The sequence below is a fragment of the Anolis sagrei genome, chromosome 2 (assembly GCF_037176765.1).
Source record: "Anolis sagrei isolate rAnoSag1 chromosome 2, rAnoSag1.mat, whole genome shotgun sequence".
NCBI lineage: Eukaryota > Metazoa > Chordata > Lepidosauria > Squamata > Dactyloidae > Anolis > Anolis sagrei.
This window is the reverse complement of record NC_090022.1, coordinates 261,397,811-261,668,721: the sequence shown is the minus strand read 5'-3', so window position 1 is coordinate 261,668,721 and position 270,911 is coordinate 261,397,811. Positions and strand designations below refer to the sequence as shown.

The 270,911-nt window shown below is 38.9% G+C and overlaps 9 protein-coding genes across 17 annotated transcripts; 5 read left to right on the top strand and 4 right to left on the bottom strand.

Moving 5' to 3' along the window:
• Positions 1-14,163: 14,163 nt before the first annotated feature.
• On the bottom strand, positions 14,164-31,961 carry MARVELD2 (MARVEL domain containing 2). 4 transcript variants are annotated; one of them, XM_067464561.1, is made up of 8 exons: positions 31,855-31,873; positions 30,201-30,283; positions 27,377-28,531; positions 24,204-24,236; positions 21,351-21,490; positions 20,520-20,691; positions 18,916-18,966; positions 14,164-15,782 (listed from the first exon to the last, which is right to left on the bottom strand). In XM_067464561.1, the coding sequence occupies exons 2-8, from the start codon at positions 30,207-30,209 to the stop codon at positions 15,672-15,674; spliced, it is 1,671 nt and encodes a 556-aa protein (XP_067320662.1). In that variant the 5' UTR covers positions 30,210-30,283; positions 31,855-31,873; the 3' UTR covers positions 14,164-15,671. The 4 variants fall into 4 exon arrangements, with proteins under 4 accessions (XP_067320662.1, XP_067320661.1, XP_067320664.1 ...); XM_067464560.1 differs by lacking the exon at positions 31,855-31,873 and adding an exon at positions 31,534-31,598; XM_067464563.1 differs by lacking the exon at positions 30,201-30,283 and having other exon boundaries at positions 31,855-31,961.
• Positions 31,962-35,756: 3,795 nt separating this feature from the next.
• RAD17 (RAD17 checkpoint clamp loader component) lies at positions 35,757-52,620 on the bottom strand. The gene is given in 17 exon segments (XM_067464559.1): positions 35,757-36,494; positions 37,882-37,939; positions 40,049-40,169; positions 40,688-40,831; positions 41,940-42,086; positions 42,229-42,314; positions 43,711-43,902; positions 45,104-45,215; positions 45,779-45,848; positions 45,935-46,060; positions 46,367-46,419; positions 47,893-48,023; positions 48,710-48,866; positions 50,401-50,484; positions 51,691-51,945; positions 52,524-52,553; positions 52,555-52,620. Coding segments are annotated over 17 exon segments (2,061 nt in total). The 5' UTR covers positions 52,588-52,620; the 3' UTR covers positions 35,757-36,232.
• A 3,612-nt stretch (positions 52,621-56,232) lies between these two features.
• AK6 (adenylate kinase 6) lies at positions 56,233-60,984 on the top strand. Its single transcript, XM_060761707.2, has 5 exons — positions 56,233-56,361; positions 58,924-59,016; positions 59,712-59,770; positions 59,863-60,008; positions 60,138-60,984. The coding sequence occupies exons 1-5, from the start codon at positions 56,334-56,336 to the stop codon at positions 60,325-60,327; spliced, it is 516 nt and encodes a 171-aa protein (XP_060617690.2). The 5' UTR covers positions 56,233-56,333; the 3' UTR covers positions 60,328-60,984.
• A 1,837-nt stretch (positions 60,985-62,821) lies between these two features.
• CCDC125 (coiled-coil domain containing 125) lies at positions 62,822-80,352 on the top strand. 2 transcript variants are annotated; one of them, XM_060761708.2, is made up of 12 exons: positions 62,822-62,932; positions 66,998-67,378; positions 69,935-69,993; positions 70,417-70,503; positions 71,102-71,179; positions 71,568-71,653; positions 71,746-71,828; positions 72,338-72,453; positions 73,669-73,776; positions 75,298-75,472; positions 76,612-76,745; positions 76,883-80,352. In XM_060761708.2, the coding sequence occupies exons 2-12, from the start codon at positions 67,054-67,056 to the stop codon at positions 77,210-77,212; spliced, it is 1,581 nt and encodes a 526-aa protein (XP_060617691.2). In that variant the 5' UTR covers positions 62,822-62,932; positions 66,998-67,053; the 3' UTR covers positions 77,213-80,352. The 2 variants fall into 2 exon arrangements, with proteins under 2 accessions (XP_060617691.2, XP_067320659.1); XM_067464558.1 differs by having other exon boundaries at positions 71,746-71,870.
• Positions 80,353-84,799: 4,447 nt separating this feature from the next.
• Positions 84,800-115,586, top strand: ZFYVE16 (zinc finger FYVE-type containing 16). Of its 3 annotated transcripts, XM_060761711.2 has the most exons (19): positions 84,800-84,951; positions 90,991-91,099; positions 91,377-91,700; positions 91,797-93,628; positions 95,245-95,341; positions 96,044-96,145; positions 98,965-99,086; positions 99,982-100,363; positions 101,142-101,258; positions 103,671-103,826; positions 105,301-105,525; positions 106,529-106,611; positions 108,920-109,024; positions 109,675-109,825; positions 110,824-110,904; positions 111,482-111,644; positions 113,846-113,951; positions 114,587-114,748; positions 115,324-115,586. In XM_060761711.2, the coding sequence occupies exons 2-19, from the start codon at positions 91,030-91,032 to the stop codon at positions 115,486-115,488; spliced, it is 4,443 nt and encodes a 1,480-aa protein (XP_060617694.2). In that variant the 5' UTR covers positions 84,800-84,951; positions 90,991-91,029; the 3' UTR covers positions 115,489-115,586. The 3 variants fall into 3 exon arrangements, with proteins under 3 accessions (XP_060617694.2, XP_060617693.2, XP_060617692.2); XM_060761710.2 differs by having other exon boundaries at positions 84,800-84,945; positions 91,377-93,628; XM_060761709.2 differs by having other exon boundaries at positions 91,377-93,628.
• A 3,145-nt stretch (positions 115,587-118,731) lies between these two features.
• Positions 118,732-130,753, top strand: FAM151B (family with sequence similarity 151 member B). Its single transcript, XM_060761713.2, has 6 exons — positions 118,732-118,836; positions 121,750-121,875; positions 123,943-124,099; positions 126,175-126,386; positions 128,341-128,476; positions 129,450-130,753. Exons 1-6 carry the CDS (start codon positions 118,800-118,802, stop codon positions 129,595-129,597), a joined length of 816 nt encoding a protein of 271 aa, XP_060617696.2. The 5' UTR covers positions 118,732-118,799; the 3' UTR covers positions 129,598-130,753.
• Positions 130,754-137,692: 6,939 nt separating this feature from the next.
• On the bottom strand, positions 137,693-148,871 carry ANKRD34B (ankyrin repeat domain 34B). The gene is made up of 2 exons (XM_060761712.2): positions 148,565-148,871; positions 137,693-142,281 (listed from the first exon to the last, which is right to left on the bottom strand). The coding sequence occupies exon 2, from the start codon at positions 142,236-142,238 to the stop codon at positions 140,742-140,744; it is 1,497 nt and encodes a 498-aa protein (XP_060617695.2). The 5' UTR covers positions 142,239-142,281; positions 148,565-148,871; the 3' UTR covers positions 137,693-140,741.
• A 22,158-nt stretch (positions 148,872-171,029) lies between these two features.
• DHFR (dihydrofolate reductase) lies at positions 171,030-189,845 on the bottom strand. Its single transcript, XM_060761714.2, has 6 exons — positions 189,591-189,845; positions 188,136-188,185; positions 187,189-187,294; positions 185,987-186,113; positions 172,241-172,356; positions 171,030-171,437 (listed from the first exon to the last, which is right to left on the bottom strand). Exons 1-6 carry the CDS (start codon positions 189,764-189,766, stop codon positions 171,359-171,361), a joined length of 654 nt encoding a protein of 217 aa, XP_060617697.2. The 5' UTR covers positions 189,767-189,845; the 3' UTR covers positions 171,030-171,358.
• A 337-nt stretch (positions 189,846-190,182) lies between these two features.
• MSH3 (mutS homolog 3) lies at positions 190,183-247,066 on the top strand. Of its 3 annotated transcripts, XM_067464555.1 has the most exons (24): positions 190,184-190,460; positions 194,550-194,664; positions 197,448-197,656; positions 200,024-200,236; positions 200,868-200,984; positions 201,665-201,784; positions 202,112-202,252; positions 203,072-203,238; positions 212,459-212,571; positions 214,154-214,268; positions 215,166-215,250; positions 216,520-216,629; positions 222,998-223,130; positions 223,443-223,630; positions 225,640-225,808; positions 227,919-227,983; positions 233,915-234,031; positions 234,970-235,077; positions 235,679-235,793; positions 236,676-236,833; positions 241,000-241,186; positions 242,231-242,360; positions 242,589-242,763; positions 244,491-247,066. In XM_067464555.1, the coding sequence occupies exons 1-24, from the start codon at positions 190,320-190,322 to the stop codon at positions 244,576-244,578; spliced, it is 3,279 nt and encodes a 1,092-aa protein (XP_067320656.1). In that variant the 5' UTR covers positions 190,184-190,319; the 3' UTR covers positions 244,579-247,066. The 3 variants fall into 3 exon arrangements, 2 of the variants coding, with proteins under 2 accessions (XP_067320656.1, XP_067320657.1); XR_010909342.1 differs by lacking the exons at positions 242,589-242,763; positions 244,491-247,066 and adding an exon at positions 241,569-241,667 and having other exon boundaries at positions 190,183-190,460; positions 242,231-242,316; XM_067464556.1 differs by lacking the exons at positions 190,184-190,460; positions 194,550-194,664; positions 197,448-197,656 and adding an exon at positions 197,678-198,907.
• The last annotated feature ends 23,845 nt before the right edge of the window (positions 247,067-270,911 follow it).

Here is a 270,911-nt window from a genome sequence, read left to right as displayed (position 1 = left end):
TGCAGTTGACAGATCGTGATTTTGTCAATGTTTATTGTTTAGAAATTTGGGCTGAGATCTTCTGGCACGGCACCCAGTGTGCCGATGACCACTGGGACCACCTGTACTGGTTTATGCCAAAGCCTTTCCAGTTCGATTTTGAGGTCTTGATAGCGGCTGAGTTTTACCTGTTGTTTTTCCTCAATGCGTCTGTCACCTGGTATGGCGACATCAATAATCCAAACTTTTTTCTTTTCCAGAATCATGATGTCTGGTGTATTGTGTTCCAAAACATTGTCCGTCTGGATTCGAAAGTCCCACAGTATTTTTGAGTGTTCATTTTCTACTACCTTTGCAGGTTTATGATCCCACCAGTTCTTTACTATTGACAGGTGGTACTTGTGACATAAGTTCCAGTGAATCATTTGGGCCACAGTCTGAGTTGTGTCTTTGTTTCTAGTCCGTCTGTGCAATTTTCTTGCAACAGCTGAGGATATGATGCATCGTTTCATGAGCTTACTTGCATAGTCTGCATTTTGGATCATCAGCTGATTTTTTAAATCCTGGATTTAATTTCATTTGTTCTGATGGCTTGCTCTTGGGCTGCAATTTATTATTATTATTATTATTATTATTATTATTATTATTATTATTTGAAACACAACAAGATGAGTCCACAGCAGACACTCTGCTGGGTGTTAGATTGGATTGGATTATTATTATTATTATATCTGAGTCCACACTGCCATATCATATAATAATATATTAATATTTTATAATAATTTTATTAATAGTAGTAGTATTAGTATTATATCGGAGTCCACACTGCCATATAATTCAGTTCAATGTGTATTTTATACAGCTGTGTGGAAGGGGCCTCAGATCACCCAGTTCAAAGCAGACCTTGTGGGATTTGCTGCCTTGGTATTCTGGATTATATGGCTGTGTGGAAGGGCCCAGAGAAACTATGACCCCAATACTTTCTGCCCTCATGTTAGTCTTCAAGGTGCTATGTAAGAACTTCAAGGTGCTATGTAAGAATGTGATAATCTACATAGGTTTTTGTATCAACTTGAAACGTCGACCTGAGGCTTAATATTGATATATTGAAAAGATTACCTTGAGAGATTGGAAAAGTGTATGGTATGTCTTGTTTAGATAGAGCTGCTTCATCCGCCTTCAAGAATTCATTTGTCCTGGTTTTGCAATCGTTTAAGGAGCAGGTTCCTTTTGCTTTGAGATGTCTGCTCTCAGAGTAATTGCCTATAGGCGCTGTCCTTATTTCCTATCCTCAACAGCCTTTAAGGCAGGCACGGGCAAACTTGGGCCCTCCAGGTGTTTTGGACTCCAGCTCCCACAATTAGGAATTGTGGGAGTTGAATTCCTAAACACCTGGAAGGCCCAAGTTGGCCTGTTCTACACTGTGGGATTGATGCACTTTGACTCCTACTTTAACTGCCATGGCTCAAAGCCATGGAATTACAGCAGTTGTCGCTTTAGAAATCCTTGAGCCTCTTCCTCTGCCCAGGAGCACTGGTGCTTCTCAGCAAACAACAAATGCCAGGATTCCATAGGATTGAGCCATGGCAGGCCAAGTGGTGTCAAACTGCATTCATCCTATAATGTAGATGTTTCCTAGGCTGACTGAGGATGCATTACTTTGGGATCAAGAGTGGGGTCACTCTTTCTTCAAAACTTCTTAAGCCCCATTTATTGTGGATTGAAATTGCATTATATGGCTAGTACTGACTTACACAGTGCAGTTCAGTGCAGACCCACAGCTTCTCCCTCCAGGCGACCCTTTTCATTGGAATTGGGAGAAGCCTTTTCCAGCGATCTGAAGTCCAATAATCTTTTGATTTTAACAGCCCTAGCACCACTTAAAAGCTAAAGGTTTCCCCTTAACCAGTCTAGTTGTGTCCAACTCTTGGAGATGGTGCTCATCTCAACTTCTAAGCCAAAGAGCCAGCATTGTCCGTAGAGGCCTCCAAAGTCATGTGGCTGGCATGACAGCACAGAGCAAAGTTACCTTCCTGCCGGAGTGGTACCTTTTGGTCAGCAAGTTCAGCAGCTCAGAAAGTGGAGGATGACAAGGAAAAATGCTAGCAGTGACATTTTAAAAAAGTAACTTCATTTTTCTTGGGGTTGCTGTGAGTTTTCTGGGCTGTATGGCTATGTTCCAGAAGCATTCTCTCCTGATGTTTCACCACATCTATGGAAGACATCCTCAGAGGTTGTGAGGTCTGTTGGAAACTAGGCAAGTGGAGTTTATAAATCTGTGGAATGTCCAGGGTGGGAGAAAGAACTCTTGTCTGTCTGAGGCAAGTGTCAATGTTGCACTTGACCACCTTGATTGTCTGGAATTGCTCTTTATTTACTATCCTGACTTTAGAGGATTTTTAATTTTTAATTTTAACAGATTTTGTCAATTTTCAGGGTTTTCTCCTTTCTGTTGAAATTGTCTACATGCTCGTGGATTTCAATGGCTTATCTATGTAGTCTGACATGGTTGTTCGAGTGGTCCAGCATTTCTGTGTTCCCAAATAATATGCTGTGTCCATGTTGGTTCATCAGGTGCTCTGCTTTTTTCTTTTTCTTGTTTGGATGTATTTGAGGGGAGAGGGACATGCAGCATTTTACACTTCACTACAGAAAAACATTTGAAAGACTAATACATCTTAATTTTTCCCTCTCCCAGCATTATGCTCAGCTCTACACCACGTGAGTCTTTGAAGCACACAAAAAGAATGTTGTGGCTTTGTGCCAGAATAGATTTTTGTTGTTGTTTTTGGGCAACAAAGTGAGAACTTCCAGACTAACCACTTCTAGCTCTATCAGCAAAGGGCTTGGGGCAGCTGTTCTGCCTTCTCCACCTTAAAAGATTTTCTGCAGAAAAGGGAAAGAATTAAAAGGCAGAAAGAGCTCTGGGAAAATTGTCTGTATGCCAACATGCAATTGTAGGAATGGGTGATTACATAATAAAAGCCTCCTCCAGACCAAAAAGAGTATTTTCCTCTTTTACCACAATTAACATAAGCTGAGGCACCTTTGTATTTTAAGTACTTGCCTTTTAGTTTCAAATAGTCTCCGTCTTTCTGAACCTTCAAGTCATTTCTGACTTATGTTGACCCTAAAGTGAACTTATGGGAGGATTTTCCTTGGCAGATTTTTTTCAGAGAGGGTTTATTATTATTATTATTATTATTATTATTATTATTACTTTTTTGTATTTGTAAAATTTTATACTGTTTTACAGAGTTAAACAGCTGAACTGCTGAACTCACTGACTGAAAAGTCGGTGGTTCAAATCTGGGGAGCAGGGTGAACTCCCGCTGTTAGCCCCAGCTTCTGCCAATCGAAAACATGCAAATGTGAGTACACCAATAGGTACCGTTCCGGCGGGAAGGTAAAGGCGCTCCAGGCAATCATAATGCTAGCCACATGACCTTGGAGGTGTCTACGGACAATGCCGGCTCTTTGGCGTAGAAATAGAGATGAGCACCAACCCCCAGAATTGGACACAACTAGACTTAATGTCAAGGGGAAACCTTTACCTGTGTGATTCTATTATTAAATTGCATTGTAAATATTTTATTGATAATTATTTTTGTGAGCCACTTTGGAACACCTAAGAGAAAAACGGCACTATAAAGCAATAAATTATAATTTGCCTTTGCCTTCTGAGGCTGAAAGCATGTGACCTACCCAAGGTTATCCCATAGGTTTTCATGACCAAGTGAAGATTTGTTCCCAAGTCTCGTAGGCCCCTGCTACACTGATATATAAAATCCAGATTAGCAAAGCAGATAATCCACATTATCTGCTTTGAACTAGATTATATGAGTCTACGCTGCCAGAGAATCCAGTTCTAAGCACATAATGTGGATTATCTGCTTTAATAATCTGGATTATATGGCAGTGTAAAAGGGACCCCAATGTTCCAGCTCAGCACTCAAACCACTGCACCATGTTGACTCTCCTGTGTGTTTGTTTTTTATGTGATTTGAAGAGAAACCAAAATTCCCTCCTGTATTGGTTTAATAAACTAGCTATTTAGAGTTTACATTAGTTTGTATTTCTAATGGACTGTACTTATCCGTGCCAAAAAAGAGCTCCCTAACTACCCAAACCTTGGGCCTCTTCTCTGCTTCATTTCAAAAAACCCTGACACACAACTTCACCCTTTAACCTACATAAACACATAGGGCTGGTTGGAGCTAGTCAAAACATGCATATTAAGCTATGTTGACCACAGGGTTGTTCTGGAGATGGTCTGTGAGGTCACTATGTTTCCTGCTTACCTGAGACTATTGAATATCTATAACACAAATACAGATACAAATTTCATAAACACAGTCATGTACTGCGGTATAGCCTGCCCATATGGGTTTTTTTTTAAAGCACAGTCTTTGGTTTTACTTACCACTGACTAGATAGTGTCTGAAAGTGTAATTATTATTGCCACAAAAGGCTGTGGGTTATGTTCTTGCCATTAGAGATGTTGGCAATCTTGCAGATGATTATTTAAAAGGCACTGGCACAAAATCCAACATTTATCAGATTGTGTAAAGAAACCCATGGTTGTACTTACAAGAATGAAGAACGCAAAGGACCGGCTGAGGTGGAGTGACTTTATAAAGCAGAGATTGATTTCACAAAACACTACAAGTTACATTTTTGCACAGGGGACTCTATTCCTATGCACATCATGTCTATTTGCAGAAACTTTTCTACATTGCCAGAATTAATAGATCACTTCAGCTACAAAATAAATTTCTCACACAGTTGAATCGCCTCTAATGGTTGTGTTGCCATTTTGTAGTATCCAGTGCAAATGCTTCATAACTCTATGTGGTCCCTTTCATAACTAATAGGACGGTTTCTCAACCTTCCTCATGCGGCAACCCCTTAGTACCAGTGGTTCTCAACCTGGGGTCCCCAGATGTTTTTGGCCTACAACTCCCAGAAATCCCAGCTGTTAGGATTTCTGGGAGTTAACGGCCAAAAACATCTGGAGACCCCAGGTTGAGAAACACTACCTTAATACAGTTCCTCATGTTGTGGTGACCCCCAACTATAATTATTTTTGTTGCTACTTCACAACTGTCATTTTGCTACTGTTATGAATCTTAATGTAAATATCTGAATGCAGGATGTATTTCATTCTCTGGACCAAATTTGGCACAAATACCCAAATTTGAATACTGGTGGGGTTGGGATAGATTTTGTCATTTGGGAATTGTAGTTGCTGGGAGTTGTACAATCAAAGAACATTCTGAATTTCACCAATGACCAAACTTGGCACACAGAACTCCCATGACCAACAGAAAATACTGGATGGGTTTGGTGGGCATTGCCCTTGAGTTTTAGAGTTGTAGTTCACCTACCTCCAGTGAGCATTGTGGACTCCAGCAATGATGGATCTGGACCAAACTTGGCACTAATACTTAATATGCCCAAATGTGAACACTGGTGGAGTTTGGGGAAAATAGACCTTGAAATTTGGGAGTTGTAGTTGCTGGGATTTATAGTATACCTACAATCAAAGAGCATTCTGAAGCCCACCAACAATAGAATTGGACCAAACTTCCCACACAGACTACCCATGAGCAACAGAAACTATGGTATTTTCTGATGTTTAATTACCCCTCTGACACCCTCCTCGTGACCCCCCCTCCCCATGGGTCCTGACCCCCAGGTTGAGAAACACTGTGATAGGAGATCATCTTGGTATTAGGAAGTGAGTCATGGGAGAGAGAATGAGAGCGAGAGCGAGAGAGAGAGAGAGAGTATTGCAGGTGTACCTCAGTTCCCAAAGTAGGTGTGCTCCTAGGCATTACTTCTTTAACAGAGGAAGGACAACATAGAAATAATAGAGATAGGTATTAATAGTGCAAAAAAGAGAGCAGTTTAACACACATCAGTTAATTTTTTATCCAAAACTAACAACAGGCACATGTGAAATGAAACAAGGGATAATTTGATCAATCACCATCTTCTACTTTGTTTTTTATTTACATTTTTGTGGCCAGACTTCTCGGTCTGTACTTTTAAAACTTGCTGGAACTAGATAGTAAGACAGGTTTGCTTGCTCCTTTTCACTTTGTTTTGCTGTCCACACATGTTTGAAGAGGGATTTGGAGAAAGATACTGTTCATCTTTCCTGTAGTGGGTAGAATCCCATTGTTTTCCAAATGAAGCTTTATCATATTGTTTAATGCAGACAGCCTGTGTTTCTTCAGCCCTCTCTCACCATCATACCACTGCCAATTTTGCTAAAAGCTTCCAGGTAGTCAGAGGTAGAAAGGAAGTCATTAAAAGGGTTTTTAAAAGGTTAAAGATAGAAGTTGTCCCTGAGACATTCCCATGGATAGCCCTTGCCTGCTTTGACCTGAGTGGCTATGGATGGTAACATTTTGTAAAACATAAACACATCTGGCTGCCAGTATTTAGAAAACTCTAAAATCAGGACAGTAAATAAAGAGCAATACTAAAAAAAAAGGGGGAATTCCAGACAGGAAACAATCAGGGCAAGCTAACACCTCCCAACAAAGGATTCCCCCCAGGCAGGAAGCAGCAGGTTTTGAAGCTGCAAGGCCATTAAATGCTAATCAAGGGGGTCAGCTGCAACATTCACACCTGCCTCAAGCAGACAACAGTTCTTTCTCGCACCCTGGGCATTCCACAGATATATAAACTTCACTTGCCTAGTTTCCAACAAACCTCACAACCTCTGAGAATGCCTGCTATAGATGTGGGTGAAACATCAGGAGAAAATGCTTCTGGAACATAGCCATACAGCTCGGAAACTCACAGCAATCCATAAACACATTTTTTCAACACTACAAGAGCCAAGTACAGTGAACAGTGCATAGTTACTATTAACATTGAGTTGGATCCAGACTTGTGCCATATTTAGGAGTAGACCCACTGAAATCAGTAGGACAATCCATATTTCTTTCACTGTATCTATTCTTAAGTATAACTAAGTCTGGATACAACCTGCTATTTCTCAAAATACTAAAACTTTTCGTTTTAAAATAATCAGTACTGACGTATTGCAGCTTCAGGATTAGAAGAGTTCAAGCCTTCAAGAAAGACTACCTCGATTATAGCTTACTAGCAGTTAATAGCAATACTTTACTTTTCTGTACTGTCTTTTATTGTACCAGCAACACAGCTGTTGTCTTCATACAGAGGTGATATTGTTCCAGATTTCTGTGGACGGTTGATAGATTTCACATCACTTTTCCAGTGGTAGTCAAACTAAACCTACCATTCACCCTTCTGTTTACAAAGATACAAACTAGGAAATCACAAATATCCTGTGAAGCAACCCTAATCCATGTGTGAATCAAATCCTCCCAGGAAGAAAAATAACAGGTGTCATATTAAAATAATAGCATCCCTTTTGTAATATTAGCACAAACATAATCCCTCTTGTTTATGCCACCCATCCCTGGAAGAGCCAACAAAAACTGGCATACAATCATCTAATAGAGTATGGGAATTTGTAACAAGACAACATAGTTCTCCCATTAAGGACCAACCCGGAGTTCTCCCTTTGTTGGACTACTACCAATGCATTAACATTGCGTGGTTTTCTGTTTATATAAGTAAATTTCGAAAGCAATTAACACCCTGTTGACATCCTGAAGGCAAGTTATTAGTTATGTTAAATTTCCCCACAAACCTGAAAGAATTACACCATCATCTCATGATTACCGAGATATATATTACTTTATGAAAGTCAACATGATGTAGTGGTTGGAGTGATGGACTAGGATTCTAGGAGACCAGTTTTCGAATCCCTGTTCAGACCATTAAATATAGACCACTGGTTCCCAACCGTTTTTTGACCAGGGATCACTTGACCAGGGACCACTTTGACCAGGGACCACTCTCCAACATTAGTACTAAAAGGAGTATGAATCAGTTTTTTGTCAACTTTAGATTTGGTTTGGTTATTTGGGGTGCTGATTCAGAAAATTGCATTGGATAGACCACATCAGCTCTAGTTTCTGATACTGAACATATGCCATCTAGTAGTAACCATCTGCACGCCACAGAAAACCATATTTAATAATCTACAGCTGATGTGGTAATAGTAATCTTTCGTGGATAGTCAGCCTCTCCTGACACCCCCATTGTCTCAGTATTAGAAAAGGGTTTCATGACACCAGTCACTCTCATACCCATGTGGTTTTGAGGCAGCAGTGTACTAATGGTAAGACCACGAACCATATTTTAATTCTTGTGGACCACTAGTGGCCCACGGATTACAGCTTGCGAACCACTGATACACACAGAGAATCTCCCTACATCCATATTTTATCTTGCTGAGGATTAAATAGAGGAAACTTAAATCAGATCAGCTGAGATTCTCTTGAAGATGGGGGATGCATGAAAATTGCCCAGTGGTTACAGATTGTGCCCCCATCTACATTATTATGAATGAGCATGCTATAGAAATACACATATACATATGCATTTAACAAATCATTTGTGTTTGCTCTACCTCTAGATTTATTGTTAAACATGTAGAGCAGGGAGTAGAGCAGGCATGGGCAAATTTTGGTCCTCCGGGTGTTTTGGACTTCAACTCTCACAATTCCTAACAGCCTCAGCCCCTTTCCTTTCCCCCCTCAGCCGCTTAAGCTTAATGGCGGGTGGAGGGGGGGGGGGGGGGCTGAGGCTGTTATGAATTGTGGGAGTTGAAGTCCAAAACCCCTGGAGAGCCCAAGTTGGCCCATGCCTGGACTAGAGTTTCATCCCTTCATCTGACCTTTCTCCCTTTAACCCAGGTAATCTTTCTGTCTGTCTTGCACAATGTTCAGAAATCTGACCTATTTGTTCCTCAGGCTTCCGTTTCCGAAATAAATACTTCGGGGAGAAAATACACATATATCAAGAATGCTAATGAGCTGCTAAAACATGTTTTAGGATTGGGCGGTTGTTAGAACCAAAACCAAAATACCTTGCTGCCCCAGAATTCAAACCCCAAAAATATGAGACAGGCAATGAGAACTCAAGAAGGAATCGTAATGCTCAATTTAGAAGAGATGGTCAGAATACAAGTATTCAAAAACACCACTTCTTAAATTCTAGTTCACAGGATTAATCATATGTTTTAACTGCTTTTATCAAGTTCAGAGATGGTTAAGAGTCCAATTATGTATCATCACTCAGCCACCCTTTTTAATGATAAGGGATACTGTAATGGCAATAGTAATTCATCAGCATCTGGGGGACCAACTTAAAGAGCTGGGCATGTTTAGCCTGAAGAAGAGAAGTCTGAGAAGAAACATAATGAGGGCCATGTATAAATATGTGAGGGGAAGTCATAGGGAGGATGGAGCAGGCTTGTTTTCTGCTGCCCTGGAGACCAGGACACAATGGCTTCAAACTACAGGAAAGGAGATTCCACCTGAACATTAGGGATAACTTCCTAAGAGCTGTTCAGCAGTGGAACTCTCTGCCCCAGAGTGTGGTGGAAGCTCCTTTTGTGGAGGCTTTTAAACAGAGGCTGGATACCCATCTGTCGGGAATGCTTTGAATGCCATTTTCCTGCTTTTTGGCAGGTGGTTGGACTGGATGGCCCATGAGGTCTCTTCCAACTCAATCATTCTATGATGGCTAAGACACTACATTACATTTTTCTTTACACAAAGTAAAAACAACAGCCCCAAACCAAAGAATTACTTTAGAAACATGCAAGGACTTCATATGACCAGCAGCATTTGTGGGTTTTTTTCTCCTCCGACAATCAGACCTACATTTGTTCCATAACACACTTTTTCCCAAGTTTTTCCATTTTGAAAACGATATCCATATGTATTGTCGAAGGCTTTCATGGCTGGAATCACTAGGTTCTTGTAGGTTTTTTCGGGCTATAGGGCCATGTTCTAGAGGCATTTCTCCTCTAGAGGAGAAATGCCTCTAGAACATGGCCCTATAGCCCGAAAAAACCTACAAGAACCTAGATATCCATATGACTTGCAGGATTTTATTCAGGCAGCACTAATTTATTATTTATTTTATTTATCATGTCAGAAGCGAATTGAGGGTACTGTTATAATGTATTTGAAAACACAAACAAAGTTAAAAACTTGGCATTATGCTAAATGTCCTTTGACCAGAAGCTGACCACTTGGAATGCTTCTGGTGTCGCTGTGAGCGGCTCCTCCATTGTGATTGTGGCAGGGCTCAGGCTGCATTGTAGTTGGTGGTCTGTGGTTTGCTATTCTCCACACTCGTATGTTGTGGACTCCACTTTGTAGCCCGATTTCTTAAGATTGCCCCATTTCTTAAGACCTTGTAGTGCCAGAGTGCAGCCTATTCAGCACGTTCCAGGTTACCCAATTTTCTGTGTCCCCAAGGAGAGTCTGTCATCTAGTATCAGCCACTGATTGCAGTTCTGGGTTTTTGCCTGTCACTTTTGGACTCTCGCTTGCTGAGGTGTTCCTGCGAGTATCTATGTAGATCTTAGGAAGTTGTTTCTTGATTTAATGCACTGATGTGCTGGCTGATAGCAAAACAGAAGATGGACCGGAGATGTCACTGCCTTGGTCCTTTCATTATTGGCTGTTCCTTCCCAACAGATGTCAGGTGGTGCAATATTTATTTATTTATTTACAGTATTTATATACCGCTTTTCTCATCCCTAGGGGGACTCAATACCAGCTAAACAGTATAATTTCTCTAATGATGTTGGGCGTAGACATCCTATGATAATGCAACATGTCTTATTGAGAGCCACATCCACTGTTTTAATGTGGTAAGATGTATTCCACACTGGGCATGCATGCTCAGCAGCAGAGTAGCAAAGCACAAGGGTAAATGTCTTCACTGTGTCTGGTTGTGATCCCAGGACATGAAAGAAGCCTCCCCGTAGGATCGTAACTCATCTAGGCACCCCTTAGACAACATCTTTGAGACGTCTGATTCTCTCACACCATAAGTGACTTGCAGCATGCAACCAAATGTATTATTGAATATGCCATATTCCTCCCAATATGGAATTTGTGGCAACATACTATATCAGTTAAAAAGAAAATTACAGCAATATACCTATGTGGTATAAATGTTATTTTTAATTTTAATAGACATTTTTGCTAAAATTAATTAAAAATGTAAGCACATTCAAAACATGCTTAAAACATAAAGACCAAAGCTGAGCACACCCCATTAAAGCCCAATTAAAAGTCAAATGAAAGAAAGAGTTATTTGTCTGTGGCAAAAGAGCAGAAGGGGCGCCAGCATAACATCCTGTTATCCACCTTGTTCTTTAGAATCTAGCTATTATGTTCACATACTTTTTCACATTAACAAAAAAACAAAGAATGAAATTATTGTATTTAAGGTGAGAATGAATGTTGAAGCTCCTGATGTGGTTCCTGCAACCCAATCCCTCCCTCTTTACCTTCCACCACTTTTTTTGGGCAAAAAAGTGAACTGCTTGTCCTAGAAATATAAAAGCAGCAATTAAATAAGTTACAGACTTTCTTTGCACCTGTTTTCAAAGATGAATAGAACTTTTGGCTAGTTCCAGTTGTTTGTTCCTTTGGCATTTCTGGCATCCTGTCCAATTTCTATGGAAAGCCAGTGCACTTTAGTGGTTTGAGTGTTGAACTTTTTTTTTTTTTTTGGTATCAGGAGCAACTTGAGAAGCTGCAAGTCGTTTCTGGTGTGATAGAATTGGCCGTCTGCAAGGATGTTGCCCAGGGGATGCCCTGATGTCTCTCTCTTTCATTCATATATATAGGAGAGAGAGAAAGCTCTATAAAATTCTTTCTCTCTCTCTTTCACACACACACTAAGAGTCTTCCTGGATCTCAGTGGGAATCCATCTGCCTGCTGCTCAGAACTTCCACTATGGGGATCTTGGCAATCCATGGGACAAAGATCTAGGATGAAACTTTGATTGCAATCCCATCAACAATACACATTGTTGGGACTTTTTCTTTGTCTTCCCAGCATGGGAAGATGTCTGGAAAAACAGTTTTCATTGTCTTGATTCCTGGTTCCTGACTCAAAACGTGTGTGGTTAATGAAGCTTGCCAGATGTCTCTCAGTAACCAGAGGACTTAGAAAAACTCCAAATTTCCACCATTGTAAGTGATAGGATCACCAGTCCCAGTAAGAAATTACTATATCATAACAAGCAACAGCAGAAGTCTTGGGCAGAAAATTGTGGTGTCTAAAAAGAGGCATTTTAAAACCTTTTATAGATTAGACGCCTTACAAATCTATCTGCATCTTGCCTATCAAATGTTGTTTGATTATAACTCCCAACATTAGGGGAACTGGGACTTGCAGTTTCATAACAACAATCCCCTTCCCAATATAGCTATGTAGGTGTGGACAAGTTGGCTGAAAATGTATTTATTACCATGTATACCTCACCTTTCTCAAAATGACATCCAATGTGACTAGATGTGGAGTGAAATATAACTAAGAAAAAAGCAGATTGTGCTAATTACATTTAATAATTACCTTGATCTTTCACCTGGAGTGTTCAGAATAACACAAACATCCTGGCATTGGTTAGTCTACCAATGCCAGCATCCTGTAGATTGCAAATGATTTGACATAATTATCACAGTTCCTATTTTTTTGGTTTCACTTCCCCCTGACCTCATACCTTTTTGTTTGTTTTTCTATTTAGTCTGCCTGCCAATTCATGTCCACTTTAAAGTTTATAGTATAATTAATGTGTGGGATTTTAAGGTATGAGAGAACATTTTTTTGGCAGGAACAGTTTAACAGGACTATCCCTTTAGGCAATGTTACTAATGAAATCATATTGTTATTAATGATTGAGAGCATTAAAACAAATACTTTTGTGGCTTCTCCATACACATTATCAACCAGCTACTTTAACTTGTGACACATAAAGACACCAGAATACATATCGTGGCATCATAAATAATATCTTAATCTCCTATTGCCAATGTAAAAAGACATGCTTCATCCAGTTTACAGAAATATGTAGAAGTAGTTTCCCACCCTACATTTGATACAGCACATTTGTTTCCAAATATGTAATAAGCATCTCTTATATTCCCTTTAGGTATGTTTTGAGGCAGACAGAAATTCCATTTCAAACTCCAAAACAGCATTTTTTCCCCTCAAGTAACTATGATTAACTTGCATAGTTTACATGTTCTGGATGATTTTGTAGTGCCATTCTTAAAGATATAATCACCCCTGGGAGTAGCTACCATGTGGGCCTTCTTCTTTAGTAACTACTTGCCACATTTCCCATGTTTCTATTTAAGCATGTTTCTACTTACCCCTGTGCACAGTATTTTTTTTAATTCTTAGCTATTTCTATATGAAATGAATCCAAAATATAAATTAGTTACCTTTGAAATCAAGTTACCCATTTCATTCCCCTCGACAAATAAATTTAATATCCATCAGAACCTTAGTAATTTTTGAACACATGATCTTTTCTAAGTTGTCTGAGTAACTAGAAATATCTTAAGATGAGTTTCAAAACTTTAAATGTGTGTTCATTGTTTTTGATTTACAGTAGAGTTCACAGCATTCTCAGAAACACATTCCACTGGTCAATAGGGTTTCCCTCTCCAGTGTTTAGTATGTTGCTTTAATTGCAATACATAAGAATTAATTTTCAGATATTTAAAGAATGGATGACTATGATTACATTTTGTAAATAGATACATCAAAACATTCTCATTTGTATGGAGCCCTGGTGGTGCATACCCTTTGTTAAACCCTTGTGCCGGTAGGACTGAAGACCGACAGGTCGCAGGTTCGAATCTGGGGAGAGCGCGGATGAGCTCCCTCCATCAGCTCCAGTTCCTCAAGCGGGAACATGAGAGAAGCCTCCCACAAGGGTTGTAAAACATCAAAACATCCTGGAGTCTCCTGGGCAATGTCCTTGCAGACAGCCAATTCTCTCACACCAGAAGCGACTTGCAGTTTCTCAAGTCACTCCTGACATGACAAAAAAAAATCTCATCTGTTCTGACTGGGTCTGGAAACTGTCTGAAATGAAAGGATCCAACTTTGAAGGTATTCTGCATGCCAACGACTGGAGAATGACGATAGATACATTAGAGAAATGCTTTCATTGCTATTCAAAATGGTGAGTGATAATAATAGTAATAATAGTAGTAGTAATAATAATAATAGTAATAATAATAATAATAATAATAATAATAATAATAGTTCTGCTCTATCTTCCTGAGGGGATTCAGAGCAGATTCCAGCATATATACAGACACAGGCAAACATTAAATGCCTTTGAAACACAATGATGTGTTTCAAAGCTGCTGAGGGGGAAAAGGAAGGGGCCTGAGGTCAGGAATTGTGGGAGCGGAAGTCCAAAATACCTAGAGGGTCGAAATTTGACCATGCTTGTACTACCTTATACAAAACTCTTGGGCAACAAGAGTAGATGAAAGAAGGAAGCATTATGTATGTTTAGGGTTCCACGGGGAGAACAAGGGGTCCATGACTGAAAACCTTTTGAACCACTGCTCTAGACACTTGGAAACAGAACAGAAATGTTAATGTTGCACATAATGAATAACATGATTTTCTTGATATGTTTTTTACATCATCCATTTTTATAAAACAAGTAAAATGATATCAGCAAACTATCAGTTCTGAACATTGGTGTCTATAACCTCTGTACAAACAACTACAAATAAAGTCTGCAAAATATGATTTGGAAGATTTAAAAAACAGCTAAAGGATTTGCTAACATTAACACAAGTATATTACAGTTTGGTTCTTTACAAAATTGTTATGAAATATAAGAGTATTTCAGAATAAGACTGGTTTTTTGAAATATTTTAGACTAGAAAATATGTTATAGGGAGCATGCAGGATAAAAAAAAGTTGCTACTGGCTAGAATATCCTTTTTAAAAGTTGTTAAGGCATAACGGTATATCAATAAACAAATCTTTAACTTAAGGCACAAGATCTCCATAAGAAGCCCTTTCCCCAGATTTTATTTCAGGTGGAAAGACTTGATTTCTATTTACAGAATAATCACTGTTACCCAGCAACAGCAAACTACACAGCGAAGCATTCAGGAAATGTTGATTTCCGTCACAGATAGTGGCACAATGGGTTAAACCCTTGTGCTGGCAGGACTGCTGACCGAAAGATCAGTGGTTCAAATCCGGGGAGCAGGATGAGCTCCCATCTGTCAGCTCCAGCTTCTCATGCGGGGACATGAGAGAAGCCTCCCACAGGATGGTAAAACATCCAGGCATCCCCTGAGCAACATCCTTGCAGACAGCCAATTCTCTCACACCAGAAGTGACTTGCAGTTTCTCAAGTTGCTCCTGACATGAAAAAAGTCACAGATATACAGATGATACTTATCAGAAAGAAAAAGAGGACAGCAGTCAAAGTGCAGAGCAACATTTAGAGATTAACCTCAAAATGTTCCAACAGTATGGTTTTAGAGTATTTCCGGAAGTGCTCAAATATTCTGCAATAGCCCACTGAGTAATAACCTTATCCACAATATGTCTCAATGGTACAGGAGCTCCAAAAACAACCAACTACTGTCTCCGACAATTACACTGTGTCCAAAAATGTATTTTAAAAAACCGAGTATGGTTTAAGCATTCACTTTACAGCAGAATGTTGTACACAGTAATGGCAATAAATAAATATAAAAACATCACACGGAAAGCTTGAGATCCTAAGCATTCCAGTTCATAACTTTGTCATATTCCTGAATTCGTTGTTTTATGTGAGACAGTTTGTTCTTTAGGTATTCACATCTTTCTTTCTTCTCTAAAAATGTAGGATCCTGAAAAAATGAAAAACACAGGAATTACTAATAATAATACACTTTATTTATATTCTGTACTTCTCCCCTAGGTGACTCAGAGCGGATTACAGTATTTGTAGCAGACATAGGCAAATATTCAATGCCTTACATATAATGAGACATGCAAACACAGAGAAGGCAAAGGCTTCTCCTTTTTCATTTCCAGCTTCTGGAGGCGGTGCTCAGCTCTGGCTCTGGGAAAGGTGTTCTTCTCCATTTTAAAGCTGAGGAGCCTGCATTGTTACCTCCTGGCTGTGTGGCCAGCAAGACTGCTTGGAGCGTCCTTTGCCTTTTCCCACTAAAGCGGAACCTATTTATCTACTCACATTTGCATGTTTTTGAACTGCTAGGTTGACAGGAGCTAGGACTAACAGCAGGAGCTCACCCCATCCTGTAGAATTTGAACTGCCGACCTTTAGGTCAGCAATTCAGCAGCACAAGGATTGAACCAATTGTGTCACCGCGGGCCCAATTATGATTATTTTTTGTACAGACCTTGGAGTAGATTAGTTAAATCAAGAAGAACATGATAATTTAAAACAAATATATAGGACATTTTTGTCCATCGGGTTATTATCCAATTTGAAAATCTGGGACAGGGTAAAGAAAACATCAAATTAATATGACATTCAAGTTTCTAAAACCCTCAATAAAGAATGAGTGGAAAAGTAAATTTGAGCATAGCCCTTGCTCTGTAAGAATATGTTTTCTTCTGGCATTTTAAAAAGGTAAAACTGTAATACAAAGTAACACACGCATTTTAGTAGCACTGTTGAAAGCGGTATAGCTTAAAACCATAATAAAAAAACACAGTCTTTAAAAGTAACAATAAAGAGAGACTTTCTATCTCTTTGTTGTCCTCAGATTCAGTCTTTAGGGTTGTGCATTCAAGGTAAACCATGACCCAGCTCATGCTTTCGGTGGAGGACCCGATCCATTTTTTGGGAACCTTCTTTTTGGTTTGGGGCCCCAATGGTTTCTATTGGACCATTATGGGGGGACCTCTTACCCAGGCTCCCATTCCTGGCACACGTTTTAAGGAGGCTTCTTACCTGCTGTTTCTATTCTAGAGGAGGCACTAGGCTGCAGGCACTGGCAGACATGCATGCTTTCTGAGCCTGTATGCCACGTCACACATATATTACTCTTGGAAAGGGAGTGCGTGTGTGGCGTGCAGGACTAGAAAGCGCACACACCCACCAGTACCTGCAGCCAAGCGTCTCTTGCTCTAGAGCAGTGGTTCTTAACCTTCTTAATGTCACGGCCCCTTAATACAGTTCCTCATGTTTTGGTGACCCCCAAGCAAAAAATTATTGTTATTGCTACTTCATATCTGCAACTTTGCTACTGTTATTATGTAAATATCTGATATGCGGATGTATTTTCATCACTGGACCAAATTTGAATACTGGTGAGGTTGGGGGGATTAATTTTGTCATTTGGGAGTTATAGTTGCTGGGATTTATAGTTCACCTACAATCAAAGAGCATGCTTTACTCCACCAACGATGGAATTGAAGCAAACTTGGCAGACAGAACTCCCATGAGCAACAGAAAACACTAGAAGGGTTTGGTGGGCATTGACCTTGAGCTTTGGAGTTGTAGTTCACCTACATCCAGAGAGCATTGTGGATTCAAACAATGTTGGATCTGGACCAAACTTGGCATGAATACTCAATATGCCCAAATATGAACACTGGTGGAGTTTGGTGAAAATAGTCCTTGACATTTGGGAGTTGTAGTCGCTGGGATTTATAGTTCACCTACAATCAAGGGAATTATGAACCGCACCAATGATAGAATTGGGTGAAACTTCCCACACAGAACCCCCATGACCAACAGAAAATGTTGTGTTTTCTGATGGTCTTTGGCGACCCCTCTAAAAACCCCTTGTGACCCCTCCAGGGGTCCCGACCCCCAGGTTGAGAACCACTGCTCTAGAGTAAGAGGCACTCAGCTGCCAGTATGTGTGCTTTCTGGGCCTGCATGCCACACACACTCTCTCCTTGGAATGAGTGTGCATGTGTGTGTGGCGTACAAGCCCAGAAATCACATATGCCTGCCATTGCCTGCAACTGAGCAGCTCTTACTTTAGAGTAAGAGGCGTTCAGCTGCAGGTGTGCACACTTTCTGGGCCTACATGGCACACACACTCTCTCTTTCCAATTAGAGTACGTGTGTGAAGTGGCATGCAGGCCCAGAAAGCACACATGCCTGCCAGTGGCTACAACTGAGCATGCTTTCTGGGCCTGCATGCCACAGATGCCCTCTCCCTGGAAAGAGAGTGTGTGTGGCACACAGGCCCAGAAAGCGCACATGGCTGCCAGTACCTGCAGCTGAGTGGCTCTTACACCCCACATGCACTCTCTTTCCAAGGCAAGGAGGCAAGTTCTGGGAGGCGCTCAGCTACAGACAAAAGCAGGCTTGGAGCCGGAATTAGCTCCAGCTTGCTTTTGTGTTGAGCTGATTTTAATGTGGGGAGGGGGCTTCTTGAAGAAACAAAAAAATGGGAGAAGCGAATTCCGCACACAACTATCGGTCATATCTTAGAAACATCCATTATGATCTGTAGTTCAGGATGTGATCAAAAACAGTTCACATTCAGGCCATTTTCACTATGTCATGTTCTAATATATCTTTATACTTGTATTCATATATTATGGCTGAATCCTATGGGTTAAACTGGAGTAGACCCATGGATCAATTGATGAATTGTTACATGGGTAAATACAACTGATGTAATGGCTCTAATCTATTTTGGGCTATCAACAAGATTCAGGCCTAGGAATGGAAACTAGAATTATATAGAAATCCATCACTTCCTTGTGCAACCCTTGTTGCTACAATTAGTTTTATAAGTGAGTCTTTCTGTGCTTCGAATCCTTTCTCAAACTCTCTTTCGCTGGAGGCTTTTATTTGTTCTCAAGCTTTACCTAATTTCAAGAAGATGATATTGACATTGAAATGTATTCTCTTTTGTCAACTATTCTTTACTTTTCTTGTAAAATAATCTAGACCACAAGCAACCTGGGGAAAGCTGCATCTTTGTTACTCCTCTTTAACCATCATTTATATTAGCAACACCAAATTTACAAATAGATAACACAACTTACATTCTTTTTCTTTTTATATTGCTGCAGAACATTTTCAATCCTGTCGTGTTCCTATGAAGGATAAACAGAAAGAATATAGACCAGTTTCCAAATCTCATGTCCATGATATATTCTACAATGTTTTCTTCTTATTGCTCTTTGGACCAGCTGAAGTTTCCAAACACTTTTAAAAGGTAGTCTCATGCAGAGCGTGTTACATTAATCCAAATGGGATGTAACTATAGACACCACGTGCTTAGAAAATGGAGCCTTACAGAGGTTATTATACTTCTGGTAGGATTCGTGAGGCTCTGTTTCCTAAGTGAATGGAAATAGAGCTAGAGGTCCATCTTCAGGAGTTGGGTGTTACCAGGCTCCAAACCTTGTAAAGTGGGTAAAAGATGGGGAAAGGATAGGGAAAGGACATTGTTGTAGTGTGGCAAGTATTAGAGGATTTTTCCGAATGTTCAGAGAATGAGGGGGATGATGGGTTTCAAAATGAGGAGTCTGTGAGTGCTGAGAGGAAATTGCAGGCAGATGAGGATGATGTTTTGGATTCTTCAGCTCATTCTCTGGTAACAGGAAAATGAAAGTGCCAGCTCCCTTGAGTAAAGGCCTTGGGAAGACAAGGAGTTTTCAAGGGAGACTAGATTAGACTTGAGAAAGCCGGGTGTGAAAAGCCAGCAAACTAGATCTTCTCAGAGGTTTTGAGATAAGACCCTGAAGTCTAGATGTGTTAGGCATGATGTCATGGGTGTCTTGGAGAGTTTAAATTAAGTGGGTTGCTTTCAGGCCTTCAGAAGAGACAACGTTGCTAAAGGAGATCGGTTCCCTGTTTATGATTCCAAGTTCATGTATTGTCAAGATTCCTGTTTCACATTCCTGTTTATGCCTGTGCATCTTTGGAGAATTTACGTTTGAGATGTTCCTGTTTTCATGTTCATGGATATACCTCTGGATTAATTCTATGATTATGGATTCCTTGGTTTTGTGTATTACCTTGGCATTTTTGGATTACTGCTACTGAACTCTGGCTTCTTTTGAGAATTGCACTTTATATCTTTCCTGACTCTTTTGTAGTTTGCCTTTTCCCTTTTTATATATTTTCTTCTATAAACATTCTTTTATTGGAGTATTGGATTCTGGTGTGGTGTTGGGTGAAAGGGTGTTCCAGTGCTAGAGTGCAACAGATGTGGGGTGACTGGCCATTTTAGAAGATGGTAGGGAAAGGGGTAAGATGGTTCACTCCACTTTCCACCACTTTCCCCCCACTCCATCTCATGAAGTCCTAAGGCATGTACTCTCGTGACCAGGTCTGGCATCCCAAGGAATGAGCACAGCTGTTGAACACGTTTTAAATGTGCAAAAACACTCCTGGCCACTGCAGAAACTTCCAGGATTTGGCATTGAACCTGACTACTTGCTAATGAAATGCCAACAACTTTTCAGCCTCTCCCCTGAAAAGCAATGCTCTGTAGCAATAAACATAACATGTTTCCAACTTGCAAAAAGGAAAAGATAACCATCCAGAAATTGTTCAACACAGTGGCCAGACTGCTCTTGTTGCTACAGACGAATCAGTTTATAAATATAATTACTGAATTCATGTCGAATTTGGTACTTACCAGGGTGTTTCCAGGTTGCCGAGGAAGCTTTCTCATCAGCCCATCTAGCTCATCAAATTTCTTTAAGACTGCCTGAACCTCAGCAGAGAGCTCTTTATATTCAGCAAACTGATCATTAAACACAGCTTTATAGCGATCCCTTTCTTCATTTGTCCGAATTGCTGGGTATTTACTGCAAGAGAGAGGCCTATAATTACTAAGTATCAGGTGGCTGGATGAGCTGTAAATATGTGTGCAATATAGCAATAAAACTTTTAAAATACAATACTGCATGGAATACTGCTTTTCAAATTGAAAAAAAGAAGGCAGAGCATAATTTGGTTCATTTAGATAAATTATATGAAATTTCAAACAGTTTTACTACAGTAAATAGAGTCATTAGTTGAGTGGAGAATTAATGCATTTGGGGGCCTATCTCAGAATGAGGGGCAATGGTCTTCACTAATATTTCAGCTTCACAATTATTATTAACCACATGTTAACCACAGCTAAAAAACGAAAGAGCTAAGCATTTTCTTGATTAAAAAAAATAGGAAGTGAGCTTTACACCATAGAGATATGCATTTCAACTTATATAGCATATTTTATAGAATACAGATCTCATTTCTAGTAATTTTAATGAAATACACTGAATTTACATGTAAAAATCACTAGGTCAAAATTAAAAGGTAACATTAATGTATATGAACAAAATTCACAAGTCAGTTAGCAGAACTATTGTAGCTCCTGATGTGTCTAGGCATCGGATGTAAGTATCTCTTTAAGCATGAAGCTGAAAATACATAGTTCCAAAAACATGCTTCATAACACTCTCTACAAAAATATACTTACGCTAAGTAATCTGGCATCACTATAGGTTTTGGAATATGTCCTGCTGGTATATGGCCATTGAGTAGTTCAGGTTTCATTTCCCCAGGTTTGAATTTCTTTGATTCGAACGTTACTTTGGGACTGTAGTTTTCTTCATCATACTGTGGGACAGAAGGACAGAAGAGTTCACCCTGGAAAATGTTAACCTAGACTACTTAATATGCAGCTGAATTAGAAATGGAGACTTTCAGATCTCCAAAATATTAAAATTAATTGCTGAAGAGGTCAAGGCAGAGCAGGGACACCACTGGTCCACAGATGGATCTCCCTAGCAATTCATCATCATCATCATCTTTATTTGTACCCCACCACCATCTCTCCGAAGGGACTCGGGGTGGCTTACAAGCACTCCAAAGTGCCGCACATAAAATAAACCATACATAGAACTGAAAACAATAAAACATGAAATTACAATCGGCCACACATATAAAATCACATAATTAAATTGAAAGGCATAAAACGCATTCATAAATATGGGTGAAAACTGGTTGTTTACGACCAGTGCTGAAGTGAAGTCAACACTAAATCCTCAGACTATCTTTTAAAACCTATTCAAGTTCAAAGGCTTGTTTAAAAAGCCATGTTTTTAAACTGGATCGGAAAGCTTGGAGAGAGGGGGCAAACCTCATTTCTCTGGGGAGGGCATTCCAGAGCCGGGGGGCCATCACAGAGAAGACCCTCCCTCTTGTCCCCACCAACTGTACTTGGGATGGTGGTGGGACCGAGCGGAGGGCCTCCCCGGTGGATCTCAAAGCCTGTGTCGGCTCATAGAAGGGGATGTGGTCTCAAAGATAGGTTGGACCAGAAGCATATAAAAATAATCAGCAATGGCAGCATTCACACTGGCAGAAAGTCACAAACATGGTGTTACGCATATGGAGCATTGATGGCTTTGAAGGAAATGAATCCACAACACCACTGATACTCTGAACACCTTTTGAAGGAACCCAACCTCCAGGCTCCTCATCTATACTAGCCTAGAAGGAGCACAGCAAAAAAAGGAAAACAGCAGTCATGGCTTGTTAACCTGGCTGGTACAAACCTCCCAGACATGGGATTCAGATATGGCCACTCCTCTGCTCTTCCCAAGTCCTGTTTGGATTGTCTCATGTCTGTCTAAATTCCAACAAAACACATATCAAGCCCACTAACTCTGAAGGACACTAAGACAACAATTTCAGTTTATTCCTTTGTGGAGAAATCCAATAAACATAAGACAGCACACCCTTAACGGTTACACTGGCAGCACTATAGCTTAAACATTAACTGCTGCAAAATAACAAAGTCCAGTGCATTTAGTTAAAACAGGAGGTGACATGCTCCTTCAGAGAAAAAACCACAGCTTTTTTAGAGTGTAGTAAAAAAATACGGTAGAGAATGAACCTCGACAAAATTCCAGTTCAAGAAGGTCTTAGGAACAGCATTCCAATAGCAAATACAGGGTGTTTGTGTGTGTGTGCGTGTGCGTGCGTTAATGTTTTGAAATTTATACTTTTCTAAACTACACATGTTTGAACAGGTCAGAGTATTTTATTGTTTTCAACAAAAAACATATCCTCGGGTTGTTATCTGGATCTTGTTTTAAACTTGTTGCAAGCTGCCCTGAGTTCCACGTTGGGAAAAAGGCAGGATATGTAAAATGAAATAAAAGGACAAAAATGGCAATATTTCATCCCCAAATGGACTGTGTGCAGCCTTGGGAGAGACCTTCAACTATTTAAAATGGAGGAAACCACACAAAAACTGAGAAAAGATACAACAGGAGAGTGGATGTAGCCATCAGACTGACCCCCAGGGGCTGAGATTCCACCCCTGGACACGGAACCAACATGAAATCTAGAAAAAACGCCACAAATTCTTTAGCAGGTTTCTAAAAACAATATCCTTCGCCCTGACATGTTTTTGTGTCAACAGAAAACAGAAGCAAGGCTGCCATTAGTTACCAATGTCCTCTAATAATCAACCCACCCACCATTAGCGTATAGGGATGAACCTAACAAGAGTCAGTCACCAACAAAGTGTCATTTGGTCCTCTAGCACAGGCATAGGCAAACTTTGGCTCTCCAGGTGTTTTGGACTTCAATTCGCACAATTCCTAACAGCCAGTAGGCTGCTAGGAATTGTGGGAGTTGAAGTCCAAAACACCTGGGGGGCCAAAGTCTGCCCATGCCCGCTGTCCCTACAGACATAATTACTGAATGGGAAGTAACCATTTTCATAATGCAATGGATTGCAACCAGATTCAGGCTAAACATCATGTTCTGATTCAGCTTTTTCTAGAGGTAACAGGAAGAAGGTGCCTCATAAAAAATCTGGATGAAAGAGAGGAGCTGGTGGCAGCAATAATTTAAGCTAAGTTTGTGAAAGCCTGCTGAACAGATTTAAAGAGAAATGAATCAGCATCTACTCAGATACTTCTACAAATATTTAACTTCCCATTTCCTCCCACACCTTTCTGAAACGTAGGATGCTCAGACCATGAGGACACATGATGGCCATCTATAAATATGTGAGGGGAAGCCATAGTGAGGAGGGATCAGTCTTGTTTTCTGCTGCCCTGGAGACTAGGGTGCGGAACAATGGCTTCAAACTCCAGGAACTCTCTGCTCTGAAGTTTGGTGGAGGCTCCTTCGTTTGAGACTTTTAAACAAAAGCTGGATGGCCATCTGTCGGGGGTGCTTTGAATGCAATTTTCCTGCTTCTTGGCAGAGGGTTGGACTAGATGTCCCATGAGGCCTCTTCCAGCTCTGTGATTCTATGTCCATACAACAGTGCATTTGAATACAGCAAGTCCAGTATTTTATTTGTTCTTACCATTTTTTTCGGTGTCAAGGATGGTGTCTTCATCTAAATAAAAGAAAAAAACAGCATCAATAACTATATACGTCTAGATTGCAAAATCTAAAATGAAGTATGGTACTTTATACATTAACAATGAATTATTAGCACTAATATATGACAGAGTATAGATCATGGCTGTGTGTGTACAATGTGTTGTTGAAGGCTTTCATGGCTGGAATCACTGGGTTGTTGTGAGTTTTCCGGGCTGTATGGCCATGTTCCAGAAGCATTATCCCCCCACGTTTCACCTCAATCTATGGCAAGCATGTATGTGTTTGTAAGGAAACAAACTTGTTTCCTTACAAAAAATGGAATTTGGCTGTGAAAGTGCAGAATTAAGTATCCTTCAAAATCTGTAATTTTTTGTTATTATTCTTAAGGAACATTTTGAGCCCTGGTGGTGCAATGAATTAAACCCTTGTGCCGGCAGGACTGAAGACCAACAGGTTGGAGGTTTGAATCCGGGGAGAGCGCAGATGAGCTCCTTCTGACAGCTTGAGCTCCCCATGCGGGGACATGAGAGAAACCTCCCACAAGGATGGTAAACACATCAAAACATCCAGGCTTCCCCTGGGCAATGTCCTTGCAGACAGAAAATTCTCTCACACCAGAAGTGACTTGCAGTTTCTGAAGTCATTCCTGACACACACAAAATGATTGTTACACACAATGTGATCCAGCAAGTTTACTGTCACTACTACATGTAACTACATTGTTTTAGAGGTTGTTCATGTTACTCCTGATCCGTTTAGTAAGCATGGCTCCTGCCACCTCAACCTGATCCAAGATGGCATGCTACTGGAGCAATACAAGTCAGGCGCACTCCATTAGCAAGTTACTTATGTAGAGAAATAAGGCTGCAAAAAAGGTTGCCTAAGGTGAAAGTTTGAAAAGGGACAGGGATAAGAAGCAGTTTGGCACCAAAATGGTTAGCACAGTCAGTGGAGTGGAATGTAAAATCTTTTGGATTTAATATTTCTATGGACAATTTCCCATAACTTTTTGTGGGGCTTCATAAAATACACTGATAGACACCATAAATGAAGAAGTTTGGGTAAATGTATCTTGTCCAAAGAAAGAAAATCCCTTCAACAAGAGAGAATGGATCGGGTACTGGATCAGGTTTGCTGAAATCTAAGCAAGCAGTGTGACTGATTGTACAGTCCAACAGCAAAAGTGAAATGTTTTAAGGAACGCCTTGGACAAGCTGCAGGCAGATGAGCTGAGAATCACAGGAAAGAGGTTTTTGGATGTCCTCTAATTAGTGTGTAAGTTGTTTCCAAAATACAGGTTAAACCAATGAAGTAAGGGAAAGTCATGTTGTGAAAATATAAAGCCACACAAAATTCTGGAGTTATCTATCAAACATACATGCAAATATGGATTATATCTTTAGGACACTGGGTCCCATCCCACCCCTACCCCCCGAACATAAATACCAATTCACAATTTTCTGGGAAGTCCACAATACTGAATACAATAATATAACTGTGATATACAGAAGCAACCTTTTATATTGGAGTTTTTTTTTTCATGTCAGGAGCAACTTGTAAGTTGCTGCTGGTGTTGGTCATCTGCAAGGACATTGCCCAGGGAACACCCAGATGTTTTACCAGCCTTCTCCAGCCATAAGAGGCTTCTCTCATGTCCCCACATGAGAAGCTGGAACTGGCAGACCAGAGCTCACCCCGCTCCCCGGATTTAAACCGCAGACCTTTCAGTCAGCAGTACTGCCAGAACAAAGGTTTAACTCAGTGTTTCTCAACCTGGGGGTCAAGACCCCTGGAGAGGTTATGAGGGGTGTCAGAGGAATAACCAAAGACCATAAGAAAACACAATATTTTCTGTTGGTCATGGGGGGTTCTGTGTGGGAAGTTTGACCCAATTCTATTGTTGGTGGTGTTCAAAAAATCCTCTTTGATTGTAGATGAACTATAAATCCCAGCAGCTACAACTCCCAAATGTCAAGGTCTTTTCCCCCAAACACCACCAGTGTTCACATTGGGCATATTGATTATTTGTGCCAAGTTTGGTCCAGATCCATCATTATTTGAGTCCACAGTGCTCTCTGGATGTAGGTGAACTACAACTCCAGTTAGGCATATCAGGTATTTGTGCCAAAGTTGGTCCAGTGAATGAGAATACATCCTGCATATCAGATATTTACATTGTGATTCATATCAGTAGCAAAATTACAGTTATGAAGTAGCAACTAAAATAATGTAACTGTATTAAGGGGTCACGGCATTAGGGAGGTTGAGAAATGCTGGTTTAACCCATTGCTCCATTGGGGGAGGGGGGGAAGGGTCCTATAATGGAGTTACAGGCACCAGGTGAGTTTCTCCTACTTGCTTAACATAGGATTTTTATTTCAGGCATATCTGAACAAGCTGTTTTGTGCTTATCTGGTTGCTTTGTTCATTGAGATGTTCGGCAAAACTTACTATAATGTCATCCAACAACAACAAAAAATAATCATGGAAGCATCACATTGAAAATTACTCCTAAACAGGCATGGTCAAACTTCGGCCCTCCAGGTGTTTTGGACTTCACCTCTCACAAGGCCCTGTGCCGGCAGGACTGAAGACCAACAGGTCACAAGTTCGAATCAGAGGAGAGGCGGATGAGCTCCCTCTATCAGCTCCAGTTCCTCATGCGGGGACATGAGAGAAGCCTCCCACAAGGATGATAAAAACATCAAATCATCCGGACGTTCCCTGTGCAATGTCCTTGCAGACGGCCAATTCTCTCACACCAGAAGCAACTTGCAGTTTCTCAAGTTGCTCCTGACACGACAAAAAAAAATTCTCACAATTCACTTAAGTGGCTGAGGGGGGAAAGGAAGGGGCCTGAGGCTGTTTGAATTGTGGGAGTTGAAGAGCAAAACACTTGGAGGGCTGAAGTTTGCCCATGCCTTCCCTGCAAACATTAAATATTTACAATACAGAATACCCAGTATTTTCAAATGTTATACATCTCCATATTCAGCCTCTTAGAAAACTATTACTGAAAGGAGGTCAAACTTAAAGATGGTGAAAGGCCACTACAATTATTCACCCCTCATTAAATATAATCACCACAGACTTAGGTATTGACCCAGAAAATGATAGCATGAAAGAAACAACTGTTTTATTGTCACAACTTACTTGCTGTTCCATATATTCTCGGTGTTTCCGTGCACTTTCATGCCTCCACAACTTCAGACAAACTATTGCACCGATAAGATATATAATCATGGTTACGAACAAGAAGATCATTGCGGCAGTTTGTCCCCCTTCGATACGGCAAAACGATGCATTCATCGGCGTGTTAAATAGCTGGTAATAGCAAAGTCCCCCTTTGTTAGCATCATTGACATACACTATTGCAGCTGACATATACAAAACAAACATAGCAACGTTGATACCAAACTCTGTTAAAGGCCACCAGTTGGAATCGAGAAGGATAGTCCTATAATACATGGACGTCCCAAGGACTAGAAGTATAATCGTTATGATCCAAACGAGAGCAGCCACCACAAGAACAAAGGGAGTTTTGGGCCCACTGTAGTAATAGCCTCCATAGGTGCTGCTTGCTCCATAACCATACGGTTGTGAGTAGCCATACATGTTGTACCACTCATTGTCCTTGTGAATGTAAGCCGTTACACAGGCAAATACACCTGCGCCCAAGAGCAATTCAGCAACACCCAAGATCCGGAGCAGCCCTGCCCACGATTTCATGTAAGAGTATCTCAGATTGAAAGCTTCAACTTTGTCACTGTAGTTCTGAACGATTTGCGTATGCCTTTCTAGAGTGCTGTAGGGCTCCGAAGGAAGCATGGCTTCAGCTTCTTTGCGAGAGTTGTATGTCCCCCCTGACCCGCCATATGGATCCTGGTAAGAGCTCTGAGCTGAAGTATGGGCTGTTTTCACTGGAGTTAGTGTTGGAGACGATGGCGGAGAGCATTCGACACCACCAGAAATTGCAGCGACTGGCTTACTCCACTCAGGATCGCTTCTCTTCCCTTTGAAGAAGTTTTTCCATGAGTCAGGAACGAATTTCCTCACTGGCTTGAGATCAGAGTTTCCAGCCGATTCTTCACTTTCACTTGGGTAAAATTCAGGCCCAAAGGGTGGCTGAAGGGGAAGAGGCGGTGGAGGAGGAAAGGGCTCGGCATTCTGCTCAGCCTCTGGAAAATCCCTCTCTGAATCCTCTTGCGAAGGGGAATCCACATACACTTCGTCGTAATGGACAGATCGAACATGTTGCCCCGGCCTGCGCTCCGATGTGACATTCCTTGAAGACATTTGCAGCTTCTCCTGTTTAGCAAAACAAAATACAAGTTGCTGTGAGTTTTCTGGGCTGTATGGCCATGTTCCAGAAGCATTGTCTCCTGACATTTTGCCCACATCTGTGGCAGGCATCCTCAGAGGTTGTGAGGTCTGTTGAAAACTAGGCAAGTGAGGTTTATATATCTGTGGAATAATGTCCAGGGTGGGAGAAAGAACTCTTGTCTGTTTGAGGCAAGTGTGACTATTCAAACTGGCCACCTTGATTAGTATTTAATGACCTTGCAGCTTCAAAGTCTGGCTGAGTGCTGCCTGCACAACACCTCCCGAACATGGCCACACATCCCAGAAAACTCACGAGAACCCAATGAGTCTGGCCATGAAAGCCTTTGACAACAAAATACAAGTTAATCATTATTTTTGTGGGATGTGTTCTAGTAGCAAGTGGAATGGGGACAATATAAACAAATGTACTCAGCCAAATGGAAAAACAGGGCTGGATTCTTGCCAGAAGAATCTAAAACACAACTTAGTTTGAAAATATTAAAGAATATTAACCAATCAATATGTTTATCATGTAAACTAATGGCCATGACAAAGAACTATAAAATGTACAGAATGTTCAGGATAAAAAGTACAAAGGGCGGTAATCAAAGTTATTCTCGAACTTATATAAAGAATAAAAACATTTCAAATTGCAGATATATTTCTAACATAAAAATCAAATTAATATTCTGGGGTACCATTTACACTGCTATATAACAACAACAACAACAACAACAACAACAACAACGTGTTGTCGAAGGTTTTCATGCCCGGAATCAATGGGTTTCTGTGAGTTTTCCAGGCTGTATGGCCATGTTCTAGGAGCATTCTCTCCTGACATTTCACCCACATCTATGACAGGCCTCCTCAGAGGTTGTGGGGTCTGTTGGAAACTAGGCAAGTGAGGTTTATATCTGTGGAATGTTCAGGGTCGGAGAAAGAACTCTTGTCTATTTGAGGCATGGTGAATGTTGCAACTGACCACCTTGAATGGCCTTGCAGCTTCAAAGCCTGGCTGCTTACTGCCTGGAGGCATCCCTTGTTGGGAGGTGTTAGCTGGCCCTGATTGTTTCATGTCTGGAATTCCCCTGTTTTTTTTAGTATCCCTCTTTATTTACTCTCCTGATTTTGGTGTTTTAAAAATACTTGTAGCCAGATTTTGTTCATTTGCATTGTTTCCTCCTTTCTGTTGAAATTGTCCACATGCTTATGGATTTCAATAGCTTCTCTGTGTAGTCTGACATGGTGCTTGTTAGAGTGATCCAACAGTAAGCAGCCAGGCTTTGAAGCTGCAAGACCATTCACTGCTAATCAAGATGGCCAATTGCAACATTCACACTTGCCTCCAATAGACAAGAGTTCTTTCTCCCACCCTGGACATTCCACAGATATATAAACCTCTCTTGCCTAGTTTCCAACAGACCCCTCAACCTCTGAGGATGTTTGCCATAGATGTGGGCGAAACGTTAGGAGAGAATGCTTCTGGAACATGGCCACACAGCCTAGAAAACTCACAGCAACCCAATAATAATAATACTAAAACTAATAATAATAATAATAATAATAATAATAATAATACTTTATTTTTAACTTGCCATATATGACTGTAGTGAGAGGACTCACTGTAGTCATAAATGAGTCAATGTAGACTCACATAATGCATTATATGGAAGTGGAGGTGGGAACTGAGTCTCCATGGCACTTTATGGCAATTTTATCCATCTCTTCCGTTCTGATCTTGTTTTGCACCAAAGTAAAAAAAAAAGGCCACTTTGTTTGTTATGTAAGCATTGGAATCATTCAGATAAAAATTAGGCAATTCTACCAAAAACACCTGACCATTCTACAAAATTAGAGAATACGTTATTCTCATGTTCCCATTCCTGCTTTGGGAACAACAACAAGAGAACAAATGAATCTATAAATTGTTTGGATCTCTTTCAGTTTGAGATTGGATTCAGGAGGCTTAACTCAGAGGTGCGTGAAGAAATAGCAGATATACATTACTAAACTAAGGTTGCATCTACACATAAGAATAATACCATTAGACCAGGCATGGGCAAACTTGGGCCCTCCAAGTGTTTTGGACTTCAACTCCCAGCATCCCTAACAGCCTCAGGCCCCTTCCTTTTCCCCCTCAGCCGCTTAAGCCTGAGGCCTGAGGCTGTTAGGGATGCTGGGAGTTGAAGTCCAAAACACTTGGAGGGCCCAAGTTTGCCCATGTCTGCATTAGACACTACTTTAGCTACTATGGCTCAATGCTATGGGGTCCTGAGAACTATAGTTTTGTGTTGTTTGTAGCCTTTTCTGCCTCACCGAAGTACAACTCCCTGGGTTCCAGAGCACTGAGCCATGGCAGGCAAAGTGGTGTCAAACTGGCTGTAGATCAGCCAGTTGAAGTCCAATAAACACCTGGAGGGCCAAAGTTTACCCATGTCTGGTCTAGATGCATCCTAAGCCACTCCACGGATCTTGTATAGGTTTCCTTATTAGACAAGAGGTGTATATCTGTGCCTATTCCTTCCTCTGAGACCTAGTTTGGGATTCCTTGGAGGTCTCCCACCCAAGTGCCAACCAGGGCTGACCCTGCTTAGCCTCCGAAACTAGCTGGGGGGCCTTCCACACAGCCCTATATTTTGGAATAGCAAGGCAGAAAATCCCACATTATGTGTTTTGAACTGGAATATATGGCAATGTGGACTCAGGGCCCTTCCACACAGCCCTATATCCCAGAATATAGAGGCAGCCAATCCCACATTATCTGCTTTGAACTGGAATATATGACAGTGTGGACTCAAATAACCCAATTCAAAGCAAATATTGTGGGATTTCCTGCCTTGATACTCTGGGATATAGGGCTGTGTGGAAGGGCCCTGGGATTGAGTGCCTTTTGGGCCCTCTAAAAGGGGGGGGGAGGGGTCTGCTCTGTCTCCAATGAGGGCCACTCCACCCCGCTATTTCCCCTCCTTTGCCGCCGCCATACTCACAAAGGGGAGCCACACCTTGCGCCCTCCCAATTCGGCCTCGGAGCGAAACAAAGCGGCGAGGGCAGCCCACCTGTGCCTCTTCCCCTTCTGTGAGGCTTCCCCGGCAAAAGACCCTCCTGGGAGAGCCCGAGAAAGTGGGTCAGAGCTCTCAGAGGAAGTGGGGAAAGGCTGTGCCTGGCTGGCTCCCGCTTCCTTCTCCGCTTCCCTCCCGGGGAGAGGTTTCTCTCCTCCCCGCAGGAACACGCGTCTCCGCCCACCTGGGTCAGCTGCTCGCCCGGCCTCCTCACCTGCAGCCCAGGTAACCCAGCGGCGGAGGCTCACCTGTTCGGCGGAGAAATGGCTGGCTGGCTGGCAGCCGCCCCTCTCGAGCCTGGAGGGAGGAGGGCTGGTTTCTCCCTGGAATGTCCTGCCAGCCCCGCAAGGTTGTAGCCCTTGGGAAGGCGGCCTTTATACACTCCAAGCGCTGAAGCCCCTCCCTTAGGAAAGCAAGCTCTTAAGGCAGGCAAGGGCAAACTTTCTAACTTGGGGGCCAAGTATAGCACTCCCTGCTAGGAGGACTGGCTGCCCGGTGATGGATGGATGGATGGAAGGAAGGAAGGAAGGAAGGAAGGAAGGAAGGAAGGAAGGGAGGGAAGGAGGACAGAAAGATGGAAGGAAAGAAGGGAAGGAGAGAGGAAGGAAGGAAGGAAAGATTGAAGGAAGGGAAGACGAAAGGAAGGAAATGATGGAAGGAGAAAGATAAAGGGAAGGGAGGGAGTTAAAGAGGAAGGAGAGAAGGAAGGAAAGAAAAGGGAGGGAAGGAAGAAAGGGACGAAAGGGAAGGAAGGTGGAAGGGAGGGATAGATGGGAGAGAGGGAGGGAGGACGAAAGGGAAGGAAGGGGAAAGAGGAAGAGAAGGAAGGATGGAAGGAGGGAGGGAGGGAGAAAGAGGGAGGGAGTTAAGGAGGAAGGAAAGAGAAGGAAGGAAAGACAAAAGGGAGGGAAGGACGAAAGGGTGGAAGGGAAAGATGGAGAGACTGAGGGAGGAAAGATAGAAGGAAGAACAAAAGGGTGGAAGGGAATGGAAGGAGGGAGAAAGAGGGAGCGGAAGGAGGAAATAGAAGGAAGGAAAGACAAGAAAGAAGGAAGGAGAGAGAGGGGGAAGGAAGAAGGGAAGGTGAAAAAGGGAGGGAGGGAAAGGGGGCAAGGAAGGAAGGAGGAAAGGATGGAAAGGAAGGAGAAAGGGGGAGGGAAGGAGGGAAGAGAGAGGGGGGGAAGGAAGGATAGGATGGTGAGAGAAAGGAGGGCCTGAGAAAAGAGCCCAAGGGGCCACATCCAGCCCTCCCCCCCCCCCCGGCCTGGCTTTGCCCATACCTTTCTTAAGGCCATTCATCAAAGGAATTTCTGTTTTAATGATTGCTCTTCATCTTCTAAGTGTTTAAGTTACTTTAAACAACTTGAAAGTTTGTTTCCATTTCAAATTTTCGATGTTGTAGAGTCAGACTGTAAATTGAAACTGCTGGGAGTGGTCTTCTGGAGTTTTGGAGAACGGTGCCACTTATATGCAGATGACACCCAACTGTACTACTCCTTTCCACCTAAAGCCAAGGAAGTTGTCCTGACCCTAATTAGTAATGGACTGGATGAGGGCAAACAAATGAAAACTAAATCCAGGTAAGACAGAGGTACTCCTAGTCAGTCAGAAGGCAGATCAGGGAATAGGGATCCGGCCTGTGCTGGATGGGGTCACACTCCCCCTGAAGACAAAGTCTCGCAGTTTGGGGGTCCTCCTGGACTCAGTGCTGAACCTGGAGGCCCAGGTGTCAGCAGTGGCCAAGAAGGCCATTGCACAATTAAAACTTGTGTGCCATCTGCGCCCGTTCCTTAAGAAGCCAGATTTGACCACAGTGGTACATGCCTTAGTTATATCCCTTCTGCATGACTGGAATGCACTCTACGTAGGGCTGCCTTTGAAGAGTGCTCAGAAACTTCAGCTGGTCCAAGGAGCTGCAGCCAGGTTGTGCTCACTGGGGCCAACTACAGGGAATGGATAACCCCCGTTGCAGCAGCTCCACTGGCTGCCAGTCTGTTACTGGGCATAATTCAAAGTGCTGGTTATGACCTTTAAAGCTTTAGACACTTCAGGTCCAGGCTATCTGTTTAACATTTATATGAAGCCACTGGGGGAGATCATCCGGAGTTTTGGGGTTAGATGTCATCTGTACGGGGATGATGTTCAGTTCTATCACTCCTTTCCATCTGTTACTAGGATGGCTAGGATGGTTTTAAATTGTGTTATTTTAAATAGTGTATTTTAATGTTTAGATAAATGTTTTTTAATGTTTATGTATTGTACCCAGGCATTGAATGTTTGCCATGTATATGTTGTGCTCTGCTCTGAGTCCCCTTCGGGGTGAGAAGGACAGAATATAAGCGTTTTAAATAAATAAATAAATAAATAAGAAGGGTGTGCAGGTCCTGAACCAGTGCTTGGCTGCTGTGTCGGTCTGGATGAGGGCGAACAAATTGAAACTGAATCCAGACAAGACAGAGGCCCTCCTGGTCAGTCGCAAGGCAAAACAGGGCATAGGGTTACAGCCTGTGTTGGACAGGGCTACACTCCTCCTGAAGATGCAGGTTCGCAGCTTGGGAGTGATCCTGGATTCATTGCTGAGCCTGGAACCCCAGGTCTCGGCAGTGGCCGGGAGAGCTTTTGCACAATTAAAACTTGTGTGCCAGTTGCGCACGTATCTTGGGAAGTCTGACTTGGCCACGGTGGTCTATGCTCTTGTTACATCCCGAATAGACTACTGAAACACACTCTATGTGGGGCTAACTTTGAAGACTGCCCAGAAGCTTCAACTAGTCCAACGGTCAGCAGTTGGTTACTCACCGGAACGGCATACAGGGAGCACACAACCCCTCTGTTACACCAGCTCCACTGGCTGCTGATCAGCTTCCGAGCACAATTCAAAGTGCTGGTTTTAACCTTTAAAGCCCTAAACGGTTCTGGCCCAGACTACCTGTCTAAACGTATCTCCTGCTACGAACCATCACAAAATTTAAGATCATCTGGAGAGGCCCTGCTCTTGATCCCACCGCCATCGCAAACGTGACTGGTGGGGACGAGGGACAGGGCCTTCTCAGAAGTGGCCCCCCGCCTGTGGAACGTTCACCCCAGGTACATCAGACTACCTCCTGCCTGTCCTTTAGAAGGAAACTTAAGACTTGGCTACTAATGACGTTTAATATTGTTTAAATATTTGTATAAGTTGTATTGTAATGCTTTTAGTTGTGAGCTGCCATAAGTCAAGCGGGAAATAAACTAACAAAATAAATTGCATATTTTAAAATAGGTCTACAATAGGTATGGGCAAATTTCTGCCCTCCAGGTGTTTTGGATTTCAACTCCCACCATTTCTAATAGCATAGAAATTTAATTTTTTTTAAAGCCTGCCTTCATTGAATGTCCAATGGGAGGAGCCTTTAAGAGCCTTACTAAACTACAAACCCCAGAATTCTGTAGGAGGCAGAAACCGTATTTTAAGTGGATTTTTTTCTCTAATGTGATGAAGTGGTAATAAAAGTTTATTTTCTGTCTTTTTCATCAAGTAAAGATAAATGTGTCTTTCAACAGTGTGTGGAAGAGACAATGGTTTCCTGACACAATTCACATGTAACACTAGTTAACATCCCAGCCTCATGAAGCTCTCTTGGCTCACTTATTACACCACCTTTTGGTTTCCAGCTAGTATCATGATACATTTCAGTGTCTCCCTCCATTATTCATATGCTTATCTATTCACTGCAACTTTAAGCAACCTCTTTCCTTCTGCCTTTGTCTGCCAGCAACCATTTGTCAGCTCATCACCATACTCATAGGTTTTGCATTTCTATTGCTATTCACACATATAGCCTGCTCATTAACATCTATACAAGTCTGCTCCCAGGCATTACACTGCATGCATCTGAGGAAGCCGCCTTAAGTCTATGGAAGTTGCTTTCTTCACAGTCTCAATGATGCTATAAGATCCCTTTGTATAATGGACCACCAACAAATACAAACCCAGAAACAGCAAAAAATGCAAAGAGCCCCTTTTTTGTTACTTTGCTGTTAACACCCTCAGTCAGTTGATCTGAAGTATAGGCCTGCACCTTTAATTCTTCTAAATAAATAAGCAAAATATTCCCCTTTGGCAAATGTATATAAAATATAATATACATTCCTCTGTTTTATAAACATATAACATTTGTAAAATACTATTTATTCATTAGCAAAGGCATTAGGAGGTTTATTTACATCTTAAATAATATACAATACAGACCTTAAACTCTCTGTACAGTGTTTGCTACTGAAAATAAGAGTGAGACTTATCAAATGCGAACAAAACTGTTAGCAATGTGCTTCAAATATCTGCAAGATTAAAATAAACTTTGAAATAATGAATTTCTCACAATACTGATTTCCATAACACATTGCAGACAGAGAACAAAATCTTACACTTTGCAACTTTCAGAGTACAGTCAAACACAAATGCAGAGACCCAGTACTCTGAAATTTTTCATATTAGTTGTTACCCAGTGTGAACACATAACAAGCGAGGTGTGAAGAAACAATTGACCTTGCTGCTACATTCTGTCTCTGATAAGAATGTCTATAAAATGCCTGAGCAATATTGTTAAATGCTATCACAGTTTTGTGGCTGCCATTTTGCCACTTTCAGTCACTGTCATATTCTTCTATGTTGAGGTCATCTTCCTCCAAGGCGGCTTGTGCTGCAATAGGCTGAGGCTGACTGCCTGGGAGTTCAGGTCCACTGGATGGAAGGGTCGATTCCCCCACCTCATTCCCTTCATGGATTTTGGTTTTATCCATTTGAATAAGCAGGTTTCTGGGCTGGGTCTCAGCAAATTCACATTCATCATCATTGTCCAGCACTTGGATTGCTGAATCCTTATCAGTAAGAGTTTCAAGCTGCAACCTGTGAAACAGCAACCAGAACCAGTATAATTCCTGTATTCCATGTGATTATTTATGGTGGCCAAAAGACACATAATTCAAGTATGACTACTCTCCCCTTCACAACAGATAAAAACTAGAATTCTGTTAAATTAACTCATGCTACTCAAAGCACTCTTGGTACTGTTCTATTATCCAGGCGGAGGCCACCAGGGGATGCTAGAGAGAGAAGAATAGTCCATTTCACAGGGAGGGAGTTGAAGGAGAAAAACGATTTCCCCCATTTTTGCTGGTTATTTTCCCTCCTCCCTTCCCATATCATAAACTAGGTTTGTTTCCATGACAAGGACATAGGTGGAGGGAATAACAGGAAAACAGAAGTACATGGTTTCACTCCTTCAACCTATCTTCCATCCCAATAAAATGGACTAATTTTCTCTCTAGTGCCCCCTGGTGGCCTCCACCCAGATAATGGAAGAGTACCTTTAACTCTGAAAGGAAGATCAGACAATAGGACTAAGTCTATGCTAATTTTATTTTAAATAGTATCTCCGGTTGGAATTCTGTGTCCATATACATGACACAGAATTCAGCGCTCTAGTCCTAAATCTTCCCTTCAGAAGAAATAAAAGGAGAATAAAATAATAAACAACCTTTCCTTCTCTTACATTTACTTATGGTGTTACTCATAAATGATGTTTCCGCAACTGAGGGTGGGTAGATTATTTCTTTTTACATGACATGACTACCTTATTTGTAAAATAGGATTTCAAATAAACAAAATCCAGGTTTTCATAAAAAGAAAACCTTACAGAAACAACCAAGAAGAATCTTCAAGAAGAAAAGGAAAGAGGATAACTAACTAGAATCAAAGATCCAGGCATTGGTTTTTATATGATTTTAAAGCTCTTTATATGGTTATTATAATTTTGTTTAAAATATTTTAAAGTGTATATTCTTAAGGCATTGAATAGCTGCCTGGTTATAAGCCGCCTTGAATCACCTTCAGGTTTGAGAAAGGCGGGACAGAAATATCATAAATAAATAAATCCATCATAAGAAGACACAATTATTAGGTTTAAAGAACAATAAGAACCCTCTTTTATATAAACAAAACAAAAACTTTCCAAAATGTTAGTAGTTTGAATATTAGGGCAATGGAGATAAAAAAATGGAATGTAATACAATATAATGTTTTCAAAGGTTTCCAACTTACTCTCCTCACCACCCTTCTTTTTCTTGATGATTTATTACACATTTGTAAAATCTATTAAACCAATGTATTAAATTACTAACAATAACATGAATAAATATTCCCCTCCCATCTCCCTACTATACATTATGGAAATATATTAATAATAGAATACTAATACTAATGACAGTAATAAAGAAATACCAAAGACATTTACCTTCCAAAGTGTTTCTGTAATGGAAGTCTTCCAACATCCTGGATGAAAGTAATCTGAGCTGAGAAAGAATACATAAAAATCACTACCTAAAATGATGTTTCTTTATATCATGTGTCTGTGTGAACATGCTGCACCTTTTATGTATTACAGTTAAGGCAATGTTTCCCAATATTTCCCTTCCCACTTTAGCCCAACCCTTGTGCATATTTATTAGTATATACAATTCAAAAACTATGGTTTCATAAACCACAAAAATGGTTTAGAATTTGAAATTCATTTTGAAACTACAGCTCACCTATAAAATAGCCCATCCTTACAAAAGTCACAAGTATATATTGACTTTCAAAAAGTTAACTTTTCTTCCATTCAACACAAAGGGAAACAGCTCACATTAGTGGGAAAATTAGTTTTCATTCCTTTATGGGAATTATTGTGTATGAAACTGTAAAACAGGATTTACATTACAAATCTATATATGGGTTTGAGGTTTACTCATGTATATGGACACAGAATTCCAACCGGAGACACTATTTAAAATAAAATTAGCATAGACTTAGTCACTATGATTGGGATCCAAGCCTCACATTTCTCCTATTTGACAGACAACTGGAAAGTGTTCATGCATTCACATGGGGAAAGGGGGATGCATTCCTGTAATATGTTTTAATGCATCTTGATAGGAGGAGGACTCTACTGGAAGGCAAAAACACAAAAAAAAATCCCTTCCTTCTAGCAGAAAGAGCTGTATGTATGAATAAGCTATATGCTTTGGGTCCAACCTATTTTTGAGACCACATCTCTTTCTGTGAACTGGCGTGGGCCCTTCTCTCAGGTCCACCATCATCTCAAGACGAGAGAGAGAGAGAGAGCCTTCTCTGTAGTGGCTCCCTGGCTCTGGAATATCCTCCTAAAAGAGATTAGGTTAGCACCCATCCTTGACTCCTTCTGATCCAGTCTAAAAACATGGATTTTTAAGCACACTTTTGGCCTCAAGTAGGCTGAAATGGGCCCATATGATTTGACACTTTGGCACTTTAGTTGTTATTTGAAAGCAGCAAGTTTTAACTACAGATGGTCTGTGTTTTAAACTGTGTTTTTATTTTATTTTATGTGTGAATAGTGGTTGTTTTTATAACTTTTATGTGATATTGTTTTTATAATCATGTACCATTTATTTTATATATTGCACTTGTAGGGCCTTGTAAGCTGCCCTGAGTCCCTTCTGGGAGATGGTGGTGAGATATAAATAAAGATTATTATTATTATTATTATTATTATCATCATCATCATCATTTACTGAACATCAGATCTTAGTCAATATTCTGACTGCAAAATGTCAGAAATGCAATGAACTATAGGATAAACAGATGCTCTAACTACTTTCTAGTAAAAAATGTAATGCATCAAATTCTAAACTTGATATTCTTCTCTGTTTAAGAGATAATATTTTTCATAGACAGATCCATCACATTTGTATCCTGTATCTTCCCCAGACTCTAAAAAGTGAAGCAAACCTTGTAGAGAAGACTTTTTTCAAGGCTGAGTAGGGATATTAAAGCCAGCCTCTAACTAGTATGTACCACTGGTTAGATTATAAAGCTCAAAAATTGTGTTCTTTCTGCTCTTTTTATGTTAGAGCCAAAGTGGCTGCTGATCTCTAGTGGGTAATATTGTGCCAGACATTGATTGCTGAGGTCATTAAAGTAATGCAGCCCCAACAACAGTCTGAATGTCTGACCATGTGTTAAATCTCTCTCTTTCTTTTATAGAAAGCACGGCTGCAATTGCATATCCTCCAACATCCCCAAACTGGCAGAGACACTGTTATCTTCTGTTATTCCCATGTGTTTCAGCTGCTCTTCTCTCTCTTCCTCCCTTTCCATCCTTAGTCCCCAGAATATTTCACCTGCTGCAAGCAGTGATCTTAGGATGACTCCTAAAAACAAATGTCTACATATAACTCTCTGAACAAAATATACCAAGAACATATGGTAAGGTTGCAATGGCAAAATATGACATCATCAGCTTAATCAACTCTTTCATTCTCAGTGTTCACTCTAGGATTAGGAGTAGTAATTTCAGCATATGTAATTTACCTGCCAGATATTTTGATTTGCAAATGACCTCCAATGCATATTCTGTATAGAAGCTGTATAGAGAAACGTACCTTGGTTTCTCATTGGATTTGTTAGCAAGGCAAGGTAAGGCAATAGCTCAGTCTGAAGGCACAGTGGCGATGAACAGAAACTTGCAAAGAGGGATTTTGCCGCCAAGCAGTTCTCTTGATACTATAAAAAGAGGCAAAACAAATAACTCTTAATAGCTGAAAGGATTATTAAGAATTTCCATTTTGTCATTCTACGGTTATGTAAGTACTCTATAAAGATGTAAATTTGATTTTAGAAAACCTTTAATGCCTTCCAAAAACTAATTTCAATACTGGGTTGTTGTGAGTTTTCTGGGCTGTATGGCCACGTTCCAGGAGCATTCTCTCTTGATGTTTCACCCACATATATGGCAGGCATCCTCAGAGGTTGACATTTCCCAGCCTGCAATACTGTAACCTAGATGCTGCTCATCAAGGTATAGATAAGGCAATTTTGCAGCATTGTAAATCTACACCACACACTAATAAAAGCAGTATTTCCTGCTTTTCCTGCACTGCAGGAGGTTGGACTAGATGGCCCATGTGTTCTCTTCCAACTTTATGATTCTAAGAAATCTAATATCAATGGTATTCTATTTTAGATTATCATTTCCAACAAATGGATAACAAAGGATGTTTTCTTTAAGATAAAATAATTACCTTTTTGTTAATTAAGAACCATTGTGGTTTATGAAGTGGCCGAAAGCCCATTCCTTTGTTTTGGGCAAAGGCTCTGGCTCTGTTTGAATGCATCACTCCTCTTGTGGCCACCGAGGCACTATAGGCCTGGAGTGTAGGCCGTGCCTAGACAAAGGGATAACAAAAAAGTTGAAGATCTAATTATGGAATCAATAAACAAGGTAAGAGTGAAACAATGCAAGTTAGCCAGAGTATCCATCTATAAGTATTTGTTAAACTACTAAATTCTACATACATATGTTGTCGAAGGCTTTCATGGTCGGAATCACTGGGTTGCTGTGAGTTTTCCAGGCTGTATGGCCATGTTCCAGAGCATTCTCTCCTCACGTTTTGCCTCCATCTATGGCAAGAATCCTCAGAGGTTGTGAGGTGACGTTTCACCTGCCATAGATGTGGGCGAAACGTCAGCAGAGAATGCTTCTGGAACATGGCCATACAGCCTGGAAAACTCACAGCAACCCAGTTTAAAGTTAGTTCCCCACCACAGTTTTAAAAACACACACTTCAAGGAAAGGGTTAATTTGCATATTAAAAGAGTTCTTCTGTAAAATAATAATAAATAATAATAGCATTTTATTTATACCCCACCACCATCTCCCATAGGAACTTGGGGCGGCTTACAAAATAGCACACGTAAAATGAAGTACATCAACATTTAAAACCAATAACACATTTACATAAGACCACACATATAAAATTAACAAATTAAGAAAAGGAAACACAACCATAATGTTGTCAGAAAACAGTAAAGATAGATGGTAACCTAGGCTATAGATCATTTTACACTCCAATTCAATGGCAAAAAACCTAGGCATTTTGAGGAAACAATAAAGTCAAGGAATAGATGGGAAAGAAGGACATGACAAGAATTCCACACAAATGCTGCCAAAATGACTGCTAAATACAGGTGGTGTCAAAAGTCTCAAAACAAACTGGAAACAACAGTGCAATATGTTCTCATGTGGCTCTCCCAATAACATAGAAGAATCAAATATTTTTTTTTCTGATTTGTTGGGCAAGAAACAACCACATAATCTCTATACAAAATTGAATAATATGCTAAACAAGACATGGAGCAAAGCACAATGTGTTTAGCAATTTCTGCCACAATTTGGAGTAATCAGGCAATGCTCTAAGCTTTTGCAAACTTAAATATGAAATTTAAAGTATATATTCCATAAACGGAGGCATAACTTTTTTTTATAAAACTTACATCCCAGTTGCTGCACATGAAATCAGCAGTACTCAGATATTCACTGGCTCTCACAAGATCATCTACATCAGAGAAAAAATCTACATAGTTTTGGTGAAGGTACAAATTAAATAAGTCCCCAGGCATGTGCGATTTTTCTATCACGACCTATATAGAGGAAAACACAGGGTAAATACACATCATGGAAACATTCTGCAACATTCCTATAAATGCTTACAGGAATTCATCACTTGCACAAGTCACTAACAGTTAATCTTCATTATATAACAGTAAATACTAATGACTTTACCTCAGGTTCAACGAGCAGGTGATTTCGTTCATATTCTGACAAATGAGCTGGTAACTGTGGAAAGCCTGGCTCTGTTGTTGGTTCTCCTATGAAAGGAATTGATACTCTGCATTTGTATTCAAACATTAAACTTGATTAATATGTTCTTTGTGTATGAGGACAACTAATGGACCAGAAATAAAAGTCTTGTTTACAACTACTGTATAATCTTATCTGAGCTGTACTGATTCATATTCTCACATAGCTTTTGCAAACAATCCTTTTAGTTGAAGTATACTGTGTTCACACAAGTCTGTGATGGCTGATGTCAAAGGGCTGTGCCCTGGAGTTAGTAAGGGGACTGAGTTTGTTTGCAGGCATTTCTCTTGTCTTCTAGCTAATGGGGCCCTCTTAATTTCAGAAATATGCGAGACATTTCTCACTAGGAAATGCAATTAACATATTGTAGGTTCTTATTGAAGATGTATCAAATAGACAAAAAGAACTACTGAGAACTAGCTGTAGTACAGCCTTACTCCATTTGTAAAATTGTAAAAAAGGGACAGCAAAGACCCACATAGTCCAAATGACTGCCACCACAGTGAAAATTAATTGCTATTTGCTTCTTCACACATATTTTTATATGCTTAATGAGCATCAGTGTGATGCATGCAAGCTCAACTTCTAGTGGTACTAGCTGTCCCCCTGCCATACACACTGTGAAGAACCCTACAACCTTACAACAATAAACCTGTTACCATATATACTTGAGTATAAATGGAGTTTTTCAACCCTTTTTTACAGCTGAAAAAGTGCCCCTCGGCTTATACTCGAGTCAACGTTATTTATTATTTTACTCTGTTGTTGTTATTATTACATTTATTATCTTTCTATTATTTAATTTCTTATTTTACTCTATTATTACTGTTACTATTACATTTACATTATTTTACTCCATTGTTATTTTTATTATTTTTATTATTGTACTCTATTATTATTATTATTACATTTATTATTTTACTCTTATTATTATTATTACATTTATTATTTTACTCTATTATTACTGTTATTACATTTTCATTATTTTACTCTATTATTATTGGAAGGATATGTGAGCACATTTACACTGAAGGAGGTTAGAATAATGGTTTAATCAGAGCTGGGCAGTCTTATCTTAAATTATAGTTTTATGTAATTTTATAGTTTATATTAAAAATGTTTAACCTACTGATGCCTCAATTAATGCAATTTTATTGGTATCTATTTTTATTTAGAAATTTACCAGTAGCTGATGCATTTCCTGCCCACGGCTTATACTCAAGTCAATTCGTTTTCCCAGTTTTTTGTGGGAAAATTAGGTGCCTTGGCTTATATTCGGGTGGGCTTATACTCGAGTATATACAGTAAATCAAATGTAAACAAACATAGAAATGGCAATAGGTAATAATGAGATTTCCCACCATTAACAAGTGAACACAGAACAATAACTTGAGATTTTCTTACTTTTGCAATAAAGAATTTTTCCCAAAGCATGGAAAAGAAAGATAGAAGCATCCTTGCTGCCAATAGCCTGTACCTCCTGGATTTCTAAAGGGTTACCAGATTTCTTTTTCTTTTTTACTTTAGAGAGTGTATCACATTTTAAGGTAGAATTCCCCTTTCTCTGTGACCAGATGATGTTTTCAGATGAGTACTCTAGAAATGAAAAAGCAACAAGAGAATGAACAACGTGAGAACAAAGAAAAACAATGAGCTTCAGAATTTCTTATTCTGTCTGATCTTGGAAGCTAAGTAGGTTCAAGCCCTGGTTAGCACTTGGGATCCCTTGGCATCTCCCATCTAAGTACTGAAGGCTGTATTTAAGGAAAGGAAATGATAAAATCATCTCTGAGTATTCCTTGCCTAAGAAAACCATGAAATTTATCGGTTTGATATCCGATTTGAAGGTTTTATGAAATTGAGAAATTACATAATGGTCTTCAGGCCGTAAAATCAAATGAAACATAAGCTTTCACACAGCATATTTTCATAAAGAGCACTTCTTAAGAAGTTTTCCATATATTACATTCATATTCACAAAACTTGCCGAAAGCATTATTATGTGTCCGTTTTGTATTACTTGTACTGCTGTTCACTGTGTATTGTTAATCCGAATTTCTTAGAAGAAAAATCCCACCAGAGAGCCAGAAAAAATGCATGAGAGGTCAAATGCCAAGATCCAGCACACCAGTTTAGTCAAGCAGGATTTCATATTTGTACAAAACACATCATCATACTTTGAGTTCATCTAATCTTTGAGTAGCTTCCCAAAGTGTTAATTTTTTACATAATGATTGGCTATACTAGGGACTACAATTAAGCAACTTCCAAAAGTACAACCACCTCCACAACTGCGTTGGTACTGGCATAGTGGCTTAATATGATTCTTGCCTACATCTCTTGCACATATAGTACAATCTGGAACATTTATAATGTTTTATGTGAAAGAGAAAGTAACTGTTAACACTAATCATTTTTATTATCATTTGCTACCAGCAAATTCCTGGATCATAGTATTTGACATTTGCATGGAATCTTTTAAAACATCAATTGAACTGAATATAAAAAATGTTATTATTATTATTATTATTATTATTATTATTAAAATAATAATAAAAAGCTAAATAATTCATCAGAGAAAATGTTGGAATCGTACCACTGAAACATAACAAATATTATTAATTCTAAAAGTTAAAGTGAAATAATGAAATTTACTTTCCAGATTCTCAAGGAAGTCCAGTGAAGATTTTTAAGTTCTCTCTCACAAACACCATTATGGCATAATTTTAAAATGTTCAGCTACAGAATATCTTAATAGGAGGAAAACACTTATTTGCTGAAAAATGTCTCTCCTTACCTTTTAAAGAAGAAAACTGAAGACTGTTTATTGCACTTCTAATATCACCTGAGCATCCTTTACAAATCAGTTCTAATGCAGTTTTGTCAGGGACGTCATTTTTTTCTTTGCTCTACAAAGGAAACAAGCATGTCCAGAAAGTTTTCATTTTTACAGCTTCCAAGACTTTGCAATCAAAGTTACAGTATGATAAGCACTTACAAAAATCCATTGAAAATAATAAATTTAATAGTAATAATAGAGTCAAATAATGTAAATGTAATAATAAAAATAGAGTCAAATAATAAATGTAATAATAACAATAATAAATAGAATAAAATAATAAATGTAATAATAGAGTAAAATAGTAAATGTCATAAATAATAATAGAGTAAAACAATGCAAATGTAATAATAATAAATAGAGTAAAATAATAAATGTAATAAAAAATAATAACAGAGTAAAATAATAACTGACTCAAGTATAAGCTAAGGGGGGCTTTTTCAGCCTAAAAAAAGGGCTGAAAACTCAGTTTATACTCGAGTATATATAGTAGTACTTTCCAATGCTGCTGCCATTAAATGTCACTAGTAGTTCTATGGAAAAAGGGGCATTCCTAACAGGTTGGGGGAGCAGTTATGCCACATCCAATCCTGGAAGTTGCCCACCGCAATGATCTGGAGATATTTGTCTTACCTTACTGTTCTCTATTGCAGTTATTCGAGTAAGAACTTTCATCATTATTGTTGGAGCCACTGGGTTAAAACTGAAAAAAAAGGTGAAAAAGATGATCAAAATAAGATTTACAGAAAATCTTCAGCCATTACTAATGTAGTTTAGTGATCTCTTTACCTAATATTAGATATGCACAGCTCTTCTTGAATCTCTTTTGGGAAGAGAGATCTTTGGTTGCTGGCTCCACTAAAGCTATCTGATATTATGAAGACAAGAGGATATTTGCCTGTCCGTACAAACCTCCTAGAATAAAAAGGTAAAGTGAGAAAAAATAATCACAAATGTGAATTTAAAAACATGAGTACTGTACTAATCACCATTCAGTAAGAATTTATATTAGTAACTAGCAACTTGGAAACCCAGACCCAAATTTCTTTTTCACTTTGGGGTTTTAAATGCTTTCTCCCCCACACATAACCAATCAGGAGTTAAAGGAGGATATGGATAGAGAGGAGACCACTCTGATGAGAAAAACTGAAGCCTTAGATCACATGCCTATTCTAATTAGTTCAAAGGGCCCTTTAGCAAAACTACTTGCTAAGCACTTACCGCAAAATTTCATGCAAACTGCCAGGATCACGACACAACTGATTTGGCATATCCTGTTTGAGAAAAAGTACCATCTTGTTACTCTAGCATTCCAGCTGCATAAGTACTGTGGTTGACCTTCAATCTATTTGGATCATCAAAATTACAATGGACTACTTTGTTTTCCATTTATAACAACATAAATAGGATTGAATCCAAAGAACTCCTTTAGATGAAGACAACTTGTGCTTCCAGCAGTGCCTTCGTGCCGTATAATAAATTACTTTGCAGACAAGTTTCAAAATTCCACAGAAGTTGTTTGTTGTGCTGTAGTGGAGAGATTATTGAAGGATGTTTAAATAATGACATCAGTAATGTATCTGAAGGTCTCCTGCATTACATGGCAGCATCTATGACACCTGTTTGGGGACACATAGGTAGTTCTGTGATTTCATGGAGTCTGATCAGAACTAGTGAAGACAAAAGATGCCATAGATGCCGCCATGTAATGCAGGAAAGCTTCAGACACATTAATAATGTCATTATTTAAGAGCTCTTCAATAGGAACCACACAAAATTACCTTATATCAAAGCCAAAATTACCAATGGGTGGGTCTAAGTTGGGGTAGGTAGGTGGTAAGAATTCAGGGTTGCACTGGCCTCCCCAAGAGAGCCTGTAAAAAGATTTCTTTTTTCTTTCTTTTTTTTTTACCCCAAATGCCCTCGATTCATTCTTTCATCACTTACTGTAAGGTTTACTCCACAGGCCATGTGCCAAAAATGCCTCCCAAATCTCCTAAAAGGCCTCTAAATTGGGCCAGTAGCATGTGAAAACAGTGTAAAAACCAAATAATTAAGAAAATAATTTATATCCCAGCAATGTCTAGTCAGGTGTAATCAAATACTGCTCTCAAGATTAAAACCATTATAAAAAATTTAAAAACCAACAAAACAAAATGGAATTCATATTATTTCTAGTAATTGCTTTTTGTGGCAAAGTTCAATCTTCTAATTTCTGATGGGGGTTGTGGGTGATGAGATTTGCGCTACAGAGGACTATCAGTATGTACATGATTTAAAAAGGTAAAGGTTTTTCCCCTAACATTAAGTCTAGTTGTGTCCAACTCTGGCGGATGGTGCCCATCCACATTTCTAAGCCGAAGAACTGATGTTATCCATAGATACCTCCAAGGTCATGTGGCCAGCATAACTGCATGGAGTGCCTGTACCTTTTCGCAGAAGCGGTACCTATTGATCTACTGACATTTTCATCTTTTTCAACTGCTAGGTTGGCAGAAGCTGGGGCGAACAGAGGGAGCTCACCCAGCTCCCCAAATTCGAACTGCCAACCTTTCAGCCAGTAAGTCCAGCATCTCAGTGGTTTAACCTGCTGCACCACCAGGGGGCCCATGTACATGATTACAGAAGCCTTTTTAAGGCAACCTTACTTTAAAATGTACTGGAACTGTTATTTCAGAATGAGAGAAACAAACAGGGAACTTTGGATAATAAACACCTAATTGCAATACATAACTGTATCTACTTACTTCCACAAGAATAAGCTTTCTTTCAGTTCTTATAGATTCTCCAACCATATGAAGCCGGGGATATTTGTTTGCTCTGAACAGAAATTCTTGAAAGAGGGATGTCTGGCTCTGATAAGATGGAAAGTCAGCATCTAAGCAGAAGAGCACATTTTATAATGTATCCCACATTGGATTTGTAAAATCACATAAACAGCTAGTTCAGCATTATACACAAACGAAGCCACAGGATACAGGTAAAAGGATTAGTTCTGCGTTTTTACAATTTGGACTTCACTAACTTCTGCTTTCCTCTTTCAGTTGTTTCAAGCACGTTAATTTAAAAACTTTTTCATTTATTACATGACTAGCCATCCCCTGCCATGGGTTGCTGTGGTCCAGTCTGTGTACATGTGTTTTCTGTGTATATATGTGTGTGTATATATTTGTGTATATGTGTATATATGTGGTTTTGTGCATGTGTTGCAATGTATTTTTTATTTTTTGGCTTTTTAAGTCTCTTCCGCTGTGTTTTTCAGTGTTTTGATGAGTGATGGTCACTCGTTGGCCCGATATGTATATTGTGTCCAAATATGGTGTCAATTTGTCCAGTGGTTTTTTTAGTTATGTTAATCCTAAAAACGAACATTACATTTTTATTTATATAGATAGATGTTAAGCATGTTATTTTTAAAGATCCGTTCAAGTAGAAATCAGTGCTATAGTTTCAATGGAATATGCTACTAAGTGATGGACTTTAGACCATGTAATTACAACTGATACAGAAAAATATTCTAACTCTTTGACTAAAATTATTAACGCTTTTCAACTATATATTTACCATGGTTCAGAGCATAAGGAAAGTTGTCCTTTGTAAAGTCTAGCGATATAGGAGTTGTCCATTCTTGCACTTGAACACCAAGGTCCTTGGCTAGTATTTCCACAGATGCAGACTTTCCACATCCTGGGGGACCAGTTAATAATAAAATAGAGCCTCCCTATAACAAGTCATACCAATATTACAATAATGGAAAAACTGAACAAGATAGGTGTCATATTTTTAAGAAGCGTAATTTTGATATCAAGAATTAGTTTTTTTATTATCATTTTTACACCTTCTGTTAATTGTCAAATCACACACCACCAATGAATCAATATTTCATTACAGTTATGTACCTGGAAGATAAGTAACCTATTGGATAAACACACCAACTGAAGTAAACTTCAAAATTAAGGACCAAGAAAAAAATCTAACAAACAAGATGACTGATAATTTTTACTACGGGTTTTACTTTGCATTGGAATAGGAAAAATGAGCAGTGAGCTGAATCATCAAAGAAATAGCCTGGAGTGTGGTCCTACAACTATTTACACTAATATTGTCAACAGTTCTATAGCAGTAGATAAAAATAAAATGAATCAGGGCATGTTGAATATTTTTTGTCATGTACAGTCATGAAACAATCCTCATCAGATATAAGAAACAAAATGCTGAAAACAAATGCCCAAAAGCATAAAGGGGCAAACTGCATCAAGCAGTATACTATTATCAGTATCAGCCAGGTGTCAGTACACTAAAGTCTGGGTTATGAAACAGGTGTGGTTCCCCTCCTTTATCTCTTAAACTGAATATTCAAGGTCCTGGACATTTGTTTGTTAATTATGAATTGTTGGGTTTCAGGGCCCTTCCACACAGCCACATAACCCAGAATATCAAGGCAGATAATCCACAATATCTGCTTTGAACTGGGTTATCTGAGTCCACACTGCCATATAATCCAGTTCAAAGTGGATAATGTGGGATTTTATACAGCTGTGTGGAAGGGGCCTCAAATCACCTTTACCGATTTCTGGTTGACTTAATGGCTAATACACGATAGTAGTTCAACAAGACAGGTCCAGGTAACACTAATGTGCCACCTGAGAATGCTGAAGTATTGGAATTTCAGGATATCTATAGGGAGAATGAGGTACCTTTTTAGGCCATCTATTTTAAGCATTCCTAGATAAACACATATTTCTCTTAGGGAGAAATATAGACACACCAATGCCTTGATGCTTATGCTTCATTCCATTCTATTGTATTTAAAGCATCATACATTTCATTGCATCATATGGCTGTCCAAATGTTTCCTTTTCAAAAGACTTACATAGGGAGCTTTATTTCTCTATTCAGTTCTTTTAACAGGATTGGAAGTAATTAACACATTAATCTATCTAGTACCACTTTTTAATCTTGATAATCATCATATTCCATGCATTTTCCATAGTTCCTGTAGATGGAATAAGCCATACCAGAGAAGTTTGCTACTTGTGCTTATCTTTGTCCAATTAAAACAAAGCTCTTACCTATAATTCCACCTGGCTTCATTAAAAGCTATAATTGTTCTATCTTCCTCAGTTAATGCAGCTCACTTAATTTTTTACAAATTACTTTTTGTCAATTAAGTTCTGCTTCACATTTAACAACTACAATTTAAGTAGCACAAAGCCTTAAAAATCCAGATCATCAGCTAAATAAATAAATTCTACCTGTTTAGGCTGCTTTTGAAATATGTGGCTTTTTAACCATGCTTCAACTTCTTCAATTTTCTTTTTGTGTACCGCAAGCTCATCCTAATAATAAAAAAGGAATTAACAAATGCCATCAACAAGAAACATATTTAGGTAGAGAGAAAAGGTAACATTAAATCCTATAGAATGCATGTTCTAACATATTTTTTTGTCTGTCACTTAATAATCGATATAGGTTAAAAAAAGGTAAAGGTTTTCCCCTGACATTAAGTCCAGTAGTGTCTGACTCTGGACGTTGGTGCTCGTCTCCATTTCTAAGCTGAAGAGCTGGCTTTGTCCATAGATACCTCCAAGGTCACCAATCATTCAATCAAACCCTCGGCTTTTATATATTTTATAGCGGATTAAAAACAAGTTTTCTTACCCAGGCCCCTCTCTACTGCCAAGTTGTGCAAGTTTGCCTTAATGTGTATTTTGACCTTGTGACCGTTGTGATATCAGAGTTTCAAGAAAACCTCACTTTTTATGTAGGAAAACATGTGAACATATCTAATCTCTGGAGATTGCCTTGGTGGTGCAATGTGTTAAACCCATGTGCTGGCAAGACTGAAGACCAGCAGGTCAGGGGTTCAAGTACCCTTCCTGCCAAAGAGGTACTTATTGATCTACTCATATTTGCATGTTTTCAAACTGCTAGATTGGCAGAAGCTGGGGTCAACAGCAGGAGCTCATGCCGCTCCCTGAATTCGAACTGGAGACCTTTTGGTCAACAAGTTCAGTAGTTCAGTGGTTTAACCCATTGCACCACAAATGAATATAAATGTGTTTTCCTTTTTTTCTGCACATGATCTAACTTAGGGTGTATCTATCCTGTAGAACAAATGCAGTCTGACAACAATTTAACTGTCCCGTCTCAGTTCAATGGAATCAAGAAAGATGTAGTTTTATAAGGTCTTCAGCCTTCTCTGAAGAAGAATATTGATGTCTCACCAAACTAATGACAATGAAGTTATATACTGTACTGATTCATCAACAACTACAAAGAGAAAACAAATGCAAATTAATCCAAATATTTTGCAGTCAATTTTTGGTAAAGATATTTGTAAAGGAGCTCCAGTGATTTCAAGTGAACAGACTTCCAAATGTACTTCTGACCAAGAAAGATATTTGACACCCTGCTATTGACGGAGGATGTCTGTCTAAAGCTCTTTATAAATTTGATGGTTCCACTACTTTCCCTTTGGATCCGCTGTCTAACAACACTAGGTTTTGCTGTTTTTATGAAGAGAATTCCAGAAACTAGCCTACCTGATTTTGGGGTTTGTATTTATCCACCCATGTTTCAATCTGACCATGATGTTGTTTGGGAGGTTTACATCTCTCATCTGTAGAAAGTTGTTTCCTTTTTTTCTTCTCACTCTTGCAACTGTCTGATAGAGAAAAATGCTCCTTTCTCTTTTGGCAGTGCCTGGTATCTGCAGATGTCTTTTTATGAAGAATGGTAGACAATGTATTTGTGTTTTTACAGAAGTCACTAAAAGAGGGCTCCACCCAATCAGCTACCTAACAAAATAGAAGCATACAACATTATAACATAGGAAATGTGATTCACTCTTAAGCCAATTAATATTTTACTACTGTTTGCCTTCATACTAAACAAAACCATATCTTAATACTCCCCTTAATGATCATGGAAATGTCTTCTTTGCATTCACATTGGTTCCAAAGTATAAAGTCAGCACCATTTTTTGAATTCAAGAGTTTTAAAATGTCCAGAAACAAATAATTCACGCTTAAACTTTCATGCTTAAAAGATTTATAACTAGTCCTCCATATCCATAGATTCAACCACCCTATGGCATGAAAACGCCCCCCCCCCCGTTAAACCCCACCACAAAAGCAAACCCTTTTTCCATCTTATATAAGGAATACCATTTCAATATACTATTTATAGTTGGGCTTGACTATCACCTAATTCTGGTATCCACGGGGTGCCTGGAACCAAATCCCAGTGGATATCAAGAGCTCACTGTTTTTAAGGTTTATAATCAAAAATAAATTATTGCGCTTTGCCTCAAGTCAAATAAATCAAAAGGAACAACTATTCCTTACATAGGCATAAGTCTTTATATGCTACTCACTTTAGGGGGAGCTATCTTTCTTTTGGAAGAGGTTTTTGACATTATCAACATTTGTAGTTTCCATCCGAAGCACAGGACCAGCAGCCCACTAAATTATATGTCCTTTTAAAAAGGAGAAATAAAGACAATTTTAGGATTTCAATCTTAAATCATGTAGAGCTCTAGACAAAACAAAACAGCTATAAAAATAATCACCAAAGGGTTCTGTCCCAGTTGTTATATTATTCCTCTCCACAATTCAGCAGCTTTTAGTATATCTCTTATAGACATATAAAGTGAATGCTTTAAGGCTAGAACAGAGAGAGTAACATCCTTGAAACAGTTGTGATGTTGATAACTGTGAAACAGACAATCCCTTTGGAAGGTGCATTTAGAACCCTAGCATTGTCTATTCGAACAACAGCTATTGGCTATTTAATAACTAGTAATACATATGTTACAGTGCTGTTTTAGTCTATTCCAGCTTGATGTAGCCTGCACATATATGACTCTCCTGAGAAAGACTCATACTGGGGTAAAAACAGTTTTTCATATATTTGGATGCCAGTGCAACTTGCCATAGGCAAACAGAAAATGCATGGAAGTTCCAACTGCTCTGCAAATACATCCCTTAAGTGTGTGATGAATCAAAGAACAGACTCAGTTATTCATATTTTTCTTTATTCATTTATTGGCTACACCTTCTTTCCCCCCAATGATCTCAAGTCCATGTACATGGCCCTTTATCCAAATGGCAATTTTAAATAGTGGGTTGAACTGGTCCAAGCTCATCCAGGGAGTGTCATGACTCATTAAGGGCCTGTCAAGTTCTGCTTTTAAAGATTTACACTCTATTACACCACACTAGCTTTTAGAAGTATGCCTAAAGTGCTATTATTGGACTAGCAAAACATGCACTAATTAGGGGAAAGTAAGAAATAAATAGATGTAATATAGAGCAAAAATATCAAAATATTATAGTGTAATATATAATATTGAGCAAAAATAACAATATAGAGCAAACCAAACCATGCGACCGGCAATGGACTGATCCTGGATCATGATTTTTAACTGGCGATTTTAATATTTTTCTAAGTTTTTGTGTATTTATAATTGTTTAATTGTCAGTTAGTGTTAATTGTTAGTATGATGTTCGGCATCGAATGGTTGCCTTCTGTCAGCTGCTCTGAGTCCCCCCCCCCCCCCCAGGGGTGAGAAGGACAGAGTATAAATGCTTGAAATAAATACATAAATAAATAAACTTGAGCTCTTCCTAGATGCCAAGATGCTTAAACAAATTAGAATTCAAAGTCATTGTCATGTTAGTCTGAAATATCAGTATGAGAAAGGGATCTTGTAGCATTGAAAGAAAAATGCCTTAGACTGTAGTACTTGAAGTGAAAGAGATAACTCACTTGAAGAGACAGTAATCTACAAGGCAGTAGGAAAAAAGGAAGACCCCATTATGGTGGATGGACTCAACTAGAACGCCACAGCCCTGAATGTGCAAGACCTGAGATAATGAGAGGGTGACTTGGAGATCTCACTCATGAGATAGGCATAAGTTGAAGCTGACTTGATATCAGCTAACAATTGTTTCAACTCTCCCATAGAAGGTATTGCAATGCTTGCAGATTTAAAAGCAAATCTTTATTTTCCCATTTCTGAAGATATAACCTATAAAATTAATTAAATGCTACAAGCCACTAGCCTCCAGTGCAAAAACACATTTTCGTCCCATCCACTTAGTGCTCACAACATAGCACAAGACACAATGTAAGCCAGTGTGATACTCTTCCTCTGTTATCTCAGCGAGGCTGCAACCCTAGAAAAGTACCCATCCCATCTCCCCTCTGAGGACTCAGGACAGCTTATAACAAGGAGGCAACCATTTAATGCAAAGAATGTATAATACAAAAAACTGATAAATTAATATAAAACAATTAAACTATCCAATACAATCAAAAGACAATCTGGCAAAACGGCACTACCGAGAAGACTCCTACACCTTGTATGACTGTGGAGCAGAACAAACAACTCAGCATCTGTATGCTTGCCCACAATGGCCTGCCTCGTGAACATAGGAAGAACTGTTTAAAGCTACACTCAGTGCGGTTGCCGTTGCTGGTTTGTGGTCTAGAATCATTTAGCTGCTTGTTCCAGAAGTGTTCTCTCCTGATGTTTTGCCCACATCTATGACAGGCATCCTCAGAACCTCTAAGAAATGTACAGCCCGGAAAACTCACAGCAAAACTATTATTATTATTTCTCTCGCAATTGGCAGCAACATCACATCACAGGTGAGATGAGGTCTGACCAGAGCAGAATATTCTGTGCTGCAACATAGGCTTAAATTGGGACCCTTCCTGTTGCAAAAATGTCCCACAATGGAGAAAGGCTGCTGAAAAAATCATGGCAACTACATTGGAAGTTATTTCACCCGAAGCAGCCCATTCTACTGTCAAACAGGTCTTACCATCAGGAAGTTTTTATAACTTTTTTTTTTGTCGTGTCAGGAGTGACTTGAGAAACTGCAAGTTTTTATAATTGATCCTTTATAACAGTGGTCCTCAATCTGTGGGTCCCCAGATGTTTTGGCCTTCAACTCCCAGAAATCCCAACAGCTGGTAAATTGGCTGGGATTTCTGGGAGTTGTAGACCCAACCACCTGGGCGCCCACAGATTGAGAACCACAGCTTTATAAGGCCTCTCCATTTTAAGACGCCCAGCATTTTGTTACCATTGATGACAGGCATTTATTTATTTATCGTGTCAGGAGCAAACCAAACAGTTGTATTGCATTTTTTAACAAACAAACAAAACACAAAGTTTGCAAGCTTGGTAGTTGATTAAATGTCCTTTGACCAGTAGCTGGCCACTTGGAGTGCCTCTGGTGTTGCTGCAAGAAGGTCCTCCATTGTGCATGTGGCAGGGCTCAGGTTGCATTGCAGCAGGTGGTCAGTGGTTTGCTCTTCTCCACACCCGCATGTCGTGGATTCCACTTTGTAGCCCCATTTCTGAAGGTTGGCTCTGCATCTCGTGGTGCCAGAGCACAGTCTGTTCAGCGCCTTCCAAGTCGCCCAGTCCTCTGTGTGCCCAGGGGGGAGTCTCTCATTTGGTACCAGCCATTGATTGAGGTTCTGGGTTTGAGCCTGCCACTTTTGGACTCTCGTTTGCTGAGGTGTTCCAGCGAGTGTCTCTGTAGATCTTAGAAAACTATTTTTTGATTTAAGTCATTGACGTGCTGGCTGATACCCAAAAAGGGGATGAGCTGGAGATGTCACTGCCTTGGTCCTTTCATTATTGGCTGCTACTTCCCGGTGGATGTCAGGTGGTGCAATACTGGCTAAATAATAATAAACAAAGAGGACTTACTTCTGAAGAAACATGCTCGGAATCGCACGGCCACTTCACTCACTGGAAGCCACCCCGCCTCTTCCTACAACAGACGCCTTCCTATCCTCTGCTCTTTCCCTCCCTTGTGAGGTTCCATTCCCACTCCAGCCGGGGCCCTCCTACACAAACCGGCGCTTAGCTGTCCACGGTGCGCCTGATACACCGAACGCACTTTCATCTCAGGCTCTCAGAAACCAACAAAGAACATTATACATATAGTTATTAAAAAAATATAAACATCCGTCGTAGTAAACATATAACGTCTTCTCGCCAATCTGTATATGGAAGGTGAGGAAGGAGTAACAGAGGCAGCCCTGACGTCATCGGTGTGCGCCCACTGGAGCAGCGATGGTGAAGGACCCCGAGGAAAGTTGCCACGTGCTTTCTGGAGCAGCGCTTTCCGAACTGCTGGAAGGAAGAGGCCGATGAGCCGCCATGCGGAGGCCCAACATTCTGATGACGGGTAAGTCAGTTCGCCTTCTTGTCGCCACAAGTCAATAATTCACATTAGTTTCTTATTGAATCTTTCTTTGTAGGTACTCCTGGTGTTGGGAAAACTACACTATGCAAAGAGAATGGAGGGAAAGCACTCCAATGGAGTTGTTTCTGCACTACAGGGGAGACTAGATTCACTAGCTAACTAAGGATGCATCTACATTAAGTCTGGGTAAACTTGGGCCCTCCCTCCAGGTGTTTTGGACTTCAACTCCCACCATTCCTAACAGCCTCAGGCACCTTTCTTTTCCCCCTCAGCCACTAGCGGCTGAGGGGGAAAAGAAAGGGGCCTGAGGCTGTTAGGAATGGTGGGAGTTGAAGTCCAAAACACCTGGAGGGAGGGCCCAGGTTTGCCCATACCTGATCTACTTTGTAGAATGAATGCTGGGTTGTTGTAGGTTTTTTGGGCTGTATGGCCATGTTCTAGAAACACTCTCTCCTGACTTTTCGCCTGCATTTATGGCAGGCATCCTCAGAGATTGTGAGGTCTGTTGGAACTAGAAAAATTGGATTTCTATATCTGGAATGTCCAGGGTGGGAGAAAGAACTCTTATCTGGTGGAGCTAGGTGTGAATATTTCAATTGGTTTTTAATATTGGTAGCCATAACAGTAAAATCATAAAAAGTAAACAACAAACACAGGGAAATTCCAGAGAGGAAACAATCAGGGACAGCTAATCACCTCTCAACAGATTGTCACAGGCACTAACAAGCCACACCAAAAAAACAAAAACAAAAAAAAAAACTGCCAGGCCATCAAATGCTAATGAAGGTGGACAATCGAAACAGTCACACCTAGCTCCAACAGAGAATAGTTCTTTTTCTCACCCTGGAATTCCACGGATATACAGACCCCATGGGCCAGCCAGTTCAACCCCCTGCCAAGAAACAGGAATATTGCATTCAAGCATCTGAGGATGCTTGCCATAGATCCAGGCAAAATGTAAAGAGAGAATGCTTCTAGAACATGGCCATATAGCCCGAAAAACCTACAACAACCCAGTGATTCCAGCCATGAAAGCCTTCGACAATACAGAATTAATGCTGCTTGATACCACTTTATTTATTTATTTTATGTTTTTACTACATTTGTATACCGCATTTGTATACTGTTTCAGAGGTGACTCTAGGCCATGCCTCAGCCCTGTGGGATTTCTAGTTGGGTGAGGCACCAACACTATTTAGGAGATGGCTGAAAACTTTTTAAACTACTTGGCATTTAGCCATAACACTTAAAATGGTGTCAAATTGCATTGATTCTCCCATATAAATGTACCCTAAGGGTGGATCTACATTGTAGGATTAATAGGACACCACTTTAATTGCCGTGGCTCAATGCCAAGGAATCATGGAAGCTCAAGTTCACAAGGTCTTTAGCTTTCTCTGCCAAAGAGGACTGGTGCTTCGCTAAATCACAACTCCCACAGCTCCATAGTATTGAGCCATGCTAGTTAAAATGGTGTCAAACTGCATTAGTTTTACTGTGTAGATGCACCTTAATTTTTCAGACTTTTAATAATTGCTGAAAGAAAAACTACCCTATAGGGTAGTTTTAATAGTTTTATGACTATACTTTTAATCTGGACACTCTAATCATAGGATTGGATGGTTAAACGGCATAATATATTGTTTTTATATATTCTTGGTCTTTTAAAATTATTCATTCATTTATATTCATATTATTGTGTTATTTTTGTTTTTATTAATTGATACGTGTTTATTTTTGTATATTATTTATTGTATTTGCTCATTGTGTTGTAAGCTGTCCCAATGTTTTGGTGCTTAATTTGTAAAATCATAATGTAATTTGGTGTTTAATTGGCTTTTCCTTCATCCCTCCTTATTATCCAACATTTTCGCTTATCCAACGTTCTGCCGGCCTGTTTATGTTGAGTAAGCGAGACTCTACTGTATGTGTGTTTAAGGATTTTTTAGAAGTCCAAAGAGAAAATCTTCTGTAGAACTTCAGAGCAGGTGGCATTACGTTGGGTGAATCAAGACCGAGTTCAGTGTAAATGATTTGTGTTTGATTCACCTGATTCAGCACATGGATTAGTAGCCTACTTTCTTTCAGTGCTTCAGAATTAAGATCTGGTCAAAACATGCATGTGTTAAAAAGATTGCATTGTGGAATTTCTAATATGGATGTTGTTTCATGTCTGCTTTAGGAGCATTAACAAAGCAAATGAACAATTCCTTTTACCTGTTTACTAGGAATTGTTAACATATAGAGGTCTCTTCAAAATTAGATATATTTGCTTTCAGTTGATACAAATTAGATATATTTGTTCTACAGCTGCATCTTCTGCAGCGAGGGTGGCTTTTTCCTCCTAAAGCTTTTCACACAGACCATGAGGACTAAACTGATGTCAGCTTCTTGAGACCAAGTGGTACATATTTCAAATGGGAAGCTGTCAGCTGCTTTTCTTTTTCACTCTTTACATTGATCTTTCAGAGCAACTTTTGTCGCAAGATTGGTTGTAAGCTGTAAATAATTCACATTAGTTTCTTATTAAATCTTTCTTTGTAGGTACTCCTGGTGTTGGGAAAACTACACTATGCAAAGAGATAGCCTCAAGAACAGGTTTAACTTACATCAATGTGGGAGATTTGGCCAAAGAAGGTAAATTTAATATACAATACCTTATACTCTGAATATAGTGCTGAATGTATATTTGAGATGTGGACATATTCATTGCATTGGTCAGGAAAAGTATATTAAGAGGTACAGCATACCTCCTTGCACAGTATCAGAGAAAGTAGATCTGCAAGCATTAGCTCCAAATAATCCACAAGAAGATTGTGCTTTAGTGTGCTACTTATTGTAAACCCATCACTTTAAATGCAGGCCTTTCCTTCCCTTATCTTGGGTCATTCAACGGTCTGCCCCTCTTCACTATGCTTTAGCAGAGAACTGCCTCTATTAGAAATACATGGGTCACTCTCATGAGTCTCAGAAAGATCTAAATGTTGTATATCTTAAGGTAGAAAGTAAATGTGGGAAGCTTTCTTAGTATTGCAGTTTAAGGCTCCTTCCATACAGCTGAATAAAACCCACATTTTCTGCTTTGAACTGGAATATATGTTAGTGTGGACTCAGACAACCCAGTTCAAAGCAGATATTGTGGGATTTTCTGATTTGAGAATTCTGGGTTATATGACTGTGTGGAAGTTCCTAAGGCTCATTTCTGGTAGAAAAATATTATTGAGTGATATTAAAGTTTTTGCTTGAGCTGTTGGATCAAGCAAATGTCTTAGATTTGTTTTCAATAGTTTGGTAAAGAATAATGAGCCTCAGTTTTTTTCCTAATTTTGCAGGGGAATTGTATGAAGGTTTTGATGAAGAATATGAATGTCCAATTTTGGATGAAGACAGAGTGAGTTTAAGCCAAAATTTAGTGGATTTATGTGCTTTGTTTTGTTGTGAAGAACCCATCGCCAAATTTTCTTTGTCTGATTACCCTCTTAGGTAATTGATGAAATGGAAGATGAGATGAGTGAAGGTGGGGTTATCGTGGATTATCACAGTTGCGACTTCTTTCCTGAACGTTGGTTTAACATTGTATTTGTGCTTCGCACAGAAAACTCATTCTTATATGACAGATTGGAGGGCAGGTAAAATAGAGAACTTTTCTCTGGTGGGAGTTTCTATTTTTATTTTTGCACAGACATAAAACTTGTTTTAATGTTTTCTCTTAGATGTGCCCCAGCCTGATTTAATTGCTTTTTTTCATCTTTTTGTAGGGGTTACAAAGGAAAAAAGCTGCAAGACAATATTCAGTGTGAAATTTTTCAGACTATTTATGAGGAGGCCATGTCCTCATATAAGGAAGAAATTGTACATCAGTTGACAAGTAATACACCAGAGGACATGGAACGGAATTTAGATCAGATTATACAATGGATTGAACAGTGGATAAGAGATAACAACTAACTTCTGAATATAATCAGAGCAGTCGTAAAAAATAATCAATGAATTTACTGGTTGTAACATAGTAGACTGTAAAAGACGAAAGATTTATACAGTCTGAAGAGAAACCACAACAGTGTTGTGTCTCACTCACCCCAGCTGGAATCAAGTGAATGCAGAAGCTATAGATGAAGAATGTTAAAATCTCACATTTTTGGACCTGGGCATCATATACTGCCTTCAGAGATTTAGGTGTATTGTTCACCTTCTGAAATGAGTTGTCTGGTTGTTATGACTGCTAACGCTTAATAATCCTTGTAAAAATGTTCTTGGACTGTTACATTTTTTTTCTAAATTCGGGGATTGCTGACAATTGTGAAAATATAATACAGAAGATTAAGTTATTTACATGTTAATAATTTGCATGTTCCCCTTCTTTTGTAAATAAGAATTGACTCTAAAATAGCTCTTATTTTAAGTAGCATCCACTAAAATTTAAATATTGGTGGTAGTTTGCAAGATTTCAGGGAAAAGAAGACTGTATTTAACTCTATGACTAAATTCATGATTAAATCCAATTTAATGTTATGATTTGAAATGGATCTGTCATTGTTGCATATATGTCTTTCTTTCTCCATGATACCTATATAATAAATATTATATTACAATTGTTTTTCATTATCTCTCAATGAAGTTATTTTAGTCCTATCTGAATATAAATTTGTCCCTGAAAAAGATAAAACAGTTGATCTGCCTAGTGAGATCTGGACCTTTCAGATGTATATTGCTGTATAATTACCTATTATCTATACCACTTATAATATTACAATGATGTGCATGTAGAATACATACATGTTTCTGTTTCACGTAGAAGAAACTGATTGGTAGAAGTAGCTTTGAATGATAAAATACTGGATTCCATTTTGTTTCTCATACATCACAATGTAATGCAGAATATACTGAACTTGATTCATATGAACAATAGGTAGAACATTAACCACATAAAATAAACTTGATTATAAGTTCTATCAGAGGATGGCATAGCATGTTGAAAGATGAGCAAGTTAACAATGTCTGACATATACACTGCCATATAAAATCCAGATTATCGAATCCGGGGAGAGCGCGGATGAGCTCCCTCTGTCAGCTCCGGCTCCCTATGCGGGGACATGAGAGAAGCTTCCCACAAAAGATGGTAAAATATCAAAAAACATCTTGGCGTCCCCTGGGCAACGTCCTTGGAGACAGCCAATTTTATTTATTTATTTATGACATTTATATCAATAGGAGCATAGTGTCTAGATCTAAGGAAGTAATGCTACCCCTCTATTCTGCTTTGGTTAGACCACATCTGGAATATTGTGTCCAATTCTGGGCACCACAATTCAAGAGAGATATTGACAAGCTGGAGGGCGACTAAAATGATCAAGGGTCTGGAGAACAAGCCCTATGAGGAGCGCTTTGGGGAGCTGGGCATGTTTAGCCTGAAGAAGAGAAGGCTGAGAGGAGATATGATAGTCATGTATAAATATGTGAGAGGAAGCCACAGCGAGGAGGGAGCAAGCTTGTTTTCTGCTTCCTTGGAGACTAGGACACGGAACAATGGCTTCAAACTACAAGAGAGGAGATTCCATCTGAACATTAGGAAGAACTTCCTGACTGTGAGAGCCGTTCAGCAGTGGAACTCTCTGCCCCGGAGTGTGGTGGAGGCTCCTTTGGAAGCTTTTAAGCAGAGGCTGGATGGCCATTTGTCAGGAGTGATTTGAATGCAATATTCCTGCTTCTTGGCAGGGGGTTGGACTGGATGGCCCATGAGGTCTCTTCCAACTCTTTGATTCTATGATTCTATATGCCTCCCATCTCGCCCCGATGGGGACTCAGAGGCTTACAAGTCATATGTACATAAAACATACTATATTATTAGCATAGTACTAATACATCATTCATATTATTAGTATCATATAATATATTGTTCCTGGGGAAGGGGCTCTGATGTTGTAAGAGACAAGACAACAATTCTCTCACATCAGAAGCAACTTGCAGTTTCTCAAGTAGCTCCTGACACGGAAAAACAAAAAACGGACTCAGTCCTGGATTAACAATTAAGCAAAATAAGCACAGTGCTTGCAGGCACGGGCAAACTTGGGCCCTCCCTCCAGGTGTTTTGGACTTCAACTCCCACAATTCGGAATTGTGGGAGTTGAAGTCCAAAACACCTGGAGGGAGGGCCCAAGTTTGCTAGAATGAATGCAGTTTGGCACCACTTGAGCTGCCCTGGCTCAATGCTATAGGATCCTGGGATGTGTAGTTTAGTAAAGCACCTGTACTCTTTGGCAGAGGTGGCAAAAAACCCTGTAAAACTACAGCATAAATTGTATTAAGTAAACAGTGGAACTGTTTGGCACTTCTTTTCAGGTTTGTGAGCAAACTTCCTCATTCTGCTCTCAAACAAGGGGAGAGGCCTAGCTGTGTGCTTGAGGCCTGGGGGTGTGTTTCTCTCTCCTCGGGGCGGGAAGGAGGGAGGGACCAGGCAGGAGGCCTGGCTAGGCAAAAGGGAACTGAGCTGCAGAAGGAGGAAGCGGCCTAGGCAGAAAAGGGCCTCATGAGCCGGGCCTGAGCGAGTTCCTAGGTAAGCCAGGTGGGGAAGGAGGCCTAGCACTGAAGAAGCAATGTAGTCTGGCACCACTTTTGCTGCCATGGCTCAATGCTAGAGGAATCCCGCAAGTTGTAGTTTCAGGAGGCCTTGAGCCTTCTCTGCCAAAGAGAACCGGTGCTCAGTAAACTACAACTCCCAGGGCTCCCATAGTACTGGGTTATTGTAGAATTATTTAATGCAGTCCTTGACAGTGCTGTGAAACCATGAGACGTGACGTAGACATCTCTACCAGAGAGCAGGTACCTTGCTACACTACAAATCCCAGTGTTGAGCCATGGCAATTAAAGTGATGTCAACCCGCATACATTCTACAGTAGGCATGGGCAAACTTGGGCCCTTCAGGTGTTTTGGACTTCAGCTCCCACAATTCCTAACAGCCTACCTGTCTGATGTTGCTTTGAATGGTGCATTTATACTGTAGAGCAGGCATGGATGAATTTGGGCCCTCCAGGTGTTTTGGACTGCAACTCCGGCTGTTAGGAGTTGTGGGAGTTAGCAGTATAGCAACATAGCAACATCAGACATGATAAGGGGTAGGGAATACACACACACATACCTTGGGGACTTTATGGGTTTGTTCTGCAAGGAAAATGGGCAAACCAACTCTAGGATTCTATGATTCTATGATTCTATGACCTTGTCCATCCAAGTCAGATGGGCATTGCAACACTTCAGCTGTTGATTCCCCCCCAGCATTTCAGATACATGGAAGTGCAGCTCTGGAGTCTGAGCGCATGAAATCCGCTTCTTGACGTTGGTGCTGTTGACAAAGGGTTTGTGTTAAATGCTTTATGGAATCCTAATATAAGCATTAATGGTTGTTTACACAAATGACTTGGTGATATTAGCTTTCCAGTTTATCAAATGTTAAGACAACTTTCTGCCCGTTGTATGCTGACTTATGGTAATGTAACTTGGTTTTCTTGGCAAGATTCGTTCCACTGCAGCTGAGAGAGTGACACCGTGGGATCCAAACTTTGATTTCTAGAGTCATAGAATGCATCTATATCAGGCACAGGCAAACTTTGGCCCTCCAGGTGTTTAGGACTTCAACTCCACCAGCTGTTAGGTATTGCAGGAGTTAAGTCCAAAGCACCTGGGTGGCCAAAGTTTGCCCATGCCTGATCTATATACTGTAAATTAAATGTGGTTTGGCACCATTTTAACTGTCATGGCTCTGTGCAATGAAATCATGGGAGTTGTAGTTGCATAAGGCATCATATTCTTTGACAGAGGTAGCAACAGACCTTGTTAAACTATAACGGCATCATTCAATAGCAATGAGCTGTGTTAAAGTGGGATCAAACTGCATGACTTCTATATTGTGTTAGCACCCATAGTCCAGTGCTTAAACCACTCCACCACACTGGATTGCAGGTTAATAAATAGGAGGGTTTTTAAAATTTTGTCATTATTTATATGATTATTTTGTATGAGAGCAATATTCTAATGAGGAGTGAGTGAAGTGCTGTTATTTATTTATTTATTTACAGTATTTATATTCCACCCTTCTCACCCCGCAGGGGACTCAGGGCGGATTACAATGTACACATATATGGCAAACATTCAGTGCCATAGACACACAACACATATAGACAGACAGCCAGAGGCTATTTAACATTCCAATTTTCTGGCCACCAGGGGAGCTGTTGATTCACCATCCATCTGCGACACTGATGAAGTACTTTCTGCATTCCCTGCATGCTTTTTTGCTGGAGATTTTTTATGGCCTCATAAATTTGTTAAATTAGCCTCCCCACACATAGGTGGTACCTAAATTTCCTACTTGAGAGATGCAACCGTCTTTCAGGTTGCAAAGGTTGACAACAAGCTACACAAATTGGCTGGAAGCTCACTCCGACCCGGGCTGGCTTCGAACTCATGACCTTTCGGTCAGTAGTGATCTTAATGCAGCTGATACCCAGCTAGCTGCACCATAGTTCTGATGTTACATGTGTAATGCTTGCTAAATTATAATCTCATTCTTTAGTAGTTGAACCTATACATTTTGTGGGTACAGTAGAGTCTCACTTATCCAACCTTCGCTTATCCAACATTCTGTATTTTCCAGCACAGTCTGCCTCCCGCCTGGATCAACAGCTGTTTCAATACATTGCGATATTTTGGTGCTAAATTCGGAAATGGAGTAATTACTACATACCATTACCATGTATTGAACTGTTTTTTTTCTGTCGATTTGTTGTAAAACATGATGCTTTGGTACTTAATTTGTAAAATTATAACATTTAATAAACTTTTCCCTAATCCCTCCATATTATCCAACATTTTTGTTTGTCCAACGTTCTGCCGGCCCATTTATGTTGGATAAGCGAGACTCTATTATACATGTGCCTTCAAGTGGCTTATGACATGGCAACACTTCTATAGTTTCCTTAGGCAAGGAATATACAAGAGACGGTTTCACCACATCCTTCCTCTAAAATATAACCTATATCCTGTGGCACTCATTGACGGTCTGCCATCCAAGTACAAAACACAGCTAATCCTGCTTCGTTTCCAAGATCAGACAGGATCTGGTGTCTTCATGGGAACTGACTTTTAATGTAATTTGTAGACTAAAGGGAAGATTACCACAAAGTGGCTCTATATAGAGTTATCCATTCCATTGGCCCATGTATTGATATTTATATAAAACCAGAAAAATAATTTTTTCACTTAAAATATTCACCTGTGATTGTCTGGCAGTCAATAATGGCTGGATTGATGATGAAAATTTACAGAACGGACGAGAGAGGGTTCAAATAGAAGGAATCCTTTTTTTGGAGCAAAGATGCACCCTTTCCTTTTCTCTAAGATTAAGAATTCAAAGGTTTATTTTTGAAATGAAAAAATAGGGTCATATTTCAAATAGATCTCTGAGAAATTGTTAGATGTATGTAAATTTCAGTAATACTACAGAATTAAGAGACATGTGTCATCGCAAAATAAATTCTGATAGAATGCAGTTACCTATTATCAGGTAAGTGTGAATATAATTGCCCTTTTACTTCAATGGAAGAATTAAACATAGGTCTTGCTCTTTCAAACTGAAATAAATGAAATTTAAAATAAAAGTTTCATATTGGTTTAATTGATGCTGTAATTTTCTAAAGCAGAGAAATAAATCAGAAAGCTAGGCTCAATTATTTTCTCAGGGCATCATGGGTGTTGTCATTTTTCCAAGGTCTTTAGCCTTCTCTGTCAAAGAGCGCTAGTGCTTCCCCAAACTACAACTCCCAGGATTATATAGTGTAGAATTATACCCTCAGAATAGATCCACTGAATCCAAGGGAACATGGAATGTCAACAATCCTGGATGTTTAGTTAATGCAAATTGACTATCATTGGGGATAACAATTGGATTTAAGCCAAAGGATGTATTTGCATTGTGGTTTTATCTCCAATGGGAAGAAATACAGATTTAATTTCTCTTTTCTCAAAACTCAACAACAATAATAATTTAGTACAGCATATTAGTCCTGATTGCATAAACAACTGACTGCAAATCTTGCAATTTCATCTAATATTACTGAGAAAAATCTTGATCTTAAATTTTCTGTGAGGACCTGATTCATGACTGAATTCTAAGAACTCTAAGAACGCAAAGTTGTAATGGAGTGAAACATGGATGAATTATACTCTGTATAAGATTCTATGTAGCTCTTGCTATTACATCTGCACCTGTATGTTAAACAATGTGTTCTTTTTACTGCATTTGAAAGTAAACAAAGTGGCTGGGTGTGTTGGTGTTTCTGCCAGCACAGCACAAGATTATGGTACACATTTATGTTCTTGTAAGCTTATTTTGAAATTGAAATAGCTTTTGTTTTCACTTTAGTAGTACCAAAAATCTATATTTACTTTAGTAGAAAACGTTGCATATATCTAATACTGAACTAATTTGGAAGAATCATAGTATAAAAATATGAAAGCACATTTGTTGCAGTCTAAAAATTATGGAAATTAATGTTAAAGAACCAGAAGACATTTAGAATGTTTGTTATTTATTACTTATTATTTTTATCAATTTATTTTTAGCACAACCTTAATTATTTAGGGAAGAAGGTATATCCAGGTTGGGACAGGAATAGGATATGTTGCCAATGAGTGAAGCAGTCTTATCACAGAACAACGTTGGAGAGACCTTGGAGGATGAAGATGACATGACATGTGGAGACTTAGGAAATGGACTTGTTAAAAGACATAGTGGTCTATACAAACCTGAAGGCTTCAGTGCACATGCAGTTAGGCCTAGAAGATGTTCAGCAGGGAAAAGTGTCAGCCCGTTAATGCTGATTAAGAAAGAAGACTCTGATGTTCAAGTTCTTCGTTGTTCAAGGTGTAACAGTTTGAGTGACATGCCTGTCAAGAAATGTGGAATGAATGAATTTCGAACCTACAGTCGACAAAACAGTTCTGGTAAGTTGTTAAATTAACCTCAGATTTGGGACCCTTCCACACAGCCATATAACCCAGAATATCAAACCAGAAAATCCCACAATATCTGCTTTTAACTGGGACCCCCTTCAACACAGCTAAATAAAATCTTGCATTATCTGCTTTGAACTGGAATATATGGCAATGTGGACTCAGATAACCCAATTCAAAGCATATATTGTGGGATTTTCTGTCTTAATATTCTGGGTTACATGGCTGTGTGGAAGGCCTCTGAGTTATCTGAGTCCACACTGTCATATAATCCAATTCAAGCAGAAAATGTGGGATTTTATTCAGCTGTGTGGAAAGGATCCCACACACTTCAGGATTCTTCCTAAAATTGCATATGTTTCTGTTAAGGTCATACATCCCCAGCATCAAAGTTAGTAGATAATATCTTACAGAGGAATTGATACTGATCAAGTCCAGAGATCATTTTTATTGAACTAAGTATTGTTTTAAAACGCTGACTCCCAAGTTGTCAGATCTACTAGAGACTCCCAAGTTGTCAGATCTACTAGACTCCAGATGTTGGAATATAATTTTCATCAGGCTATGGTGGATAGGAGCTGCAATCCAAAACAGTATCTGGAAGACCAAATGTAGTCCACCACTGTATTAAATTATACTGTTCAGATGTTGAAGTTCTTAGCAAAAACATAAGCAATACAAAATATATTTTAGGGGTGTTGTGGTCTGGGTTTAAAAATGCTTGTGGTCTGGGTTTAAAAGAAATTACTTTGTTTTCTTAAACAAAGGCTATGACAGTTGGTTCCACCTCCCCCCACCCCAATATTAATTCTTACACCAGATTATGCATATGTTTGCCCCTCCCTAACATAATTGCAATTATTTCTAGATGTATTAAAACATTTCAGCCAAAAATACAAATTCCTTATCACAAAAAACCTCAGTGTAAATATTTTAATACTTTGTCAAAAATATATCTAATGTTGTGATCAGTTATAAGACAGGAGACTGTATTTAAGGCTTCATATATTGCCAATAAAGTAGCACATTAATTAGTAATACTAAACTTTTCTTTGTTCTTGGCTACTTGGTTATTACAGTCTTCTACCAAAGTGGCCTAGCTAGGAAACTGAATTATCTGGGAATAATGCAAATTTCCAGATGCCGTTAAAGTACAGCCTTCAGCAGATTTAGTCTCTATAATTAATTATTAGGAGTACTGGACATTGCGATCTTGCAACATCTGGAGGACCACATGCTTTCTGAGAGCATCCTAGACACAGTGAGGATTAATGCAGTACCACTGACCTCTTGAACCTTTAGTGTACAGAAATGTACAATAACATAGTGTACAATAACTGGATTATTGGTCACGGAATAGGCAAGACTTTTGGTTGTTTTCGTACAAAATAAACATCTTTTATATTTATGTTTTGGGGAAGTCTAATTTTCCCAGACTCAAATGTCATTTGATATTCCTAGGAAAACACAGCGTCCTCTTCCCTGCAGAATAATGGGAGGGCAGAAGTTCTGTATGGACTTGGTTATGCACGTTTCATAGGACATTATTTTGAAATGTACTGTTTTTAATATTTCCTTTTTTGTGAAGCTGAATACTTTATGTTATGCTGTATTTTTTTTTCTTTATATACTGATGAATCCTGATTTTTCTTCAGTTATTCCAAAAAATATTGAAATCTCGATTTTCCACCTCCCCAGTGAATTTTAAACTGTGAATTTTAAATTTACATTTTATTAGTGTTTGTGTTTTAATCATTCTTTTATGTATTTTAATATATGTCCATTTATGGTCCTTTATGTATTTTAACAAAGTTGTGCTCCTCCTTGCGCCATGAGGAGAGGCAAATAACTTCTTCTTCTTGCACATACCTTATTTTTTGTGTTTTTTAAAGGTAGGCAAAGAGATTTCTTACAAAATCGTTAATAGTAATCATATTAGTCACAAACAAAATAATAGAAGTAAGTTGCCTAAGTAAGTAAACTTTAAAGTTTCACTGTTATATTTTACGTTTAACTTCGTAACTTTTCTTCAAAAAGAGGTATTGAAAAGCACACATTATAATCCACAAACAAAGACATTAGTCTCTGAGCTTATTGTTGGCCTATATTTTACTCTGTTGAAAGCCTTGAGAAGTATTCCATTCTGTTAAAAGTCCAAAGTTTTTCAACCCTTATATTGAACTGAACGGGCTTATTGAGGGGCTGCAACATAAGCAAAGGTATTCAACAACAAATTAAAGTTGAAAAGTTCAAAGAGAACAAGTATGTGTTGAATTATGTCTTGTTTTCTTCTAACTTTTGAATCTCAATATATTATAGATATTTGTGTTTGTTTTGTAACCCTTGAAGGCCATTCAGTTCAATGTCTAAACTGAACTACATTGAGCTTTTTATAGAACAATATAATATTTATCAAAGCTTTAGACAACCAATAAGCACATGGAGACTAATATTTGCTTAATTTAAAATAAATTATTCAACCAAATCATATGAAAACATGATGGCAGATATTTTAAGATCTTTTTTTCCAACTGTGAATGCATACAGAGTCTAATTCCGAAGCATCAAATGAAGAATTAAAGCAGCAGCTTCAAGAAGTTGTGGAGGTATGTGCCATTCTTTTCAAGTTTTCATTTAGATTTCTCCCTCTCTCTTTTCAGTGAGTCTAAGCCTGTTTAAAAAAGGGGGAGGGTCAAGTATATAGTAGGTCAGTTTTTTTTAGTACTATATTATATTGTAGGCTAGGTGCACTTGGAGGCACTGTTTGAGTTCTTTCCTGTGCTCATTGTCCTACTTGGGATGATGAACAACATGCAGAGAGAATGCCTCTTTGTTGTGGGATATTATTCAGTACCCTGTATATTTTATTTAAATCACAAACTAAAATTCTCACGGGACCCTCTGCCTTGCTGACATGGAGAGCCCCAACCACTATAGAGACACCTATTTAAAAGCAGTAGCAGATGTAAAGAGTTTGTTTTATCTTAAACAAAGTTTCAATTCATTCAATTTGAATTCTTTCTTTCTAGGAGGTAGAAATTTTAAGAGTTGAGTTGGAAGCATCTCAAAGACAACTTGAAGGCAAAGAGCAAGCCTTAAAACTTCTGCAGAGCATGGTAATGTCAAAAAAGATCAGCTTGTTTTTAAATACAGCTGAATTTATATAATGACACACTTTTCAAATTGTCCACATGTTAATGTAAGTTCAACAGATGTTTTCAATTTCTGCAGGATCAAAAGCACTGTTCATTTTATATTACTGCATTCTAACTTTTCAAGCAAAGTAATATAATCTTGCAAGTTGACATATCAGATCAAAAACATATTCAGATTAAGTCCAAAGTTGTACTGTAATCATGTTGGTCCAATAGATAACAGAGATTACCGGACTATTTATATACTGCTTTTTCTTCAGTTTTTGGAGGGTTTCCCCCAAAATGGGGTGGAATGTGTAGTATAAGCCTATTTTAAGTAATGAAAGGTATGTGTGTGAAGCTTGGTCCAGATACATCAAGCCATGTAGGAGCCTTCTTGATACAGACAAACCAACAAACACACATATATACTGGGATTTTGACTTTTAAGGTAATTATACTATCAAAGCATAAAGCAAAAATCTTTTGCTTTTTTCCAATTGATAATGCAGTAGTTTCATTTTTTAATATTATTTGTAGAGAGAAAATATTTTAGCTTTGTGTTCTACATACTTTTCAGGCCGTGTTGGATAAAGCCACTAGTCATACTAAAGCAATTTTTAAAAAAACAGAAGAGCAAAAGAAAGCTTTAGAAAAGGTAAGCATATACCCTTATTTTTTTCTCCAAATGTATGCTGTCCAAATTTTCTTTTTAGATGTGTTTTCTTTTATTATTGTTTTTGAAAATCACCATATTAATCTTTTAAAAGAAATTGAATGATACAAAATGGATAATGTGTTTTAAAATAAGGTGAGGCATTAATATGGGAATCTTGAGCTTCAGTTATAAATGACATAGGACACACTCAACTGACCAGTTGACTAGCAGTTTGCATGTTCAATCAAGTGACTGGCTTCAGGAAAAACCGTTTAAGTGCTTCTATTTGAAGTACGGATTGAGTAACTTTTAGAAAATGTTTTAGATTTTGGATTGTTTTATTTTGCAATATTTTATATAACTTATAATTAACATTTTTTATGTTTAGGAAATAAATGTTCTACAGTGGGAAATGAAAATTAACCAGGAGAAATTTAAAAATATAGAGGAGGATTGGGCAGAAAAATATGACAGGTACCTCTTTATAAATACATTTTATTACTGGATGAAATGTGAAGCATATTTGTAAGGTGTGATCAAAGCATATTATTTTCTATTGCCAACAGCATATATTGTGAAAATGCGGCACTTAAAGAAACACTTAAATTGAAAACGGAAGAAATTAAATCACTGAAGTCTGAAAAAGAAAGTGAGCAAACTGCTTTCTCATTTTTTCCTTCTCAAGTAAAAGGTAGGGTTTGATCTTAGATGCAGAAGTAGAATGTTTATTAATTATTGGGAATCATCTTAGTTAACTTTCTAAGGTGCAAAATTTTGTGTTGGCTCAGATTCTTATATTGGAAAACACATTCTGGTATGTATTCATATTTAGAAGAAAAGGTTGTTGTGGTATTTTGGATGCAAAGCATCCCTTTTAATATGATGTTGAGGTGCTGATAGGATTTGTAATACTAGAAGTTGTTTAGGTTGAAATCCAATTTTCACAAATATTTAATTGACTGATTATCTGAAATCTGAATAAAACTTGGCCCAGGTTTTAGAAAAACCTAGTAATGCAAAATAATGATTTATTTTCTTTCAAAATTTCTAGATGTGTTAGATGAAAAAAATAGCAAATGAGAAAACTACAGTGTAGGGCTATACGCAGAAGATGGTTTGAACTTTACAGATTATTTCCTCTAATATTGAATCTTACAGTTTTGGATCAACAACATTTGGAGATTCTTGCAATGCTTGATGTTAAGCAACAGAAGATGGTTCAGGAGAATCTGTCCCTTAGCAAGAGTGGTCTTACAGAGATTACAGGACTTGAAGTATGTATTTATTTCTTCAGTTGGTATTTTTGTGGTTAATTGAAGAACAGTCATAATAACAGCTAGAATTACACGTCATTGTCTCTTTGGGATTCACTGTTCATTGTGAGTTGAACTTCCAAGGTGGCCAGGAATGTATCTGGTTCAAGCAATTGCACCCTTTTCCTGGAGATTTCAGATCTTGCTAAGGTGGCAGATGCACTAGTTACACCTCTTTGGCTAACAGTAATGTGCTCTATGTAAGCCCACCTTTAAAGGTGTTAAGAAGCTTCATGTGACTGAGAAAGATGCAGCCAGACTGTTGACTATGGCTGAATATGTAGACCATGCAACCACCTTGTTGAAACATCTCCATTAGCTAGTAGTCTCTTTTGGGCCACAATGTAAAATACTACTTATAACCTACAAAGCCTTACATAACATCTTTTTTTCATGTCAGGAGTGACTTGAGAAACTGCAAGTTGCTTCTGGTTTGAGAAAATTGGCCATCTGCAAGGACGTTGCCTAGGGGACGCCTGGATGTTTTGATGTTTTACCATCCTTGTGAGAGGTTTCTCTCATGTTCCCGCATGGGGAGCCAAGGCTGACAAAGGGAGCTCATCCATGCTGTCCCTGGATTAGAACTTCCGACCTGTTGGTCTTCAGTCCTGCCGGCACAAGGGTTTAACCCACTGCACCAATGGAGGCTCATCTTACATAACATGTCTTTTTATTTATTTATTTATTTATTTATATTGTATAGTCCGTTCCTGTATACCCAAATTCAGCCATCCATGTTTTAATTTTTTTTTAAATCCTCAAAGCAAACCTTGACTTTGTGATTTTATATAAGAGACATCATTTTACTATCTTGAGCATCCCAGCATTTTGATATCCATGGGATGGGAAGGGGTATTCTGGAACCAAACCTCAGGAGATACCATGGGTCCACTGTTTGTATTTTAATTTTGTTCATTGCCAGAGTTTCAGTTCTGGGAAGAAGTCAGCATATGATACATGATACAATATTCTTTATGGTGATTTTAACAGTTATTTAGATCTAAAAACAAACTTATGAATTGTATGTAGCATAAGTCTATGCATTAAAGGGTTATTCTAGATAGATTGAACTTACATAAATTGTGTTAAGATATATGTTTCCACTTAGATAAGGTTCAGTGTAATTCTTTTGGTCAAAAAGCTTGATTTTAAAATGGAATGCCTTTGAATTTGAAGATGGCAGTACTTGGAGCCTGTACTTGTAATGGTCCTGAGGGAGAGCCATGTTCCTGTGCTAAGATGTCAGCTGCAACCCGAAAAAAACTTCTTCAACTTAACAAAGAGGTATTTAAGTTTGGCTTGAAAGCAGTTTTCTTTTGTCATGTTACATAGACGTGGAAATCAGATGCCTTGTGAGAAATTGTTTTAAATTTCACAAGATTTAAAATACAATGGCTAGGCATCTGATATGATGAATAATTTTTCGTTCTTATACTGAGATATTTCAAACATGTCATAAGAGTATGCACATAAGTAGCGTGTATGTAAAAGGTTTTGGAAAATGCTATTGTATGAACACAAGCAGGTTGGGTTCAGAGGCTCTGGCTTTGACGGAGGACATTCCTCAGATTAAATTAAATGCAATTTATTTCCATTCATTTTCTGCACACACTGCACAGTTTTCGCGCTGTATTTCCAAAATAACTGCCATGGCTTCTCCTATAGACCCCTAGAATCTGCACTGGAGAGAAAGATATTTAAATGTTGCAACAAGAATGTTCTCCTGCCTCACTAAACAAACCCTAGGATTCCATGATGCAGCCATAACAATTAAAATAGGAATGATAACTCTCATTGTGTGGGGTTAAAAATGCAGATTAACTTCAGCATTCTATAATTCGACTTCCACCTCTCCTGCTTTCATTCCCCTCCCCATGACCCCAGATCTCTTTTGTGGTGCATTTTTGGACCTAATGTCAAGGAAGCAAAATAACTAATGTCAAGGACTCCCACAATCATAACAGCCAATAAACTGGGAGTTAAAGTCCAAAACACCTGGAGGGATGAAGTTTGCCCATGCCTGTTTTACATCCTGACACAATATAAACAGTAAAAGAAACCCTTATCTCCATCTTCAGCTATAGGAGGGAGGCACGGGTTATATAGGCTACAATATAGTAAACTCCCAGAATCAATGATTGAATTGTGAGTCAGCACTTGAATTGATCTCAATTATCCAGTTGGTCTCTTCTGGTCAGAACTAATCACGGGACTCAGGCTTTGGGTATCAATCTATTAACATTTTCCTTACTTATTTCTTGGATTCAGTTAAGATTTTTATCCAGAGTGATAGGACGTGCCTATCAGAAGATAACATAGCTTGTGGTCCAAGACTTTTTTATGCTACAGAAGTTTTTAAAAATAAGTGTTCCATCTTGTAGTGAATATATTGGAACAAGGGTGCAGGGGACATTTTCCATACATCAGATTCATTGGTGCTCCTGCTAAAACTAGAGGTGGCCACGTCATTTCTGGTGTGTGTATGTGCATGCACACACATACACGAAAATAATGAGAGTGAGATAATTTGTTTTAGATAAGAGGTACACTTTTATGTTTTGTGCCAAAAGCGTGGAGTAATGAGGCACTTGGAGTTCACAAAAATGACAGCAATGAGCTGCATACACCCTGTGATGTTGTAATCCCTACCTATAAATGCCATCCTTTCTTGCTGTCAGAATTTTCTGGTGATTTAGTTTTATCAATCTTTTTGAGATGAGAATTCATTCATCATGCCAATTTACTGTAATTAGATAAGTATGTGGATTTCACCTTTTAAAAAATAGTCTACCATCTCTCAATTAGTTTGAACTTCTGAAGAAGACCAAAGAAGAGGCTTATATAATGGCAGATGCTTTCCGAATTGCGTTTGAGCAGCAGCTGATGCGGAGGAAGGATCAGGCTCTGAGGCTTGCACAGATGAGTAAGAGCTGCAGAAAAGAAACAAAATCACTGAACTGGAAACACATCAAGGAGGATGGTAATATTCTCTGTTCTATGTTAGTCTGAATAATATTCAAAATAAACTAGAATGTGAAATACAGTTATTACTTTTAAGAAGATGTAGTTGTTGATACAGCCATTCAATTACTTGAAGGCTTAATGAAGATACAAGTTGAGTCTCCTTATTTGAAATGCTTGGGATTGAAGTATATCAGATTTCAGATTTTTGAAGGACTTCGGAATGCCTGTATTTGCATATACCCAGTGAAGGGAGGAAAGGGGGCTAATCACACATCTAGTACATTTTTCCTTATGAGCTGTCAGCACACTTTCTGCCCTTTTAACAAAGTAGTCAGGAGGGGAGGGCAAGATCCCAGAGAGCCATTTTTCATTATCTCTTGGCTTAATAGAGACAACATCCTATATTATTGATAAGCTTTGTTTTTCTAACCTTCTGATTTCTCAAATAATGTCTCATAGATGCAACTTTTAGTTTCATTTTTTCTTCACTGTTCAAACTCTCCGCTTTGTTATCAATTTGTTTGTACTTATTATATATTGTCATATGTTATATATATGGTTATATATATTCTTAAAATAAAACATAAATGTTCCAAAAATGCTTATGAAGTCCCATAAAAGGTAAAGGTAATAATAATAACAACAACAACAACTTTATTTTATACCCCGCCTCCATCTCCCCCAGGAGACTCGGGCGGCTTAAAATGAACATCCAAACCAATAACCAATAGCAAAGTTCAATGTGTTGTTGTGGGTGGGCGGACTAGTGCCACAGCATTAGAGGATAGAGCTAGTGAGTAAGGTGCAAGGTAAAGGTTTTCCTTTGACATTAAGTCTATTCGTGTCCGACTCTGGGAAGTGATGCTCATCTCCAATTCTAAGCTGAAGAGCCGACATTGTCCGTAGACACCTCATATGGCCAGCATGACTGCATGGAGGGCCATTACCTTCCCGCCGAAGCATTATTGATCTACTCACATTTGCATGTTTTCGAACTGCTAGGTTGGCTGAAGCTGGGCCTAACAGTGGGCGCTCACCCCACTCCCTGGATTTCAGTCAGCAAGTTCTGCAGCTCAGCGGTTTAACCCACTGCGCCACTGGGAGCCCCTATGAAGTCCCATACAGGGTTTAAATATCTGTACTTTCCCCCTCCAGGTGCTTTCAGATCTCAAGGAATTAAGAAGAGCTTGGGAGAAAGGTTGAAGGGCATGCTTATATCAGGCACCGACAGTAAGAAACTGGAAGAACTGGACAATCCCCATGAGATCATCAGAATGTTAATAGACTTGGTGGGTATCTCTTATGTGGCTTTAGAGAGAATGTACTAACTGTATTTCATGCCTGAACCGAATTATATACATTGCTGTGCTTTTTATACTGTGGAATAGTTCCTCTTCTGATTATATGTCTGTGCTTGATTATACAGTTGAATGACAAAGAAGAAATTTTGGCCCATCAAAGGAAGGTTAGCTATATGCTGGCTCGTACATTGGAAAAGAAAGAAAATGGTTCACAGAATAAAGCAAAGAAACTTTCAGAAGAGCTTCCTCTTCGGAGCAGTCAATGTGGAAACGATTCAAAGCCCCAAGAGGTGGCTATTCCTTTGTGTTCCTGTTGCCAAACATATACTGTTGAAGATGGCTCTTGTTCTGATTCTAACACGTGTCCCAGCAGAACTCTAGATTGTATATCTACGAATTCACATTCCACAACATCTGAAGAAAACGATACTTTAGAAGAATGCAATACAAACTGAAGTTATGCAGTCAATGCAAATTGAAGTTATGGGCTCAATATCCTAGCCCATGTTGTAAGACTCCTACTCAGATCTACGTCTCTCTCAATGTACATATGGAGCTCTTCTAGTGGCTTTCTATGCCAGGGAGAAGACAAGGCCAGCACAACACTAGAAATGAAAAGCTGCCCATTATATAGAAGTCAGTATGAAGGATTATAGAACCTCCAGATTGAACTGTAACTCTGTCATTTTAATACAGGATATCTTTTTAAATTAAATTATTTTAGCATATTTCATAATTCAGATTAAATTTGCAAAATAATAATTGAATAATCTAATGTACACTCATTTCATATGATTCCCTTTGGGGAGCAATCTTTATGTACACAAAACAGATCTTGCTCTACTGCTCATAGGGAAAAATCCCGTCAGACTCACTCTCACTCACACCTACAAAAGTGTAAAAAGTGGTTTTCTGCTGTGCCTTGTATCTGATAATCAGTTAAAACAAGGAAGACATTTCCTTTCTCCTCCATTTCTTGAGTTGCTTCTCTTTAGGCTGAGGCTGAAAGGCCTCTGCAAGCAAAGATGCTACATTTCTTAAACCATTCATGACACCATAGGATTGAACCAAGGCAATTAAAGTGTATTTCTTCTACGGCATAGATGCATCCCAAGGTTTTCTTTTCCATTGTTGGAAGCTTTGGTGTTCTTCCATTTTGTTTTTAAAGAAGTCGTTATAAGCAATGCAGCATCTGTAATGCACACTTTTTTGGTCAAATTTCAAAGAGTGCACTTTTTGCCATAGCACATTAAATTTGGCAACAAATCCCTTTTTTGGTTTCAGGGTTTTGAAAATTGAGGTGTGTATTAGATTCGATGGCGCATTAGACTTGAGTAAACGTAATATGTAGAGGACATATGAATGACTCAGTTTCAGATTTCTTCGTTCACTTATTTCTTATGCTGTAAGAAGTGTATGAGAGGTATTTTTGAAAGCACTCACATGAAAGACATTTATGTTGGCATGCTAGATTAAGAATTGTACATGTGTTTAAGTATTACTCAAGATGATTCCCCTTGATAATGTTGATAACATGTAAAGGTAAAGGCTTCCCCTTGACATTAAGTCTAGTTGTGTCCAACTTCGGGGGGTGGTGCTCATCTCCATTTCTAAGCCAAAGAGCTGGCATTGTCTGTAGATACCTCCAAGGTCATGTGGCTGGCATGACTGCATGGAGAGCCATTACATTTGCATGTTTTCATATTGCTAGGTTGGCAGAAGCTGGGGCTAACACCAGGAACTCACCGTGCTCTTCAAATTCAAACTGGTGATCTTCCGGTCAGCAAGTTCAGCAGCTCAGCAATTTAACCCGCTGTGCCACTGGGGGCTCCAATAATATGTACAATTGACTAAATTGGTGATATCAGACTAACACTTGCTGTGGAGATAGAGGTGCTGAACTGAGACAACTCCCTCCAATATTGATCAGAGTTCTCAAAAATGGGAAAAGGGCTTGGAAAGAGTTATTTCAAAACTATAGCTCTAAGACGACTCTAGCCAGCAAGGGCACTCAGCATGCTAATTTATGTTGCAGCCCACCTTTTTCTGATAATGAGGCTCAAAGTGACTAATAGCATACTAAAAGTTGTTACCTGTATAAAAATAAGATTTTAAAAACAAATTCTTATAAGTGAAAATAAACATTAAAATATTGAAATTAGCTCTATTTAAAAAATCCTTTAAAGTTTAATATTTGCATTGCATTAAAAGCCAAGTCTTCATCAGAATGCAAAAGCCTGTCAGAGTTTTAGTTTAAAAATCCAAGTTTTTTTCTCCAAGTAGCAAACATTTGTTAAATATAAAAGCATAAGTCTTGCATATTGGAATAAATGGAATGATGGAAATAAGTGAAAAGACAAAACTATACAAATTGTGAAAAGCCAAGAACTATACTATGTTATATCTACCATTCAGTTTTTTCAGTGATTATGGATAAAATCTTTTATATCCCAAGAAAAAGGTATCTGTTTAGAAATTCCACTTAATTGTTACTATTCAATTAAAAATGAAAGCCAGAATTTTGTTAAATGCTCTTTCATTGATTTCTTGAGTGCAAATGCACATTTATAATTGATTTTAATGCTGTTTACATTTTCTAAAAACGTTTTGTTTTGAATTTCACTCTGCAGTTATCATTCATATTGAAAATTACCAAAGGGCCTTTTATGCTACCCGTTTTGCATTACTTACGGATTTTATATAAGACGAGCTGTTTCAGAATAAATGGCATCAGGTTTTTAAAACATTTTTTCCTTGCTGTTTTAAATGGATCTTTGAGAGGCATTCATTTAAATAGAATGCCATTTTCAGATATGATGGATTTTATAATTAAGAGAGTGGTTAGCCTAGGTAATAGTTTCTATCAGCAGTACTTTGAAGTTCCTTTGGGATGAGTCTTGGCTCATTTCCCTTTATGTTAGCAGAAATTCAAATTGTATCTAGAGCTGTAGATTGTGAGGTCTTTCACTGTTGTTCAGCAGCTCCCAGCTTTCCATACAATAGATTGTATTGGCTAGGTCTGCTTGGGAGTGTGATCCAAAGGTATCTGGAAGGCTGCACAATTCTCACACCTGGACAATAGGAAGCCAGTCAGTCTTCTATGAGAATAAAACACCAAAATACATGCAATCCACTCTTATACTGTCTAATACTCTCTTGTTTTGTTCATTAGTTTTCATATATAGTATGCCCTGATTTCTCTGTATAGTTGCTACTTGTACAAAGCATATATTGTGTTAATTGTGTGTCATAACAACAATAAGCATGTTTTGTTGTATGAGCAGGGTTTTTCTTTTTGTAACAGATGGTTATTTAGCATTATCCTCCTACTAAAGAGATTTGGGAAAAAATGGACCCACACAATTCACAGCTCTTGCATTATTTCAACAAAATGAAATCCTGAGTGTAAGTTATTCTGAATTTAAGTTATCTGTCAACAAGAGACTATGGCAAAATATGATGTATAGGACACTTGTATAAATCAATATTTACTTAAATACCATTGATTCAGTGGGTTTATTTTGTCCAAGAGCAGTAATTAAATGTAAACCTTTGTGTCATTCTCTGTGTTGATTAAAACTATAAGGAGACAAAAGACTGTACTATACTAGGCATAACAAATGTCTTTTAAAAAAAAAGGTCATTTGAAAACTCTTTCTAGGCTGTTACTAAATATAATAACCCTGCTGATGTGTAAGAAATATAGAGTTGCTCTGCTTAGATGTTATGAGTCATGACCACTTTTCCTGAGCCAGTTTTTTTTGTTATTTTTGGAATTTATTTTTAAATTGAAATGTGCATGACCCTCTATTTTAGTAAGAAATCATTTTCCTTAGTAGTCATGTATATAAGGATCTAGCACTGAAAATTTCCAGGGTTGAGTACCTTCTCAAATTAAGCCTCAGACCCCATCTACACAGGTAATTTCAGGCAGTTCAAAGCCAGCTTCAAACTGTGGTGGCCAAACTCCTACAAAAAACAAAACAAAAACAGTGCTCTGTGATTTGCGCAGTCACCACCCCAGCCTCAAATTCCAGTTTTCCTATGTAATCCTATGCACAGTGAAATCACTTTCTTCACTACCAGTATGAAACTACATTAAATGACCAGTGCAGATGCGACGTCAGTTTCTGCCAGGATTGTGAAGTCAATTTTTATAGTTAACATTTTGTCAATAGTGCCATTGATGTATACATCCCACAAAATTGCCAGCATGAAACAGATGGCTGTCCCAGTGTGATAATTTGGACCAAAGATAATAAAAACAGTCTCATTGTATTGTCAAAGGCTTTCATGGCTGGAATCACTGGGTTGTTGAGTGTTTTCTGGGCTGTATGGCCATGTTCCAGAAGCGTTATCTCCTGACATTTCGCATTCATCTATGGTAGACATGCTCGGAGGTCTGTGGGAAACTAGGAAAATGGGGTTTATATATCTGTGGAATGGAAGAAACCATAAAAATGGACAAAATCTGGCTACCGCTATTTTAAAAACTCAAAAATCAACAGTAAATAAAGAACAACACTCAAAAACAGGGGAAATCCAGACAAGAAAAATCAGGGCCAACTAATCACTTCCCAACAAAGGATTCCCCCAGGCAGTAAGAAGCCAGACCTTGAAAACTGCTAGGCCATTAAATGCTAATCAAGGTGGCCAATTGCTACATTAACACCTACCTCAAAGAGACAAGTGTTATTTCTCCCTCCTTGGGCATTCCACAGATATATAAGCCCTAATTTCCAACAGACTTCACAACCTCTGAGGATGCCTGCCATAGATGCAGGTGAAACGCCACAAAATGCTTCTGGAACATGGCCATACAGCCCAGAAAACACAGAACAAACCAGTCTCATTCAGTGCAATTCCACCTTAATTATTAAAGTAAATTCTAATGCCTGAAGATGTGCACTGTGTGCTCCATAAAACAATTACTTCAGAACAGTGGTTTACTGACCAGGCAGGCAGCCTGTCACCCTCGCTCTTATTACGTTACTTACGTTAGTATTTCATTCGTATGCCACCTTTCTCCCAGAGTAAGATCCAAGGTGGCCTCCAAAACTATTTAAAATATTTGCAATAAAACAAAGCAACAGAAAGTGGGGAGCCTAAAGAGTAATTGAACAATTTAAAGTTAGAAAGTAACTTTGCAAACCAGGATTCTTCTTTGTTATTGACGTGCTGGAGAAAGTCACCTGTTTCATTCCTCTTAGGCTGTTAAAGCTTATTGTTTTACCAGTTCAGATTCCAGTCCTTGTGTGTTAACTCTGGACAAAATCCAGCTAAAATGTCTACGTACAAACACATCTTTTCCTAGATCAGCAACTTGCAAGATTGAGAATAAGGCTTTTTAAAAATTCCTGTTAGAAGCAACTTGAGAAACTGCAAGTCACTTCTGGTGTGTGAGAATTGGCCATCAGCAGAGACGTTGCCCAGGGGACACCTGGGTGTGTTACCATCCTGTGGGAGGCTTCTCTCATGTCCCCACCTGGGAAGCTAGAGCTGGCAGACGGGAGCTCACCCTGTCTTGTGGATTCAAACTGCTGACCAGGTCAGCAGCTCAGCTGGTAAAAGGGTTTAAGCAATTGCGCCACCATGGCTCGAGAATAAGGCTGCATCAATACAGGAGAATTAAGTCAGTTTGACCCAATTTAATTTACCATGGATTAATGCTACAAAATTATGGGTGTTGTAATTTTAAGAAGTCTTTAGCCTTTTCTGCCAAAAATTGCTGGTGCTTCATTAAAATTCAACTCCCTGGATTCCATGGCATTGAGACATTGCAGTTAAAGTGGTGTCTAACTGCACTCATTCTATAGTGTAGACATGCATATCCTAAGGCAGTGATACCTGTACTTTCTGATGGTTCATATGTATACAAACTTTGCTTCATGCACCAATTAAAATTGTGCATAAAATTACCTGCAGGCTATGTGTAGATCTACCCTTGATCAGGGTAGATTAATTGAATCAAAGGGAACATGATGCACCTGAACTGGGAAATTAATGCAGTTTGGTACCACTTTAACTGTCATAGTTTTGCAAAGTGTTCAGCCTTCCCTGCCAAAGAGTTCTGGTGCTTTACCAAAATCCAACTTCCATGATTCCATAGCATTGAGCCATGGCAGTGAAAGTGGTATAAAACTGCATTATTCTACTAAGTAGATGCACTCAAAAGGGGATAAAATGACTTCCCTGATGGGGAGAGGCTATTTATTTATTTTGTGTCAAAAGCATTGCATAAATGAATAAGTATAAAACTGATACAATAAAGGGAGCATAAGCAACTAAATAATTTTAGACCAAAAACGGGCAACAGCAACCACATTGTAGCTTTAAATTGATCTTCCTCTGTGTGTGAGGCAGGACATTGTGGACAAGCATACAGATACGAAGTTGTTTGTTCTGCTCCATAGTCACACAAGGTGGAGGATACTTCCAGGTGGTAACATTTAGCCAGGTTGACTTTTGATCTCCTAACTCCACCTCTGAGTCTGTTCAGGGACTTCCAAGTTGCCCTCCATTGGGGTCCATCCAGTTGAAATTGCCTGTTTTTGCTGCCGACGGGGATATTCTTGCTGTTGCTGGAAGAACATTAAGAGGAACATCATGAATCTTTTCCTTGATTTAAGTCTACTGGGAGGAGGCTGATAGCCATGCAGTGGGTGGCTTTCACAGTGTACTTCTCTCACAATTGGTAGCACTCCCCATTGCACATCGGGGTGTGTGTGTAATGCCAGCTAGCTTATAGTCTACCAGCAGATGTAGGTTGAGACATCCTGTGATTATTCTACATGTTTGTATTATTCTACATGGTTTTGTATCCCTTATTTATTTATATCTCACTTTATATGGCACCGAGTCCCTTGGGGAGATGGTAGCGGGGTATAAATAAAGTTTTATTATTATTATTAATATTATATAATATATTGTACTATATCATACGAAAGTTGACCTGGGGATCACAACCAGATACAGTGAAGACATCTGCCCTTGCGCTATGCTACTCTGCTGCTGAGTACGCATGCCCAGTGTGGAACACATCTCACCACACTAAAACAGTGGATGTCGCTCTTAATGAGACATGCCGCATTATCACAGGGTGTCTGCGCTCTACACCACTGGAGAAATTACACTGTCTAGCCGGTATTGCACCACCTGACATCCGCCGGGAAGTAGCAGCCAATAGTGAAAGGACCAAGGCAGTGACATCTCCAGCTCATCCCTTGTTTGGGTATCAGCCAGCATGTCAACGACTTAAATCAAGAAATAGTTTTCTTAGATCTACAGAGACACTAGCTGGAACACCTCAGCAAGTGAGAGTTCAAAAGTGGCAGGCTCAAACCCAGCACCTCAATCTGTGGGTGATACCAGATGAGAGACTCCCCCCTGGGCACATAGGGGCAACTTGGAAGGCGCTGAACAGACTGCGCTCTGGCACCACGAGATGCAGAGCCAACCTCAAGAAATGGGGCCACAAAGTGGAATCCATGACATGCGAGTGCAGAGAAGAGCAAACCACTGACCACCTGCTGCAATGCAACCTGAGCCCTGCCACATGCACAATGGAGGACCTCCTTGCGGCAACACCAGAGGCACTCCAAGTGGCCAGATACTGGTCAAAGGACATTTAATCAACTACCAAGTTTGCAAAATCTGTGTGCTTTTTTAAATCTGTTTGTTTGTTTTGTTCTGTTAGAAATGTAATACAATGTTCTGGTTGCGGATGACACGATAAATAAATAAAAACTATATCATAAGTTGTACTATATGTAATATACGATATTACAATATTATTAATACTATTTATACCATATTATTATTATTACATTACAATCCCTTGTCATACACTGTAAAGAAAAGACCACTGCCTTCTGCTCTATAATTCCCTAAAGCCAACCCCCACTGGGAGAGTTGCTTCCTTCCAAGACCTTCCCTCCAAGACTTTCACCCAAGCGACTGAATGGGAAGAAAAGAAAACTTGCATAGTAACTGCGCAGGCGCAGAGGAAGTCGTCCCAGGCATTGGTGGCCGACGTCTCTCCTTGGGAGGAGGCGCATGCGCAGGAGGAAGGCTCGAAGGCGAAGGAAGGAGACCCTGCTCGGGAGAGGAGACGCTGAGGGAGGCAAAGCGGCGAGGTCCGGGCCCTGGAGGCGCCGAGGGAGTGGGATGCGGGCCCGACACCCAGGAGGTGAAGGTGTGCGTCGCTTTGAGGCGCTGGCTTTCTTTTGGGAGGAGGAGGAGGGGGCGTGGCCTCCTCCCTAGGCCTCAAAAGGGGGTCTGTCTATGAGGGTCGCCTGCTCTTCCCCCTTGGATGTGGGGCGGAGGGGCTGAGCAATGGCCTCCTCTCTCTTCCTGGCTGGGAAATGTGGTGGGGAAGTCCTGGCTTGGGTTCAGTGCTTTCACACAGCAGACCCCTTCCACACAGTTGTATAAAATCCACACTGGCAGTGTGGACTCAGATAATCCACTTCAAAGCAGATATTGTGGATTATCTGCCTTGATATTCTGAGTTATATGGCTGTGTGGAAGGCCCTACATGGTAGCTGAAATACCAGGAAATTTGACATAAATCAGCAACTGATTTAGAAAACCACAACAACATATTGTCAAAGGCTTTCATGATTGGAATCACAGGGTTATTGTGTGATTTCTGGGCTGTATGGCCATGTTCCAGAAGCATTCTCTCCCGATGTTTTGCCTGCATCTATGGCAGGCATCCTCAGGATGCCTGCCATAGATGCAGGCAAAACATCGGGAGAGAATGCTTCTGGAACATGGCCATACAGCCCAGAAAACACACAACAACCCAATTACAACAGTTTGTGCTTGTAGTACATACAGATGAAACCACATGATGGGAAGTGTCATTGGGTAATAGGCATGAGCAAACTTTGGGCCTCCAGGTGTTTTGGACTTCAACTCCCACAATTCCTAACAGCCTACTGGCCCGTACCTGAGTTATTTTATTTATTTATTTATTTAGCGATTTATTTATTTAGCGATCTTCTCACCTCCATAGAGGGACTCAGGCCAGTTTCCAACAACAATATTACAAACAATCTTTAAAACATCATAATTCAAAGTACACTAAAACATTAAAGTAGCAAGTACAGTCAAAATGACAAATATGACTAGAGTGAGTAGTACAGTAAAAATGACAAATATGACTAGAGTGAGTAGGCATTAGAGCATTCAAAAATAACAAGTGTTTTATCCTTTCAGGGGCATTTGAACAATGAGGATTGTTTGTAACTACAGGGATATTTTAAATTAAAATAACAATAACTTTCTGTTGAAACACTAATAGTCATTTAGTTGCCCTCTAATGGTGCCACACAGTATTGGGTCGCTGTGAGTTTTTCAGGCTGTATGGCCATTTTCCAGAAGCATTGTCTTCTGATGTTTAGCCCACATCTACGGCAGGTATCCTCAGAGGTTGTGAGGTCTGTTGGAAACTAGGCAAGGTTTATATATCTGCAGAATGTCCAGGGTGAAAGAAAGAACACTGCTTGAGGCAGGTATGAATGTTGCAATGGGCCACTGATTAGCATTTAATAGTCATAGAATCATAGATTTGGAAGAGACCTCATGGGCCATCCAGTCCAACCCTCTGCCAAGAAGCAGGAATATTGCATTCAAAGCACCCCTGACAGATGGCCATCCAGCCTCTGTTTAAAAGCTTCCAAAGAGGGAGCCTCCACCACACTCCGGGGCAGTTTCAAAGCCTGGCTGATTGCTGCCTGGGGGAATCCTTTGTTTGAAAGTGTTAGCTGGCCCTGATTTATTCTTGTCTGGAATTCCCCTGCCTGCTTTTTGAGTGGTGCTCTTTATTTCCTGTCCTGATTTTAGACTTTTTAAAAGTTGGTCACCAGATTTTGTTCATTGTCATGATTTCCTCCTTTCTGTTAGAATTATCCACATGCTTGTAGATTTCAGTAACTTTTCTGTGTAGCATGACATGGTGGTAGTGTGGTCTGGCATTTCTGTGTTCTCAGATAATATGTTGTGTCCAAGTTGGTTCATCAGGTGCTCTGTTATGGCAGACTTCTCTGGCTGAATGAGTCTGCAGTGCCTTTCATGTTCCTGAGGCAATGCTGCGTTTGGTATAACACTAAGTCATTTAGGTATTCTCTAATGGTGTCACCCTGTGTTGTTTGTACCTCTTGCATCCCAATAGTGATGCCACTGTCTTCCCCACCTTATAGTGAGCCTGAAGTTGCCACTTCAAAAGAGGCCAAACAGATTGGTTGGCCAGATTGAAAGCCAGAAAAGGTTGTATAGAAGAGTGAATTGCAGTCTGCAGTCTGGGTGGGGAAAGGTGTTGCTTGTTACCTGGTTGCTGTGACAGGAAATGCCTGCTGAAATTCCCTCTTCTGCACAACCATTAAAGCTACAGGAGCCATCTCCACTTTTCACTCTGTTAGCCTTTTGGGTAGATTAAAGGGGAGAAAGCGTTAAGTCTTGGTCACCTTCTGTCAAGTAAACAAATACCTTCTTCTTTGTCTGCCTTCTATCCCCAAGGCAAGCTGGTTTTTCCTTCACCTTTCAAGTTAATAATTCTCCCCTTCCAGATCTTGTTACTTCTCTCCTTCTTTGTTTGGATTTTTGTTTTGCTGATTCTCAAGCATACCGAGGTGTCTGCTGATAAACCAGCTTAGCCAAGTGCCTCAAGGAACTGGAAATGTGAGGCTATTTTGCTTTAGAAATCATATTCAAAGGCAGTCTTTAGAAGTGTGTTGCTTCCTGCCTTTTATAGTTGTGGAATTCAGCCACTATTTTTTTTAGGAAGTTGTCAAGTAGGTGTTATGCACAGATAGTCCAGTGTGATCTTGTGCAAGGTTAAAGTCCTAGTAAGCACATTATTTTTGATTTGGGATTACATGCATGTTTTACTTTCTCCTACATACATGAAAAAAACATGTAAAAGGAATACAAGTGTTGCAGTCTTATGGGGAAAGGTTTACTGCAAAAAAAGTGCTATTTTCTATATATGACTTCCATAAGCATTGCCAATATAGATAGTCCCAAAGCTGCGAACAAGTTCCGGGCTGCTGCTAGTTTTTCGGGCTGTATGTGTGCTGTCGCACGCTGGGCCTGTGCATCAGACTGTAGACAGGACATAAATTTTGTGTGCCCAACGGGACGCCGGGGCTGCCTCAGATTAAAGGCCTTTGGATTTCCTTAAAACACAGTCTCTAGAATACTTAAAGGTTCAACAAAGTTCTTTATTATTGAAAACAAACAGGTACTTTAAGGCTTTCTTAACAGTCTATTGGCTCTCTTTCAATATTGTCCACAGGGAACAGGCACTATCTTTTTAACTGTAACTAATGGGGAAATCCTTAACTTCTAATCTGGGCAGTCTGTCTTTGCCTCTGTTGGCGTGGAGCCCCTACACCCGGTACCAACTGCTTCTGGCTTCCGCGAGAGACCCTTACCAAGCAGAGCTTTGTAGACTTCCAGGGGTAAAGAACTCAGGTTTCCGTGATGGATGAATGAAGTCCCTCAGCAAAGGAGCTGTAAGGCTGTACAACCCCAGTCAGGCTGTAGGCTGTATATTTATTTATTTATTTATTTATTTATTTGGTATGCTTGTATACCGCTAATATCTCCCCAGCCAAGTCATAGAAGACGAAGCTTTCTACAGGAGCTCTTGGTATTATGTCCTGTGCGAAAGACTTCTCTGTGTGGATTGAACCCAAAAAGGCTCCTATTCCCTCCAAAAACCCAAAAATTGGGCGAGACCAGGGAACCTAACTATAATTGACAGGTGGCTTGCCCTATGATTGCAGCCAAAAGAAGCCACCTATCTGCAGAGTCCCTGAAACTTAGGACTACCAACAAACATTCAATGCAAAGCAAACAAAATTGGAGCTCCTGGTACAGCTGTACCTGCACAGTATGGCCAATAGCATCCATACTTTGTGAAAAGAACACAGCAACCCAGTGATTCCGGCCATGAAAATCTTTGACAACATATTTGTTCTTAAGTTGAATTTGTTTGCTTGTTTTGCTGTCTGTGCGTTCAGAAGACTTTACCTCACTTTCTGTCCCTGTGATAATTGGATTTTGAAAAAAATAGCTTGTTGTGGAAATAAGGATTTGTGATAAAACTTCAGTTTTAAGACACCTTTTCCCCATGATAACTCTTCCAAGAGTTAATTTGTCTCACCCCCGTTCTGTAGATGACAGAACGTCTTTTTGCAATGTTCAAATCATGCTAGTAAATGAATGTTTACCATACTTGATGCATTTTACACTTTCTTTTACACTTTTCTGTACTTGATAAACAGGAAGCATCTCTCATAGTAGACAAGAAACACCTGAATCCCTTCATTGTCCTGACCTCCAGGACTTGGGAGCATTTTTCTGCCCACAAAACATGACATCTACTCTATATGATTATAGCCTCTGCATCCTCTTTATATAAGATAAATGTGTTGGATAGATAATATAGGTTTATTTAGATACATATTTTTTGGGTTAGTCGTTACGTGTTCATTTGATTTTTTTTACTCATTGCTTTGATTTGGTTTGTTTGTTTGTTGTCATATTACAGTATAGAATGTTTGCCATTTTTAGTGGAAACTCGGGGAGATAAGGCAGGTTATAAATAGATTATTGGTGCAATGGTTTAAACGCTTGTGCTAGCAGGACTGAAGACCAACAGGTTGCTGGTTTGAATCCAGGGAAAGTGCTGATGAGCTCCCTCTGTCAGCTCCAGCTCCTCATGCAGGGACATGACAGAAGCCTCCCACAAGGATGGTAAAACATCAAACATCCAGGCATCCCCTGGACAATGTCCTTGCACCAGAAGCAACTTGCAGTCTCTCAAGTTGGTCCTGACATGGAAAAAATTATTATTATTATTATTATTATTATTATTATTATTGGGTTCACACAAAACCACTATTGTGCATTTGTTTACCACATTTCTAGGTTTGTTTACATGAACATTTATGCTTTATTGTTAATTTCATTAGATTGTTTCAACACTTTTTAGTCACCTGTGTAAATAAATGTTTTCAGAGGTTACAATTTACTGTAATTTTTGTTTTTGTTTCCTGTCTGTCTTTTGTAAAATTGTTTGAGAATTGAGATAATTTTTTCAGTATACCCAAAACTTTTAATAATCTTGAATTAAATCAAGTATTGTTGAAAGCAGCAAACTTTCAGGCACATTTAAAAGGAAGATAAAATACCCAGACACCGAAATGTCATAGCTCAGTATCTCATGCTTCGACTTACAAAGAATGTACTCCAGTTGTTCTTGTAAGACACAGGTCACCAGGGTGTGTCTTTGAAACTGGTCAGTAGTTGATGATCCAAAGTCACAAGATTACCTCCATCAGAGGCAGAATATTCATTTCCTGTTCACTGATAGAGTTGCTTTATGAAGATGGAAGAATAACACAGCACCATTTTTAAGTAGCCAGCACATTTTAAAGGTTTAAGTCAGATGTTTTGAAATCTACATGCCTTTATCTTTCACTATTTGCTAGCCCACTTCTGGGTTAAATGAGCAATTTTTATATAAGGTTAAGACTGAGACTGTTTATGGAAGAGAAATGATAGAGGAGAGGTGATAATCACAAATGGCATCTCCACCCCTGAAATGTCTCATCAGATGACTATTGAGTAATTTTATATTGCTATGTTTTCATATGTTTATGTAATTACGTTATTGTTGTTCGTTGTTTGCGTTTTCAGTTTTATTTTATGTAATTGTTGTCTGGGCTTGGCCTCATGTAAGCCGCTCCGAGTCCCCATTGGGGAGATGGTGGCAGAGTATAAATAAAGATTATTATTATTATTATTATTATTATTATTATTATTCACAAGACAAAGCAAATGTGAAACTTCATAGTGAATAAGTATCTGATTTTGTATTTTACTTGGCAGTTATTTTTAAAGGAATATTTATAAATATTTTAAGATGTGTTGACTTAGTGCAATGCACTTTACATTAATTAGATATAAAAAGTTGAAATAAATAGTATTTTATTGTTTAGGAAGAATGTATACAGTTACTTAAAACTTTGAATTTAGATTTGAGGCAAAGAGCCTGTGATTTGCCTAATGTTACCCAATGAGGTTCCACAACCAACTGGGGATTTTGCTCCAGAGTTGTAGTTCAATTGTTCCAGTCTGCTGTAAATCATTCTAGATTTACCAGTGGAACCTGATCTGCCTTCTGCTTGCCTTGCCTAATCTATCATATCGTTTTACATAGGCACAAGAAAAGAAAACTCATAGCTGTTCAAACTTTAGAATGGACAGTTACTTCAAAGCAGCAGTCTCTGATTTAGACAAGCTACTTGATGAATTTGAACAAAATACAGGTTTGTTTACTCTTTATGCCTTTATATTTTTTTGTGAGCTGCAAGATAAATAAAATCTATTACTCTGTTTAACTACAGAGCTGAATCAATGTGTCCCTGCTTCCAAGATGTTTACAACCAAAACTGACAGTGGGAATGCTCAGGAAAGAAGGGAGAAATGTGGGCAGAAATTAGCATATTATTAATATCTTTGAATTTTAAGGAGTTAGAGGATTATTTTTGTACTGTTGTGAGTGTATTGATGTGCTAACAAATTTGATTTTGATATTCTATTTAGATGAACTTGAAAACAGCAAAAATGCAAATCCACATGATTCTACTAAGCACCATTCACTTTCTTCAGAATTAGATTACCAAAAGCCAAAAGTTTTGGAACCAAAAGTACAAGATAATGTTAATTGTTCTACATCCGCTGAATCCCCATTGTCTACCCAGACTGCAAATGTAGCAAACCTTGAGCGACTGAACTCTGAACAGAATGAGAAAAATGTCACGGGGTTAGATCTTCTTTCTATGGTGGATGGTGGTTCTTCAGATAAGAATCAGTCTTCTTGCCTGGGACGATACAGTATACCTGTTTGTGATCTCGTCAGTGACACAGGTAATTTGAGCCATGCAAAAAACAATTTGGAATGCATTCAAAAGTTGCAGCCAGATGACCCCCAAGGTAATCTTTCTCTTATTGGCTTTGATTTAGCATCAATACCTGCCACTGCTGCAAATATGTCAGCTCACTGTAGTTCTGATACTGATGTGCAGCAACAGATTGATGGAGATACAGCGCTATACAAAGTAGAATTTAATACATCTGAAAAACAAGATGAAATGGTAATAACTACAAACAAACCTTCTCAACCATGTGTCGTGGATTCTGGTGAGATTCAAGAAAAGACAGAACCTTTGGATAACAATGAAATATTGAAACAGGTTGAACAGGCTATAGACCCAGCTTTAATTACTCAAGTATCGTCAACTGTACATAGTTCCAAAGACGAACCAACATGTGAAAAACTGCCTTGTGAGCCATTGGAGGATAAAAATAGTGCAATGAATCAAATTACTCAAGAGGAAAATGGCAAGGTTGTTACTTCAGAAGAGGACATGATTGAATCTTTAATTTCTATCTTACCAAAGATGTATCAGTCAAATGAAAACAGTTCAACATTACCTAAAGAAGATAATTTACATGATTCCTTACTTCAAACTGAGAATGTGCCAGGGCTAAATCAAACACATAGGACCCCAGAAAATGTTTGCAGTCCAGAACAGAATACCAGTATAGGTCCGAAAGTAGTTTCATCATCAGAGAGCTCTGAAGACATACAGACTTCACTATCCTGTCTTCCACTTGCTGTTTCTATATGTGGGTCATTAGTTAAGACTGATACCACTGAGGGAAGGACTGCTGAAGACGAAGCGACACCACATATAGTTAGTAATATAACTGTACAAACTGAAAGCCATAAAAATGGTCTTTCTAAAGGAGAATTGTGTGAAAGAATAGAACCATCAGAACAGGATGAGAATCAAAACAAAATGAGCCAATGGTGCCCAGAAATACATTCTTTTACAGAAAGAGAGAAGGAGGGTTTTCATAACAATATTAATGAAAGTCAACCTTTCCAGCACCAAAACTCTGTTGCTGCTTCCAGTTCTTCATTTGCAAATACTGGAGCATGCAGCGGTGTTCTGTCTACTGACATTGGGATGAGAGGTTTAGTTGATCTAGCATTAGAAGAGGACATTATTGGAGGTGATATGTTAGTTAGTGATGCTGAGCTTGATGCCTTCTTGTCTGAGCATTGTCGTGAAACAGAACATTCAAAACCTCTTAAAGAGGATACTGAGGATGGATTATTGCAGTCTGATGTTATTAATGGCAATTTAATTGATCTGAACAAACTGAACAGGGGTAGTAATAATTTGGAATCGGAAATGGAATTTAAGAAAATAGAAGCTTCGATTGGTAACAGCTATATATTAACAAATCCTGAAACTAGATTAGATGATCTGTCAGAAGAAAGTCCACAGTGGAAAAATTTGAAGAATGGAAAAAAGGACGCAGTGGAAAAACCCGAAGAGACAACATACCATGCAAATGAAACTAGAAGTGAAGTTTCAGATCTTATAAACAGTGAACAGATGGTACACAGTGGAGGTGCAAGGCCAAAGCAATTGTTAAACGTTCCGCCAAAAGCCAACACTTGTTCTGAATTTAGTAGTCCAAATACACTTGGGAATGAATCCCAGGTGTTAAATTCCACAGTTCCAAATACATCTTTCTCAGATGGTAAAATTTGTCTTGATTCAAGCTCTACTTATAATAATAGTGATACACAATCAAAGGAAAACAACGGAAGTAGTATCTCACCTGTGATCCCGGAATCTGCCGCCGCAGTAGAACAAGCTACAGTCCTTGGGCAGAAGCAGCCACCCTGGATTCCTGATTCAGAAGCACCAAATTGCATGAATTGTCAAGCCAAATTCACATTTACAAGAAGAAGGCACCACTGCCGTGCTTGTGGAAAAGTAAGTAAAATTTAAGCATACCTATAATACTTTGTATAGTTTTTGGGGAATGTAATAATGGCACATTGGATAAAAACTTCACTGGAAGAGATTTCTCTCTTTTTTAACTCTGGAAATGTTTTACTAAAATTCCTTGTACTCCTATTGAAATTGGCTTTATTTGGGCTACAGACAGACAACAATAAATATTCTTTCTTGTCAGCTTAAGTTTTTCCTTGTTGAAACCAAACCAAGCCATGTAATAAAGTTCTTCAGCTCCTAGTTACTAAGGAAATACCATGTTGATTCTAGAACAATGGTTCTCAACTTGTGGGTCCCCAGATGTTTTGACCTACAACTCCCGCAGCCAGTTTATCAGATGTTAGAATTTCTGGGAGTTGAAGGCCAAAACATCTGGGGGCCCACAGGTTGAGAACCACTGTTCTAGAAAGAAAGGGACCTTAATCTATGTAGTAGGTAATTATTAAGGCTTACCTACAATCCACAGATTGTGAAGAAGGTAATGGAATGATGATCAAATATAAAATTCTGGGTTTACACCAACTGGTCAGTATGGGAGTGGAAGATATGGGAGTGGAAGGGAGGCCATGCTTCTCTATTTATTTATTTATTTATTTATTTATTTATTTATTTCTTGCATTTATTAACCGCCGCTCTCAGCCCTAGGGCGACTCGTGGCGGTGTACAATACAAAAAAGACACTTTACAAAGCAATCAGGACAACAAACTAACATCACTAATACACAACATTTAAATTACACTAAAAATCCGCTGCGTCATATTATGGAATCATAATCAATCTCGTAGTCGTAAATTCATTCCGGTTGTCATTTCCAGTAACATAGCACTCAGTTGAAAGCCTGCTCGAAGAGCCACGTCTTGAGGCCCTTACGAAAGGCCATGAGGGAGGGCGCCTGTCTGATGTCAGCAGGGAGGGAGTTCCACAGCCGGGGGGCCACCACCGAGAAGGCCCTCTCTCTCGTCCCCGCCAGACGTGCCTGTGAGGCAGGCGGGATCGAGAGAAGGGCCTCCCCAGATGATCTCAAGGTCCTCGTGGGCTCGTAGGCCGAGGCTCTAAAAGCATTGTGGCCTGCCCTGCATGAGACGAACATATCAGTTGGTTTTCATCTATCCCTTTTTGTTGGCCTTTGGAAAAGCTGGGCAAACTATGCTGGAAAAATGGTCTGTGGATGCTAAAGAAAGGAAACTCTCCCCAGTTGGATCCAAATAGAGCACAGATATCAAAAAAGGTCTTTTGTTGTTCAGTCCTGATTTTAACATTTTCCTCAAACCTAGAAATAATTTCCTTTGCTGAAATTACAGATGTGTGGAATTCAGTATAGTATTTGGTAATGAGTCAGCACTCTGTACTCGCTCCAGGCAGCAATATTCATAGAAACTGAGTCTAGGTGAGATCTAACTCCAGATAATCCCTAAAACAGAGTAAGGGACTTTTGTGTTTGCCCAGGATCACATGTAATGAAAGGTAATACTTTAGGAGTTAAATGCTAGCAGCAAGAGAGAACGTGGCTAAATGATGTAGGTGTTTTTTTAAATGTAGTAAGATTTTTTTGATCTGTTTCTAAACGCTTAATTTATATTCATCATTAATCTAGGTCTTTTGCACTTCATGTTGTAATCGAAAATGCAAACTACAGTATTTGGATAAAGAAGCAAGAGTCTGTATAAGCTGTCATGAATCCATTAACAAAGGTAAAAAAATTGGTGAAAATTAAAAGAAACGAAAATAAGTAATTATCATGTTTTTTGGGTGTTAGAACAGCTCTTTCCATGGAACCAACATTTCCCTTACAAATCATAATGTGAAGCATTAATTTGTACAAGGTGTGAAAATCAATAATATTTTAAAATGTTAAATATTATTGGTTTTGCTTCTAATGGCTTATCATGGCTAGTAGGCTATAACTTTAAATTTGATGAAATTATATAACTATAGATAGCTATCCTCTAGTTTGGTGTTTTGATTCTGACAATAGCTAACTAGATATTATAGGAAATTATTTCAAAAGGGCAGATGATCTTGTGTGTAAAAGGTAAAAGTCAGTATTGCTGATAGGTGTCATACAAGAAATTCATCTGTTACATAGGAAAGAATATTCTTTAAAAATCATCTTTATAAAGTTTTACTAGCTATGAATAATTAAATTGAGTAAACACTTCAGTACTGTGATATTCAGAGCAGCTTCTTAGTTGCTCAGAAATATTTTTTGTCATATAGCAGTTCTAATTAAAATAAAGCCAGGTGTGATCTGTCATAAACCCAACTTGGGAATTTCAAGAGATATAAATTAGTTTTGAACTCAATACAAGGAATAACATGCGGTTGTAGGAGATAGGATATACAGCATATTCCAGGGATATAAGACTTAAACTTTTTTTTACTTTGTTTGTTAGCACAGGCATTGGAGAGAATGATGAGCCCAACTAGTCCTGTGGCTAATTCTTCTATCTCTGACTATTCAAGTGATCCACCTTTGCAAGCAGCCCAGACATCTGGTACATCTAATTATCTTTCTGTCTTTCGTTCTATCTTCTCGTCTTTCTTGTTGTTGCTTGCTCCTGTATTTAAATGGTCAAATGGGGATGAGAAGCCAAAGATGCACTGAGAGAATTAAGTTAAACTGAATTTTCGATCCTTTTTAGACAATGTCACTGTAGTACAACAAACACAACCAGTTTATTGGAGGTATTCATTTCATTTGTTAAATGGGAATTTAGTCTTTCCAGGAGATACTTATGTTATGTTTAATATTTCCTTTCCTCATTCTGTATTTAAAATAGGTGGATAAAACTGGGCCTGTTGATTATTATTATTATTATTAATAATAATAATAATAATAATAATAACAATAATAATAATCTTTATTTGTACATCCCTATCTCCCCGAAGGGACCCAGGGCAGTTTCCAATATACAAGGCAAACATTCAATTGCCAAAAAGAAAACCATACAGACAAATTACATCAAGACAAACACATTAGACAATATAGAACAACCTAATTTAACTTAATAAACATAATAACAAAAATAAAAGCATCATAAAATACAAAAATCCTGCTAAAACACACTAAAAATAAAAAAATAAAACCAGTTGCATTGTAACTCTATCAGGCAAGGTTCAACAAACCAATGACCAGGATTATAGAATGGACGTGGCCAACTATGAATGGACTGGGCAAGGGATAGTGTAAACAGTGTATCATAAGTCCGGGGAAGTGCATGAAGTGCAGAACAGAGTACTATCTGGCAACCTAAGGACTGGGCCTAGGGACTAATCATTCTCGAGTAGAATGCATTGTAATCATCCAGTCTGAATGTAACCAAGGTAGGGACCACCATGGCCATGTCCAGCTTCTCAAGGTATGGTTGCAGCTGGCGCACATGCTTTAACTGTCCAAAGGCCCTTCCAGCCACCGCGGACACTTGGGCATCAAGCATCAGCGCTGAGTCCAGGAGGACTCACAGATTGCAATCCTGTGTCCTCAGGGGGAGTGTAACCCTGTCAAGCACAGGTTGCCACCCAATACCCCAATCAGCCTTATGACTAACCAGGAGGACCTCTGTCTTGTCTGGATTAAGGTTCAGCTTGTTAACCCTCATCCAGTCCATCACAGCTACCAGGCACTGGTTCAGGATCTGGGAGGCTTTCTTGGAATTCAGTGGGAAAGTGTAGTAGAGTTGAGTGTCATCTGCATACAGATGGCACTGAACTCCAAAACACAGGATGACCTCACCCAGCAGTTTCATGTAGATATTAAAAAGCATGGGAGATAGAATGGAACTTTGCGGGACCCCACAGGTCAGTGGCCAGGGTTCTGAACAGGAATCCACCAGCTCCCACCAACTGGAAGTGATCCTCCAGGAAGGAGTGGAGCCACTGCCAGGAGTGGGCCATTCCAGAGAGCTAGCCCAGAAAGATATCATGGTCAATGATAGTGAAAGCTACTGAGCTGTCCAAGAGAACCAACAAGGGGACACTCCCCCTGTCTAGCTCTCTGTGGAGGTCATCCAACAAGGCAACCAAAGCCGTCTCTATACCATGATTATAAATGATATCTCGGAAGTGGGTTATATACATGCTGTAGGTATAGGACTAAAATAGATGTGATTTCTTTATTCCAGTGATTCCCAATCTGTGGTCCATGGACTACCAGTGGTCCACTACTCACCATTACACCATTGCAACAAGAGCAACTATTATCTACGGATAATAACACAGCAAAAAAAAAAAAAAAGGTTTTCTTGCTGTCTTAATTTTTAGACTTCTTCTGGGGTTATTTGGGGTGCTGGTTCAGAAAATTGCATTAGATAGACCACATCAGTTCTAGATTATTAAATATAGTTTTCTTTGGGTGAGCAGATGGCAACTCCTGGATGCTATATGTTCTGTATCAGAAACAAGAGCTGATAAGGTCTATCCAATGCAGTTTTCTGAATCAGCACCCCAAATAACCAAACCAAATCTAAAGTGAACCAAAAACTGATTTTTAATCCTTTTGGTACTAATGTTGGAGAGTGTACCCTGGTCAAAGTGGTCCCTGGTTAAAAAAGGGTTGGGAACCATTGCTTTATCCCCTGAAAGTTTTTGTCATGGGCCTCTTGGCTATTTAAAGTTCTTTTTTGTATTGTCATTGTAGTCATTTGAGTCTGAATAGGGCAGGTCAACAAAGAAGCACTCAGTTGTGCTCATCTCAAGTTTTGGGAAATTGTGGACATGTGCATCATTTTATACCTGTGTGCCTTGGTTGATGTCATAGGTGAATGTTGGCTGTATAGCTTTGTCTTGTCCATACAACGATATAACATAAACAACAGTGCTTGCCCTATACTTGGGGAATATGTCAGGCAGAAAACCTTGTTTTCGTCAACATTTCAAGAAACCTTTAAAAAAATAATTCAACTCTTCTAAGACAAAGTTTCCAGATTTCAGGTAGAACAGATACTTTCTTAGACCAACTTTGAGACTTCTAGCTCCTGTTCAACTGCTTTTAATTAAGGGCGCATATAAATCTTGGTATGATTTGTATAGCAACAGTTAGTTTTACTATGTGAAGAAATCCTGTATTTTATAATGATATGTCAATCAGACATTGTTAATTAGATTGTGGTCACCAAGGTCTCTGGAACTATGACATGGATTTTAGAATATACTGCTAATGCTGGTATGGGTAATAGTAAAACAATGTATGTTTCTGTGTTACAAAAATAGTGTGATGGGAATGCCTTGGAAATCTAAAACAATTTTGGGTTGTAAAAATAAGTAATTAATAACTTGTGGCATTTTGGTTTGTCTTGTTTTTGTTTTCTTCCTGTAGGAGTCTGTCCCAAAGAGCAAAGAAGAGTTTGGTTTGCAGATGGCATTTTGCCTAATGGAGAAGTTGCAGATACAACAAAATTGTCTTCTGGAGTCAGAAAATCCCCACAGGAACCATATCCTGTAAGCTCCAATTTAACTATAGGCTGTGTTGATAGTGCACATAATACTTTGTCCCTTTTTAATTGGATAAATAAAGATGGGTGGCATCAATTTAACCCAAATCCATTTGCTTGACTCTGTATGATAGTTCAGAGTTAGTTCAAGAGAACTGGAAAACTATTTTAAAGCAATGCATTGTTCATATAGACCAGGCATCCTCAAACTGCGACCCTCCAGCTGTTTGGGCCTCCAACTTCCAGAAGCCCTAATGAGCTTGTTCAATTGTCAGGAATTCTGGGAGTTGAAGGCCCAAATAGCTGGGGGGCCACAGTTTGAGGATGCCTGGTAAAGACAGTATATAAGATAATTCCTGTTGTCCTGACACCTTGTCCTGTAATTTTAAAAAATATTAGTGAGTTGCTTCTTCATATGCATCTTTCAAATTTATGATATTTTTCTTTTCAATAATTAATATTTTCTAAATATATATTCAGAGTTGAAATGTGGTTATGTAAATGTATTTCATTTTCATTTTGTATTTATTTTTCTTTTTTCTGTGGATGGTTCCCCTTCAACCTTTTAAGATGGGTTCATAACTGAGTGGCATCTGAATCTAAGTCTCTCCAGTCCATGTTCAGTACTATACCACACTGTGTTGCACAGGTGGATTGAAGAACCCCAACCAATGCATTTTGTTGCAAAAGTTCATTCATTACAGTCTTGCTGTGTGATTGTGTAGAACATTGCCTATTCTCTCCCCCCCCCCCTCCCTTGTTTGCTTTCTTTATTGAAAACAATGTTCTCCTCCATTCAGGACAAATCTCTCTCAAAGTAAACAACATATTAGAAATAATGATGTATATTTCATACTATAAAATCAAAGTGAATGGTAAATTGAATTGAACTTTTATTATAGGTTGAAAGCCCAACAAAAGACACATTCTGTGCATCTGAGAAAATACCCAAAGATGAAACATGTATTGCGGAACGGACTGAGATCTTGTGTTGTCCCACTTCTGTTCTTCCAGAAGAAGACACATTGTCCACTAAGAAACAACCAGAACTCTCACATGATTCTGACAGTGTGGTTACAGCTGTTACTGAACTCCCCACTGTTGTTGAATCAGCAACACATCCTGTTCCTGGCACCATTAATGAAGCTAATAACGCACCTGTCAGTCCATTAGATTATCAGATGCTTTGTGGTATTGAAAACAGTGTTAGCAAGGAAATTAGTCTAATTCCTGAGGGTAATGGACTGCCACCTCTACTGCTTACCAGAGAAGAAAAAGGAAAAAGTAAGTTTCTTATACCAGGGCATGGAATCCAGATATATTCACTGTAAACAGTCCTTCCTTATTATCTGGGGAGCAGGATGAGCTCCGGTTGTTAGGCCTAGCTTCTGTCAACCTAGCAGTTTGAAAACATGCAAATGTGAGTAGATCAATAGATACCGCTCCGGCGGGAAGGTAACAGCACTCCATGCAGTCATGCCAGCCACATGACTTTGGAGGCATCTACGGACAATGCCAGTCTTCGGCCTAGAAATGGAGATGATCACCACCTCCCAGAGTCGGACGCAACTAGAATAAATGTCCGGGGAAACCTTTACCTTTACTAAGGAGAAAAATCTTGGAAAAATTTAAAGGAGCAAGGAAAGCTACTTGCTGGAATTGATTCAGAAGGTATCTGTACCTACAATTCTTGTGTTCACTGGTTTCAGTCCACACCAGCTTTGTTAATTTAGATTCAGTTACCAGTAAGCAAAAGAAATTATGACCTAAGCCGTATTGGTATTACTGGAGATTATTTTTTACTAACTTAGACTGGTTCTTTGTGGTCTTCTCTGAGCACACTTATTAGAATAGCTTTTATTCATTGATGAGAGATGTTATAACCACCAATTGCCTTGTCAGGTTTCAGTAAAATGTTTTCACTGGGGAAAAACTCCGTTTGAATAAGATGATAGGACAGTTCCTTTCCAATAGTCTCCAATGCATACGTATGTCTTTCTGTTTTTAAAGAAATATGTCACTTGCTATTGAACTCAACATTTTTTTCAAAAAAATTATTCAGGCTCTTTAGTGGAAGAACATCCTTCTCAAGAACAAGTTACTTCACTCCTTGAAGCATCTAATCCATTAACTTTCATCTTAAATGCAAACTTTCTTGTGAATGTCAAGATACTATCCTGTAAGTACTCCCAATGTTTGCCTCATCTGTGGTTCCTAATGTAAAATGTTTATTACAATAATTAGGCTGCGGAATATTTTTTTTCATTTGTAGGTTTTTTTCCTCATAAGTTTTACCTTTATAATAAATTTCATTCTTCCCGTTAGGGCGTGAATTTTGGCTTGTTATCCTGAACTTGCATTGGGGTCATATTTTGTATAATTCTGAAGTGTCCTGATAATTATCAGTAGAGAGACAATAATAGATGTGGTGGGAACAAGTACAGGGGATCCTCAGTGTCTGCTGGGGTTTGGTTCCAAGTCCTATTATACAATGGCATAATAAAATTGTGTCACTTATTTAAAATGGCAAAATAGAAACCTTCTTTTTTGAATCAAGTCATGGATGACTGAATACTTGGATGCAGAATCTTTAGATAGAAAGGGATGGCTATATTTGCATCATTCTTAGTTCATAAAATATTACAGTGACCACCACTAACTGAAAAACATGGTGGCACTTCTGCTTGTACACATTTCCATCTCTCTAAGCTAATATGTGATACAAAGATAAGCCAACCCAAATACAAGCTGATGCACCTAATTTTACCACAAAAAACTAGAAAAACATTGACTCGAGTGTAAGCCGAGGGTGGAAAATGCTGCAGCTACTGGTAAATATTGAAATAAAAATAGATACCAATAAAATTACATCAATTGAAGCATCAGTAGGTTAAGTGTTTTTTAATATTTACATAAAACTGTAATTTAAAATAAGACTGTCGAACTCTTCAATGTAAATGTGCTATGTATCCTTCCAATAATAATAAAGAGAGTAAAATAATAACTGTAATAATAACAATAATAGAGTAAAATAATAAACGTAATAATAATAATAGAGTAAAATAATACATGTAATAATAATAAATAGAATATAATAATAAATGTAATAAAAATAATAATGGAGTAATGCAGTCATGCCGGTCACATGACCTTGGAGGTGTCTACGGACAACGCTGGCTCTTTGGCTTAGAAATGGAGATGAGCACCATACCCCAGAGTCGGACACGACTGGACTTAATGTCAGGGGAAAACCTTTACCTAATATATAGTAATTACTACATTGTCACTTTGCATATCAGGATCCTGCAGTTTTTTCCCAGTCTCCAGTTTTCTGAAAGACACTATATGTATCTCTTCCCTTCATTGGACAGAACAGAATAGTGAAATGCTCAGCTGGATACAAAACCAAAAGATGACACATGCAAATATTTGTAATTATGATCATTACAAAGCATGTTTTGACTTCACCATAATTCCTTTGTGCTTGATGAGGGCTATATAACTTGAAAATTTATGATAACATAAAACAAAGTTTAATGTCTTAGAGTGCAGTTTTAATGCATAGATGCACTAGCTGCAGTGAAGTCTGATGTTACAGAAGTTTCCTCCACTAGTGAATGACAGTGGTCAGTCATCAGAAAAGAAGCCATCCGTGTACAGGTTAACTTCTATCATAGAGCCACATTTTAAATGAATGCTCCGTTGGTGGGAATTTGTAGAGCAGCAATCTGGACCGCACTTTCTACATCCAGCAAATACAGCAGGCTAGATGTAGATAAATTTATCTCAGTGAGAGCATCTTTTGACAGAAGGGTGCTCCAGCAGATTAACTAATTTTCCTTGCCACTTTCCCTCCCATGTTCTGTTTACACTAGGATAATTCTCATGCATGACTGGCTCCTTCTCTGTTGGCTGAGAATGGCACATTGACAAAATAACCATGGAGGTCTATTTTAGTCAAGAGAATGAGCCATTCAGACCTTCCCTGGGGTGGCAAGACCATTTTTCCTTTCTCTCAGGACCTTCCTTCTCTTGTTTTTATTTTCTCTTGGCTTGGGAATGAAGTGAGAAGTCAGGAATCCAATAAGAAATGCCTTCGTAACACATGAGATCCCTTGCCTCAACTGGACAGTGACTGGAGTTAACCCTTTTATAGGTGACTCCTTTTCCTTGGCTAGAATGGCTCTTCATAGTGGGTTAGTCACTATGCCATTCTGTTGTCAGAGAGGTTGACTGTCCACCCAAAACTCCTTTTATAATTGAAGAAAGCTCCACTGAAATAACTTAGTGAAAGTATTCCTGCCTATAATAATGAGAAGAAGGCTCCCAAATGGCCTGTATGGGAAATGAAGTGATTTAGAGCCAGTGCTACTCCGAGGTATATATGTAACTGAAGTATATTAAAGGGGGAAATGAAGGAAACCGCATACCTTGTTCTGCTCACCTGTACTGGACGTAGGATGCTTTGTTGGCGCCAGTGAATCTATGTCAGGCCGGGTTAGAATTCCTCTATTAAGTCTGCATTTTTAAAAATTCTGCATATTAACACAAAAATATAGGTTTAATTGTATTTTTAAAATTTCTTATTAAGATTGTTCAGAAAGATGCTGGTACTTCTCAACCAATGGACTACATGGCTTAGGACAGGCAGAAATTATTATGCTACTGGTTTGTTTACCAAATGAAGATGTTGTTCCTAAAGAAATCTTCAAATTATTTATCAGAATATATAAGGATGCCATGAAAGGTATGAAGCTTCACTATTTTTTTTAAAGTAGAGTGTACCGGATATAATATAATGATTTTGGAAACAAACATGAACTTTGCTAGTAGAATAAGATGATGTATGTAAAGTGTTTTGAACACTTGAGAGCACTTTTCAGTTTGGGTCCAGGCTGTTTGTCTAATCATATCTCCCTATAGAGGCCATCTCATGCACTTTGGTCAATGGTGAAAGCCCTGCTCTTGGTCCCACCTCTGTCACAAACATGGTTGGTAGGAACAAGAGAGGGCCTTCTCCATGATGGCTCCCCATCTCTGGAACCCCCTCTCTAAATAAATAAAAATGGCCACCACTCTTCTCCTTCAAAAAAAAAACTCCTGAAAACGCACTTTAGCATATGGAGAGGAGGAGGACTAAGACACTTTTAATTCCATCGAAATGCTGACTAACTTATTTGTATTCCACTGCTGCTATGGTACATGTTAAAGAACAACCATGATAGCCATTTTAATGCATTTTAATTGTTCTCTTAGAGTTTGTGTCTTAATTGTTAATTATGTTATTAGTATAATTATGTTTATTTGATTACTTGTATTCTGTTTTTCATGTTGATGTTAATTTCTCTTTTGTTATAAGTTTAGGGTTATTATTTTGTATTATTTTGCATTATTTTGAGATGTCTGTATTTGCTTATGGCCATGGAATGTTTGCCCTTTTTTGCGTGTAACTGCCCCGAGTCTCCTCGAGAGAGAGGGCGGCCTATAAATAAAGTATTATTATTATTATTATTATTTTTCAAGGATGCATGGAAACACAAGGTGGTAGAACTCAGTAATGTAATTGGGCATACCTGTTCAGATTCCCTATTCTGTAAGCAGTTTTTTCCTCTACTTTTTAGGCTAGGAACTTCATGATTTGAAAACTTTGTAGCTGATGATGGATCTGGTTTTATTGAGAAGCTTTTGTGGCACAGGGACGTGGACTGAGTTAGCAGAACACTGAAAATCTTGATTGGCTATATCTTTGTGTGAACAGTTACACTCGAGAATGATCTTGCACATGCTTGCATTTGCTTTTTACAGGGGAAACTTGGAAAGGGTAGTAAAGATGTATCTTTGAAAAACATAGCTGACTTAACTATGGATCTTCTGAGGAATCCTTGATTCTTCGTAATATAATATGAAAGTCATAATACTCCTAGAATTGTACTACTGTAGACTATGGCTTAGATTGAAAAAAGCTCGCAAAAGCACACCTTGTCTACCTTCAGTAAATTGAAGCCCTCCAAGTGGACCACTAACTCTTAAGAGTGTCTTGTTGGGGATCCATGGGACTGCATTGTGGAGAAGAGGACAGCAGAGCCCTATCCATGCCTCTCAAAATTGAGGATACAGTCCATGTAATAATGAACTTGTTCTTTATTTTGCTTAAGAAGATGCATTAATCTTTATGGTGAGATCTTGGTGACAACTTTGACTAGATGTGTTCTTCTAACCAGGAAAATTCATAGGAAATTTGGAAAACATTACATTCACTGAAGATTTTCTTGGAAACAAGGAACATGGCGGAATTCTATTTGTAACGCCAACATTTCAGAAAATGGATGGTCTCGTATTACCAAAAAATCCTTTTTTATGTGGCATTCTTATTCTGAAACAGGAGGTACCTTGGGCAAAGGTTTTTCCAATTCGCTTGATGTTGAGATTGGGAGCAGAATATGGGGGTGAGTTTAAATCCCAATTATTTCACTTACTCAAAATCTCTGCATTGATCTTAAACAAAATATATTATAGATTGATTGAAGAAACCCAACTCATACTAGTTGCCAGTATCAATTTAATTGGTTTGGCTTGCAATGGAACCCTCCCTTGGATTACATTACATAGTTCCCCCACTTTCTCCCTCCTACTACGGGTGTCCCAGTCCACCAAACTACCGTTACCTCTGTGTCTTTTCACCTGGTTTTTGTTTGTTTGTTTTGTTTTTTGCTGGGGTCCTCTTTGGGCAGTTTCCCTTTCTCTGTTATTTTTAAATCACATTTCTATTTCAATCTCTGCTATTTTCATCATACTTCTGCTTCAAAACTCTTTCCTTATAGCCTTTTTTGGAAAAACAAAAAACCCTCTACTTCTTTTTTCCTGTTGTATTCCCTCGCCCCACTCCATCCCACATTTTTCTGATTGATAGACCTGATGAGCATCTCTTACAAGAGAGCTAGATAGTAGAAAAGTGCAATATTTCTAATGTATTCACATCTCAGGCTTGACAAAACAGAGCCCAGTGGTTAAAAATACATGGTTGGGAGAAATTCATTCAGGCCGCTGAGCACATGGCACAGGACAAGCTGCTGTTTTTTAGCAGTGTAGTAGAAACTTCCAGATTATTTCACTGGGGCTCAAATACTTTGATGAGTTCTAAAGAGCAACTTCATAGCTTTCGAAGAACTTGGTGTGCCTGATGCAAATTCTTATTAATTCCTCTGAATAACAAATCTCCATTTTATAAAATAGATTTTAAGTACACTACCTTAAGTGGTACAACATTGTGGACTGATTTCATAATCCATTTGCTCAAAGCTTCCTTTAGTGTGTGAATATAATTCTACTATGCTTCAAATCTTAAATATTTTGCTTGCATGAAAGCTTGAAAAAGTCTACAATGTCATATTTTAAAGAAGTTGTGTTAAATTCGATTTTAATCTATTCTGTGCTTTTTCTTTTTCCTAGACTACCCAACTCCTTTAACAAGTATAAGACATAGGAAGCCTTTGTTTGGAGAGATAGGACATACACTCATGAATTTACTTGTTGTAAGTACTTGCTTGTATTGTATTTCACTCTTGCTATACTAATGGCACTAAAATTGTAAAAAAAAACCCCATCAACCCACAAATGCAGATTTCTGTACTAAATAGATTACTGTTGCATAAATATGTATGATAACTATAAGAAGCTGTAAATTGAAAGATACAATTTTGAACTTGGAGTTGAAATTAGTTTGAAAATTCATTGAGAATATATGAGAAACCTGTGCTATTTTGTGTAAAGAGTAGTGATTTCTATATGCTCCATTAATCACAAGTACAAATCAAAGTTGTATTACTAGTCTCTTGTTAACTTGTACTTTAGTCTTCATTTACAGCTTTCTGGTGATATATTAAAAACTTCACCCTAAATCCACTTGCTATTCCCAACTAAAAAAGGCCATTTGGATCACTGGGAATTTAGTAAACCAACATGTATATAAATTGCATTAATTCAGTGGGTTTATTTTATTTGGGAATAGCAAGTGGATTTAGGTTAGTTTTAAACGGAGGGAATGAAATTTATTTACAGTTATTTACAGTATTTATATTTCACCCTTCTCACCCTGAAGGGGTCTCGGGGCGGATCACAGAACACATATATGGCAAACATTCAGTGCCAAATATACATACAACACAAACAACAGACAGAGGTATATATAGGCTTTCCCATTGTTCGGTATCTTTGGAAAATGCGCTCAGTTCCAGTCACAGTGGAGTGCTTTTGCTCCATTTCCTTGCCAAAGAGCTTTTTTTTTTCTTTTTCTTTTTTTTTTGTAAGCTCTTTGGCAAGAGCTTACAAAGAAGCTTCCTCCTTTTTCTGACCAAAACATCATACCTAAATACCTCCCCACTTTATTTATTAGATAAATAAAGTAGATAAATATTTATCCTATTTATCTACTCACATTTGTTTTTGAACTGGTAGGCGGGCAGAAGTTGGGCTAAAGGTCGGGCGCTCATCCTGACCCGGGCTTCGAAATGTCAACTTTCTGGTTGGCAAGATTTATTGCAGCTTGGTGATTAACCTGCTGTTCTAAAGCCCAGCTTCATTAATGGAACACTAATACCTCCTAAATTTCTTATTGCTGCTGTGTACCTTCAAGGCATTTCTGACCTATAGTCTTAAAATGACCTTATTACAGCAGGCCTTTTTTGGAGCAAGATTTGTTCAGAAGAGATTTGCCATTGTCTTCTTATGAAGTTGAAAGTGAGTGGAGTCTCCCAAGGTCACCCATTGGATTTCATGACAGCTTTGAAACACTCTCCACAATTGTAGTCCAACATGCAAACCACTTTACTTTGCTAACTCTTTTCCTTGTTATTGTGGAATGTCTTCTGTTCTCATTATATGTGTTTTAATGATATTATGAATTTGGAACTCTAACTGGACATAATTTCACTCAGGCCAGGAGCATACATTGACCAGGCAGAATGTAATTCTCTACCTTTCCAGTTCTGTATTCTTTCTCTTTCTTGGGAGTTGTCAAGCCCTGGGAGGATCTAGGTACTTTGAGGTCAGTTTGCACACTGTTTCAAGCCACATTTATTAGGTGGAAGGGGGTGGGAATACCTTAAAACTAGATGAGAGAGCCAGGGAGGTGTTTGGGTTTGAGTACTGGATCCCAGAGTTTGGATCCCTGTTTGGCCACGAAAATCCATTATCTTAATCTTAGTTAATCTAAGGTAATACTTCCTTTGAACAAATCTTGCCAAGAAAAGCCCTTTGATAGGTTCACCTTAGAGTTAACATAAATCAGAAATGGCATTAAGGCACACAACAACAGCAATAACAATGAACTTGGGTAATCAGAGGACTAGCTGTGGCAGTCTCAACTGATTTGTGACCATTGGAGGTGATGGTGCGAGAAATGTGACTTACTGAAACTTGGTGGGAAAGCGTATACTCTTTATTCTATAATTTTTCACAAAATCTTTTTATTAAAAGATATTTGTCTGCTTGCTTTGTCAATATTTTGTAGTGCAGTGTTTCAGTTATGTTAATTAGGAAAAGTAATTAATGTTAATTGTGTATTAATAAAATCATGATATTCAAGGGGTTCAATTAAATACACCCAAAGCTTTATTTCTTTGTCAGTAATTAATTCTTCTTTCATATTATTATTTATTATTATACTTTATGGGTGCCTAGTATTTTATATTAATTGATTACAGAGGTAATCTAGTTTAATTTTTTTTATAGTTTCACTTAATTGAAATTATGTTTGGAGGATTCTGTAGTGTGAACACAACTCGTGATATGATGCAGCTTTAAAAGAAAATAACTGGAGTAATTGGAGTTTTTGTGTTGCAGGATCTTAGAAATTATCAATATACATTGCTTACAATAGAGAATTTGGTTATCCATATGGAAATGGGCAGAAGCTGTATTAAAATACCTCTTCAAAGACATAATGAGGTGAGTGTAATTTCTAGTGAGGGCTTGGATCGTGGTTCAGATAAACCAGGGAATGAAAGTGAATTTAGAATGATGGGCTGCTCCTCAACCATATTCCAAATCCGTGGGCTGGAGCATTGTTATGCAAATTTACATCAAGGCCACCTAGACCCTGTCTGACCTGGTAAAATGTGGTGTTTTAACCAAAGAACTGGCTTGGACATTCTCTTCCTCAAATGTTATCAAGGGGGAAAACTCAAGGCTCAAGATATTGGGGTTTGGGGGAGCCTAACTCACATTGTACTCTGGGACCTAGGCAATGTTTACAGGTTTGTAAACACTAAATGGTTTGTTGTTGTAGCTAAACTCATAGAATATGTGAGAAAGGTGACATGTAGTGCAAGGGAGTGGCCTTAGTTGTGTGCATTAAAAGTGGCAGCTTTGCCCTTTTGAGGCACTTAAATGTAATATTTACTATTACATTTTAAAAGATGTAGGGAAAAGGGGGAGACAAATGCAGGTAAGGTAACCTTTTATTAGAGCCGTATTCACACATTGTTCCTATGCTTGTACTCTTATTGGTTCAAGGTAAATGTGAAGAGAAATACAATTTGAAACACTTAATAAATAAAGCATTAAATATAAAAGATTTTTTTAAAAATCAATTGCAGGTGATCAAGGTGATGAATACTTCCAATGAGCATGTCATTAGCATTGGAGCAAGTTTCAGTTCTGAGGCAGATTCGCACTTAGTTTGTGTACAAAATGATGAAGGAGTCTATCAGACACAAGCAAACAGTGCTACTGGACAGCCTAGGAAAAGTAAGTTATCTTATGCAGTATTGAGTTGAATGGATCATGTGCCTATATTATTATGGCTGGGGCACAGGACCAATCTCTTGGCTTTAGAAAAGAAATTATAATATCCATCACAAGAAATGTTGTTTTATTGTTCCACGCTGGACAGTGTGTGGAGATTACCATGAAAGAAATTACCAATACACAGCATCTTCCAGCTTCTGAATTTTGATCTTTTTATTGGGTTCAGTAATGATAAGAATACAAGCATGAAAATGTAAAACTCAGAACTTGACCTTTATTTCAATGAAGCTTTTGTATGCTGAATGGGACTATTGGGTGGTATGGGTTGATAATACATTTTCTTAGTAGAAATAACTTTGCAGGATCTGAGTTAAAGAGAATTGTTCCTCGGTACTCCTGTGTGTCATTATTTAAAAAAATGACAGAGGTCGAACTTCTGCATATGAAACCTATACTCTAGACCAGGCATGGGCAAACTTAGGCCCTCCAGGTGTTTTGGATTTCAGTTTCCACAATTCCTGACAGCCTACTGGCTGTCAGGAATTGTGGAAACTGAAATCCAAAATACCTGGAGGGTCTAAGTTTGCCCATGCCTGTTCTATACTGTGTCCTTTTTCATGTATACATGATAGTTTTGTGTGTTCAAGTAATTTCTAACTTTGGGGGATAGTGTCATGGGGTTTGTTCAGAGAGATTTGCTCAAGGTCAACCAGTATGTTTTCATGGCTGAGTGGGGATTTGAACCATGGTCTCCGGAGTCGTAGTTCAGTGGTCAAATCACTACATCAAAACACTACATCCCTCTGGTTCTCTATTTTAGCTGTATTAGTGTAATTTTCTAATTTTACGAATTAAACAGGAATTAAAAGCCCTTATTAGGAACTCTCGAGCCTATCATGCAACTTTAATTATGAGAGTTGTGTTTCCAGTAGAGCATTGAATGTGGTTAATTCTGTACAGTATTGTATGGGCAACTGAAGTATGATATGCTTTTTCAGTTACAGGTGCAAGCTTTGTTGTCTTCAATGGATCCTTAAAAACGTCTGCAGGATTCCTGGCTAAATCTAGTATTGTTGAAGGTATGGCTTATGCTTTCTAATACTAACATTCATTTCTCATAATCTAAATAAGGAACTAGTTGTCTTAGGTTAGGGATGGAAAACTATAGTTTTTCATGTGTTGCTGCAGCTCCCACCATCCTTCCCCCCCGGCTATGTAGGGCTTATGCCAAATCCGACTACCACCTTCCAATAAGAGTATGACTTTGCTTTTGTAATAAATTATCCCTGATGGTGCAGTGGGTTAAACTGCTGAGTTGCTGAACTTTCTGACCGAAAGGTTGGTAGTTCAAATCTGGGGAGCGGGGTGAGCTGCTGCTGTTAGGCCCAGCTTCTGCCAACCTAGCAGTTTGAAAACATGCAAATGCAAGTAGATCAATAGGCATTGCTTCTGCGGGAAGGTAACGGCACTCCGTGCAGTCATGCTGGCCACATGACCTTGGAGGCGTTTACGGACAATGCCAGCTTAGAAATGGAGATGAACCCCACCACCCCAGAGTCGGGCACGACTAGACTTAATGTCAGGGGAAACCTTTACCTTTACCTTATCCATATTTTGTGGTTTTTAAATGTAAAACATATGGTGTTTTCATTGCAGATGGAATAATGGTACAGATTACGCCGGAGACAATGAATGGCTTACGTCAAGCTTTAAGGGAGAAAAAGGACTTCAGGATTACATGTGGCAAAGTGGATTCAGGCGATTTGAGAGAATATGTAGACATTTGTTGGGTAGAAGATGAAGGAAAAATAAATGTGAGGTATGTTTTTGCTAAGGTTAAGGTGAATCATTTTGCAAAGTTGTTTGGTTTTTTTTTTTTTTTTTGGTAAAATGTCTGATAAATATCAGGTGGAAGAGCAAGTGTGAAAATTAATTGCATTTAACATATTCTCTTCATATAATTTTTATAAATATTTTCTTTGAGTGTGTGTTTTTGTGATTACATCTGAACATATGTCTATTATTTCAAGGGGAATGCTATAGATTTTTAAATGTTCTGGATTTAGATGTTTCAACATTATATACATTTTTCCCATTAACTCCAATCCCTTTTTTTAAAAGTGAACACTTGCAAGTTGGTGGGGAGATAACTATAGAATGGCTTTAAACCAGTGATTCTGAACATGTGAGTCCCCTTTGTTTTGGCCTTCAACTCCCAGAATCCTAACAGCTGGCAAACTGGCTGAGATCTCTGGGACTTGTAGGCCAAAACACCTGGGGACCCACAGGTTGAGAACCACTGCTTTAAAGGTTCACCACTGGAATGTTACTTTTGAGCATAATCGTTGTATGTTCAATCTGGATCTTAATATAGCACTGCTTTAACTGTCCTAGATTTTGCACAAGAATTTCTTTTCCATATTTCTCCCCCCTCTCCACCTTAATCTCTCTCACACACAGCATTGGACATGGTTCAAGACTTGCTTTGAACAAAGTGAAATATTTACATTTTTCACATGTACTATCTTGAAATTTGGTATTTGTGGCTTGAATTCAAAGACTTCATAATTCTGCTCACACAGTTGGTATCTCCCACTCCCTGCTTTCCATAAAAAGCTGATTCTGGTGTCTGAGATGTGGCATAATGAGTTGCAGAGGGATTTGGGGGGGGGGGGGAGTTGGCAGAAATGGGTGACAAGTGATTGAAAGAGCCCCATACAAATCTGGACCAAAGAGGAGGGGCAGAGTTTGAGAAGTAACTTCAAAGTCAATTAAATAAACCACAATGAAGATGATTTTAAGTGCATGAACTTTCCCCCTCCCCTCTAGGTTTCTTTCTTTCTTTCTTTTACTCTTTTTTCTCCTCTTCCTTTGTTTTATCATTTTTTGGAAAATACATATTTTAATAAAAAAATATTTTTACAAAGAAGAAAGAAAGAGCCTTTTTCCTTATGAAGGAATAATTTGATCTTACTGAGGTTTATTTTAAAGTGTTGGTAGCGGGGAAAATCTAGTCTTCCTGGACCAAGCGACTTCTTTAGTCTGAAATGAAGATTCAGAGAATTGCTAAACCAATTGCCAAAATTCAGACTTCCCCCATGTACCTGCGTGAGTGTTAAGATGTGCTGTGGAGGCTCTCCTTGTGGTCCCGCTATCATCACAACCATGGTGTGGGGACGAGGGAGAGGGCCTTCTCGGTTGTCACCCCCCCCCCCCCCCCCGGCTTTGGAACGCCCTCCCCAGGGAGATTAGGCAGGCCCCACACTGTTCTCCTTCCATTGGGATTTGAAGACTTGGATGTTAAAGGAAGCCTTTGAGAATGTCTAGCCCCAGTGGTCTGCAATTAAAGACACGGCACTGCACTTTCATCCCATGCCCTTGTTCCTTAGCTACAACTTGCACTATCCCATTCCCTTTTCTTGTTTAGTTTGGCCATGTCTTATGGCAGTTGCCACCATAGGTTATTGGGCATTGTTTTGAGTTTTAAATTGTTGTTCTTGTGTAGTATTGGTTTTACTTTTTTGTGTTGTACTGTGTGTTATTTCATGCATTGTTTTTAGGTGCCACATCAAGGTGGTGATCCTTTGCTGGAGTGTTTTTAGGTACTTTGTGTCAAATGTAAGCCGCCCAGAGTCCCTTCAGGGAGATGGAGGTGGGGTACAAAATTATTACTATAAATAGTTCCACAAAACTTTGTATCTTCTCTAAAGTAATAGCCTTATTTTCTATTTCATAGCAAGCAACTGGTAAACCAGTGTCAGACCCAGACTTAAAACAACAGACTTTTTTGGAAGTATGTATATGTAAGCGTAGTTTCCAGTTCACATGTATCAGGAAGCTATGGTTAAACTCTGGCTTGCCATTTATTGCCATGTCTAAAGACAAAGTGACTGTTTGTTGCTGCAGATCTCTAACATTCATGCATGGCCTGGCTAACAAACATATTGGGTCACTGTATGGGAAATAAAATCTCCAGAGCCTGAGTAGTGCAATTAATGTAGTATTAACCATGTTTTATAGTGTTACAAGCCCAATAGATGGGAAATCCATGGAAGGAATCCAAAGTGAAAAAATTGTTCAAGAAGAATGTTTTGAAATGGATGGAAAACTTGTTAAGTGCACAGAGGTAAGTAAATTTACCTGGGATTTTTTAAAGGTTAATTATTCTGTTTCACCACCATCCCTCCCGCAATTCCATCAGAATCTTAAATAGTGTTATTCTTTGACTTATTTTGCGGTAAGTATTACCACTTTCTGTCTCTCTGTGTCTCTCTCTCTCTCGTCTTTTCCCTAAGATTGGGACTCAAGGCAGCTTATAAACATGTGGCCCTTCAGATGTTGCAGGATTGATATGTAATGAGCTATGCTGGCTAGCACTGATTTTTAGGTGCAGTAGTATCTGAAAGGCTACATGTTCCCAAACCTGCATTAGAGGACAAGCTATTTTATCTATTTCCTTTCAAAAAGGTAATATTTTGTGTACTCAGAATTACAAGTGCTCTGCAAGGACCAACTATCCTTCCAACAAATTTTAAATTACTTTTAAGTAAATGTTGAATCCAAATATGAAATTCTTCTAGATCTGTATTTTACCTGCCCAGGTCCTAGAAACATCTAGTCTACACTGGCTTTGCAAATTGTATTTTATTTATGTAAATTAATAGGATTATCATTATATGAATATTTAATACACTTGTAGAGTTTTGCTGATTGGTTCTAAGGTGGAATATTACCATGGCTAATTTTTCAATGATGTTTCAGGTGTTCTATCTCTTGAAGGCCAATGAGTCATGCAATCACGCTCATCAGTTTGCTAAAGAAATTGCATTGGCTTCTTGTACAGCCCTTCGTCAGCATCTCAAAACACTGAAAAGTAACGGAATGAACAAGATCGGTCTTAGAGTCTCCATGGATACTGACATGGTAACTACCAAAATGATACAATTATCAATCCAAATTGTTTTTGCTAATTGCAGTAAGTCATCTTCAACATGTGGCAGCCCTATGAGTAAAAGGCCTCCTATTACCAACTGCCCTGCTCTGGTCTTGCAAACTCCAGGCTGTAGTTTCCTTGACTGAGTCTATCCACTTGTGATGGAGCCGTCTTCTTTTCTTATTGCCTTTCATCTTACCAAGCAGTAACAAGCCACACCTAAAAACTGTCAGGCCATCAAATGCTAATCAATGTGGCCAATTGAAACATTAACACCTACCTCCAAGAGACAGGAGTTCTTTCTCCCACCCTGGACTCTCCACAGATATATAAACCCAATTTTCCTAGTTTCCAACAGACCCCACAACCTCTGAGGATGGCTGTCATAGATGCAGGTGAAACGTCAGGCAAGAATACTTCTAGAACATGGCCATACAGCCCGAAAAACCTACAATAATCCAGTGATTCCAGCCATGAAAGCCTTCGACAATACATAGAACATATCTTGTTTGTAACTTAGGGAATGCCTATAAAGTATATCTAACAGAATCTTTCTCCATTTTAGGTGGAATACCAAGCTGGATCTGGAGGGCACCTTCTTCCTCAGCATTACCTAAATGATTTAGATAGCGCTTTGATTCCTGTGATTCATGGTGGAACATCAAATACTACAAATCTTCCGCTGGAAATTGAATTGATATTTTTCATTATGGAATCTCTGTCAATGTAACTGATGTGTATGCTGCAATGGACTGAACTACTAGCACTGACCAGTACCAAAGGAGTTATATTACACCATGGATGGAATGTTCAGAATTATTTTATTTTTTTTGAAAAACCAATGTTTTAGTAATGTATCTTTAGGAAGATTTTGCCTTTTTAAAAGTGGATGTATTTCTTTATAACCTCAACTTGAAAGCTCAGTTTTTAAACTTGGGTTTAATAACGTTCTGAAACTTTACACTTAATACAGTCAATAGAAAGCGAAGAATGGACTAAAACTAGCGTATGTTTTTGAAATGCTGAAGTTAGCCATCATTCTTTTGCAAATAAATGCTTTAGTTGTTATTTTTACTTAGATGCTGCTTTAATTAATTATTATAAACTGATATTTCAATTTATTTTTACAAAAATATAAGCATGTTTAGGCAGAACAGAGCAACTCCTAGTTGATACTTGAGGGTCAGATATATAAGCTACGGATTTACTAGAGCATGCACATATTTAAAATGTCTGGAAGATGTTCGCACAAACTAATATTACCAGTGTGAGGAAACATACATATCTCTGCCAAGTGTGATCATTTTGTAAGACACCCCATTTTTAAAGCTGGTATGTTCCAAGTGTATAACGATGCTCCCAAAATTTAACAGCACCACTGAACGACTTTTTGAATTACTCACTTTGTTATACATTTATATGGATTTATCGAACATATATTGGTCTTTATATTAAATACTCAATCTTTATTTTATTTTTTGTCTGCTCACCTGTACAGTTGTTTCTTGGATTCCCAAGAATGAGTAAGAAGCCAGATGACCCTTAAAGTAGTCATCTTGTAGCAGTAAACCAGGCCACGAAGCCTGCCTGTGCTTCCTTCTCTGATTTTGAGACGTCTTGCTATCCCTGTTTACTTCCAGGGAGAACAGTGTATTAAGTGTGAATTTTCATGAACAGTTTGCTGTAACATACTTGAGCTCTTTATACAGTTCTTATTTTTATAATGGGGTATTTTCATTAAATAAGCATTTACCTATGGCAATGATTGAGATTAGTAATCTAAATAAGTTTGATAATACCTGCATAATGTTCCTGTTTGTTATCAACAGAAGGAAATTGTGTGTCTATATGTCTGTCTGTCTTTGATTTATGTTTGATTAAAATGATATGTTAGACTGCAAACTTTCTGATTTTAACAACAACAACAATAATAGAATCCTAGAGTTGGAAGAGACCTTGTGGGCCATCCATTCTAACCCCCTGCCAAGAAGCAGGAAAATCGCATTCAAAGCACCCCCCAACAGATGGCATTTCATAAAGTGTATAACAACAACAACAACAACAACAACACTCTTTATCTCACTCTTTATATTCCGCTTTATCTCACCGGAGGAACTCAGAGCGGATTACAGTATACATATAAGGCAAATATTCAATGCCTTTTACATAATAAACAGCAACATTCAATACACAGACAAGGTAAAGGCCTTCCCCTTTTCATCTCTGGCGTCTGCAGGTGATGCAAAACTCTGGCCATAGGGAGGCATTATTCCACTTTTCCATGCTGAGGTGCCTGCTGTCCATAGACATCTCCGGTCTAATTGCCGACATGTCTGCATGGGATGCCTTTTTACCTTCCCGCCGAGGATTGAAAGCATTGTATGTTTTCAAACTGCTAGATTGGCAGAAGCTAGGTCTGACAGTTGGGAGCTCACCCTGACTTGCGCTTTGAACTGCTAACCCTCCAGTCAGCAGCTTTTCCTGCAGCTAGCAGTTTAGCTCGCAATGCTATTCTATGAGTCTAGATGTCTTTTTGAAATTTATGAGCTTTATTTGTTGTCCCATGTTGTTCCTGATTTAAGGTAAACCTATCATGTTGTTTTCTTGGCAAGATTGATTAAAGGGGTTTTGCCTTTGTCTGCTGCTGAGGCCAAAAGAGTGTCCCCAGTGGGTTTCTGTGATTCACCCTGGTCTCCAGTGTCCAAGACAATATGATTATGCTGACCATGTTATTTACATATTTTAAAAGCCTTATAATCAAAATATTTGAATGTAATTAGAATCGTAGAGTTCGAAGAGACTACAAGAGCCATCCAATCCAAACCCCTGCCATGCAAGAACACAGTCAAAATACCCCAGATTGATGGCCATCCAGCCAAGAAAATGAATAAAATCTGGCTACCAGTATTTAAAAAACTCAAAAATCAGGACAGTAAATAAATAGGAATATTCAAACAACAGGGGAATTCGTGATATGAAACAATCAGGGTCAGCAAACATCTTCCAACAAAGGATTCCCCCAGGCAGGAATTGGCCAGGCTTTGAAGTTGCAAGGCAATTCAGTGCTAATTAAGGTGGGCAATTGCAACATTCACACTTGCCTCGAACAGGCAAGAGTTCTTTCTCCCACCCTGGACATTCCACAGATATATAAACTTCACTTACCTAGTTTCCAACAGACTTCACAACCTCTGAGGATGCCTGCCATAGATGTGGGCCAAACATCAGGAGAGAATACAGTCCGGAAAACTCACAGCAACTCATCCAGCCTCTGTTTATAAATCTCCAGATTGCTCTACCCAAAATGCTCAGGACAAGAAAGGTTCTGGATTTGTGTATTTATTTCTGGGTGTTGGAATACTTATACTTGCATATATGTGCACAATGAGATGCCTCGGAGACAAGACCAAGTAATTTCAGAACGCAAAAGTTTTACAAAATCTGAAAGATACACTTTCAGATTTTGGAGTATTTTGTATTTCCAGGTAAGGGATGCTAACCTACATGTGTATGCATGGTGGACTGGACATAATTGGGGAAGTGCAGAAAGGAATGATGGTGAGACATTAAGTCATTAAGAACTGTTTTGTGGATAATAGCTAAGATTATTATTTAGGTTGTCCAAGCATTCAATGCTAATCAAGCTGGCCAATTGCAACATTCACATACAAGAGTTCTATCTCCCACCCAGGACATTGCAGATATATAAACCCCCCTTGCCTAGTTTCCAACAGACCTCACAACCTCTGAGGATGCCTGCCATAGATGTGGGTGAAATGTCAGGAGAGAATGCTTCTGGAACATGGCCAGACAGCCCAGAAAACTCACAGCAACCCATTGTGAGTTTTGCAAGGTCTTTAGCCTTCTTTGTCCAAGAGTGCTGGAGCCTCACCCAACTAAAGGTCCCATGATTCCAAAGTTTTGAGCCACAGCAGGCCAAGTGGTGTCAAACTGCATTCATTCTGCAGTGTGGATGCACCCACCCCGTGATTCCAGGGCCACGTGGGAAGGCGATCCGGAGGCTTGACTCCGCCTCCTGTGATGTCTGTTCCCGATATTGACATGGAAGGAGGACAAGGTAAGAGAGTGGCGCTCCGCCCCTCCATTCATATTGGGCTCGTCCTGATCACCTCGGAATGAATGAGCGGTGGGCGGTACCATTGCAGCCGCAGGGGCGCATTTCCGTTTTTTGCAGAGAGGGAGAAGCAAGCTCTCAAACTCCCTCCAGTAAAGAGGCAAAGAGAGGTTTCTCATTGTTGTGTGCCTTTAAATCTTCTCCGATTTGTGGCGAATCTATCACAAGGTTTTCTAGGCTAGGATTAGTTCAGAAGAAGAGGTTTGCAATCATTGTTCTCCTGGGTTTTAGGCTGGGGCTTCCAGAGTATTGGGGTGCATCTGCACTGTGCAGTTTGGTACCGCTATAGCTGCCATGGGTTAATGCTATTGAATTCCAACAGACCTCACATAGTTGCCATATGATGCCATAGATGCAGGCGAAACGTCAGGAGAGAATGCCTCTAGAACATGGCCATATAGCCCGAAAAAACCTACAACAACTCATGAACAACATTGTCATTCCCATCATCCAAAGCACTTTGATCATTACACACAATCACAGCCTGAACAGGCTGATATACAACAGCAACGATGTAGTAATGGTGAGGCCACAGACCATATTTTTGTTCTTGTATACCCCTGGTGGTCCACCAACCACAGACTGGGATCCACTGCCCTAGAACCTGCTCTCTTTTTCCCTCCAAGAGAAACTCTAAATGGCTTACAGCACTAAAGGTAAAGGTAAAGGTAGTCCCCTGACATTAAGTCCAGTCATGTCTGACTCCGGGGTGTGGTGCTCATCTCCATTTCTAAGCCGAAGAGCCAGCGTTGTCCATAGACACCTCCAAGGTCATGTGGCCGGCATGACTGCAGCAGATCCACAACACCTATTAAACAATCAGGCTTATGAGGTTGCTGTGGTGCCTTGAGTTATACAGCAGGGGGAAACCGTGACCCTCAATCATTTGAAACAACTGTGATGCGCTTTCATTTAAAAGAACCACAATGACAGGAATTGAGAAAGTTAAGCCATTTGTCATCAGTTCTGCCACATGTGCCATTTAGTAGGTGCCTCTGGCATTTGTACAACCGCATTTAACACAACACTCATAATTGTGATAGATGTCATATCTGGGAGGGAAATCTAATTTCTCTGTAACAAGATATTGTAGTCTATGTCTTGGGAAAATGTAATATCCTTGCCACGGATAGTGCATCTCTCAACAGAGCTTTTCTAATCCTTTGTAAAGAACGAGAGCAACAGCTGCACAGCTGCAATTACTTCACTGAATTGTGTTGAAAAAGGCCCAGAGAGACATGTTTTGTTCGGATTTGAAAAAACAAATCATGCCTTTCTGCTCTGCGGGAGGGCAGGAACTGTGCGCATCACTAATTTTCATATGTAGGAACTGATAATAAATCCGGGCATTATGGGACAAGTATTATGTATTAGGTGCCAACATAATTCCATTTCACTTGGTCCTGTGAGTAAATTTCAAAAAAAGCACCTTTCAGTGGGAGTTTATAATCCAGAGTTGCAACCCCTCTGGAAGCTTTTACCCTGGAATAAATATGTACTGACACTTTCCTGTTGTAGCTACATTGGCATGGGCTGTGGCAGCAAGCGGGAAATATCCACAGGTGCAGCAGCTGTAAAGTAAGTAAGAGATTGGAAAAAGGAGCCCTCGGTGGTGCAGTGGGTTAAAGCGCTGAGCTGCTGAGCTTGTTGACTCCAATTCGTGGAGTGGTGTGAGCTCCCACTGTCAGACCCAGCTTCTGCCAACCTAGCAGTTTGAAAACATGCAAATGTGAGTAGATCAATAGGTACCGCTCCAGCGAGAAGGTAACAGTGCTCCATGCAGTCATGCCAGCCACATGACCTTGGAGGTGTCTACGGACAATGCCGGCTCTTCGGCTTCGTGGAAATTTATTATAGAATTGCACTGGAGGACCTACAAATGCCTTGAGGGATGTTCTCTTGGCTAAAAAAATATGTTTTTTTCTTTTCATGTTTTTTCATTTCCCCTAGTGTTCTCTTCCTCAAAGCTTATCTGGAGCACCTGCAGTATACTACTTCATATATCAGATGTAGTTTGTTTCAGAATATCTAGCAGCAAGTGATGGTGGTTTTGCCCTTATAGCCTGCTTATAGGCCTTGCAATGGGATTTGGCTTGCCAGCGGGGAAACAGAATGCCGGGCTAGAATCCTTCGGTCTGATCCAGCAGGCTCTTCTCATGCTTTAATTAAATTGGAAATACTTGGTAAATATACTTTTCGGAGCCCCCAGTGCTGCAGGGGGAAAACCACTGAGCTACTGAACTTGCTGACTGAAAGGTCGGTGGTTTGAATCCTGGAGCAGGGTGAGCTCTCATTGTTAGCTCCAGCTTCTGCCAACCTAGCAGTTCGAAAACATGCAAATGTGAGTAGATCAATAGGTACTGTTTTGATGGGAAGGCAACGGCGCTCCATGCAGTCATGTCGGCCACATGATCTAGCAGGCGTCTATGGACAATTCCGACTTCTCAGCTTAGAAATGGAGATGAGCACCCCCCCCCCCCCCCGATTCAGACACGACTAGACTTAATATCAAGGGGAAACTTTTACCTTTTATAATACTTTTAATTGGGAATCAGGAAGTCCAAGGTATATAGTCAACTTTCCACATTTGCTTGGGTTAGGGACATAGAAAGCCTGCGAAAGTGAAAAAACACAAATATGATGCTGCAGAAACTGCCATTTTGATCAACAGTTAAACTTTTAATTATCTCCATGAGATAACAGTTTTTTTAATACTAGTCATCTTTATTCTTCCTTTATTGCTAGATGAGCTGTTTCTGTTATATTTTATTTGCAACCTTAGCATAAAGGTTAATTGATAAACAATTGGAAGTTGTCCTGCATGAACATTTATTCTCTCTACTATTCCAAACATAGGGTCTTGGAGTGAAAATATATTGGATTATTTTCTGAATATCAAACAGATTAAAACAAGAGATGGGGCTGAAATCATCTGGTATCACCGTGCAAATAATAAGTTACGAATGAGAGAGGCAATAAAGAGTAAGTATCTATTGGGAAACATATTGAAAACAAAAAAATAGCAACATTTGTTTTGGTTTCTATATGTAAAATTGGGTGGGGGGCACTATTTTTCTCTTGTGATACAAATGTCTTGGCCAATCATTTTGGGGCATGTAAAAATCAGTTAATGTGTGTGTGTTAACTGAAAATGCAAGACACAAAGTTGATTAGTTGGGTCATGCTCAAGGAGCTAGCTGAGCCTGGGGATTTGGGCCACAGTTACTAGCTGTGCAGAAGTCTACAGACAGCGAGAGAGACAGATTGATTTGCTTCTTGGCTGCTAAAAGAAGGTCTCTCATATGGACACAGAAAAGATCATTTTTAATCTCTCTAAAAGGACATTGTGGGAGTCAATGCAACTGATTACATAATTGTATATATCTGTTCTGCATTACAAAGAGTAAACTTCTTGTTCTTTATTATCATCTGCGTGGCATATTTTCTTTCTCTGGCAAGACAGTGTATGGACTGGTCAAACGTGAACTACACATGATTTTCATTTCGTCACAAACCCTTCTCATTCAGGCATAAATATAAAGATCCTGATCTTCTATCGTGTGATGAAAGCTCATTAGTTGAAATGAAAGCCATATGGATCCCTGACTATATATGCTGTAGTGATTAATTAATTAGTAAAATATTAACTAATCATCTTTGCTTTGAGTTCCAGTTCCTTAACTGTTCCCGCTCATTGATTCACATTTGTTTAAACAGAAAATTGTCAGTAAAAAGAGGAAAAGCTTAATCACAGTAGTCATAGTTGTAAATAAGGTCTTTGAAGGAATCGTCTAAGACTCTAAGTTAAATGTATTGAATGACGTTTATGGGCAGAACATTTATCACCTTTTCCTGTCCTGATCACTTACCTGGACCATTTCAAAATATTCTTAGACGGTCTCCCCCTAAACAGTGTAAGGTAAGATGCAGAAAGGACAAGGGAATTGTCCCAAAATTTCATTTTCCTTCCAGGAAGTAACATAGTTCAAGTACTGAGTTTGTCTGAGTGAGGAATACAAATTCTGTAGCCCTCCAGATGACATTGGACTTCAGTTCTCATCAGCCCTGGCTAGAATGGCTAATAGTGAGGAATGCTGGAAGATGCAGTACATTGTGCCACATGATTCTCAACCAGTATAAATAAAGAGTAGAATCTTAGAATCATAGAGTTGGAAGAGACCACATGGGCCATCCAATCCAATTCCTTGCCAAGAAGTGTGAAAATCACATTCAAATCACCTCTGACAGATATCCATTCAGCCTCTGCTTAAAAGCCTCCAAAGAAGAAGCCTTCATCACAGTCCAGGGAAGAGAGTTCCACTGCTGAACAGCTCTCCATATTGGGAAGTTCTTCCTCATGTTCAGGTGGAATCTCCTTTCCTGTAGTTCAAAGCCATTGCTCCACGTCCTAGTCTACAGGGCAGCAGAAAACAAGCCTCCTCCCTATGACTTCCCCTCACATATTTATACATGGTCATCATGTCTCCTCTCAGCCTTCTCTTCTGAAGGCTAAACATGCCCAGATTTTTAAGCCGCTCCTCATAGGGCTTCTTCTCCAGACCCTTGATCATTTTAATCGCCTGCCTCTGGACACATTGCAGTTTGTCAACATCTCCCTTCAATTGCGGTGCCTAGTATTGGACACAGTATTCCAGATGTGGTCTGATCAAAGCAGAATAGAGGAGAAGCATGACTTCCCTGGATCTAGATACTAGACTTTTATTTATGTAGGCCAAAATCCCATTGGCTATTTTAGCCACCACATGACATTGTTGGCTCATGTTTAACTTATTGTCCACAAGGACTCCAAGATCTTTTTCACATGTACTGTCGTCGAGCAAGGCGTCCCCCATTTTGTGTATCTTCATTTCATTTTTCCTGCCTTGGAGTAATGTTGTGTACAATGGAAAATTGGAAATACTGCAGTTTCTTCCATTGGGTTACCTAATGTCTTCTGTTATTTTGTTTTATTAAAAATAGGAAACAGTAACTTTCACGTTGTTTTTTATATCAAAACATTTGCAGTGTTGTTGTTGTTTTTATGCGCAGGTAATGCCCACATGATAGAAGCAGATGTCCTTCTTGGTAAAAAGGGTGGTGAACCAATTATGGCTCACCCACCGGAAACAAGCAGTGATAACACACTCAAGGAATGGCTAACTGAAATACAAACCACTAACAAAGGCATCAAGCTTGATTTTAAAAGGTATCCAGGACAACTTTGTATGTTTTTAATTTGTCAGATGAACATACATGAGGATAACTATGCAGGTGATGGCAGGAGAGAAGAGGCTGGAGTTAGAATGGCCACAAAGGAATGAAAGCATTGGGGAAATTGGGCAGTCTGTGCCAGCAGATTTGTTTGCCTTCCCTTGCCTCTTCTGTGGAAACCTAGAAAAAGTGCAACCAGCAACATAATGTGTCAACCAGATTCTGACCTAAGACTGCAATCCTGTACACACAAGATAATAATTTTTAGTGGAATTTAACGTCTGTTTAGGATTGCACTTTGAATACTGTGTCTTATGGACAGTGTTACAGCAGTATTGCAAGTTACAATACTTTTCAGTGAAATACAGTGTTCTAATAGCGACTAATCCATTAGGGCAAATGTGGCAATTCCAGCGAACGGATTCATGAGCAGTCCGTGAAATGGCATTAGCTGTTAATGTCCTCTTATTTGATTATTACAGACCTCAGCAGACAATCTCTCCCTGTAGATCCATAGGCCTTATTGTAGTGGTTTTCAACCTGTGGGTCATGACCCCTTTGGGGGTGAATGACCCTTTCACAGGGGTCACCTAAGACCATCGGAAAACACATACAGTAGAGTCTTGCTTATCCAACCTTCGCTCATCCAATGTTCTGTATTATCCAACGCAGTCTGCCTTCCACCCAGATCCACAGCTGTTTCAATATATTATGATGTTTTGGTGCCAAATTCGTAAATACAGTCATTTCTACATCATGCTACTGTGTATTGAACTGCTTTTTCTGTCCATTTGTTGTAAAACATGATGTTTTGGTGCTTAACTGGTGCTTTGGAGGAGGAGCTGGAGGGAGTGGGGCCTAGAGAAAGTGAGGGAGTGGGGCCTAGAGAGGGGGCCCAGGAGGAGAGCAGGGCTTAGAGAGGGGTGTAGTGGCCCCTCTATGGCCGAATTCCAGAGAGAAACAGAAGTAACAATGAAAATACATCCTGCATATCAGATATTTACATTACGATTCATAATAGTAGTAAAATTAACAGTTATGAAGTAGCAACAAAAATAATTTTATGGTTGGGAGTCACCACAACATGAGGAACTGTATTAAGAGGTCGCAGCATTAGGAAAGTTGAGAACCACTGCCTTATTGTATCTCTCCAGACCGTCCTCTCACATTCAGCCACTTTGCATCTGAATTTTATTGTAGAACTTAAACCCTATCTACACTGCCATATAATACAATTTTGGAATACTGCATTGAACTCAATTGTTTGAATATACACTGCCATCTAATGCAGTTCAATGCAGTTAAAGTGCATACAGAAACCACATTATTTGGCAGTGTAGATTGTGCATAAAACTAAAAAGCTAACTAAAAAGGGAGATAAAATAATGATGGAATGAACTGAAAGATGAATAAACAGATGAATGCCAGAATAGTAAAAAATAATGATCTGGCAGCCCAAGCACCTCTGTCCTACATGCTGTGTTCCTCCAGCAACATAGATCAGGTGTCTCTGGCTTACACCTCGTGTTATGTTCTGACAGGTAGACTTCATTATTCAGCCAAGCCTCAGGCATACAGCCAGGTCAGAACCAGAGAGTAGAGTTTTTATTAAGATGATGTATACTCTACAGTACTATTTCATTTGCAGTACACTGAGTCACTGACAATATTTAAAATATAGGTGTGATTAGTAATATCAATAAAGCAGTACAGTAGTAAAGTAAGGATATCTTCAGCTATAATATAAATCCAAATGATTCAGCTGTCTCAGATACTTTAAAAAAGTATAAACATCAAAGTATTGCACTGCATTTTCTAAATTTAATATATGGGAGCATTATCCAACCTGATTCTAGCATGTGTGCCAAGAGTGAGAAACTGTCACGCTCTCCAGATGATATTACATTCCAATTGCGACCAGCTTATTTCATTATCAGATAAGGGAATTGTCATCCTCTAACTTCTAGAAAGGCCCAAGTCCTCTACACCTGAAGTATTTGTAGTTAGTGTGAAATACACAATGCACCTTCCTGCCCTTATATATTAAAATGTATTTCCCTGTGTTTATAGCCTAGAGGCCGTGAATCCCTCTATGAAGATTCTTGAAGACACGAAACTCAAACAGCCAGTCTGGATTAATGCAGACATTCTCCCTGGACCAAATGGAAGTAATTGTGTAGTAGATGCAAAGGGATTTCTCGATACAGTGACATCATTTTTTCCAGATGTAACATTGTCATTAGGGTGGACAACTGGATGGACAGCTTTAAAACGCAGTAACGGTAAGAATAATCAATACATATTTGAATACCCAAAAGGCATGAGATTCCATCTGATCTTGGATGCCATGCAGGATCCGCCCTGGTTATTGCTTGGATGGGAGACTGCTAATAAATACCAGGTGTTGTAGGCTATGTTTTAGAGGAAGAACATGGCAAATTGTTTCTGAGTATTCTGTGCTTAAGAAAACCCTATGGAATTCATTGGATTGCCATTGAAAATCAGAAAATTCCTGCCAATTGAAAGGTCAGGGTCAGGGTGAGCACCTACCATTAGCCCCAGCTCATCTGCCCACCTAGCAGGTCAAAAGCAGAAATGCGAGTAGTTACTTTTAGTGGGGAGATAATCAAGGCTCCCATGAGGACATTAATCGATCAGAAGCAAGCGCCTTGGCATGGAAGATCTGAGTTGTTTGTCCATGTCTTTTAAAAGAGGTATCCAGTAGCTTATATGTAGTGTCCAGCTCACATCCTGTGGTGTTGCCATAGCCATTTGCTTATCATGAAGGATGGAAGAGAAGACAAGACAACCAGGCAGCACTTATCTGCAGACAGAGGGGGGGAAATGAAATGGCTTTTCTAGATTTTCAGATATTCACTGGAGATCTGGGGAGTGGGGAGCATCTGCATAACTGTCGCTAGCCCAGGTGCTGGCTGGCAAGGAAATGGCCATGGCAGTGCCTCCAGGGCTGAGCTTTCAGTCTGTGTTTTCTTTTACACAGAAATATGTTTTTCCAGGTATGGGAACTTTGATGCTTCCCAAACCACAAGTAATTAAAATGAAAGAAGCTGCTCTGTATTAATGAAAGAATGAGCAACCAGTTCTACCTATTTAATTACCGAAAAGGGAATTTAGAATTGGTTTCTAAAAATGGATTCAGGGATCTTGTTTTGATGAATAGGATGGTCTGCAATATGAATGTTCTGATATATTTGAAGCATTTATCAAGTGTATGACCCGTACCTGTACATGGTTTTTGTGCAATCCAGTTTATAAATACTTTTCTCTATGTCATAATCAAACTTGGAGAGGCATGAAACAAATCAGAGGCCTGTACAATAAGTTACTAACCTGTACAAAACTTGTATTTGATTGTGGTATTTAATGTGTTAATTAAATATTTGTGAACATTTTGTTTATTTTTCAAAATATACTGTCACATTCTCTTGGTTTTTGTAATTCTTTCTCTAAATCTTCCTCATATAAATAATACACTGATAAGTCCATTTTTCTATTATTATTTGAAACACAACAAGATGAGTCCACAGCAGACACTCTGCTGGCTGTTGTAGTGGATCATACGTCGGTCACTTCCCAAGTGTCTAGTACTGTGCGATGTTGGGGAATAATGTGTGCAGGTCCCAGTAGGGTGGCCTTCTGCAACTGGCAGATGGTAATCTTGTCAGTGCCGATTATGTTTAAGTGCAGGCCAAGGTCTTTAGGCACTGCACCCAGTGTGCCGATCACCACTGGGACCACCTTTACTGGTTTGTTTCCAGAGTCTTTGCAGTTAGATCTTTAAATTCTCATATTGTGTCAGCTTTTCCAGTTGTTTTTCTTCAATCCTGCTGTCACCTGGGATTGCAACATCAACAATCCATACTTTGTTTTTTTAATAAAAAAACTCTTTGTTTTTAACACGATAGTGAGGTCAAGAGTATTGTGCTCCAAAACATCATCATCATCATCATCATAACCATTATTCTAAAAATAAATTGTAGATATCCTGATTCCTGAATATAGGTTGGTCTTTGGCTGAAATCATATAGAAATGTGTAGAAAGGTGCAAGATTTGTTTCACTTCTCAATGGTTTTTCAATGTCACTGAAAAAAGTTTTATAATTCATATTTCAATAAATAGCCTTTTATAAAATATTAATATTTTGTGACAGTGGATATTCTGTAGTGTACTGATGTTGAGGATTCCTGGATCCTAATTGTTTGTTGTCTTTGCAGGCTATAGTTCTGCAATGGTACAGGAAATGGCGGCAATATGTTCAGATCTTACTCAGCCGATAACATTTCCTGTAAGAGCCGTTTTTGTACGCCAGTCGATATCTGAACTGCAATGGTTATTGCAGCAATCAAACAGGTATGGTTCACATCAATTATTTATTTTAATAAAAGACTATGAATAATAATAATAATAATAATAATAATAATAATAATAATAGGTTTATTTGTACCCCACCACCATCTCCCTGAAGGGATTCGGGTCGGGTCACAAAAGCACTATGAAGTGCTGCACTCAAGACAACAATACGCAAGCATATAAAACAATATAAATCTAAAAACGACAAACATACATAAACCCCATCGGATAAAAAGTAAAATTCATAAAATGCAGTACAACCTGCGAATAAAACTGGCTATCTACAAGCAACAAACCAAAGTGCCGGTGTAAAACAGTCACTGGGTTCTCAAGTCCTGCTGCACAACCATAAGAGGACTGGGCCAATGGGGAAACAAAGGGCCAGGGAAGTGGGTAAGGTGCATAATAGCCAGGGTGGTGCCTGGGGCTATTCATTTCCAGGGCTTGCTGAATAGCTATAATAGGCTAGACTATGGCTAGTAGCAAAGGGTTGGGGAAGTGTGTAGAGTGCAGAGCAGGAACCTAATAGCCAGGATAGGGCCTGAGGCTAATCATTTCTAAAAGCCTGCTGGAACCACCAGGTTCTCAGAGACTTCCAGAAGGAGGCTAGTGATGGGGCATGTCTTATCTCTCTGGGGAGGGTGTTCCAGAGGTGGAAGGCCGCTACTGAGAAGGCCCTCTCCCATGTCCCCACCAGCCACACTTGAGACGGTGGTGTGAGCGAGAGAAGGGCCTTCTTGGTAGATCTAAGAGTCCATGCCAGTTTGTAGGGGGAGATGCGATTGTGGAGATAGGAGAGGCCCAAACCATTAGAGCTTTATAGGTCATAACCTGCACCTTGAATTGAATATTCCAGAGCTGTTTTTAACCATCAATATAACCATCTTAAATATTATTATTTTATTTGCTTATTTTGTTTGTGTATATTTTTCTTTAAAACAAAGCATATGCATTTTGGTAACTGTTGTTTCAGATACACCCTCACCATTTGGACCGGAAAACATGATAATTATTCTATACAAGATCTGCTTGTCATCAGAGAGAGTTTTGATAAAAGTAGAGTTTTTTATGATATCTCAGGATCACAAGATTTGGAATTCAGAAAGGCCATTGGACTGTAAATTACAACAGATTATTTTTCCCCCAGCTTTGGCCTGGATCCTAGGGCCAGATTCTTGTTGTATTATAGTAGTGTAGATAATAGTGGTAGGAGGAAATAGGCTGCAGCCACAATGGGCTTAAATAAAGGATGACATTGGGGGAAAATCAGCTATTTGGACCCAGCAAATAACACCTGTCTTCCTTCACCATTGCTATATGGCCCTAGCAAAACTAAAATAATACCCCACCAGTGTTCACATTTGGGCATATTGAGTATCTGTGCCAAGTCTGATCTAGATCTATCATTGTTTGAGTCAAAAATGCTATCTAAATGTAGGTGAACTGCAACTCTTAAACACAAGGTCAACGCCCAACAAACACTTCCAGTATTTTCTATTGGCCATGGGAGTTCTGTGTGCCAAGTTTGGTTCAATTCCATCATCTCTTTGATTGTAGGCAAGCTATAAATCCCAGCAACTCTAACTCCCAAATGACAAAATCACACCCCCACCCCCACCCCCCAGAAAACCCTACCAGTATTCAAATTTGCGCATATCAGGTATTTGTGCCAAATTTCATCCAGTGGATGAAAATACATCCTGCATATCAGATATTTACATTACGATTAATAACAGTAGGAAAATTACAGTTATGAATTAGCAACAAAAATCATTTTATGGTTGGGGGTCACCACAACATGAGGAACTGTTTTAAGGGGTCGCAGCATTAGGAAGGTTGAGAAACACTACACTAAGACACTGACATCTTTGGAATGGTCTTGTGGAAATCACACTCTCTCAGCCTTAGGGAAAAAAATAGAAAAACTCTTCTGAGTACTAATACAACTTGCCAAGAAAACTCTGGAAGTGTGTCCAAGTCAACTTGAAGGCTCATAACAACAAGAACAACACCAACACAGAACCTTGTGGACAACATAATGCTGCTGTCAAATGAGTATGTATAACCTGTTATACTTCACTCTCATTCTCAAGTTAACATCCACAGTTGGATATGACTGCCTCTAATCAAAGTCCATGATACAGCCAAGTTGATCCTGCTTTCTCAGGCATGGAGGCAGACCTGAAAGAGTTAAAATGAGTTTTTTGAGAAGGCGATTACTATCAATTGACCTTGACTGGAAAAGCCCATGTGATAATAAATCCATCCTTAAAATACTTTTAGGTTTGTTTATCTTCCTACTTGCAAGGTAGGTTCTTTCATAATATTTTTAAATTAATCTTTCTGATTTTAACAGCTTAATATAAAAACCAAAGTACAAAGCACTTTGTGAGTCAAAACAAATATGAAATTGAACATTGTAACAAGACGTAAGTGTATCTGGGATGCTGGCAGGAGCAGTGCATCACATCATTATTAAGAGCTGTTTCATTTGAAGTGCATGAAATGCAGAAAAAATAGTGTATTGCAAAAGTGAAAACTAACACAATTAAAATTTTGTATTGTCGAAGGCTTTCATGGCTGGAATCACTAGGTTCTTGTGGGTTTTTTCGGGCTATAGAGCCATGTTCTAGAGGCATTTCTCCTGACGTTTCGCCTGCATCTATGGCAAGCATCCTCAGAGGTGTGAGGATAACATAAGAGGATGCTTGCCATAGATGCAAGCGAAACGTCAGGAGAAATGCCTCTAGAACATGGCTCTATAGCCCGAAAAAACCCACAAGAACCTAATTAAAATTTTAATTAAAATTAACATGGACAGAATGGAATATCTACAAAAGGTAACAACCCCTTTTGAAATTTAGAGCTGGCACCAGTGGTTCCCAACCTGTGGTCCATGGACCACCAGTGTTCCGCAAGAACTAAAATATGGTCACCAGCCTCACTGTTGCAACAAGAGCAACTGGTCTCGCAAAACCTTATAGTGCCGAGGCTTATTAAACATTCATTTTAATTTATTTTATTGACTGTATTTATATCCCACCTTTCTCAACCTCGAAGGGGACTCAAGGCGGCTTACATGGTTTTCTGTGGGCAGGCAGATGGCAACTACTGGATGGCATATGTTCTGTAACAGAAACTAGAGCTGACAAGGTCTATCCAATGCAATTTTCTGAATCAGCACCCCAAATAACCAAACCAAATCTAAAGTTGACCAAAAAATGATTCGTAACCCTTTTGGTACTAATGTTGGAGAGTAGTCCCTGGTCAAAGTGGTCCCTGGTCAAGTTGTCCCTGGTCAAAAAAAGGTTGGGAACCACTGATCTACATAGAACAACTCATCAGCGTAACTATGATGCTGTATGGATTTTTAGCTTCACTGTCCCATGATGTTGAAAGCGAACCCTTTGTCTTTTAGTATTTAGATGCACATTTTAAATTGTACATTTACAGAAGCTAAATCAAATTCCTATCCATTTAAAATGTAAGTCATCTTCACCTGAACATGGAGGTTTTTTGTTTTTTCCCCTCATTATCTATACATTTTTAATCACTCTTTTGTTGCCACTGGAATGGATTGAATTCTATGCTTCTATAAAACCTACTTTATGTTATCTCATAGAACTCTGATACAAAGCTGGGCTGTGTTTGGAAACTGAAGAATGTTATCCTTATAGATGCATGTTATCTATTTCTTATTACCACTGAATGTGTGCTTTAGAGAATACATAAAGGAAATTAATAGTTATAAAATGATTTGATAGTGTACAGACTCTTTCCTCAGGTATAATAAAGCTGCCTCTGTCATTACCAGTATGGCTCTTATTTCTCATGTAGTGTTGATAATTCCTTATAGCCGTAAATAGATTGCCTGAATGCATTAGCATTATTAACATTTCAAGACAAATTATATAGATTACCTTGAGGAACAAGTCTTCAAAAGCCGATGAACCCAGTTGAATGCTACAGTGGGAGTTTCTACAGACTTGTAGTACAAATCTTCAATAAAATTATACAAGATACGAAACAATACAGTATATTGCCTATTCCTTGCTTGGAGAAATAATGTAAAAAGTGAAGATGTTGCCTAACTTTTATTTCCTCAAAATAAGATTGGTTTGCAATGCCAGAACCTGATTTCAGAACTTTGTGCGGTAATGTTCTTACTGGTTGGAATTATAGAATATACCAGTGTACTAATATAATAATATTATACATTTTTATTTTGGTTCTTTTGCTATGAATTTCACATAATAATTTGGGTTACAGCCTGTGTTGAACGGGGTTACACTTCCCATGAAATCACAGTTTCGTAGCTTGGGAGTGATCCTTGATTTATCATTCAGCCTGGAACCCCATGTTTCGGCAGTGGCCAGGGGAGCTCTTACACAATTAAAACTTGTGCACAAGTTGCACCCATACCTTGGTAAGTCAGACTTGGCCACGGTGGTTCACGCTTTTGTTACATCTTGCATAGATTACTGCAACACGCTCTACGTGGGGTTGCCTTTAAAGACTGTTCAGAAGCTTCAATTGGTCCAATGGGCAGCAGCCAGGTTTCTAACTGGAGCGGGATACAGGGAGCACACAACTCCCATGTTGTGTCAGCTCCACTGGCTTCCAGAGTACAATTCACAGTGCTGGCTTTAGCCTATAAAGCCCTAAACAGTTCCAGTCCAGTTTACCTGTCCGAACGTATCACTCTCTATGATCACGGAGGTTATGATCTTCTGGGGAGGCTCTGCTCTCGGCGCGACTGGTGGGGATGAAAGAAAGGGCCTTCTCAGTGGTGGCCCCTTGTCTGTGAAATTCCCTCCCCAGCGAAATCAGAACAGCCCCCTCCCTCCTGTTCTTCAGGAAAAAAGTAAAAACCTGGTTCTGGGACCAAGCTAGCAAATTAGTGCAATATGAGTATATGGAATTGTGAAATGACTATGGAATGTCTTTAGATTTGACTCTGGATGACATGATTTTAATAATTGCTTTAATATTGCTGTTGATTTTTGGTTTTAATGTATATGTTTATTTTTATTCTATGTATATATGTGTATGGCATCAAATGGCTGCCTTTTTGTAAGGCTGGTCTGAGCCCCCCTTTTGGGGTGAGAAGGGTGGGACATAATTGTAGTAAATATATAAATAAATTTGTATCACCAACCCCATCCCAATTTCACTTTGGAACCACTCCCATTGAACTGCTCGTGTTTGTACGATTTATTTATTTAATGTGTCTACTTTGGGTGGAATGACAGCAAGTGAGTTTGTAAAATACTTTTGTAATTCAGAAGCATGTGGGAACACCGAAGAAAACAGGTGCAAAACATCTTTGTATAAAATGATACAAGCAAATTTTCCGATCTAGCATATGGTTTGTATTACCCAAATCAACTGAATTCTGAGTATATAGTGCTTTAACATGACTATATTATGAACAATTATTGTGCCGATAAAGAAAGTGCATATAGACCACAGGTCCTAATTAACATATCAAATAATTAAACAATATACAATAAACTTTATAAAATAAATTACGCAGTACAAATAAATCAAGTATGGTTGGTTTTCTTGAAGACCATCTTTCACTCTGCAAGCAAATAATTTTACAAAGGGCCATTGGAGATTACATTCCATCTAGAAAAAATATTCTATGCCTGGAAGAAATATTGTACAACTAAAATCAAAAGAAAACCCAACTATTCACACATTCACTGGGCATTTAGAAATGAGTTTAGGTCATACACATGTAAAGTTTTAACTTCATTTGATAGTTTTCCAAAGTGACTTCGCAACAACAGGTTCATTTCTTGGTGCAATTCAAGTGCTGTCCTTGACCTATAAAACTGCTGGAAAAACCTCCTGGCACATAGCAGCTAGGCACATTTCCTTCCCCAACACAATGTCTAGCTTCCCAGAAGGCCAAATGAGACACAGGTTGAAAGCAAAATTGGAGGTTTATTTCTCAATGGCCAGGGTGGATGCCAGTAGAGATAGCACTCCATGTAACTGATATACTGCAATTGTGAATACAGAGGACATTTATTACATTTGACAGCTATTCAAGATACCAACGCTAGCCTCCAAATAGCTCAGAAAGTTTCTGGCTAGGATCTGACTTGTGGTTGGTATGGGATTCCCTCCAATGTCTTTGCTGATTGGTCTCCACTGTAGTAGGAAACTTAAACCTTAAACCAGTAGTAGGAAACTTAAACCACTTTAGTGGTTCAATTTTAAGTAGGTGTCTTGTTTATTGATCAGTCCCTGAGAGGAGCACAATCTTGTTGTGTGGCAAGAGATAATGTGCTGAAATGGGTCTTAATAATCCAGTTTTGATTAGCATAATAGTGTCAGTCCAAATAAACAAAAGGTGCTTGGGAAGTCAGCTGTATCAATAGAAGCCCAAGGGAGAGGTCTAAGTTGGAAACACAGATAAGGAAGAGTTTCCAGGATAATTTTATCAACCCAGGTGCCAAAAGAAAGAGGATTCTTGGGCTATTGTGCAAACCCACTGTGTGGTTTCCGAGTCTTCCCAGGGCTTTGTGAAGGGATTATGGAAATGAGAAGACTATATCCTGAAGTCTTAAGGTGCGGCACAGCAACCTTCTTGGAGAAATTCATGAAAAGGTTACCATAGGACAAGCAGGGAACACTGAGCTGCTAGCAATCCATTTAAGGGTGGCTGTGGATCATAATTGGGGCAGTTCAATATCAGCTCCCTCAAGATCACAATTTCTGGGTTGATAGACTGAAGATAAAGCAACAAAAATGCAGCCAGCCATTTCCTTTAACTTGACATAATCACAGATCTCCCAGATGCCTGCCACACTGCAATAGCTGGAAATATGTCTTTGCTGCCCCCTTTGCTTTTCACCGATGCAAACATGGTAGTATTAGATGGGCATGTATTTTTCCTCACTGGAAAGGTGGGTATGGGGTATTTTGGTCATTGTACAATCGGACTAGATCCCAGCACTATGGGAAAAGGGATTATGATGGCATAAATGTGAGTGACATCACCCTAACTCACTCACAGCGTACTGGCCCTTACATCCCTATATTGTATGTATTTGCTTGGGTTTTAACATCTTCTGGAGAAGCCTTTCTCTCCACTGTTTTGTTTAACAGTAGAAAAACACAGTTTTATTCAACAAGATTCCAAGCAACTGATTTGCTAGTAGGAATTTGCTAGTGAAAATGCTGTACCCTTTTCTTCATCTCGTGGTGTTTTATCTGCCTGTTTTAATATGATGAGTATGGATATTGGTTTAATTGTGCTTTACAACTCTGCTTTTGAATCATACTGTGACTAGTCTCAAGTCCCAATCTGAAAAGGGCAAAATCTTAAATAATTGAGTAGCAGCGCATAAATATTTGAACTGTACGGTGTTTGGTGTATACATAATCAGCATTCATTCCCTGAGCACTTGATAACCACAGTTGGGAGTCAAGTTAGACTGTCTAGACCAGACGTGGGTAAACGTTGGTCCTCCAGATGTTTTGGATCCCAACTCCTACAATTCCTAACAGCCTTGGGTCCTTTTCCTTTCCCCCTCAGCCACTTAATCGGAAAAGGAAGGGGCCTGAGGCTGTTAGGAATTGTGCGTGATCTAGCGCAGCTCTAAAACATCTTCCTGCCTGTCTGAAAAAATGGCTCAACATTTGGATACTATTTCGAAGCCACTGGAGGCATAACATTTGATGCAGATAAAAGTATCAGAATATCTTAAGAGATTAAAAGTCAGACAATGTGACTAATTTTTCCAACACTTTACTGTGATTACTAAGAACCAGCATGGTTTTCTCACAAACACATCATGCCTGATTGATTTTACCTCTTTTTTTGCTATTATTACAAACAGATAAAGGGACTATAGTATATTTAACTTGTGATACAGTTTTTAAAAAGATCTTCCAAATATTAGAAAGGTTTTCCTGATTCTATGAATTGACTGGAACCTCAATACCAGGTACTATAAACACCAGGTTATATATCTCATGGGCTTTCCTCCTGTGAAATATAATCTACAGCATATGGTATTTGTTAGCAGTCTTCCATCCAAGTATTAACTAGAGGTGGCAGTGTTTAACTTTCAAAATAAGATGGGATCTGGTGTCTTAAGGGCATTTAGACTAAATCAAAAATAAGAGTATAGGTAACCTGATGATTAACTGCACTACCCTTTTCTTCCTTTATGAAAGGTTAGATATGAGGTAAAGAAGAGATGTATCTCAGTGTCTTTTGACACAATTCTCATTGATGGTGGAGTAAGAAAACTTATTTAGATGAGGACCTGGGAACAAAAAAAATATGACATTGGCTCTTGATCATCTGGGAAAAATATTGGGCAAAACAACTTCCAAAAGTGGATGTCTGTTCGTCCACTGCAGCAAAAACCGTAATGATTAACAAATGGTATCATGGCTTGACTCACAGATGAAATGGATAAGAAGTCAGAAGGTGTCAAAAAATGTTCCTATTGGAAGAAATGCTGATGAAAAAGAATGTGGACGCTGAGAAAATTTGTGATATCAGAGGGCAGCACAGGAAATACACACACACAGAGAACATATTGGCGACTGAAGGGACAAATTCTGCCTTTGATAGACACCTGTAGTTGTTATCAATTAAATACATTATCAATATGCAAACTCTTTCCCTCCTGTCATGATTGGTATTATTCAAGCACCTTTCCAGTTCTAGTCCCATGTAGTTCCAGGTGATTCTGAGTGGTGAATTGTCATCAAAAGAGAAACCCAGGGTGCATCTAGACAACATCTTAGACCAGGCATGGGCAAACTTCAGCCCTCCAGGTGTTTTGGACTTCAAATCCCACAATTCCTAACAGTCTCAGGACACTTCCTTTCCCTCCTCAGCCGCTTAAGCCCATCTACACTGTAGAATTATTGCAATTTGACACCACTTTAACTGTGTAGCTCAGCACTATGGAAACATGGAATTTACAATTTAGTGTGGTACCAGCACTCTTTGGCAGAGAAGGCTGACAGCCTTGTAGTACTACAACTCCCAGGATACCATGGGATGGAGATATGACAGTCAAACTGCATTAATTTTACAGTGTAGATGCACCCCTAGTAGTTTCAATAAAGTTGGGATGAGATCATGCCCAGGAAGGGGGCGCATTTGTTCAGAGGCACAGCAGCATCTTCATTGTCTGAGCATGGGAGAGGGTTGTTCTTTCATACAGATGAGTCTTAATGGATTGTGACAGGTGCTTTTTTATTCTTCACCTTTTGCAAGCTCTACAGATGAAAGCTGTGAGAAACAGCCTTACTGTTTCTCACAGCATCCACGGCATTGTCTTTTACAGAGGTGGGAAAGAGAACTGATGTTGTAAATGTCAGCCTTAATTGTACCGACACTTTTCCCCAGAAGTAGCATTAATCATATCTCTGTAGTCAGTGACAACTGGTAGCATGTGGCTCTTTCAAAATGTCAGAAACATACTGAGTTCCTTCTATTTTCTGAATCCAACAGTGAACCAATTTTTTCTTGCTTTCCATTAGCAATATTCAGTTCTGTGTTGTTTGCAAAACTTGATAGATTCACTTATACCAAGATAGTATATCCCTATTAAATAATCAGTGTTTTATAGTGCACTAGCCATCCCTGCCACGCATTGCTGTGGCCCAGTCTGTGTATATGTGTTTTGTGTGTATATATGTGTATATATGTGTGTTTGTTTTTGCGCATGCGTTGTAATGTTTGTTTGGTTTTTTTTTTTTGGCTTTTTAAGTCTCTTCCGCTGTGTTTTTCAGTGTTTTTATGAATGATGGTCAATCATTAGCCTGATACGTGTATTGTTTCCACGTTTGGTGTCAATTTGTCCAATGGTTTTTGAGTTATGTTAATCCCACAAACAAACATTACATTTTATTTATATAGATGGTCACTCGTTGGCCTGAGAGGTGTATTGTGTCCAAATTTGGTATCAGTTCACCCAGTGGTTTTTGAGTTATGTTAATCCCACAAACAAACATTACATTTTTATTTATATAGATGTGACTATATATCTCTATTCAAGCTACATTTTTTCATGACAGCTGCTTTTATGTTGTCTAAGAGTTTGTAGCCTTCTTTACAGCACAACTCAAAATAAAATGCAAACCAGTCATTCCAACCTATATATGAAAACACAGAGAGCAGCCACAAAGGAAAGCTTCCATACAAGCAGATAGGACATCTAGTTTGTGCACAAAAGGCACAGGACAACAGAAATCAGTTTGAGTGACAGGAAGGGAAGGCTTCCAAGTCCCTCCTTTGCGCCTTATTTATGCCTTTTCTCATCTCTTCCAACAACATCAATGTTTTATTGTAAGGCTTTAAAGAATGAAAGCAAGAAATAAGGACGCATAAAAACAAGAACTGTGGGTCTCCAGGTGGTTTTGATAAACACAGAGATATAAATTCAGATAACATTAGCAAAGCTACAACCCCAAATAGTGCAACTGTACTGGATTAGAAGAGGTTCTGCAAAGCAACTGCATTAGAGTTTATGTAGACACTTCCACAACCACTTGCAACCATCCCTTTTGATACCACTATGAAAACACAGAGCCACTGGCACAATGGGCTTTGTATTAGCACAATGATGTAACTGGATAAAGTTCATAGTGTGTTCTTTTTACAGTGCTGTTCAATAAAACCATGATCAAAGTGCACTTGGACTAATAGATAACTGTATGCTCCTATGGGCTTTCCCCCCTCTTCTCATGAATTTCAAAGCTTTGCCACTATAAGAACATGGAATTATAATTTAAGTGTCCAAAATATAAGGTTTCTGCACGCCCCCAGATCCTGTTCATTTAAAGTTCCATACTGTTAAATACCAGGACCAGAATAAGTCTGAATGCCAACAATAGTTGAAATACATTTCAAAACTCAGTCACTCAATCATGAAATACACCTCTGGTTGACTTTTATCACCTCCACAGTTATTTTGAAATAAATAAATAAATAAATATTTTATATATTGATATATCAACACTAAAAGCTTCACAGAGCTAGAGAGGATAACATTTGCTTTGTAAGGCTGAAAAATGTATTTTGAATTTCAAACCATTTCTTCCATTGATCAACAACTAGATCAAATCATAGCTCTTTTATACATTGCTTACATTTTATGGTTCAAATACCCCACTTTAAAATTGTTGCTAAATATATATAATTTTCCTCAGTGTGCATTTGCCTTTGCAAAGATATTTATAACCTTTTCAAAAATTATACTTTGATATAAGAATAATAGACTGTAGCCACAATGAAGTATGACTAAGCCTACTGAAACCAATGAGCTTAAGTACATTCAACTACCATACATACGAAGTAGAATTCAGCAGAAAAAGAAGACAACAGCAGGACTAATGAGGACCGGGAGACTATGACCCCTTCTATACTGCCATATAAAATCCAGATTATTGCTTTAAACTAGATTATATGGCAGTGTAGACTCATATAATCCAATTCAAAGCAGATAATGTGGATTATCTGATTTCAATATCTGGATTATATGGCAGTATAGAAGGGACTTTAATCATCTTTCATCCATAGGCATGCCATAGGCAAAAGTATAGTCCCGTTCTCAATTGCACTGCATGAGTTTTAATCTTTTAATAGCTGCTGAAACACAAGTTAAAGCACCACTAGTCTCATAAAAGACAATGCTTAGTACAGTAGAGTCTCGCTTATCCAACATTCTGTATGTTTTGGTGCTGAATTCGTAAATATGGTAATTACTACATAACGTTACCATATATTGAACTGCTTTTTCTGTCAATTTGTTGTAAAAAATGATGTTTTGGTGCTTAATTTGTAAAATTATAATGTAATTTGACGTTTAATAGGCTTTTCCTTAATCCCTCCTTATTATCCAACGTTTTCGCTTATCCAACGTTCTGCCGACCTGTTTGTGTTGGATAAGCAAGACTCTACTGCATTAACAAACTCAAAACATTGCCTCAAAGTCTTGCCTCATCCAAAAAATAGTTATATTCGCTGTGCAGCAATGAGGAATCATACCCATAGTTTCTTACTATGAAAGTTATGGTGAAGGCAGAGATATTTTGCACCATATTTTATCCATAGCCAACAAAAGCATCTTTTTTACAGCTGAAGCTCAAGGAAAATGTTTGGTACTGAGTAAGAGATATGGAACTGCTGCCTTGTTAACATAGAAATTTGGGAGGCCAACTCTCATACTTCAAAAACATCAAGTTGTTAAAATGCCATTTACAGCTGTTGCTTCGTAATCAGCTAAAAATTCACCAGCTGCTTTATCTGCTCAGTCTGCAATGACTGCCTCCGTGTCAAGAGAGTCTTAGTTTTGAAATCCTTAGGGTAAGCTGGTGCAGTTGGAATTAGGGTTTTTTGCCCACAAGAAAATGAATTTATCTTGTGTATATCAGAAAATGGAGGATGAGGGTTCACATTTAAAGGAGGAAGAAAACCAGGCCTAGCCAAAGCAGTGTGGTCCGAACCCCGTCTCTCTAAAATAGCATGATTTCTCCTGCTCAAGAAAGTGGGAGGCATATTTTCAATCAGTTCTCTGGAACTAGATGACAGGGATGGTGTCTGGGAGAGAAGCTTTTTCTTTCCAAGGAGCAATTTGCTGTCTTCTGTAAGGGGACTTAAGCTAGTTGTCAACTGTGAATCAGAACTGTAGTGATTTGCCCCCAAATTTCTCCTGTGAACAATGCTTTTCAGTGTGGATACAAAACTTGTTTGGGCTGAATCTGAATTCTGCTCTGCAGGAATTTCATTTCGATTGATCTCACCGGAGAGCAGATGAGAACCTATCTCATCGCCGGACATTTTTCTTGAGGAAGTTTGCTCTAAGTTTTTCAAGAAATTAAGGGTATCTTTTATATCAATGCTGTGATGTCTAGTGATAAACCTCTTAGATAGGGCTAGACTGTTAATTTTAAGATACAGCTCTTCTTCGGGTGTTATATCCTGAAGCTCTTCTTGTAAAGATCGTATTTGATTCTGTCCCACTATTGAAGAATTGGTCTTCATCCAAGGTTCGGAGAACGCATATTGCGTTTGAGGTCCATTGTATGTTTTCCTTGAAGGCGATTGTGGTTCAGGTGAATCTTCCTTTCTTCCAGGGTTTTCTTTAAAGTTAAAGAGAGCGTTTTCTTTTTGGCTTGTGTTTGTGGATAGAGATGGAGATGTTTTAACTTCTACATCTGATGGGGAAGTGCAAGAATCTAGAGACTGAGATTCATCGCTGTCAAGTGGAGGTACATTTAAATATTGCCTTGTTCTTTGTTTTCCAGATGGAGACCTATCTTTTGTAATGATGATCACTTCTTTTCCTTTTGCTTTGCAAGCATCTAAAAGAACTTTCAGCGTTTCTTTATCCTCTGAGTTCACTGAGTAAACAAGGACGGAATTGCCAGAATGATCTTGCAGGCTCACATCTGCTCCACTTTTAAGCAGCAAGGAGATGATTTCAGGACCAGCTTTCTGCACACACGCATGCATCAAGGCTGTCTTTCCAGCTTTGTCCTGGATATTTGGGTCTGCCTTATTTTCCAGAAGATATTTCACCATTTTGACTTTGCTGACACTCTGGTGGTCCACATGGTTGGTTTTACAAGCAACCATTAAAGGGGTTTCACCACGGTCATTGCTTTCATTGATATAGGCCCCACCTTCTAGCAACAATCTTGTGAGACGAAGTCTTCTGTGATAGACAGCTTTTATCAGAGAGTTCCCATCAGGTGAAAGCTCTATGGACTCTTCCATCTTCTGTTTTTGAACTGAAGACCAGGATTGTTCAAAATGCAACCTAAATTGGAGAAACATTGGATTAAGAATATATATATTTCCTGATTGAAAAACTAAAAGAGTCACTGTTAAATGTCACACAAACTACAAAATCACAGTCCATGTGTTTTTAAAATCTTAAAATTATATTTCTATTCCCATGTAACAGGATCATTGAAGGTGAACATCAGATTTCTTTATATTACTCATGTTTGTCTGACACTAGAAGCTGCAATTTGCATTATACCCTGGTTTGAGTGTTGGACTAGGACACTGAGAGACCAAGGATCAAATCCTTACTCACTTATGGAAATACTTTTTTTCCAGCTTATATAATGCAATATTAAACGTATAACCAACTCATATGGTACCGCAGTGGTTCTCAACCTGGGGTCCCCAGATGTTTTTGGCCTACAACTCCCAGAAATCACAGTCAGTTTACCAGCTGTTAGGATTTCTGGGAGTTGAAGGCCAAAAACATCTGGGGACTTCAGGTTGAGAACCACTGTGATACAGCATTAAGCAATATACAATGAACAAAAAACTGTAGTTTATACAGTGATTTTACATCAGTAACAAAAGTAGAGTCTTTCTTGCTGTAAAGCAGACTTCTCTTAAGGGCATAAGATCCCTTGCTTTCTCTAAAGATACTCTTGAGTGGAGTTTTCAGTCCCTTGTAGGAGGATATCCACGTAGAGGATTTCCAGACCGGTTTCGACTAACGTCTTCCTCAGATGGAGAAATGCGAAGAGTACAATGAAGTGGACATCAAGTTCTCCAAAATAATCATTCTTCCTCGGGTGGATAAGAAGAATCAGGAAGAATTATTATTTTGGAGAACTTGATGTCCACTTCATTGTACTCTTCACATTTCTCCAGGAAAAGAAGATAATAGCAGGACTCATGAAGACCGGGTGATTATGGCCTCTTCTACACTGCCATATAAAATCAAGGTTATCTGCTTTGAACTGAATTATATGGCAGTGTAGACTCATATAATCCATTTCAAAGTAGATAATGTAGATTATCTGCTTTCATAATCTGGATTATATGACAGTATAGAAGGGACTTTAGTAATCTTTCATCCATAGGCATGCCGTAAGTTGAAGCTGAAGGCAACTAACAATAACATGTACGTTTAGGAAGAAATCCTAATTCCAAAGTCTTAAATAAAGGTCTTGTTGTAACTTGACACCAGAAGGAAGCCAATCTTGGTGTCAATTGGGACTCCAAAGGAAAGACATATCACAAATGGAGATCCACAGTAGAGAACAGTTCATAGCATTCTTATTTGGATTGTATGTATACGCTTATTCATGAGGGATGATGTCTAAATTCTGTTACTAACAGAATTGCTTGAACAACCTAGAAAATTCCTAGAAAGGACATACTTTGTCAGATGTAGGTAGGAGAAACCATGGGTACCAATCTCATGGTATATACATTCTACTATACCTTACACATTAATCAGATGTAAACTTCAGACACTGTAATTCATGCATTTCCACACACACACATACACATATATACATACAGGTACGTAAGTGTTTTTGGGAAGCAAATATATTGTAAATTATATCAATACACCAACTAGAAGCCTCCTCATAAGAATTTTAGGAAAACGTAACCTCTAATATAAATGCTAAGAAAGGAGAAGGGGGTGTCCAGTCTCTGTGTTTAAGTTAATCATTTGGATGTGAAGGTCTCTCAAGCTCCAAGAAACCATCATGATTTGCAGCTTCTTTCCTGTCCCCTAATTAGATTTTTTGGAAAGCCTCCACTGATATTATTAGAAGCTATTTTAAAAGTTTAATTTCTCCAAGAAGCTTTTGAAGGATTGTTTTTTTTAATTAAATGTTTAAATTAATTTTAATTGAAGCATTTGAAAGGAATTCTGCTAAAGAAGAAAATACTGATCTTCCCCAAGAAGTACAGCACTTCTTGGAAAATCCCCATCTTGCACAGCATTTAAATCTTGAAGAGGTCTCTACTGCTGCCATGATGGCCTACAGTTTTGGCCAACATGCATTGATTATAGATTCATGCTGAAAGACCTAGAAATTCCTAGAGAGTTCTTTGAGTTTTTTAAAAAATTTTGTGTCAAAAGCATTGCATAAATAAGTATAAAAACTAATAAAATAGAGGAAGCACACCATTTTTGACCAAAACCAGGCAACAGCGACTGCATTGTCTGTAGCTTTAAGTAATTCTTCCTCTGTGCATGAGGCAGGGCATTATGGACAAGCATACAGTTGCTAAGTTGTTGTTCTGCTCCACAGTCGCACAAGGTGGAGGATTCTTTTAGGTAGTGCCATGTTGCCAGGTTGTCTTTTGATCTGCCCATTTCCCTTCTGAGTCTGTTCAGGTACTTCCAAGTTGACTATTCTTGTTGTGATTCCTGGTTTAGCTGCCCAGAGGGATGCTCTTGCTGTTGCTGGGGGAACATTGAAAGGAGTGGTGGTTTTCATGAAGCTTTTCCTTGATTTAAGCCTACTGGAAGGAGGCAGATAGCCATGCAGTGGATGGCTTTCACAGTATTCAGTCTTATTTCTCTCACAGTTAGCAGCAACTTCCCGTCATACATCAGGGGGGCAATGCCAGCTAGCCTGTAGAGTTTATCAACAGGTGTAGGTTTGAGACATCCTGTGATTATTCTGCATGTTTAGTTCAATGCTATATTCACCTGCTTCGCATGGACAGACTTGTGCCAAACAGGGCAGGCATACCCTTTTAGTTAAAAAGTAGCAATTTCTTTAGATTCATACTGAAAGATCTAGGAATTCCTAGAGAGAGGTTCTCTAAGGTAAAAAAAGTTGTTTCTTTATTTGTGATTTTTCTTTTTCATGTGAGTCTTGTGCTGCTTCCTAAAATGAGCACCTCAAGCAATTTATTTTATCTTTTGTGACCCTTGGACTAAAGCTGTTGCACACTGAGCTTGGAAAGCAAAGTCAACATTTTTATCTGAACATATTCCTCAGCCACACTGCAGCTCAAAACAAGGTGGTTTATTTACAGTCAATAATACTATTTTACTATTAAGTTTCAATGTAGAATTATAATCTCAAGACACAAATACAGTAAGTAGAGTCTCGCTTATCCAACATAACGGGCTGGCAGAACGTTGGATAAGCGAAAATGTTGGATAATAAGGGATTAAGGAAAAGCCTATTAAATGTCAAATTACGTTATGATTTTACAAATTAAGCACAAAACATCATGTTTTACAAGAAATTGACAGAAAAAGCAGTTCAATACATGGCAACGTTCTGTAGTAATTACTGTATTTATGAATTTAGCAGCAAAACATTGCAATGTATTGAAACAGCTGTGGATCCAGGCAGGAGGCAGACTGCGTTGGTTAATACAGAATGTTGGATGAGCAAAGGTTGGATAAGCGAGACTCTACTGTACATCATTTATTTGGGTGCAACCATCATATTTCGTAGTGATGCTGGCAGATGGGGACATTTAGGTGGCATTTATTTATCATGTCAGAAGCAAATTGAGAATACAATTATATTGTGTATTTATCATGTCAGGGGCAGACCAAACAGTTGCGTTGCATTTTTAACAAACAAACAAACAAACAAACAAACAATCAAACAAACAAAACACAAAGTTTGCAAGCTTGTTAGTTGATTAAATGTCCTTTGACCAGCAGCTGGCCACTTGGAGTGCCACTGGTGTTGCTGCAAGAAGGTCCTCCATTATGCATGTGGCAGGGCTTAGGTTACATTGCAGCAGGTGGTCAGTGGTTTGCTCTTCTCCACACTCTCATGTTGTGGATTCCACTTTGTAGCCCCATTTCTTAAGGTTGGCTCTGCATCTCGTGGTGCCAGAGCGCAGTCTGTTCAGTGCCTTCCAAGTCGTCCAGTTTTCTGTGTGCCCAGGAGGGAGTCTCTCATTCGGTATCAACCATGGATTGAGGTTCTGGGTTTGAGCTTGCCACTTTTGGACTCTCACTTGCTGGGGTGTTCCAGCGAGTGTCTCTGTAGATCTTAGAAAACTATTTTTTGATTTAAGTCATTGACGTGCTGGCTGATACCCAAAAAGGGGATGAGCTGGAGATGTCACTGCCTTGGTCCTTTCACTATTGGTTGCTACTTCCGAGCGGATGTCAGGTGGTGCAATACTGGCTAAACAGTGTAATTTCTCCAGTGGTGTAGGGCGACTTGCAGCATTTAGGTGGCATAAAAAGCATCAGTTATAAATGATAAAAAGTGTTAAGGTACCCACAACATCCAGGGAAGGGGGCATAGTCTATACCAGGCATTGGCAAACTTCGACGCTCCAGGTGTTTTGGACTCCAACTTCCACAATTCCTAAATGGTCTAAAACAGAGCCTGAAGGTCTTTGGCGAGCCCTCTGATACCCCCTCGCAACCCCCCCCCCCCAGGGGTCCTGACTCACAGGTTGATAAATGCTGGTCTAAGGTTTGCATGAATAAAATGACTATTCCCAGCATGACTTCAGGTTAGTATGCTTTAGGAAGCAAGGCTCATCAAACACACTTTAATCCTATGCATTGCTCAAATATTGTTCTTCTGACTTCAGAAGAGTTGGCTCCCAAGGAAAGGTGCAGAACAGTGCAACATTTCTGGGTTGTGTTGTACTGCGCCTTCAGTCCTTTTGAGTTATAGGGGCCGTATCTTGGGGTTTTCTTGGCAAGACATGTTCAGAGTGGGCTTTGCCATGGTTCTCTTCAGAGGCTGAGAGAGTATGACTTGCCCAAAGCCACTTCCCAGAGCCTCGCAGAGATTTGAACCTTAGCCTCTAGGGTCATAATCCAACACTCAAACCAGGACACCACAATGTATTATCAAAGGCTTTCATGGCTGGAATCGCTAGGTTGTTGTGAGTTTTCTGGGCTGTACGACCATGTTCCAGAAACATTCTCTCCTGATGTTGGCATCTATGGCAGGCATCCTCAGATGTGAAGTCTGTTGAAAACTAGGAAAATTGGGCTTATATATCTGTGGAATATCCAGGGTGGGAGAAAGAACTCTTGTCTGTTGGAGGTAGGTGTGAATGTTGTCTCACAACCTCTAGGGATGCCTGCCATAGATGCCAGTGAAACGTCAGGAGAGAATGCTTCTGGAACATGGCCATACAGCCTGGAAAACTCACAACAACCTGGGACACCAGACTTTTCTGTAAATGATGGTTACTTCCATGCTATGTGTAGAGATGCAACTCAGCCAGTGAAAGCTTAGAAAAACCTGCACATCCCCATCAGTGTTAAGTAGTAGTACCCTAATAACAGTGCATAGTGAAGATAGCCCTGATTTCTGTATGGTTCACTTCCACATTATTTGGGCGGCCACTGAAAGACCACCTTTCTCAAGAAAAGAGTTCTCACTAACTCCCAACTCTCTGAATCAAAGCTGCTCACAATCAGTACCTCATCCAACTGCAACTGAATCCCAGGGAGGTGAGGATTCAACAACACATATTATATTGATCAATGCTATCAATTGGTGAAAAATTACCTTCTTAGCATGTCTGGGAACAAGTCGCAAACCACATATATACACGCAGAACTCCCAGAAGACTCAGGATGCATCTATATCAGGCAGGGGCAAACTTGGGCCCTCCAGGTATCTTGGACTCCAACTCCCACAATTCCTAACATCCACAGGTACTTTGATTTCCCCCCTCAGCCGCTAATCCAGGTGTGTTGGACTCCAACTCCCGCAATTTCTAAGAGCCTCAGGTCCTTTCCTTTTCCTCCTCAACCGCTAATCCAGGTGTCTTGGACTCCAAATCCCACAATTCCTAACAGCCTGAGGTCCTTTACTTTCCCCCCTCAGCCGCTAATCCAAGTGTCTTGGACTCCAACTCCCACAATTCCTAACAGTCTCGGGCCCTTTCCTTTCCCCCCTCAGCCGCTAAGGAATTGTGGGAGTTGGAGTCCAAGACACCCGGAGGGCCCAAGTTTGCCCATGCCTGGTCTATATTGTGGGATTCATGCAGCCTGACACCACTTGATCAGCATTATGGGGATTCTGTGAGTTATAGTTTAGTGAGGCACCATCTCTCTTTGGCAGACTTTGTCAAAAACATGCTACAACTCCCACGATTCCATCGCCTGGAGCCGAGGGAATCCAACCGGCGTCAAACCGCATTAATACCATTCCATAAAGTGGGTGCTCCGAGGACAAGAGGAGGAAGGGTACTATAGGGAGGGACAATGGGTGCCAAGAAGGCTCTAGTCAGTAGACCTCGCCAAGCTGCAACCCCATGACTCCTCCAGAGCAGCTGAAAGTGGAGCCCAATTCCATTCATTCTCTTCTTTCTCCGCTTACCTGCTTCTGAGAGCTGCGGTTGGAAGAGGAGGAGGAGGAGAGTCTTTTGTGTAGGCTCCGGAGGAATTCGTGGAAGAGAAGCAAAGGAGGAAGAAGGGAAAGGGAAGCAAAGGAGATGCCTTTCCTCCGAGAGGCTGGTGCTTCTGCGGCTTCTCCCTCCCCCGCGCTCCCCTTCCCCTGGCTAATGCGGAGGGCGGGCTTGGCAGGAGCTCCCCGCCGCCTTGAGCCCTGCGCCCAGGTAGAGATGCAGCAGGGAAGGAAGGAGGGAAGGAGGAATGGCTTGGGCAGGCTGCGGGGCTGCCTATTGGCTGCACAGCACTCTCTGGGTGTCTTCTCTGGCAGAGCGGGGGCGAGGATTTCTCGGCCTCAGGTGCCCAAACCACCTGACCGACTTTTTTTATGTGTGGGAAGCTCTTTGGATAGAGTCCAGGCATGGGCAAACTTCGGCCATCCAGTTTGGGTGGACCAGACATGGGCAAACTTTGGCCCTCCAGGTGTTTTGGACCTGGGATGGCCAGGTATGCTGATGACAATATGCTGATGACAACGTTGTCTGTGCGCATTCAGAAGAAGACCTACAAGCCACTCTAAACACCTTCGCAGAAGCATACGAGAAGCTCGGCCTCTCATTGAACATAGAGAAAACCAAAGTGCTCTTCCAGCAGTCACCAGCCAATCTCTCTCCAATGCCAGAGATACAGTTTAATGCCATAATATTAGAAAATGATGACCATTTCCACTACCTTGGCAGCCACCTCTCCACAAAAGTCAACATTGACACCAAAATACAACACCGCCTGAGCTCTGCGAGTGCAGCATTTTTCTGAATGAAGCAGAGAGTGTTTGAGGACCGGGACAACCGTAGGGATACCAAGGTGCTTGTTTATAAAGCTACTAGCTGCCCCCTGCCACACGTTGCTGTGGCCCACATGGGGATTCTGTGTGGGAGGTTTGGCTCAATTCGATCGTTGGTGGGGTTCAGAATGCTCTGTGATTGTAGGTGAACTATAAACCCCAGCAACTAAAACCCCCAAATGTCAAGATTCTATTTTCCCCATACTCCACCATTGTTCACATTTGGGCATATTGAGTATTTGTGTAGAGTTTGGTCCAGATCCATCATTGTTTGAGCCCACAGTGATCTCTGGATGTAGGTGAACTACAACTCCAAAACCAAAGAACACTGCCCACCAAACCCTTCCAGTATTTTCCATTGGTCGTGGGAGAACTGTGTGCCAAGTTTGGTTCAATTCCATCATTGGTGGGGTTCAGAATGCTCTTTGATTGTAGGTGAACTATAAATCCCAGCCATTACAACTCCCAAATGACAAAATCATTTTTTTTTGAGTGAAGGACATACATTGGGTTGTTAGGTCTCTTGTGTCCAAATTTGGTGTCAATTCGTCCAATGGTTTTTGAGTTCTGATAATCCCACAAACAAACATTGCATTTTTATTTATATAGATTGTCCTCCCAACCCTGCTATATACCTGAGAAACGTGGTCTAAAGACATCACAAGCAACTCCTGGAATGAGTCCATCAGCGTTGCCTCTGAAAAATCCTGCAAATATCTTGGGAAGACAAACGGTCAATGTTAGCATGCTGGAAGAAGCAAAGACCACCAGCATTGAAGGGACGGTCCTGCACCATCAACTTCTCTGGACCAGCACTTTGTCCAAATGCCTGACCACCGTCTCCCAAAGCAGTTACTCTACTCCAAACTCAACGGAAAACAGAATGTTGGAAGACAGGAAAGAGATTTAAAGACGGGCTCAGAGCCAACCTTAAAAATGGAGGCATAGACACCGAGAACTGGGAAGCCCTGGCCGTTGAGCGCTCCAGCTGGAGGTCAGCTGTGATTAGCAGTGCTGTAGAATTTGAAGAGGAACGAATGGAAGGCAAAAAAGAGAAACGTGCCAAGAGGAAGGTGTGTCAAGCCAACACCGACCAGGACTGTCTTCCACCTGGAAACCAATGCCCTCACTGCAGGAGAACATGCAGAACAAGAATAGGGCTCCACAGTCACCTACGGACCCACCGCCAGTTCACCGATCTTGGAAGACAATCCTACTCGGACAAAGAGGGATCACCTAAGTAAGTAAGGCCAGCATGGGCAAACTTCGGCCCTCCAGGTGTTTTGGACCTGGGTAGGCCAGGCAGGGGCAAACTTTGGCCCTCTAGGTGTCTGTGTAGAGTCCAGGTATGGGCAAACTTCGGCCCTCCAGGCATTTTGGACCTGGGTAGACCAGGCATGGGCAAACTTTGGCCCTCTACGTGTCTGTGTAGAGTCCAGGTATAGGCAAACTTTGGCCCTCCAGGCATTTTGGACCTGGGTAAACCAGGCATGGGCAAACTTTAGGTGTTTTGGACCTGGGTAGGCCAAACATGGGCAAACTTCAGCCCTCCAGGTGTTTTGGACCTGGTAGGCCAGGCATGGGCAAACTTCAGCCCTCCAGGTGTTTTGGGCCTGGGTAGGCCAGGCATGGGCAAACTTCAGCCCTCCAGGTGTTTTGGACCTGGTAGGCCAGGTATGGGCAAATTTCAGCCCTCCAGGTGTTTTGGACCTAGTAGGCCAGGTATGGGCAAACTTCAGCCCTCCAGGTGTTTTGGGCCTGGGTAGGCCAGGCATGGGCAAACTTCAGCCCTCCAGGTGTTTTGGACCTGGTAGGCCAGGCATGGGCAAACTTCAGCCCTCCAGGTGTTTTGGGCCTGGGTAGGCCAGGCATGGGCAAACTTCAGCCCTCCAGGTGTTTTGGACCTGGTAGGCCAGGTATGGGCAAATTTCAGCCCTCCAGGTGTTTTGGACCTAGTAGGCCAGGTATGGGCAAACTTCAGCCCTCCAGGTGTTTTGGGCCTGGGTAGGCCAGGCATGGGCAAACTTCAGCCCTCCAGGTGTTTTGGACCTGGTAGGCCAGGCATGGGCAAACTTCAGCCATCCAGGTGTTTTGGACCTGGTAGGCCAGGTATGGGCAAACTTCAGCCCTCCAGGTGTTTTGGGCCTGGGTAGGCCAGGCATGGGCAAACTTTGGCCCTCCAGGTGTTTTGGACCTGGATAGGTTAGGCATGGGCAAACTTCAGGCCTCCAGATGTTTGGGTAGACTAGGCATGGGCAAACATTGGCCCTCCAGATGTTTTGGACCTATTTAGGCCATATGGGAGAATACGGCCTTCATATAATCTAGATTTAAGCCATATGAAAGTTTAAAGGGTTTACTCAGAACTTTGAATTGCGTCCAATATATGAACCAACTGTTGGCGAAGTTGTGTAAACAAGGTAGTTGTGTGTTCCTTGTAGTCGGGCCCAGTTACCAATTTGACCGTGACCAGCTAAAGTTTCTGAACAATTTTCAGAAGCAGTCCCACATAGAGCACATTGTTTGTTTGTGTGTGTTGTGCATCTTTGACTTGCCTGTCAACATATGGTGAATCCATTAATTTAATATAATTTTCTTAGGCAAGGAATGCTCATTACAATGATCAAGAAGGGGTGTAACAAAGACATGTGTCATTGTAGCCAGATCTAGGAGTGGGTGCAGCTATTGCACAAGTCTTAACTGAGACTTCTAGTGGGATAATTTTGTTAGTCTATGGCAGCATAAGGAGCCATTATTATGGACCATAAGGAAAGCTGAGTAAAGGAAAATAGACGCTTTTGAACTGTGGTGTTGGATGAAAATTCTGAGAGTGCCTTGGACCGCAAGAAGATCAAACCAGTCCATACTCAAGGAAATAATGCCCAACTGCTCACTGGAGGGAAGGATATTAGAAACAAAAATGAAGTACTTTGGCCACATAATGAGAAAGCAGGAAAGCTTGGAGAAGATGATGATGATGCTGGGGAAAAAGGAAAGAAAAAGGAAGAGGGGCCGACCAAGGGAAAGATGGATGGATAGTATCCTTGAAGTGACTGGCTTGACTCTGAAGGAGCTGGGGATGGCCATGGCAGACAGGGAGCTCTGCCGTGGGCTGGTCCCGGAGGTCATGAAGAGTTGGAAACGACAACAATGACAGCAAAAAATCACCACCAAAATGTGTTGGACTTTAAGGACTGACATATTTATTACACATTAATATTACAAATATAAACATGTAATACATCTATTTTTATGTTTCTCACAGGATTAGCTTTTGAGGACTTGTATCAGATGCAATAAAGCTATTCTGAATTTACATAGTCATAGGGGAAAGGCAATTGTAAGTAGTCACATTAGAGAAAAATGAAATGTAATATTAAAAAACCAATGGGGTGATATTTCAATTTCTAATATGCACTATTCTAATATGCCAAATATATTAATCACAAAACTCATATCCCCTCCAAATTCAACACTAACAGTATTAGTTGAATAAGTAATGGACTGTTTGCTGCCATTAAAACTAGATGAGAATCACTACAGAAAAGGATTTTAGTAGATCACAATATGTATTAGATTTCCATTTAAATCCTTAACCTCTATGCAATGGGACAATAACAACAACAACAACAACAACAACAACAACAACAACAACTTTATCTATACTCCATCCCGTCTCCCTGAGAGCTCTCAGAATGGCTTACAACAGTGTAAATAACACAACAATAATAAAAATAAAACAATGATAGTAAACCAATAAACTAAAAACCAACTGAAATAGAATCAACACAAGTAACTAAACAATCCATAAAAGTGAAAACATATTATATTTTTTAAAAATTGTGCCTTAAACACCTTTAAACATTTTAAAGCCTAAATGGGAAAACAAAGATGGTAGGGTGAAGTACTTAGGAATAGACCTTTACAGGTGGATTATGTATGTAAATAGCCTTAGAAATGCAAAAATTGTGGATATAGTGATAAGGCAACCGGTTCAGTATTAATGATAATTGTTGGGAGACAAAAGTAGGTGGGAAGATGTTGCCTAAAAGTCAATTAGTAGACAAGCACGAAATGGGGAAGGTCATCGGCGATCACTCGTGTCTGAGTATGATTGCCTTCCAAGTGTAGGGTATTGGCGGTGGGTCTGTAGCTGGCATGTAGCTGGGGGGGGGGGGCTTGGGGGGCTTCAGCCCCCTCCCCCAAATTCTCATGGTGGTCCGCGAGAAGGCCTTACTGGTACATTATTTAAACTGTTATGTTTATTCATATCATGATCTGATCACCATGCTCAATATATTCCATATGCATGGGGGTATTGGGGTAATGATACAAAAGGTTTGCTGGGGTAGACCTTCTTTCACTCGGACTCAGCCCCCCCCCCCCCCCGAATCAAACTCAACTCCCCCAAAACAAAATCCTGGCTACGGGCCTGGTCTGTAGATGGCTGTTCTTGATCTGCATGTTCTTTCGCAGTTAGGACATCGATTTCCAGGTGGAAGGTGGTCCCGACAAGGACTGGTTTGACGCATCCTGCTCTTAATTCGTTTCTCCCTTTCACCCTCCATTTCTGCCTCTTTGAATTCCACAGCACTGTTGGTAACAGCTGGCCTCCAGTTAGAACACTCAAGGGCCAGGACTTCCCAGTTTTCAGTGTCTATGTCCCAGTTTTCAGTGTCTATGTTTTAAGGTTAGCTCTAAGCCCATCTTTAAATCTCTTTTCCTGTCCACCAACATTCTTTTTTCCTTTCCCCAACATTCTTTTTTCCATTCTTGACTTGAGAGTAGAGTAACTGCTTTGGGAGACAGTGATAGGGCATTCAGACAAGGTGGCCAGTCCAGTGAAGTTGATGGAGAAGGATAATTGCTTCATTGCTGGTAGTCATTGCTTCTTCCAGCTCCCTGGAATTTGTCCCTCTATCTTCCCAAGAGATTTGTAGGATTTTTTCGAGGCAACGCTGATGGAATTGTTCCAGAAGTTGAGTGTGACACCTGTAAACAGTTCACATTTTGCAGACATATAACAGGGTTGGGAGGACAATAGCTTTATAGACAAGTATCTTGGTATTCTACAAATGTCCTGATCCTCAAACACTCTCAGCTTCATTTGAGAAAATGCTGCACTCGCAGAGCTCAAGTGGTGTTGTATTTCATTGTCAATGTTGAGTTGGTCTGACCACCGATATGGTCTGACACTTTATGTATTTCTTTATAAATATGCTGCATAGAATGTACATGAAGAACATGTACATAGGATCAGAGCCTGCATCTAAAATCAGAACACAAGTTGCATTGCAATTTTTATTGTTTTGTGCAGTTGACAAATATATTTTATCAAAACTGAACATAGATAGGTAGTGCTCTTCTATCCCATCATTAGACGCAAGCAGTTTGTTCTTTACTGTCAGTCATTTTAAAAAACTCTGACAATGAGAACAAGAAAGATAGGAAACTTGAACTTTGCATGGCCACTAGTCTGTGGCATGCAACCATTAATTCAAGTTTAATGGTTGAATCATTGCTATAAGTAAAAATACTTTGAGCAAAAAGCATGCCATGTTACCATGACTCTGAAGTAGCTAGCTGAATAAGGTACAGATGTAAACAATGTGACAATGAGGTCCCTATGATGAAAACATCCAAGGACACTTATGGCGTATTATCCTTTCTTGCTATCCTTGCTTCCTCCTTTCGTCACACACCACCCACATTGTTAATACTGTTTTTCTATTGAAAGCCCAGAAGATGAATACGCAACACACCCACTCTTTTGGAAATGTTACTGCTCTTCTATGACCTGTTCTTATGTAAGGCATGTGGGTGGTGTACACTTCTGAATGGTTTATCAAGGTTGCCAGTGGGGATGGCATCATTACTGGCTAAAGCAGTCCCCTGCACATTGACTTAATTTGGCTGCTATATTTATGTCTCTGTAATTGAATATGGGGAGAAACTTCAGGGCAGCTGATATGAGAGGGCTTTCATGGGAAGTAAACATTTTTGAAAAGTATGGTTTTATATGCTATTCAGGTGAGTTATTTTGAGCACAATGTGTTTTGAATCCTTTTTTACATATTCTGTTTTAAAAAGCAAGGGCTCTGCAAGATCATGCTTCCTAGTTAAATAAGTTAAAATAACTATCTCTCTTTTTCTTTAGTAGCCTCCTATTACAAAGACTGGTCCATTTCTAAAAGAAGATTGCCTCTCACATTTCTAAAATTTTGTACCTCCTCTGGTAATAGTATGGCAGAGGAGGCTCAAATACCCTAAAGGTACTAGATTCCACCCGATCTCGGACACAAACCAGGGTCAGTCCTGGTTAGTACTTGGATAGGAGACCACCAACAAATACCAGGTGCTGTAGGCTGTATTTCAGGGGAAGGGACTGACAAAACCACCTCTGAGTATTCCTTGTGTAAGAAAACCCTATGACAGTGGTTCTCAATCTGGGCCCCCCAGATGTTTTTGGCCTTCAACTCCCAGAAATCCTAACAGCTGCTAAACTGGCAGGGATTTCTGGGAATTGTAGGCCAAAAACATCTGGGGACCCCAGGTCGAGAAACACTGCCTTATGAAATCCATAGGGCAGCATAAGTCAACTGGCAAAGGCAAACCTCCCCTGAGGAAACCCTGCCAAGAAAAAAACATTTCATCTTAGGGCCATCATAAATTGGAAATTACTTGACGGTATACAACATTAGTGTAGTCAAAGGAATAAGATCTTTTCCTCATTGAACAATGGATTTATTTATTTATCGTAGCAGAAGCAAATGAAGGGTACAGTTGAAATGTTAAAAATATGCAAAGTTTTAAAACTTGGCATTATAATACATGTCCTTTGACCACTTGGAGGGCCTCTGGTGTTGCTACGAGGGGCTGCTGATAAGTCTTTGGCTTTACCCAGAAAAAAGCGAGATAGGAAGATGAAACTTTACATTTATTCCACATACTGTCCACTGATATCACCACACTTCCTACTTTGGAATGCCAAGTTCTGTAAGCCTTGCAAAAAGAAGGATTTCGGTTGTGACTCACACCAGTCATCCGTAGCAGGCATGGCATCAGAAATGATGTGAAATTTGATATCCTTGAGGTGTTTCTTCAGGTTTGGAAACAGATGATAGTTAGAGGGAGCTAGATCCAGTGAATAAGGTGGGTGGTCAACCAGCTGGAAGCCTAGCTCCACTAGTTTTGCCATGGTCACTTGTGCAGTGTGAGTGAAAGCGTTGTCCTGCAGGAACAAGATTCCTTTGGACAGCTTGCCTGGTCTTTTGGTCTTCAGAGCTGCCTTCAATTGATCCAAAAGTTCAATGTAATACCTTGCATTGATGATGGAACCATTTTGAAGGTAGTCCACTAGCAGCACACCCTCCTTATCTCAGAACATAGACGCCATCACCTTAGTTGCCGATTTTTACACCCTGAACTTCTTTGGATCAGGACCACTGTGCCTCCACTCTTTTGACTGCTCCTTGGCTTCAGGGTCACACAAATAAATCCAGGTCTCATCCATAGTGACCAGTCAATCCAGGATGTTCTTATCAGTCTGCAAACGCTGACAAATGGACTGGAAAGTTTTCACTTGCATTCTTTTCTGATCTGTTGTCAATCATTTGGGGACCCACTGTGTAGAGAGCTTCTTCATGTTCAAATGTTCATGAATAATGACACAAACACATTCACGAGAAATCCCCATGATGTCTGCTATGCCTTTAGCTGAAATTCGCCATTCTCCAGTATGAGGTTGTGCACAGCATTGACGATCTCTGGAACAACAACCACTTTTGGGTCATCCAGGACGTTCCTCATCATTGGTGTTGAAGTGGCCCATTTTATATTTGGCAACCCAGTTCTTAACTGTAGAATATGAAGTGCATTGATCCCCCAATGTCTGCGACATATCACCATGAATATCCTTTGTGGACTTTCTTTGCAGAAACAAGAATTTTATCACTCCTCTGCTCTCATTTGCTGTGAATATAGCCTTAGACTCCGCCATTTTGTTTTCCCATGTGCCTAGATCACTATTGCCATAAGCTACAAATGCAAAATTTTACAAACATATATGAGACACATAGGACTTTCATGTGATGTAACATTCATTACCATAGACACAAAACAAGAACACAAAGCCAAAGACTTATCAGCAACCCCTTGTATAAGGAGGTCTCCCATTGTGCATGTGGCAGGGCTCAGACTGCATTGTAGTAGATGGTCTGTGGTTTGCTCTTCTCCACACTTGCATGTCATGGACTCCACTTTCAGTAACAGTAAAAGCATTTAGGATCCAACAGGGCTGACCCTCAGTTAGTAAAAGGCAAAAGATTTATACCATCTGAAGAGAAACCAGAGTATGACCCTCAGTTAGTAGATAAAGGTTGTCCCCTGACATTAAGTCTAGTTGTGTCCCACTCTGGGGGTTGGTGCTCATCTCCACTTTTAAGCCGAAGAGCTGGTGTTGTCTGTAGACACCTCTAAGGTCATGTGGCTGGCATGACTGCATGGAGTGCTGTTACCTTCCCACCAGAGCGGTACCTATTGATACACTCACATTTGCATGTTTTCAAACTGCTAGGTTGGCCGAAGCTGGGGTGACAATGGAGGCTCATGCCACTCCCCGGATTTGAACCTGTGACCTTTCAGTCAACAAGCTCAACAACTCAGCGGCTTAACCCACTGCACCACTGGGGGCTCCCGACCCTCAGTTATATTTAAAGGCACATGTCACAAAGATTTTTCTAATACAAAATTTGTAATATGCCCAACAAAAGAGGCATTGACTGAACGTTCCACCATGACATGTACCACAAGGAAACATTATCTGTTTTATACTGCCAATGTTTTAGTTAGGGTAGACAATATTTCTTTCTGAAAGGGTGGCAACATTATGCAATACACCTAAAACACAAGGTTTTTTTATTTTACTAAATACACTTTTAGACGTTGAAGCTAGGGAAGTTTCCCATTGCTTAATTTGTACTAGGTAATCTACCTTGTTCCATTCAACTCTAACTTTATTAACATTACATTTTTTCCTGCTTTCCAACATATTCCAACAATTAGAATCAGCATTCTTGGAGCAACTTTATGATGGATTGCCTTAGGCTCCATTCAGTTAACTGTGTAGGCTTAACCTTTCTTGATAGGATGGCTTGGAGTACTTTTTTTGCCTGTTACAGTTTGACCTATACAATCAAGCTAAGCTAACTCTGTGGAAACCTAATTTGCAAGACAACACTTTATATGGAAATATATATTGCTTGTTGTGGGATTTGTCTTTAGGTCCAGCATTGTTTCTCTTTTAAATATTTATTTAGTGCAGAGTAATTATTATTTACCTGCCTGTGAACCGTGATGACATTTACAACTACAGTATCTTTTAGTGTTTATAACAGTGGTTTTCAACCTGTGTGTTCCCAGGTGTTTTGGCCTACAACTCCCACAAATCCCAGCCAGTTCATCAGTTGTTAGGATTTCTGGGAGTTGAAGGCCAAAACATCTGGGAACCCACAGGTTGAGAACCAGTGGTCTATAGTGGCTACCTTAGCAGCCACCTCTCCAAAAAGGTCAACATTGACACTGAAATACAACACCGCCTGAGCTCTACGAGTGCAGCATTTTTCCAAATGAAACAGAGAGTGTTTGAGGGCCGGGACATCCGTAGAGTGACCAAGGTGCTTGTTTATAAAGCTATTGTCCTCCCAATCCTGTTATACACCTTTGAAACGTGGACTGTCTACAGATGTCACACTCAACTCCTGGAACGATTCTATGTGTTGCCTCCAAAAAATCCTGCTAAACTCTTGGGAAGACAGGTGGACAATGACAGTGTGCTGGAAAAAAGCAAAGACCACCAGTATTGAAGTGATGCTCCTTCACCATCAACTTTGCCTGATCACTGTCTCCCAAAGCAGTTACTCTACTCCCAACTCAAGAATGCAAAATGGAATGTTAGTGGACAGAAAAAGAGATTTAAAGATGGGCTTAAAGCTAACCTGAAAAACTGTGTCATAGACACCAAGAATTGGGAAGCCCTTGCCCTTGAGTGCTCTAACTGGAGGTCAGCTGTGACTAGCAGTGCTGTGGAATTCGAAGAGGCAGGAATGGAGGGTGAAAGGAAGAAACGTTTCAAGAGGAAGGTGTGTCAAGCCAATCCTGACCGGGACTGTCTTCCACCTGGAAACTGATGCCCTCACTGTGGAATAACATGCGGATCAAAAATAGGGCTCCACAATCACCTATGTATCCACCACCAAGAAGGCCATTATACTCAGACAATGAGGGATCACCTAAGTAAGTAAGTAAGTAAACAAGTAAGTAAGTGTCTATATATAGACTATCAACTCTGAGTAGCTCGGCTTGCCCTGTTGTGTTGGGCATATTAATGATGTCTACAGGAGAGAGAAAAGATGCTAGGTGGAACAGTCGGCCTAAAGTTTATTCTGTTCCACTGGTACTCCAACAATGTTTATTTAAGAGCTGTGCTTGATCAGAACAAATGTACGTATTTGTACAATAAGCTAAAAAATTGGGTTTTTCTTTTTGAGGAGTAAAATGTGTGCTTAATTGAATGTTTTAAGTGTTTGTTATGAACATTCCCTCTCAGATATACAGGATTGCTTGCAATGTTTTGACAGCATTATCAGCTTAAAATAATATTTCCTCATAGAAATCTATTCTTAGTTTCCAGATCCCCCAAATGTAACTGTTTTTTAAAATTTTAGTCCACCAAGTAAAGGATGCAGGCTTGAAGGCAAAATAATAAAGGAAGGAATTACTGTCATTCATGGTACTACTCATATTAGCACAACATCTTGGATGGTTTTGATCTTTAAAGGTTTTTAAAGCCAGTCCTTATCTGATAAGTTTAAGTTATGTGACCTGGCACTAAATGTTAGGTTGGAAGAACATATTTAACTAGATTCATTTAGTGTATGATAGGAAGAGAGGCTACCGTATGATTGCCTGTCTTCTTGTGTCTCTTAGTTAAAGATAAAAAAACAGCATATGTGTCAGTACTGTAAAGATTACCATCTGTGTTGAAAGGCTTGGATTTTAAATCTGTGTAAGAGCATATGCTCAACATTTAATTCCAAAGCTGTTTTTACAGCTGTATTGAATCAAAGAACCTTTTCTCTGAAAAAGCTAAAAGAAGAAACAATAATTTCCTTTATCTGAAGGAAAATAAGATGTTGAAATGAGGAATGGAACAGCTTATGCAGAGTGGACTCTGTTTAGGAATTGCATTCAAAGAACTTGTTTAATATAAAAGACTAGATTATGACCTCAGTTCTTCAAGTAGAAATTCAGATTACCAATATTTTTTGCATATCAAGCCTATACGCATAACAGTGAAATGGCCACCATTTCCAGTGTATATCCAGCCCGAGAGAGGAGTAAGAAAATCACAGAACAGTAAAGTGTAAGAGTTGGGTTTGATCAGAACGAAGGACTACCTAACCCAGCATTCTGTTTTCAAAGGGGTCAGGCACATGCCTATGGGAAACCCACAGTAGTACATGAAGGAAAAAACACACAGAGGCTGCATCTATATTGTAGAATTAATGTATCTTGACATCACTTTAGCTGCCATGACTCAATGCTATGATACTATGGAAAGTGTAGTTTTACAAGGTCTTCAGCCTTCTCTGCCATAAAGTGTTGGTGCCTCATCAAACTACAACTCCCACGGTACCATACCATTGAGCCGTAGCAGTCAAAGTGGTGTTAATTTTATGCTGTATTTATTTATTTACAGTATTTATATTCTGCCCTCCTCGCCTCAAAGGGGACTCAGGGCGGATCACAGAACACATACACAGCAAACATTCAATGCCGTTAAACAGGATAGACAACAGCTAGAGTTATTATGTCGGCTTCAGCATCCTGGAGGTTGTGCTTGATTCCAGCCACAGGGGGTGCGGTCGCTCCATCCTCTATGACGAAGAGCCTTGATCACAGGCTTCCTCCTTCCTTTGATCCCCGGCTTTTTCTTGGTATTTCTTTTATGGTGCCGTAAAATACCCTGCTTAAGTGGTGCCTAATTTCTCTACTCACAGCTCACAGCTGTTTTCGAACTGCTTAGGTCAGTGGTTCTCAACCTGTGGGTCCCCAGATGTTTTGGCCTTCAACTCCCAGAAATCCTAACAGGTGGTAAACTGGCTGGGATTTCTGGGAGTTGTAGGCCAAAACACCTGGGCACCCACAGGTTGAGAACAACTGGCTTAGGTGGACAGTAAGCTGGGCTGAAGGTCGGTGCTCACCCCAACCTTGGCTTCGAACTGCCAGGCTTTCGATTTGTAAGATGTATTGCTGCTGGTGATTAATCAGCTGTGCTAAAGCCCGGCTCTGTAGATGCATCCAGAGTCTTGCTTTAGAGCAGTGGTTCTCAACCTGTGGGTCCCCAGATGTTTTGGCCTTCAACTCCCAGAAATCCTAACAGCTGGTAAACTGGCTGGGATTTCTGGGAGTTGTAGGCCAAAAACATCTGGGGACCCCAGGTTGAGAACCACTGCTTTAGAGACAGTTGCCTACTAACAGGCATAAGCAAATGTGGTGGTATGGTGAGTCTGTGAACACTTCCTTCATGTCTACTCTGGGACTGAAAAATGGCAAATACTTTTTTCAACTGAACACCTTCTACTGTTATAACTGCAATTGTAATCTGACAATACTTTCTGTCAAACACACACACACGACACATTATGTAGTAGAATTTAGTCAACACAGTCCAAAGAAAGTTTAAAAGAAAGAACCCAAAAGGAAAAAGATGAGCTGGAATTTCTTAGTAAATTTTGCACATGAGATCTGGATTGGAGAAAGAGTGAGAAACAAGTACTTCTGTACTGAAAACAAACAATCCTTGTTTTCTCTGTAGATTTCTCTTTATTCACAGTTTTATGCTTTTTAATCATCAGTGTCATCTAGATGAGCATAAATCACTGTGACTGGATCTTACATTTGCTTGTGTTCTGTATACTAATATGAAAGACCTACTAGTGTTTCATGTATTCCCTGGCATTTTGGCTTACTTTGTAAAATAAAATAGACCTTCTATATTCATGGTATATGTATGTACATAGGCATACCATGACCACTTCCTCTAGCTGAAGGAGTATCACACAAAAACACTTGCCCAGATAATTTTGTCAGCCTTTTATGCTGTCATAAGACCAATCATTTTATCTCACAATAACACAATAATTCTCTCATCGAGACTTTCCCTATCCATTGGCTAATGTGATGGCACACCCGAGCCTTTGGGAAAACTATATTGTCTGGCTTTACTCAGGGGCTATCTGATACCTTAAGACCTCTAGCAGACAGAGGCACTTTGAAGCAAGGTGAAAAGATAACCAAATGAGTTTACTGAAACAAGATTAATAAAGCGTTAACTCCACTCGGGACTATCATAACTTAAAACAATAAATTACCAAAAGAGATTTTGCTGGTTGCAGTAATCTTTCTGGACTCTTTGAAAGTCTCTTGCCTCTGGTGCAAAGCGATAGTTATAAACTGTCTCAATCTTCTTGTGAAGCATAAGCTGGCCATAAGCTTATGTTGTCTTTTGGACTGGTGGTATAAAAATAATGCTGAGTCCAGGTGCTAAGAATGCCTGTTTGAATTGCTTGGCCCTAGGATTACCAGACAATCCCAAGCCTTAGTCACAGTAGCTCTGCTGTAGAAGGAGAGCAATCAGCAACAAAGAAGGGTGGGATGTAAGACAATCTCTCATAACACGAGCGAAAGGGGCAGCCAGAATTGTCAAAGGGCTGGAGGTAAGATCCTGTAAGGAATATATATAAATATGTTGTGCTATTCGCTTAGAAAACAAATGGGAGGTGCATACACTTATGAACTTCTCGTGAAACTTGAACTAGAAGCTGAAAGTCAGAGATATCGGGAAATGCTCTTTGATGCAATGTGTTAGTTAAACTGTGGAAGTAATTGCTCCCTGATGTAGATATAGCTTTTAAGAGGTCATAAGGTGAAGGGGATGGGGAGGCCGTCTATTAGTGGAAAGAATTCCTTCTGGTATCAGAGACAGCATGACTTTCAGTACTAGTTGCATGGATGTCCTATTGTAGACTTCCTGTAGGCAACTGATTTGCCACTTTGTGAACAGCACACTGAGCTGCATCTACACTGGGGAATTAATTAAGTTTGAACCCATGTTGTCATGGCTCAGTGTTATGGAATAATGTGACCTGTAGTTTTACAAGGTTTTCAGTCAACCCTCCAAAGATTGCTGGTGCCTGATCAAACTACAAGTCCCATAATTCCATATCATTGAGCCCCAGCAGTTTAAATGGGGTCAAACTGCATTCAGTGTAGATGTACCCTTGGTCTCATAATTGTTCTTATGTAAAATGTTCTTCAAAAGACAAGAACAGTAGTTGCAGTGATTGATAGCCATTGGACCACCTTACAATCTTTTATTTTTCATTCTTTCAACTTGATAGTTGAAGCATTGTTTTAATGGTTGTCTGTGTATATTCTCACTGATTCCTACAATTCAGTTGTGATAGTAGTTACACTCCTTTGTTTCTGGAAGCTGATTTTCCCAAATATAGACATAATGTTCACATAAAAATCATAGTTGGATTGCAGTATGTTGACATTTGGAACCTCCTTGTAATGAGACAGCACTTAACATTGAGATGATAGGTTGAAGAGAGAATTACATTGATACCAGAGAAGACTACTGCAAATTGTTACATAGCTTAATGTCGAATGCAGCAGGAAAATGATTCCCCCACCATCTTTAAATATATACGGGATATAGAATTAATGACTAAATCCTTCAGGGTTTAAAGAGAAACCTGAAATTAGAGAATTGCTATTGAATTATCTCTCCAATTTGTTTGGTTGCATTTTTCTGACACAATAAATAAATACATAAATAAATAAATACATCTCTCCAATGGGTGTATTTACTGAGTTTTCTCTAGTCAATGGGAATAAATACACATCTTTGAAAGTTACTAGTAAATCTGACTTCATTTTGTTTTATTCCTTAACTAGCTTGGGGCCCCAGTGGTGCCTGGGTTATTTGAGAAAGGCATTGTTTGTTTTTGAAGTTTGGTAATATAATTTTGGTAGTGTATAACACTATTTATTAGAAAAAAAGCCAGTCTTTCCTTTTTGTGTGAATGCTCCCATTAGAAAATGCATAAGGATGTGATGAACTAGAATTCCCAGAATAATGGATCAATTATTTCCAAACCTTTGTTCAAAGTTGGTCCTGATGGGTCTGTGTGCCAAGTTTGGTCCAGATCCGATATCAGCTGGGTTCAGTGTTCTCTGGATAAGGGTGAACTACAACTCTCAGATTCCCGGGGCAATCACCCCCAAACCCAGGCAATATTCACAGTTGCCCATGTTGGGCCTATGTGCCAAGTTTGGTCCAGTCCGTTATTTGTAGGGGGTCACAGTGGTCTGTGGAAGTAGGTGAAGGTACTGCAGCGCAAATCCTATTGTCTGTGATTCATCCTCCCCTAACCCTCACCTGGACAGACACACATACACCTTTTTCACTTTTATCATGTGTATAGATAAATAGATATAGATAAGTGACACAATTCAGGACTATGGTTAGCTCATTGGTAGTTTTCCTCAAGGCTAAAGTGGACATGCATGTCTTTCAAAGAACACGTCAGTCTAGATTTCCATTTTGTTCCAGCCGTTAAAAACATGTTTTGTAATGCAGAACCTTCCTTGGAGAACTAAAATGTTGTATTTCTACTTAAGCCCTTATTTTGCTGATTATTTTTAAGGCTGTACTAAAGGGAAAATGCATGTAATTGAAATAATTGCATATTTCCCTCACTGCCTCCCCTCCTTTCCCTCTATTTCCCTGTTTAATTTTAGTCTCTAAGCTTCATGTGGGAGCAACCTGTCCTCTTGTGTATTGCAAAATGTCATGAATGTTTATGCTGCTATCCATGCAGTATTTCATGGATTATTTATAATCCATCTCTACATCAGTGAATATTTTCCAAAATATTGATTTGCTATTTAAAGAATGGTGGGGGTACGGGCAGAGAGTGACATCACAGCTTTCTGTATTTGCTCTGATACCTGTTTATTAGAGCTGTTGCTTATTTGTTTCTCTATTAAACTCTCCAAGAAGCCCAGAACTTGGAGCACTGGATTATGGATTAACATGTTAATTTCTTCTTGGGTTCAGCAATGTTTTTGCCTAGGTAAGATCCCACCTTTGTGGTGTAAAGTGTGACCCTAGGATATTTTGTATGTTGGCTGGAATCCTGTTGGGGAGATATGCATGCATAACTATCCTCCACCCCACTCCCCACTCCCCATTCCCCACCACTCCATCCCCATTCATTGGGCAGCATCCGCTGGAAGAGAAGGGAATCCATTCCAGCCAATCAGGAAACAGTCAATTGCTGTTCCCACTCTTTCTGTGAACAATCTTTAGTGAAACTTCCAGCTCTAGATTATGCATCGACAACAGCCCAACAGGATCTCAACCACCATATCTTAGGAACTGCAGGACTTTTAGGATCCCCCGGTGGTGCAATGGGTTAAACCCTTGTGCCGGCAGGACTGAAGACCAACAGGTCAGAGGTTTGAATCCAGGGAGAGTGCAAATGAGCTCCCTCTGCCACCTTCAGCTCCCTATGCGGGGACATGAGAGAAGCCACCTACAAGGATGATAAAACATCAAAACATCTGGGCATCCCCTGGGCAACGTCCTTGCAGACAGCCAATTCTCTCACACCAGAAGCAACTTGTAGTTTCTCAAGTTGCTCCTGGCATGAAAACAAAAGGACGTTAGATGTTGTATTTAAGATATGGCATAGATGTTGCCTTTGTGTCATGGCAGCTAGTGAAAATGATGCGGTAGCTGTTTCTGTGGGTTGTGGATTTGGCAGTTTTAACAATACAGGCCTCCCTCTGTTCTGTTTCTTTGCCGATTGTGTTGCCATGGTTAAAAATACTCAACCTTTGTGAAATATTACATCAAGAGAACAGTTGTTTTAAAGTACAAGAGTTAACCAAAGAGCAAGACAAATACATGAGATTCCTGTCTAGTCAAATGCTTTCAAAATTGTTCTGGTTCCTAAAAAGAGTTGAATTGCAATTTACTTAAGAACAATAATAAATGTATTGGACCAACATTTCTCAACCTGGGGGTCAGGACCCTTGGGGGGTTGTGAGATGTCAGAAGGGTCACCAAAGACCATCAGAAAACACAGTATCTTCTGTTGGTCATGGGGGTTCTGTGTGAGAAGTTTGGCCCAATTCTAATGTTGGTAGGGTTCAGAATGCTCTTTGATTGTGGGTGAACTATAAAGCCCAGCAATTGCAACTCCCAAATGTATTTTCCCCAAACTCCAGCAGTGTTCACATTTGGGCATATGGAGTTTTTGTGCCAAGTTTGGCCCAGATCCATCATTGTTTGAGTCCACAGTGCTGTCTGGATGTCAGTGAACTACAACTCCAAAACTCAAGGTCAATGCCCACCAAACCCTTCCTGTATTTTCTCTTGGTCGTGGGAGTTCTATGCGCCAAATTTGGTTCAATTCCATTGTTGGTAGAGCTCAGAATGCTCTTTGATTGTAGGCGAACTATACATCCCAGCTACTACAACTCCCAAATGACAAAATCAACCCCCCCCCCCCAACCCCACCAGTATTCAAATGTGGGCGTATTGTGTATTTGTGCCAAATTTGGTCCAGTGAATGAAAAAGCATTCTGCATATCAAATAGTTACTTGACTATTCATAACAGTAGCAAAATTACAGTTATGAAGTAGCAATGAAAATAATTTTATGGTTGGGGGTCACCACAACATGAGGAACTGTATTAAGAGGTCGCAGCATTAGGAAGATTGAGAAACACTGTATTAGACAAATTAATATCTCTGGTATGCCAGAATCAGAATTCACAAATAAGAGAACCATTATTTATTGTATATGTCTCATTGACAATCAGGTAGTAGCAGCAAGGCCAAACTCTGAGTGGGTGAGGGATTCATCTCTAAATGGTGGGGTGAGGCATTCCTCCTGTTTGAGCCCATTAGACAATTCTTCATATTCAAAATTTTAACCTTTCTTGCTCCACAAGAAGGACCATTCATTATCTTCAGTGGTATATTTGCAAAGTTAGAACTTTGAAACTTCTTATTGCAGAAGAAAATGAAAATAATTTCTTTGTGCAGTTAAGTGCAATGAATAACACAGCAAAATGACTGACAATATAATTACCAATCACTAAGAAAAGTACAATACAGATATAATTTAATCCCCCTCATTCATACTTCCCTGAGAACAAAGTGTTCTAAACAGCTTAAAAATTAAATATTGTTTAATAGTAGCACTAGTGAGAGAGCAGAAGCCAGCTGGTCTGCATTCCAGTTCCAAAAGTAGACCGATGATTCACTTAAAATATGCCAACCTTCAGCAAAAATTGAGAGAACTTAATTATCACACTGCCTTCACACATGCAAAATAGCGGTGTGTGTTACTGGGGAGTTATACCCTTGTTTTACGCACTTCAAATATGAGTTTTCTCTTACCTGCATGCACACATTTAATAAGCTGTAGCTTTTGGCAATCTTGGCATATATTTATGTGATTACTGCTAAGTAGATTGATTAGCTAGCTAGATTTGCAGTTTGTAAAACATAGGCAATCTGTGTTGGATCAGATTCAGGACACATTTGATGATGCATTCTATTCCCATAGTGGCAGCAGATGTCCGCGGAGAGCCCACAAGGAGAACATGATAGTACCCTGTGGCTCATATTCACCAGTAACTTGTATCAAAAGAAATACTACCTCTGGAAATAAAAATGGCTTTTATGACTAGCTGCCATTAGTAGCTTTGTCCTCCATTAATTTTCCTAATTAATAACTAAAGTTATGCATCAGGACTTCTCAAGGGATGGTTTTTTTCTGTGTCGGGGCACCTTGAGAAACTGCAAGTCGCTTCTGGTGTGAGAGAATTGGCCATCTGCAAGGACATTGTCCAGGGGATGCTCAGATGTTTTTGATGTTGTACCATCCTTGTAGGAGGCTTCTGTCATGTCCCTGCATGGGGAGCTGGCGCTGACAGAGGGAGCTCATCTGTGCTCTCATAGAATCATAGAGTTGGAAGAGACCTCATGGACCATCCAGTTCAACCCCCTGCCAAGCAGGAATATTGCATTCAAAGCACCCCTGACAGATGGCAATCCAGCCTCTGTTTAAAAGCTTCCACCACACTCCGGGGCAGAGAGTTCCACTGCTGAACAGCTTTCACAGTCAGGAAGTTCTTCCTCATGTTCAGATGGAATCTCCTTTCTTGTAGTCTGAAGCCATTGTTCCATTGCGTCCTAGTCTCCAGGGAAGCAGAAAACAAGCTTGCTCCCTCCTCCCTGTGACTTCCTCTCACATATTTATACATGGCTATCATATATTTTCTCGAATTCCAACCTCCAACCTCTCGGTCTTCAGTCCTGCCGGCTCAAGGATTTAACCCATTGTGCCAAAGGGGGCTCCTAGGACATGGGTATGGATTGGCAACAGTTTTTTTTAATGTGCCAGTGGTTGGCACTGTTTTTGTGCCCATTGAGTCTTCTTTCCATATTTACTGTTTTGACTTTTGTGGATGTGATTAAAAATGTTCTCTAGGAATTTTTAGATTATCCAGTATGACTATATGATTAACTTTCTCCAGATTGTTCCAGCAATCTCTAGGTCCTACAATGTGATTCTATGTCCAGCTATCAGTTGACCACAGACCTAGAATGTCTTAGAGAGGTGTTAGATAGAAATTAGCAATTTCTTTATTCACCCTTTTTTCATTTTCACAGGGGTTCTGTGCCTAACCCCCAACTAATGTGGAGGGTTGACTGTACATGTTTCTTTCTTTCCTGGAAACTGCCAGGGAGGGGAAGCAAATGGCTCATGACCTGGCACCAGACTGGGACCACTATTCTAAGTAGCACTGTTACTTATCACTGCATTTAGTGGAAAACAATTATACAGTGTGTGAAGAAGCACCAATTTCATGAAAGACAACTGGCAAAGTTGAGAGAAATACACACCCACATATATCTAGACAAAACAGATGCCAACGCTAAACAAAGAAACTAGTTAATATTCTATCTCACTCTATAACATATACATAAACCCCAGTCAGTCCTCACTACTACTTCTAGTGACCAGCTGTCTCATTTGTCACTTTTTTGAATGATTGGATATTTCACTATAGAAGTGTTGTGCCACTGACAGCCATTTTTTTATTTTCTGAACTTTCAGATGCCATGTTTAAGGTTCCTTTAGAGCCATTTTATAAAGCAACAGGAATCGATACCTTCTAGTTATTGGACATGACACTGCAGACCCCTAAAATATATTAACAAGAATATATTAACATTTGTCATCAAGCCAGCATGAACACTGGTGGGAGGAATTTCATGTTGGAAGGATCTGAGATGAAATAGCAATAAGAAACCAGTCTAGAACAAACGTGGACGACTTTTCAAGATGTGGTGGGCCCATATACCCCAAGGACTCACAGCTTAGGAGGAAATTTGTTCCCCAAAAGATTCCAGTATGGTAAATGAGACCCTTGAGTCACAGGGAACAATGAGGTGGCACCATTGTATTTGTGCACACTAAAAGAGATGTCATCTCACTCTCGGGCACCATTTTTGCAGTTGTAGCCATTGTTTCTTTTGCAGGATGGGCTGAGGATTTCTGGGTGGGTACATGGGCACATTTCTAGGTGGTTCAGGGACATTTTGACTTCTGTGTGACAGTTACTCCAAAAGTAGTATAATTTAATTTTGGGATGATTATGGTGAAGTTTGGAGGATTCAGGAGTGTGCTGAGGGCACACTTTCCGCACATTTGTTCTGTGAAATAGGATTGTCCATTTTGCGTCACTCTTAGCTTCTTGACAACTCTTTCCCCAAAACTGGAAGTGACTTTTGAGCTAGTGGTTAGAGCCATGAAGGACTTTCTTACTTGTAGTTGTTTTTCTCCTGTTTCTTATCTTCTAAAAGGTGGGCTGGGGAGGGGGTGGCGGGCAATTCTCTTAGTAAACTATTTTGTTTTTGAGGGAGCAAACTGGCTCACAACACTCTTGATGCTAAATTTTCCTGCATAAACACTTGTTTTTAGTTCAGGATTGAATCTGTTTCCTATTTTTTAAAAGATTTATAACAAGGTCTGATAGTATTTTTAAGACACAGAAATTACATTGGTTACATTTTTTGCAGAAATAATGTTAACTACTTAAAATAATTATCCTGTGTTATCTGAAATTGTGTTTTCTGACTCCAGGTGTTCGAGGATTTCAGCATATCCTTTAATTTTGTACTCCAAAGCACCCCAGTGGACCTGGGCATTATTATCCCTTGAAATACCCTAGCATTTTCATGGGATCAGAAAATACACCAGAAATCACTTGATGCGGTATCTAACAAATCTTTCTGGATGAGAATTAGTCTCATCCTTTTGGAATGAAAGTTGCTATTGTAGCCAAAGATTTCCCTGCTGTTTAAAAAAATGCTATCTCAGCTATAGGAAAGAAGAGGTATACAAAAAGGGCAAATCGTGAAGTAGTCTCAGAAACAACAAATGAAGTGCTAGAGTTTGACATTTATAAACTATTTATTCTCTCAGATAAAACATGGAATGCAACTTTCAGCAGAAGTATGCAAAACTCTAGAGAATTTGTACATTGCAGTTTCTGTGCCATATTGTGTTTCTTGGGTTGAAACCTCTAGATCAACAGCCCTTGGAAACAGAGGAAAAAAGAAGGAAAGATGTAGAGATGGGAAGAGTATGAGAAACACTTGGTTACAATCTGAGGAAGGTGCATTGTTTGGAAATTAATTTCACGGGCTTCAGCATGGTTTCCTGCTATGTAACTTTGCATAAGACAGTGATGTTGAGGCAAGAGGTGCTAAATCAAACAAGTCTAGATGTTCTTTTCATAAACTTCAAATCTGTAGCGAATGCCATTCTCCTCCTGAATATCAGTGGGGACCCCTGCATAGCTAGAGAAAAAGTGAGAGACATGAATAAAACAGATTTAATCTGATATTATTAAATATACATCTTTACAATTTCAATGTATATTTGATTAAATAGAAAGAACAGTAAGAACATATGTGTTGTTGAAGGCTTTCATGGCCGGAATCACTGGGTCGCTGTGAGTTTTCCAGGCTGTATGGCCATGTTCCAGAAGCATTCTCACCTGATGTTTCACCCACATGTGTGGCAGGCATCCTTAGAGGTTGTGAGGATGCCTGCCATAGATGTGGGCAAAACGTCAGGAGAAGATGCTTCTGGAACATGGTCACACCCCCCCCCCCACTACATTCTGCCCAGATGTGAGGGGACAACAAAAATTGGGGATGAAATATTTTCATTTCAGAATTATTAATAACATATTGATAGCCAGATGTTTCTATATTACCTAGCCTTTACAGTTTCGACCTATGCTTGAGAAATATTACTTGCAAGCAGGCTTTTAGGCAGGGAAATACTTCCTGACATAATCTGAACAGTAGGGCAGGTGGGAGAATGATCTCTTGGATCCCTAGCCATCATGGAAGAAGACAACGCTTTTTAAAAAAGTACATACTGGAATTTTCCTATGAAACTTCCTCCCTGCTCCTGACAAGGGAATGGTCTCATTGTTGCATTTAAGAGAGCAATCAGTGCTTAACTATATTGTCTGGTTGTAATAAATAGAAAATCTTGTCAAACCAGCTGAGAATGGTAGTTTTCTATCCTGCCTTGAATCCATTGCTGGAAAAGAGAGCATGTAAAAATAAAGAACACTTTTAATACTTACTTAGGTAGCAGCTTATATTTTTCTAAATCAATTTCTGGAAAAAATGTATCACTTTCGAAGTCATGTAAGATTCTTGTAACAAAGAGTAGTTGGTGAATCGGCTTGTCCATTGCTGCCTTCAAAAGATCAACAGAAAAGAATGAATACCTGATTTCTTAACAAGTTAATTAATATTGGATATTATGGTTTTTAAATAGATATTTTTACAGATTTTGAGAATGTTAACAGCAAAGTAATAATATCAAACATTTGAAGAAACACTAAAAAGTCAATTTCAACATTAGTATTTTTTTAAAAAAAACATTCTAAATTGTTTAAAGAGTATTAGAAGATCTTGAAAGCCAAAGAAAGCAGAGAGATGATAAAACCTAATAATCGTATATCATGTCTGTGCCATTCCTCCTCTAGTAACTTAAATGTATTGGGGCAAAAAGACAGAAGTTTTTGTTTCTGTGATATGGAATTCACTTTGGGTATGAAGGAAGATTGTTGAATCATAAGGACTATGTGTTGAAAGGCGCTCATAACTCTGGCCTTGGAGAAGAGGGACCCAAATCCTGAGACTCTGCGCCCAAGGTAATGCCTATAAGTGAAATGGCTTTCCAGATGAGAAACTTTATGGAACCGAGTGTAGAGATTCAAAGGTAGTTTCTGTCTCTTTTGCTTGAAGTAGCTTTATTGATGAGCCATTTGTTCCTAGTGATTTATTTTTCCTGTGTGCTTTGAGTGTAGCTTCCACAACACTTTCTAAAATTGCAAATTCATTTTCAAATTGTTCTTCCTTGAATGAATCTGCTATTCTTTCATCTTTTATGTAGTTTTTCCATGTATTTTTTCTATTGGCTTGGTTGCGTAAGTGTTCTACTATTGATCATAGAGCACCCCTACTCTTAATTTTCCCTTTGATTTTGCAGATCTTTTGGAAGAGATCTATTGTCTATCCTTTTGTGTTGTCATCTTCTCTTCCTCTGAATTGATTATTGTAGTACAGTAGTTTTTGTACCAGCATAAAAGTTACTGAACAGAGCCAATGGCTCGCAATTCCATGCCATGAGGTTCTGGATCTATGTGGTAAGTTCTTCCAAGATAGAGGCCCACTGAGTTGGGCGGGCAGATGGGAGAAGCCAGGTCCCCGACATTACTCATCACAAGGGTAAAAGTGGGATTGGCAGTGCCCTCCCTCTTCTGGCTTGCTTCTACCAGTAAAGCTTCCTAGGTTGTCCTGGGTTAAAGGAAGGGACGTGGGATTTCCCAACACACCTATACTGCTTCCTTCCATCTTCATAGTCTCAACTCTTCCTGGAGAAATAAGGGGTGAGGGAAGACTGGAATGAGGGAGCTGAGGAAATAGAATAGATGGGACTGAAGTATGGTGAAATGAAGATAACTGAAGGGCAGAAACGGATTCCTAATCCATCTAAAACGCAGACATATGTTTTTCATCTTGAGAACAGACAAACATCTTGAGCTCTGAGGATTACCTGGGAAGGAATCCCACTGGAGCATTTCAGCACACTCAAATACCTGGGCGTTACCCTGGACTGTTCTCTGATCTACAAGAAGCACCGCTTAAATACCAAGCAAAAAGTGAGTGCTAGAAACAATATAATGCAAAAGCTGACTGGCACAACCTGGGAATCACAATCAGACACAGTGAAGACATCTGCCCTTGTGCTATGCTACTCTGCTGCTGAACACGCATGCCCAGTGTGGAACACATCTCACCACTCTAAAACTGTGGATGTTGCTCTTAATGAGACACGCCACATTATCACAGGATATCTGTGCCCTACACCACTGGAGAAATTACACTGTTTAGCCAATACTGCACCACCTGACATCCACTGGGAAGTAGCAGTCGATAATGGACCAAGGCAGTGAGATCTCTGGCCCAGCCCCTGTTCAGATATCAACCAGTGCACCAATGCCTTAAATCAAGAAATAGTTTTTTAAGATCTACAGAGATACTCGCAGGGACACCTCAGCAAGCGAGAGTCCAAAGTGGCAGGCTAAAACCCGGAACCTTAATCCATAGCTGATACCAAATGAGAGACTCCCTCCTGGGCACACAGAAGACTGGGCGACTTGGAAGGTGCTGAACAGACTGCAATCTGGCACCACGAGATGAGAATTAACCTTAAGAAATGGGGCCACAAAGTGGAGTCCACGACATGCAAGTATGGAGAAGAGCAAACCACAGACCACCTATTACAATGCAGGCTGAGCCCTGCTGCATGCACAATAGAGGACCTTCTTATAGCAACACCAGAAGCACCCCAAGTGGCCAGCTACTAGTCAAAGGACATTTAATATAATTCCAAGTTTCTAAACTTTGTGTTCTTTTTAAATACATTACAACTGCATCCTTTGTTAGCTCCTGATACGATAAATAAATAAGGGCAGATAAAAGAACTGAATTGCAGAAAAAAGATGTGTTGGTCTTGAGCACTGGAGAGAAGAGAGCTTTCCTTTGCAGTCATTAAACTGGAATATTATGGGATTGCCCTCTTATAGAAGAGCAGGAACCAGTCCTCTTTTCTAACTGGTCAAAGAAATGTTGCCTGTTGTAGGGACTGGGAAGAACAACCCACTACAGGCCACTCTCTTTCTACTACTGGTGAATATGCTATTAAAATGCAGCATATTTGCCTGTATAAAGCAGCTTAATTTGTAATGTGACAATAGCTTTAAATGTTAATATGACATATGCATGAGAAGCAATCCAGGATCAATGTATATACAGATTTGCAGGTGTGGAAAACCAGGATTGCTTTTATGTTTGATTCCAATATATAGACTTAAATTTTTCTCCTTCTTTCTCTCTCTCAAAACTTAATCTTCAAAAGATGATTCATCCAACATTCTGTTGCTACTGTTTTGACAAAAGTCTTTGCGTGCAAACCTAATCCAATAATTTAACAGCAGTTGCTAAGAACATGACTTTTAACTCCCTCAAATTTGAAGACTTTCCAGGAAAAAGAAGATATCTTCACTGAATTTTTTTGGCTAAGAAAAAACAAGCTCTACATATTTTCATATTAAGAGGAGCAAAATGATGCTATTTACTTTTTTTTTTTCTACTTGGAACTGTTTGTAACATCATGTCAAATTTACAATGAAGACACCAATAAAAGTGAACATATATAAAAACATAAAAATGATTTCTCACATAAAAGTATTTGTAAATGATTTGGGATTTGAAGTGGATCACAATACTGGGAATAACTGATTAAATACTATGTGTGCTACACAACGCCAAGTGTGTTTCTGATCACTTATAAATTTGGAGGGGGGGGGGAGTGGATGAGGATCACAGTGATAGGAACGTTGCCACTGGATCTACCAAAGTTGTCCACTCCTGGTGTAGAAATTTCAGCTAGGACTGTGGATAAGGAGAACTGGGCTCAGTGAGTTTCCGCTAAAGCAGATCAGCCAGGACAGAGAACACACACTTCAGGTTGAAGGCAAAGCTACAGACGTTTATTACAATTTGGCCAAAAGGGATGCAAGGATAAGCAGCACACTTCCAAAAGGTACAAGCATAAATTCACAGACAAATAAAACGCATTTTATGCAGTTCTGACAACTATTCAGACTTCCCATGCCTCCCTCTGATTGGCTGAAAAGCGAGGCTGGCTAGGATCCATGCAGGGATTGGCGAGAGGTTCTCCTGACATCATTGACAGAAGGAGGAAATCCCCGTGGAGGGAAGAACAGCTGATAGTTGAACAGTTTAAAGGTGCAGTTCACTGCAGATGCCTCCAGGGAAGGTGTGAAACTGGGGTAAATGGTGACATGAGTATGCAGATGATTCCTTGATTAACTTCCAAGTGTCCAGTTCCATGGAGACAAAGGGTGACAATCTCAAATAACCAGGGACTTGGCTGCCCATTCTGAAGACTAATGCATCCCTCTGTGGGAATGGCAGCCTCCAGCTTAAAGCACAAACAGGTAAAGAGCTTAAGCTCATCTAGGTGAGAAAAACGATAATCTGTCTCACCTACAAAATTTGATAAGAGTTAGGGGTGCAGCTGTTGCTGGGTTCTACCAGCACCTCCAGCGGTTTTGACATTGTAAAACTTTGAAACTGCAGAAAATGTTTAAAAAATAAAGAAAACAAATCATATATCTTGCTTGAAGTCCTCTTTGTTCACAAACTTTTGAAGAGGGGGGTGTTGTGGTTCGACAACATTGTAACAGACTGTGACATATAGTATAGCTGTAGGTCATTCCTATGAGCAAAAGCTGATGGAAGACGTGTCTCTTAGCAAGATTGTATAGGTACTATAAGTCTATTTAACAGTGATTTATAATTTCAGGCAAAGCATGAGGTTTCCTTCTGAATGGCTATGTCTAAGGCTTCTGAGTTTTTCTATTCCGTACGTCTATTATGGAAGGTCCAGGGGTGGTGGCACATGGTGCAGCCTAACATAGCCACTTTGAGTCTCCTTTGGTAGAGATAATGCAGAGTATAAATAAATATAATATGCTGGGCATAGCTTGGAAGATAGAAAAAACTTGCACAGGCATTCTTATTTCCTGTGAGAACATGATGTTCCCAAACACTCTTCTCTTCATAAAGAAAAAACAGCAGGGTCATTCATGGCACACTTTGTATTTTGCATTGTTCTCTGTGAATTCATACCTACGCACATTGAAGATCTAAATAGGCGGCACTTTTTGAGAACTATATTCATAGATAAAAAGTTCAGCAAGGAAGCTATTCTGATGTTATCTTCTATATTGAAAGCTAACTAAGAAGGTGTATTGTTCAGCTTGGCATAAATGAAAATTGATCATTCTTTTTTGGGATTTCAACAATAATAGAAAAGAGTTTTATACAGACTTCCAACATATATTATTTATATTTTTTAAAAAGGTTTTAACATACATGGTTTATGGAGTGAATCCTTAGCTTAATATATTACAAAATCAGCTGTGAATATAAGTTTCTATCAGGTTTGAATATCAGTTTTCAAAGAGCACTATAAGCTGACAAAAAAGAAAAAGGTTAAAATGAAATAAAATATCTAGTATTTATTTAAAATCTGAACAGTGTACATATGGTAATTTTCACAAAGGATCATTCTGTTGATTATGTAAAAAATTCCAAGGACAAGAAAGCACTAACAAAATATCTAAGGTTTGTGCTTGAATTAATCTCTCTACTCTTGAAGGGTAAAATCCTTTCTTGCTAAGCACCTGCAGCTTAATATAATGAGGAAAAAGAGAGAACCCTATAGTGAATCTCACATACTTGATTCAAGCAGGCCAGCAGGCAATGTTTAGCCAAAATGTTCACAAAGGTCTTGCGTACTAAAGATGAAAAATTCCACTCTAACCTTCTTAATTTTATTTTTAAAACATGACCCACAATCTGTTGCTCAGTAATAGCTTTAGTGTGCTGTTTCTTTCCTCTATAAATCCGTTCTCCACATCTCTTCTTGAGAGCAATTCAAATACTCCCACTTCTATCTTAGCAAACACTTCAAAAGAGCCAGGGAACACTTCTAGAAAGGCACTTAAAAGAGAAGACTAGAGTTTAATTAAAAAACAGAAGACGAAGGTTTATGTGATTCCATTAGTGAGTCATGCTCTAACCTTTCTTCCCCCTCCATTTTATAATTTTTCCAATGGATTATAAAACCAACATGTTTGTTCAAATGAATGAAATGCAACTGCTAAATCTAGGCTTTGTCAAAGTATCATTTTGAATTTATGTTTCATTTTAATAGCATTTACTATATTTTTAAACTGTAAGCACATACTTGATATGGGCTAGAATCCCTTAATTCCCTCCTACTTTTGGTTTCCCTTTTTTCTTCCTCTCTTCTCTTCATTCTCCAATCTTTCTTTCTTGTTTTTTCCCCTCCCTTTCTACCCCAGTCATCTCCTCTGCTGTCTTTTTGTCATATATCTGACAGCTACAATTGTGTGTGTTAAATTGGCCATTTCTGAAATATTTATACTGTGGGTTTCAAACAAAAAGGTTCCCAGAGTAGTAAAGTCTCCACCAAAGCCATGCTCTATATCTCTGAAGTCGAAACTCAGCTACCTGCCAAGAAGCTCCCCCCAGTACGTTGCCACCCAGAAAAAGACACGCAAACCGGGTGAAGGAAACAGGAACAGAGGTTTGTTACTTTCAGGCTTGAAAGGATGTCAGATACAGTTTGCTCTATAATCAAGCAATATAGAGTGAAATGTTTTATCCTTTTTGACAGCCATTTAAAGTTCTCGTATCCTTCCCTGATTTGACAGAAATTGGCCTGGCTTCAATCTGGGTCTTTACTGGTTGGGGAATTCTCTTGATGTCAGGGGTGGATGAAGTCTTTTCAGTGGCAGAAAAACACCTGTCATTGGAGGGCCAATTGGAAAGGCCCGCCTGGAAATGGGGTTGGAGGGAAAACATATGGTGAATCAGTATATTAAACAGTTCATGATGGGATTATTGACCGAGTCCGATTTGTGCAAAGAGTGAGCCTCAGGACACAACAGGGCTGTTATGCAGACATGATTAGTTCAATGAAAAACATACAGATTTTATCCATATTTTGTTGGAGTATGGTAGCATGTCATCCCCAGGTTCCCTCAGGAGATTGAAGTTTCTGTTGGCAGGATTTGGTTTTTCCAGTTGGCATTGCCTGGCTTTTGATGGACTCATCTCACAATAGATGGGGAGCGGGCAAAGCCCCTTAGGTGCATACATACTCAAGCAGGATATTTTGTTTAAGAATGTAATGCAATGAAGTTCCAGAATACTCTGCATGCTCTTTCCAGAGAGGATATTAAGACACCCCTGTCCCCACAAGCAATCCTAAGTGCTTCAGTCTCAGGATGAGTAGCAGAGAAGAAATGAAAGATAATGTATTGTCGAAGGTTTCCATGGCCGGGATCACTGGGTTTTTGTAGGTTTTTTCGGGCTATATGGCCATCTTCTAGGGGCATTCTCTCCTGATGTTTCCTTCTGCTTTTCTGACTGGTTTTTTGGCTGAATAACTAGAAGAGTCAATACCTGCTGAGTTTGGCAGTTGATGACAGGGAGAAGTTGCACCATGGCAGAAGATACAAGCCTCCATCCACCAAGAACAGCCCTACCCTGGAAGACCCTACACCTGATTACATGAATCTTTTGGGAGTGATTTTCAGTATGTGTGGCTTGATGTTGAAGGTTGTCTCTCTCTGCTGTAGTGATATCCTATCTCCAGACTCCCCAGCCCATGTCTCCCCCTTGGCAAAGTGCTAACCATTCTCCTTCAGACCTCCTCTTGCAAAGGAGAACTGCCCTCCTTGTTGAGAGAAGACAATTTTCTCAGGCAATGCAAATCCACTTGCATAAACTGAGGTACTGCATGTCAATAAAAACAATTGTTGGGAAATAATATATATAGCAAATGTGCGTTTTGTTCCCTGAGGAAAATGCAAAATGTGCACTGGACTGTTTCATGTAATCACAATTAAACAAATATTTCAGGTCCTTTATATAACAAAAGCTATGTGAGTGAGCTGCCATGGTCAAACACACATGTGGCTTCTTCTTTGAAAGTATACCTCATAAAAAGTAGTAACAGTACTAGTACTACTAGTGGTTATAGTAGCTATTTACAAAGAAAAGTGGGGGGGACAAGAAAACATCCTAATTTGCTCAGTCAAGAGATGTAATTTCTCCAGACTTCTAAATGCAGAAGAACTGGTATTACTGATAAGAACTTATTTAATTAAATCAATTTAATGTTATTATCAAATGTTATTTCATAAATACAAATTATTCAAAATGTATTTTCCTACCCATATTTGTATTTTTTTCCTGCTTTCTACAACTATATACAGTGTTCTCTCACTTATTGGGGGGGGGGTCTGTTCCAGGACCCCCCACAATAAGTGAAAATCCACGAAGTAGGGATGCCATATTAATTTTAATATTTATACATTATTTTATATATTATTTTCTTACCCGCGCTTCCTTCCCCGCCTCCCGACCCATACCAGGAGCTACGCAGGCAGCAGTAGGCCAGGGAGGCAAGCCTTCCCTGCCGCACCTCAGACCGCCGCACTTCCGGGGTCCCTGGTCTCCACTGGACGTAAATATTTTTATTAATATTTTCAAAAACCCATGAAACAGCGAGTCTGCTAAAAGTGAACTGCAAAGTAGCGAGGGAACCCTGTAGTGTCATTTTCCTCACACTCCCCAACGTTTCGGCTACAAGACTCTATTCAGCTAAAAGCTTAGAAAAAAAGCAACATTTGCAGTATATCAACATGTGTGCTGACTGCTTTGTCATGAAGCACTGTTAAAGTGGCATTTGATCACATGGAGCGATTTGTTCCAACAATTAAGTACAATTATATGATTTGTAATTAACACATGAAAAATGATGAGGGAAAAACGGAAAGCCTTGTTAAACACAACAGAGTAAAATATGTTATTTTGAATATATTCTGCCAGAACGTAGAGCAAAGAGGCTTCATTTTCTATTATTCAGGGACTGGTAAGATAAACATAACTTCTTTTGTTCTCTTGTCAAATGAGTAATGCTTTACACAATGCATTAATCAAAATGCATTTAAACGATGTTGTCCATTACTGTATGAAACAGCTTGGGATAATGTATTGTTTGCCACCGAGAACCGTTTGTGAGCCACTGCTCAGAAAATCTTTCCTGTAGATTTGAATTACTGACCACATTTAAAGCAACTGCTTTTGCCTGTCTGTATGAAATCCACAAGGTTTGTAGTGACATTTTCAAGATGCAGGAGAAACAGTTGTTTTGTGAAATTAAGTTATCATCTACATACATAACAATATAAAATGAATTAAAGGATACACTTTTACACGTATATGCAAGTGAATTAAATCTTTTGTAAGATTTCTTTGGTGCATTTCATCACCTAATATAGCAGCATCTCCTTAATCCTTGCTTCTGATAATCTTTGATTCATGAAAGACTTTGATTATAACACACCGGTTTCATTCTGAGAGACAAACAGTGCATGTAGAATACATATGTAAACAGCATCATTGGTGGTGTTTACATATTCTGTTCTAAGAACTCCCATAATTTTTAGGGGCAGTCCATGTGGCAGCTTAAAACAAGGTGACTAAGAGTCATACGACCTCATCAGATGGCTGCTGGAGGTGCTCCACTTTGTAGAGGGGTTTATTTAGTTATTTCGTATCAAAAGCATTGCATAAATGAGTATAAAACTGATAAAAATAGAAGATGAGCTAAATATCTTTTGACCAAAAACGGGCAACAGCAGTGGCATTGTCTGTAGCCTCCAACAATTCCTCCTCTGTACATGAGGCAGGGCACAATGGGCAAGCATACAGATGCAGAGTTGTCTGTTTTGCTCCACAGTCACACAAGGTATGGGATTCTTTTAGGTAGTGCCATTTTGCCAGGTTGTCTTTTGATCTGCCAACTCTGCTTCTGAGTCTATTCAGGGACTTCCAGGTTGCCCATTCTTGGTTTGTCCCTGGAGGAAGACCTTCGCGGGGGCCATCCAGCTGGAATTTCCTGATTTAGCTGCCCAGAGGGATATCCTTGCTGTTTCTGGAGGGACGCCAAGAGGAGTGGTAGTTCTCATAAAGCTTTTCCTTGATTTGAGTCTACTGGGAAGAGGCTGGTAGCCATGCAGTGGAGGGCTGTGGGGAACCCAGCGATCCACGGGCGATCAGATGGGGGACGGCGTTAGCATGTGTGGCTTCCCCCCATGCATTGGAATGGCAACACGGGAGCCCTCCTGTGTTGCCCTGGTGGCAGCATGTGGCAGCTCTGCCCTCCTTCACCCACGGAACCACACTGGCATCATGTGATAGGAACCAGCTGACTTGATGGGTAACCAGGGCTAAATCAGTACATACTGCCAAATTTAGCCCTGTGTGAAGTCTGTGTACAGTGACAACCCACAAACTATTGCTTATTGACCCTGTTTCTAGGAAAAAAGGAAACTGTTGCAACCAATGGATGCAAATACAGCAGTGGTTCCTGTCACATTTATAATAATAATAATAATAATAATAATAATAATAATAATTTTATTCATATATCCCGCCACCATCTCCGCAAAGGGACTCAGGCGGCTTACAGATGGCACAAAGTGCCTAAAAATAAACATAAAAGTGAACATAATATAATATAATATAAAATAAAATAAAGTACATGCACATATTAAAACATCAATTCAGACTCAATCGAGCTTTGATCCTCTAATCGTGGTAGTCAATTGCTGGCACCATGGCCAGGCTGTAAACATTTGAATAAAATAAGTGCCAGCTGCATTAATAGAGAAAGGGCATGGGATAAAGTGCAGGATGCGCGATTACTATGTAGGACAACTAGAGGCTGAATATTCTCAAAGGCTGGATTGAAGACCCACGTCTTCAAGTCCCTACGAAAGGATGACAGTGTGGGAGCCTGTCTAATCTCCCTGGGGAGGGAGTTCCAAAGCCAGGGGGCCACCACCGAGAAAGCCCTCTCCTTCATCCCCACCAACTGTGCTTGTGATGATGGTGGGACCGAGAGGAGGGCCTCCCTGGCAGATCTTAGAGCCCACATCGGTTCATTTGAAAACAAAATGCTAGTCTCCAACATCAGATAGTCTAAGATGAATTGACCTAAGCGATAAAATTGACATAATGTGTTGAGTAGCTCTTAACAAAACTTTAGGAAAAGAACTTAGGGAGGATAGCAGAGTATGTGTAGCCATATTAATATTTATATAGCTACTTACATTGCCTCTACTTCAGGATTATGTTGGAGTTCAGCTGGTGATTGTGTTTCAGGATGAGGGTGCTTTGGATGTGGGGAATGACATAGAGGTTTAAGATGGCAATGGTTTGGTCAATGATATTGATGCAGAGAATGACATAGAGACACCTGTTCAAAGTGTAGTTTCCTATGAGAATGTTCCTACAGGGTATAGGGATGATGGTTTGCTTCCTGAATTGTCCCAAAGAATTCCCAGGATTTGGGGCTTGAAAATAACTTGGCACCTGCAGAAACTAATGAGCATATAGACAAGTGAGTGGAAATTAGCCAAAACAAGACAGCTCGACCAAGGCCTTCGGTGTTCTGCCAGGCTTCAACAGAAAAAGATAAGAGGCGCTCAGGGAAAACGAAACCAGTTTCTGAGTGCTTGGAATGGAGTAATGAGGGGATATAAAGTTCCTAGCATGGGAAATATAGTCAGATAAAGCATCACTTAGAATCCTGCTAAGTTCTTGTTCTTGACTCATGGAAGCTTTGCATGGATTTCTGGTTTTATGGTGTGACTCTTTGTCTCTTGTGATTACATACTAATGCCTTGGATAAACGTTTCCTGCTTCTTTGGATTTTGTTAGAGAAGTCTGGACTTTGTTTTTGAACTTTGCTGAACCTTACCTTGGACTAATTGGTTCCTGCTTATCTTCTTACCTAATTGAATTTACCTATTCCCTTAAAGTGCTTTTTACTTTGCTGCTTTTACTTATCTTCAGTAATTAAAAAAAAAAAGATTGTTTTCCTACTCAGCGTGTGGTATTTTGAAATCAGAGGGTTATTCCTGTCCTGGAGTGCAACAGACTATCAACACTAAACAAAAGCAGCTCTCCAGGCACCAGCCAGAAATTTTGCAGCTCAACCTGAATGTGCCTTTGATTGAAACTAGAGCTTTTTCTATTCAAAGTAACTATTCTATTACTGGGCAACAGTGCCCGCTTTCATTTCTCTGTGTAGATCAGAAACTGCACAAAGCTACCATGGTTGTATGGGAACTTTTAAAACTCCTAAGCCATCAAACAATATTTCCATAAATTCTAATAGATTTTTTGGGGGTTTTTTTGGCTTTAGAAACCCACCAATAAGAAAATTGTAAAAAAAAAAAAAGAGAGAGAGAAAAGGATATCATAAACTGTTTATTTTAATTTATGTATTTTCATCCACAGTATGTTGTAAAGCTCTTGGGACTGGATGAGACTCAATATACTGAACAAAACTAGCATTTCACTGGAAAATTCTATGCTACATTGACCCTGACATTTCCATAATTGTTTCATCCTACAGCTTTACTAAAGCGTGTACCATAGTAATATCACAAACAAAGCTTTCAAAAACAAATCCTGCCTGCAAATGGATTACATCAAATAAAATGATTCATTTCAAACACCAGCAATACTCAGTGCCCACAAATAATTTCCTGCCCACATATCTATTCATAGTAGAATAGTAATCTTTTAGAAATACTTATTGTTCAGCACATTAGATTTCTGATACAATAAAATATTATTCATTTTTAGCTAATTAAAATTGTAATGCTAGTTCAAATACAACAACCAGCTTACTTTTTCTTTGTGAGCTGTCATGAAGTGCCTTTATTAGTGTGTAAAGCTATAGACAGCATATACATTAAAAAGTTATCTTCTTTTCAGTGATTACTACAACAACGTGCACTAAAGCCTTTCTTAATTAAGACAGTCTGTGCTATTATAAAAGCGGCATTTTCTTACAACTGCACTAACCTTGACCTTAAACCACAAACAAGACCAAGACCATTTATACCTAAAAGCACTAAAGCTGAATAGCGTGACTCACTTTGAAGTAACTGCAAGTGAGGCACAAGGCAAAATAACCAACAGTAGAAATTATTAACTGAAGTGTGCATTTTCAAAAGTGTTGAAAAACTATTTCAATTCTATAGCAACTGTGCCACAGAGGTGTCAACCTTATAGCTCTGCAGATGTTTTAGTTTCCAACTCCCACAAACCCTTGCACAACCTCTGAGGGTGCCTGCCATAGATACAGGCGAAACGTCAGGAGACAATGCTTCTAGAACATGGCCACACCTACAACAACCCTTTGCCAAATTGTTCAATGGTCAGGAATCCTGGGAGCCAAAATCCAAAGCACTTGGAGGGCCACAGCTTGACACCACTGCTTTTGACTAAATATCAGTTTTTAAATGTATACTCTACTTTTACATAAATACATTGCTTCATATCAGTTTGCATCATACAATAAACAAAGATATTGCAGCCAAAAATATTACAGAGCTTTATTACTCTGATAAGGACTGCATCTTTGTATATAATATTATAAATCCTATATTGCAGAGCATAGAGTAAAGGTTCAGCAAGCAAAACTACACTAAAGTTCCTGCACTCTCCCTTAGGCTACTGTTGCTCCCCCATGGCCATTCAGTAGTTTATGGGAAGGAAAAGTATCTGGCTCTGTTTCCATAGCTAGGCGCACACCAAACACATTATGCACTGAGATCAATCAGGTCCTTCAGAGGTCTCAGAATAGCTCTGCCTCTGGGGACATAAACAGATAGTTCTCCAATTGCCCCATCTCTCCATCAACCATGGGTGAGGATGAGGGACTGAAGCAATTAAATGATGAGTTCTGTCTGGCTATGGTCACTGAGGAAGAGAAGAATAGCAACTCTCTGAGGACACAAAAATACATATCTAGGTGTATTTTGGACATCACTATAACAGGATGCTGGCCTGAAATTCATTTTCATTTGGATCATGAGAGTGACTATCCCATCTCCTTCCGGATCCAATTTGATGTTCCACATCTGGCTTATGAAGTCCGACTTCTTTGCATGAACTAATTATTATGAGTTTTATCTGAAGTACTGAGAAAAAAGTTGTAAACTGGCAATTTCATTCAAGGAGCTGAAATTACTGTTGTTACGTATTCATTGTTCATTGCTTACTCTTTTATCATTTTATTTCAAAATATCGATTTTGTGTTTGAACCTTACCTTATAAACTGAACTGCCTCCGACGATCCAAACCAAGTCTATTTTACTTTCCAGTTCTGGCAACTGTAGGAGATCTAGTGCCTCATCTAGACTTCTGGCTAGGTAATGGGCTCCTTTTGGAACTTCCCTAGAACAAACAGATATTCATGCTTAATATCTAAATATACTTGCATTTAGCTGAATCAGGGACGATTTAATTTTTAGGCCTTGAGATACCACTAGAATTTCAGAAATCTAAAATTCTATTGAATAGGTGCATCAACCATTATCCACATTTATTTTTTCCTATCATGTCTACACAGAAATACACATTTTGTGCAGCTTCTCTTATGTTTTAATTGAACAGCAGAAATAGTCGCAGACGCAGCCATTTCTATACGTGTAAAATAAATTTTCTTTGATAAAAATTATGCTATTTTTGTGAACGGCAATAATCTCTGCTCGCCTCATTTCTCACCCATCTGGTTGAAACCAATATATACAGGCATGAGATTCTTAAGAACACATTGAACTAAAGAATCAAATGATATTCTGGCATATGCTATCACTGATGTTAAAGGTGAAGTCACTACTATTACGGCACTAAATGGCACTCCCTAGGAATAATAATAATAATAATAATAATAATAATAATAATCTTTATTTATACCCCGCCACCATGTCCCCGATGGGGACTTGGAGCGGCTTACATGAGGCCAAGCCCAAACAACAAATTACAATAGAGTAAAACTGAAAACGCAAACTGAAAACGCGAACAATAAACATCATAATTAAATAAAACATGTGAATACATAACAATATAAAATTACAATAACACAATCACAATGACAATGGGCAGGCTACATGTAATGATTAAAATAAAAACTAATAAAAACTAATTAAAAACTCACGCGAGATAAAAGAGAGACAGATTATTTGCAGAGGAGGGCTCATTATAGCGGGGGTTGTGGAATCAAGCTTTCCCACAAAGGGGGGACGGGGATGACGACACGTATACTCCAATGACAAATCGTTGAGGCTAAGCAATAGTGTGGGATTGTATACCTACTCACTAAAGGAAACACCTCCTTGTATGAGACATTACATTTTTGGGGAGTTGATGTGCTACCAATTAATTTAATACTGCTCTTGTTGAACAAGTTCAGTTAAGTAGCTGAAGCTGATTTAATAGAGTCTTTAAGATCACAAAACTGCATACTTACTTCATTTCACTGCTGAGTACAATATTTATTCTGTCTTTTAAAGGGCGATTTTTCTCAGGAATGGATAACCAAGTCCTCTTCCCCATTATTACTACATTTTGTCTTCCTATATATAAAAAATGAGATCGCTAGTGACATCTAGTGGAAAAAGTATTCCCTCATAAACTTTTATTTTAAGGAACTGTCATAATCTCAAAACATTCTGAAGGTAACAGCACTAAAATCAGTACTTATAAGCAAAGTTAATGGATATCACATGAGATTTTATGACATTGTATGTTTGACTTGTTTGTGTTACGTGTGGAAGCCTCCCTGAGTCCCTTCAGGGAGAGAGGTGCAGGTTAGAAATAAATATTATTATTATCTGTAATACTATATATTAATAGGGACACAAATGTGCAAATCATGAATGAGTCAAAGCTTCTTCTACATTACGAACTCACTAACTGAAGAGACCTTAGGTGACTGTAAATAAATAGTTGATAAACTGTGAGCCACTTTGGCCAAGTGGATTCAGAGTTGGGAGACTAGGTTTGAATTCCTGTTCTGCTATGGAAACCCAATGGATACCTTGAGCAAATTGAACTCACTCAGCCTTACAGAAACACAAAGGCAAATCTCCTCTGAACAAATTTTTTCAAGAAAAATCCATGATAGGGTCACCGTAAGTCAGAAACACACACAACACAGGTGTTCTTTTGCAACATGAAAATAACACTATGGCTACAGTGTTGTATTAATATCTGCTGAGAAATGTAAAATATGAAATACTCTTTTACCAATGTTACACATCATACAAAGAATACATTATATATTGTCGAAGGCTTTCATGGCCGGAATCACTGGGTTGTTGTAGGTTTTTCCGGGCTATATGGCCATGTTCTGGAGGCATTTATATAGATTGCTGCTAGTTGTATATTTAAGAGACTAGGAAAAATCATTATTACCTTCTTGTGTAGGTGTCGTGGTCATTTTCTGAAAGTATTTAAACTCATTCCTGTTCAAAAGCAAATAAACAATAAATCTTATTCTTGCTTATATTATTCTGTTGAACATTTTCACAAGTGCTTTAATAAACTCCACCTTGGCTCAAAGTTTATCTAGGAATGGACTGGCTTCTGCATTCATACATCAGCATTTGGATTTTTATTTATGCATGAGCGTTTGAATACATAGAATTGGGCTCCATCACTGTTTCTGTAAGAGGAGGTGGAGGACTTATGGTGGCTTCCCAGATGTTGTTGCATGCTAACTTCTAACAGCCTTTCTTCCTAAAGGTAAGGAGGGATGATGATGACCTTATTTCCCCGGGGAAGTGAATTTCACAGGCGGGTGCTACCACCGAGAAGGCACTGTCCCTCGTCCCTGCCAAACATGTTTGAGACAAGAGTCAGGGCTGAGAGCAGGGCCTCCCCAAAAGATCTTAAACTCCGAGGTGGGACGCAGAAGGAGATACGTTCGGACAGGTACGCTGGACCAGAGCTGTATAGTTTGTATGCACTAGAATCTATTTCCCACTGTGGTACTGGTAAGATTGCTCTGCCCAGTAACTGAGCGTGCATCTACACTGCAGAATTCATGCAATTTTACCCCACTTGCTTGAGTGCTATGCAATCATGGGAGTTGTAGTTTTATAAGGTCTTCAGCTTTCTTTGCCAAAGAGTGTTGGCGCCTCACCAAGGTACAATTCCCAGGATTCCACAGCACTGAACTATAACAGTTAAAGCGGGGCCAAACAGCATTAAATCTACGGTGTAGATGTATCCTGAAATTTCTGAGATTTTTCTTTCAACGTGAAGGAAGTAGACCGGCCAAAATTTTGAATGTATTAAATGGGTTTATTTCAACTGGGAGGAAACAAGGGTATTCAGGCTTGCTGTTGCCTTGGGCCATTTGCCAATTGGCCTCGTGTCACTTCTAAAGTCCAATGGTCACTGGTCTTTGCTAAGGTAAGCAAAACTAGAGGTACAATGTCCAGAAATTATGGAACCTGGAGGTTGGCCATGAGGGAAAAAGTAGCTTTAATAAAGTTATTCACTAAAGTTGAATTGGCATTTGTCTCGGCTTATATATTATTCGTTTATGTAGCACATTCTTTCCATCGCACAGAGCCCATAGATAGGGAAAAAAACTACCACCCCTTCTACATTGCCATATAAAGCCCATATTATCTGCTTTGGACTGGATTATGTGGCAGTGTAGACTCCTATAATCCACTTCAAAACAGATAATATGGATTATCTGCTTTGGTAATCTGGTTTATACGGCAGTGTAGATGCAGCCTACAATTCCCAGCGTGCTCTGCCTCCCGAGCCAATAGCTCTCCTTGTGGACACGGCGCAATGCCTACTGGGAGTTGTAGTTGTAACCCAAAAGCGCGGGAAATCGTAATGGTCTTTTACCTGAGTGGGGGCCAAGGAAGTTGTCCGTTCTTCCCGATGCCCATGTTGTGACACACGGCGGCGATGGAGTTCAAAGAGCGCACCATAACGCCTTTCTTCCTTTCTTGATAGAAGCGGGGGCCTCTTTTTTTCTCCGCGCTCAAGTTCCTTAGCAGAGAAACTGCTTGTCTGCGCATGCGCTGTAACCACAAGAAGCGGCTTGGATGGAATCAAAGGCTTGGGCAGCGCGCGCTTGCAATTGGGAAGGGGCGGGGCCTAGGGAGCCGGCGTCTGCGCGCGCACCTCTAATGGTTTTTTTCTTCAGATTCTTCCTCCAGCGCATGCGCAGAGCGGCACAAGGCGAAGAATAAGCGCCAGAATCGGCTCGTATGCAAATGAATAGCCACCTCGCGCGCTTTTGAGGTTGGAAAGGGGCGGGACCGTGAGAGCGGGAGTCTGCGCGCGCACCCTATTCAAATTAGGTCCTATTGGTTTTCTTCAAATCCCTCGTTGAGTTTGTTGTGCTCTGGATCAACGCATGCGCAGAGCGTCACTCCAAGGCGAGGAATAAGCGCCAGAAGCGGCTCGTATGCAAATGAGCGGCCGCCTCGCGCGCTTTGGCTTCCGGAAAGGGGCGGGGTCCAGGAAGCCGGCGTCTGCGCGTGAACCTCGTTTAAAGTTTGGCCCTCAGAGGCGACCCGTAGTTTTCCTCAGACTCCTTCTCTTTGCTTTCCCTCCGAGTCCCTCGGGATGCCGCGCGGCCGGAGGAAGCCTGAGCCTGGCGGCGGGGCTCGAGGCCAGCCGGTGCTGAGTAAATTCTTCCCGCCGATCCCTAGGGCCCCGAGCGGCGCTGCGGAAAGAAGCGAGGGCCCGGTGGGGACTCCGCACACGGTGCGCTCCTGGGCGGAGGCGGGAACAGGTTGGGACAGAGGCCCCCGTTCACACTGATCGCTTAATGCGGTTTCAGGCCCGTATTGAATGAAGGGGTTTCACTGTGCGGATAATTAGAGACGAAATCCTGGAACCACCTTGAGGCCCTGATGGTGATTACACAAACTCCAGAGCACTGATGAACTCGATTTTGAGGGGTCTTGTGGTCAAGCCGAAGCAGTTTGAAGTTGGGCCCAAACTGCATTAAATGGCCAGTGTGGATGGGAACAGAGTCCGATATACTCAGGAAGGCGCCTTCACATTTTCTCCTCACAAAAACAAAGCAAAACTAAAGGACCCTTTTCCTCACGCTGCAGCTGCGTGATCAACAATTTTTGGGGGCTCTCAGGAACGTGCGCCTTCTCTGAAAGTACAGGGGGGCATTGGCACAAAATCTTGCCCGTTGTTCCTTGCAGAACAAACCCATAAAGTCCCCAGGGTGTGTGTGTATGTATATATATATATGCCCTACCATTTATCTCAGGGGTCCTCAAACTTTTTAAACAGAGGGCCAGGTCACAGTCCCTCAGATTGTCGAAGGGCCGGATTATAATTTGAAGAAAAATAAACATGAATGAATTCCTATGCACGCTGCACATATCTTATCTGTACTGCAAAAAAACACTTGAAACAATACAGTAATTGTATTGTCGAAGGCTTTCATGGCTGGAATCACTAGGTTCTTGTGGGTTTTTTCGGGCTATAGAGCCATGTTCTAGAGGCATTTCTCCTGACGTTTCGCCTGCATCTATGGCAACCTCTGAGGATGCTTGCCATAGATGCAGGCGAAACGTCAGGAGAAATGCCTCTAGAACATGGCTCTATAGCCCGAAAAAACCCACAAGAACATAATACAGTAATTAAAATGAAGAACAATTTTAACAAACATATCATTATTAGTATTTCAATGGAAAGTGTGGGCCCATTTTTGGCTGATGAGATAGGAATTGTTGTTGTGTGCTTTCAAGTCCTTTCAGACTTAGGCTGACTCTGAGCGAGGGCCGGGTAAATGATCTTAGAGGGCCACATCCGGCCCCCGGGCCCTAGTTTGAGGACCCCTGATTTATCTTGTCAGAAAATACTATGAAAGGTGGACTTATACTTTATAGCTGGCGTGAACAAACTTGGGCCCTCCAGGTGTTTTTGGACTTCAATTTCCACAATTCCTAACAGTCGGCTGTTAGGAATTGTGAGGGTTGAAGTCCAAAACACCTGGAGGGCCCAAGTTTGCCCTTGCCTGGGCTAAATCAAGGTTTGCTTTTCAGATTTTTTTTTTTAAAAAAAACACTTTCAAGCAATGGATGGTGGAATCTGTAAGTGCAGAAAGTTATTTTGACAATAGAGTTTCCTCTGGAATTTAGTTACAGGATTCCCCTCTCCTTCCCTAGATACCAAAATCCATAGATGCTTAAGTCCCACTATGTAAACGGTGTAGTAAAATGGTGTCCCCAGTATAAAATGGCAAAATCAAAGTTTGCCTTTGAGGATTTGTTTTAAAAAAACAAACCAGTTGATGGTGGATTCTATAGGATGAGTGCTATAGTGCTATGCTATAGGCCAAGGCCATTTTGACAATACAATGGGCGCCCATTATCTGCAAAGGTTAGGTCCAGGACTCCTTGTGGATACCAAAATCAGTGGGTACTTAAGTCCCATTATGTACAGTGGCATAGTAAAATGGTGTCTCTTATATATGGGCTTTAGAAAAATACATTTTCAAGTCATTGATTGTGGGATTGGTATGATGATTGCTATGCTAAGAAAACGTAGATACTATGTCAATGTCAGAGTTGGTTTGTAGCTGTGGCATATTTTAGTAGTGAGAGTAAAGCTATTAGTGTAGGTGCTGTCTTGACTTCTCTCGTGGGTCATGAGCAAACTAACCTATCAACCAAGTCAGGTGGCCAAGAATCCATCAAAGAGTAACATGCTGCTAGTTAGACAGTTTTTTTTTAAAAAAAAAAAGATAAATGGGTAGATGTGTTTGCTATTGTGAATACAGGCAGTCCCTGAATAATTGCTAAATACCCTTTTCTTCACAGGCTGAATAAAGACTTCTTTTTCAACCTCCAACGCCTAGTATTAATTGGCTACATCACACAAGGCAGGAATACACAGTCCTTTTGAGGAACAGCACATAGATGCAGACTCCATGGATACAAATGGGCAACTATAACACTTAGACTCTTTGGTGGCCTTTCATTCTAGACCTAAGTGTTTCTACAACAGTTTAAGCTCAGCCACAAAAATGTAACTAGCAATAATGCATGTAAACCCTTGTGACGTTAAGAACCAGTGTGGTGTAATGATATGAATGTTGGACTATAACTCTGCGGACAAAGATTTGAATCTCTGCTCATCCATGGAAACCCACTGAGCAAGTCACGCTTTCAGCGTTTCCAAAAAAAGCAAAGACAAATCCCTACTGAACAAAACTTGTCATGAAAACCTGTTGATAGGTTTATCTTAGAGTTGTTAGAAGTCAGAAATGAGTTGAAGGCACACAAGAGAGCTGCTGGTCTCTCTTGGAAATCTGTGATGGCTCAGTACCTACCAGCCATACTAATTAAATGGAACCTTGTTCTCATGCAGTGTGGTACTGAATGTCACTTTCTGTATTTGCATGAAGGATGACTGCTCCCCAGGCATGTCAGAAAATATAACTCCACTTTTAAGAAAAAGGATGCTTGAGTTGAAGAACCACTGGACTGATCCCCTTTTAAAGAACTTGTGAAAGAAGAAAAATGTTTTTGTAGGAAAAATTTAATATTCATTATGCTGAGAAATAAATTTGACAGAGTCACCCAGCGAATTTCATTGTATAGTTGAAATCTATGAACCTAAATAATCATTTTGTAGCCCAAGATTAATACTAACATACTGTCCAAGGAAGCTTCAGTTCAGATTCCACTGCAATACTGCCAGTCATGAACTCATCTTTATAAGTCAGTTCTCAGTATCAGTTTTGTATCTGTAAAATACAGAAAACAAATGCCAGCTATGCATGGCTTTTGTGGAGACAAATAAGAAATAATGCCACCATAACCATCCTTTTTATTGCAAAACTCACATGTTGGCATTGATTTGTACCCCTAGTTTTGGTTAACCATAGAATATAAAAAGATGGTGTGTAAACAAAATATGTAAGAGGAGCCATTGCGAATACAGGCAGTCCCTGAGTTACAAACATTTGACTTACCAACAACTCACAGTTAAGAATGGGGATAAAACAAGAAGCGAGAGAAATTTACCCCAAGGAAGGGAAATTCAATCCTGAAAGAGTTATCATGGGGAAAAGGTGTCTCTGCCAAAGTGGCATCGCCAATCTTTGTTTCTTCAATACTTATTTTTCAAAATCCAATTATCACAGGGACAGAAAGTGAGATAATCTTTTGAACAGGGGGACAGACAGGAAAACTAACACCACAAGGATATTAACCTTTCCTTATACTATCCAACACACAGACACACACACACATCATCTGGAATTACACTTAAAATATACCTGTTCCAGCTTACTAACAAATTCAACTTAAGAACAAACCTAAGAACGTATCTTAATCATAATTTGGGGGTTGCCTGTCTCTTAATTATCAGTTTCAGGTGTTTATTACTCATTCATCTATTGAGTTTAGTTGCCTAGATTGTTCTATTTATTTTTCTACCTCAAAAATGTTGACTTATACATTTATAAGATGGCATCAGGAATCTGGGATCTATCACTATCTGTGTTATAGTTTCTTTAAAAATGTATACATTAGCCCTTCATATCCATTGATTCAATCGCAAAGAATTCAACCACCCATAGCTCAAACTAAACTAAAAAGCAAACTTTGATTTTGTTATTTTTTAAAAGTAACACTATTTTACTATGCAATTGTATATATTGAGACCTAAGCATCAACAGGGTTGAGTATCCATGAGGGGTGGGTGGTGGAGGGCTTGAATCAAACCGCAGCAAATACCACTGACTAACTTTTTAAAAATTGTTTTAGAAAAACAATAACCCTTTTGTCATCAAGTTTACTTGTTTGAATTATTTTTCTATAGTCCCATGAACCTGAAAGGAAAAAAAGAAAGTCTATCAAAAACAAGGTACAGGTTGACAAGTGTTCAGACCCTCTTCAGAATAAAGAAAAAGAAGATGGTGAAACAGTGAATACTGGTGAGATCTGAATAAGATGGCTATATTTATAATTAATATTTTCTTTTATTTCTGAGAAATTCTACATCTAACCCTTAAGTCAATAATAATTATTATCCTATATACTTATGTGTAAACCCAGAAATTTTAATCAAAAAATAAACCCAAAAAACATGCATAAACTTTTGCACGGGTCATTGTGAGTACAGTATGTTAAAACTGTTATCAAAAGATGAACCATTCCCTTTTTTGAATAAAGTGGCAAAAGCAAAAGAGCTTAGTCCATCCTCCGAAAACACCAGCCCCTGTACTTTCTCTGCCATTGCAATGCCTTTAGCCTTTTTGAATACCTGGTTGAAAAAATAGCCAGACAGCTGACCCACTGAGGCAACATGGGTATTTTCTCCTCTGTGTGGAATGACCCTCGACTTATTTATGGGTCATATTAAAATCCCTAATTTTGACTCCAAAACCTGCCCTTCTATACATGAAGTTGACTCATACATGAATCTACACGGTATTATTATTATTTAATAATTTATATTCTGCCTTTCTCCCAATAATGGGACTCAAAAGTATTTAACAACATCTTAAAATAGTTCAAGTTACAACAGAATCTAGGGATTGAGATTTTGTTCCTCTGGAACCGATAAGTCCTCTCTCCTTGATGTATGCTTTATCTTCACCCAGAAGGTGCTGTAGAAACGCTGTAGCTATACCTTGTTGTCACTTGAGAATTCAGAGCTATACACGATTTAAGGAACTGCACCAGACTGTGCAGGCTGCAGTCCTGTGGCAAGTTTTTTGAACTACTTTGGACTCAGAGGGACTTGCTTTTGAGTAGACATTTATAGGGTTGTTTGATTAGCAATGTATGATCCAGAATTTATTATGCACTTAATTTATTACAGAGTATTTATTTTGTAAGATTCCTATGAACGTGATGTGATGATAATTTGCATGAAGGTGTATACATATGCGACTATATGTGGAAATTTCTGGATTAATACAACAATCTTGTGGATGTTTCCTTAGTCCAGTGGTTCTCAACCTGGGGGTCGGGACTCCCGAGGGGGTTGCCAGGGGATGTGAGAGGGGTCGCCAAAGACCATCAGAAAACACAATGTTTTCTGTTCATCATGGAGGTTCTGTGTAGGAAGTTTGGCCCAATTCAATTGTTGGTGGGGTTCAGAATGGTCTTTGATTGTAGGTGAACTATAAATCCCAGCAACTACAACTCCCAAATGTCAAGGTCTATTTTCCCCAAACTCCACCAGTGTTCACATTGGGGCATATTGAGTATTTGTGCCAAGTTGGTCCAGATCCATCATTGTTTGAGTCCACAGTGCTGTCTGGATATAGGTGAACTACAACTCCAAAACTCAATGCCCACCAAACTTATCCAGTATTTTCTGTTGGCCATGGGAGTTTTGTGTTCCAGATTTGGTTCAATTTCATCATTGGTGGAGTTCAGATTGTAGGTGAATTATAAATCCCAACAACTCGAACTCCGAAATAACAAAATCAATCAATCCCCCCTCCTCCCAATCCCACCACTATTCAAATTTGGGCATATCAGGTATTTGTGCCAAATTTGATCCAGTGAAAATACATCCTGCTTATCAGATAATTGCAGTACCATTCATAACAGGAGCAAAATTACAGTTATGAAGTAGTAAAATAATGTTATGGTTGGGGGTCACCACAACATGAGGAATTGTATTAAGGGGTCACGGCATTAGGAAGGTTGAGAAACACTGCCTTAGTCAGTGATTCTAAAACACTAATCCTCCGAAGTTCGTCCGTCCCCCCCCCCCCCCCGATGTCATCTTCCAGAAGGCTTTGCTTCCTTGACCAATGATCAGGGATTCTGGGAGTTGAGGTTCAAAACATTTGGAGGACTACAGTTTGGAAAACGCTAACATACACCTAAGTCCTATTGCAGTTAGTGGTGCTAATTTCTTGGTAATAGAATAAGATAGCAGACTAAGAGTTTTGTCACTAAATAGCTCTAATTATATTTTGTATACAGTTTAAGCAGTTGGGGGGCGGGGCGGGTATCTTAATCAGTGTCAATGACATGCATTCTGGAGTAACATGAAATATTTTGTGTATTGCTATCTACTATGTGGAATATTGTTTGTTCTGATATCAGATATATTTTAGCATCATACTGAAGAGGAACTTTGTAGTTCAATTTTACTATTATTTTCCCAATAATGTAAATATACCTTTTATTTTTTTATGTTATGTCTTATCATTGTCATATATTACTTTCAAATTTTCAAATGTAAACAATTTGTTAATATTTGTCATTAAATAAAATAAGTCTAATGTGTTTGTATACAAATGTATATTAAAATGTATATGCAAAAATAAAACAATTGTTTCTGTGGTTAAAGGTCAAAAGTAAAGGTTAGCTATTTGGAAGCATACATATGGGAGGTTTCTTGGGACACATTGGGATGATTTCACTCTTTACCTCTACACGTCAGGCTTTCCCTATACCTCAATATGTATTGAGGTGAAAGCTTACAGTTTTTACCTCATAGGCTCTTAGATGACAATACACAGAACTACATTAACACATCAAGAAGTCAGATTATAACACTTCTGTCTTGTAGATGTGAGCCATATTGTAAGCATTGTGCCTGTTGAGAGTGGATGGTAATAAGGGGGGGAATCCCCAAACATATAGATGTAATGGGAGCATGTAATTGGCTTGGGAACAAATATGTGAAGTTCCCTCTTGGAATTGTTGTGTTTGAGATGAAACAAATGTTTATTTATATTTGCTAATACAGCTGAGCCAAAAATATATACCAGACCCCAAATATGTTCGACAACTCTTGATCGATTGAGAGCATTTTCTAGTCATATGGAACATCCAAGTAAAAGAATTCATTCTGAAGCTTTTCATGAAACTCAATCGCTGGAATTTAAAAAATGCCATTATTCTGTTACTGGAAACGAGGAAATAAGTGAAATTGCACATCCTGAAAACATTGATAAGGTGAGGGGGGTATATCTTTTATTTAAATACTTCAGCAATGTGCTTCTACTTTGTATTTTGGGAGGGAGATGTCCTAATCAAACAGATACAGTACAGTCACCCCTCCACATTCATTAAGGTTAGGGACACAGGATCTCTGAAGGTAAAAAGCCACAAATAAAAAATGCTTTTTTAAAACCTGAGAGAACATCTCTGTATGAATTTCTAGGTCTTTCAGCATGACTCTATGGTCAGCTTTTACTGGAAGTTGACCTTGGAATCACAAGTACAGTACCTAAAAATCCCTAGAGAAATATTATCTCTATAAATCTCTAGGTCCTTTGGTATGACTATAGGAAGTTGACCAGAGAGTCACACTGTTACACCTAGATATTTCAATAGAGAACATTTTGAATCAAATCCTTACGTAAAAACTGCAAAAGTGGTGGCATAGCTGTATATCATTGCTACATCTGAGACATTCTCCCGTGTTTTGAAGTAGGAGTGGGCAACTTTTTTCTGTTGAAGGTTGTGATTGTTTGGGAGTCACTTTTCAGAGGCTGCATGCTCATGGTAGGCAATGGATTGAGATAAAGTGTTTCTGCCACACCGTTCTTCCTTATTCTCTTGCAGTAGGAGTAGAACTGGTTATTTGTGTCATCTCTTTCAAGGAGCTTTTAAACATTACTGTAGTTACTCGAGTCTAGTGCACCATAGAATCTAATGAGCACCTCAAATTTGAAAAGCCTGAAACAAAAAAAGGACTTGATGGTGAATGTAATGTGCCCCTCATCCTTGTTTGTACTGTTGGGCAGTGGTGACAACCAATCCATCACTGGAAGTTACTCCATAGCCTTCTGGATAACATAGTATTTCCTATCCTCCACATCTTTCCACCTCCTGCCCTGCCCCCCATCCCCTTGCCTCCTGTCCCATTGGCAAACACTGACTGGCCTGAGGGAAAAAAGAGGGAGAAGTGGGACAGGTAAGACTACATTACTTGGCAGGTTTCTGTTCTGCTTCTTCCTCTTTTTTCCCCTAAGCCAGCCAGTGCCAGCCAGCATCCGCCAAAGGGACAGGAGCTGAGGAATGCTGCCACTGCCCAATGGAGCAAACAAAGAAGAGGGCAATGGGGTATTTCAGAGGTACCAAAGAGTCCCAAGGAATCAAGGGAGGAAGGCCACCAACTTCTAGCACCATTGAATTTATTGTGCACCGTCCTGGCGACATAATTTAGTTAAAAACTGCGTGCATCAGACTCAATCAAATACGGTAGGTTAAGAAGCATGTGGCTTTATGGTTGACCACCTTCATTTAAAGTTTTAGTTCAGTATAATTTAATACAGTGACAGTGGTCATAATCCAGTAACAGGCATGTCAAAGAAAAACTGAGTACATTTCTAATGTTTTGTGCTTCAGGTCCCTTGCCAATTTTTTTTAAAAGGTCTTTAAACTATCTCTTGGTTTAAAATGTGTGATAGCAGAAATTGTTAACTTATGTTCTCTCAGCACCAGAGGAAGGCAATGACAAACTACTCTGCACACATCTTACCGAAAACCTCGTGTTTAGGGTTGCTATGAGTAAGAAATGATTTGATGGTATACAGCTGTCTAAGGGTTGCATGCCAGGTTAATTGAATCTAGTTGTTTCTTTAACTTAAGAGTCCAAATTTTCCCCTGTTATTGATTACTAGAGGGAGTTAGAATCTGGTACTTTGTAGATGTGGGGTTTTTTGTCATAAAGGAGGATACTGATGTCCCATGAGGAGTCCACATGTGGAAAACTATTGCTTTCAGCTGTCCTACTAGCAATAGCAAATATGTCACTACAAAAGAGACAATTAGGGGCGCTGTAGAGTTGCTTTGGCATCTATATTTACCCCACTGCTGTGGGAGTCATTCATTTGGATCTCGCATATGCCAATCTGGATCAAACTTTCCAGTTCTAATTGTTGTTCAAAGTCTTCTTTTTTTTGCTTTGTCATTAATGTATGGTTTTGTGAAGCAAAATTTATTAAATATTACAGATGGTAGGCTAAAGTTCACATGTAGAGTAATTTCATAATTCTGACTAGAAGATGATCAACACAAATGATGACTCCTGGATTTGGTATTATGGTTATAACATTTTTATGATGTTACATGTTTTATTTGTAATTTTATATATGATGTATTGCTTTTTATTTGATTTTATACATATATGGGATTGAATATTGCTATGTTGTAAGCTGCTCCGAGTCCCCCTTGGGGTGAGAAAGAGCGGGATATAAATATAGTAAATATATAAATAAGATATAACCAAAATCTGACTAAGAGTGAATTCAAACTAGTAATGTGAAATGTTTATGTAATTGTATGTTTCTTTACTCTTTTGATCTCTTCTTCTAGGAAAAAATGTGTTTTAATATAAATCAATTTTCTGCTTCAAATACAAGTTTTGAAAACACCCAGAATTCCTCCATCGCTTCTATCAACAAATCAACCAAAAGTGGCTATACGCCACTTGAGCTCCAGTTCCTAGAAATGAAAAATCAATATAAGGATGCTATTTTGTGTGTTGAATGCGGTTATAAATACAGATTTTTTGGCGAAGATGCAGAGGTAGAGTATTTTTTCTTTACAGCATTGTATTCTCTCTGTATATTATTGCTGTTAGCACTGTCAAACAGATAGGTAATCCACCACTGGGATGACAGTGAATATCATTCTCAAGTGTTAAGCAGTTTACCTGAGTCTAGAGGGCATTTGGAGAGGACCAGGTTGCCAATCTCTACTGTAACATATGTCCAAAGGTGCACTGTTAAGCCTATAGTCACTCAAGCATTTGTAGGACTAACCATCCATATTTATTAGATAAGCAACTGAATGCTCTTCATTGACCTAGATGGACTTCTGTCTCTTGTTCCATGAAAAAGGTTGGATATAATATTTATTTAATCACATGTCTGCTATTTAGATATTTCTGAATCTTGATGTATCTATGTAAGTATTGATGTGATTGAAGGTTCATGTGAAACTATTTGGAGCTTTTTTTCTAGGTAAAACTATAAAATTCCTAGCTAGTAGCACATTTATTCTTGTATTTATTCTTGTTTAGGGATTTTTGTACAAAAAATCCTGCTACAATTCTTTTTCAATACCTGCTCATTAAGTGTGTAATTTACACATGAACAAGATTCATGACATTTTCATGCTGTCAAACTGAATTGCTAATTATTCTCATGTTTTATAGATTGCTGCTAAAGAACTGAACATCTACTGTCATAAGAACCACAACTTTATGAGTGCCAGCATACCAACTCATAGATTATTTGTTCATGTTCGGCGTCTAGTAGCAAAAGGATATAAGGTTTGGTCCTAAAATGATGTACCTATTTACATTTTTATTCTGTTCTGAATTAACTATTTTTTTCTAAATAAATAATTTTTCACTTCACTGGTATTTTTGTTTTTATTTTATCAGATGTGTGGAATGACAAAGCCATATGCCTTTTGAAACTATAAAACAATGCCTATAATTTCACTGCATTTCTTTGTGAACGTATCTATGCTTTAACAAAAGGATACTCTTTGCCCTTTTGTTTCCCTTTTGTTTTTGTTTTTTTGTTTTTTGGTATGGCTTTCTATTATGTCATTCAAATTAAACTTTCTCATTGACCCAGATAGTTGTTTCATCTAACTCAGTGTTGTGAACACTAACTGGTAGATGTCTGCCATGTTTTTTATTCAGGGTTTTTCACACCTGTTTGTGTACAAAGCATGTGCACAAGTAGTCTTCTAATACATCCTTTTTGGCTCCTCCTTTCTGTCTTTTCTATTGAATGATGAAGTACATTATGTAGAATAAGATGGAAACATCCCCTCATTTGTTTAAACATATCACATAACATTTGTGGACTTATAATTGGAATTCATAGTCCTGCCTTATTTCCACCCATGCACAACACCACATTTTTTATATTGGGATTCTTACTTTAATTGAATATAATTTCATAGTTCAATGTTTTACATATTTTGCTTGTTTTGCAGGTAGGAGTTGTTAAACAAATAGAAACAGCTGCTTTGAAGGCTGCTGGAGAGAACAGAAGCTCTCTCTTTGCCCGAAAATTAACGGCATTGTATACAAAATCTACAATTCTAGGGGAAGATATCCTTTATTTTAATGTATACGGATTCTTATTAGAACGAAGGGTGATAAAGTTAGAATGAAAAGTTGGACCATGTCCATTTCTTCATGATAAGATCTGTCTTCATATAACTACTGTGTGTCTGCAGCAACAATTATTTATCTTGAAATCTTACCTCCGACTTTCTTTGAGTAAGCCTCCAGTGATTCGATTCTAGTCACCCCTTAAACAAAGTACTTCTTCACACTATGACTTAGCCACGATATAATTATTTCAGTTCCATATGCCCGATATATTGTTTTATCTAACAGCTGTGTGGAGAACTTGTTTTCCTTAACATTTGTTAAATGTGAATCCTCTGCTGAAACTCAATAATCTTGAGGATGCTGAGGAAATACCATCTGATGTCTGTGATAATTATCTCCTTTGTATTTCTGAAAGCAAAGAAAATATAAGGGATAAGAATCATGATGTTCACATAGGCATGGTGGTAAGTCCCCTTGAAGAACATTTGTAATCTTTCAAAGTTTTTGTTTCTATCTTTTATAGCAGCAGTTATTTTGAGAAGGATAGTAGAAAAAGTTAAAGAGTAAGTCCATCTTTACTTTGATGAATCCAGAGAAATGACAGTGGAAAGATGTATATGGATTAAAGGAAATGTGTGTAGGTGAAATGTAACTTTGTTTCTCTAACAATTCCCCAAGCTTTTCTAAAAGGTTCTCCGAAGAATCAAGGAGTCTTCCTGAATGGCATGGCCTTAGTGTGTAGTGGAAATTGGGTTTTTAAAACTAACCTGAAGTACTTTCTGTGGGCAGAACTCTCACTCACAGAAAGTTCTGATTAACTAGTGTTAGAAGCAGGACACAAGAATCAATTTGTCTTGGTTAAATCCAGCAAAGCTAATCTTACACAGTTCCATGATGAATGTGACATCAGGGAGGACTTAGCTTGGGTGTCACACACACTTGGAGGGTTGTTACACCAACTTCAAAATATTTTTGAATTGTGCATATTTTTATGCAGAATACCCTCAAGAAGAGGGATTAAAACACCAGCAGTAAATTCTGGTTTTGGTAGAAAAAAATCCTGATCCTAATATTGAAACCCAATGGAACTTCTGAATTTTAAAAACTTTTTCAAAAATGGGTTTGGGGTAGTGGCTGATATTGAAAAGGCCACACTTCCCCTGCCATTGCTTTAGGAAGTAGACGGAAGAACATTCTGAGTTGAATAGGATTATTATCCAATGATTATAATTAAACTATTTTTACAAATATTATTATGACCATTAAAATGTGTCTCTTTTCAGGCTGTTCAGCCTACTACAGGAGAAGTTATTTTTGACAGTTTTCGGGATTCTGCAGCTCGTTTAGAGCTGGAAAGTTTAATTTTACGCCTGCAGCCTGTTGAGATTATTCTTCCCAAAGATGTGTCTGATCAAACTGAAAAAATTATCAGTGCTGTCACTTCTTTAAGGTAAGCATCTACACAATAGATCAGCCCAAAGCTTTGCTTGGATACTGGTACCAGTCCCTGAGATTTGCTAAAACCACAATGGCAGAGTAATATGAAAACTGAACATAAAGTCTTGGCTAATGGAAAATGTGCTGGGAAAGAAACATAAAGTTGTAATTAAGGCATTTATGGTTGCCTGCTGTAGTATTTGTACATTGATACTGATTTATTTAGCATATTTGAATCCCGTCCTCATCCCAGAGGAGGACTCAGGGTGGCTTGACAACAGGCATTCATTCAGTGCCGACAACAGTAATAAATGATAAAAGCAATTAAAACAATTTGTTAATGCTTTAAAATTACTAAAACATTGTTTTAATCACACAGAGTTGAAATCATAGACCAGGTCAGTCCATTGTCATTCACACAAATTTGGTCTCATTCTAAATTGCTGCCTCTACTGTTCGAACACTTGGTCCCATAACCAGGACTTGAGTTTCATTCAAAAGGACAAGAGGGAGGGGACCAATCTAATGTCACTGAGTTGAGATTTCCATAGGCAAGGGGCCACCACTGAGAAGGCCCTGTCTCTCATCTTCACCAGTCTCGCTTGCGAGGATATTGGGACCGAGAGCAGGGGCTCTCCTATCGATCTTAGACTTCGCGATGGTTCATAGCAGGAGGTTCATTTAGACAGATAAGCTGGTTGCTTTTGCAGATTGATTCTTCAATCCTTCTGGCAGGATCCTCCTTCCCTGTCATTTTTATGCACACGTGATTCCATGATATTGTGATTTGCCACTTTTTCTTCTGTTGGCAAAGGGAATCTTCATTCATCTCATCATCAGAGTCTTCTGGCTCAAGCAGATGGTACATTAGCCCAGCCTGATTTGGCCATACGCTGACTGCATGCAGACCTCTTACATACCACAAGATGTTGAGGTCCAACAGATTCTGAATGAGGTTTAAAAGCTTTCCATTCAGCACTCCTATACCATTAAATGAAGAAATAAATAAAAACACTTGACTTTGCTTTGTCTGCTGATAGGTCCAGCCTGTCCTCCTCATTGATCAAATACATTTAGCTGCCATCACTCTTTATTACGTGTGGAATCCTCAAGGCTCTGAAACATTCTGCTGCACTGCCTGGACAGTGATCTCTATCTGTGTTAATATCTCAGCAGATGGGGGAAGAAGCCCTTTTAGCATCTTGCCTCATGTGAACTGGGTTTATTACCATATTTTATTGAATAATAATAATTTTATATCCTTTTTGAAGGGGAGAGGAGTGTGTGAAGGGGGAGAGGAGTGTGTGAGGGAATGTTTACAGTTATAGGGCTCCCCTTGGCTGACAGCTTAGGGAAGACCTGTAGCTGCAAAGCTGCTTGCGCACCTGCTGGTGAAAGCTCCAAGGTGTCTCTCAGCTGCCGCCAGCTGAGGGAGACCCCACAGCTCTCATTAGCAGGCACGCAGGTGGGTGAAGGCTCACTCACCCTCACTTCTCTCACCACTATAGCTCAGAGGGAAAATATTATCAGGCAACTGTTGCTACTTCACATAATAGTCACACTTGTGAACTAAGGCTGCAAGTATTATGCGAGGAACCCAAAACAACCAGGACCCAAAAAGGGGTGTGTGTCTATTTTGCAATGGCAATTGCTCTGACAGATTCTCATGGTCTTCATTGTGCTCATCTCTCATCATTCATCTCCAGTCCTTCTCATGATACAAGTAGAAGTGATAGAAGGATTTAGTAGGAGTAGATGGTTTGAGAGGAGGTGTTGAGTACTGGAGAGTGTGTGGGTGTTCTCATATGCTATTAAGTATTAGGGGGCATTTTAGGCAAGAATTGCTTCAAAATATTAATGGGAAGGTTTGGGGGACTGGCTTCAAGGACCAAAAAAGTTTAGCCCAAGGATTATATCCACCCACTCCTGATTTAAAAGATTTTGTTCTTTTAAATCTTACAAGAGTCAGGTAGCTGGCATTGTGGCATTAATATCCTAACTAGACCCCATTTGATTTTGGGAGCTAAGTAGGACAAAGTCTGATTAGTACTTGGATGGGATATCACCAGTGAATATCAGATTCTCTAGTATCTATTGCAGAGGAAGAAACTGACAAAGCTACCTCTGAATCTTCCTTGCGCACTTTATTTTTATTTATTTTATTATTGCCTGAGAAAACATGAAATTTATGGGTTAAGTTGACAGATGTCTTGAGGGCACATACACATATTTCAAACTGGTGATATTTATTCAGATTTAAAAACATTTCACCACTAGAGGGTCCTATAGCATTCCATTTTTGGCTAGTGCATCCTGTAATGTTTCTGTTTCTTCTCCCAAAATATTTTTATTAGGCACAGGAAAATGAGTGCATATTCCTTAGCCATAAACTAGGAATGGGAGTAAAGACAGCCCCCAAGTTATGAACAAGATAGGTTCTATCAGTTTGTTCCGAAGATGAATTTGTATGTAAGTCAGAACAGGCACATTTTTTAAGTTTAATTCCAACCAAAAACATATGTTTTAGCTTTGGATAGCATATGGAAGAGTTAACACCTCTGTGGTATTTGTTTTACTGTCTGTACCCCTGTTCAGAAGATTTCATTTTACTTACTGTCCCTGTGATACTTGGATTTTGAAAAATTAAGGCTTGTTGTGGAAACAAAGACTGGTGATAAAGCTTCAGTGGAGACACTTTTCCCCCATGCTAACTCTTTCAGGAGTGAATTTTTGCCTTCGAGCAGATGCTTGAGAGGTCAAGGAAGATTGAGATAAGAGAGGCAATTTATCTCAATAAATCAACAAATTTTCCTTTCTAGGGGTAGATTTCTCTCACTTCCTGTTGTCGCACCCCGTTCTTAACTATGAGTTGTTTGTGAGTTGTCTGTTTGTAACTTGGGGACTGCCTATATTCAGAATGGCCCCTCTCACATATTTGGTTAATGTAAAATCTCTTTTTATATTCCATAGTTAACCAAACCTGGGGTAAGAATCAATGCCAACCTGTGATGGAGGAGGAAGTAGCAGGCATGCTGATAGTGTACTTACAAATTAATTTGGGCTTTCCACTGAGTGGAAATCTTCTTTTGCTTGTCTATAGTTATGAAACACTTGTTCCATATTTCAGGCTTTAGAAAATCAATTGTCGGTAATGTATACAGTAGTTTTTATAATGTTGAATATGAGCAAGAAAGAGAGTGAAATAATAAAGCTCTTTAATAGAATACAAGTCTAATCAGTTGCTTAAGTATCTGAAATCCAGATTTGCAGCTCCAATTGATGTGAATTATACTTTCAGTTTTTTAAAGGACTGGCAGTCTTTGAACAGCTATTGAAGTGGGTTATTTAACTTGCCTTAGAAATGAAATTGTGTGCATTCAGTGGCACTATCAGGAACAACAGAAAGAGATGATCCCTTAAGTGCATTCTAGATCTTCTGTCTACTCTCAAACTGGAATATACATTTTTTGGTCTGGAATTTACCACATCCCGGTTTATTCAGATTACTTGTGTTTCTGCAGTTCATTCTTTGGTATGTTTTGGTTGTACTGTCTACTTGTGATTATAAGGAGTTTCTTATCTCAGACCTCCTTTCAGGGAAGTTATGGAATGGAATTGTTGGTGCATTAGTGGTTCTTCCTCTACTTCCACGTTATGTTCTAGCTGTATACAGTCATTTGCTTCCTAGATCCTTCTGCTGACCTCATCTACACAAATTCAGCCGTTGGCACTTTATCAATTACAACTAGATTCATGTTGATACTTATTGATACTGAGGTTGAAGAGCTACTTAATGCTTAATTTACTTGTACACTCAGGATGCATAGTTATGTATAAAGGACTATACAGAATGGAAAGTATGATCTCTTCTTTGGCTTTGCTGCAAACTGATGAAATGTAGAAAGTAGATACAATTTTAATGGATTTTTTTTGTTGAAATATGACCTTTATCTCCTTGAAGTCTTTGTTACTTCTACTCCATTTGAAATATTAACCAATTTAGAATACTAGTATTTTTAGTGTGTTTGTTGTCCTCACAAAACGTTTGATTTAAGGAAATTCCAGTTCTCTGGGTGTTGTAGAGCAACTTTCCCAACCTTATTTTTGCACTACTTGGCAGCCCATTTTCATAAATTCTAACCTTCATATGCGAAAGACTGCTCAAACTTCCGTACAGTGGCCCTTATTTCTCATGCCAGTAAGGTAATGCTCAAGATCCTGCAAGGAAGACTCCAGCAATACATGGAGCGAGAGTTGCCAGATGTTCAAGCTGGGTTTAGAAAAGGCAGAGGAACGAGAGACCAGATTGCCAATATCCGCTGGATAATGGAGAAAGGCAGGGAGTTTCAGAAAAACATCTACTTCTGCTTCATTGACTATTCTAAAGCCTTTGACTGTGTGGATCATAATAAATTGTGGCAAGTTCTTAGTGGGATGGGCATCCCAAGCCACCTTGTCTCTCTCCTGAGGAATCTGTACAAGGACCAAGTAGCAACAGTCAGAACTGACCACGGAACAACAGACTGGTTCAAGATTGGGAAAGGCGTACGGCAAGGCTGCATCCTCTCACCCAACCTTTTTAACTTGTATGCAGAACACATCATGCGATGTGCGGGGCTGGATGAATGCAAAGCTGGGGTGAAAATTGCTGGAAGAAACATTAATAACCTCAGATATGCAGATGACACCACTCTGATGGCCGAAAGCGAGGAGGAGCTGAGGAGCCTTCTAATCAAGGTGAAAGAAGAAAGCGCAAAAGCTGGGTTGCAGCTAAACATCAAAAAAACCAAGATTATGGCAACAAGAATGATTGACAACTGGAAAATAGAGGGAGAAACCGTGGAGGCCGTGACAGACTTTGTATTTCTAGGTGCAAAGATTACTGCAGATGCAGACTGTAGCCAGGAAATCAGAAGACGCTTACTTCTTGGGAGGAGAGCAATGTCCAGTCTCGATAAAATAGTAAAGAGTAGAGACATCAGACTGGCAACAAAGATCCGCCTAGTCAAAGCCATGGTATTCCCTGTCGTAACCTACGGATGTGAGAGCTGGACCTTAGGGAAGGCTGAGCGAAGGAAGATCGATGCTTTTGAGCTGTGGTGTTGGAGGAAAGTGCTGAGAGTGCCTTGGACTGCGAGAAGATCCAACCAGTCCATCCTCCAGGAAATAAAGGCCGACTGCTCACTGGAGGGAAAGATACTAGAGACAAAGTTGAAGTACTTTGGCCACATCATGAGGAGACAGGAAAGCCTAGAGAAGACAATTATGCTGGGGAAAGTGGAAGGCAAAAGGAAGAGGGGCCGACCAAGGGCAAGATGGATGGATGGCATCCTTGAAGTGACTGGACTGACCTTGAAGGAGCTGGGGGTGGTAACGGCCGACAGGGAGCTCTGGCGTAGGCTGGTCCATGAGGTCACGAAGAGTCGGAGACGACTGAACGAATGAACAACAACAACAACAACCTTCATATTAGCAAAAAGTTTTTAATTACTGTATTTACTCAATTCAAATGCTCATCTTTTTTGGCTAAATTGCCTTCCCAAAATTAGAGTGTGCATTAGATTCACATAATATGGCAATCTTAGTGTTGAGTCAAAGCAAATGGGGAAAACTATTTCAAGAATGCCTATTTGAGGGACCTCATCTCTAATTTAATTGCCATGGCTCAGTGCTATGCAGTGCCGGGATTTGTAGTTTAGTGAGATGTCAGCATTCTTTGGTATCCCCCATAGCATTGAGCCAGAGCAGTTAAAGTAGATTCATTCTACAGCATAGATGCATCCCAAGATTTTCTTTCCCTTGGCTGAAAGCTTTAGTGTTCTAAACTGTAATGCTCCCCTTTTTTGGCCAAATTACATAGAGGCCACTTTTTGCCAGTGCGCATTACAATTGCAAGCAAATTCTTTCCTTTTTTTGTTTATGAGTAATATAGTCGCTATTATTTCAGAAGTATATGTTGCAATGTGAATACGTAGTCCAATAAAGGATTTAAAAGCCATGGAATCATAAGGTGGACAGACTGTGCATATACATTTTCATTCAAAACTCAAAAGATACAATTAATTCAAGTAAATACATAACAGATTATATAAAAACCCTGCATTACAGTAATTAATACATTACATCTGTTATTTTAATTTATTAATATTTGAAAAACTGTATGTTTTAAAATATTTATAAAACACAACAAATGTTTTGTATACAAGAACTGCTGCTGTAAGAGATGGTCTTAAATCTAGAATTTCCTGCAGTATTTACTTTTATAAAGGTGTAAGAAAAGAAAACCCTTTCCACCAGTTCTGTATTAGTAAATCGCAGAAACCTAAGTGCCCTTCTCTGCTAACAAGGGATTGTTAAAATTAACAAGGGATTTTTCTTTGGATTCAGTAGTGTCAGCCGAAAGTCATTTATTTATTTATTTATTTATTTGCTGTATTTGTATACCGCCTTTCTCAGCCCGTAGGCGACTCAAGGCAGTTTACAGGGCAACAATTCAATGCCCACAATCCCATAAATACAATTAAAAACATTAACATATAATATAAAAACAGTAGCAAAATCAGTTAAAACAATAAATCATTAGCGTCTCTGTGTTAAAAAACATTGTCCGGTCCCATCATCTAGTCGTTCCATTTTCCTATGTCAGTTACTCTGCATTTACGCTTGCTCAAAAATCACGTCTTAACTTTTTTTCGGAATGTTAAAAGGGAGGGAGCCAATCTGATATCTCTAGGGAGGGTGTTCCGTGGCTGAGGGGCCACCACTGAGAAGGCTCTGTCTCTCGTCCCTTCCAGACGTACTTGTGATTAAGGCGGGATCAAGAGCAGGGCCTCCCCAGACTTTCTTAAGGTCCTAGATGGTTCATAAGGTATGTCATGATCATTAAAAATCAACATGGGTTTCTCAGAAACAAGTCATATCAGAATAATCTTGTATCTTTTTCCAATAGAATTTCAAGCCTATCTTGGTTTTAGGAAGGCATTTGACAAGGTTCTTCATAATACCAGCTAATAAAATATGGGGTAGACAATGCTAGTGCTAAAATAATGACAAAGAGATCTAGAGAAGACCAGAAATAACTCCCTTATTGAACACTGCTCACTGGACTGAATGAGGTTCCTGTTTAATTTATGCACCAGTACAAATGTATATGTAACCACAAAATACAATATACAATATTCTACAATATAGAAGAATCATTAAAGGGGTAATTACTATGACTTTAGCAAAATTGAAAGACCCATGTACTTAAAAATATCTTCATTAATCTACATTAATCTACAGGAAAGCTTAAAATGATTAATTGGAAAATTGGCAAGGATATTTTTGTAGCTGTCAATGGTTTCTTAAATCCGTATTAACTTTTAAAACGAAACATTAATTAGAAAAGTAATTGCGTAGCCAGCTGTTCATCGCTTGCTGTCCAATACCATATATTGAGGAGATTGCAAAGTAAATGTGAGAGTATGGAGGGGGTGTTTAAAATGTCTTGTCATCCTCAAACAGTTTGCTTTACATTACAGCCTTTTAATTGATAAGATAATTGGAAAACTCCTATTTACTGAATGAGCAATGGCAAAAATGCGTTTGAACATGATTCCAGTTGATCTCTGCTTTATGCAGGTATCTTAGGTGCATACAGTTGCATCACCCCAACTGTTATATAGTTAGAGCTGTAATTTTTTCCCAAATAAACCTTAAGAGTGTTTGGACAGTTATGGCAATTTGTAATTCATAAATAGATAAGTAGTACTTTTCATTGTTGTGTGGAGTGAAATTGTACTGTCTAATTATTAACCCATGAGATGTTTGGGAAATATAGAAAATAGTGCTGCTTGTGGTGTGTATTTTGGACCCAGTTACCATATGCTGCTGACCTATCCCATCCTTACTCCATCTCAGCATCAAAGGCAATTTATAAACTATGCAGAGAGGGGCAGCTTTTTATGATATACTAGGCATCCCCTGCCACGCATTGCTGTGACGCAGTCTGTATATGTGTTCTGTCTGTGTATATATTTGTGTATATATGTGGTTTTGCAAATGCATTGTAATGTATTTTTTTATTTTTTTGGGTTTTTAAATCCCTTCTGCTGTGTTTTTCAGGGTTTTTATGAGTGATGGTCAATCATTAGCCCGATAGATGTCTTGTGTCCAAATTTGGTGTCAATTTGTCCAGTGGTTTTTGAGTTATGTTAATCCCACACACGAACATTACAATTTTTTTTATATAGATGTGGGCGGTGTGGGTAGACTTTCAGACCTATAAAATCATTATGTAGACCTTGTTTGCTTGTTTGCCCTCAACTAGGTTTCTGTCAGATCTTAGAGTGCAACTATACTGCAGAATCAATGCAATGTAACACAATTTCAACTGCTATGGAATGTTGGGAGATGTAGTTGATGAGGCATTAGCACTCTTGGAGAGAGAAATCTAAAGACATTTAAAAACAACAATTCCCTGAGTTCCATAGCATTGAGCCATAGGACTTAAAGTGATGTCAAAGTGCACTAATTCTATGGCATAGATGCGCCCCTTAGTTTAAAACTCCAATGTATAAGTGGGGATTTGCAATAACAGTTGGTCCTAAGTCATCTCCCACATTCCATTTTGAATTTTGCTTTTTTTGTGCGTGCTAGCTTTTATTAGTTGATTTAATTAAATTTAGATGGCTTGCTTTCAGTAGATATTCTCTGGATAATTTACATCTTAGGTTAAACAAAATTACAAAAGAGCAAATAACAATGATAGCATGGCAAAATTCCTCAGCTGAGTTAGCATAAAATGTAAGATTAGAATCAGTGCTGATCAAAGATGGTTTAAGTTCTTCACAAACTAGATTCCTGCCTGATACTAACTATATTACAAATTAGAAAAAAAGACTTTCAATAAAAACTAATTATCCTGAGTTGTCATGATTGGCATACCACAAAAACTGACCAAAATTGTAGTTAGTTTGTTATAGGCATGTTATTCTTACAAGTATAAGGGCTTATCTAGAGAAAATCTATTACCTAAAATTGAAGACAGACATGATACTGTTCAGGAATCAAATCTAATTAAAGACATATCGGTCTGGAAAGAGGGCCACAATTCATATCTAAGCTTGGTTTTTAAAGTTTATATTGAATAAAAGATTCCTTAATCTTGATTTGTTTATACATATTGAAGGAAAACACTATGTAAGTTTCAATGTATTGAAGCAAAGTTTAAAATGTTTGTTTTTCTTCAGGGTGCAGGATGATAGAATTCGAATAGAGAGGATGGAAAATGAGCTTTTTGAGAACAGCAGTGCTTTCCAGCTGATAACGGATTTCTATAGCAATCAAATGCTTGATAGTACAGGTACCTAATTCGGAAAGCCCTTGAGTATTATCTGATTTGCATTTGTTTGTGTTAAAGATGACTTAATTATTTTGTAAGACCTAGCATCACTTTTTAAAGTTACGAATACTATAAAGGGAAATTAAGTATTCTAAGATTAATATGTCTGTTGACATTCTGCAGTGTCTGCAGACATTTTTACACATAGCAGAAAAGTTTGGAAACATTACTTTTTTGTTCCACAACTCCCAACTGTGGCTGGAGTAATGACATTGTGTTCCTAAATAGCTATTTTTTTTCTGAGTTCAGTGTTTTAGAATGTAAGCAGCAGAAAAAGGCCATTTCATATTTCTTTATTTTTTTTATACCCCCTCCTCTCATTTTTACTTTCAAATGATTGCAATCAAAGCTTAAAGAATAATTCAAGACTTCAGTTTGCACTAATAGATCGAATAGCACATTGAGCCTGATAGATTCTAAGAACGGTAATAACATAAGATATCCTGAAAAATTTCTAGAATATTTATCTCCGCAGTGATTTTGATAAGCTTGTAACTAGATTGAACATCATGAGCTGTAGTAATAAATACTAATAATAATCTTTATTTGTATCCCACCCTATCTCCCCGAGGATACTCAGTGCGACTCACAACGATATAATTATACAAATAATCGTGGCAACAACGCACATAAATATATCCAATTTAAATTAAATAAACATTTAACAATAGAAAACAATATAAAAATAAAGCAGCATTTTAAAAGGCATAAGGGATATCACTTAACTGAAATCTAGACAAAAACTTGATGGCTGAGGACAGACTGCTTACCTAACACTAGGGAACACTCTACTCAACCCATACTGTTTATTTTATCTACATGTCAGGTGAACCAAGAAAGAAACCAAGGATGCAAACTACATCAGAGATAGTCAACTCTGGTAATTCTAGGCACAATTTTTTATTCTCCCCTAGATTTCAGCAGGATGTTCCCAACTTTTTATTTTATAAAATCCATACCTTTATGCAAATATACATAAATAAATAAATCAAAACAAACAAACAAAAACAAAACATCTTGGCACTGGGAGTGCATTTGCATATTTAAATACTATCCTCCAGCTGTTTTAGGCTCAAAAAAGAGGCGGGAAACCCTGTTTTTCAGGGTTTTAAAACTTTACTACTTTGGGGAAAAGCAGACGAACCCTTCAGACATAGATTCTAAAGAATTTTCAGGATTCTTTATGTGATCCATAAAATTGTTTTTAAGCACTCTAGAACATTCAGTTCCCCCCCCCCCCCCCGTCCCCCCTCCAGCTTAGAAAGCTTAAAGCTTAGAATGCATGTCTGACTATGCCTAACTTCCTCTTTCTGCTGTATAACCAACTCCATGAGAACACAGTTATATCCTCCCAAGGATCCCGGCTCTGTGAAACTGAGATTCTGATCAGTCCTAAACTGTTTAGTTCATAGTGAGGAGTAATGAGGAGCCAATTTGAACAGATTACTAAAATATGAGGTGAAAAGCCAGATTTTTATAAGATTGTGTGATAAAAGCTGCAAAAATACATCTAAACAATTTTTTAAAAACATGTATTTTTCAGGCTCCCATGCTCTGTCAGTACTTGTAAAGTTGGATAAGACAGTTCTATGCTCATTGGCTGCAGTAATTGTGTATCTTAAACAATTTAATTTGGAAAGGATACTCTACAACCCTAGGTAACTATCTTAAAATTCAGAAAACTGTCATCCTAAAATATGTGCTACATAGATATCATTTGACATTATTTCACATATTTTAAAAAATGCTAGTTGCAAAAATAAGTACACTGTGATTGTGATACCTGTGCTGTAAACATTCTTATGCAATTACTTTCAATTTTAGTGAAATAGTAATTATTTGGTTCCAGTTAGTGTTGTCAGAATTTAAGTTAGATTTTGCAATAGCCAGATATAATTTAAAACAAACTAATAACAGAACAATCACTGGTTCTTTCTTTTTCCTGGAGCAGAACAATTGTTGTTTCTTCATGTGTGATATTTTGTCAGATCAATAGATTAACAAATTACTGCTTGGACTTTAATTAATTTTTTCGAGATATCTTAGTTCATTGTAGCTAAACTTCAGACTTTCACTTGCACAGTAGGATCTTTTTCCTCTTTTTACCCCTTTTGACAGCATTCCATGCCATTGCAAAACTTGCTTGGGGCCTTTTCCTAACTTCATGTTAACTGCATTGGCAACATATTTTTGAAAAGGACTGTAGTTTGTTGAGGCACTCAAGCCTTATGACAAAGAATTCTAAATGTCCCTCCCTATGAAGAAAGCGTGAAATCTGCTTTTGTGTAGAATCAGGTGTGGTAAAATCATAATTGTAGTGGAATTATTGGAAATTTAACTGCATATTTTAAAATAGCTGTTCTCAAGTTATTTTATATCAGTAAAATGGTTCAAATATGACTTTGGAGGTTTTCCTCTCTATGGTTCTTCTACATAACACACTTTTGCCAGCAACATACAGCACCGTGATATTAGGGGTGCTGGTGGCATAGTGTGTCACCTACTTGATGGATAAACTTTAATCTCTACTGTGAATGGATTCTTTCTTCTCTTAGTAATTTTAAGATGCTATCAAGTGAACCTGAATACATGGCACTTAATGGAATCACATTAAAGAATCTCGAAATCTTACAGAATCAAGTAAGAAAACATTTATCTTCTGCTCCTATTTGGTAGAGGACCAGGTCTTGGCTGTTACATTTCCAGTTAGAGTAAATTGTTTACCTAGATCTTGGAATAATACATAACATTTTATTTTGCTTGTTTTTGTTACATTTTCAACCTTGCCACAATCTAGAAACTGATAAAAAATGCATAGAACTTGGTCAGACATCTCTGTTGAATGTGCTAGAGATATGATTCAACAAGACGGGGCGCGGGGGGGGGGGGGGGGGGGCTTTTAATATTTTACAATTTGTCCCCCCCCCCTCCGTCTTCTTGTTGAATCATATCTCTAGCACATCCAACAGAGATGTCTGTGGAAGGGCCTGTGGAAGAGAGACAAAATATGTGTATCATAATACTGACTTATCAACATCACTATCACCACGGAGCCCCAGGTGGGGCAATGGGTTAAACCCTTTTGCCACCAGGACTGTTGACTGACAGATCAGTGGTTTGAATCTGGGGAGAGTGGGTTGAGCCCTCTGTCAGCTCCAGCTCCCCATCCTGGGACATGAGAGAAACTTCCCACAAGGATGGTAAAAACATCAAACATCCGTGTGTCCCCTGGGCAATGTCCTTGCAGATGGCCAGTTTTCTCACATCAGAAGCGACTTGCAGTTTCTCAAGTTGCTCCTGACATTTAAGAAAAATCATCACCACAACCATTCACATGAGATTATTATGAGAACAATGATGATGTTTTGTTTTAAAAGATAAAACTCTTGCCTTACTGAGGAAAATGGCTGGCCAAATCTTTGAAGACAGACAGCTGCATATTGAAAATGAACCAAAAAGTAAAGAAATTTGCTAAATATCTAATTGCAAAAGATACATAAACTCATAAAATGCATCTGGTTAAATTTATGAAAAGCTGGAGTTTAGCCAAAAAGAGTACTTCAGGCAATTAGAGAAATTTGAAAGGAAATAAAATATAGTACTTGTTAGTAAAATATTTCTAGATTAGGTTGCCAGTACTAAAGCAGATGTGTTAAAAAATCAGTAGAACTAATAGACAAGATACAAGTAATCAGAAATGTCATTCACCTACACATTCTTTCACAATTTCATGTTTCAACTATTTATCTCTTGCATCCATAACTGTGATTCCCTTATCTGAAAAAAAAAACAGTCAAAGATTTAAACTTTTCAATTGTTTGCATTATTTGCATTATTACAAACCCACAAAAATAGGCATTAAAGTTGTCCTTTTAAATTTCAAATAATAAATTGAGGTTATTTTCATAGAGTGATATGAAAAGACACGGCAGCCTGTTCTGGATCCTGGATCATACAAAAACCTCATTTGGAAGACGAAGGCTAAAGAAATGGGTGACACAACCACTCTTGAAATCAAGGTATTTATTATGAACAACTTTATTATCAAATGCATGTTGTTGTTCATTCGTTCAGTCATCTCCGACTCTTCGTGACCTCATGGACCAGCCCACGCCAGAGTTCCCTGTCGGCCGTCACCACCCCCAGCTCCTTCAAGGTCAGTCCAGTCACTTCAAGGATGCCATCCATCTTGCCCTTGGTCGGCCCCTCTTCCTTTTACCTTCCACTTTCCCCAGCATAATTGTCTTCTCTAGGCTTTGCTGTCTCCTCATGATGTGGCCAAAGTACGTCAACTTTGAGCTATATCTTTTGTTGGAGAAAAATCTATACTTTTTAGACCAGCTGTGTAATCATCACATATTTTTGTCAGCAAAAATTGCAATTTTTACGATCAAGAAGCAAGGGCAGCCATTTCCTTTGGGGCTTTCTGCTATAAATCTGTGTGTTAATTCCTAGTGTGAAGCAAATAACTGCTTTCTGGATGACCCAGAGAAACAACTGACTACAGTTGGGTTATTCTCAGGCCACCCAAAAATGAACTTCATTTTTAGTGACATGCTTTCTTGACAATACAAGAACTACTTGGCAATATGTGGTAATACAATTTGTTATAAATGGGTGAAAGCATCTGCTGTTTTGAGCTAGAGGGCAGCAATCACTGATAGTTTCCAATTGTTTAATGTTTCAAGACTAAATGTAATACTCTGGAATTTCATGTAAAATACTAACCAGTCAGCATTTTCATTTACATTCACATGTGAATCAAAGCTGGAAAAATAATACTGGCTGATACAACTCTTGGTGTGCAGTTTCTTTTATTTGCTTTCCTCCTAATCAGGGTGTATTCAGTAGCTTCCTCTCTTAATTTATCATGATGAATGACTGTGGTAGTCTGTAAATGTAGTTCAGAATAATTTATGATGATAGCTTTTCATTACACATGCATTCTGTTAGATGGCTCATCTTTCTCTGAGAAAGAGAATGTTTTAAACACAAAAGTAATTTTCCCGGGGATTGGGTCAATATAAATAGTTTAGCACTAAGACTTTTGAAGATAAGAGAATGAGATCTTAGAGTCAAACAGTTGGAAGAGACCACAAGGGCTGTCTAGTATAACCTTCTGCCAGGTAGGAATACACAATCAAAGCACATGTGGCCATCTATTGAAGAACCTCTATTGAAGAACCTCCAGAGAAGGTGACTGCACCGCATCTTGAGGACACCATATTCCATTGTTGAACAGTTCTCACCCTGAGGACGTTCTTCTCATGTTTACATGGAATAACTTGTCCTGTAGTTTGACTCTATTGCTCTGTGTCTTAGTCTCTGGAATGGCAGAAGAGGGTTTGCTCTTTCCTCAATACAATATCTTTCAAAATATTTAGACATGGCTATTATGTCCCCTTTAAACTTCTGGAATAAGAAACTAATGTATCTTAGATAAGGATTCGGTATGAAATGATCCAGTTGCTGACCCAGTATTTAATTAATTTTACCCATAGTGATCGCTTATTAGATTTTCTGTTGACTGTTATAGTGGTTTTCAGATAGCCAGGCCAAAGTAGAAAATATGGCACAGATAATTATATTGAGTAGAAGTACATCATGATAACCATGTTCTAGAAAATGGATCCTCCATTACCATGGTATCATTAGAATGCAACTTGGGATGATGGTGATTTTGTTAAAGTTTGTTTAAAGATTGAAATGGGTAATGGGGAAAAATGAAAGCTGGCATGTTGCCCATTTGGGTGGATTTTACTTGAATTATAACTATGTCTCTTGGTGCCCATTCACAAAATAAACTTTTCTGGATCTCCAGCATTTGTTCAACAATGGAGCCATCCTCTAATCTAGAAGTGGAAATTGTGCAGCCCTTCAGCATCCCTAGCCAACATATAAAGAGTCTTGAGAGCTGTACTTCAACAGCAAGAACTGGAGAACTGTACACTTATCATTATTGTGACCTTTGTAAAAGTATAGGTATAAGATTAAACACGTACTCACAAAGCAGTACATCTGTACTTTTGTACATGCCAATATACCTGTATCGATGAGATACATATATCTGAATGGATGGATATCTGACTATTTGTATCTTCCTCTCTCTGTGTGTATGTGTGTACACGTATATTTTAGATGTATTCCTTTTCCAGGACCCATTGGCTTCGGTTGTTTTACTGAAAAGCACCAAGTACATTTAATGGTGTTATATAAATAAATGCTGCTGCTACTAGCATTTCTGTAGTAGTAGTAGTAGTAGTAGTAATAATAATAATAATAATACAGATTGGTATTTGATTTTGAAGAATGGCAAATCATGCTTTCCTCTGTATAACGCTGTATACAATTTGCAGTTAATATTGTTGTAACCAGTCCTGTTTTGCTGTTGTTTTCAGCTATAAAATCAATTATATTGCACTTCTACTCAATAAGGAAAGTGGTAAATATTTTAACATCTAAGCAACATTTGTAGTACAATTTAGATTTGTATAAAATATGGGTTTTTTTAAAACACAGATAATCAAAATACTAGTATAGCTACAAACCCATATTAAAAAGGGAATAATATAATCTAAACTACCACTGTCACATAATATTTACCACACAGTATTTATAACAGATTTTTTTAAAAAGCAAAAAATGTTTAAAATTAGTTTGACATGCCTATCCCATATATAAAAAGAAGAAAATCTACAAGAGGATGTTACATTTCAATATTTCTGGAACAGTGTTTCGAAAATATGTAATCTAGTGAAAAAATAGGTCACTTGATATTGGATGATGTTCTCCTGACCTTCTTTTTTAATATTGAGGATTACAGCAAGTGAACTATATGAATGCTTCTTTTCTGTTGGATTACTGGAGACACAGTAGCATAGCCATATGTGAAAATGATTAAAGTGCAGATTAACCTTCCAAGAGGGAAGTGTCGCATCTGTATTCTGTGTCATTGTATGTTTACACTTATTGGTGCAAGTTGGTATAATATTGAATGCCTAATGTTTTATTCTGGAGGGCCTGAATTGATCAGGCCTAGACAAACCAGGTTCTTGATTGCACAGAAGTAAAACAAAATTGCTGAGGCTTAAAAAAAACCATGTTGATAGAAATAAAAATCAGAAAAGTTTTCGTATGTCCCTTGAGCAAAAAAGTAGATGCAGGTAGTATATATCTGGTTTTCATAAATACACAGAATTTCCTTTACATCAGAGTCTACTAGACAAAGACAAGGTGCCAAGTCTTCTCATTCAAGGTCTGAGACAAGGAATTATACCGATAAGTGAAGATTCCATACCCTATTGAGTTTGTGTTGTAGAAGTTATCATGATATTCACAAGGAGGGGGAGACCTTTCCTGGGGCTGAGAGAGGGAATACCCAGGAAAACAGTATCCCTGGAGAAGCTGCCCTAATCAATCATCTGCAGAGATGTTTAGATTTGCCTTAGGAACCTGCTTACAAAAATTCAAACAGGTATGAAGAGATCTGTTAACTACCTTTATAGGATCCTAAACAATTTAAGATGTGCGCATACATCATAGCAATGCTAGTCCACTATGTTTTCACTAGATTTCCAAACCAAACTACTATAATTTCATTTATTGAAACATAATTCTCTGTGTGGTAGGGAAGGGCAATCGGCAAACTATTGGGTTGTTCCATGTGCCAATATACATAGCAGGAGTTCCAAAATATAAAGCCCCTCCACAGGCAGGTCAAGATCTTCTTCTGCCAACAGGCATTTGGGGAAGGATAAGGAGCAGGCTTTGGGGAAGTGGGGAATTCTAGACATGAATCAATCAGGACCAGATAACACCTCCCAACAGATAGCACCTCCCAATAATCAGCCAGGCTTTGAAGCTGCAAGGCCAATAAATGCTACTCAAGGTGGTCAATTGCAACATTCATACTTGTCTCAAACAGACAAGAGTTCTTTCTCCCACCCTGCACATTCCACAGATATATAAACCTTACTTGCCTAGATGCCAACCGACTTCACCTCTGAGGATGCCTGCCATAGATGTGGGTGAAATGTCAGGAGATAATGCTTCTTAGCTAAATGAAAATCAAAAGCAAGATAACCTCGAAACAACAAACTTGTTGGATAAACTACGAGAAAATGTTGAAAAGAATATGTGTTACTACTAGTGATAGCTATTCTGAAAGTTCTCAGATCCCTTTAGAAGTTCAACATTGCAAACAGAAAGAATAGGGAAAAAAAACAGACCAAGCAGCAGCCAAACTTCAGAAGAGAAATAAGAGTAAAATTGGTTGAAAAAAATTGTTATCTACCCAGAGAGAGATTGTCAAATGCTATTTCAGGCCATCATGTTCCATAGTAGGAGGTGGAGCTCATTCACACTGTGTTGCTAAGCAGCAGAAACAGCTGGAAGAAGCAAGTTGCAGGCATGTGTTTTAAAGGACAAATAAGTAGCAGGGCAGCAAAGTGTGCCGAATAATGGTAACCTCAGAAAAAGCATCTAAGTGGGTGGGGGTGGGGGGGGGGTCACTCCACAAGAAGTGATAGTAGTAACTCTAGATACCAGACTCTCTGGTCCAGTACATGGACAAAGGGAATGCATTGGTATGGATTTGCAATGCAAGTTTGAATGCAGTCCAGCTCACACTTTAAGCATTTATATAGTTCGTGAAAAACCAAAATGTGCAGATTGTAACAGATTTGTTAATAAGAGAGTAAACCAGATTCTTCGGTGGGCAGAAAAGACACCAAGCTTCATTACAGTAGTCTGTATAAAGTGGTCTTGGACCTAAAGGCTATAATTAATATAATTTAAGCAGGCATAGAATCCAAATGGAGAATGGTCTCAAAATTTGGAGGTTTTCAACTATCTGAACAACATTTGGCCATTTCAAAAATATTTTTTTGCCCTTGGAGCAGATTTCAAATTGAAAACAATGTTTTTTTCACAATGCACTTTAAATAACATGGCTCCCAGGAGAATTGTGTTACACCAGTACCAGTAATAGAAATAGTATTTACCAAAATGTGCAGAGCTGGACACAGTGGTATTGAGGGCATGTTACCGACTAAGAATCTGTTAGTTTGCATATCTATAAAGTATAATTTTCAACAAAAGGGTTCTATTCTACATCATGATCCAAATTGGTTGAGATTGATCACATGGTCATTGGGAGGCAACATTGAAATAAGGAAGGATATACGGATTCAGGGATTCAGTAGGCCACATGTTGTGCAAAACTGACCTAAGGGGAAAATTACTGCCAATCCTCCCATTGTCTGTAGTACTCACTACCCATTTCCAAGAGTTCCCCAACCCCAGAAATAGATTTTCAGGATACCTGGAATACTGCAGATGGAATGAGAAAAGAGAAAGGACTTGTTTCGTAATAATAAACTCTGTAGCATTACAAAAGAAAAGTCTTAGAATCCAAAGCAATGTTCTTATAAAATTGTATTGACGTTCTTGAAAGTATGTTTTGTCACTAAAGGCGGTGTTCCTTTGACACATTTAACGTTCTGATTTATATTGCTATTTGTTAACCTCAGTTTGTAGCTCTGGAAGTCTTGGGTCACAAAATAAATATTTGTGACATGTTATACAAATATGTCGATATTTTTAAAAGAGGGCTTAAATGGTGTGTTTGTCAGTTTAGAAAGCTGAAGCCATTCAGGGATATGACTCTAATCTAACTGCATTTAATGTTGCTTTCTAAATCAATAGGAAGGAATTTGAGAGATTGTGCATCATAGAAAAGCTTATATCCACAGCTAGTGAAGCAAATAAGCCAAACCTTTCCATATTTTTTTTGCAGTATATTTGCTTGTTTAAGTGGCCTTAAATCCTTTCCTCAAACTATAATGAAGCACTGCATTACATCTATAAGGATGAAAAACCTTTTCAAGAGATGAGGAACTCTTTGGCTTTTTGCATAAAAGGAACAATGTTTTGCAGAAATGTTGGCACTCATCCTATATTATTGTTTAATAGAGAAGAAAACTGACTCTCCTTCAGGGCCAGAAGTATGAAAGATGTAGCACTTTGTATGTTGCTGTTTTGATTCAGCTCTGGCGATCATGGCAGGTGGAGTTGCAATCCACAACACTTGGAGGTTCAAAATGTGACCTTCCCTTCTCTGTACAGGTCCATAAAATATATAAAACACAAGAGAGCGTGGTATGAGAATCATACTGAGTTCACTCTATTCCTTGTACCTTGTATGGATTGTTTTCTGATCTTTTAAGAATATCTTTGCAATGTTTTTCAGTATTTAAGCATGTCACTCCTGTTTTAAGTAATCTTGACTTCTTTTTGTCTCCATATCTCACTAAGTATTTGGCAAAGTATTAGTTTCCTATTGTCCTGTAAGGAACACTGAAAATTCATTTAGAAACATTTTTTACAGTGAAATTAATTCCCGACTTGATGCGGTATCTGAGGTCCTCATGTCTGAATCAAGTGTCCTTAATCAAATCAAGGCTCTTCTGCACAAAATGCCCGATGTTGAGAGAGGAATCTGCAGCATTTATCACAAAAAGGTAAATAAAATACTTTATTATTAATGTCATGTTCCATATTCAGCATATGAGCTTTGTAGTGGAAAACCATATTGTAATTTACTATAGTTGGCTTTATCAATTGAAAACATCTTAGACAAAGACAAAACAGCTTTCTTTGGGTCTCTTCTGGGCAAGGTACATTCAAATGGCACTATTTGATTAAATCACAGGTACACATGTTCCCTGTGTAGGATGGATATGTTGCAGTGAATGTTGAGAATTAGGAAAATTGTTAAGGAGGCTTTGTTTTAAAAATGTTAACCTTGACATTATAATTGATTCTATTTTCAGTGTTCCACTCAAGAGTTCTTTCTGATAGTTAGCACACTCTCTCAATTAGAAGCTTCAATCACAGCACTGGTTCCAGCTATAGAAGCTCAGGTGCAAGCAACATTATTGCGTAAGAATCTCTTGGAAATTCCTGATTTGCTTTCTTCAGTGAAAAAGTATTTAAGCATACTTAATGAAGAAGCAGCAAAGTAAGTAAACTGAGTTTGTGATTACTTATTTGCTATTATATAAGAATGGTGTAGCGTACATTCCTTGTTAGATAGTAGATTTCACTAGGTTTTTGCAATCCCCTCTCCACTCAGTGTTATTCCCAAAAGTGACACTGTTATTGACAATCCCTTGCCATTTTACTGTTTTCAGGGAAACAGCAGTAGAGTGTCAATATAAGGGAGAGGAGTTTTCCTCTCAACCCATTAACTTTAAATGCCATTGACTTGGTATATGGGATGAGAAGACAAGGTCAAAGTAAAGAGAGTACAAGGAACAGTCATGAGATTTAAAGAAAAAGGATACATTAAAGCTGTTTGAATTCAGTTGCAAGGAGATCTAATGAGCTGAACCTTTTCGTCTGTGTGCTTTAAAGATAATGCAAAACAAATGCTTTCCTGCCTAACCTATGTGTTTTAATACAAACTAAAATATACCAAACATACACAAACAAAAGTTCTAACATTATAATAATACATGAAGAAAAATACACCTTCAAAGGAAAAAAAACAAAGCAAACATATTTCATAATATTTATATAAAATGACTTCAAGTCTTTTTTTGCGATTGTATATGTGGGTGTGTATGCGCTCTATAGCCCTGCCTCTATCTAAAAATTAAATGTTGTATTTCTTTTAATAATGAACTCATACAACGAAAACAAGAATGGATTCTGCGCCATTTCACACAGCAATATCAGTTTACTTTCATTTTTTGTCAAAAACTACATGCTTGTCTAGGACAAGTAGGTGTTGATCTGCAGGGACAACATGATCATCAAAGCTCACGTAGAAGAGGAGAAACATGATTGCATACTCTGATGCACAAGGTATCTTGTGTGAGGCAATGGTTTGATTGAAGGAGACTGATTGAAGGAGACTTTCAATCAATCGATCGATCAATCAGTCAATCGGGAGGATATCTGAAGAGTCAGCCAAATCTGTCAGGCCAACTGACTAAGCAGACAGAGCCTAGCTCAGGGTGATTGAGGTCTGAATGCACTAGTATTTCAAATGATAGGGAATAGGTTTGGCACTCGCCTCACAGTAGATTCACAAACTACTTTGTCTTATATTCATATTTTGGATAGGGGCACATTGATTTTTGATGGTAAGTTGGCCCAGGGTGATTTGCTTTGCATTTCCTCCAGTGGTGATTTTGTCCAAAGAAAAATCATGGCTGAAACATGATATTTATAAAATGCCAACTTTGAGACTTATGAATTAGTAGTGAAGTGTGATTACATTATTTTTAAAGGAAGTAGACTAATAAGTGATAATAACCATCAAATAATGAGATATTTGTCATTTTTAAATAATGGTTTAGTTGTAGTGTTTACTTGTATAGTTGTGGTACTTTTAAATACATATAAAATGTCTGTTTGTATGTTTAATTTTGTTTTCTTGAATAAAAATTATATTTAAAAAAAATGTAAAGTTTGATTGTAATACCTGAAAACAAGATACATTTCTGTTTAACATGGTTTAGTTATACACTTCAGAATGGGTTGTTTGAAATTACAGTATTGTGTTAAATTTGAATGTTTATGGATTTTAAAAGTCTGTATATGCTAAAATTGTAATCATATTGCTTTATGTTCAGTATTATTGGTATCAGTATTATGAAGCATACAACAGATAACATGCATACTTAAAATTTGCAAAATAAAGAAGTTAAAACCAGTTTAAATGGAATGGCCCTGGATTCTGTTTTGGATGATGTGATTTTAATTGATGTTTTTAATAAGTTATGTTTTAATTGTTTGGTTTCAAATTATAGTTGTGTATTGATACATGAATGTTTGGCATTGAATTGCTGTATGTTGTAAGGTCGCCTTGAGTCTCTCCGGGTTGAGAAAGGTGGGATACAAATATAGTAAATAAATTTAAAACATAATTGATATGTTTCATATACTTTTGTATTTACTAGTTGTTGTAAGTATATTTTTAATTGTAAGTAGAACTTTTAAAATTGCATTTTCTGTAATTAGATCTGGAGACAAAACCAAACTGTTCAAGGATCTTCAAGATTTTCCTTTAATAAGGACAAGGAAGGATGAGATTCAGGCAGTACTCTCTCAAATCCAGACACATCTTCAGGATATACGAAAAATATTGAAATGTTCCTTTACTGGTTATGTAACAGTATCAGGACAAGAGGTAACATAATTATTAGCCTCAATATTTTATTATTTTTGAGTCTGCCAGTATTTATAAATTTTATCAAAGATTTAATTCTACTTTCCCCATAGTTTATAGTATTTTGCTTTTAATCATCATAAACATATATGCAATAAACCACTTCTGTCTAAATATCTATCCATGAAAACATGTTTGTTAAATACTGTACTAGTGTAAGGAGTCAATGTTAAGAGAAAAACAGCTTGGGCTGATTTTCAACTGCATCTTCTATTATCTGCATAGAAGTTAAAGGAGGATAAAAAACATTAAAATATCAAACACCCAAGAAACAGTATGAAAAGATATGTGCCAGTACTTATCAAGGATTTTTAAATAATATTCTAAGGCTTATCTAATGAATAAGTCTAATACACAATACATATATTTGTGTACTATGTTACCTTGTTGTTAATTTTTTTGTTATTTAATTAAAAATGGAAGAAGTTAATTGATTCACCAACTTTCTGTCTTTTAAAACCTATTCTTGGATGCAAAACGCCACAGTCCAAGCTTGTCTGCTCTTTGGTTACCCTTGAAAAAGGCTTTAACAATAGAAGATAATCTCTTTATAGAGAACTGTATTTAATATCTTGGATTTAGAATGATAGTAATACAGTGATGTTTTGAAGTTAATGGAATCATACTGCTTACATGTGGACACTTCACTGAGATTTTCAGAAAATAAGTGTGGGGTTTATAATTGAGATACTTGGAAAATCAGTAAAGCAAATTATTATGGTAATTTAAAATTGTCAATAATTTAAGCATTTACTAACAATAAAATCATATTTTTTAGTCAAACTGACTTTAAAAAACAGACGAGAACATACATTTTTATTATATTTACTTTCCAATTAAACACTCCAGCAGAGCAAGCAATAGTCTTAGAGGAAGGCCTCTTCTGAACAATCTTGCAAAATAAATAAATAAATGGTAAATTCACCTTAGGGCTACCAGAAGTCAGAAATAATTTGAAAACACAACAACCATAATAGCAGAAAGGACAAATAATAGTGAAGATTACCATCTTTGCTAACAAAAGACTCAAAAGATCACACAAAGTTGTAATTTTCTTCTATCTACATCACATCTATATGGTACCAAGATAATTTTTAATACATTTACCTTGTAGAAGCATTATTTTGTACTATATAACCTACCAGGTATTCATGAATTACCTGCCAGATATTCATGATGAATAATTATTGCCGTTTTCAATTTTGAAGTTGAATATTCATTTATATTTGTATCCTCTTTTCTTTATAAAGAACCTGGGTTTGGAATACTAATAAAATTGTAATTATAAGTCCACAGGGGAAAAAATATCAAAAATTCAGCAACTGAACATTTGTCATACTTGTCTGTCTCCTGGAAGTTTACACCCAGATGTGAATGGGGAGGGGAATGGTTGCATTTCCATTGGGAAGGCATTCCTGAGCCAGGGTGCCACCACACAGAACAGAGACTGTAAGAGTAGGCAAAAAGAGCTGTTTTAGCTTTTAATCTTGTTGTAAGCTGCCTTGGGTCGTGTCATTAAAAAGATACGGTACACATTAAATAATAAACAAGATAGCTTACTTTCAGATAAGTTTTGATTTGGTCTGAAAATTGATTTCATTTGCTCTTTTATTTGCTCTTTTTATTGTGTTTATTGCTGTTATTGTGTTTGACGTTGGTCTCAGCAATGTTTTTTCATAAGCTCCTTTGAGGTAAAAACACTTTTTAAAACCCAACTTCCATAGCATCTCCTACACTGGAAAAATCACTACTGATACACATACAGGAATGTGGCATTCTGTCCATTCCCCCTCTTCTTGGACAGAAGTCATAACTCAGTAGTAAAGCATTTGTTCTGCATGCATTGGAATCCAGTTTCAGTGCTTGTCATCTCTGTGTAGCACTGGAAAATTTTTGAAACTATGGGGAACTGATGGTCCACCATGGCAGATGTTGGACTTCTAGGTCTGTGATTATCTGATGGGGTACCTATATCTGAAGATGTAGATTCTGGCTTATCAAAACATATTACACAGTGCCTTTGTTAACCCTTTGGATGTTGTAACTGTCTCATATTTATTTAATATTTTAGTTTCAGATTGAAGTTAAGAATTCACTTGTGTTTTCTGTACCATCTGACTGGATTCAAGTTAGCAGGTATGGAGAAAAAATTCTTAATCTCCCCCCAACCCCAACTGCATGTGAATGTGATTACAAGCTGATTTTAGACTTCAAGTTTAAAATGGCAAGTAAGGGTGCACTGGTGTTGAAGTGTATGTATATAAATTCTTGGGCAGTCTCAGTTGCTGCCTAATGTCTCACGATATTTGTTCAAAGATAGTCATCAAAAATATGCCTATTTGGATAGCTTGATTCTCATTATTTTAGTGAGTGCATCTTTCAACTTTGATGCATCTTTTATTTTTTTTACATAGTTCTTCATAATATAATCAGAGAAAAAACTTTTTTTTTAGTCTAAATTTAATTAGGTTGGACAAACCGATTAGCATTCTCCTTCCATCTTCCTTTTATTTAGGCTGAGAGGAGACATGATGAGGGCCATGTATAAATATGTGAGAGGAAGTCATAGGGAGGAGGGAAGAGGCTTGTTTCCACTGCCCTGGAAACTAGGTCGCGGAACAATGGCTTCAAAATACAGGAAAAAAGATTCCATCTGAACATGAGGAAGAACTTTCTGACTGTGAGAGCTGTTCAACAGTGGAACTCTCTGCCCCAGAGTGTGGTGGAGGCTCCTTCTCTGGAGGCTTTTAAACAGAGGCTGGATGGCCATCTGTTGGAGGTGATTTGAATCGATTTTCCTGCTTCTTGGCAGGGGGTTGGACTAGATGGCCCAGGAGGTCTCTTCCAACTCTATGATTCTATGGTTTATTATTTAAACACTTAGTTACTTAAAAAGAAGTTTTGTCAACATTTGCACAAAAGTCCCGTTGATTTCTATGGGATTTAGTTCTAGAATGACTGCTTTAGCATGCACTATGTTCTCACAATTATTGTTTTGATGACTAGTTGTTAGAAAATATGCTTCAATGATTATACACCGAAGTAGCATTCTTATTTGATTTTTATTCATTTATATCTTGCATTTGCCTAATATAGTGGAGCTCAAAGCTGTTTACAAGTCATTATAACATTAAAGATTAAAACTCACAAATGAATATATTATTTTAAACAATTAAATAGTTTATAAAGTTTAAATCTGCTCCCTCTCTCCTGACCTTCCGAAAGAAACTTAAATTCTCTTATGGGAGCAAACATTTGCAGAATAGACTGATTTTACTGGCAAAGATGACTGCAATTTGGACTGATTTAGATGACATTTGTAACCTGGTGAACTGTTTTAATGTATATTTATAACAATTTTAATGTATTTGACTGTATTTTATTATATGTTTTATATTGTGTCAGCATAGAATTGTTGCCTATTGGAAGCCATCCCGAGTCCCTCCTCGGAGGTCGAGAAGGACGGGGTATTAATGTTCTAAATAAATAAATAAAACCACATAAAAAGCAACAATATAAAATTCTGTAAATAATATAAATAATATATAATAATAATAAAATAATATAAATACTGTAAATAATAAATAAATAAACAAGACAGCACAGCACACTATTAAAAGCACATCAGTCAATTCCTGAAAGTCTGATGGAATAAGAATACTTTTACTTGTTGAGGAAGGAATGCAGAGAGGAAGCCATTCTAGCCTCCTTAGGAAGAGAGTTCCAAACTTAGGAAGCAAAAAAAAAAAAAAAAGGATACATATAGGACTTTTTAAAGTCATTGGCAACACCTTGAACTGTTTTTTTTTAAAGAGTAGCAGTTGGTGGAGTTGTAACAAGGCAGTTCTGCTTTCTTGCCTAGTTAATCTAGTTGTAGATCTTCAAACCAGCTGAAGTTTCAGAGCACTTTTCAAAGGCAGCTCACATAGAGCATATTGCAGTAATCCAAATGGGATGTAACCAAAGCATGGCTGAATCTTTAGGAATTGGTAAAGATGTCGTACCAGCAAATGCACTCTTAGTTGCCACTGAAACCTCGGCCTCTAGGCTCAATACTACATCCAGGAGTTCCCCCTGCGTCTTTAAGAGAATGTAACTGCCTACCATAGAGTGAATCCCTGTTCCCAAATCTGTCTTTCAACAGATACGTTGTCATCAATTATATGAATTTAAAAAGACGAGAAGAGGGGATTTGCTTCAAAAAATCAGATCTGGAAACTATATTAGACAAAGGCGAAAAAGGCTTAATAGCCAGACTATACAAATATATCCTACACTACAACTTGGAAGATAATCATGTTAAAACCTCCATGATATCATGGGCAAAAGATCTAGTGAGAAGCATAGATTTTGACATCATGGGAAAACCTGTGGACAAAGGCTTTAAATTTACAGTGGCATCCTCAATTAGAGACAATGTATATACAATGTTCTACAGATGTTACACAACCCCAGCGAAAATGGACAGCTCACAATCAGGTTCCTGTTGGAGGTGCAAAGCAAAGAAAGGGACTTTTTCATGTATGGTGGTCTTGTGAACTGGTGCAGGTCTATTGGAAAAAAATAATAAAGGAAACAAATAAAATGATCCACAACAAAGTAAAAAAAATCCAGGGATGTGCCTATTCGGAATATTCAGAGATAGATTAGAACAACCAGAAAGAGAAATTTGTCTGTAAAGCTTTGCAGCTGCACGCATTACAGTTGGCAAAGATTGGAAAAGGGGAGAAAATATTAAGCATCAAAAATTGGAAGGATAAACTGTGGGATTATGCACAGATGGCTAAGATTTCTAGCAATTTGAAATATGAAAATCATGAAATATTTGAAAGAAACTGGAAGCTGGCCTTAGCATTCTTGACAGGAGAGTTAAAGAAATAAAAACAAGAGGATTTTATTGAACTAGAAGTATAGCGGATTAAACAAGATATGCATAAACTCTCTGGGGATCAGTGGCAGAAGCCAAGGTGGTGGGTAGCACTGGAGGTGGGTTGAGGGGTAACTGTACTGTGGGCGGTGGGTTGTCCGTGTATGTGTATATGTCTGCAATGTATATGGTCGGTGTATTACCTTTTAAAAATTAAATTAATTAAAAAAACCCAGATACGTTGTCATAGACTTTTTTGTGTAGCTATTAAAACAATGCTGTTGAAGTGGATTAGGACTATGGCTTTCCCCGTGTGTTCGGCTAGTACTTTTTACAATCAGAGTCTCCTGTACTCTACAGTGGGATGACAATTCTTGAAAAGTTGTCTTTTTATTCTTCCATAATCTCCACCATATTGAGTCAAGAGGCTTAATTTGACTCCTAGAAGTCAGCCCTGATGAGAGCACACTTTCCTCATTATAATTACAGTTTATAGTGATTTGCAATGAAAGAATAATGGGATATTAACTTCAAATTGCTACCATATAATCATGTAAAGGGAAACTTTTTTCACACATTGTCAGTTTCTTTTGATACTGAAAGATTTTAATAATGACCTTGAGTACTTTATCTCCCCCCCCCCCCTTTCATGGTATTTATCTAGAAATAATCTCTCAGTTTGCACTGCTTTGAAACATCTCATAATAGTTTTCCAAAAATATCATTCTGTAATAACTGAATATGTAACATAGGTATCCCAAATCTTTGATGATTGCATTTCATGTGTATCTCATATAATGTTTCCCATGAATGATATGGTCTGTCAGGCAGCACATACTTTCCAAATAGTAGTAAATGGTTTTCTGAAGACCTGAGTTGGAATCTAAACTCTATTATTCTTTTGAACTAAGCTCTATTACTCTTTTGAACTCATCATTTTATACTCCTGTATCCAATTCACAGAAGACAAACAGACATGGGTCCCATCTACTCAGCCATATAAAATAAGTTTAACTGCATTATATGATTCTACAATTACCATATAATTCAGTTTCAGACTGTATTATATGGCAGTATAGACGAGGCCATGGTTTGAGGAGCAAGTAATTTGGCCAAGAAACTTATTATAAGGCAGGGATGGAGAGTGAAACCTAAATATCAGATTACATATTTGATCCAACAAATCACAGCAAAACATCCATTCCACAGAATACAAACTGGTAACATGCAAATAAACCTATCAGCAAAATTTCCTGCATATAACACCATCACTTCCCACTACACATATAAAATGTCAAAATATATCACTGGGGCGGTGTAGCTGGAGCCACGTCTCTTTCTCTTGCTAATCTTCGAGCAGCACAATTAGAGAGGAATACTGACAACAGACTTACCACTCATGCACACAAAAAACAACCCTAAAGCGAAAAACAGAACAAATTTTAAACAGTCACATTTCACCATACTGTTATAGAAAGTCATCTTATTCAGATTTTACTAATTCTAACTTGCATGTCTCCACTGTGATTTCTTGAAGGTAAAAATTATTTGTTGTTTAGCAAAATATTTAAAGCTGAACATTTGACTTTACACAGTTTATTATGAAAAATATTTTTAACTAGCTGCCCCCTGCCACTCATTGCTGTGTCCCAGTCTGGTGATCTGGAAAATAAAGTAATAAGAAAGTGTTGGTTTCTAATATATGTAATTTCTTTATGCTTGTGGGTAAACAGTATTTCCTGCTGTTTCTTTGTCAGTGTTGATGTAGAGATTGTATGGTTTGCCTACTCTGGAACATGCAACATATAATTGTCCTTCTTTAGGGGTCCCTTTCAAATCTATAATACTATATCTGTGTGTGTGTGTGAATCATTTATATCTATCTATATCTATGGCTGGATGGTTCTTTGTCAAGAGGGCTTTGATTACGTTTTCTTGCCCTGGTAAAGGGAGTTGGATTGGATGGCCTTAAGTATTTTCTGTTGGTCATGGGGGTTCTGTGTGGGAAGTTTGCCTCAATTTTGTTGTTAGTGGGGTTCAGATTGCTCTTTGATTGTAGATGAATTATAAATCCAGTAACTACAACTCCCAAATGTCAAGGTCTGTTTCCTCCAAACTCCATCTGTGTTCATATTTGGGCCTAAGGAATATTCGTGCCAAGTTTGGTCCAGATCCACCATTATTTGAGTCCACAGTGCTCTCTGGATGGAGGTGAACTACAACTCCCAAACTCAAGGTCAATGCCTACTTCTAGTGTTTTCTGTTGGTCATGGGAATCCTGTGTGCCACATTTGGTTCAATTCCATCATTGGTGGAGTTCAGAATGCCCTTTGATTGTAGGTTAACTATACATCCCAGCAACTACAAATTCCAAATGGCAAAACCAATTTTTTGAGTGATGGTCACTTCTTGGGTTAGTAGGTGTCTTGTGGCCAAATTTGGCGGCAATTCATCCAGCGGTTTTTGAGTTATGTTAATCCCAAAAACAAACATTACATTTTATTTATATAGATGTTTTCTATGTGGAATGCTTCTCGGGAGCCACATACCTTTGCTCACCATAAAACTGGCAGTTAAGTAACATAGCCAAAGTAACTTTCCTTTTAAAATTTAAATTTAAGGAACACAGGGGATTTCGTCTGATTTGATCTGCCTTATTCTCTCTAATGTGTCCTTGCCCCATTAAAATGTGTTCTGCATTTTCTTCTTGTCTAGCCTGTGGTACAAATACAATGTTTACCATAAGTAAAACAAGTAGTGAGCAGATTAGAGCATTGATTACTTTATCAAGACTGGTCCCACTTCAAATAATAATTCGCATAATATTTTTTTCTGCATGAGATTTCCACTGTGTAGGCAACATTTATTTATTTATTTATAACATTTATTCCACCTTTCTCCAGGACTGACCCAAGGCGGCTCACATCATATTTAAAAACATACATACAAATAATTAAAAACTGTAACCAAACAAGTAATAGAGATTCAACAGTCCCCAAAAACCTTCTGTATTATTACACATTCAAAGTTAAAATCAGTCTAAAATTCCCTGTATCTGTAAGTGCCTGGCTTCATTTAAAAGCTGCTTCAAAGAGGAATATAATGTGTGACCATTCCCAGGAAAAACTGCTCATGTGTATACATTACTGCATGAGCGATTGCTTAGTAACCTTCATTTCATATTTGGTTTTCTTTTCTAGCACAAAAGCTGTCAGCCGTTTTCACACTCCTTTTATTGTAGAAAATTACAGGCATCTGAATCAACTACGTGAGCAGCTAGTCCTTGACTGCAATGCAGAGTGGCTACACTTCTTAGAGTAAGTTTAGAAATTGATTTTTTTCTTTTTGCCGTTGAATTAAGGCTAAAAGTGGATTTCCAAACATAAATCGAATTGGAGAGTTGTGTGGTTTCTGAGCTGTATGGCTGTGTTCTAGCAGCATTTTGCCCTGACATTTCTGTGCATCTGTGGCTGGCATCTTCAGAGGAGCTAACGGTAGTCAAGCAAGTGGAGCATATATACCTATGGAATGTCCAGGGTAAAAGGAAAAAAATCATTGTATGTTAAACTAGTGTGAATGGTGAAGTTAGCAAACTTGGAAATGTTTTGGCGCAGATGGTATTTTTGCCAATTGGGCCAGGGAAACAGATTTATACAGGGACAGGAAGACACTAAAACTGAATGGTGGACTACATAGATGATGTGTATGACAAATCTGATCAAGAGGGTTTTAAACTAAACTTTTGGAGGGTTGGAGATGACATCTCAAACAGCCCAAAGGCAAAATCTAAGCACAAGGATGTTTCTTCTAGAGGAGAAGCCGTGGGAAAGAATAAAATCTATAGTGAAACTTAATCTATAGTGCTTCAGATTATGTCTACCATTTTGATTGAACATTAGAAGGAACCCTTTCACAGTAAGAGATAAATTTCTTGCATTAAGCAGGGCATTGGAATTGATGGCCTATGTAACCCTTTCAAATTCTATGATTCTATCTTTTCTTTTTATATGGTCTAATTTATAACACAGTTCACCGCATATCTGGTTGGAAGTCATTCTGAGTTTAATAAAACTTATTGTCAGAGAAATTCTACTGGATTGTGACCTAACTATACTATTTCTCCTCTAATTAGCAATTCCAACTAGTTGTGTAGAAAAACAGTTGTTATTCTGGAATGGATACACTTTATTCATATTAATATTTAATTTATTTATTTCTCTTCTCTATCCCCAATTCTTTGTTTTCGTGTATGTAGTGATTTCAGTGATCATTATTATTCAATCTCTAAAGCGGTGGGTCACTTAGCAACCATGGACTGCATTTTTTCCTTGGCTGAGGTTGCCAAACAAGGAGACTATTGCAGGTAATCATTTTCTAAATTATTGCAGAATAGTAAGATTAGCTTTATTGTTTTAACATCGTACAGAAATAAATATAGTAGAGTCTAGCTTATCCAACCTTCGATCATCCAACATTCTGTATTATCCAACACAGTCTGCCTCCCACCTGGATCCACAGCTGTTTCAATACACTGCAATGTTTTGGTGCTAAATTTGTAAATATGGTAATTACTACATAATGTTACCATGTATTGTACTGTTTTTTTCTGTTGATTTGTTGTAAAGCATGAGGTTTTGGTGCTTAATGTGTAAAACCATAACTTAATTTGATGTTTAATAGGTTTTTCCTTAATCCCTCCTTATTATCCAACATTTTTGCTTATCCAAGGTTCTGCCAGCCAGTTTATGTTGCATATGTGAGACTCTACTGTACTGGCAAATATATACTTGCTTTGTTTGAAGACAAGAAGAATTTTTCCATAAGACTGGATTTTTGATTACTAGGACTGGTGGAGCTACATTTCCTTCAGGATGTAGCCTAGCAAACATAACAGAGATCACAGAGGGTATGTGTAGAACTCCTCAGTGGCCATTGCACTTAATGTGCTGTAATATATTTTTCAGACCTGTAATAAAAGATGGAAGATCAGAGATAATGATAAAAAATGGAAAGCATCCAGTGATAGATGTGTTACTGGGAGAGCAAGAGCAATATGTTCCCAATGATACACACATAGTAGTAAGTATGGTATAAATAATTAGAAGTATATGATGTAACAAATTGTTTTAACCTATCTGTTTGTTTTTTTTTAGTTTTCTGATGGCAATCTTAAATTACCTGTTGAAAAATGTAGGAAATGACTTTATAAAGGATTTTTAGATTATTACTTCAGATTAACTTACAATTTTTGAATATTTCTGCTTAGTAAATACTGCTAAGAAGCTCATACATATGGTACATTTCCACTATTCTTATATATAGGTGGAGCTATCTATCTGCATAGGCTCTCTTTGTCTGTCTGTCTGTCTGTCCTCTCTCTCTCATAGACTCAGATCTAAGGACAAGAGTCTGCTCAATTCTTCTAATTATATCCCCTTCTTGAGAAATTTAAATTGCAACACCTCAAGATAGAAGTGAAGACCACTATTTTCCATCGGATCTAACTGAAATGGTTATTTTTGTTTCGCATTATTAGCAACTTTTGATGCAAATATTGGTGTTAGTTGGATTGCTGTTAGTTTTCAGCACTGTATGGCCATGTTCCAGAAGCATTCACTCCTGACATTTCACCCACATCTATGGCAGGCATCCTCAGAGGTTATGAGATCTTAGTGTTAGTTGTGTAATTGCATCCTCAATACTTTTGCCAAAGAGTGGTAACATTACTTTGAGAGTGTGTGCGTGAACATATTCAAATGTATTGTGAATTGCTTTAGATACTCAGAAAAGGGGATAAAAGAAATATAAAAATGTAATTAATGACTGAATCTATTGTAAGAACCTGAAATTAGAAATCTCTGAAACAATAATTTGGAAGTGTTCTATTTCCAGTGGATATTGGTTGACCCAGAATTATATAGAATTGTTTAATTAATATAATTATACTTTTCATTTTTCCAGTGTGATGGTCAGAGGGCAATGATAATTACTGGCCCTAACATGGGTGGAAAGAGTTCTTATATAAAGCAAGTTGCATTGATTACTTTGATGGCACAGATAGGTTCCTATGTACCTGCTGAGGAAGTCAGAGTTGGAATTGTGGATGGCATATTTACCAGGTGAGAATGTCAAAGCTGTATTTAAAGAGAGACTGAAAAAGTAACACTAATTTCAGCAAACGCTTCTTTGTATGTGTTTCCTGTATAAATATATATGATTGCAAGTTTTCTAAATGTAGTTTTATTCTATAGTTGCTACAGCATTGTGGGATTGTAAACGTAATGCTCACTTGCAGCTGAAATTTCAGGCATGGCCTGAGTAGGATACCCATTAGCAAGGAAATGAGTTTATACACTTCCCCTATCTATCTAACTTTTAGCTTGCACTCATCCCCTCGCCCTGCAGCCTTCTGTCTTAGAAACTCAGGAAAAACTTCAAATTTTTGAAAAATAAACACAAAAAGTGGGGTCGAAGCAGTCCTAACCTGTGCTGCTTGGACCAACTTGAAAAATCTTGGGCTAGGATTTCTATACAGTCCACATCGATTAAATGATTGAGTCTTACTAGTTTAAAAATAAATGTCTTATTCTTAATATGCAAATTTTATATATGCACCAGACATTTTAATGTATTTTTGTTCTCCATTATTATAAAATAGTACAAAATGAAGAGTGATTGACTAACACTTATATCTGGAAGAGATGCTTATTTAGTAAGATTAGGAGCGTGGGCGGTAAAACCCTTTGAATGTATTTCACAATTTCAAGGGAAAAAGTATGTACTTTAATACAGAATTGTAAATGTACTTGATAGTTTCAGGGAAGAATAGCAACATCAAGCCACTAGCAGTGACAAATTGACATCTCTTCAGTTTACAAAATTAGTGCCACTACATTTTTATTTTTTTTAATAAAAATATGTTTACCATAAAATGTGTGAGACCAAAGAGTACCTAGTAGAACAAAGTGCTAAACATGATTCACCTAATGGAATCATAACAGGAACATGCAAATTATTAGAGAACTGGAAAAGTGCCTAAAGACAGAGGGAGACCAAAGACCCAGGTAACTGTTGACCATTCAGTTCTAGAACAGATAATTAAACAGTCTATTGTCGAAGGCTTTCATGGCCAACATCACTGGGTTGTTGTAAGTTTTTCAAGCTTTATGCCCATGTTCCAGAAGCATTCCTCTCCTGATGGAAACATTCTTTGCCTGCATCTATGGCAGGTATCCTCAGAGCCTTGAGGATGCCTGCCATAGATGCAGGTGAAACACCAGAGAGAATGCTTCTGGAATATGGCCATACAGCCCAAAAAACGTACAGCAACCCAATTAAACAATCATTTTTTCAAGACTAGAACTATTTAGAACCAGCATGGTTCCCTCGAAAGAAGTTCATGCCAGACCAATCTCTCCTCTTTTTTAATGTATGTAATTTGTAGTTTTCTAGATAAGGGGGATTCTGTAGGTATCGTTTATTGTGAGTTCAGTATGAATTATGAGAAGATAATTATATTCTTGTAGAAGAGTTGGTAAAATACTGTTGAGTATATTTGTAGTTGATGGAGCCCCCAGTGGCGCAGTGGGTTAAAGCGCTGAGCTGCTGAGCTTGTTGACTGAAAGGTCACAGGTTTGAATCCGGGGAACCGCATGAGCTTCCGCTGTCAGTCCCAGCTTCTGCCAACCTAGTAGTTCGAAAACATGCAAATGTGTCTAGATCAATAGGTACCACTTTGGCGGGAAGGTAACGGCGTTCCATGCAGTCATGCCGGCCACATGACCTAGGAGGTGACTACGGAAAACGAGAAATGGAGATGAGCATCACACCTCAGAGTTAGATACAACTGTACTTAATATCAGGGGAAAACCTTTACCTTTACTAACCTATATTTGGAGTTGAGTAATGAATAGAACAAAGATTAATGAATGAAACTTAAGGTGATTTCCTGTCATCTTTCTGAGAGGTGACAAGGACAGAGTTCTTGGATGGAGAAATTGGCATCCTCATCAAATGTTAATATTACACCAAGCTGGAAATAGTAGTGCATATCTCAGAATACAAAGTAATAATTTAAGATGATTTGAACAAAACTGGGTCCCTGGTACGAATCTTTAGTTTGCAGGAAAGGCCCTGCATTTAAGCAGGTAAACTAAGGCACAGATGCACCACCTGCCCGTTTGGAGGGGAAGAAAATTTGCAATCATGCATAAAGATTCTACTTGCCATAGTAGCGCCTTTGAGGCTTTGCACCTTGCGCTGTTCCAAAGGACAGAGCAGAGATACTGTTTGGATATTGCCTATTTTGTTGCCCAGCAGCCTCCCTATCTCAACTAGCACAGGTCATCTGAAAAGTGGTGTTAGCGAACACTAGCTTGTAGGAAGAAACTTCAACTCCATACCAAGGATGATAGTTTCAAGGAGAGATTTCAACACCCATGCCAAGCCTCTTTGGGTGGGGATGGTTTGAAAAATGATGGGACTGTCTCAATGCATTATTGACCAAATTAATGTTGACAGTACTTGCATCTCTCTTGGTTTTTGCTCATGGACAACTATACTTTGCAAAAGGTTAAACAACCATGCTGTCATGGTCAGATCACTTTCTTGTGAAATTTGATTTGGTGGTAGCAGGCCCTCCCAGTGGCAATTTAGTTGAGGTCTTGATTTCATTTTAGAATAATAAGATGGAAAGGGCTGCCATTCCTAAGTACCTATTTCAGTGCTATGAAACCCATAATTCACCTTGGCATGCTGAAGGCAGTAAAACAGGATGTTTGGCAGATAGAGTGCTTGTGTTATGGCCACAGAATAAGAATTATGGAAGATCAGTGAAAAGCTTCATCTTGCTTTTTACGTAGCAGTGAAATGAGAGGGAAAACTTTAGCATGCATCTCTCTGTTTCATAAGATGTGAATCGGACTCAAGGACAACTTTGGTTGCCTTCAGTAATAAATTTACTAGGCACTTCAATGAAGAAGTTCCTTGTATATGCTCAGATCATGATACCAGGGTTATTGCAGAGTTTGATTAAGAGCCCAGTGGTTGATCTAATCAGGTTTCTCAGGATTAGTTTCATGCTTCTGTGCACAAGATGCTTGAATCACTATCCTGATCTGACATCAAAGCTGTTCTGTTAGCATAGAGCCCAGTTGGTTGAAGCCAAGGGTGTGTATACAACATTATAGAAAAGTTTAATGGGAGGTCAGAATTGCTGAAAAGTCAGCGGTTCAAATCCAAGGAGCGGGGTGAGCTCCCATCTGTCAGCTCCAACTTCCCATGCGGGGACATGAGATAAGCCTCCCACAGGATGGTAAAACATCTGGGCATTCCCTGGGCAATGTCCTTGCCAATTCTCTCACACCAGAAGTGACTTGCAGTTTCTCAAGTCGCTCCTGACATAAAAAAAAAAGGATTATGGAGAATCCTAGTTTAATATGATAAAGCAATAGTTAAATGTGATCCACTTCCTCTACCAAAAATGTACACTTTAGGCTTCTATGTTTCCAAATTAAGAAAAGGAAAGTGGAAAAAATACCAAATTTTGGGTGGTGTTGCCATCTTGTGTGGTATGTGTCCTCTATACTGCGGATATCCCTTGAATTTATTAGAAGTTAATTCCTTTTGTGAATGTTCGAAGAAATTGAATCATCTTAGTATCATTTATTTATATGCATAAAATGCCCAAATGCCTTTGTGTTTTAAATACAGTTTTGCCTTTTTGAGAAGAGTTAGAAGTATTGCTTTTGGAAGAGTAATACAACTCTTTGCTGTATGCCTTTAGCACATCATTTGTATTATATGTTACTGTTGTAAAATTTAAGTTAAATCTGTTTATAATGAACCAAATCAAGATTAATTTTAAAAAGTGATTCTCAAAAAATTGTTAAAACTAAAATTGATAAAAACAATGGCTATTGTTTCAATGTAAGTCCTGGTTTGACAAACAAAAGCAGCACAAATCATTCATGGTCTGCCTTTGGCATTTTCTTATGTTGTGGTTTGCTGTTGAATGTGTCTTATTTTGTAGCTCTTTCGGGGTATTAAACATTGATTCAGAGTTCTGATAACTTTTCTAAATACCACAGTTCTTATATTTGTTTGGTTGCCTACATGTTTCAGTAGTCAGATAAGGTTGTGAGGAACCGAGTATACAGTAAAATTGTTTACTCAAAATACATATGATTTTTGCCATTGCATGTGCTAATTAGAAAAGAATACTGTTGTGTGATGGTTTTGTTTATTTTGTGTCTGATAAAATTGATAAGCCTTGCTTTTATTGCAGAATGGGCGCCACAGATAACATATTCAAAGGTCACAGTACCTTTATGGAAGAACTGACAGATACAGCTGACATAATTAGAAAAGCAACTTCACGTTCATTAGTAATTTTGGATGAACTTGGGAGAGGAACCAGCACACATGATGGAATAGCAATTGCTTATGCTACTTTAGAATACTTCATTAGAGATGTAAGTATATTATCTAATTTTGAATAGCTGTTGTTGTGAATAATGAGAGACATTCTTTGACATTGTAACCACCCGAATTCTAGAATCTTGGAGAAATTATGTTTAGAGCAACTCACACAGCATAGAAAGCAGATGGAAAGGTAGTAGGTCTCACCTCAGTTAATGTCATATATCCTCAGATCTGAAGTCATAGTTTTCTCAGACCCTGACCTTGGCTAAACTTCCACTGAGGGGTATTTCAAATGTGTAGGAGCACTGAACCTTTGTCTTATTTATTTATTGGATTTTTTTTTTTAAAAAAGTCAATGTAGCTATGGTATTTACCAGAATGATGTGTTTAATCTCTAGCTGAGAACTGGCTCCTTTTCTCTCACATTGACAGAGCTGTGTTTAAACACAGTAGGATACAGGAAGAAGCCTTGGGCTTGTATGCCTTCTCTCACCCTTTGTAGAAGATTGAATAGAACCCATAAGTATGCAAGTGAGTTACGTTGAATATTTATAGTCCATCTGCCATGGAACAAATGTACATATTACATATTGCTCTTGGGAGATTAAAAAAATACAGTGCCAAAGGTGAAGTGTTAGAGTTATATGTCTCTTTGACATGCTGAGTCGTTTTGGTCTACAGATGGCTCTTCCAGTAGTCCAAGGTGGCCCCACATACATCACACTGCAGTAGTCTAAGCTTCAAGTGATACTGGTGCTTTGCTAGTAGTTTTTTTTAAGTTAGCATTTTCATCAAATGTGTGGCCAAAGATAGCCATGGACTGTCACCATCTGGGAATGGATCCAGCATTCTAAGATTGTGAATCTCTATGAATTAAAAAAAACTGAATGACAGCTATCAATGTAGTAGTCATGGGGCAGTAGTCTGCTGATGTGCAATATATCAGACTCCTTGGTGAAGAGATGACATTATGTGTTAAACATGAACTCCTCTGGCCCCAACTGTATGTTTTAAAAAGATTATTGGTAATGATACTATATGGCTTTGCTGTTAGCTTTCCAATTTTCAAATCTGAATGCATTTTCTTTTTGTAGGTGGGTTCACTGACACTGTTTGTCACCCATTACCCTCCTTTATGTGAATTAGAAAAGGTTTACCCAAGACAAGTTGGAAACTATCACATGGCCTTTTTGGTGAATGAAGATGATAGTGAGAAAAAAAGAGGTATATTATCCAAGTTACCTAACTGGTTATTTCCTTCTTGCAGTGCCTCCTTGTTATTCAGATTTACTTCTTCTTATCACATTTAATATTTGAAGAAAGGCAACTAGAGGTGTTTTAAAACTGGCGTATGTTAGTTGGAAGTAACTTCGGAGATACCCATCATTATTAAAACATAACATGAGGATAATTGTGAAGTCTTAATAGAAAAGTCTTATTTTATTTCTCTAGGAATGAAAGATGAAGAAAATCCCGAATTTGTCACTTTCTTGTATCAAATAAAAAAAGAAGTTGCTGCAAGAAGTTATGGGCTAAATGTTGCTAAACTGGCAGATGTTCCTGAAGAAATCCTTAAAAAAGCAGCTCACAAATCAAAAGAGCTGGAAAGATTTGTGGATATTAAAAGGTTAGAGAGTAAATTGATTGATCCCTTGCTTTAGTAGTGACATTTTTACATGAAAGTAAATTTTCGGTACTGTTGTACTGTTGTATTATCTGGGCAGCGGGCACTATAGGGCGCTAGTGAGAGAAGGATTTTTTTTTTGTGGGTGGAGAATGGATTGAAGGAGGAAAACCATTTCTCTGTGTTTTGTTATTCCCCCCACCCATGTCCCTGTCATGGAAACAACCCTCATTTATGATAAGGGAAGTGGGGAGGGGGAAGGACCACCAAAAAGGGGGGAAATGGTTTTTCTCCTTCAACTCCCTCTCAGTAAATTGGACTATCCTATCTGTAGCGACTCCCTAGTGGCCTCTGCCTGGATAATGGAACAGTACCAAACTTTCTAAGTAGTCATAAAAAGTAGGTTTAAAAGATTCTGATACCTCAATACTTAATTGTATTGGTTTAAAACCAGTTGTTAGTCCCAGCTGAAGAAGAACTTTCAAATGAAGGAGACTTGTGAAGTCGCTGCTTATCTAAGTTCTGTTGATTCAGTGGGTCCACCAAGTTTGGGCTGAAAATATGATGTAGTCTATTACTGGAAAAATTAGGAAACAATGTTTTTCTCTTTATAATGACTTTGAATGATATGATGTATACCTATGTGGTATTGAATCTCAGTGTGTGGTATTGAATCTCAGTATACCTATGTGGTATTGAATCTCAGTGTGTGGTATTGAATCTCAGGTCAAGAAATCTGAAATAAATGACTTTTGAGGTTTATTCTTCTGAAACTGGGAAGAAGTGCAACGTTGCATATATATTTCCTTCCCACCTTTCTCCAGAATGCTGGTGGTTAGCAGAGATTTAAGATTTAAAGAAAAGAATGAAACCCATTTCCATATTTCAAAACTTGTTTATTGCAGCATTTAAATGCTTCGATGGAAATATATCAAGCCAAATGAATAGTTTGATTTATTTTTATTTTATTGTGTGAAGGATTTATTTTGGGCCACAGCTCTTTTGAAATGCTAAGCCAATATCCAGTGTAGTTACTTTTCACATGGAAGCAGCTGCCACAGCTGAAAACATACAAGTACAAAATATTTATTTATTTATTTGCTTTATTTATACCTCACCTTTCTCACCCCATTGGGGGACTCAATGCAGCTTACATTGCCTCCTGAAGCCATCTCCTACATCTTAAACACTTGTTCTAGACCTTCCTATCCCTTATAAACATGCTCTTGAGGCTGTAAACTCCCTAGAGTAGATTTTCATGCCAGAGAAGATTATAGTGGAGCCAGGTACTATTAATTAGTATCATGCTGTGTTTAGGTAGTATGTAGTGGGAGGGACACGGTGATAATTCTCTATAATAAAGATTTAAACTGCTTATAGTAAGTTTAAAAAGTAGACAGTTGAGAGTCATAATTCTGATGGTTTAAATATTAAGTCAGAAATCATTTAAACGTACGCAACAACAATAGTGTGTTTGAACATAACTTCCTTTTAAATAAAAATTCAATTTCATTAAGCTTTGAATAGAACTTCAGGGTGGAAGCTGCTTCTATTTTTCTCATTTCTCATGCTTTTGAAATTAAATGTAAATATCTTCCTAATGTTCTTTTTAATTAGACAAATGAATGATTTTGTTGATTAGTTGCTGTATTCAGAAAAATGACTAAGATATTTAAATGTAATTTGCAATAAATACTAATACTTTCTGGGTTTTTGTTTCTGTTTTTTAGAAAAAGACTGTTGACCTTTGCTGAATTATGGAATATTCACAGTGCTGGAGAACTGCAAAAATGGAAAAATATGCGTGAATCAGATTAGATACAACCCTAAAATTTCTTCAGACTCTCCCAGATGAAAATGCAAATAACATAGGAGGTTTAAAATAACTGATTAGACAAAGAAAGACTTGCAAACTGAAATTTCAGAACCCTTAATGAATATAGTGGTGGACTTTACATGGCTAACATAATCAGGGTTGTTTAATTCATATAAACCAGCACCGGTTATAATTTAAGAAGCTAGTTGCTAGAGGACAAACTAGACATCAGAAGTTTGTCTTGTGGGACAAACTAGACATCAGAAGATCCACACCTTTTTATTTTATGGAAAAGTTTGTTTTTGAAATGCAATTACAAAAAGAAAAGACAAACCAAGCAACTCTACAAATGGTTTTACAAATAGCAACAAAATTAAGTACCTGTTGATTAGCCCTGAAATCTGAACTCAGCTCAGTTTTCTCCACTTTCAGCTTTGTTTTCCTGGATTTTTTTGTGTTCTATCCAATTTTTTACATTTTGTTTTATTGATGGGGAGCTGAGGAAGTTCGTATCACTAAATAGGTCATTGTATGAAGTTTACCTTTTTTTTGGCCTTGCTGAATTTGAATCATGATCTGCATAAGTATATTGTGCAGCTATGTTACTGCACTGAGTAAGCTGACATAGACAAAATGCACAGCATGTTCTGCAGAGTAGTGTGAATGGGTAGGGTGAGCTTGCAGAGCAGGTAGTGATAATAGGAGATGGCTGTTTCATGAAACCCTTAGAAAAGGGCTGGACAATTCTTCAGCGGAAGACCGGAGGAATCTGGATATTGCATCTGTACTCATCAGGCCAAGAAATGTAGATCAGCATACAATATGGATGAGCTCTACATTGCCACACCAGACCTCTCCACTCTGCTCCCTTTTGCCTTTTTGTTCTGACACTTTCTTGCTTTCTCCTTCCCTCACATGTCATCCAGAAGATCCATGTTTAAATTCTTATTTTATAAAAAAAAGGAAATCAAAATTGCTATGGAGCTGAGGTACCTTTCATCCCTTGAGAAATGTTTAGTTGAAATCATTCTGAAGCGCATTGGAGAGAAGTATATAGGTATTCCAGATGGCTCGTTATTTGTTTTTCCCATAGGACAAACAATGAGAGAGGATACTTTGGGAAAACATATGCAGAGTGTTATGCCCAGAGTGGCTTTTAATTTTGAAACAAATGAAGAAGTCTGTCTTCTGGTGTCTCATCTGTTTTGGCAGCCTGTAATATAACTACTGCATCGGAAAATCCCTGAATGAACCTTTTACATGGGCTTTAATATCAGGGCTATAAGAAGGTGTCGAAAATTTTGTTGGAAGAAATAAATAGAATGTATTTTTCTTCTACCAGAATTACCAATCCTTCCCACCCTCTTATATTCTGAAAACTTTTTCTAAAGACTTGAAGAAATGGTGGGTCAGGTTTTTGGTGCCATGGAGTCCTGCAGAGGGGCAGATGAGGGAGAAGAAGAGAAATTATGTCTTGATTTTACTGATGTTGATATGGAAGTGCAAAGTGAGATCTGGTCCCATTTTCCCAAACGTTGAGAATTATTTAAATATAATAGACATCTAACTCGAATGTTTCATTTTTAATATTCCTTCCTAATGTCTAATCAGTTTATTCACTGAAAATACAAGTATTTTATTAAATGACCTCATATGATGTTTCACAAAGGCAATCCTTGTCTGTGTCTGCTCCAAAAACCTACTTAATTAAAACACATATTTTAAAAGGTTTTTGCTGTTAGATGAAGTTAACTGGAATTATTGATGGAAAAATCATGAAAACCATATTCATAAATTATAGGGAACTAGTCTTGTATTGGAGAAAATGTTATTTAAAGACTACATTTTGTTTCTGGATCAGTTACAATGACAGAATAATAAATCATGCTTTGAATTAATATTTATTAATGTTTATTTATGAAGATGTTTAAATTCAACTGTATCAAGTCTAAGTAAAGAGTACAAGAAAGCCAATTTTAACTATTTACAGTTTAATTCAGGAAAAAATAATTCAAATGATTTAAAACATATTAAATCATTTAAAGCAGGTTAGAAGTGCTTAAAACTATGTTTATGTACAGACTGGATAAGATATTCAAATCCCAAATTGTTGTAAAATAATATGATAATTCTATTTGCCATCTGTTCAGTTGTACAGAAGTGTATTTTCATACTTTATGGAATTAGATTTAATTTTTGAAATATGGGTACTGGTTGCTTGCCTCATACATGACTGTGTCATTGTCAGCCTTGTGATGATAATACTCCTGTGGTGACTGTGCCTCAGTATTGCCACACTCTTCCCAAGTGTGTACAACTATCAGGATGCTCAGTGAATTCAATTTCTGACATTAAAAAGGGTATTCCTAATATAATTGACAATTCCCCTAACTTTTTGCTCTCATCTAGCTACAGTGGTAGTAAGTGATATATTGCCCAGGCAGCAGACGTGGTTATGCTAGAAAAAAAATAAAAGTTTATGAAATACAATTCAATACGTTTATGGAACTTTGATTTTAATAACTGAAAACCACCTAATCTTGCGGCAATAAGTAGTACACCTTCACTCAGTCTCTTATACTCTAAGACTGTTTCTATTGCAATCTACCCTAACCCTACCTCTCAATCTCAGCCTTTGAGCACCTCACACTCACTTTCAGATTTGTCCAACCTCACATAATCTTCTCAGACTCCTTTAAGCATATTGATTATCTAACATAATACAGTACAGTATAAAAACAGAAACTATATTTCCCATAGATAGACTAGAAAGCTCCTGCAGCAACGATGTTTAAGGTGCTGATTCACACTTGCAGTAACGAGTCCTACAGTTTTATTGTTGCTGGCTTCTTGGCTGCCTTCAAGGTCTTTCAGATTTGCAATGACTCTAGGATGAACCTATAGCGAAACTATTATGAAGTTTCCATGGCAAGATTTCAGAGGAAGTTCTCTGAAGGTTTTTAAACAGAAGCTGTATGGCCATCTGTAAGGCATACCTTTATTGTGTTTTCCTCCATGACAAAGATTAGACTAGATGGCCCTTATGGTTTTTTCTAAATATGATTCTAAGTTTGCCATTGCCTTCTTGTGAGGCTGTGACTTGGCCAAGGTCACCCAGTAGGTTTCAATAGCTAAGTGAAGATTTGAAGCATATTACTTTAGTCCAGTAGTAAATGTTTCACTTCCAATCTCCATTCTGGTATTGTATGGGGAGCTGACGACATCTTCAGTCTTGCTGTCAGCAATGGCAAGCATTGACAATCTGATCATACTGAGCTCAGTATCATATAAAACTTCAAGGAACAACCCAATTTTCAGTATCTACAACTTCACCTCAGCAGTGGTGCAACATGTTGTAGACTGTGTGGCTAAAGTAATGTCTGATGCGGTAGCATTAACACACTAAGCATAATTTCACTCCATTGGTGTTTTGGAAGTGGGACTTTTGTTCTATGGGGAAAGGCCTATATCAGTCTAACAACCTCATCTGACAGCATGCACCGGTTCCTCTATAGTTTTATGATGGAGCCCACCACCTCCCATTCTATGGTGGGAGGCTCCATTGTAAAACTATAGAGGAACCAGTGCATGCAACTGTGGCGCCAATGCAGGAAGCTTCCCATTTTCAGTAGGGCGGCATATGCTTTCCCCCCATTAGATGTGGTTGGGCAGAAACTAGCCAATGGGAGGGGTGGGGTGCAGGGGGCAACAGGTTTCCCATTCTTGCTGCCAGGCAGAGCCAGATGCACCATAACACACGGCGATTCCAGTAGCCTATCTGATGGAAGTCGTAAAACATGAAGTGATGTCCCATGTTTTTAAGGCTTGTACAACTGCAAAGGAGGCATTCAGAGTGCAGAATCAACATCAAAGAACATACCGATTGTATTTAAAAGTAGCCTCCATCAATATCCTTTACAAGGTTTAAATTACCCTTGGAACTCAGCGGAAGAGACTACACAAACAGTCAGCCGAGATCCTCAAATTGGTATTCAGACTCCAAAATTTCTCCCTTAACCTCAATCCCAGCCATGGTTTGCCATTCTGTTCCAGCTGTCTCTAGGTCAGTTCATGAAGCTTCCTGTGACTACTAACTTTTGTCACATTATCAGGGTGAACAGCTTCATTCCAACATCAAAGTGCTCTGCATAGTGCCCCATGGAATCAGTCCCTACATGTATTTTCTGTCCTTTTAAGTTATATGTCTACAACTGGTGCCATTTTTGTATCTTAATGGAGGGTAGATCTGCTTCAACAAGTGAATATAACCCAACTTCAAAGTTGATATTTCTAGTAGCCATCACTTCTGCCCCAAAAGTAAATTAACTTGCTACGCTGTAGTGTGATTAGCCTTTCCTTTGTTTCCTTGGGGATAAAGTAGTTCTGCACCTTATCTCATTTTTCTTCCAAAAAATGTCTTGCAGTTCCACATCATTGAGGACATAATTCTTCCTATCTTTTCACCAAATTGAGCTTTACCTCTTGAGAGATAGCTTTACTTTCTGGACCTCGGGCAAAAACTTGCATTCTGCATTCATCATACAGGTTTTCTAAGCAGGAATCCAGGCTATCATTTGCAAAAACTCTGTTCAGAAAAGACAAAGCTTGTCTTTTCTGAAGCTTTATTCAGAGGTGTCTATATACAGTACCACAGCTTTATAAGGCAGGCACATGGTCTCAGTCCTGTACTTTCACTGAACACTACACTTGGACTCATTTAAATTGCAAACTTACATAATTTTTGTTTCAGTGATCAACTTGTCCACTCATCTGTGTTACAGTGTGATCACACTGCCTACAATGGTCAACTTGTTGTTTACTCATCTGTGTTACAGTGAGATCACAACAAAGACCAGGTTGCTTACCTTCAATGGTGACTCTGAATGCTCACATGTGCTGTCACACAATCTGTACTCCCCCCCCCCCCCCAGTTCCTTTTGCTATTTTTTCTCAGACTTTGAAATGGAGTGGAGGATATTTTGGTGGGCTAAGGTTGGAATAAGGAAATTGAATTTCTGTCAAAAGCATCTAGGTGCTAGAACAGTGATTCTCAGCTTGTGGATCTCCAGGTGTTTTGGCCTAAAATTCCCAGAAATCCCAGCCAGTTTACCAGCTGTTAGGATTTCTAGGAGTTGAAGACCAAAACATCTGGGGACCCACAGGTTGAGAATCACTGTTCTTGAATGGGTCAAATGGGGACACTGTGTGAGTGCAATGCCCATTTATGTGAGGGTACAGGTCATTACTTGGAAGAGCCACAGTTGCAAGTATGCAACTTGTTTTTTGCTGTCTCTATTTGCTGGCAGTCTGCAGAAGTTCCCTTCAAAGGCTACAGGCTCCTAAATGAGCAAATTGTAGAACTAGAGGCCGTTCCAGACAGCACTTTAATGCGAGTGCAATCGGGTTTTAAAAACCTAATTGGACTCACATTGAACTCCACACATGCTCTAGAAAGCTTGTGCTTTTCTGGGGTGGCTGTCCAGATGTCTTGCTGGACTTTCCGGCAGGTCACCGAGACACAAAACAAAATCCCCAAGAAAAGCCTTTAAAAGGGAAAATAACTTATCCGGCTGCCACTCCCCCTTCTCTGGAGCTCTCCTGGCGTGTCATTTCTAGAGCTCTAGAGAAGGGGGAATGGCGGCCAGGTAAGTTATTGTCCTTTTTAAAGGCTTTTTTAAGGGGTTTTGCATGGGGGCCCAAGAAACCCAAGACAGCTATGTAGATGGGCACCGAAAGTCACACAGCACGATCTTCATCTACACAGCACCCACAGTTGGAAAGATCTGGGCCTTCTGACAAATTACTTCTGCAGAAAGCAGGGTTTTCCTGCTTTTGCCGGAGTAATTCATTTTTACCTGAGGCGTCATTTGGACACCCAAGGGAAAAAATTAGGAGGGCGTACACTTTAGGTGTTGTCTGGATGTGCCCTAGGATTGGAGAACGTAGAAGAAAAATATATTACAGATTTTAATAGCATAAAAGCTAGTTTTTCTAAGTTTGTATACATAAATTTGTCTTCGAAATTGGGCATGTGAGCATGGCAACTTTTTGTTCTTTTTAATATATAAGTATAATTTAAACAAAAGTAATGTTATAAATATTTCCTGCTGTGATTGTGTGTAGTCAGTACTTATTTGGATTTGTAATTACCATTAATTGTTTGTCAGGATTAAAATTAGAAAAGGGAGCAAAATGCTCCTGAGTAGACATTAAAAACTAAAGCTTTAATAGCTTTTCCTGCCTTGCTTAGATACAACATTATTTCTGCACAACGCATCTGCAGATAAGGAGCTATCAACAGTATCTTGTTCCAGCTACACCTCTACTAGGAGGTGAGTTTCATTTCTCTCCAGCATGTCAACAGAATGTCATTGATAGAGATTCTTACTGGAAATACTCCCTTTTGTTGTCTCTTTCATTTCTGAGACCAGCTTGGTTGCTTTGTGTTATGCAGCCACAGAAGACAACAGCCAGGTTGCCATGGCACAGCCATAATTGAGCTCCATAATGGCTCCCTGATTAGTATTGTGATGGCTTAAAAATAATAAGAAATATGTTTTAATTCTAGATTTGAATTGTAAGTTTAGTCACATCTCGGAATGTTACTTTTTGTCAGAGGACAGCTGCCGTCAGTTCTATTTTTCATGTCTGTGTAGATGTTGAAACTTTTCAACCGAGTCACAATAAAATTGGTACAAAGAGTCATTGTATAGCAACTGAACATGTAAAACATTAGGGATGTAATACACTATATGTTGTTATAGCACATTTCAGTAAGATCCGAGGCAATAATTTTAATTCCTCCTTTTTCTCTTTTTGCAAAATGCAGTCATAGAGAAATCCAGGATTGCAAAAACAAGTTTTTTCAGCATCATTTATATCACTGCTATAAATCTCTTTAGAAGAGTTAGAGATGTCTTTTTGTCCAGAAGCGTTTCAAAGAAATTGATTTAATATATATGCTGTGTAGTCTGTCTTTGACACCTGGTCTCTAAAGAATCCTATTGATCTTAATGGAATAGACACTTTGAAGTACTGTGAACTCACCTATCAAAAACAATTCCGAACCTTTAAAAATAAAAGAAGACCTTTGAAAGTTTTAAAAAATAGCTAATACTAACATCCTTCTAAGGCTGATACTTTTTTTCCTGGCAAGCAAATGTAGTGGAGACTTGCCTGCCGAACTTGAATGTTACTCTTAGTAGTAGAAAACAATGCATGACCACTTGTTGCACCTTTGAGACAAAGGGCCCTTCCACACATCCCTATATCCTTGAATATCAAAGCAGAAAACGTCACATCTGCTTTGAACTGGAATATATGGTTGTGTGGACCCAGATAACCCAGTTCAAAGTTAGGGCTGGGCGGTTTCGTTTTGTTAATTCGTAATTCGTTAATAATTCGTTAATTTTTTCAATTACAAAACGATAACGAACCATTCTGGAGCAATTTAAAAAAAAACGAATTTTTAAACACATTTCGTAAGTGCTTCGTATTTCGTTATTGTATTTGTTTCGTTATTGTTCTGAGGTCGTTTCGTTATTATTTCCGCATGTCTGGGGCAAGTTTTTTGTTTAATTAGTGGAAAAAAATTATAATATCACACCAACAGTCAACAACAGAGGGAGAGGGAAGCTTCAGAAGTTTTTGGAGGTTTTTTAGCGTATTTCGCGGTTGCGTCCGCCATTAACTAATCGATTCGTTATTGTTTCGGAAATCGATTTGTTAATGTTTTGTAATTTTTTTCACATTTACGAAATTTCGTAAATATCGAACTTTTTAAAAGGAAAATTTTGTAATTATTTTAAATATCGAAACAAAAAAACCCCCCAAATACAAATCGATTTTAGAAACAAATTTTTCCGTTGTTACCCGGGCCTATTCAAAGTATATATTGTGGGATTTTCTGCCTTGGTATTCTGGGGTATAAGGCTGCTTTTTTTCCGAAGGAAGCAGAGAGTGTTTGACGACTGGGACTTCCATAGGGATACCAAGGTACTTGTTTATAAAGCTATTGTCTTCCCAACCCTGCTGTATGCCTGCGAGACATAGACTATCTACAGACGTCACATGCAACTCCTGGAACGATTCCATCAGTGCTGCCTCTGGAAAATCCTGCAAATCTCTTGGGAAGACAGGCGGACAAACGTCAGCGTGCTGGAAGAAGCAAAGACCACCAGCATTAAAGTGATGGTCCTCCGCCATCAACTCTGCTGGACCAGCCACGTTTTCCGGATGCCCAACCACCGTCTCCCAAAGCAGTTGCTCTACTCCGAACTCAAGAACGGAAAATGGAATGTTGGTGGACAGGAAAAGAAATTTAAAGATGGGCTCAAAGCCAACCTTAAAAACTCGGGCATAGATACTGAGAACTGGGAAGCCCTGGCCCTTGAGCGCTCCAGCTGGAGGTGAGCTGTGACCAGCAGTGCTGTAGAATTTAAGAGGCACAAATTGAGGACAAAAGAGAGAAACATGCCAAGAGGAAGGTGCATCAAGCCAATCCCGACCAAGACCACCTTTTACCTGGAAACCAATGTCCTCACTACGGGAGAAGATGCATATCAAGAATAGGGCTCCACAGTCACCTATGGGCCCACCAGTACACTGACCTTGGAACACTATCCTACTCGGACAATGAGGGATTGCCTAAGCAAGTAAAAAATAGGGCTGTGTGGAAGGGCCCTAAGAAATAGAAAATGGTAGTGTAAGATTCAGGTGATTCCAGACTGCCTCATCAATGTTAGAATAGAAAAACATGTGGAAAACATAAAGGGCAACAATATATCAAGAGTGAATGACAAAAGCTTAAATACAAGGGGTATTTTTTAAGTAAGGTCTGTTGGAACATAAGTACACAACGAAAGTTTATTTCAAAAAAGAAAATTTATTTTCAGAAAGTACATACTTCACTCTATTTTTTGACATAGTTGCCAAGTTTGTTCAAACACTTATCGTACCTCTGAACCAATTTTAAAATACCCTCTTCATAAAAACCTGCCGCCTGCTCCGATAACCAAGAGTTCACTATAATCAAAGAAGGGCGACCGGAGCGGTCCTCATCATGGATGTTGTCACGGCCATCTTTGAATTGTCGTACCCACTTACGCACTTTGCTTTCACTCATAACAGTATCACTGTACACTTCACAAATCTGTCGGTGAATTTCTGCAGCAGGCAGGTTCCTTGCTGACAAAAACCGTATAACTGAGTGAATCTCCCATGCGGTGGGTGAGTAGATAGTCTTAAACATTTTTAAAGCACAAAACAGAACCGTACAAGTTAGCTACAGAGCGGAAACTGAGCACAGTTGTTCCCGAGGCATGCCGGTACACGACGCACGTGCTCGTTGCAATATTCGCGCGAACTACTAGTGTCTACAACAAAACGGACCTTACTTTAAAAATACCCCTCGTATTTCTAACTACCGACCACGCACTAATAAAATATGGGTGATGACAGGATTGATGGGAAAGGAGGTCTTAAAGGAAGGGAGTCAGAGAATAGCCAGTGCTTTTAAAAAGTACATAGTTGCAATTATGAGTACTATGAATTGTTATCATAAATGTTACTATTTTAACAGTGGTTATTCAATTTCTCCATCAATATGTGCTTAATTTTTTTTAAAAAATTAAAAACATTTTTTAAAATTAAGCTACAGGTTTTTGATCTGTAATTTAAAAAAACCAACCTAAGAAGTAAGGCAACTTGCCCCTGTAGCTAGGAGTATCGAGAATCGGCATGGGCAAACTTCAGCCCTCCAGATGTTTTGGATTCCACTTCCACAATTCCTGGCCTCAGGACCCTTCTTTTTCCCCCTCAGCCCCCTAAGTGGCTGATGGGGGAAAGGAAGGGGCCTGAGGCCAGGAATGGTGGAAATTGAAGTCCAAAATACCTGGAATGCCAAAGTTTGCCCATGCCTGATCTAGAACAATTAGAATTAAATTTTGGAAGGGGTTATCATTTTCCTTTTATTTCCACAGGTGTGAAGGCCTTGGGGTGGGTGGGGGGCATAAAATTGGGAAAACATATTTCTCTCTCAATTTTTTCAGCCATTTTCTTTGGAGAAAAAATTAAAATTGGAGAAAAAAATGAGAAAGTTGTTTTTGGGAGAGTTTTTAAAAAATATTTGCATTTTTTGGATAAAATATTTATGTTAACTCCCCCAAAATTATTTCTCAAAATTATATAATAGGATGACATTTATTTAAAACAAACAATGTCTGATCCTTGTTATGGCTGGTCTTGGGTTTATTTTTGTTTGATGGCGAAGACAAAATAATTTCCTCTTATTTTGCTAATGGTTGTTTTTGTTTTGTTCTAGTTTGTTCTTAATAGACTGAAAAAGCACAATGGTTTACATTCCAATCCCTAAATAATTTATCCCTGAAGGAAGTCCCAATAATTTCAGTCTCAGTTAACCCAAAATAATGATCTTAATTATTCTGCATATAAATAAGATGAGTTTTGAAGAGTTTTGAAAAGCTGATCCTTTGAGGGTTCAAATAACCCCTTATTCACCTTTCTCAGTTTTGGATAGTAGCGGGCAAGGCCAGGGAGGATGAAGGGAGTTGCAGTGGTACATTGTGATACATTTGCTCTCCTTGGTGAAAAGTCGTTAAGCAGAGGTAGTTTGGAGATGCCCGTAGCAATGGATTTCATGCAATGCTATGGTAGGCAGTTAGGAATTGTGGGAGTTGAAGTCCAAAACACCTGAAGGGCCCAAGTTTGCCCATGCCTGCACTAGAATTAGGTAGGCTAGATGGTTTTTGAAGTCCCCTCCATCTTCTGCATGTTAGATTTGCTAAACATAAAAGACATTTTAATCTGGAAGACTTCAAAGCATTCTTATATTGTGACATATTGATCAGCCAGAGTTGGGGAAGATTTCATCTCACCCTCCCCTTTTTCCAGGCACATTATAATAAAACATGTGCAATTGCCCCTTAAACGTGTATCTTGCAGGTAAGCAAATTGTCAGAAAAACACTATCTCTGTTATTGTACCATAACTGCGTATATGGTGTACAGATACACAGCAGTTTTGATCAAGGTTGCCAGTTTTAAGTGCTCTTATCCATTCCGGAGCCCAAGGTCTCTGCTGTGCTTTGAGTGGAGCAACCCATAATATCCTCCAAGAGATTTCTTCGCAGTTTTGATTGTTTCCAAGGCTGCTGCTTTGATTTTCTTTCTATTTTTCATTGATCTATTCATTTGTTCACTCACCTGAAGTCTGACTTCTGGTATAAATTAAATGCATTTCATGAATCTCCTGCTCTGAAGTGTCAGTGATCTGTTGCTAGGTTAGCAAAGAATGATTTTATAAGGGCAATGTGCAATATAACCTTTGCCAGTCATTGCAATATTTGAACTTATTGGAATGGGAAGGGTTTCCTTCTGTATGCTGAAGCTCTCTGAAAGAGGCAAACAGAGTCCATCACTTTGCATACCTGCTCCAATTAAGTTTTTGTTGATTTGTTATGTTGTAAAACCAGCAGGTGATTCCATTGCAGCTGAAAATATTACATTTGTGTCAATGCAGGTCTTTGGCATGTAATATTTGCTTTGATTATTATTTTGATTATTTTGAATTTCCACATGGAAATATAATACAATGCTGATCCAAAACCACACTGTGTTAGAACTATCACACTGATATGAATGGCCTTCGTACTACTATTACTACTACTGCTACTACTATTTCTATCATGCTTCTTCTCTCTAAAAAGAGTCTCAAAGAGATTACCAGTAAAACCAACACATCACAATACAATGCAACTTTTACAGGTAGCCATTTAGTTTCTGTTCTCAGTTCTGCTTTTGTTTAGCACACTCTCTTCTCATATCCAAAATGTGGTAATGGTGCACGCCTTTCACTTCAGGGATAGAATGCACCACAAAAAGTGAACATTGGCTGAGTATTTTGAAATCTACCTCATGACCCATCTGCCATGTAGTTGCATTATGCTTGAATTATGATTGGATTGTCTCTTTTCATTGATGGGAAAAACCTGTCTTGAGTCCACCAGCATGGTTACTGCGTTGCCACTTTCCCTGTGCAATAATTTCCTTCTGCTGCAGTCCTGGTGTTGTGAAGTGAGGAAAGTTTTGTGACAATGCCAAAGTGTCATAACAGTTCAGTTGTGGCAAAATTCAGGGGAAAGCTTTTTTTTTTCAAATAGAAAAAACACAGTGTACATGTGTCATTTGTGCCTCTTCTGAACTGGTAGTAATGCCATTGATTTTTGTATTCTTATGCACTTAGAAAACAACAATTGATTTTAAAAGGACCCGTGGCACAAACAATGGTAATTTTGTAATATGACGATAGCTATTATTGGGTTTTTAACATACTTCCAACTTTTGGTGAACTATAATAATAATAATAATAATAATAATAATAATAATAATAATAATAATTTATTTCTAGACCACTATCTCTTCCCAAAGGGAGTCAGGGTGGTTTACACACAACCATTCAGTGCTCACACAAGTGTAAATACATCAAAGCAATATAGCATAGTACAAAATAATAACAACAAATAACTAAATGCATTAAAAAAACTAAACAAAAATGAAAAATGGTACAGAAACCCAAAACAGTAAAAAAAAAACTATATAAGAAAACACAAGACATTAGAAGACACGACTATTAGTTTTAAAACTAACGGATAATATCCTTCCTCCCTTTGTTATGGAGCAGGGATTCCCAATTTTTTTTTAACCAGGGACCACTTTGACCAGGGACCACTCTTCAACATTACTACCAAAAGGGTTACAAATCAGTTTTTGGTCAACTTTAGATTCAGTTTGGTTATTTGAGGTGCGGATTCAGAGAATTGCATTGGATAGACCACATCAGTTCTAGTTTCTGATACAGAACATATGCCATCCAGTAGTCGCCATCTGCTCACCCACAGAAAATCACATTTAATAAGCTTTGGCACTGTAAGAGGGTTTTGTGTGACCAGTCACTCTCGTAACGGTGAGGCCACAGACCATATTTTAGTTCTTGCAGACCATTGGTGGTCCACGGACCACAGGTTGGGAACCACTGTTATAGGGGATATATATTAATTTTAAAATACTTTTTAAGCACCTTAAGTAATGAAAATAAGTGTAATAGAAATGAAAAAATAGGGTTTTTTTTGTTGTGTCAGGAGTGACTTGAGAAATTGCAAGTCGCTTTTTGTGTGAGAAAATTGGCCGTTTACAAGGACGTTGCCCAGGGAACGCCTGGATGTTTTGATGTTTTATCATCCTTGGGGAAGCTTCTCTTGTGTCCCCGCATGAGGAGCTGGAGCTGATAGAGGGAGCTCATCCACACTCTCCCCGGATTCGTACCTGTGTCCTGCCGGTCTTTAGTTCTGCTGGCACAGGGGTTTAACCCACTGTGCCACCAGGGGCTCCTTGGGGAAAAAATAGCTGTAATAACTATGTACATTGCCTGGTTATTACCTTCCCCTCCCCCACCTCCACACCCCTCTCCTGCAGAATATTAGATATTGGTCAAGACTTAATTTGCTAACAATAACTCCATTATATTCACAAACACACACGTGTGCATATACACAGATTAAAAAAGAAAAAGAAAATTGGGCAATTACAAATGAGCAAAGCCAGAACATGGACTGTTTAAATAAATTGTATAATTACTTATTTGAAAAAATAAAATAAAAACATTGAAGCCAAATATACTGGTACATCTTCAACAAGCTCATACCCAGAATGTTAAGGTCATGATATTGTGGTTTGAATCCTATTACTTATTTCCAGCTAGAATAGACCCATTCAATTATTATATGCTAATAAATGTACTCACAATCACCACTGGTTTAATTATTGTATTATAGTTGAGACTAATAGCAGCAAATCAGTCATGTGTTTTAATAGTGAGTTGGAGACTGTGTTGTGATTAGAGTGTATCCAAATATAAGATGTCATACATGCATGTGGAAAAATCCCCAAACCTCTCATTGTTATATTGTCCAGTGAAAACGTTTTTAAAAGTGTGCAGGTATAGGGTTGAATCATCATTGGGATAGGTACTACAAAAAGGAGGAGCAATCAAAGAAAGAAAAAAAGGATATCATTCTTAGCATTATAGATGATTGCTTTTACATGAACTCATACAATAAATTTTGTTTTTACACTGTTGGCTCCATTTTCTTTTAATTTGAAGAAGGGGTGGGAATAATGTGGCCTTCCAGATGTTGTTGGGCTACAACTCTCTAGGCTTGTGCTATTGGGGTAAACCTTGATCCGTTTCGTGTCCCAGCTTTCAGTGGGGGCCCCAATCTGTTTTTGGGAGCCTCCTGAAATTGGGAGTGCAGATATCTGTTTTCGCTCTGGGGTGCTAAAAGATCAGTTTTCTATTGACCTATTATGGGGGAGGGGGGACTTCCCATCCTTTTAGGCATTTAAGCAGTTTCTATTGTAGAGGAGAGGCATTCAGCTGATCCTGCACACCACACATGCACTCTTTCCAAGGAAAGGAGGCAAGTTCTGGTTCTTACTTTAGAGGAGGCACTCAGCTGTAGGCACAGATAGGCACGTGTGCTTTCTGGGCCTGCATACCACAAAAGAAATCTCTCCAAGGCAAGAGGCAATTCCTGTTTCTTATTCTAGAGGAGGTGCTCGACTGTAGGCACAGGCACGTGCATGCGCTGGGCCTTCACATTACACACGCATTCGGGATCAGCTCCCATTTGCTTTTATATCGAGCTGATTTTTGTACCGGGAGTGGGCTTCCTGTTACATGCTCTGGAAGATAACAAAAGTAATGAAACAATGGATGTAATGAAGGAAAATGGATTTGCACACAACTCAACAACTCCCAGCAGTTTTAGGTAACATCGTATGCTCAGGCTGGGAGTTACAATCTTTTAATAAACTCTTAATTAAATCTGTGTGATTGTGACAGCAAGTATTAAATTTAATAGAATTAATTAAAATATGCCAGGCGGATAAAATTGCAGGAGCTACTGTCAAAAAAGCAGAGTTTGAATGTTTCTGCCAAGTTCTAGGCAAAAATAAATCAAGCAGCATTTTCCTCCCTTGCAATTAACCAAATGAAATCTGCATCATTTGGCATGGAGACAGACTCTCCCTTTTGCTTATGCAAGCAAAGGGATTTTGTTCTTGCTAATATTTTTCCTGTCATTTCCTGTTCCATGTTCCTTTCATCATTCTTTATCTATTTAATGTTTTTATAACACATTAAACAATTAAAATGTGCATTAGACAGGTAATGCAAAAATTACTGTTTACATTTCTAATGATGACATTACAGGTGCCTGGATTGTGAACTTTTGCACTGCAGTATTTTGCCACTTTTAATTCTCAGAGTCATTACCTTGTATCGGGAGCCGCGGTGGCACAATGGGTTAAACCCTTGTGCCGGCTGAACTGCTGGCCTGGTCGGCGGTTCGAATCGATGAGGCTGAGAGAGCTCCCATCTGTCAGCCCCATCTTCCCATGTGGGGACATGAGAGAATCATCCCAGAGGATGCTAACATATCGAGGTCTCCCCTGGGCAACATCTCTGCAGGGATCTGGGGGCTTGGTGGGAATACTGTCTAGACTGCAATATTTTGCATTCCAGAACCTGAAATAGTGGATTTATCCCACCCTTTCAAGAAGGTGCGGAATAAATCCACTATCAAATTAATTTGCTACAAATCAGGGTTTTCCTGGTTTGTAGCGAATTAGTTCGGGGCTGTCCAGGAAGTTGTCTGGACAACCCCTCCTTTATTGCAGGAGTTACCGCAATAAAGCTACTGTCTGGACGGGCCCTTAGAGTCACTATACATTAAAAGCAACTTAAAAAGCAAACAAAAACAATAACAACACATAATTAATTAATTACAATATTTTTTACAATATCTTGAGAAAGAAAGACGGGGCACAAATCTCATAAGGGAGAATATGAAAAAGCTAGTTATATTGGGCCCAGAGAGAATAAAGGTCTTCAAATATCTGAAGCCAGAGAATACTTGTGCTCCACTGGATAGGAGTAGAATGAGTGGGTACAATGTAGAAAAATGAATCTTGGCTAAGCTTCCTAATGGTACAAGCTGTTCCAACAGTAGAACAAAATGCTTCAGGAGGTGGTTTGTTTTCCACCACCAGAAATATATCACCAAAGGCTGGTTAGCCCTGTGTGAAGGATGTGGTAGTGTCATCCTAAATGGCAGGACATTGGAGTAGATCACCCAAGCTTCCCTTCAACCTTTAGTTTTATTTGATATTCCAATAGTCAACAGAGATAATCTGCTGCAAAGCCTGTTCTTCTGTTAGTTCGATTAGTTCAGTCTTCTATCAGTTCTGTTCCCAGGTTGCTAACAAATATCACAGCTGAACAAGAACCTGGAGGGGAAGACGTAATTTCTGTGAAAAATAGCTGCTGCTTGGAGACTCCAGGTGAACACAGCTTGATTCACAATTTACTTAGGTCTCAATAACACAATCCAGATCAGCATCTTAATCCATGAACAGATCATGAATTAGTAGGTCGATGGGAATGTATAGTTGTGTTGTAAATATGACATGCTGCAGAGATGAAAAAGATAAATTCCATGTAAAGATGATTAGATAATGACTCTGGCACTACTGTAATGTGTTAATATGAATCCAGGGTGCAAAGCCGCATTTGAAATACTGTGTACAATTTCAATTGTCCCATCTTTAAAAAAGAAAATAAAAGGTGTAGCAAAGGACTGTCAAAAAAGGAAAGGTTGGTTTACCTTCCACCTGAGGAAATCCTTTTCAAAATGATTTCTCGACTTTCTTTTTTTTTTTTAAAAAAAGTAAGTTAACAGGAAATGATAAAACGAGGGGGGGGGGGGTTGGATTTATACCTCTCTTATAATATTTACACCTTCACACCAGCAAACAGACCCTGTTTTGGAAGGCTTGGAACAGACATAGTCAGTTGTGGCAGATCAGAAGCTAATTTTATGACCCTAGGGCACTTAGTTCCCCAGAGATTTCTGGAGTTTTGGAAATTAAAAATGTCTCTCAGATATATTCAAAATGGTGTATGAGTGCAAACAAACAAACAAGCTTGCTGCCACTTCACTGCTGGTTTTAAAACATTTTTTTAACAGGGCTGCAGTGTATTTAAAGGGTGGCCTCCCACTCCCAGGGGCTTTCAAGAGAGGGAATTTTCTATATTCTGGAGAGTTTGGAAGAAGAAGCTACAGAAATAGACTTGAGACCAATGTGTAACCCACCTTGATTTATAAACTCCTTAGACCTAAACTCATTTAGCTGCTTTTTATCTCCCACCAACTTATTTTCTTTCTTTCTTCACTCATCCCCTGTCCCAGGTGGTCTTCCCTTCGTGCTGTTGCACTCTAGCCTTGAGACACCTTATCACTCAGCACCACACCAGAGTGAAATAGTACTAACTACAGCAATTTACTAAGAAAAGCATGTACAAAAGGGGAAAAGGGTATTTCCCAAAAGAGCAGCAGAGTAGGAAATACAAAACAGCAACAGTCCATATACAAAATAACAGCAATTCAAAAACAGCAAAGTACACGAAGTCAAGAGAGTCAAAATCACAGGCATAAATCCATGAGCATGAAAACAGGAACTTTTTCCAAGGCAAATCCATCCAGGAACATAGGCAAGCACAGGAAACTTGAATCATGAACTTGAGAGCTGAGAACCCAAACATTAAGGCAGGGGTCCTCAAACTTTTTAAACAGAGGACCAGGTCCCTCAAACAGTTGGAGGGCCGGATTATAATTTGAAAAAATATATATGAATGAATTTCTATGCACACTGCACATATCTTATATGTAGTGCAAAAAACACTTAAAAACAATACAATAATTAAAATGAAGAACAATTTTAGCAAATATAAACTTAATAGTATTTCAATGGGAAGTGTGGGCCTCCTTTTGGCTGATGAGATAGGATTGTTGTTGTTGTTGTTGTTGTGTGCTTTCAAGTCATTTCAGACTTAGGTTGACCTTGAGCAAGGGCTGGGTAAATGACCTTGGAGGGTCGCATCTGGCCCTCTGGCCTTAGTTTGAGGACCCCTGCATTAAGGCAACGTTGTCTCCTCTGAGAGACACCAAGTAAACACCACTTAATTTAAGCCCAAGACTAACCAAGATGTCATGAGGTCATGATGAATGCACCTGGGCTTCAAGGACTTCTCATGTAGTCTCTCAGAATGCCTAATTAATCTGTCTTTTACTACCTTCATCTGAAGACCTAATCTGATGTGGGAACCCCCCCCCCCCCCCAAATCGGCTGAAGGCTGTTTCCCAAGAGAAATGGGCCTTTCACTGTTGTTAAGGAATGAACATCAGAATCCAAAACATCTTCTGCCTCATCTTCATCTGCTGGTAATTCTCTCCAATCTAAGACCTGCAAGTCTCTCCGATAACACACAGACTCCTCATTTCGAAACCCATCATCCCCCTCATGCTCTGAAAAATCCCCAGCAACTTGCTGAGCCACAACACCTGCCCATTTACCCACCCATTCATACGTTAATGGACGCAAGAGTGCTAATTCTATATCCTTAACAACCCAGGTATTTTTCCCTTCCTTCCTCCACCTGCCCCAGTTGTCCTTCTCCATCCTTATGCTGCTTCTTTTCCCCTTGATCTTTCCCTCTTCCCCTCCATCCCACCTCCATCCCCCGCCCCCCATCTAAGTCTCTATCTCTCTGCCAGCCTCCATCCTGGTACTTGTTGAATGCTTCCTGCTTCTCTTTTAATTCCTTCTTCCAAATCTTTTAATAATAATAAAAAAAACTTTGCAGAGTGAAACAGTTGTATCACATAATGAAGGAAGATGTTACTATTTTTATTTATTTATTTAAAACATTTATATGCTGCCCTTCTCATCCTGCAGGGGACTCAGGGCAGAGCACAACATACAAACGGCAAACATTCAATGCTGGGACATAAATTATAGACATACATAAGAATTAAAATAATTTAACTCGACATTAAAATACACTGTATAAAACTGTCTCAATCATCTGCATCGAATCTAGTTGGTATGGTAAGGTTTCCTATTGCTGCCTTATTGCACTGTCCCAAAAGCTTGGCCCCATAGCCAAGTTTTTATCATCCTTCTGAAGGACAGGAGGGAGGGGGCTGATCTAATCTTAATAGCAAGGGAGTTCCATAGCCCGGGGGCAATCACTGAGAAGGCCCTGTCTCTCGTCCTTGCAAATTGCACCTGTGATGGTGGTGGGATGGAGAGCAGGACCGCCCTGGAGGATCTTAATCTCCGCAATAGTTCATGGGGGGAAATGTGTTCGGACAGGTAAATTGGAGGCGACAGCTAGTTACATAAACTAAAGTTACTTTTCCTTTGGGGTGTTTTCATTTCACCACTGTCTTGATGTTGGATAAACTTTGGATACCCAAATTTAATATCCAAACATCTTGACTACCCAAGTCTAGTATCCAAGCAATAGTATTCTGAGTTTCATGTTAATGGTTTAAAATAATTCTGATTTGCTTCATCTCCTCTTTCAACTTTCTGTTGACTATCTAATCCACTCATTTATCTTTTTACATGTTTCCTCTTTTCAAACAAAACCATGCTGGGGTTTCTAGACATGTAATGTTCTTCCATATATAACTTATATCCAAAGGCACATTATAGTGTCAATCCTGTTTAAGCACAATGCATTGTATTCAGTGGAATGTATATGCAGATTAAAATATTCAAACCTATCCACATTCTGGCATGTGCATAAATATCACTTTAAAACATGACAAGAGCTTAAATAGCACTTTAAACCATGGCCAGAATCACACATGTTTAGAAATTAATTCCTTTTAGTAGTGCTTCCAGTCTGTAAACTCACTGCTTTTTTATTCTCATCTATTTTCCTCCAATAGAAGAATTAAGACTCAGAAATCCTTTTATCATTTTTTTTTGTTCAACCTCCCATCTATATAATAGCAAACTCTAATCCAGGACCTTCATTTTCCTCCCTCTCGGATACAGAGCTTGTCAACTCACATTACAGATGGTTAACAGAGAAACATAAAGACATACCCTTGGGTAGGAAACTTGCTCAGCTTTTTAGGATGGCCAGGCTTAAGTGTACAAAATAATTACAATAGTATGTGGTAACAACGATAATGTTTTATGAACCAGAGTGGCATTATGAACCGTGCCCACCGAACATTACCAAACATATGGATTAAAAACAAAAAAGTGGGACTATATAGTTAGGCCGATTAACACAAAAGGAATGTATTAATCTAGTCCTTATCACATGCAGTTCACAAAGAATCAAGATGTGTTTCTGACTCTACTGCAGTTGTAATAGTTTCTTTTATTGTGTCAGAAGCGACTTGAGATAACAACCTCACTAAACTACAAACCCCAGAATTCTGCAAGAGGAAGAAACTGGATTTTAAGTAGATTTTTTTCTCTAGTGTGGTGAAGTGGACCTCAGGTTGGTGTGAGAGAATTGGCTGTCTGCAGAGACGTTGCCCAGGGGATGCCCGGATGTGTTACCATCTTGTGGGAGGCTTCTCTCATGTCCCCACATGGGAAGGTGGTGGTTCGAATCTGTGACACGGTAGCTCAGTTCTGCTGGCACAAGGGTTTAACCCATTGCACCACCGTGTCTCCTATGGTTGCAGTACTGCAAGTTAACTAGTATTTTAACCAGGTATGCTTGCTGGTAGCTCATAATTTCAGTATTTATACCGAAAGCACTAGATCTAAGTCTGTTTTCTATGGGTGCATGGCTGTCTGCATGGGTCTATCAGAAAGATTTGTGCACTGTTTCACCAGCTGGAAAGCCGTCTTGCATATCTGTTCAGATCCTGCCTATCTTCGTGACCGCATCCTCCCCTACGAGCCCACACGATCCTTAAGATCTTCCAGGAATGCTCTTCTCTCACTCCCGCCCTCGTTTCAGGCGCGGTTGGTGGGGACGAGGAAAAGAGCATTCTCGGTGGTGGCTCCTTGTCCCTGGAACTCCCTCCCCAGGGAGATCAGGCTGGCACCCTCCTTATCCACATTCTGTAAGGAATTGAAGACGTGGATGTTTCATTGCGCTTTTGATTGACGAGTACTGATAGATGGCTCCTAGCCATTACCTGAACTCAGTTCCTATATTCAATTACTATATTTTAAAGCTAAGCTGTAATGATCCTGTTATAAATGCTCTATTCCTATTCTACTATTTGTTCTATCCACCTTTTTGACCAACCTATCCTTTAACTCGTTTTGCATATTGATCCCCTCCCCCCAAAAATGAGATTAGAAGTACCTATGTTGTTGCTTATGATGCTCGCTTTTATTGTTGTTTTTATGCTGTTATATATTTTGCTGTTCTGTTTTTAACTGTATGCTGTCTGGCATGGCCCCATGTAAGCCGCCAAAAGTCCCTTCGAGGAGATGGAGGCAGGGTAGAAAAATAAAGTTGTTGTTGTTATTATTATTATTATTATTATTATTATTATTATTATTATTATGGGCTCAGCCTGTGACTGTCTCTTTGCCACAGGATTCAAAGGAGAATGAGCATGAACCTGCAGAGGTTCAATGTCTAAGATAAATGATCAGGTTTCTGTTGACACTCAGGGGTTTGTGAAAGGAGATGAGGGTCAAGAGAATACAGTTAGCCAGAGTGAAAATGAGGATTCTGGGATAGCTGGTTCATAAGGCAAATATGCCTTGATGCAGGCTGAGAAAGAGATCAAACAGTCAAGGTTAGATAGAGATAGCGAAAGGAATGTACTAACTGGCAAACCGAGGGAGGCATTCTATGATCACAAAGGCCAAATTTATCAGGTTCGCCACCTGGATTTAGGGAGGAGGCACTCAGCAAGATTGAGAGAGAAGAGGGGTCAGGGAGAGGTTTTCCAAGGGAAACTGAATGCTTTTGATATGGCTTTCTGAATAAATATAGGGCCTGTGAATCTGTACTCTTCAGTGAGTCCAACATTTGATTTTCATGCCTGATCCATGCCTTCCTGTTCATGCTGAGACTCATGTATAATCCTGCTTTGAATTCATGTTCATGCTGAGATTTTTGTCAGATGTTAGTCTTGGTTTCAAGCTCCTGCGTTTGGATTATTTAGTTCAAGTTTACTCCTGTTTCTTCAATGGACTTTGATCTTTACAGTCTTCTGGAATGGAAAGACTTTACTCCTGTGGACTTGTTTATTGGATTTTGGGACTATTCTGTTTCCTGACTTGGATTTTGACTGGGTATTATTACATTGCTCTATTGATTATTTTGTGGACATTGCCTTATTCCTTGTTTGAATGCTTTTTATCTTTTTCGACGATTGCTATATTAATCTCCAATAAACTGCTTTGCTTATTAAAGAATATTGGTGTGTTTACAGGTTCAAAGATGCCAACCCCAGCTCTGGTGTGCAACATCTGAAAGAGATTAAGATAGTATATATGTTGTCCTGAATCCAATTGACTGTTCCAGCTAAAGCAGACCCACCAAATACATTGTTGAATAAATCCCATGGATCCTTTAACTGGGACTAGCAATTAGACTTGGGCCACAAATGCTACATCACAATATTTCAGTTCGCCCCACCCTCATTTAATATATCTTATTATATTTCTTCAATGTTCATGCTATTTTCTTTCTAAAAGTTGGTGTCCATCCATGTTGTTCAATACAGTTACTATAACTTATTGTTGTAATCACTTTAATGTTTAAACTCCTCTAGGTATAGCATAGCAAGCATTTTTTGTGTGGTACTTTACTATGACAACAATCCTGGGTGATGATTCATAGGTGCATCTGGTTTGCACATAATACTAAGCAGTAGCAGAGCATCATTTCAAACACTTGGCACTCTTCTTCTAGTACAGCCATATCATTCAAAGTGTTTACTTCCGTTTCTATGAATGGCTTTCTCATGCTAAATCCAAGTGGGGAAAAGAAGATAGTTTTAACTATGTTTTGCCTGAATAAATCAGGATCATTAACCCATTATTTGAAGTTTTGTTTAAAAAACATAGTAAAAATTAACTATAATCTATCAACATTCACAGCTATAATGTGAAAGGTGAGAGCACTGCATAAGTTGAAGTGGAAAGAGGTAGAGCAGGAAGACCATTTCAAAATGAGAAAGCTATAAACAGACATTTTGTCCTGTTTTGCCCCAGAAACAGTCTTATAACAAGGGTTAAAGCAACTAAAAAAGCTTTACTTCAGAAAAATGATAGTAATGTAAGAAACCGCAGCAAGGGAACAGAAGGTAAATCCCAGAAGCAAAGCACACGTCTTACATCAGACATGAAACAAGAGTCTTTGGCAAAAAGTATTTTCGAGGCACTTTGCACATGAGGGAGCTGCAAGCAAGGAAACCGGAGCAGAGAAGCACTAAGAGGAATGGTTGCTGCCAGCACTGACCACTTGTTTACTGCTGATTTATAGCCCTCAGCTCCGAGCACGGGCATTACTAAGGCAAGGTCGGATTGCTCAGCATCCTTGCAGCAATTCTAGCTGATCTTCTCCTTTCTTCTTTCATTCTTTGGCCATCCTGAAACTGTAGGAATGGACAACATGTTTTCCTTGCCCTCTTCTTCCTCCTCCACACTTGGCCCCAAATCCCTAACTCCTACATCTTCAGTCTCCTCCTCCGCCTCCGTCTCCTCCGAAAAGTACACAACACATTTGGGTCCAGGTGGGATATGCTGATATTTTCTTGCTTAGGAAATCTTAGGCTGCATCTACACTGTAGAATTAACACCACTTTAACTGCTATGGTTTAATGGTTTGGAATATTGGCATTTGTAGTTTGGTGAGACACTAGCACTCTTTGGCAGAGAAGGCTAAAGATTTGGGAAAACAATAACTCCTGTGATTCCAGAGTATTGAGCTATAGCAGTGAAAATGGTCTTGAACTGCATTACTTCTACAGTGCAGATCAAGCATGGGCAAAATTTGGCCCTCCAGGTGTTTTTGTCTTCAACTCCCATAATTCCTAACAGCTGGTAGGCTGTTAGGAGTTATGGGAGTTGAAGTCCAAAACACCTAGCGGGTCAAAATTTGCCCATACCTGTTTGTAGATACACCCTAAGTTTCATAAAGTTTCTACAACTGACCTAGCAGCCTTTCCTTCTCTGGAGGGTAGCAGAGCCAGGAATCTTTTTCCTACCTCCTTTCTGTGGTCCACGTGGCATTTAGCCACCCCGGCATTCTTGGATTGTTTGTTGGGGAGTGTGTTCTCTGGATTTGAATATTCCCTAGTCAATGGATGGGTTCAATTGGTTTTCTCATTGCTATAAATCATCCTTCCTTTTGTCTTCTTACTAATGCCAGAGACCAGAGTATGTGTCCCTTCTGTTCTGCGGATCCACCGATCCTATGTTATAGGGGCCAGGCTTAGCACAGCAGGCTAAACCACTGTGCTGCAGAAAAATTCTGCTGATCGGAAAGTTGGCAGTTTGAGCCTGGGTTGGGATGAGCATTCGCCGATAGCCCCAGCTCACTTGCCCACCTAACAGGCCGAAAGCAGAAATGTGAGTAGATAAAATAGGTAATGTTTTTAGTGGGGAGGTAATAAAGACGTCCCAAAGGACATCCATCAGAGGAAAGCTCCTCAGCATGGAAGATGGAATGACAACACCCCCCATGGTCGGAGTCAAACACAGCCCCTAAGATGACAGAAATAAGATGGGAAAAGCTGTCTTTACCTCTGTTTGTGTTGTCTGTCGTTAATTGTATAATCAAGCTTTACCGTATGTGTGATCTGAAAGGCACTCTGAGTCCCCTTTGGGGTGAGAAGGGCGGGGTATAAATACTGCAAACAAATAATAAATAATAAACATGATATACCATTACGTGTGTAGCACAATCTCTGTTCACACAGGTTGAAATTTATGTCAAGATTTAAAATTAAAATTTAAGCATTACTACAATAAATACAAGGAATAGTCACTAGAAAACAGTAGACTCTAATTTAGACCCAGGACTATATTAAGCCCAAGTCTTCTGAAAGTACAGTCCTCCAGAGAACTATACAATCTGTTTCCTTGTTTGTTTCCCAGTGGACCTGCATTTGAGACTAGTTTGTGATTGTACTGGAATAGTATGGAAACTTGTGCAGGTCAAATTTCAACCCCGATATAACATGTTGCTTTTGTGCTGATTTTGTTTCCATGGTTACCCATTTCATTTTGATACATTTAGCAATACCAAACATTTTGCTTTCTGAATCTCGTCGCACCATCCCAGATGGTTCACACTGGATAATTGTTTGGTCATTTGGGGGATTATGCAAGTTCCGCCATAAAGTATAGATGTGTCTTCTATCTTGAAACAGTTACTTAAAATTAATTTCTGGAGTTTCCACGAGGTGTTGTATATGTGTGTCTATTGATGCAGATTGCTCTTGCTCTACCTAGCTCAGTATTATCTAAAAGATTCCTTTGCTGCTTTGAGAATTAATGCATCTAATACAATAATAATAATCACCATCATCATCATCATCATCATCGGGAGGAGGGAGCAAGCTTGTTTTCTGCTGCCTTGAAGACTGGGACGCAGAGCAATGGCATCAAACTACAGGAAAAGAGATTCCACCTGAACATGAGGAAGAGCTTCCTGACTGTGAGAGCTGTTTAACAGTGGAACTCTCTGCCCCGGAGTGTGGTGGAGGCTCCTTCTTTGGAGGCTTTTAAACAGAGGCTGGATAGCCATCTGTTGGGGGTGCTTTCAATGCAATTTTCCTGCTTCTTGGCAGGAGGTTGGACTGGATGGCTCATGGGGTCTCTTCCAACTATGTGATTCTATGATTCCTCCTGTCATGCTGGAGTATCTTGAGATTTCCGGGGACAACACTTATCTACGAATCTGTAGGTCCTTCGGTGTAATTCTTTGGGCAGCTTCCAGTGAAAATTAACCATGTTGGAAGACCTAGAAATTCGCTTGGGTAAAAATCCCAGGAATTTATTTACCACTGGGGCTATGTGCAGGGCTGACTGTATAAGGATTCCCCATTTATTTAGTTCCATTCATTGACTAATTCTTATCAGTTTCGTTCATTATAATATTATGCATTTGTATTCATAAGGTTCAAACCAGCCCTATCAAATAATTGCCAGTAGCCATGCATAAAATTAGAATATATATGAAAACAACAGTAATACAATTAGAAAATGTTAACTTAAAATATTATTTTGGTTAAAAAGTAATCACAAACTAAAATAAGACATTTTCTCAGAGTAGTACACTCTGTACTGAACCTTTTAAATGGTAAAGGGTTTTGAAGGTAAAGTTTTCTGTTTTGGAAAAAAAAAAAGATTAGCGGATTTATTTCCCCAAAATTTGTATCAGAAATTATAATGGGGTTGTTGTAAGT

Coding starts and splice junctions, on each gene's coding strand:
- MARVELD2 (XM_067464561.1), bottom strand. Junction 24,237..27,376: donor GAGAATATATGGAACAGCAA/GTAAGTTGTGAC, acceptor TCTTTTATTTAG/ATGAAGACACCATCCTTGAC. Junction 20,692..21,350: donor GTGATGCCAGATTACTTAGC/GTAAGTATATTT, acceptor TCTCTCTTGCAG/TAAATACCCAGCAATTCGGA.
- AK6 (XM_060761707.2), top strand. CDS start 56,334: ATGCGGAGGCCCAACATTCTGATGACGG. Junction 59,017..59,711: donor GGGAGATTTGGCCAAAGAAG/GTAAATTTAATA, acceptor CTAATTTTGCAG/GGGAATTGTATGAAGGTTTT. Junction 59,771..59,862: donor CAATTTTGGATGAAGACAGA/GTGAGTTTAAGC, acceptor TTACCCTCTTAG/GTAATTGATGAAATGGAAGA.
- CCDC125 (XM_067464558.1), top strand. CDS start 67,054: ATGTTGCCAATGAGTGAAGCAGTCTTATCACAGAACAACGTTGGAGAG. Junction 72,454..73,668: donor CAGAGATTACAGGACTTGAA/GTATGTATTTAT, acceptor TTGAATTTGAAG/ATGGCAGTACTTGGAGCCTG. Junction 73,777..75,297: donor TTCTTCAACTTAACAAAGAG/GTATTTAAGTTT, acceptor TCTCTCAATTAG/TTTGAACTTCTGAAGAAGAC.
- ZFYVE16 (XM_060761710.2), top strand. CDS start 91,030: ATGGACAGTTACTTCAAAGCAGCAGTCTCTGATTTAGACAAGCTACTT. Junction 95,342..96,043: donor TCATGAATCCATTAACAAAG/GTAAAAAAATTG, acceptor TTTGTTTGTTAG/CACAGGCATTGGAGAGAATG. Junction 114,749..115,323: donor TCTCCATGGATACTGACATG/GTAACTACCAAA, acceptor TCTCCATTTTAG/GTGGAATACCAAGCTGGATC.
- FAM151B (XM_060761713.2), top strand. CDS start 118,800: ATGTCTGTTCCCGATATTGACATGGAAGGAGGACAAG. Junction 124,100..126,174: donor ATCAAGCTTGATTTTAAAAG/GTATCCAGGACA, acceptor CTGTGTTTATAG/CCTAGAGGCCGTGAATCCCT. Junction 128,477..129,449: donor TTATTGCAGCAATCAAACAG/GTATGGTTCACA, acceptor CTGTTGTTTCAG/ATACACCCTCACCATTTGGA.
- ANKRD34B (XM_060761712.2), bottom strand. CDS start 142,238: ATGGAAGAGTCCATAGAGCTTTCACCTGATGGGAACTCTCTGATAAAA.
- DHFR (XM_060761714.2), bottom strand. CDS start 189,766: ATGCGCAGACAAGCAGTTTCTCTGCTAAGGAACTTGAGCGCGGAGAAA. Junction 188,186..189,590: donor CTTCCTTGGCCCCCACTCAG/GTAAAAGACCAT, acceptor GCTTTTGAACAG/GAATGAGTTTAAATACTTTC. Junction 172,357..185,986: donor GAGGCAGTTCAGTTTATAAG/GTAAGGTTCAAA, acceptor GATCTTTTGAAG/GCAGCAATGGACAAGCCGAT.
- MSH3 (XM_067464555.1), top strand. CDS start 190,320: ATGCCGCGCGGCCGGAGGAAGCCTGAGCCTGGCGGCGGGGCTCGAGGC. Junction 223,631..225,639: donor CTTAATGAAGAAGCAGCAAA/GTAAGTAAACTG, acceptor TTCTGTAATTAG/ATCTGGAGACAAAACCAAAC. Junction 242,764..244,490: donor AGATTTGTGGATATTAAAAG/GTTAGAGAGTAA, acceptor TCTGTTTTTTAG/AAAAAGACTGTTGACCTTTG.